The sequence below is a fragment of the Rhinolophus ferrumequinum genome, chromosome 14 (assembly GCF_004115265.2).
Source record: "Rhinolophus ferrumequinum isolate MPI-CBG mRhiFer1 chromosome 14, mRhiFer1_v1.p, whole genome shotgun sequence".
Taxonomy (NCBI): domain Eukaryota; kingdom Metazoa; phylum Chordata; class Mammalia; order Chiroptera; family Rhinolophidae; genus Rhinolophus; species Rhinolophus ferrumequinum.
Window position 1 is genome coordinate 41,879,630 of NC_046297.1, and position 288,358 is coordinate 42,167,987.

Here is a 288,358-nt window from a genome sequence, read left to right on the forward strand (position 1 = left end):
CCTGACTTTCTGTTGGGTGACATTCAGCAGCAGCATTCACCATATTTTTTGATCACAACAGAAAGGATCAGTGTCACATATCCCTTTTAGTATGGCAATTTTTGTCAAAAACATTACATTGTGCCCTCATCCCTTATTCACCGGATCTGGCACCATGAGACTTCCGGCTCTTCCCCAAAGTCAAAATGACCATGAAAGGTAAACATTTCGAATCGATTTAGGACATCGAGGCAACCACAACAGCGCAAGTAAAGACACAAAAGAGGATTTCCAGAACTGCTTCAGAAAGTGGCAAGAACAATGGGAGAAGTGTGTTCGAAGCAAGGGGGAGAATTTTGAGGGGAATTAATGGCAATGTGTCTTTAATAAGTATTTTTTAATTTAAACATTTACCGTATGTTTGTATCACACCTTGTAACTTGTTCCCTAATAAACTGCTTGCCAGTGACTATGGACATGGAAATTGGTTCACATCCAGCCCTGATACTCAATGAGTGGCCAGTTCAATTCATTTCTTTTAACTTCGGCTTCATTGTTCAAGTGGAGGAATTAATGATAATCAGTACTGTGCTTTGAGACTATGATGCTATCTTCAGAGATTGATGTTATGAAAATTCAAAAATAGTAGATGAAATCAAAAGTCCTAAGGAAGAATAAATGTCCCTCTATAGCTGGCAGTGTGGCTTTACTGGGCTTCACTTTCCATGTTTTTACAATAGCATTTACTTGAAAGGTTTGTTGCAAAATAAAATGAAATAATCCACAAAAACCCATCCTATTAACCTATGTTAACTATTATCACCATTACTGAAAGTATTATTTGCCACACAGATGATTGTATTGGCCTTAAGATTAGTCTCCCAGCTGGTTTTGCTGTCTTCTATACTCTTCAGATTGCTCTTTCTAAAATACAAATTTCATGGCACTGTCCTGCTGAAACTCCTTAGTGGTTCCCTATTTTGATAAAATCAAAACAATTGCAAATAGTATATTTGGTCTTTGATTATCTGACTCCTTTCTTACCTCTGTCACCACTTCAACCGACTCTCAATCTTTTGGTTCTAAGGAGATGTTTGCAGCTCCTTAAGCAGGTAACAGACATTTTTTTCTTTTTTGCCTGTGCCTTTTCCCATGGCTGGCTGTCTCTCTGCATGATATGACCTTTTCTGGTGTTCTTCACCAGCTTCAGGATTTTGAAAGGTTGATTTATTGTCATCTAGCTTCTAGTATTGTTGAGAAGTCCAAAACCATTCTTAATCCTTTGTATGTGACCCATTTTCTCTCTGGAAACTTAATTTTCTTTGCCAGTGCACTGAAATTTTACAGTATGTGCCTTGGTATGGGTCTGTTTTATTCCACTGTTTTGGTCACTTGGGGGGTACTTTCAATGTGGAAACTTAGGCTCTTCAATTCTGGGAAATTTTCTTGAATTATTTAATAACTTATAACTGAATTTTCTCTAGATCTTTTTTCCAGTCTAATATTAGACTTCATTGACCTAACTTTCTCATCTTTCATTTTTTTTTTGCTCTGTAAAGATTCCTTCAGTACAGTGTCTGACTGACTCATAACCAGCACTCAGTAAACGTTGAATGCATGAAGAGAGAATCTTGTCTTTCATTTACTCTTGTATTTACTCTTTTGTATAAAGGGGAGGAAATAAGTAAATACAAGTTGCAATGTAGATATCCTGAACGTTTAATTATGTTTCTGCATTCAAGTAGGAATAGATACCAATTTACCTTGCAGACAGCAAAACAATCCAGAACAGTAACAGCGTTTTAACTCCCGTCTAAAACAAATTGAAAGGCAAAAGAGGAAAGAACTCATATGTTCACTCTCTTTATTTCTCCCCTAATGCTCCTCCTCCCTGGTGGAGCTGGGGCCGTAAGGCCAATCAGCGGATGTTGGATTGGGGGCTAGCCAATCATCCCGCGGAGGACTTATTTCCCACCCCCTCCAGTCAGCTGCTCGCGCAAGGGCGCCGAGGCGGGGAGACACGCCCCTCCCTCCGCACCTGCGGCGCACTGGTTAGTTGTGTGGCGTCCGCGTCCTCCGTAGGGTGCGGGGTGTGGGAACTCGGTGAGTACTTGGCCTCCTGGAGTAAATTATTCCTCCGCATCGCAGTCCCTCCCTCCCAGCGGGGGTGAAGGGCGGACGCGGAGGAGCAAATGCACTGTGGGACTTGAGTGAGGGAGCGCGTTGTGGGATGGACATCCTGGTGGGGGAACTAAACTGGAGGGCCGTTTCCCGCCGCTGATGGTGGCGGATATTGGGGGGGGGTCACAATAAGGGGGTTCCCAGCGGCGACCAGTCTTGTTGACCAAAGCCAGGAAGTTTCAGAGTCTTAAACTGCCCACTGACCGTTGCGGGTTGCCTGTGGAGCTCCTGGATCCCGACTGGTACCTGGTCCCTCCACCCTCTCGAGCCGCGTTGTACATAGAAACCGTTGCTACGCTTGGAGGGTGTCATTTCCTTTCGGCCTCCGGCTGTAGGGGGAGCTCGACCCTGTGTCTGCAAGAATGCCTAGGTGGGAAATGCTAAGTGGAAGAAAACAGGGTTTCCTGTTACTAGTCCCTCGCAGTTTACATAGGAGGTATTACTGATAAGCTGAGTAAGAAATACAGGAAATGGATGTGGATCAGAATGATGGAAAATGAAATCCAACTAGGACCAGGTTACAAACAGATGGAAGAGTTAGAGCAAATGTTGTATAAGTATTTTGGAACTTGAGAATTGATATTTAGTGGTCTTGAGAATGTGTATCCTACCAAAAAATGGTAGTTTTCCAAAAGTATTCACAGAGAAATGTTAAAACAGTGCTCAGAATGAAATTTGTTTAATTAGGTAAGAGGTGTCTATCATTTCACATGTTTTTCACTATTTTATTCAAATCATAAACTCAGGGGTTGCAAGACACCTTCAGTTCGAGGTGATCTATTTTAATCCCATTAGATGTTTAAATCTATCCCATCAAAGGTCCTCCAGCTCTTTGGAAAAATTCTCCCAAGGCAACCTATTCTATTCTGGACAGCATCAATAATTTAAAGTTCTTTATTTTGCTTTCCTATAACTTCCACCCTTATGGCTATCCTTGTGATGGGAGACATTCATCATACTGGACCATGCCGGTATGGTGTGAAAGCCACAGTCTCATTTCTCAAATGGATCTCATCCAAATGCTGACGAACTGTCATCTATATTCTATACCCGAATCAAAGCCAGCAGAATATGGAGGAGAAGGCGACAGAGCATCCTCTTTTTCTGCAGAGATCTAATTGATGTATGACCAGACCCCCAGAAGGCTGGCATGCGGAAGGAAATACTTCTAATGAAGTAGACCCATTGTTACTTATTTTAAAATGTATCATCCAATATATTTAAGTGCAGTGATTTTAAAAATCGTTGATAATGACTCACAATAAGAAATATATTTTCTTTACATCATGTGCGTTTATATGTATACATCTTTATAATTTCTGTTTGTGTAGATATGAAATAAAAGTTTTACAAAATATTTATTGGTATGTGTCAGGTAATCTGATTTTTTTGTTGTTCTATCTCAATATAAAACAATGCTGATTGAAAGTCACTAATTGATTTTGTGGATTGCCACCTGCAATTTGATAAGCATAAGTATGATGCTTAAGTATGTGGACTCTGTGGTTGCCCACTGAGATTCACATCTTCCGTTCACTGCTTAATAGCTATCTGATCATAGGCAGTTTACTTACTTGAAACATCAACTTCCTCATCTGTAAAATGGGAGTCATTAATATCCTACATGAGAATGGTTTTGGAGAGTTAAGTGAGATAATACATGGCACATAGTAATTTAGCTCCATAAATGTTAACTATTGTTACTGTTTTCTGTTTAAAAATAAAACCTACCTAATGCAGTAGTTGTGATATAAGATTCTGGTGTCTAGTGCCCAGAGATTGCGACTCAGGTACCCAAAGAAGGAGAGAGGAGCAAAGATTTTTATTAAAGCGAAAGTACAGCTCTCTCACGAGAGGGGGTACCTGAAATTGGGATGCCCACTGACTAAGGCAAAAGTCTCTTTTATACTTTCTCTTGCGTGTTTGGGGAAGGGAGTTGGCACCTTCTGATGGATTTAGTCTATCCAATTTGCTCTGTTTGTCCAGCCTAAAGGGATTTACGAAATAACCCATTTATCCCTTGAGGAATGTTACATTGTTGCCCTGTAGCAAATGAGTCATTCCAGAACCTGGAGTTCCAAGATATGGCTGCCTTTGTTTATTTTACCAGGGACTTCCCTGTTTACCTAACAACGTGCTAACTAACCTGTCTCAGTTGAAGGATTGAGGTAATACATGTACAGTATTTACAGTGGTGCCCAGCACACATTAAGAGCTATGTAAGTATTTGTTGCTGTTATTATCATCATTAGCAGCAGTATCATTAGAATGAAATTGCATGACCTTCTTTTCCCAGTTCAACTCAGCAAGTGTTTCTTAAGAGGTATAAGGTACTACTTATTCTGCTAGTCCTGAGTATGTGAAGATGAATAAAGTAGTCGTAAAGATCACTCACAATCTAGAAGAGGAGACAGAGAACCATAATTAGAACATGTGCTATATGCTATGAGGGAGGTCTGTACAGAGTGCCATTAGAACACAAATCTGGGGGCTGTTCATTGATGGGAGTGGGTGCAGGGAATGGGGAAAAGGGTGATGTTAAGGAGAGTTACAGCAAGGATGTTACTTATGTTTGTGCTGAATCTTGAAGGGTGGTTGGGATGTTAACAGCTAAAGTAGAAGGTCATTTAAACCAACATTAAAAGATACCCTAAAAAGCAGATTGAGTACTAAAGCGAATCAGAATATGCCACTCCCAAATAGGCCACTTTGGCATAAGGATTATTTTGAGCTGAAGAAATTAAACAACAGGAAGAACTCTGCCCTCACCCTCTGCCTAAAAGCAGGGCATAAATTTCTCTCTGTGGTTTTCCCTCCTCCCCTCTCCCATATCAGGAGGAGAAGAACAATTCTTACCACAGTAGAGAGACAGTCAGCCCTGAGATAAGTCTGCATAAACAAATATTAAAATAACCCTTTCATTTGTTTCTTCCACAAATTTACTTTCTCCTAGAAGCCAAAACATCTTTTCCTTCTGATCGCTTTGCCACAATTTATCACCTTTTGTTAAAATGATTAGGCTCCCAGGCTGAACAGTGTCTTTGGATTTTTACTTTTTTGTGAAGCCCCCATGTGCATATAAAATAAACCTTTTCTCCTGTTAATGTGTGTTTTCTTAGTTTAACTTGCAGGCATCAGTTACTGAATTTAAATGGGTAGAGGAAAGTTTTTTTTTCCCTTTATGGCACCAAAACATGTTTTGTCATTATATTTCAACTTTGCTTAAGTAAAGATTAAGTGAGATAATCCGTGTGTGGGACATAGTAACTTTGCTCCATGAATGTTAACTATTGTTATCAGGAAGAGAGAGTTTAAAATGAGTAGCCTTCCTCCTTGGAAAAAACACTCCACCTCCTTTTCTAAAGAAATGAAAAATAAATATTACAGAGTACCTAGATGGTTATTACTATCCAAATTGAGTATTATATATATTAGATTCCTGTTTTCCTATATATATTTTAGCCATGACTGCCAAAGATAATTCATCATTGTGGGGCTTTGGAACAACAAAAACATTCAAAATTCCCATTGAACACTTGGATTTCAAGTATATTGAAAAATGTTCAGACGTTAAACACTTGGAAAAAATTCTTTGTGTGCTCAGGTAAGCATTTAAAAATTATTTCATATTTCAGTATGCCAATTTTAATTACACTGTTGTTCCCTTCGAAAAGTCGAAGCTACATTAGAAACATTGGAGAAAGTTTTCAAATATTGAGATTGTTTGTTGTATTTGCCCATGTTAGGTTGCAAAATAGTGATTTTCATCCTGTGATTCATTTGCACGGTTCTGGCTAGATCTACTTCCAGTTTGTGATTTAGGCACTTTTCTCACTTCCTCCACATTTTCTAGGAAAAATAGCTGTGAGAGTAGCCAGTAGGAGGTAAGGTTAGCTCACCAGCCTACACTGATGAAGTTCTTTGGCACTCTTCCACTTCTCTTCTGCCAATAAAGGTGGGTGACTCACTGCGAGCTGGTCCTATGGAGGATGGTGGGGAGGCCAGGAGGCAGGACCGGAAGGCAGGCAATCAGGGGCTTCTCTGGGAAAGAGCCCCATGGCAGTGATTGTTAAACTTTAATAGACATCTAATGTGGTTATTAAAAATGCAAATCTGAATAAAAATGCAAATACGAGGGTCCTATTCCCAGAGATTCTGCTTTGGGAAATCTGGGGTGGGGCCCAGGAGCATGTGTTTTTAGTGAGTGCCTAGCTGATTGACATGCAGATGATCAAGGGACCCCACTTCAAGAAACACTGCCCTATACCACCTGTTTTGGTTTTCATTGTTTTCCTTTTTGCTTTTCTCAGCAATATAATAGCATTTCCATTTATATTTTGTCAAGGACTGATACAGAAAATGACAAGTTTATGGGATGAAAGATTGAAAGCCACAGTAATAATGTTGGTTCTACGAATTTCTATGAATAACTTAATTAAATTATATTGCATTGATTTGAGTTATTAATTTAATTTGAAAATGGGATTTATTTCTACTTTTCTAAAAATTTAAAAGTAAACAGACACACAAGAGAAGGGCAAAAGATTGATTTTCCTTAAAAAAACAAATGATGAAAAGGATAGATGTCTCCATTTAACTCTCTAAGGAAGGAATTTTGTTCCTTGAATCGTTGAATTTAGAGGCATGTCTTTCTAAACTGTTTTTCTGCCTTTTTCTCATTTTCTTCCTATCTTTTTGCAGGGGGATGGAGGGAGAGTGGGAGGATAGGGGGAGGGTGCCAGGAGCTTCTCCTAGAAAAGGAAGTCCAAAGTCTCACTTTCTGCCTGTCTCTAATATTGAATTTCCATTTGTAAGTTTAAAATTACATTATGTACGAAATGAATGGGTGTTAAAGAGGAGAGAAAATATTACTTATTCAACTTTTAAAGTCTGTTGATGGAAATTTGTGTCTTTGGAGCTCCTTTTTTTCTTTCGTTGCATCACTGTATAGATCAACAGATAATAATGGAGGTTGTGCTGGCTGAGGAAGGTGAGTGGGAGGCAGCAGCCCATCCTTCCACCTGTGCAGGGGCAGTCCTTGAGATCTCTGCAGAACCCCTGGGCTCCACGGAACCCAGCTTGCAAACCATTGTTCAAGATGATCTCTGCGTAAAGTGGTAACACTAAAAGTCTGAAATATTTTAAAGGTCTGGTGAGGAAGGATATTATCCAGAACTTACAGAATTTTGTGAAAAGCACCTTAAAGGATTGGCTCCAGGAAGTAGAGCTTTGAGGAAAGACAAACCTGCAGCGACAGCATCCAGTTTTACAGCAGAAGAATGGGAAAAAATTGATGGTGATATAAAGGTATAGAGTAACACCAGTTTTTGTGACATTGTCCTATTATATATATATGTCTACTTCATTTATCTGAAATCCTAGGCATCTATTTTTGTCAGTGAAGGGCTTCTATTGGTAATTACTTAGGTCATACCAGTTTCTTCTTACATCTAGGAGAATACGTGTGTATGCATGAGCGTGCTCCCACACAAGTGTGTATTTTAAATGACCGAAGAAATGGTTCCATGCTATGAACCATTTCAATTATCTTATATAAGTAGTGTTATATAAACATGTTTGTTTATAATTTTTTTGTACAAATTGCAATAAATTACTAGAATTCAAATTACTTGATCAAAAGATTTGAATGTTTTTAAGGCTTTTGAAACCTATTTCTATATTTTCAGAAAAGTTGTAATGTACCCTTTTACTCTCCCACCAGTCATGTATAAGAATGCTCATTTTCAGGTACTCTTCTCTAGATACAGTAATAATTTTTACATTTTTTAATGAATTGTTGAAAAAAATGATAGTGGTTTTTCTTTTTACTAGTAAAGTTAAAATTTTTTTCATTTATCTGTCAATTGAATTTCTTTAGGTAATGGCCTGCTTGTATCTTTACTAATTTCTTTTAATTAGCTTTATTGAGCTAAATTTACATTTAAAAAATTAGGAATTTTATGGTACACATTTCCCTGAGTTTTGACAAATGTATACGCTAGGGAACATTTCCATTACCCCTAAAAGTTTCCTTATGCACTTTGTGGTCAGTGTGGACCCTGCAGCCTGGCCTCTGGTAACCACTTGAACTGCTATCACTATAGATTTACCTTTTCTAGAATTCAAATAAATATAATCATACAGTATGTTGTCTTTTGTGACAGACTTCTTTCACTTAGCATAATACTTTTGAAATTCGTCTATGTTGTTACATGTGTCCATAGTTCATTCCTTTTAATTGCTGAGTAGTATTGAATTGTATAGATATTACAGTTTAACCGTTTACCTGTTTATAAACAAATGCTAAAATGTTTTCCAAGTGGCAATTCTGCTAGTAATTGATAAAAATCCCAGCTGTTCTACATCCTTGTCAACAAGTAATATTGTCAGTTTTGTTCATTTTATCTATTTTATTAGGTATATAGTGATACCTCATTTTGGTTTTAATTTGCATTTCTCTAATGATTACAGAGGTTGAGTGCCTTTTCATGTGCTTATCTGTCATCCACTTATCTTTAGTGACATGTCTTTGAATTCTTTCCCATTTGAAAAAATTGGATTGTTTATGTTCTTATGGAGTTGTAAGGTACATGCTTTTCATTAGATAAATCGTTTGCAAATATTTTCTGATATTCTGTGGCTTGCTTTTTCATTTTTTAATGGTGTCTTTGGAAGAGCAAAAGTTTTAAATTTTGATGAAAGTTTTCTTTTTTTTCCTCTCTTTCTTCTGCCTCCCCCCCTCCAATCCATTTCAAGCCGTTGTTTCTCAGTTTAGTTGTATGGGACACAGCTCCCTGGCCCATGCTGGTATTATGAGCCTTGCGCTCCCCCCTGCTGAGGCCAGTCGGCGGCTCACAGCAGCTCACAGCAGCTCTCCCTGGGTGCTGACTGGTGGCCACTCATGGCAGCACACAGCAGCCTGCGGCAGCACACAGTAGCTCATGCTGGCTGCCGGCCACACACGGTGGCTGCTGGCCACTCACGCTGCCAGCCGCTCATGAGGCACAGAGCAGCCCACGCGGCTGCTCACGGCAGCCCAGCTCCAGGGAGAGCTGTTGTTCACAATCTTAGCTGTAGAGGGTGCAGCTCATTGGCCCACGTGGGAATCGAACAGATGGGGCCTTTGGCATTAGGAGCACAGAGCTCCCACTGCCTGAGCCACTGGGCTGGCCCCAAATTTTTCTTTGAATATTTTGAGCTTTTGTGTCCTACTTAAGAAATCTTTGTCTAATCCAAGATTCTTATGTTTTCTCCTATTAATCTTCTAGAAAGTTTACAGTTTTAACTCTTAAATTTATGTCTATGATCTGTTTTTTTTGTCTGGATGTGTGTGTGTGTGTGTATGTGTACATACACATATATATATGCACACGTATACAAATACATGTCATACACACACATTCATGCATTCTTATCTGGATATCCAAGTGTTCAAGCATCATTTAATAAAAGATTATCCTTTCCTCATTGAACTTCTTGTATCATTGTCAAAAGTCAATGGACAGAGTATTCTGGGTCTATTTCTGGACTCTTGTCTATTGTTTCATTAATCTAAATGTCTGTCTTTACTCCAGTACTTCATTGTCTTGATTACAGTAAGTCTTGAAATCAGATAGTGCGTGTCCTCTGAAATTGTTCTTTTTCAAAGTTTTTTTTTTGGCTATCCTAGGTCATTTGCTGGCCAATTTCTACAAAATAAATTGCTTGTATATGGATTGGGATTGTGTTGAATTTATGGATCAATTTTAGAAGAACTGATATCTTAACAATATTGAGATTTCTGATCCATGTGCATCATATATTTTTCTGCTCATTTAGGTCTTCTTTAATTTTTTGCACCAATGTCTTATAGTTTTCAGTGTATACTTCTTGCACATTTTTGTTAAATGTATTCTTAAGTATTTAATATATTTTATGCTATTGTAAGGTTAATGTTTTTTAATTTCAATTTTTTTGCTCATTCTAAGACACTCCAGTTATGAAAGTTTGTTTTTACATTGTGGTAAAATTCACATCATATAAAATTTACTGTCTTAACCATTTTTAAGTGTACAGCTTATTAGTGTTAAGTATATTGTTGTGCAACCAAACTCCAGAACTTTTGTCTTACAAAACTAAAACTCTGTACCCCTTAAACAACAACTCTCCACTCACACCTCCTTCCCCAGCCTCTGATAACCACCATTTTACTTGGTTTCTATAATTTTGACTAATCTAGATACATCATATCAGTGGGATTGTCATTTTCATTTTCATTTGTACATTGATAGCTTATAGACAGCTAATTCACCTTTTATATTTACGATGTATTCTGTGATCTTGTTAAATTCATATGAACAAATTAGTTCTAGTAGCTTTTTTGTAGATTCCTTGGATTCTACATGCAGGATTATGTCATCTGTGAATAATGAGAGGTTTACTACTATTCTAGTCTGGCTCCCTTATTTCTTTTACTTGCCTTATTGCACTGGTTTAGACCTCTAGAACAATTTTGAAGTGAGAACTGACATCCTTGTCTTATTCCCAGTCTTAGAGGAAATAATTCAGTCTTTCATTATGAAATATAATGTTAACTTTAGATTTGTGTAGATGCCTTTTATCAGGTTGAGGAAGTTCCCATTTGTTCCTTATTTGATGACAATTTTTATCATGAATGGGTATTGAATTTTGTGAAATGCTTTTTCTGCATTTATTGGGATAAACATATAGTTTTCTTTGTAGTCTATTAATAAGGTAAATTATGTAGTACACCAGTTTTGATTAGTACACTGTTATACTAGTCTTTCATTCCAGGATAAACCCTATTTGGTCATGATGTATCTTTTTTATATATTGTTGGATTTGATTTGCCAACATTTTGTGAAGGATTTTTGTATCTATGACCATGAGAAATATTGGTTTAAGGTTGTCTTGTAATGTTATTGTCTGGTTTTGGTAGCAGGGTGATACATAGAATGAGTTGGGAAATAGTGTCCCCTTTTCTATTTTCTACAAAGGTTTGTGCATAATTGATACTATTTCTTCCTTAATTGTTTTCTAGAATTCACCATTGATGCCATTGGGCCTGGGGTTTTCTTAATAGGAAAAATTTTAAACTAAAATTTTAATTCAGTTTCCTTACTGATACTGAGCTATTCCAGTTATCGTCAGAGTTTTCTCTCTGTCTAGCTACATCCTGTTGGATATCTTCCCCCCAAATCCTTGCAATCTTGGCCTCCCTGAAGTCTGAACTCTGTTCTTCTGAATTCAGCAAGATCACAGTGCTGTTTGGATTTCTTTCCCTATTCTGTATCCTGAAAACTCTAGGCTGTCAATAGAGGCAAATGTAAGACTTACCTTATTTGTTTCCCTTCTTTCAAGGATCATTGTCCTGTGCTACCTATTGTCCAATGTCTGAAAACCATTGTTTCATATATTTTATTCAAGTTTCTAGAGTTTAGGCAAAGTTTCTGTTACTCTATCAGAGCCAGGAGGAGAAGTCCCTTTATTGATTTTTTTCTGTTATTCATTTGTAAGAGTTCTGTCCTTTATACTTGTATTTTAAACTTTCTCTCAATTTTTAAATTTTCCTTTTAAATTTTGTGTATACTGTTATTTAATATTTAATTTTTATGTAATCACACCTCTTGATTTTATCCTTTATGATCTTTGTTTGTCTTATAGTTATGCAAAGTTTCTTTCCACCAGATATATATATTTTACCCATATGTTCTCAGAGTCCCTTTATGTGGTTTCATTTTGCTTAAGAAATAAGTTTTTAAATGATCTCTGGAGAAATAGTTCTTTTTTGTTTTTCTCTATGTTGTTCAGCACATTCTTCTGGGGTGAATTATGTGTTCGAAAACAATTGTGAAGTAATGTCTTCTCTAACTCAGAATGCTAAGTTTTAAAAAACTTTCAGCTTTCTCATTTTACCATTTGATTGACTTGAATTTGAAAATCTGGTAATTAATCTATAAGTTAAAATAGCAGTTTGTGTCCAGAGTTCTTTGGCTCTATTTTCTGAGGGGCACACCACTTACTTTCAGTTGCAGAAACTGCTTTTGTCCCAACTGTTACTTTTTGAGTTAGTCTTCTTCCCATCTCCCTTTATTTCATACTTTTCTTGCCACTTCTCCCTCATTCCCCATTTACCTTTCTTCCCTTACTGGTTTTCTTTTTCTCCTCCTGTTTGCCCCCTTTTCATCCTCCCTGCCTCCTGTATAGATAATGTAGGTAATATAGTTTATTATCTATAGGTAATATAGTTTATTGCGGCATCCCAGTGCCTATTTTAAGAGTGTTTCACAAATATTAGACCCTCACTATATAAATTCTATAATAAATAATATAATTTCCTGGATAATAAAGAAATCTCTTACTCAGGTTTTTCCTGGCACCTGTGCCAATTCAGTTTAATAAACATTACTGTGCACCTATTATGTGCCAGATACTGTGCCATGTTCTTCAATCACAAAGATGAGATTACAACATAGGCTCTGCCCTCAAAGTGAGAGAGATGAACAATAAATAGATTATTTAAAATCTTTATGCTAATACGTGAAGGAGGAGCATTTTCAGCCCAACCCAGAAATTCAGGGAATGAAATGCTTGCTGGAAGAGATGATGAATAATAAGATCTTGTAAGATAAATAAAAGTAGTAAGGGCAACAACAATATGAATATACTTACCCATACTGAACTGTACTCTTAAAAATGATTCAGATGATAAATTTTATGTTATGTGTATTTTAGCACAATAAAAAAGTAGGAAGGGTGTTCCAAGTAGAGAGAATAGTATGATTAAATTGTCACGATTATTATGCTAAACAAAATAAGTCAGACAGAAAAAGTCAAGAACCATTTGATTTCATTGATAGGTGGTATATAAAACTGAAAACAACAAAGGAATAAGACAAACAAATGAAGAAACAAAAACTCATAGACATAGACAATATTTTAGTGGTTACCAGAGGGTAAAGGGGGCGGGGAATGGTAGATGAGGGTAAAAGGGATCAAATATATGGTGATGGAAGGAGAACTGACTCTTTGTAGTGAACACACAATGTGATATATAGATGATGTGTTACAGAATTGTACAGCTGAAACCTATATAACTTTACTAATAATTGTCACCCCAATAAACTTTAATTATTAAAAAAAATTGACCTATGGGAAACTTTGATGATGTATACTCCTTTCTAATACCTGGTTAATTATTCCAAACTGCATATTTACCTTCATTTTTCTCCCTTCTTCTCAGAGTTGGGTATCAGAAATTAAAAAAGAAGAAAATAAAATACACTTCCATGAAACTGAAACATTTCCAGCAATGGAAGAAAATATGCCTCCAGTTCGTGGTTCAAACAGCTGTCTTCATGTTGCCACAGTAGGCCTTTTTGTGTGGAGTGTGGGTAGTAAGGGGGGGAGGTAGTAAGAGAGCTATCTCGGTTTAACCAGTGTGGCTAACGTGTGATGTCCTTTAGGAGAGCTGGGGAATGTTTTCATTTGGTCATGTGCTGTTACCTTTTTCAGGAGGCTGTATTTCATAACTTGGAAATCAAAATGAAACAGCTTCTTCCTTTGAATACTTTCATTTTGGGATTATCGCCTTTCCTCATTTTTTTCTTTTGCTCTTCTGTCTCTTCTGTTCTGACCAATTTTGATGAGCACATAAGATTGAATTCAGTGTGTGAGAATTCCAGGGAATAATTTTATGTATCCAGTAGAGGCAGAGAGGAAATAGTTCACTACATAATTAACTATGGATTTAAAATATTAAACAGATACTTTCAAGCAGTTATAGATGTCTTTCCTTTGTTCAGTGCATGTTTTTTCCCCCTTATCTCTGGCCCCTTTTGATTACTCCTCTATAGGTGATCCCTATTTTGTCATTTAGACCTCTCCTTTTTAACCCAGGGGTTCCATACCGTGTTTCTCCGAAAATAACATCTAACCGGAAAATAAGCCCTAGCATGATTTTTCAGGATGACATCCCCTGAACATAACCCCTAATGCATCTTTTGGAGCAAAAATTAATGTAAGACATGGTCTTATTTTCGGGGAAAGACGGTAGATAAGGGGCCTGTTAGAGTTCCAGGTCCATTTTGCTTAAAATTATTTTAAGTTGAAACTGAGCTTCTTGGCATCCACCTCCTCCTGATGTTACAGAACTTAGCCCTTGTGTCCTGGGTTTTCATGTGGATAACACATTCCATTTCCTCTGCCCTACTTTTTTTTTTGTTTTGTTTTCTATCATTTCTACCTTAGTCTCTTCATTCTGGGTTAACTCATTCTTGTCATTCTCATCTCCTCCTTGAATCCTCAGTTTTATTTAAAAAAACATCCATAGCCCTTCACCACTCTGCCCTTGATAATTTACCTTCCAAGATCTTTTCACTCCCTGTTAGGAATTACTCAGGTAGGGATGCCACTGTCTGTAATCAATGAATTTACATTCATGGAACACCCATTATGTGCTAAGTCTGTGCCCGGAAAATACAACAATGAATAAGACTTAGTCTCTGCCCTCAAGGGGCTTATAGTCCAATGGGGTAGATAGACTGGTGGTGTCGTGGTTCTCACAGCATGGTCTGTGGACCCTGGTCGTCCCAGAGATCCTTCTAGGGGGTCCAGAAAGCCAATGCTATTTTAAAAAATAATGCTACTGCCTTGTCCTTTTCACTGTGTTGACATATGTACAGAGGGTAAAACTGGTGGTACTTTAGCACAAATCAAGGCAGTGGCACCAAGCTGTACTAATAGTCATTGTATTCCCCACTGCTGTGCACTCACAGTAAAATATTCCAACTTAACAAAAATGTCTTGGATGAAACAGTAAAACATTCTTATTTTATTAAATCTTGAATCTTGAGGGCACACCTTTTTAACATTCTGTATGACAGAAATGGGAAGCATGCGGAAAGCACTGTGAAGTGAAATATTATTGTTATCTCAAGAAAAACACTTGTATGATTAAGTTGCTAGCTTAAGTAGCCTAGCCACTTTTTCCTGGAATAATTTTTATTTGAAAGAGTGACTGACAGACTGGTAATAGAAGCTTGGGTTTTTGGCAAACACTGTATTAAAAATGAATGAAGTGGGCTTGTCACTTCAGGGAAAACCACTGACAGTGTTTTTTGCCAGTGATAAAACTGAGCTGTCAAGTACAATTGAGCGTATTTCGTGTTCTTATGTGGCTCTTGAATATCTGCTTGTGACAAAACAATTTCTCCTTAAGGGGCATACTTAAAGACTTTTCTGATGAATTCCATGAAGATAGTAAAAATAGGATTTTTTAATTGTATAATGAAATGTATGAATATTTGAAAGCTCTGCATAACTACTAATGAACAATGCACAATGTTACAAAACTGTGCGTGGGTAAATGACCCATTTAAAGTGGTTTCAGATTATGACTTTTAAGAAACTATTTGTGAGCACAATGGCTATTGTTGCTTTCCTTCCATTCTCTTCTGGTGCTTGCAGTGGGCATGTGACCTAGGGTGGGCCACTTAATAACACCAAACTAGTGTTTGGTCAGGGATGGGCACATGTCCCAAGCTAGCCAATCACAGTCCTTCCCTGGGATTTCTAGAACTCTCCTTTTCCTTTCTGATTGGAAAGCCTGTGAGGTTATAATCCCAGACTGCTTGTGGCCATGCTTGCTACTACATGGAAATAACAAGTAGCCAGCAGGGAAAATGAAATCAATAGGCAGAGAAAAGCAGAAACTAGGGACAGGGGGAGAGAGGGAGAACTGGAGAAAGAGAGACCATGTGATACCTTTATCCAGCAAAATCCCTGCCCTTGCATCAGTTTGGTTACATAAACTAATAATTTATTTTTTGTAAATAGAATTAGTGCAAGTTGGGTGTCTGTCATTGCAAACAAACCAGCTTTGACTAATACAGCAAAGTAGTTGTTCTTCTCCAATACCCAGGTTTTAAAAGAATGAATGATAATTTAATACTTTTTTAATAAGAAAATCACTAATAATCACATTTCACACTTAAGTTTTTAAATTTTATATACGTACTTAAAGTTCTGTAGATTACTCCTAAAATTAACTACAAATTTAAAATCCTTTTTAAGCCTACTGATATTATGTTAATAATTTTAATACTGGGGTTATAACTTCCAGGGTACCTATTTTTCTTTCTATTCAATTTGTATATCTTAATCTAGTACTTCACATTGCGTTTATAGTAAAGCCTGCTAATCTTATATTACATGTCTCATAAATATGATTTTATTCTTTCAGGAAAAATGTTCTAAAATTAGATCAGCTAAAAAGAAAATTCCGAGGGATTATGCAGAGTGGGATAAGTATGTTTTATATTTCCTTATGCATAATTTATCACTGAAAAATTCTCTACCATAAAATGCTACAATCATTTCTTTTTTTTTCCCTTTTCTTCCTCCCTCCCCCGCCCCCCACTCCGGTTCAGGCCGTTGTTTCTCAGTCTAGTTGTGTAGGACACAGCTCCCTGGCCCACGCTGGTATTATGAGCTTTGCACTCCCCCCTGCTGAGGCAGTTGGTCACCAGTCATTGGTCGGCCGCTCACAGCAGCTCACAGCAGCTCTTGGTTGCTGGCCACTCACACTGGCCACCAGCCGCTCATGGCAGCACACAGTAGCCCGAGGCGGCACACAACAGCCCAGCTCCAGGGAGAGCTGTTGTGCACAATCTTAGCTGTAGAGGGCGCTACACTGGCCCATGTGGGAATCGAATCGGCGACCTCGGCGTGAGGAGTACCGCACTCCAACCACCTGAGCCACTGGGCTGGCCCAATAATTTCTTAATTATTATGAACCTGAAAATATCAAGAATACCAAGGCATTTCAGTAGAGTGCTAAGAATATATGATCTAAGCACTCTTGATCTTTTTTTTTTCATTAAATAAAAATCTTGTGTATCCCTTTGTTTCTAAGAGCAACCCAAAATAACTAATGGATTCCATATACACATTTAATATAAAAATGAACAAGAATTTTAAATTGAGAGAAATTTGTCACATTTTAATTACAAAGTTCTGAACAGTTTAGGTTTGATTAATATTTAAGTTCTCACTAAATTGCCTGGTTTCTAAGACAAAATACAGATGACTTTTGATGCAAACCTATTATGAATTTTTGGAATATATGTTTAAAGTCACAATGATGCAAATACAAGAATAATAATAACAAATTTTCTTTTTAAGCTTATATTGTACTTTTTTCAGTTTCTGTTATTCTTTTTAAGATTTGATGCGGAAAAGGAATGTTCAAAAATTGATGAAGATTACAAAGAAAAAACAGTAGTAAACAACAAGTCACATTTGTCTAAAATTCAGACAAGAGTAGACACAGCAGGTAATTGGGGAAAAATAAAAATAATTTAGTATCTCTAAATTTTTTGAATTACAATAAAAGCTATCAAACTAGAAGACATTCTCTTTAAGTGCTGCAGATTTCCATTAAAAGTTTATGGATTTTCTCCTCAAGTTGACCACTTTCAACAAATTCACATCTATTCTTCAACTACTTAATTTTATATGAGTAATAGTTATACTACTTAAATTTAGTAAAACTTAACAATATAAACCTATTTTTTACTGTAATTCATTTTTTATTTCTTTTTTTGTTGAATCCCTTTTTCCCTTCAAATACCTCAATTTTTTTGTCTTTTTGCCTCAAAACAAAAAAGATGGAGCAGTTTGTTTTCATTTGAAGTCCATAGGTATACAGCACCTTTAAAGAGAAACAAAACCAAGCATAAAAAATTCTAAACCATGAAAAATTGTGAATGGTTTAAAAAAAGAAAAGAATCATTCTTAAACTTAGGAAACCTTGTATTTTCTTTTATAATTTTCTGCTTCTGTTAAAATAAGCGTTCTTGGATTTAAGTTTTTTAAAAATTCTATTAAGTTATATTTTAACTTACAGCAGATAAACATGTATTTCTAGGTCTAACTGAGAAGGAAAAGGATTTTCTTGCTACTCGTGAAAAGGAAAAAGGAAATGAAGCTTTCAACTCAGGAGATTATGAAGAGGCTGTGAAATATTATACAAGGTGAGCAGATTTTTAAATTGTAGTTGAAACTGCTATTTAAAAAATGACAGTGTTTAAATTTAATTGTTGAAGTGATATAATGAGCTAGTTTGTCAGAATCACTCAAGATATTGTACTTGTGGTTTATCATAAATTCACTTGTGTTTGCCTTGTGTTTTCAATACTTTTCTCACTGCTCCCACCCTTCCCCACTTTTGACAGAGGTCCTAACTTTCCTATTTTATAGAGAAAATAGAAGCCAGCTAAAAGGAACTTGATAGAAAGTCCAGATAGCATAGACGTTAAGAAGTCAGGCTGCCTGGATCTAATCCTACTCTTTAGGCCTCTCACCACAGGGCCTTTACATACACTGGGTCCTCTGTCTAAAATACTCTTCCCTGCTCTCGTTATCTAGTTAATTCTGACTTATCCTTCAGGTCTCAACTCATGCCTCACATCTTTGGTGAAGTCTTCCCTGACCTCCCAGACTAGGTTAAATCTTCACCCTCACCCATCCTCCCCCCACCCTGATGTGCCCCATATCCCCCAATTTATAGGCTCTTACAGCAGTCTTACCTCTCTTTTGAACCCCTCTTGGAGGTACAATTTAAGTTTGTGTGATTTGATACTAACTGCACTGTAAGCTCTGTAAGAGCAGAGCCTACTTGTTAGTTTTTTTTTTATATCATTGTGTCTCCCTCAAAGTACCTGGTTCATAGTAGATGTTCAATAAATACTTGTATGAACTTTTGAAGCTCTTAAGTCTATTAAAAGTAGACTAAGTTTCTAAAATATTGTTACAAACTGTGCTTATAGAACTACTAATGCTACCTTAGAACTAAACTCTGTATAACCTTCCTTCCCTTTTGAAAGGAAGATTTTTTCCCCCAATGTTATTTGTATCTTTAGAGAGTTTTTCTCAGACTGTTTAAGTGAACATACAGGGTAAAGAGGATACCGAAGCATCACTCATTCAGTACAGCCTGCCCTATTCAGCCAGGTGGATGTCATCTCTGACATTGTTATTTCTCTTCTTGCAGTTTTCCACCAGTGGAGAATGTCTTGTCTATTACAGGGAACAAAATTTTTCTTGTCTTATTCTTTTGTGAAATCACAGGAGTTGAAGAATTAAAGCAGCATGGCATGATGGTTAAGGGAACTGAGACTTACACTTTCTGACCTTGAGTAGATTCTTCATCTCAGTTTTCTCATTGTGGTGGGCTATAATAGTGACTGCCTCAGAGTAGCTGTGAGAAGTAAATAAAATCACACACACTGAAAGTCAGGATAATATGGTGGTAAAGAGAGCAGGTCCTGGGGCAGACTATTTGGGTTTGCATCCTGACTCTTCCCTTTACTAGTGTGTGGGCTTGGACATGTTACTTAATCTTTTAGTGCATCTATTTTCTCATCTGTAAAATGGGAAGAGCAGTGATTCTTTCTGGGTTGTAATGAGCATTAAATTAATTTAGTGTTTAGTGGCTGGCATGTGGGAATACTCAGGGTCTGGTACTCTTATTATTTATTCTTACATGTATTTTCTATGTCTGATCTCTGCCCAACCACGTAACTTCTTTATATTCATCTTTGATGATCTTGGTAAAGTGACACTTTTTGTGGCTTTCCATTTTTCACCTTCTATTCCTCTTCTGGGTTTAGAAAATTCAGTGCATGGATAACCTTATCTTTCCTATATCCAGGTATATGTTATTTCATAGCATTCCAAATCAATTTTTTAAACAAGAGTTAGATAGGTTTTAAATTCTTCTTTTTACTATTTTGCACTCGTACCCTTAATCTAGCAAAATTTGCTCTCTGAAAGTCTGTATTCCTCATTCCACTGATTACCCTCCTTTGTTCCCTTCAATTAAATTCATTTGATTAAATTATCATTTCCTTAGAGTTAAATCTACTTTTAAATTACAAACTAATTTGTGTCTGTTAATACAATAACAGCTTAATAAAGGATATTAGTTGTGGTTGTTTGCTCCATTTTTTTGTACAAGGAGATGGTCCCCACCATGTAAAAAAATATATTTTTTTGACATGTGATGTTAACTAAACTGGTTTTTTAGTAGATCTACGAGTAGTTACATTTCCATGTCACCTCTAAAGCTTGAGTCAACTTTAACACTCTTACTTAACTGGATAGTTAAGCGTGTGTCTAAATGTTGATTTAGTATATTTATAGAATTGTGTTTTATTTTGATGATACAGTCTATATTAGTTTGCTAGGGCTGCCATAAATACCACAACTGGATGGCTTAAACAACAAAACTTTATTTTCTCAGTTCTGGCGGCTAGAAGTCTGAGGTCAAGGTGTCGGCAGGGCTGGTTTCTTTTGAGGTCTCTGTTCTTTAATTATAAATGGTTTTCTTCTCTCTAGGCCTTCAAGTGGTCTTTCATCTGTGTGTGTCTGTATTCTAATCTCATATTCTTATAAAGACACGAGTTATATTGGATTAGTGTCACCTTCATGACCTCATTTTAACTTAATCACATCTTTAAAGACTCTCTCTCCAAATATATTTATATTCTGAGGTACTGTGGGTTAGGACTTCAACATATGGATTGGGGGGAGGGGTACAAGTCTGCCCATAACACAGGCTATAACTGTTTTGTTTATAACTTTAGCTGAGTTTCTCTATCTTCTTATATTTACCAGTGGTCTGCTTGTTACCAATGAGTGTCTCTTTTATAGGAGCCTATCAGTGCTTCCTACTGTAGTGGCCTATAATAATCGAGCTCAAGCAGAAATCAAACTACAGAACTGGGACAGTGCTTTTCAGGATTGTGAAAAGGTCTTGGAGTTAGAACCTGGAAACTTAAAGGGTAAAAAATATTCATAAAATGCTTTTAAATTTGTAGTAGGATCCATTTAAGACTGTAGACATTCATTATGTTTACACTAAAATATTTCAAATAAACTCAGATTTCTATATGTGAATCATTACCTTCAGAAAATTACTTTTAATTTCAAGTTTAACTTGGAATTTAAGTCGCTGAGTATTGATACATTGAAGTAGCCAATAATCTCAGAAGATTGAATAAAATATATATGTGTTTTTAAAGAACTATCTCAAGGTTGCATTTAGCTGTGGGGTTTTTCTTTCATTTTTTTAATTTTGTAAAATACATATAACATAAAATTTGCCATCTTAATCATTTTTAAGTGTACAGTTCAGTGGTATTAAGTATATGCACATTGTTGTGCAGTCCTCACTACCATCCATCTCTGCAGCTTTTTTCATCATACAAAACTGAATCTTTATACCTAATAAATAACTCTATTCTTCCCTCCCCCCAGCCTCTAGCAACCACGATCCTACTTTCTGTCTCTATGATTTTACTATACTAGGTACCTTATGTAAGCAGAACCATATAGTATTTATCTTTTTGTGACTGGCTTATTGAACTGTGTCTTTTTATCCAAAAATATTTAAATATAATTTAATATAGATTTTCTGATATTTAACAATATAATAAAATAATAAGCCCACACCAAAGATCTAGAACCTTCTATTAGCGGCTCTGTGGACATTTCCACCTAAGTGTCCATAGACATTTTAAATTAAACATGTCCAAAACCAACTGCATCTTTCTACCAAAACCTGTACTCTGTCCCTATTTTCAGTCTCAGTGACTGCATCACCTTGCTGTGTCCAAGGCCAAAGTATGCAAGTCTTTCCTTTTCTGTTATCAAGAAGGAATCATTCCAAGAGAGAATAGCATAAATTATAGTAGACTCATTCTATTTCTTTAAACATTTTTGGATTCAAACAAATATAAACACTTCACTTTTTTCACATGGAATGTGCCCTTTTGTGCCTACAAATGTGGGTGGGCAGAAACCACGGGTGTGCCAAGGGGGAGGACCCTGGTATATTAGCACCGACCCTCATTGTCATGGGTTGCCCTCCTTTAACTGGTAAAAGCGTTTTGTGCCTGTGTTTTTTCTCTGTCAGAGTACAGGTGGGCACTTACCTTTAGGCAGGTGCCTCATAAAGGTTTTACGATCTCCTCATGGGCCCACACCACCACTGTACCAGACTCTGTGTTAAGTGCTTTACATATATTAACTCCATTAATTTTCATAACAGCTCAGTAGAGGTACAGATAATATTATTAGTACACTCATTTTACAAAAGAGGAAACTCAGGCATAGAAAGATTAAGTAACTCACCCAAGATAACACAGCTAGCAAATGGCAGAGCCAGGACTCAAAACTGAACAACAGATTCCAGAGCTGTGGAATCTATTCAACCACTGTGCTACTCTTCTGCCACTAGAATGGCCTTGTGTTTTCATTCTTCCTTGTTTGAGTAATTTCTTAAGCACCAGCATCTTCAGTATTTGAAAAAACAAATTTGACAGAATCAAATCTAGTAATGAGTATGGCCATAAAATATCAAGAAGTCTTATGTTTGCTTAAATGAATAAGTAACTTCCTCTTCAAAACTTAAATTTTTTACTCAAAAGATAATTGTTCTAAATGCAACATGGAACAGAAAAAGGGCATTAGTGAAAAAAAATTGATGAAATCCAAATAAAGCCTATAGTTTATTTAATAGTATTGTATCAATGTTAACTTCTGAGTTTTGGCAAATATATCATAGTTATGTAAGATGCATTAGGGAAAGCCGAGTGAAGGCATATGAGAACTCTTTTATCTTTGCAGCTTTTCTATAAATCTAAAATTATTTCCAAAATTAGTTTAACAAATGATAATTGTTATATCATGAATATTTATTTATGAACATTCTCTTCTGAAATCTGAGTAGTAATAGTAATAGCTAAATTTGGAACTTAAAGTATAGTGCAACAATTTTGGTTAAATTTATGACAAAATTATGTATTCTCTAGATTGTCTTGGTTAATTTTAAGACTAACATCAAACTGGTCAAATTTATATTTTAAAATAGCATATTAAAATATATTCAGATATAAATTTCTTCCTTTTCAGAATTACCAAGCCTAATTCTTTTCAAAATGATGACTTAAATACACAAAGCGCTCATTATATAATGAATAATGTTGGGACTAAAAAGGCATTCATTTTCAATATGAAATAATTATTATACATTGAGACTTATAAAAAATCTGATGCAAGTATCAAAATACTCAATTTCTGAACCTAGCTGCTGTAATCAGAATTCTCTCAGTTCTCTGTGTGAAATACCTCCTTCTAATCATTTTAGAGATTGTTATAAAGACTTTATTAATGGCCCATATTCTAAACCAGATCCTGGTCAATAATATACTAAATTTGAATAAAGGATTTTCAAAGTTTTCGTAAAGTGGTGAAATGATAACTAGTGATGATTATAAGAAAGAAAACATTTTCATTTAGTGAAAAGCTTCCCAACATTGCTGCCCCACCATGGTACCTCTGAAGGGTTGAGGTATGGAGTCTCTCAGTCCTTGGAGGAGTTGGCAGGGCCTGGGGCTGCCAGAGGGCCAGGTTGTTGGAGGGGACAATTGCCTGACGCAGTCTCTTCTGTTTACATCATTTTCTATATGTGCAACAATGAAAAAAGCTTTGCCCAATTGCATCCTAACCTGTTCTGTGCTACTTACATTCTTTCACTTGCGAAATGTGTTTTAACCATAATAACATATGTTAAAAAATTTAACTTTTATTTTGGCAAATTTCCAGCCCTTCTACGCCGTGCCACTACATATAAACATCAAAACAAGCTCCAGGAAGCTATAGAAGATTTGAGTAAAGTACTGGATGTTGAACCTGATAATGAGTTGGCCAAAGTGAGTACAGAAAGTGATTCCTCACCAAATTCTGTAGTTTGCTATGTCTGTATTTGTGTTACAATGATATCAATCCTGCTACATAGATAATGTTGAGGATTAGGTCACAGCTTTAAAAAGTAGGTATATCCCAAACATCCCAAATTTTCACATATATTTGAAGTGGAAGAAAGCAAGCTCTTAAATTGCCCAAAAACTGTAAACCTACTTCTAAAGGACAAATACTTAATTTTTGTCTTTCCTTCAGTGTTGTAGACAATGCTTTTCTTTGGGCTAAGCTCAGTTTATTATTCAGAGTAGTATGGAAGCTTCCTAGGTAGGATTTGGCGTGAGCTTGATGGCCATAAAAGAGTGTTTCTCTCTGTAACTTTCATGGTAAGCATCGTGTCATTGACGGCGGACTGACTCAGACATGCACTTAGGGGGACCCATGTTAAGGCCTGAGGAGTAGAGGTTAAGTGTGGAGTTCTGAGATTTTACCCTACTCGCAAATTAATGAGAAGAATATACAAGACTAGAAGAATGCATAGAACTCCTGGGTCAGACTTAGAGCATGGCAAGCCGATGAACTCCAAGTTCCTGTCAGTTCCCCTGGCCCCCAAGTCTCATGAGGGTGGCGCAGAACGGCCCAGGTCCATGCTGCACACTCAGATGAGGACTCCCAAATGTATGGAACCCCCGTCTTTTATTATGGGATAAAAGCAAACCTGCCCAACTAGTGTAAGAGGGAAACATTATCTTTATTTTACCAGAGAGCCAACAAACCTGCTGTCTCCTCTGAAGGGGAATACTCTATTTCTCATGGCTGTTCTCAGGACAAACATCCTTAAAAATATAGTCTAGTACAAAAATTGTTTAGTTCCTGTGCTCACAGTATATTCAGAAATGTGAGAAGCACATTGAGAACAGTCTTTCAACAATAAGTTGTCAATGTTTCCATGTACACCTATTGGGTTATCTGTCTCACTCTCTGAGTGGCAGCTAATGTCCCTAGTGTATAAGCTGCGTTTGTCAAGTCAACATTTCAGTGGATTAGATTTAGGGCCCAGCTCAGGAACACATCTTTTCTCCATGGTATTCCCTTTTTATAATGGTATGTGTAGTGTGTGTGTCTGTGTGTGTGTGTGTGTGTGTATTTGTATAAACATATCTAGAAAGATGATCATCAGAATATCAATAGTGTTATCTGAGTGGCAGGATGTCAGATAATTCTTTCTTTTTTATACTCGTGCTTTGAGTTTTTTACAAAGACATATATGATTATAATCAGATAAAGCAATGAAGTTGTTTGAAAAGAAAAAAAACAGATCACCATAAAAAGCCTTATCTTAGTTATCTTTATTCACTTTTTAATAGCTTCATATTCTTACCTGAAAGAATACTATATTTTTTATTAAGGGAAAACATTTTCTTTAATATGGTGATTATGTTGCAGAAAACATTGTCAGCGGTTGAAAGAGATCTGAAAAATTCTGAACCTGTATCTAAGACTCAGACCAAGGGGAAAAGGATGGTTATTGAGGAAGTAGAAAACTCGGAAGATGAAGACAGAAAGGACAATGGGAAAAAACATGAAGATGGCAGTGGAGATAAAAGTAAAACAACTTTTCTCTTTTGGTTATGCAAAAAATTACCTTTTCATATGATGAGCTGGATCAAATTTTCTATTTGTACAGAAATTCTTAGTCTATCAACTTTTGCTAGCTTTACCTTGTAAATCCACCATTAAGTTTTTCCTTAATCTTTTTTCTTAATATAGCTTATCTTTTTCTTTTTCCTTTTTTTATTGAGGTATAATTAACATGTAACATTATATTAGTTTTAGTATATAACATAATGATTTTACATTTGAATATATTGTGAAATGATCACTACAATCTGTCTTGTTAACACATCTCATTGTTTTCTTAATACAATCTCCCGAATCCATTTTTCTTCTTAACCTGACACTTTTCTAGTGCTCAATTTCCAGATCATCATCTTTAAATGCAAATGTCTGTGTCTTTGTGAGACCCACCATTTGCAAGTTAACCTTAAATCTCTCTCTTGGATGATTGTTTTGTATATGGCTATTGGTTGCAAACAAATGTGTTCATTTCAAAGGGGTATATGCCTACAATGTATGGATATGGAAAATTGCTATGCATGCCTCTCAAAAAAATGTTTTTAAATATGCAATTTCACTTTTGATAATTTTAAAAAAGAATTTAGACTCTATAAAGCTTAATCTTTATTATATAAAACAATGAAAGTTACATTAGCTTTAAGTGGAAAGATCTGACTATCGTTTGACAAGGTGGGGAAAATTTTTTTCCCTCTTCTTGAAAGCCCCTGAGCAACCAAGGGGAAATACCAATTCTGAAAATCACTCACGGGTGACTCAACTTTAAGTAATTTGACAGAATGTTTTAATTTTGAGAGAGAAATTAAAAATGTTCAATTCATTCCACTTAAAAAAACAAAGAACAAGAAGTGTAAGTTTTTATTTTTTTAATGACAAAATATAATGTAAAATATATATCTCAGGTTGATATATGATCTGTTAACCTAGAATAAAGACAAAGAAGCAGAAAAGAAGGGAGGTAGAGAGAAGAGGACATAGAGAGTAAGAGCACAAGAAAGAGATGGGAAAGGAAGACAGAGCATTAAAAAGATAAAAAAGGGAGAAATTAGGTTAAAAGTTTTTCAATGATTGCGACTCATTTTTCAGCCAGATTTCTAGCAAGTAAGTTCTAGCAGCAAATATTGTTAGGTTTTATGTTTAGCTTAGGATAATTTTAGCCAAGTATCTAACAATTAAAGGAAATTATTTAAAATCTTATCTGGAGCAAGAATATTAATAGTATAAGCTATTTCAATTGCTACTATTTTAAGATTATTTTAAAATTTTATGTATAGTAAAAATGGACTTTTTGGTATGTAGTTTCAACACGTGTATAATTTCATGTAACTACCACCACAGTCAGGATACAGAACAATTCCATCATGCCCAAAAACCTCCTTTTTCACTCTTTTTAGCTAACCCTTCGCTCACCCCAACTCTTGGTAACTATTGATGTGTTCTCTGTTCCTATAGTTTGATCTTTTCCACAGGGTCATATACCATAAATAGAATCAGAAAGTATGTAACCTTTTGACAAACTGTCTTCACTTAGTATAATGTCACTGAGATGCATACATTCATATAGTAGGATATATCTATGGTTCATTCCTTTTTAATGCTGTAGTAATCCATTCTATGGATATACTGAAGTTTGCTTATCTCTTCTCTTGTTCAAGGAAATTTCGGTTGTTTCCAGTATTTGGTATTTATGAATAGAGTTGCTATTAACATTCACATTTAGGTTTTTGGGTAAACAATATTTTCATTTCCCTCTGGTAAATATCTAAGAACAAGAATGCTGAGTCATATGGCAAGTGTATGTTTAACTTCATAAAACATTTCCAAACCGTTTTTCCAGATGGCTGTATCATTTTGCCTTCTCATTGCAACGTATGAGAGTTCTAATTGCTTCTCATTCTTGCCAGCCTTTGGTATTGTCAGTTTTATTTAAAAAAAAAATTATTTTAGCCATTTTATTAGATGTATAGTGGTCTCTCGTTGTGGTTTTACTTTGCATTTTACTAATGGCTAATTTTGCTGAACATTTTTTCATGTGCTTATTTGCTATCTGTATGTCATCTTTGGTGACAATTATACCACCAGTTTTTTTAATTGGGTTGTTTTCTTACTGTTGAGTTTTGAGTGCTTTATTTTTTATTTTTTATTATTGGTATAAGTCCTTTGTTAGATATGAGCTCTGCAAATATTTTCCTCGTTTGTATCTTGTTTTTTCACTCTTTTAACATTGTCTTTCATAGAAAAAAAGGTCTTCAATTTGGGTAGAGTCCGAATAGTAAAATATTTTTAATGGACTGTGCTTTTGGTGTTATATATAAGATGCTTTGCCTAACCCAAAACCAGGAGGATTTTCTCCTATGTTTTCTTTTAAATGTTCCATAGTTTTAGGTTTTATACTTAGATATATATTCCTTCTGAGTTAAATTTTTAATTGAGATATAATTGACACATTAGTTTGAGGTGTACAACGTGATTTGATATTTGTATACAACCGTGTTGTAATCATTTTACAATATATATGTATCAAATCATCACATTGCACACCTTAAACTTACACAGTGTTATACGTCAGTTATATCTCAATAAAGCTAAGGGAGAAAAAGGACGTTAGAAGGCCCTCCTCACAAATAGAGGTAAACAAAGAGGGAAGGGCTAATCATTTGAAAAAACAGTAGTACTACTTCTGTGATTAGAAATCTGAGTCAGGATTGTTGTGGAGTCAGGTTTGTTATAGTGTAATATCATTTAACAGATTGATAAGATATTTCTCCCTAATGTGAATTCCATAGAGAAGCAATAGTCCCATTCAGATCTCCAAGCAGCCAGAGCTTTAAGAGAACTATTTCTGATTCTGTCATTCATGTCTTCATAATTATTTTTAGATTAATAATATCTAAAAATATGTAAGATTCAGAAAACAAAAATGTCTTGATAGGAAAAATATAAATTTTAAGACCAGTTAGTTCTCTTAAATAAGGAAAGCAAATCAAGAGTAGTTGGAATAAATGGTAGAAGCACAGATGTAGTCCTTTTAAATGAAATAAAATCATTGGAACTATCTTACGCTCGTATGCTCACTTCTTCCAAGTTCCATTGTTAGATGACATGTAAAAAGAGGTCCTGGAGCCTTGGACAAGACAGGAGAAATCCAAATCACTCTTAGGAAAATAATGTTAATGCCAAGAGAAAGGTTATCAAGTTGGAATCTTTGCATGTGGTTTCCCATCCTACCACATTCCAAAAAAGAATTTTTAGTCATTATGGGGTATGGATACAGGGAGCCCTGAAAACCATGGAAAAATACAGCAATTAGTATTTTGTAACCTTGGCTGGTAATGCTGTTCCCCTGGGAGATCAACTTGGGTTGGCCAGGCCCAGTTCATCCAGACTGAGGTACAGCATAACCAATGGATTTAACTGAACAGCTAACAATTATTGAGCACCTACCCTGTGTCAAGTACAAGACAGTTGATATGCTTTCTTCACTTGTCCTTCTAAGGACTACTATGAAGAAATATCTGCCTATTTGCCAGGCTGATCAGATCTGGGGATTTGAATTCGTGGGCTTACTTGGGAATTCCTCATCTACGTGTGTTTTCCTTCCCTCGAAGAGAACATTTAGAAGTGGCCATCATCATACAACTGTAGCTGATAGAATACCAAAGACTTTGGTATTCTATCTCCTTACAGATCTGGGAGAAGTAATCAGAGGAAAGTAAGCATCTAGCCTCTCTTGTACTGTGGCTTGTTTCTCACTTAAAAATGACATATAAGAAAATTAAGAAAATGAAACAGCTACTAACAAAAGAATAAAATATAGATAAACATTTCTCTTGACCTAGAATTGGCAGGATCAGGAGGGTAGAGGGTAGGGATTTCGAAAAGATAAAACAGTAGACAAAATCATAAAGAGACAGGTATGCACCTTTTTGATGATTTTGATTATGTAAAAATGAAAAACTTGTGCAAATCAGGTGCCATAAAACCAATTAAAAGGCAAATGACAAATTAGGAAAAATGGGAAGGGGTTGATATGAAGAACTGTTTAACAATAAGACAAAGTTAAAGATCCCAGTACCAAAATGAACAAAGCATATGAACAGCTACATCACTAATGAAGAAATTAAATGATCAATAAATTTTATTGTTAATAAAAAAATGTAAATTAATTATAGATTCCTTTTTCCTCCCATTAAATTATCCAAGGTGGAAAGAAAAGAGTCTCCTTTGTTGTCAAGGGTAACGTAAAATAAGCGTGCCTTTTAAAATTAAAATATAATTCATGTATCATAAAATTCATCCTTTTCAAATTCGTGGATTTTAGTAGATTCACAAAATTGTACAACCATCAGCACTAATTGCAGAACATTTTTATCATCACAAAAAGACATCTCATGCCCATTAGTCGTGCTACTGTTGCCCTTCCCCTGGCAACCACTAATCTACTTTTTATCTTTATGGATTTACTTAATCTGAGTATCTCATATAAATGGAATCATACAATATGTGGCCTTTTGTGTCTGGCTTCTTTCACTAAGCATAATGTTTTCACTTTTCATCCATATTGTAGTATGTATCACTTCATTCCTTTTTATGGACAAATAACATTCCATTGCATGGAGAATATCACATTTTCTTTATCCATTCATCAGTTGATGCACATTTGGGTTATTTACAATTTTGGGCTATTATGAATAATACTGCTATGAATATTCATATACAAGTTTGCATGTGTGTGTGAATATGTTTTTAATTTTCTTGGGTATACACCTAGGAGTAGAATGCTGGATTATATGGTACCTCTATATGTTTAACTCTGTGAGGAACTGCCAGACTGTTTTCAAAAGAGGCTACATTTCATATTCCTGAGAGCAACATATGAGGATTCCAACTTCTTCAGATTCTTGCAAACACTTGTTATGGTTTGCCTTTTGGATTATAGCCATCCTAGTGGGTGTGAAGTGATAATTCTTTATGGTTTTGATTTGCATTTCCCTAATAACTTATTATGTTGACCATCTTTTCATGTGTTTATTAGCCATTTGTATATCTTTGAGAAATGTTCATTCAGGTCATTTGCCCATTTTACAATTAGCTTGTCTTTTTATTGTTGCATTGTAAGTGTTGTTTATATATTTTGGATAATAGACCCTTATCAGATGTACGATTTGCATGTAATTTCTCCCATTCTGTGGGTTATCTTTTTATTTTCTTGATAATATCCTTTGATGAACAAAAGTTTTTAATTTTGATGAAGTCCATTTATGTTTTTCTTTTGTGCTTGGGCCTTTCGTGTCGTATATAACAATCCATTAGCAAATCAAAGGTCATGTAGATATACTCCTATGTTTTCTTCTAAGAGTTTTATGGTTTAGCACTTATATTTAGGTCATTAATTTATTTTGATTATTTAAGGTAGGAAGGAGTCCAACTTAGCTTTTTTTTTTTTTTAGCATGTGGAAATCCAGTTGTTCCAACACCATTTGTTAAAGAGAACTATTCTTTCCCCACTGAATGGACTTGACACTTTTGTCAAAAATCAGTTGACCATAGATGTATGGGTTTATTTCTGGACCCTCAATTCTAATTCCATTGGTCTATTTATATGTCTATCCTTATGCCAGTACCACTCTGTTTTGATTACTATTGCTTTTAATAAGTTTTGAAATCAGAAATGTGAGTCCTTTGATTTTATTGTTTGTCAAGATTATTTTGACTATTCTGGGCCTCTTGCAATTCCATATGAATTTGAGGATCAGCTTTTCTATTATTACAATAAAGGCTATAGAATTTTGATAGAGATTATGTTAAATCTGTAGATCACTTTGGGTAGTATTGATCTCTTAACTACTTAGAACATTAAGTCTTCCTATCTATGATCAAGAAATATCTTTCCATTTATTTAATTTCTTTCAGCAGTGTTTTGTAGTTTTCAGTGTACAAATCCTTCATCTCCTTATTAATTTATTCTTAAATACTTTTTTCCTTTGGATGCTATTGTAAATGGAATTGTTATTGTAATTTATTTTTTGGATTGTTCATTGCTAGTGTGTAGAAATGACTGATCTTTGTATGTTGATCTCGTACCCTGAAACTTTGCTGAATTTGCTGATGAGCTTTAATACTGGTTTGTGTGTTGTGTGTATGTGTATTCTTTGGGAATATATATACATATATATTATTGAAACATAATTATAATTTTGTATACCATATAATTATAATTGTTTTATATATTTACATATATAAGTGTATAATTATACGTTATATAATACAGTATATAACTATATTATGTTATATTATTATATATTATATATGTAATCCTAAAGAATCTATCTATATATAATCATATCATCTATAAAGAGAGATCATTTTACTTTTTTCTAATATGGATGGCTTTTATTTATTTTTCTTGCCTAATTGACCAGGTTACAAATTCCAATATAAAGTTGAGCAGCTGTAGTGAAAAAGGCATCCTTGTCTTGTTCCTGATCTTCAGGGGAAAGCTTTCAGGATTTCACCATTGAGTATGATGTTAGCTGTGAGTTTTTCATAAATGTGCTTTATCATGTTGAGAAGTTTCACTTCTATTTTCTGTTCTAATTTTCGGATTGTTTTTATCATGAAAGGATGTTGGATTTTGTCAAATGCGTTTTCACTTTCAGTTATGAGCATGTGGTTTTCCCCATGTTCTAGTAATGTGGTGTGTTACCTAGCTTTTCTACAGTCGAACTATTCTTCCATTCCTGAGATAAGTCCCACTTAGTAGTGGTGTGTAATCCTTTTAATGTGCAATTGGATTTGGTTTGTTTTTATTTTTTTGAAGATTTTTGCATCTACCAACTACCCAAACTACCCCACTCAAAGCCACTGAAGTCCTTGTGGTCTTTAGATCTAATGGTTCTCTTTATTCCTGGTATAAATGATACCGTTGGCCATTATTTCCTTTGATGTTTGTTATTGTTGACGCCTTTCTCCCTGAAATAGTCTTTCTTCTTGGTTTCAGAGGCAGTATGCCCTCCTTGTATTTCTCTCATTTGTAGGTACTCCTCCATCTCCATTGGATATTCTCCTTTGATCATCCCTTAAGGGATCCTATCGAAGATCTGCATGACCCAATTCACATCCAAAGTTCATGATCCTTTATAAGCCAGCAACTCCTAAGTCAGTGTCTCTAGATAAGGCCACTCCTCTGATCTACATTGGGAGCCACCCCCTGAACAACACCTCTGGAATGTCCTACAGACAGTGCAATACCCAACAGGATTCACCAGTCTTTCATGTTCTAGCCTCTGTTTACCTTTGCAGAGACTAGCAAAGTTGTTCAGGGCTTTTCAATCTTAAGAAAAGAAGTATGACTTTGCATTCAGTTCATCTCATTTGAATCCCAGTTATGCTGGGAATTCTAGCTCTCTGTGCTTGAGCAAATTCTTTAGCTACTTCCTTTTGTCTCTGTTGCCTCTTGTAAAGTGGGATGATAATACTTTGGTATGAAGATTAATGATAATGGAACATTGTATTGTAGGGAAAGGTCTTGACCCATATTAATTTCTAAATAAACTGTAGCTATTTAGTAATAGTATTGGTCAGACTTGAAGGGGTAACATACAAGGGAATGGACAGTAATACTAAGTTGTCCTTTGTTTCTGTTGACACTGACGTGCTTCCATCCTTTCTATTCCGGGTGGGGACTTGAGTAGCAGATACCAGATGAAGACTGGAGCCTTGCTTTAATAATCCTACTGGGTCTAATCTAGAGATTTATCATAATAACAGGACCTTTTTTTAAAAGAAAAATAATTAAGCCCTTTTTGGTTAGTGATCCAAAATTGGACATTATTCCCCTGTGTAGAAAACTGTATTTACTCGTGTGTTTTTAAACTCAGTGCTGGCCTTACGGTGACCACCGAGTTTCATTTAAATACTTGTGGTTTTTCTATTCCCTCTGTCTTGATGTTTGAATCCTGGCTTTACCATTTATGTAACAGAATGTAAAATACAGTATATCCATTAAAAATCAGGTTAGAATTTGTTAGAAAGCTTGGAAGTCTCTGTATTTAAGTGCTTTTAGTTTGAAGTTGTTAAAAAACAAAAGTCAACCAAGTAAATTTGAAGATCTAATTGGCTTTAATTAAGCATTCATGAATCAGGCTAGGAGGCTAGGTGGGGCAAAGGAGCTCTTAGTGAAAGGAAAGAAAGGGTTATTTTGGGGCCAGGACATTTTTTTTTTTGTAGGGAAAGAGAACAGGGAAGGGTTTTGATCATGCAGATTGCCTCTGCTTTCTACTGGGGGGAGGGAGGGTATGTGTAACAGTGAAGGCACATGTGACAGACTACTTTACTGGTGCTTGACCAAAAACTTCCATACTGGTTGATTAAGATTATGTTTCTGGGAGAGGTTGAAATTGCAATTAGATCAGGTATTAAATCTAGGTTTGGTGTGGTGGGCTTTTAGCACAAGTGATGCCATTTTGGGCCTGTGATTCTTTCCTTTAACAAAAGGATGAATTGCTTTGTTTAAAATATTGATAAGACACTCATCAATGAAATATTTATACATCACTTTATATTTTAAAAAAGTAGATTCATAACCAATTATTAAGGCTAAGATTAATACCTGAAATCTTTCTATCAAGATCAAAGAAATTTTAAAGTTTGAATAAGGCATTGTTTTTAGGCAAGGCGGGAGGAATGAGTCGAGGAATGAGTCTTGGGAGACCAAGATTAGTCTATTAGTATATTTGGTGTGTTTGAGCTGTGGGAGGTCAAGCTAGAGCAGAGGGAAAAGATCATAACCTCCCCGAACAAAGAGGGGTATGGAGTTTTGTAGGAGGGGGTAAATGAGGCTGTTTCCCCTTCAATGCTTCAGGGGTTTTCATTGACAAAGGGTTTCTGGGCACGACCAAGCCCTCCACCTCCACACCCTGGCCCCAGGCCTGCCCCAGGTCCCTAGGAGATAAAGCAAGATGGGATCAAGACAAGATGACTTTTAAGATAAGGTTTCTGCTCCTGGCCTAAATATGGCTTAACAATTGTAATGGAAAACTCTTTTTAAGGTTCATTTTAAAAACCAGGTGCCTATCTTATGTGACTTCTTTGCTAAACTCACTTTAAAATGACTTAAAAATCACTGGGATTTTTTTCCTTCAAATGATCTTTCTCTCCCAGTCCTTAACCTAAGGAAAGGGTACACTAACCTTGGGTGCAATTGTATTCAAATTTTAGTAACCTCATCCATTCATAAATTGTAAATGGAAGAAAAGAATAGTAGGTATTTTGTATACTCTACCTCCACAGGTATGCTTTATTGAGAGTATGATTTTGAAATGCCTGTTTTCATGTCACAAGCCCTTCAGCTTTTAAAGAGTTAAATAAGGGGTTGGCTTCTGTCTGCCCAGGAAGCCCCAGGCGCTCGGGAGCGCGCGGTCTCTGGGGTAAACTCTGGGCTGACAGGCCCCGGAAGGGCCGGGAGCCGCCCGACTCCGCCCGAGAGGGCGGCGCTCGCCGGGCTTCCCCCGCGACCCACCCCCGCGATAGCCCGCGCCGCGCCTCTGCGCCGGGCACCCCCGTGGCCGCCGCGGTAGTTCCTCCTGATGATGCAAACACTCACTTCCCGCATACACTTCCCACAGAGACCGCGGAGCCGGCGGGAGCCGCGCGCATCTCCGAGCCGCGCGCCATGGGCAACATCCAGAAGAAGCTGACGGGCAAAAGCGAGGGTGGCAAGAGGCCGGAGAGGGGCGCGCAGCGGCGCAGCCGGGCGCCGGGGGTCGGTGCGGACAAGCGGGGCCGCCCACGGGCCCTGGCGACGACGGGCGGTGCCAACGGGCACCCAGGGGGCGGGCGGGGCGCTGGGGACCCCGTCGCGGCCAACGCGTCCCCCGGTCCTGGCGCGCCGTCACCTGCCCCCCGCGTCCCGGTCAGCCCCGCGGGCCTGAAGAGCCAAGGCAACGAGCTGTTCAAAAACGGGCAGTTCGCCGAGGCGGCGCTCAAGTACTCGGCTGCGATAGCGCAGCTGGAGCCAGCAGGTAAGTGAGCTGCACCCCGCGCGTTCCCTGGACCCCACGGGCTGAGGCTCACGGAACCTAAAGGGGCAACAGCGGGAGAGGCGCAGGCCACCTCCTGAATGACAGACGCTTGCGTCTGTACATTCTTTCCCGGTGACCGAGGGCGGTGTGTGACTGGACCTACGCGAGCAGTCTGCCTTGGAATGCGTAGCATGTGCCCTGGCTTGGCAAGTTTGTCCCCTTGCGGGCTTTCCCCCTGTGGCCGTTGCTGGCACCCACAGCTCATCGGAGCTCTGCATTGTCAGCACTGTGGGACTTCAGTGCCACTGGAGACCTCAGGCGTCTTGTAATTCTGGTGAACCTGATTTTGCTAATGGATTTTAATTGTGTTTAATTAAATGTGATTTTAGGAAGTGGAAGTGCAGATGATCTAAGTATCTTATATTCAAATAGAGCAGCGTGTTACCTAAAGGAAGGAAACTGCAGTGGCTGCATTCAAGATTGTAACAGGTAAATCGCCCATTTTCAGGTTTGTCAAGAGATTGTTACATTTCCATGTGGTGAATGTAATATGTACGCTTCTAAGTTTTCTGCATGAGTCTAATTTCTTAAGACAGTTTTAAGGTATGTTAATTCATAAATTCTTTTTTCACATATAGGAAGACAGTTATAAAAGATTGTACTTTTTTCATTTCCATTTCTACCACCTTCATTCATGCTCTTTTTATATCAATCCTAGATTACTGGAGAAGACTTCTAACTGCTCTCTGCCTCCTCCAATCCACTGTGGCATCAGAATAACTTTTCTTGAAGCACTGTTTTGTCCAGACTGTTTCAAACAGGTGTTCACTAGTTCAGTATGGCTTTCCAGATAATTATAAACTCCTGTCACCACATTGTCCCCAAAAGAAGCTTTCTACTCCCATTTGGTCCACTCTCTGTAATGTGCTCTACACACCCTTGCTTCTGAAATCCCAGCTCGGCTGCCCCCTCCTCTTACCTGGTCGCCTTCAGGTTCCCTGGTCTTCTTCACATCTATAGCACTTGCACTCTCACTCGTAGGTACTCGTGTCATGCACTGCATTGGATTTTAAGCTCTTGGGGTAAGGAACCATGTTTTATACAGCTTTGCATCCGTCGAGGACAGTAGTCACCCATGGTACTCGACCAGTTATATGCTGAGATAGAGGAACATATTTACATAAAGAAAAAGTATTGTTTTCTTTTACCATTAAGCAATAAGCCTCTTCAAAGCCCTTTTGAAAGAAGCTACTATTAGTGAGTCTGAAAAATAAGTAGTGGTATGTCCTGGTTTGCCCTTCACAGTCCTGATTTACTCCTTTTTTTCTGGTATAATTATTAATATCACCCTCTTTCACTCTCAGAAGCCCTAGTTTGGACAGTAACTTATGTGGACACCCTGATTATAAGGTGAATAATTTATTTTTTCCATTGGTAATATCAGTTTATTATTAATAATACGAGTTAAAACTTGGAATATCTGTGCCTGCAGTTAAAAAGAAGGTCTGAGGCACTCGGATTTTTTGCCAATTTTACATATTCAAATTTTAAGTAAATTATTTACTCTGGCCTTACTTCAAACCCCATCCACTATTGTGCTAGCTCACACTAGCTAATTTTGTTACATTTTTCAGGATTTTGTGAAGTGATCGAAGTCAAGTTGTAGCTTGAATTCTGCCATGGTTAGAGTACTAATACCATAACAATGGGCAAATGCCACAAATCTGGACATTTTTTGCCCCGGGAGAGCCAGATGTCATTTACCCCTGCCCATAAATAACCAATAAGACTATATGAATTTGCAGAATATCGGGCACTTTGCAGTTTGCAGCCAAGAACCTGTGGGGGCTTAAAAAAATACTTTTCCTCCCACCTTCTAAATTCTTCTAGCTGGGCTAATAATCAAAGTAACAGACAGATTAACAGGAAAAAATCAAAGTTGAATACATGCGCTTGGGGAATTCACAGAAGCATGAAAATTCCAAAGACAGTGAGGTGAGGTAAAATTGGGTATATATGTTATTTTAGATGAGAAAGGGGATAGAGGGGATATTAGATTTCAAAAGTAAACTGAACACACATGGCAGGTAAATATTTGCTAGGCAACCCAGAAACAGTGTGACACCTGTGAGGAGCAGTTCTGATAAACAGGCCCTGAGAGGCCTTCCTGTCTACCATATTTAATTCAAATTAGTCTGAGGTGAATATGTTAAAATTTCTTTCCTGGAGCAGGTTTTTCTATCTAAATCTCTTGAGCAGGATAGGGGAGAAGGTCAAAGGTTCTTTTTAAGTCTTTTGTTTCTTAGTAATCAGGTTAAAAATCGTTATCCCAAAAGGCATAGTTTTCTGAGTGGCAAAATTTTGGTTCTCTTCAAGCCTTTCAGCTCAAGTACTTGTTGCTAATACATGACCCGTCACACTTGTCTTAGGTCTTCCTACAGTGAGGAGTTCAAGTCTCTATTTAAAACCCTGGACCCCTACAGATAGGGCTCCTGTAAAACAGTGGACTCACTTTGTCCTTAAGTGAGATCGTTTAAGGTGGCAGACATTTTCCTGCTAAAACTTGGGTCTCGGTGTAGACCCAGGAGGAAGTCAAAGATGGTGCACCAGCCATGGGTCCAAGGAGGCTAGAATGGAGGTTTGTTTTGAGGGAGAGATAGCCTGCTGGGGAGGGAGGTGGGTGGTGGTTAAAGTAAGTTTTCTGTAGGTAAGTGTTGTGTTCTAAGCCAAGTACTGACCTCCACAGAGACAGACCTAGTTAGTTGTTTTCTTTACCTGGCATGTGAGTGGTAGTGTAAGGGGTATGGGGTGATTTTATTCCAAAGCAGTGATTCTCAAACTCATTTTAATGAGAGGAAACCATGATTTACTATTGCGAACATGTTGAAACATGGATATATTTAAATCTGTATGAACTAGGATCATTTATTAGAAACATGATGGTGTTTTCACTTCAAAAAAGATTGCATACATTTTAAAGGAAGCCTGTTTTTCAGTTTTTCAGTTAATTATCTTTGCTCCTTGGAGAGTTGTTTTGTGTTCCATAAGCCCTTATTACAAGACAAGTGGTAGCAGGAATCAAACATTGAAAATGAAAAACTCATGGCAAAATTTAAATAAAGGGGAGAGGGGAAACCTATGAAATAACTTTCATAAATTTACCTGTAAAAATAACTTTTTATGCATTTGGGGGGGAAAGTACTTGATTTTAGTTGTCTATAAACTCCTGGGGACTCTCTGAAGCAGTTCCTCTGAGATGTTTCCCAGGGAGTGTAAAAAGTGTTGGAGGAGCTCAAGGGGCTCCAGGCGCTGCCCCTCTCCTCACACCATCTTCATGTTTCTGTTTTAGGCTTCCATGTGAAATTTGAAATGGGGTTATGATGCCTAAGCAAACATTTAAAACTTTTATTCTAGAAGTTACTTTTTATTCTCATAATTGTTTATTAGCTAAAAAAAAAAAAAAAAAAAAAAACTTCACTTTTCCCGTCTGTCAGATAACCTTCTTGTGTTATATGATTCTCTGTTTTTGCTTGTCCTTGCTGTTCTCCAACACTTGAAATTAGAAGACTCTTTAGGGTCTTAACTGTGTGACTTGAATAGTTACTGTGTAACTTGAAGCTTTTGTAAGCTCTGGTTTAAAAGTTCTCTGTGTTTGTTTTTATGAATGGATGCTTTTTTTTTTTCCTTTGTGGAATTTCCATTTATAAGCTCATTTATTTTCAGAATCATGGTTAAAGAGAAAAAACCTTGCATTTACTATCCTGGGGAGTGCTAAGAATTCAATGCATCATCTCACTCAGTTTTAGATGCCACACCTACTGCAGGTCCACCTTGAATGCATAAACAGTGCCTGGATTTGGGAACTCTATAGTTAAATGGGGGTAGTCACATTCATGGTATTAATATCCTTTTAGCATTAAACTAAGCTAGACTTAAGACAGTGAGTGGTACAGGTGCCCGGAGATCTGTTTTCTAGCGTTTAAGTTTTTTTACTTGATTTTAATTTTGTTTATTAAATAGCCTACTGGTTACAAAACTAACATGTACCTATTGTAGGAAAAAAATGTAAAACCCAGTACAACCCAAAGGAGATCATTAAAATCACCCACAACCCTAACACCTACCTTGTTTCCCCGAAAATAAGACCTAACCGGAAAATAAGCCCTAGCATGATTTTCAGGATGACATCCCCTGAATATAAGCCCTAATGTGTCTTTTGGAGCAAAACTTAATATAAGACCTGGTGTTATTTTGGGGGAAGCACAGTAGGCAGAGCAAAATTGGTTGTTTTTCAGAGACCGAAGCTAATTAGGTTTAATGACATTGCTAGAACAACTTCTGTGGTGCCGACTCCGGGAGCACACCCACAGGTACTGCTGCGTGTACACTGGAGAATTGTGAAGAAGCCCAAGGGGCAGATGACTCCAAGTTCCTTTATTTGTAGTGTTTTTGTATATGCGGTAGAAAGAGTGTGGGCTCTGAAGAGTGCCTGTCATGGCCCTGGTATTGATTTAGGCGCTGGGAATACGGTGATGCTCAGGACAGGCAGTGCCCTTGCCCTCCTGAAGCTTCAATTCAAAAGAACTGACACGTGGGCATATTGTTCCAGGTGCTTCTCCATTTCCTCACCTGCAAATGTATTAAAATTATCTTGCAGGCTTATGAGATAGATGAGAAAGTCTACAGTGACTAGTGTGTAGTAGGTTTCCATCAGAGCCTCCCTACCAGGTCACTGTAGACGGGAAGAGACAGCCGATCTCTAAGCCTCCTGAGAAAAAAGTGAAGCAGCCCTTGCTCATGCTTTTTCTGAAGCAAGTTAAATGTCTGATATGTAAACTGCTTGGAGCATAAGAGTTAACCAGAAGAGCAAACCTGCAGTCCCCAGTATGGACAGCCTGGTGCATACTCATTAGTGGGTTATATACAAAGTAGCTGCTCATAGAATTTCTGCAGGGAGGACTTCTGTACAGCTTTAGTTAATTTTATTAAAACTCAGAATATAGTACTTTCTTTTATCAATACAATCTTGATTGTATGCTTTATTTCAGAATATAATGAAGTACAGTAAGTAGTGAAATAGCTTTAAACCATTACTTCAAACAAAACCAAGGAATATAACCTTGAAATGTATCTCTAGTGATATTGGAAATACTTCATAGACTAAATGTACAAGACGAAAATTCATGACATAAAGAAATCATTGTATGCTTACTTCCTTGATTCCCTTTGGTCTATTTTTGAAGCCCTTTGGCAGCAAGTAAATCATAATACACTGTATTAAGTTTTAGTTGATTTTCAAACAGTAATGCAAGTTTTTGTGGTACTGTGTTAAGGTGCCTTATTAAATATGTAGGTGCAAATAAAAATTTACCTGGGCCAAGAATCTGCTGAAAGTCTACTCTGCCTGGTGCCACAGTGGGTTCTGTTAGGGTGTAGGGGAGGGTGAGGGTGTGTGGGGGCTGCGGTAGGGGGTGTAGGGGTGTAGGGGTGGTGAGGCACTGCCTGCTGCCAGCGAGCCCGGACTCTGTGGGGGAAAAGGTAAATACCAAAGTGCTTTGGTACTCCTTTAAAAGAAAGGAAGTAACCACAGATTTTATTGCTGTGTTACTCTGGGTTTGCCTTTTTGGTATGTTTCCAGGTTCCTAAGATGAAGTATCAGGTAGGTATGTAGTTGAGAGTCCAGTAGTACAGTATACGTTCAGTTAGTATAAGTTAAAGAGTAATTTCAAAACAAATGACATGTAGTATTTTTGTCTTCTTTAGGGCTCTGGAACTTCATCCATTCTCAGTCAAACCTCTTCTTCGACGAGCAATGGCCTATGAAACTTTGGAGCAGTATCAGAAAGCTTATGTGGATTATAAAACAGTGTTGCAAATAGACTGCGGAATCCAGATAGCAAAGGACAGTATTAATAGGTAACCTGATCTGAGCCAGCTACCTCTGAGGTCTAGATGTATTACAATGTAATTAGATTTTTTTCTTTCCCTCCTTCAAGAACGATGTCTGTAGTGTTCTCAGTTATTTTACATGAATGATTGCCTTCTTTCATTCCATCAAAACCAAATGGTTCTAACTTAATTTCTAACTATCCCATAATACATTCTGAGTTGTCCTCTAATATCTTTATATTTGTTTTCTGGACCATTTATCACTGTTCAGTGAATATTTTATTTTATTTATTTATTTATTTAATAGCACAGGGTCTTTTGTGTTGCTCGAAATGCACAGAATTTAATTTCAGTATTTGTAAATGTCTGTGGGGCTAGGATGGTGTTTTCAGTGATGTCATAAATCAGTGCTAATTATAGGACAAGATCAAAAAATGTGGTGAGAGCTGCCATGTTAAATCTTTTCCTGTGTTCATTGGCACCACAGCTGTCAGTGGGAACATCTTTTGTTTCTCCTCAGGAGAATGGATAGACATCATGAGCCTGCTAGATATTTGTATTATCTGCCCTTTCACTAGACACTCATCTAGGATGAGTGTCAATTTATAATGGTGAAATTGCAAAGAATTTGGATCTAATTTATATTATGACCTACTTACCCCCTGAGTGAGAATGGGAAGGTAAGAATTTCCAGACTTTATAAACTGCTTGCGGGTGAAACTTGAAAATTACTAATTGGATAGCATTTCCAGTTATGTATAATATTTTCTGATCCCATTTGTCCACAGTTTAACTTCTTCAGTATTTGTGTGTTACATTGTGTCCTGTATCAGTCTAGTGTACCATGCCCCACTCCTCCCAAAAAGGGGAAAAAAATGACAGTCTCTGTTTTTAGGCAAACTAGAATATAGCTAAGGGGGGGAAGTTAAAATAAGATAGATTATCACCAAGTGTGAAAATTTATTAGTAAGCTGTGGAGATCACAGAGAGGTCAGGCCCTGTTTGTATGGACTATGGTTGTAGGAGAGAGAGAGCACTTGAGATTGTCTTTCAAGGGCACTGATTGAATATAAGGAAACCTTGAGCAAAATTGTAGAAATGAGAATGGCATGTTTCGGATTAATTCATTTTTTAAAAGCATGCCTTAGCTCCCCACATGGTCCCACTGCACTTTGGAGAAAACTGTTACAACTGTATGTAGCTGACAGCTGTTCTCTGGAGGTTCCATTCTGTGGTCACACAGAACCTGTCTGATCCCAGCCCGACTGGAAGAAACGGATATATATTGGTTAGTGGATCTAGAGTGGAACTAAATCAAACCTTGGGCATTTACTGCCTCCTTGATCTCGAGCGTGTAAAATCAGGCAGTGTCACCTGGGAGCTCTCCAAGCCATTTGCCTGCTGCACAGCTGCCCCACTGCTGGTAGTTTGTGGCCTCATATGTGCCCTAGGGCCCTTTCCTCCTCCTTCTCCAGTTAATTCCTTCTCATCCTTTAGGAGAAGACATTCTTCCTCTAGGAAATGACTTTCCCTGGCCCACCCATCTCTTCCTCCCCACACTGTGCATACATTTTGGGTTTCCTTCCTCATGCCACCAGAATATTGCCTTCTCTTATTATCCATCTTCATATTGCTTGTAAATTCTCTGTCCCTCTCTTTCTGTAAAAATGTTTTCTCTTATTCTACTAGGAGTTCCTTGAGGTCAGGAATTGTGTTTTATCCATCTTTGTAGTTACAGTTCCTTGTACAGTAGATATCCTCAGTAAAAATGTGTTGAATGAATTCATTCTCCAACAGGGCGAGCATAGTTCACTCTTGTTCTTTGGGACTCTTAATTTTAATTTGCCCATCCGTTGTCTGGTAGTCTCCGAGATAGTTGGAGAAAGTAGGATCTTCTCACAGAGTTAGGAATTCTTGTGAAACAAAGTGGGAAGACACCTGAGCCTGTAGTACCTGACAGAGAAGAGAGGCCTGATGAAAAGGCATTTTAGTTCAAAGTGATAGGCTGAATGGTTTAAGGGAGAAGTACATGTCTGAGAGACTAATTACTTTCACTTCTGTACCTTCTACATTATACTTTTTTAAAAAAATTGAAGTATAATTCACATAACATAAAATTAGCTATTTTAAAGTGTACAATTTAATGGCCGTTAGTACATTAAAAATATTGTGCAACCATCATCTATATCTAGTTCCAAAGCATCTCATCACTCCAAAAGGAAACTGTCCCCATTAGTCATTCGTCATTCTCCCTTCTCCCATCTCCTGATAAGCACTAATTTGCTTTCTATCTCTATGGATTTACTTATTCTGGATAGTTCATATAAATTAAATCATAAAATGTACATTTTGTTTTTGGCTTCTTTCACTTAGCAGATGTTTTCAGGGTTCATCCATGGTGTCCCATGTATCTGTACTTCCTTTTTATGGCTGAGTAATACTCCATTGTATGGATGGATCACATTTTGTTTATCTATTCACCAATTGATGGGCATTGGGGTGTTTCTACCTTTTGGCTATTGTGAAGAGTGCTAATATGAACATTCGGGTACAAGTTTTTGTTTGTACACGTGTTTTCAGTTCCTTTTAATGTGTACATAGGTGTGGAATTGCTGGGTGATAGGGTAATTCTGTCTAATTTTTGAGGATTGTATTATACTTTTTATATATGCTCATGAGGGTTCCTTTATACAAATTGACCTTTAAGACGCATTCATTTTTTTAAATTGAATGGTTCATGCTGATATATCATTTTATAATATGATGAGGAGGCTTTGTTTGGTTTTGCCGTACATATTTGTCTACAAAATATTTGCTTTTAAAATTGTGGTATTCCTTTTTTGTGAATCCCATAGTTGTGCTTGCTTTTCCATCTAAGCAACAGCAACTTCTTCTTTTTTTATTTTTTTATTTAAACGTTTGTGCTTATTTTGTTTCTGTCTTCCATTAACCATATTCCTCTCTTCCTCTCCAGGAATCTTATATGTTAAATTTCCCTGCATATACTTATTTACTCCCTGGCAACACATCATCTCTTTTCAGCTGCTCCTTCCTTCCTCTCTGCTGGTAATACAAGTTTTGCTCAAAAATTCTTTTTTCTAAAGCTTCTTTTTCTTCTGCAGTTGTGGATGCTTATATATTATTGTTCAAATTTGTTTTTTACACTAAAATATATGATATTTGGTTATCATTAACAAAGATCACTATTGAAATTTCAGGGAAACTGTATTATATCTGTCTCTATGTAAATACAAAAATTTTTCACACAAAAAGTACCACTGAGTTAACTATTAATTACGAATAAACCTTCAGTCTTGGGGAGCACCCTTTTTAAAACTAGAGTCATAAAAGTATAATATTCTGTATTTTTAAAATGATGAGAAATAATCGGGAATGTTAATCTGAATTTTTATCATGGCTATTATTAGTAAATGTTATGAATATAAGGGCCTTCGTAGTGGACTCCCATGTCCTATTCTTTCATCTTTGTGCATATGTAAAAAAAATAAGGGGATAATTTTAGACATGAAAAAAATACAAGGTAAGAGAATCTTAAGCCACATGTAAATGTTTTAAGAAAAAGCAATATTACATGTGGCAGTTTTAGGAGCTGGTCTTGTACACCTGCTGTACTATACAGTTTGGGCATAGAAATTCTAAAGTACTTCTGAGTGTTCTCAAGAGTAATACATTACCAATTTAGTAATTATATTAAACGTTATGTGGGGACATTTCTTCTAGCCTCCTAAATTTTAGTTTTATATTTCACTTTCTCAAAAAATTAACATTTTATTGCATATACGTTAAACATTTAAACCAATTAGAAATGTCTTATTTACTTATTTATTTTTTTGATACAAAAAGATCTAAAGTTACATAGTTTTGGCAACTTTTAAAAAAGTCCTTTTGAAGACCATTTATGTGGACAGCAAATAGCTCATGATTGTGTGTTTTCTACAGGGAAGTACACAAATGCACAGCATTTGTAAATCTTACTCTTTGTTTTTTGGTAAATCTTAACTTGTGATACGATCTTCGGTAATATAAAATGCAAATTGCATGATCAATAGAGAAAACTCATTTTTCTCTTTAGAATAACAAGAATTTTAATGGATCTCGATGGACCAAGCTGGCGGGAGAAGCTGTCACCCATTCCTTCTGTGCCCACTTCTGCACAATTGCACCCTTGGCGACCTGCAGCAGAAATGCTCCAGCAGCAAGTGGGAGATTCCTGCAGCCAGCACCAACCAGGCATCAGAGGTGGAGGTAGCCTACATTCATTTCTTCTGAGGGTTATTTTGAGCTGTGTGTATATTTTCAGAGTAAAGCAGAAGAATAAGAGCATGAACTGAGGCGTCAGATTAAGTTAAGACTCCGTTTTCTCTCTTTCTAGCTACAGAGTCTTAAGAAGTTGCTACCCACCTCCAGTGTCCTATTGTATGTGAAAGGGGGAAATATTAGTAACTATCTCATGGAGTTGTTCTCAGCAATGAATGGAGATATGCATGTAAAATACTTAGCACGTACTGATTGTGTAAGATTATAGTAACCTCCATAGAGGTTAAGTTAGCATTATTATTAAGAAGAAGTAGCATATAACATAAATACCTACGTAGCAGGCACTTCCTTCCACCTTATATCATGGTTGTTAACATATCTGCATTGCCATAGTACCTACCTCATTGCTTTGTGCAGAGTGTTTAATAAATGTGCCTTCACTCTTTCTGTTTTAAAGCCAGTTGAAAGCAGGCCCAATTTCTCCTGCTTAGGAACTCCGTGTGTGTTCCCAGGTTGAGCTTCATCTTGCAGACACTCTGAAATTCCTGAGCCGTGACGTCCCAGTGGCGAGTGTTAGACCCTCATCCTGTCCCTTGCCTAGAAAGAAGATACAGGGAACATCTGCCAAGGCTTTTGGATGGTCTAGCAGTCCTAGGAAAATGACGGAGATCTCTATAATTTTCTCAAGTCTATTATTAATGGGGACTGGCACAAAGTGTTTGCTCAGTGAAGGGTAGCTGTTTATTATCAAGAGAGTGCGTGTATGTACTAACCATACTGTGGATATGTGACAGCAAATCAGAAGCACAGGTATAAGCCGCTTTTTCTGTTCATAGTGTGCTGATTATCAGGGAGAATGGATACCAAAGGCTTACAAACATTGGGGGCAAGAAAAGCTTGAGGAAAGTTTTTTAGCAAATTGAGGAGAAAAAAATCCGCTGTAGTATTTTATTTTAGGGCTGATGTATACCAGGATTTGTGGGGAGTGTCATTTGACCCCATTGTGTGAGATCTTATGAAATATTAGGTGGAAATATTCTGTTATTCGAAATAAAAGATGAAAACTTAACTAATATTTCATGCTGTTTGTACAGATGGACAAGTAAGATTATCATTTACATTCCAGTTTATACTATAAATTCACTACATCTATCAAGATGTTTAGGTCACAGAATTTAAAGGTATATTTTAAATTTTAAGTTAAGGATTTTTATTTTATGTCAAGTTACTTCATAGGATAAAGCTACTACAGAGATTTAAAACTTTAAATGTTAATAACTTTATGTGTGTTAGAAAACTTAGGTTGCGAGTAACACTTAAATTGTAAGGCACGGTTTTGTCTCATGTAACTGAAAGGGCCCAGACAGGCTCTAAAATCATACACGACTCATCAGGGCTTAGGCTCTGGTCAGAAACAATAAAACCATAGAAGTTTAGGCCTCATGTCTTCATATCAATCCAATGGGAGAGCGACACCATTGCTTTTGGTGGCATTAATTTTAGAATGAGTGAATATATTATCCCAAAGCTGTAGCTTTTTTAATCCTGTTGTTCTATTGGCTTGAATTCTATTGGTTCTTATTTGAATGGGCCATGTGCCCACTTCTGAGCCAGTCCCTCTGATGAAGAAATGTCATGCTCAGATTGGCTTATTATGTCTGTGTTCCTGATCAGTAGGGTCAGCTTCCCCTGAATACACGGGCTGAACAGGAGAGGGGTGATAGCTGCTTGGTACTCCTAGGAAGGAGGTAATGGATCCCGAGCAGGGAGTCAGCCATGATCACTGCAAGACAGTAGGTACTGATAAAAGTTGGGACTCTGATTGAAGATAACAGAAAACCTAGTTGTTAATGGCTTAAGCAAAAAGGTGGTTTATTGGCTGTGATCGTGGCAAAGTCCACAGGTGGAGTAGCTGCAGGGAAGGGTGGATTTAGGACTCAGACTGTCTTCCTTAGCCTTCTATGTTGGCCTTTCTTTTGCTATGTTGGCCTCATTCCCAGACAGACTCTCCCTTTGTCTCACAGGATGGCAACATAGCTCCTCCTTTCATCCTCCTGTTCCACGCGAAAGAGCAAGAATTACCTTACTGTCACAAAAATCTTATTGTGGCTCATTGGCTCTTGTAGGCCCACCCCTGACCTATTAGATTATTGTGGCCAAAGGAATATAACATGCTGATTGATGAAACAAAGATTACCCCAAAAGGTAGGGCTAGAGTGGGATTTGCTTTAAACCACAGGAGCAAAGAGTGGAGGAGGTGTGATTTTCCAAGGAAATTTGGGTACTGGACAAATAACTCTTCAGGCTTTAATGGGTTTGTTCATTTTTCATGAAATAGTTATTTAACCAAACACTAGATATTTATATCTCCAGCAGAGAAAAGAAGGCATACCAATATGGAGAAAATGGTAGAATTACTTGTATTTTATTTTCTAATTTGAAAATAAAAGTGCCAAAATTGTATAATCATTTTTACTTACAGCCAATTTATCTTTGTACACAAAGTTTTGTTCCATTTAGACTTTAGCTCTGCATGGTATGGGATCAAGTTAATTTGCAATAGAAGATTTACTTACATATGTACTTAAGATTTTGTAGACCTGCTTATATGAAAACTTCCTCCTTTTTTATTTTTTGGGTTTCATAGATGAAAAAATGTTTAAAACCCTTAAAGAAGAAGGAAATCAATGTGTAAAGGACAGAAACTATAAAGATGCCCTTAGTAAATACAGTGAATGCTTAAAGATTAACAATAAGGAATGTGCCATTTATACAAACAGGCAAGTTCTTTGTAACCTTATGTATTTATTATGTTAATATTTTTTATTAAGAAATATAGACATATTAATGGTCAAAGTTTTTTCCCAAAGTTCTGAGAATTTATATAGCAAATTGTCCTAAGTTAGTGTGTTTTAAAGAAGTCGGGGCATAAGAGTTCTGGAGAGAAGGAGCACGTGACGTTTGGTGGGCTGGGAGGTCTGTCAGGGTCAGAGTCACGTGTTCCTGCAGGCCGTCCTAACCCTTCCTGACTGTCTGGCTGGCTGTGTCTGAACACTGTCCTCCATGATAGCAACAGGAATCACTTGCCTTTCAAATTAGTGCCTTTCCTTTTCTCTGGAAGTTTGAAGGTAAGGGACCAGCATCTTTGTGCAGTAGGAATGGACAGAGATTTTCTGGAATGCTGCTCAGGTGTCATCTTTACCATATTATGGTAAAATTATCTAAAATATGGTGATTTGGGGAATTTTAGGTAGAGTCTGGGGTGACAAGGAAGAAATATAGTTCCTAAAGAGTAGGGACTCACAGCATGAGTTTTTCTAGCTATTTCAGATGAATTCTTTTCGATTTAACCTCTCACTGCTTTGTTTTTGTACATGTTTTCCTCTACTGGCAACCTTTCTGCCAAAAATTTGTCACTAATGTCAACGGGTGTTTTTCTGCCCTTCTCCTGTTCGGCTCTGCGGTGTTGGGCGTTAAAGGCCACTCAGTTTGCCCTGGAGACTACACTTGCCTGGCTCTCCTCTTCTTCAGGCTTTTCTTTCCCTGGTATCTTTGGGACACTAAAGGTGTAGATCCCTTTTTCGCTCTCCGCTCTCTGGCCATTTCATCCTCTCTCAAGCTCCATTTACCACCTTCTAGTAATGGCCCCCAAATCTCTGTCTCTGAGCTTCGGACCTGAGCACTCCCCGTTTCTGCACTCATGATAGGTTATCATCCCTGACCTACACCTCCCTCTCCCAGTCTGTCAGAAGCTCTTACTTTCTACATTTCTCTTCAGTTGTGAGCCTTTCTCTCCACCCTCACTGCCATTCCCTGCTCTGGGCGACCACCACCTTCTGTTTCTGCAGCACACTTCATGGTGGCCTGCATGCAGTCTTGTTCCCTCTCATCTCATTCTCCGCGACATCAGCCCCTATTTAAAAACCCATCAGTGGATCTCCATGAAGCTCAGCCTCCTTGCCGTGGTTTATAAGGCCGTTCATGATCTGGCCTGCTTACTCTCCCAGCCTCATCTCTGCACTGCTGTGTCATATGGAACTTTTCTTCGTCAAGAACACCATGTTCTCTCTCACTGTAGAACTTTGCACATACTGTGCCCTTGGCCTCCACACTCCCCTCCCTACATCTTAACTCTCAGCCCAGGGCCTTTGCATTGGATAATGTTCACTTCGTACTCTGGGCTTCATCTTAAGTGTCACTTCTTCCGGGAAGTCTTTCTTGACTGCTTCTCCCCTCTCCTCAGCCCCATCAGATCTGATGAGATTCTCCGCTGTGTCCTCCCAGAGCGTCCTATACAGATTTTATTGTGTGTGTTTGTTTTCATTGCCTGTCTCTTCCACTAGACCTTTTTGCAGCCTTTTTGAAGGCTGGGGCTGTATTTTGTTTAGTTGTATCCCCAGTGCCATAATTATAAGTACTGCAAGAAAATGCCATAATTGGAGTAAAGTCTTAGTTTTCCATTGAGAAACAGCTGTGGTATAGAAATAGACTTATTGAGCTATTTTCTGATTTTTATTAGCTATCTAATTTTATAGATATGTTATCTTTACCTTTCATAATTCTGAGTTCCATTACATTATACCAGAGCGCTCTGTTACTTGAAGCTGTGCCAGTTTGAAGAGGCAAAGCAGGACTGTGACCTGGCGCTTCAAATAGATAACAGGAATGTGAAAGCGTGCTATCGACGAGCTCTTGCTCATAAAGGACTCAAGGTGAGGAAATCTTTATTTTAATATATAAATTTCAGCTCTGAGCAAATCATGTGGTTTCCATGAACGCCAATCTTGAGATCGTGGAATAAGAACAAGATTATTCTGGAATTTAATCCCAGTCCTGTACTAACCAGTCCTGAAACCTTGGAATAGGCCTCAGATTTTCCCTAATTATAACATATGTAATTTCTAAGATTCCTTCCAGCTCAAAAATTAAGATTTATTTCCTGAGGACTGTTGTTAGTTGCAATAGGTCCACTATCAGGGACAGGAAGGATTTTTTACTGAATTATTAAAGGCTGCCAGCAATGCCATTGAATTCCTCCAGCAAAGGATTGGGGTTGTCTATGGGATGGGAGGAAGGCATCAGAATGGAAGATGGTAGAGACATAGAGGAGATTGGGAAGCTCATGGTGATTTGGGCCTTAAGCTGGCTGGTGGTCAGTGTGAGACTAGAATGGCATTCTTCTCTAAAAATAAACCACACTGTTATTTTCAAAGAAGGTATTGTATAATTACGCTTTTGTTGATGCACACGCATGTGTGTTTATGCCAATACTATGCTGTTTTGATAACTGTAGCTTTGTAATATAGTTTGAAATCAGGAAGCGTGATGCCTCCAGCTTTATGTTTTTAAGATTGCTTTGGCTATTTGGGGTGTTTTGTGGTTCTATGTGGATTTTAGGATTCTTTGTTCTATTCCTGTGGAAAAATGCCATTGGTATTTTGATAGGGATTGCATTGAATTTGTAGATTGCTTTAGGTAGTATGGACATTTTAATATTTTTCCCATCCATGAGCATGGAACATCTTTCTATTTATTTGTGTCTTCTTCAGTGTCTTAACAGTTTTCAGTGTACAGGTCTTTCACTCCTTGGTTAAATTTATTCCTAGGTATTTTATTTCTGATGCAATTGTAAATGGGATTGTTTTGTTAATTTGGTGATTGACTTGAATAATGTATATTCTCATGTAGCCACCCCACCTACCCCAGTCAAGATAAAGAACATTTGCATCTCTTGAAAACATCCCTTTTGCTCATTGCCCGTAATCTTCCTTCTTTCATCCCCTCACCCAGGCAGCCATTCATCTAATTTTTATCATTATAGATTGATTAGTTTTTTCTTCTGTTTGACTTAACATAATCATAGAATGTACTCATAGGCTTCTTTTGCTCAGCATAGCACCTGAAATTCATCCATATTGTGTGAACATCAGGAAATGTTCCTTTTTATTGCCGAGTTGTATGAATGTACCACAATTTATTTTACATATTCACCAGTTAATGACATTTAGGTGTTTCCAGTTTGGGGCTGTTATGGATAAAGCTGCTATGACATTCTTGTGCACATTTTCTGTGGACTGCCTCACCTGGAGGCCAGGTGCAGGTAGGTGTGAGGCTGGAGAGGTGGTCAGATTGTGAGGGGCCTGGGAGGCCATGCCACGGAGGCTGGGCTTGATCCTGAAGGCAATGGGAACCTCCAGAGGGTGGTAGAGGGCAGCATGATGGATCAGCTTTGGGAACATTGCAGAAGGTGGATCAAAGGGGGCCCAGCATGAAGCAGGGAGATTGGTGAGAGGCCACCAAGGTGACATGCAGATAGATGCCTGAAGGACGTTAATGGCAGAGGGAAGAGAGGTGTGGTAGTTTGCTAAGGCTCCCGTAACAAAGTACCACAGATCGTGGCTTAAACAACAGAAATTTATTCTCTCATGGCTCTGAAGGCTAGAAGTTTGAGATGAAGATGTTGGCAAGGTTGGTTCGTTTTGAGGGCTGTGAGGGAAGGAGCTGTTCCAGGTCCATCCTTGGCTGTGCCCGGCCGGCTTCTCCCTGTGTCTTTAATTTGTCTTCTCTCTATACATGTCTGTGTCCAAATTTTCTCTTTTTATAAGGATACCGGTCATATTGGATTAGGACCCACCCTAACAACCTCATTTTAACTTGATTACCTTTTTAAAGAACCTGTTTCCAAATGTGGTTACATTTTGAGGTCCTGTGGATTAAGGAGTTCAACATACGAACTTTCAGGGGGCACAGTTCAGCCCATAACAAGGTGAGGGAATAACTGAAGGTTGTTTGAAGGTAAAGTTGACAGGACACACTGAGCAGTAAAATATATGGAAGAAGGAACAAAGGGGGTGCCTCCCAGGTTTCTGGCCCTCGTGGCTGAGTGGTCAGTGTGATCGTGGAGGGGATGCAGGAAGAGGGAGAAGTTTGAGGGAGGTGAGGGATAGTTTGGTTTTCACCTTATTGGGTTTGAGATAGTTCTTTTCATTCCATGCCCATTACTGACAGGGATATATCTAAAAATACATTCTGTAAAACTGAGGTTGTGTTGGGAGAGGACGGTCATGTTTTTGTGTAGCGTATTAAATGAATACAGTCTGTACTGAGGGATCTGTCTTTTCTAGATCCTAGATCCACTCAGGTTGCAGTAGAGCCACACCTGTACAGATGCTGTGACATGACCCCCATGCCAGTGGAGCCATGCAACCGACTGCCCTCCCTCTCTCCCTTCTCCTTTGTTATAGGGTTATTATAAAGGATAACAGATGAATACCCAGATGAAGAGGCACATAGGGTGAGGTCTAGAAGGGTCCCAAGCTCAGGATCTTCTGTCCCCATGGAACTGGGGTGTACCACCCTCCCAGCATGTGGATGGGTTCACCAACCTGGAAGCTTCAGCTGCAATGTATTTACAGTGCCCTCCCCTTTTTTCATGAGCAACACATTTGTAAACCTCACATAAAGATTTCTTAGATGGTGTGTGGCACCATCAATTAAGAGGACTCTTCAAAATTTGCTCAACTCTTTTTGAGCATAATGGATTTAGGTACATGACGGTGGGTCTGCATGACTTGTGAGTTTACATATGTCCAAACTCTTAGAGCAGGTTTACCTCATTCTGGCTGCCTGACGCTTTGAACTTGTTTACCGTACTGAAGGTCAGAGGTATACCAAAGGAAAGGCCAGAATTTTGTACTTCCTTGGAATGAATTCTAGAAATTGTACTGTGATGCAGAAAGGTAATCCCAGCTTTGAGTAATCCTATCCCACTAGATTATGAGGCCAGCAGCTTGTTTTTCTGGTTTGACTTACATATCCTGCAGTTTGAGTTATGTGCCAAATGAATTTCATTTCAGGGTCTTCAGAGGCTACAGCCGTTTATAAAATGTGTCGGAAGCCAGGCCTGGGTCCGCTCCCCGAGCGGGCCGGGAATGAGGAAGTGGCACCAGGAGCAGGTGCCCAGCCTCAGCCCTCAGCTGAACGCTCTGCTTTCTCGAATCTTTTGTTTTCTAGCTGGCTTTAAATTTTTTTTCTGTATGTCAGCTTTGAAAAATACAGAGCTTTCTTAACGTACAGCTGTTCTTCCTTTACAAGAAAAGATAACTGAACATTTTACTTTTAGTTACAGTTTGTGTCATGTGTTGAGTGCTGCTGATGTGTTGGGCTTTGGGAGCATAGGAGTGAGTAAGACACATGCCTGCCTCATGGGATCTACAGCTAACGGGGGGCTCCAAGAGCACGGTATCAAAAAGTAATATCAGAAAGTTGTTATTACATTGTCAGTGCAGCTATTAATAGTAAATATCACAAACCAATGTGATTATACTTCATCTTTTTTTATTTTTTTAAGGCCTAATGAGGTCAGTAGCAGCTTTTACTGTCCTTCTTTCTGCCAGCGTCACACTCTCTCTTTCCATAAGCTCTTTTCCCCTTCACTTTGCGTGGCTGCCGTGCATTCTCTGACAACTGGATTGAAAGGACACTCCTCCCCCTCGTTAGTATCCATCTCAACCTTTGCATTAAGGACAGTTCATACTTATTGATTCATCTGTTTACTTGTTTATTATTTCCCTTCATAAGATGTAGCTTTCCTAAGAGCTGTTTTTTCTCTGTGCTCCCAGTTCTTGGCACACGGAAGTGGTCAGTTGCCATCGGTCCCGGGAATGCACCTTCCTGACCTCTCTGTGGGATCGGGCACACTGGTCCCTCTCCTCCACCGCCTCTTTGCCTGATGCTGTCTCCACCGTCCCTGCTCTCCTGCCCTCTTATCACACTGGCCTGCCCGTTTTAACACTTATTGAAGTGCATTTCCTGTTTTCTTAGGTCTCCTCCAACTAGGCAGATTGATCTTTAGGCACAGACTTTTCTGCACTGGATTAAAAAATTTGTATCAGCTCTTGTGTTAGACTTCCATTTCCAAAGCTGTTGCTCACAAATCTTGATTTTTCAGGCTTCTCACTTGAGCTCCACAGCTGTATCACCATTCAGCTTCTGGGCAGTGCTGCCTTGATCATCCCAAAGATTCTCTCTCTGTGTCTCAGGCTCCTCATCTTGAAAATGGGGACAACAAAAGATTGTATTTATGGGGCTATTGTGAGAGGAAAATAATACTTGCAAAATGCTGAGAATGGTAGGAGTTAGCTGTTGTTATTCCCTCAACTTGCCCCGCTGCCCTATTTCCTTACCTCTCAGTGTGGTCACTGCCTAGAACACACAGGATGGAAACACAATGTCATTTGTTGTTTTGTAGCAGGTTCCAGCTGTGCTGTTGTGACACAGTGGTATGTAGGGATTTGTTACTAATAGTACGTAATGTGTACTAATAGTACGTACTAATAGTTTGTAATTTACCTTTTCCTTTTTATAGATTAGAGCAGATTTAAGGTTGTCTTTGAGCACATGACTCCATAACTCTTGCTCTGGTGTGTTGCTGGGTGGAGGGGGAAGAGACGTGGCATTATAGCTAGTCCCCCAGGAATGTCACATAACCACTAGTTTATCTTCACCTGTGCCTCAGCCTCCAGTGTACGCTGTTATTGATATGTCATGAATACTCAAAGAGGTTACACATCCCTGGAATTCGGTACCTCTTCACAGGATTAATTTTCGTTTAATCAAAACATGGGCCTATGTTTTGATAAGAATCAAAACATATTCTTATAGTCTGTACTTGTAGAATATGGCCTGTCACAGCAGACTGATTCTGTGACATCTGTTTCTGCTACCAGATTCTGTGCTGTGTTTTGTTAAGCTTAGATTTCCTTTTCTTTCCCCTCGACCTCTCCAGTGTATTGTCTGACTCTTTATGGAAAAATAAATGTTGACTCTAGCCTATTTGACAGTTTATGACTGTGAAGGGTTTAATGGAACAAGATATTATGGTAACAACATTTTTATAGCCCTTTAATAGGTTTAAAGCACGCATATATTATTTTAATTTATTTATTACTTGGTACAGCCTCATGAAAACTAGAATTCTTATTATTTTAAAGATAAAGACTGAAGCTCAGAAAGGTTAGGTAGGATTTTGTTTAAGTTTTACTGCTAGTAGGTGCTAATATGAGGAGGACGTTCGTTATTTCACTTATTCAGTTAGCATGCAACAAATGCCTACCATGTGGTAGGGACTGTGAAGGTTGTGGTGATACATAATTGAACTTGAGTCTAATAACTCCAGATTCTGTGCTTTTTTTTCTATGGAGGACGTTTGCTGTGTTATGGGTTGTATAATACTATATTTTAGCCCAAGTATTACCTGAAAAGCCCAACTTAATCATCGTGGTGCTAATGGGAACCCACTCGTACACTGTTCACTGCTCAGTTTATGCTCACTCCCACCTGGACTAATCTGTGCCCCTTCTCCTTTTATGTATGAAAATGATTTTCTCTGCCTTTCTACTTTCAGAATTATGAGAAAAGTTTAAACGATCTTAATAAAGTTCTCCTATTAGACTCCAGTATTGTTGAGGCACAGATGGAACTGGAAGAGGTAACCAGATTCCTTAATATTAAGGATAATGCAGCATCATTCAACAAAGAAAAGGAGAGGAGGAAAATTGAGATTCAAGAGGTATTTGGATTTGGTTATCTTTGCAAGTCCTCTTTTGAGGATCTTATATTACATTCTAAGGTCTTATTCTATTCCTATGATTTCTGAAAAAAACTTTAATTTTGTGTTTTTATTCTGATCAATGAATAAATTTTTAACGGATTATAACAACAAACTTTTCCTTTGCCGTGGTAATTAGCCATTGTATTTTCCTATCTTCAGTCTATGGACAGTGTTGGAAGTCTGAATTACTGAGGTTCTTCTTTTCTTTCCCCCACCCGCCCGTCTGCCCTGGGAGATGCTCTGGGAACCCGTGGCCATTGAGCTTTGCTTCAGGGTAGACATGCAGATCCTGACAGGACTGATTTCATTTCAGTGGCCCAGCAAGCTACATCCCATAGAGATTTTCCAGTTTGATTCAGACCCTATTAGCACTCTGAGGCTTCATCAGAGATCTTGGACTACCCCAGCATCAAACCTACCTTTGTGATTTCAGATAACTCAATGTCTTGGGCTATAGCTTTCTGCTTTGCCTTTAGTGAAGGATGTCAGCACATGAATTCCTGTGTATTTGTGAATATTAATATCTCATTTATCATACTACATTTCCACTGAGAGCAAGAGGCTAAAATGTGAGAGAGGCTAAGAAGTTTTTTCCCTCTAAGGAGGGAAGAACTGTTTTAAGAGAATTAAAAAATGTAAGTTCACTTCTCTGTTAAATGTAAGGAAATAAGTAAATATAAAAGTGATGAAAAAGATGAAGTTGTTACAGGTCTTCTTTTATACGGCAGTTTTATTCATGGAAAATTATAAAAATAAAATTTTATTGTCATATTTTCAATGTTAAAAATATTTTTAAACTTTACAAAGGAATACTTTTATGAATGCTATACCTTAAAATTTCTCTTCCTAAAAAAAGTAGATTTATGATTTATTACAAATTATACATTTTTCACTTAGAACTTAACTGAAACATAGTCTGCTTATGTTTTTTCAATTCCTTCTCAGTTTAATAAATGTAATTTGGGATGTGTGCAGTGGCTGTTCTTTGTGTCACATTGCAATTTTTTTCCCCATGAAGGTGAATGAAGGCCATGAAGAGCCTGAAAAGACGTCAGAGGAGGTCTCCACTGACTGCCATCCATCTGTGAAGGGACACACAAGCAATGGGCCACCAGACTGCTCTGAAAAACTAGCGATCGCCAAGCCTAACAATGCCTATGAATTTGGTCAGGTTATAAATGCTGTCAGTACTAGGAAAGATAAAGAAGCCTGTGCACACCTCTTAGCCATCACTGAACCGAAAGATTTGCCAGTGTTGTTGAGTAACAAACTTGAAGGGGATATATTCCTCCTCCTCATTCAGTCCCTGAAAAATAACCTTATTGATAAAGATCCCTCATTGGTATATCAGCATCTTTTATATCTGAGTAAAGCAGAAAGGTTTAAGGTAAGTAGCAAAATATTAATACAGATTGATTATTTTAGGGTTTCTATTTTATAATGTGAATATTTTATGCTAATATAATTTTTTTCCTTTCAGATGATGTTGACACTAATTAGCAAGAGCCAAAAGGAGCAAATTGAACAGCTCTTTGATGACCTCTCAGACAAACCAAACAAACATTTTACTTCAGAAGATATTCAGGCCCTAAAAAGGCAGTATGAGCTTTAAATCAAGATTATTGTTAGATTTCTTCCATGCATGTATGTGTCCCAGTAATGCTAATGAGATGGTATTGTAAAACAGCTGCATGGATAAAACCTGGCTTAGAAAAGATCCCTTGGTCTGGACTAGAAAATATTTTACTTATTTTTATACATAGAACATGTATATTCTATAGTCTGCTTTTTATTAGTTGTAAATATTTTCTTATGTACCAGAGCTAACATCTTTATATTTAACAATAAGTGTATTTGGAACTGGTTAAAATGTATTTTAATTTATAGCATACATTTTCTTTTAATAACTTGTTAAAAATTTGAGTTAAATTATATTTTTGGGCTATGAAAAAGTCCACTTATGTTTGACAGAAATGTATTTCTTTAAAATTCATTTTTAACAGTGAAAATCATTAATAATGATTATTACATCACCTTTATTTCCTGCTAAGATATATACACGTCCCATTTTATACTACTTGTATATTATACAGTCTGCTAAGATGAAATGCATTATATGTCTAGAATATGAAATGATTATTAAATAAACTGTGATTATTAATTTAGAACTATAAGAGGAACTTATTTTTTTCTAAATCAAGAACAAAAATTGCCAAGAATTTCTACAACTTTTTACTAGAGTTTAAAAAGCTACTTTCCCTTATAAATTGTTACGTAAGCAGTAACAAAACAACCAATATAGAAAAGTAAACTAAGCCTGCTTTTCTATTTGAATTATCACCCCCAAATATTTAAAGGCTTTCTCCCCCATCTTTTAACCATGACCATATTTATTCCCTTAATATAAAAGGGAAGGTGAAGAACTCATCATATTGAAAGCTCCTTTGTTAACTGAATCAAAATAAAGGTATTTCTTAAAATACTCAGGTCTTGCACCATAGTCTTTAGTCAGTTCTTTTTCTCTGGAGGATTTTCCTGTTCTTTAGAAGTGAACACAAGTGATGAATATCATTTGTAGTATTTCCATATTCTTTATTATTTTATTTAATTTTATATAATTATATTTTTAAAAATCATTGCGGGTAAATAGTACCTTTCAAACTACGCCATTTTTCTTTAAAACTGTTCTTTGTTCATAAGTGAAAATCTACTGTAATGGGTATTTAATTCTAATCGTCAAGCAAACAAATTGAAACAAAGTTTTCTTCAGTGCTATTAAATTTTTGTAAAAGTATATGATGGAGTGTTAGTAACTTTATAGTAGAGACATAAGGCAGCGTCTTTTTTGTTGACAGTTACATACCCAGCAGCTAGCAGCAAGGGGTTAAGCTTTCCACCAGTGGCAACCTCTCCCACAGAGGAGGTGGAAAACATTGAGTGAATGCAGGCTATCCCAGCTGTGTGGGTTACAGCTAGAGAAATCCATTTCTTTTTCGCAGCATCCAGAGTACTGAGGTGGCACCTCCATTACGGAGAGGAGGGAAAAAAGCAAGCGAAGGAAACAGATAAGAATATCAAAGCACATTAAAGGAACATGGTTCCTGGTGTCTGCTTCAGGACTTCATCAGAAAATATGCCCAAAAGCCTCTGGGAATATCCCACTCAATCTCCCCACCAGGTCTGTGGGTACCCCAAAGCCCCAAGTGCCAAACCGAGACCTCCTCCCACTCTGGCCAGATCCTTGTGTATCTTCCCAAGTGCAATAGTGAAAGCAGATCCAGTAATCGGAGTGTTCTCAGAAAAATGGACCAGGATTGGTGGGCAAGGGTGAAACCAACTGGAATTATAGCACCACTTTCTGGAAAACGAGGTTTCCAGCAGCCAGCCTGGTGAGTTATAAGAAGACAAGATGTAAAACATTAAGAATTCTGCCACAAGAGAGAGGAAGAGTGGAATAATTCTTCCCATTCAAAAGCCAAGGAAACCCCTGTTACAGCAACACCAATGATCAGTAATCCAACTGAAGGCAAGCAATAAAGATTTAAGAAGGTGTCTGCTACTTCAAATGTGAAACCAGCAATGCAGAAACACAAGGAACATGAAAATAAAATACATCACCCCCAAAAGACACCAATAATTCTCCTACAACCAAGCTCAAAGCCACAGAATACTGTGATCTACTTGATAAAGAATTTAGAATACAGTGGTCCTCCCTGCCTTGTCCATGGTTTTGTTTTTTTTGCAGTTTCAGTTACCTGCAGTAAACCACAGTCCAAAATTATTAAATGGAAAAATTCCAGAAATAAACAATTTATAAGTTTTAAATTACATGCTGTTCTGAATGGCATGATGAAATCTTGTGCCATCCTGCTTGTCCTGCTCAGGACATGAAACATTCCATTGTCCAGCATATGCATGCTGTATACACTACACACTGGTTAGTCAGTAGCTGTCTGGGTTATCAGATTGACTACCAGTATCACATTGCTTGTATACAAGTAACGCTTATTTTACTTAATAATGGCCCCAAAGCCTTCACATTTATTATAGTATATTATTATAATTCATATCTTACTGTGCCCAATTTATAAATTAAACTTTCTCATAGGTATGCATGTATAGGAAAACACATAGTATTTACAGAGTTTGGTACTATCTACATCTTCAGGCATCCACTGGGGGTCTTGGAACATACCTTGCAGTTAAGTGGGGACTACTCTAGTTCCTTTGAAGAAATTCAACGAGCTATAAGAAAACTCAAGATATTCAATGACAGTAGGAAGGAAAATACATGAACAAAAGGAACTCTTTAATGAAGTGATAGAAATAAAACCAAATAAGTTCTGGAGCTGAAGAAATCAATGAATGAAATGAATACAACAGAGAGCATCTGTAGTAGAGTAGAGCAGATGGAGAGTATAGGAATTTTGAAGTAATACAGTTAGAAGAAAAAAGAATGAAAAAAGGGAAGAAAGCCTACATGATCTATGGGACTCAATTAGAACAGCAAATATCAGAATAATTGGGAATCCAGGTGATGAGAGGAAGAAAGAGGCAGAAAGCTTAAAGAAATACCTGAAAACTTCCCAAACCTGGGGAAAGACTTGGACATCCAAATTCACGAAGTTAATACTTAGATCACCCTAAGTATGATCTCAATCTGAAAATACCTTCTCCGGGACACATTATAATGAAACTACCAAAAGTCAAGGATAAGGAATCCTAAAGGCAGCCGGGGCAAAAAGAATGTAACCTACAAAGGAACTCCCATTAGGCTATCATTTCTTAGCCAAAACCCTTCGGGCTAGGAGAGTGAAATTACATATTCAAAGTGTTAAGATAAAAACTGCCAGCCAAGAATACTCTGTCCAGCAAAGTTATCCCTCAGATACAAAGGAGACATAAAAGACTGTTCCAAACAAAAGGCCTGGAAATTTATCATTATTAGACCTACCTTGCAAGAAATGCTGAAAGGAGTTCTTCAAGAGGAAATTAAAAAATGCTAATCAGTGACATGAAAACACCTTTACACTGGTAAAGGTGAGAAACTAGACTCAAATTTAGAAAATAATTCTGTTAAATATATATATATATGAGATGGTGTATTAGCCATTTAACCATAGCATAAAGATTAAAAGAATATGTAAAATAACTATTGCTACTATAATTTGTTAAACATAAAAAGAGGTAAAATGTGACATCAAAAAAATAAAAGGGGGACAGGGAAAGGGTGGAGCCTTTATAGGTGAATGAAGATAAATTGCCATCAGCATAAAATAGAATATTTTATCCATGGGATGTTTCATGTAAGCCTTTTTACAAAGGAAAAATCTAGAGTAGATTCACAAAAGATTTTTTTAAAGGCAGTGGGGAGGGGGAACAGAGCATATCTCTGTGGGAAATCACCAGTTTACAAAGGTGAAACAAACAGAAGGGGAAAAACAAAGAGGTAAAAAGAAACAACGGAAATACAAAGCAACCAGAAAGCAATAAGATGGCAATAGTAAGTCCTTACATATCAATAAGTAAATGTAAATGGACTGAATTCCCCAAAAGGGACTGAGTGACTGGATTAATTTAAAAACAAAAACAATCCTGACTATATGCTGTCTACAAGAGACTCACTTCAGCTTTAGGAACACACATAGGCTCAAAGTGAAAGGATGGAAAAAGATACTGCATACAAGTGGAAACAGAAAGTGGGGATAGCCATACTTTATATCAGACAAAATATTATTTAAGCCAAAAATGGTAATGAGAAAAAGAAGGTAATTATATAATAAAGGGGGTCAATACATCAAGAAGATATAACAATTGTAAATATGTGCACTCAACACCAGAACACCTAAATGTATTAAGCAAATACAGATCTGAAGTGAGAAGGAGACAACAATAATAGGGGACTTTAATAGCCCACTTTCAACAATGGATAGATCATCTAGACAAAATCAACAAGGAAATGTTGGAATTAAACCATGCTTTAGACAAAATGGACCTAACAAACATATATAGAACATTACATCCAACAGCAGCAGAATATTTTTCTCACATGCACAGGAACATTCTACAGGATAGATTATAAGATAGGACATAAAACAAGTCTTAGCAAATTTAAGAAGATTGGAACTATACCAGCTATCTTTTCTTACCACATGGTATGAAACTACAACAAGAGGAATATGTCAAAACTCAACACACTTCTGAACAACCAACAGGTCAAAGAAGAAATCAAAAGGGAAATAAATGTATCAAGAATTGAAACAACACAACATACCAAAAGTAGTTCTGAGAGGGAAGTTTATAGCAATAAATACATATATTAAGAAATTAGAAAGCTCTCCAATAAACAACTTTACACCTCAAGAAACTACTAAAAGGATAAACTCGAAGTTTGCAGAAGGAAGGAATAAAGACCATACCAGAAATAAGTGAAATAGAGATCAGAGAAACAATAAAAAAGATCGGCAAAACTAAGAGCTGGGTTTTCAAAGATAAACAAAATTGACAGACCTTTAGCTAGACCATGAAAAAAAGACTCAAAATCAGAAGTGAAAGAGGAGACATTACAACTGACACTACAGAAATACACAGGATCGTAAGAGACTACTATGAACAACTATTATAATATATGCCAAAGAATTAGACAACCTTGAGGAAATGGATAAATTCCCAAGAATAGAACTACTGAGACAGAATCAGGAAGAAATACAAAACAGACCAGTAACAAGTAAAGCCAGATAAGGACACTATAAGGAAACTATAGAGAATATACTTGATGAAATAGATGCAACAATTCTCAAAATACTAGCAAACTAAATTCAAGAACCCATTACAAGGATTATAAACCATGACTAAGTGGGATTTATCCCTGGGATACAAGGATGGTTTGACATACTCAGATCCATAAATGTCATACACCACATTAATAAAATGAATGATAAAAATTGCATGATCATCTCAATAGATGCAGCAAAAGCATTTGACAAAATACAACATCCTTTTATAATAAAAATCCTCAACAGATTGGGTATAGAAGAAACATACCTCAACATAACAGAGGCTATATGTAACAAAGCCATAGCTAATCTTATACTCAACAGTGAAAATTAGAAAGCTTTCCTTCTAACAACACAAGGATGCCCACTTTTATCATTCTTATTCAATAATAGTACTGGAAGTCCTAGCTAGAGCAATTAAGCAAGACAAATAAAAGCTATCCAAATCAGAAAGGAAGAAATTCTTATTCCTTGCAGATGATATGATTTTATATACAGGCATACCTTGTTTTATTGTGTGCCTCACTTTATTGCACTTCCAGGATGTTGTATGAAACTGAAAAGATTATGACTCACTTTATTCCGATATACACTTCACTACAGTGGTCTCAAACTGAACCTGCAATTTCTCCAAGGTATGCCTGTACAGGAAATCCCAAAGACTCGACCACAAAACTGCTGGAACTAATCAAAGTCAGTAAAGTTTCAGGATATAAAAACATACAGAAATCAGTTGCATTTCTATACACTTAACAATGAAACATCTGGGGAAAAAAGCCCCGTTTCACAATAGCATCAAAAACAATACCAGGAATAAATTTAACCAAGGAAGTGAAAGATCTGTAACAATGAAAACTACAAGCCATGGTTAAAAGAAATCAAACACAAACTAGTGAAAAGATATCCCATGCACATGGATCAGAACTGGTATTATTAAATGTCCATACTAACCCAAACTATCCATATATTCAATGCAATCCATATCAAAATTCCAAAGGCATTTTTCATGGAAATAAAAAAATGCCTAAAATTTGTATGGAACTCCAAAATACCCCAAGTATCCAAAGCTATGAGAAAGAAGAGCAAAGCTGGAGGCATCACACTTCCTGATTTCAAACTATACATACTACAGAGTTATAGTAATTAAAACAGTATGGTACTGGCATAAAAAGACATATAGAATAATGGAACAGAATAAAGAACCCAGAATTAAATCTCATATATGATTAACTAACATTCAACAGGGAGGCAAGACACTCAATGGGTAAAGGGTAGTTTCTCCAATAAGTGGTATGGGGAAAATTGGATAAACACATGCAGAAAAAATGAAATTCGACTCCTAATTTTACACCACTCAAAAATTAACTTGAAATAGGTCAAAGACATACACATAATACCTGATACTGTAAAACTTCTAGAAGGAAACATAGGAAAGAAGCTCCTTGACATTGGTTTTAGCAATGATTTTTTGGATACGACACCACAGCACAAACAAAAGCAAAAATTAATAAGTGGGACTACATCAAACTGAAAAGCTTCTGCACAGCAAAAGAAACAGTCAACAAAATGGAAAGGTAACCTACAGGAGAAAATATTTGCACAGTGTATATCAGATAAGGGGTTAATAACTAAAATATATAAATAACACGTACTATTGAATAACAACCAATCTGATTTAAAAATGATCACAGGAACTAGACATTTTCCCAAAGAAGACATCCAAAAGACAACCAATCTGATTTAAAAATGATCACAGGAACTAGACATTTTCCCAAAGAAGACAACCAACAGGTACATGAAATGATGCTCAACATCACTGATCATCGAGGAAATGCAAATCAAAATCACAATGAGATTGTCACACTTGTTTGAATGGCTGTCATCAAAAAGATAATTGTTGGTGAGGATGTGAAGAAAAGAGACCCTTGTACACTGCTGGTAGAAATGCAAATTGGTTCAGCTACTACGGAAAACAGTATGGATGTTTCTCAAAAAACTGAAAATAGAAATACCATGTGACTCAGCCATTCCACTTTTGGGTGTATACCCAAAGGAAATGAAACTGATATCACAGAGATATATTCATCCCCATGTCTACTGCAGCATTATCCACAATAGCCAAGATGTGGAAACAATTGAAGTGCCCATTAACTGATGAATGGATGAAGATACACATACACACACACACACACACACACACACACACACACACACAGACACACACACTTAATGGACTATCATTCAGCCATAAGAAGGAAGGAAATCCTGCCATTTACAAAAACATGGATGGACCTTGAGAACATTATGCTAGGTGGCATAAGTCAGGCAGAGACAAATACTTTTTATGCCATCACTTCTTTGTGATAATCCAAACATAAAAACAGAATAAAATGGTGGTTACCAGGGGACAAGGGATTGGAATAGAAGAGATATTGTTAAGTATATGAACTAGCAACTAGTAGACAAGTCCTAGAGATCTAATGCACACTATAGTGATTAGACAATATTGTATTATAAGCATCAAACTTGCTAAGATACTAGAGCTTAATTATTCCCACCACAAAAAAGAAATGATAATTATGTGACATGATAAAGGTGCTAGCCAGCACTACAATGGCAATAATTACAATATATAAGTATCAAATCAACATGTACACCTTAAACTTATACAATGTTATATACAATGTCAAATATAGTTCAATTTAAAGAAATAATTGTAGGTGACATTTTTTGAGCTTCACTTTGTGCCAGGCACTGAGTAGTTTCTCACGTACTGCCTAATTTAATCCTTATAACAACTCTGTTATAGATGAGGAAACCATGACACAGAAAATTTAAATTCAATCACATCTTTGTAAATTAACAAGGATTACAAATGTTGCAAGTGGTCAATCCAGGGCAGTCTGTCTTTTGAACTCATACTGTGCTGTGTAATGTAAAATATTAAATATATGAATGGAATAATGAGTAAGGTGCCTCGCCTTTAAGAGGTACAGCTTACTAGAAGTAATGAATATGTAAATTATCAGTCTTGGTACACTAATAGAGGTATTTGTAATGATTACACAGAGCAAGAGGGAAGCCCAGTACTGCCTGTGAGAGCATTAGGAAAAGTTTCAAGGAGGTGATGTTGCAGCTTGAGTTTGTCATTTGGACAGGAGAAAAGGACACGCCAGGAAGAGGAAACAAGACACAACGGCATCAAAATGCATGTGAAGGTGCATGTTGAATGAAAGTCTGAAATAACTAGGCATATTTGGGGAACTGCATGTAATCTTGTATTAGTGGAGCAAAAAAGTTTGTGTGATAAGCCTGAAGGAATGATAGTGGGTACAGCAGAAAACTGCATACTGGATATAAAATGGTAGAAATATCAGAGATTGAATTATACAACTAGTTCCTTTGTAAGTCAGGCATTACCAGTCTTAACCAACACTTTGTTTTCTTTCCCTTCTGGACATACATAAGCCTGTACTTTTCAGCCTCTTTGTGATTGGTTAGGGCCCTATGACCAATTCTGCCAACAGGGTAGAGGTAGAAGTGATGTGTGAGCCAAAAGATGGAAGAGCTGGCACAGAGCTCTCCATTGTCTTTTCCCTTGCTGCAGAGTGTTTCTGTTAGTGGGTTACAAGATGAGGAAGCCTCCATCTGCCTTGTTCTTTGAGTGCTGATACGAAGCAGAGTCCTCCCATTTTCCACTGGATAGCAATAAATAAGCTTTGTCTTTCTTTCTCTCCCCCTCCGTTTCTCCCTTCCTCCCCTTCTTTCCTTTCCACTGAGATTTTGGATTGTTTGTTATTATGTCCAAAGACTTAACCTCTGTCTGTTTCCATGTTTCGTCTATCTTAAGCCCTTCAATTTTTCTTCAGCCCCGACCTGTAAAATTAACTTCCAACTGTTCATCTCCACATAGACGTCTCACAGATACTTCAAATGTAATATGCCCCAAACTGAACTGTTCCCTCAAATTCAGGCTTCACTTACCACGTAGCTCGGTGAAAGGTACTAGTGCTCACAAACCTCAGCTTCATCCTTGACTTCTTTTCCTTTTTCAAACTCCCCATCCAGTCTTTTCCCTGGGCAAACTGTTTAATTACCTAGATATGGCACACTCACCCAACACTGACCCTGTTCCCAATGCCTTCTCCCTCTGATCTTCCCCAAGCCACAAAGCTAAATTCTTGGTCATCCTTTAAAATCCTAAGTTCATGCTAAGTTCAAATGTCACTTAGCAGGGGCTTTTCCTCACCTGCCTTGGCTGAGTTAAATGATCTGTCGTCGTTTTCTCAGACGGCTATATGCATAGCTCTGTCATAGGTCTAACCACTGTTTCTGGTGTTCTGAGTTGCCTTGTCTGTGACACAGAATGTCTGGCTTGGTTTTGTTCCCCACATTACTCAGCAGAATGCCTGGCACAACAGAGTCAATAAATCTTTGAATGAATGAGAAGCATTACTAACTTTGTAATTACATTTTTGGGTACATATGTTACTTGAAGTATTTCAGTAGAATGTTAGCACTTGTTACCATACATCTAATGGGTTGCTGTAAATCATGCATCGGGAAGTAGGAAAGTCTCAAAGTAATTCTATACAGAGTGAGAGTGATTTATCAGCAAGGCTTAAATGTATGCCTTATGGATCTTATAAGAAAAGTTTCTAGACATAAGAGTGAAAGAAAAAATATCAAACCAAAAAGGGTGCGGGGTAGGGGAACCAAAGTTTCTTAAATTAAAATTGTAAGTGACAATACTTACTAGGAGTATAACACCCGAGCAAATCACAATCACTGGGCTTACATTTGCACGTTTTTAAATGATTAAATATCTGAGCTGACATCATGTTTACTGTGAAATAACACATGAAACTACCTTCTAAGCTATATGCAATATAGGAGACTATCATTATTTTTGGTTCATGAAATCTCCCTGTGTATCGAGTCTGAATTAGGTTTCCACATCTAACCATGGACCATCAGTTACTGTCCAGTCTCTGCAGTTGTTACCACATGATCCCCTGGTCCAGCATCCTGGTCAGCCTCAGCCTTCTGACCTTCACTGAAATAACCGAGGCCACTCCATGTGACTGCTCTAATCAGCTTCCCTTCCTTTGGACTCATCACCAAATTTTCCCACTTCTTCTCTCTACCAGAAAGTAGTCTTCCCTCTTCTTTCTAATGCTGATCCCTGATCCTATCCCTTCTTCAAGTTCTTTCCTCCAAGAATTATACCTTCTCTTTTGCATCTGCAATATGTCCCTTTCTATGGTCACCTTCCTCTCAGCCTACAAACCTACTCAACTCTTCCCCACCTAAAGAAAAGTCTTTCAATCTTTTAAGCTTCCATCCTTTCCTATACCATCATGTTTTCAAAAATTGCTAACTTTTTCTATTTTCCCCACCTTCAAATTTCACTGTTTAAAAGAAATTTGGCTTCAAACTCCCATTTCTATTGAAACTGCTCTCAACAACCTGTTCACATCCAGAAGCTTTTTCTTTGTCATAGAATTTGGATTACATGGTAGCCTGAAGAGATTTTTTTAAAGATCATATCATCTAAATCTAACCCTTTTATATCAAAGCCCAAATAAGAACACAACCAAATATTGTGTGAAATGTTGAGAAACTGACTGCATTGGTTTTGTGCTTTTGCTGACATACGTGGGCAAAAGAAGTGAAAATTGGAAGGTGAAGAAGCAAAGCCTTAAGGGCAGCTACAATATTGACACTAAAATGGCTATTGTATTTCTGAATTACTCAGAATGAGCAATAATCTAGGCAAATTCAGAAAGTACCTCCTTCATGAACAAGATCTCAAAATGCAAAGAGCTCTACAAGTTGACGCCACAGACGTGGATATACTGAGAATTTGATGTTTGTCAGGAAAGCTTCAAAAACATGGTGCTGTAAGTTTAACCTTCCCCCCTTATCCATGCTGGTGGAAACTCCCTTCATGTGACCAACCTGTGATGCCTCACTGTTAGAAATGGTGTATTTTTCAACAGAAGCCTTCTCAGCAGGAGTACAAGGGGTTGATGCTCAGTTGTGCGCAAAGAGATTAATCATGAGTTACAACAAAACATTATGTTAAAGAAATTTCAAAGATGTTTCTTATACTTGTTTTTTGATATATTATGGATTTTTCTATCAAGGAATAGGATAGAGCAAAATGTGTTCATTTGGAATTTGTTTTATTCTATTAGCCAGTAGGTAACACTCAGACCAGAAGGACTCATAAAGACTAATGTGAAAGTCATAGAATCCTGCCTCTCGATTCTCTACAGAAACGATGTCTGTTAGCAGAAATCTATCTCCAGAATACAATAAATTTCATCAAGTTTATAGGTTTTAATGCATTTTCCCAAAAATCAAATAAAAGAGATGGTTGAAGGTAGAAAGACCAATGAAAAAGGAGGAGACAAGATGGTAAGAGTCCCACAACTGTCTTCTCTTTTTTTTCCTCTGGGAAACTGCTTTAGGGCATAGACTTTGGTATCAGATAAACCTGGAATTAAATCCCAACTCTGATATTCAGGTATAGGTTCCTCACCTGCAAAACGAGGAGGGATATCTTACTACCGATTTAGGATCATAATACTATGTAGTTCATGAAAACTGCCTGGTGGTACTACCGTGTTTCCCCGAAAATGAGACCTAGCTGGACCATCAGCTCTAATGCATCTTTTGGAGCAAAAATTAATATAAGACTTGGTATTATATAATTATATTAGAGCGGGTTTTATATTAAAATAAGACCAGGTCTTACATTAATTTTTGCTCCAAAAGACGCCATTAGAGCTAATGGTCTGGCTAGGTCTTATTTTCGGGGAAACAAAGTAAGTACCTTGTATTTCCTTCCATGTGTATAACTGCTTTCTTCCCGTAAGAATAATGATCTCATCTATGTTGTTAGAAAAGGATAAAAAAACTCTTTTGAAATACTATGGACACCTTCATATTTACTTACTGGATAAGAGAAACACATTACAACCCTTCCAGACAGAAACAGTATAACCAGAGAAGTGGCTGGCCTTGGAAGACTGACTGGTGCCATCTCCTGGAAAATAGTTATGTTACAACAGCCAAGAGATAACTCCACAAGTTGAGCTGCACAGAGAATCTATTTGTAATTATAGCACGTGTCTTTCTTTTCCAACCTGTCACTGTTTTGAGGGTGAGCCAACACAAACAGCTGTAGCTTCAGAGCCTGGCATAGGCTGGTGGGTGCTTAGTAAACGTAGAATGAAAGAATCTAGAGGACAATGCCCTAAAAGGTGCTCTGATTCAGATTACAGAAGTTCCTCTTACTGATAAGTTTACAATGACATTCTAATTATTTCTCAAACAGTAGTTCTTAGAATATTTGCATCATAATCACTTGGGAATCTTGAGTCCAAGGGGTTGGGAATCTAAGTTTTAAAATATCCGTGATTCTTAGGCAAATTGGAATATATGACCCACTGTCCTAGAAGCTGAGTTATCTGAGTTGCATAAGCATTGTTAAGTGAACAAAACTCTTCATAGTCCTCTGAATGAATTGTTGTGGGGTATAAATAAAAAAGATAGCTCCTGCTTTTAATGAGCTTTTTGACTAATTTTGAAGAAACGTAAAATCAAGTTCAAGAGATTGTAGTAGGAAAAAAAAGCATCAATGAAATGTTCAAGTGTCAAAGCTATTAAAAAAGTCAAGTAGAGTTAATCAAGAGCATTTTCAGGAAGAGGTAAACTCCAAGTCAGGTTTTAAACAGACTTGGGTTGATGAGAAGGAAGAGCTCAGTAGGATTAGATTACTTTACTGTAGAATTTCCAGTGTCACAGTGTACTAGAAACTTAGTCTAAAACTCTGCCACTGCAGGCCTGCTTCATTGTGTAGTAGGCAGAAACCAGGCAGGACACTTGCAAACCAAACTGATTTGTTCTATTTTTCCTTAGGGTTTTAATAGTGACCTAAGTCAAATCCAAAAATAGCTGAAGATTTAATCTTATTAGTGCCATGTGACCTCTTTTCTGTCAGTTTCCCACCTGTAAAACTAGACCAAGTATTTGCTATAATTAGGCAGTGGGTTGGGAGGGTTATTTCAACAAACACAATTTTAATATTAATTCATATTTGTGCTAAAACAAGGACAAAGATTTCACTAGAATGGATGTAATAAAAAACATACAATAACAAATGTTGGCAAAGATGTAGAGAAATGGTAAACCACATACATTGCTGACGGGAATGTAAAATGGTGCAGCTGCTCTGGAAAAGAGTTTGGCAGTTCTTTTCAAACTTAAAGTGTTACCATATGACCCAACAATTCTGCTCCCAATATTATACCCAGGAAAACTGAAAACATATGTTCACACTAAAATTTATACACAAATATTCACAGCAGCATCATTTATAGTAGCCAAAAATGTGGAAACTGAAATGTCCATCAACTGATGAATGAATAAACAAAAATGTGGCATATCCATACAGTATTATTCAGCCATAAAAAGGAATGAAGTATTGATTTTGCTATCCCATAGATGAATCTTGAAATTTTTGTTAAGTGAAAGGAGCCAGACATAAAAATCCACATATTATGATTCCATTTATATGAAATGTCCAGAATGGACAAGTCTATGCAAACAGAAAACAGATTAGTGGTTGTCAGGGGCTGAGAGGAGTAGGGAATGGGAACTGACTGCCAGTGGGTACAGGGTTTCTTTTTGGGGTGATGAGAATGTTCTGGAATTATATAGCAGTGATGGTTGTACAACCTTGTGAATATACTAAAAACGACTGAATTTTATACTTTAAAAAGGGTGAATCTTATGATACATGAACTATATCTCAACTTTAAAAATTGAGGAGGAAAAAAAAAGCAAATCACACAAGGCAGACAACAACTTAGAAGCAAACTCTGGGGTCCTCCAATCAGTCCACTAAGACCCCTTTTTAAGCTTGTAAAGAATTTACCAAAAGGAAAAAAAAAGACTAATCACTTCTATGTTATGATTGGAAACAAGGTAAGGATGTCTACTCCTATCATTCCCATTTAACACTGTACTGAAGGTTGAAGCCAAGACAATAAGGCCACAAAAATAAAGTTACTAAAGGTATCTACAAAAATCAATTGTATTTCTACATGCTAGTATGAATACAGCAGTCCCCCCTTATCCACAGGGGATACGTTCCCAGATCCCCCCCACGGATGCCTGAAATCACAGATAGTACCAAACCCTATATATACTGTTTTTTTCCCACATATATATACACACTTTACGGCTTCTCTTTGGCAGATCCAAATTGCCAGCATCACTACTCTCGTGCTTTATTTAGTAAAATAAGGGCTACTTGAACACAAACACTGATACCACGACAGTCAATCTGATAACTCAGACAGCTACCGTGTTTCCCCGAAAATAAGACTGGGTCTTAATATTAATTTTTGCTCCAAAAGATGCATTAGGGCTTATGTTCAGGGGACGTCATCCTGAGAAATTGTGCTAGGGCTTATTTTCTGGTTAGGTCTTATTTTGGGGGAAACACGGTACTAAGTGACAAACAGGAATGTAGCGTATATGGTATGAATATGCTAGACAATAGGAAGATTCATGTCCCAGGCAGATGGAGCTACTCAGGATGGTGCACAATTTAAAATTTATAAATTATTTCTATAATTTTCCATTTAATATTTTTGGACCATGGTTGACCACAGAAAGTGAACCCATGGATAAGGGCGACTACTATAATCAGAATTATGATTTTAAAAAAAGATCTGTATACTGCAAACTATAAGGTACTGTTGAAAGAAATATGAACACTAAACACTAAACACTAAATAAATGGATAGATACACCATGCTCATGGATCAGAAGATTCAGTATTGTTAAGATGCCAAATTTCCCCAAATTGATCTACAAATTCAATGGAATCCCAGTTAAAATCCCAGGAGGTATTCTGGTAGAAATCTAGAAATTCCATTATAAAAATAGCATTCAGATCAGTGGGAAAAGGATAGATTACTTAACAAACAGTGCCATCACAAACAGCTTTCCAAAATAAGAAAATAGGATCGGACCACAATACACTAAACATAAATTCAAAATAGATTAAAGCAAATGTTAAAAAATTTTAAAATCTCACAAGAAATCTAGGAAACTGTAAGTATAAGTTAGGAGCAGGGGAGACCTTAACCATGACTGTAAGATCTGAAATACACAAGTAGACACATCTGGCAATACAGCTTTCATATGGCAAAAAAACACAACATTATGGGGTAAAGTATCTATGGGAAGCCTCTGAACTATCTTTGCAATTTTTCCGTATATCTAAAAATATTCCAAATAAAATTTATTTAAAAATAAAATGCACAGCAAAAAAAAGTTAATAAGGTCAATAGTCAAGTAACAGATTTGGAGGAAAATGCAACTGTTAATCACTATAATATATATAACATATAGCTATTATAAAAGCTTTATATATAATAGCTATAATAAAGATCTCTTTCAAGTTGACAAGGGGAGAACAGAAAATAGGCAAAGGATGTAACAGTCAATTTAGAGAACAGCAAATCAAATACCACCATTCCCCTCTCCCTATATAAAAAAAAACACACACACACAAAAAGATGTACAAATTCACTGGTGGTCAGGGATGCAAAATCAGGTAACATATATTACTTTATATCCAACAGTCTTGTGAAAATTATAAAGCTCTAGTATCTATTATTGGTGGGGTGGAGGAGAAAGTGGACTCATGTATTGTCAGTGGAACTGGAAATTGTGACAGCTTTCTTTGGAAGACAATCTGATAACCTTATTAAAATTAAAAATACATATACATTTTAACCTAGCCATTTGATTTCCATAAATCTATGTCCCATAATTAAAACTACCAGAAAATAAGGACTTATGTATGGGGATGTCTCTTACAGTGTTTTGTTGTGATGGAAAAATAAAAACAAAACCAAAAACCCAAAAGAGACACTAAGTGAATGACCATCAATATGCAGCCTTTTAAAAAAAATTAATTGCAGCTATACCAGTTGCCTTGGACTGATTTCTGTAAGATATTGAAAAAAAAATCCATGTATATATGCATTGTGTATGATTATATGAACATGGAGAAAACTATGGTATCACACATACTTGGTCATTACTGGTTATGGGGGAAGGTAATGTGGGAAGAGGAGCAGAGAAGAGAAAGGGGGAACAAAGGAAAAGGGGCAGAAGGGGGAAATAAATTCTTTAGCGCACATTTTATTTAAACTCTCAATAGTACTTGTCTCTAAAACATCAGCATACTACCTATGAAGCAACAATTTCTTTATTTAATTGAAAGTACTATTATTTTCCTTAAACAAACAACAAAAAGCCCCCCAAAAGCAAAATTGAATGCCTTGGCTACACCAACCTTGAACAATCATATTCCTGTGGCTGTCATACTTCCTAGAATATTTGTGAAATAACGTATTTGGTATAAAACCTTGTAACAAGTGACTACCTTTTCAGCCAGTCATGTTTCCATTTATTGTCGTGTACATTGTAATGAAATGACTGGTCACCAACTCTGAGCCCTGAGTCCACAAACATCCTCGTTCGTTTTGCTTAGTTATTCTGTCTTATCACAGCAAGCTTATCCTCAATTCCCTCTTCAAATATAAAGTTATTATTAAGTACATACTTATATGAAAAAGGAAGATAAGGTCCTTGCTCTCAAGAGCCTACAGTTTCTTTTTAAGATTTCCGTTTTCGCAGTATCCTGAATTAAAACTGGAGGCACCTGGTACACATGCGCTGTGAAATATCTAAGTCAAGATATTTCATGCAGGTCAAGAGACAGCAGAAATAGGTGCTCCAAAAGGCTGGAAAGAAATACAAAAAAAGCAGGACTATGTTGTCATCAGAGAGCCAGCAAAATTGACACATTCTACGACTAGTAGATTCTTATAGAGGGAAGAGCTTTCCATTCCTTACTGCTCATATTATGTATCTGAAAACTAACCCCGAAAGCCTGCTCGGTGTGGTATTAAAAGACAAAAAATTCAGAGGCCCAGACGGCCTTAAGGGCAGTTTCTACCAAACATTCAAGGAAGACTTGATTCCAATTTCACACAATCTGATATTGAAGGTTATCACAGGAGGTTAAGTTTAACATTTGAAAAATCGAATTCACCATATTAACACACTAAAGGAATAAACTACAATTATATGATAGATGCCCTCCTCCCCCAAATAGCAGCCAATTAAATTCAACATATTTCCCAAGGTAAAAATGCTTGGCAAACTAAGAGCTAGAAGAGACTTTAATAAATTTGATAAAGGGTATCTATAGATATTGCCGCAGCAAATATAATTAATGGAAATATTCAAAAGTTCCCCTTTGGAATTATTACAAGTCAATAATGCCCCCATGACCACTGCTATTTAGCACCTTACACTTGAAGTCCTAGCCAAGGCAAATGGGCCAGAAATACCGGGGGTGCCAAAACAATGTATCCAAGTGGACACCTTGGTCAATGTTGCTCAAGCAGTAGTTCGCCATAATCAGAAGTGTCTGGATACTGATGGTAACCACTTTGAGCACCTCTTGTAATTGCAGATGTCAAATGTGATTTGTATTCATCTTTTTTTTAATCAGTATATATTGAGTATTACAATTTTAAGTTTTTTCCTTTCTTAAAATGTGTATATATTTTTTTGGCACCCTCTGTATATGATGTAAAGATTGAAGAGGAAGAAACTTAAAACAGTTTGAATGCTGGCTCTGCTACTTGCCAACTATGTAACTCTAGGCAAAGTACTCGGTGCCTCAGTTTACTCATTTGTAAAACGGGGATATGAGTACCTCCTTCAGAGGCTTGTTCTGATAGTAAATATTTTAAAGGTACAGAGAAAGTATTGACACTTCAAAGCATTGCAATAGTTTTGTTAAATAAAAATAAATTATTCATAGATGATTATATACAGAAATCTCAAAGAATCTAAACTATTAGAATTAAAAGAGTAATATCTCACAGATACAAAATCATTACACTAAAATGAGCTGTATTTCTATATACTATTAGTAACAAACCAAAAATGACATCTAAAATATATTGAGTACCTTGAAGAAAATTTAACAATCTGTGCTCATCTGTGAGGTATATCTACATAGTTCTTCCCTCACGTCCTTTAGATCTTTGGATAAATATCATCTAGGAAGAGAGGCTTTGCATTTTTCCTGTATAAAACAGCACTACCCAATACCTCTAGTCACTTTATCTCTCACCAGGTATTTTGCACAGTACCCATCATCTGACATTATTTTAAACTATATGGATATGTTTATTATTTATGTCTCCCAATTATAAGCTCATTGAAGCCAGAGTATCTATTTAAAAAAAAAAATAATTTGATATAATGCTGTATCTCCAGAGCTACTTTGTTACTTTGTTGAATGAATAAATAAATTGGCAGAAATCACAAAAATTCTGACTGGAATATGAAATATAGTGATTAAATTTGAATTAAATTTCAAAACTGCAAACTCCCTTTTACTACTCACCTATTAAATGATGGCTACCAAAATACTATCTGTAACTCTCATCAAGTTTAGAACACTATTTTGGGATTCAAAACCAACCAGATGTAAATATTGGTTTTTAGTAATTTCCCTTACTTTAATAAGGGAAATAATGAAACAACAAACCCATTAAAAGGAACCATATGAAATGTAGCCCTGAGAATCTTGATGACTGTGAATAGAAAGGCAAAGTGATCTAAGAAGCAGGAGTTTACGTATTTTGCTTATGTCATGTAGAAATTAATAGCTCTGATAGTTTTTAACATATATTTCATCCCTTGGTAATCAAAGTTTCTGTTTAACTAGATAATATGTTATGGAAAGCCTTACATATTTATAAATTAACTCAATTTACAGTGAAAATAGGAGTGATGGATTGTGTAAATTTAACGTAAAAAGCTAACTAATTCAATGCTCTGAAGTTGGGAATTTGTACTTTTAAGACAATCCAGTTAAACTGGTGTTCTACAAAATGAACAGTAGTATATACTATTATTATCTTTGTATTCTTCTTTCTCACTACCTTGTGATTTTCCCACAGGGCTTAATAAACTTAAAAAAGCAAAGTGCAAAGGGTTTTTAAAAGATTCTGGTGAGTTAAGGCCTATCTTGAACCCTAGAGTGTTCTCTCGTTCTAGGCTAGTCCAGAGTTGAGCTCCAGGGGAATCTGGCTTGGTCCTAAATTAATCCATGTTTGAAGAATTTCTGGGAGATGTGAAGAAACTTCTGAAGCCAGCTGAAAGGTTTAGAGCATCTAAAAAGTGAGATTGAGGCGATATTGTTTGGGGATACAACCAGAGAAGAGATAGGCTAAACTGAACTACACTAGTTTTTACACAGTGCCACTTTGCTGTATTCCTCCTAAAATCATTAAGCTTCCCATTTAATCTTTGGCGTTGTACTGAAATGTCAAGAAAGCAGTCAACACGTTCACAGATTATTTTCATGAAGTATTAACTATGTAACAGAAAAACCAGCTATGCATTTTATAGGGAGGCTACGAGAACAGAAAGAGTTTGATTACAATTATTAGCTTGAATTTCTTTGTTCGTTTATTCTGTTCTTTAGATTTCACATATAAGTGAGATCACATGGTATTTGTCTTTCTCATTCTCAATCTGACTTATTTTACTTAACATAATGTTCTCTAGGTCCATCCATGTTGTTGCAAATGGTAAGACTACATTCTTTTTTTTATGCCTGAGTAATACTCCACTGTATAAACGTACCATGGTTTCTTTATCCAATTGTCTATCAAAAGAAATCCAAAACACTAATTTGAAAATATATGCATCCCTATGTTTACTGCAGCACTATTCACAATATCTAAGATATGAAAACAACCAAAATGTCCATCATTAGCTTCATTTCAAATGACTCTAGTTTCATGATCTAATGTTGCTAGAGTAGAATGAATCTCTTAAAATAGTCTTTTAAGATCTTTTTACTTTTCTGTTAAGATGAGGCTTATAACCAAACCTTCAAAGGGGATCTAATACTAATCCTGCTCAAACTCTTCCAAAAAATTGAAGAAGAGACAGTACTCCCTAACTCATTTTATGAGGCCAACATTACCCTGATACCAAAACCTGGTAAGGACAACACAAAAAAAGAGAACTATAGACCAATATCTCTGATGAATACAGATGCAAAAACCCTAAACGAAATTCTAGCAAATCGAATGCAACAATGCATTAAAAAGATTATTCATCACGACCAAGTGGGGTTCATCCCAGGGGCACAAGGATGGTTCACCATACGCAAATCCATCAATGTGATACATCACATAAACAAAACAAAGGACAAAAATCATATGATTATATCAATTGTTGCAGAAAAAGCATTTGACAAGATACAACATCCATTTATAATTAAAACACTTAATAAAATAGGTATAGAAGGAAAATACCTTAACATAATAAAGGTCATGTATGAGAAACCCTCAGCTAATCTCTTAATTAACGGTGAAAAAATGAAGCCCTTTGCTCTACGTTCAGGAACAAGACAGGGCTGTCCCCTATCACTTCTTTTCAACATAGTGTTGGAAGTCCTCGCTTTTCAACATAGTGTTGGAAGTCCTCGCCAGAGCAATCAGGCAAGAGAAAGAAATAAAAGGCATCCAAATTGGGAATGAAGAAGTTAAATTGTCACTCTTTGCAGATGACGTGATGCTATATATAGAAAACCCTAAAGACTCCACCAAAAAGCTATTAGAAACAATCAACGAATACAGTAAAGTTGCCGGCTACAAAATCAACGTACAAAAATCCACTGCATTTCTATATACTAACAATGAAATCTCAGAAAAAGAAACAAACAAAAAAACAAATCCTTTTGCAATTGCAGCAAAAAGAATAAAATGCCTAGTAATAAACTTAACCAAGGATGTGAAAGACTTATATGCTGAAAACTACAAGACATTTTTAAAAGAAATTGAAGACACAATGAAATGGAAGGACATTCCGTGCTTATGGATTGGAAGAATCAACATAGTTAAAATGGCCGTATTACCCAAAGCAATATACAGATTTAATGCAATCCCCATCAAAATCCCAATGGCATTTTTTAAAGAAATAGAACAAAAAATCATCGGATTTGTTTGGAACCACAAAATACCCTGAATAGCCAAAGCAATCTTAATTAAAAAGAACAATGCTAGAGGTATCACACTCCCAGACTTTAGCTTGTACTACAGGGCAACAATAATCAAAACAGCATGGTATTGGCAGACAAACAGACACGTAGACCAATGGAATAGAATTGAGAACTCAGAAATAGAACCACATAAATATGGACAGATAATTTTTGACAAAGAAGCAAAAAACATACAATGGAGAAAAGACAGCCTCTTCAATAAATGGTGCTGGCAGAATTGGACAGCCACATGCAAAAGAATGAAACTGGACTGCTATCTGTCACCATGTACCAAAATTAATTCAAAATGGATCAAAGACTTAAGCATAACACCTGAAACAATAAACTGCATAGAAGAAAACATAGGTACTAAACTTATAGACCTTGGGTTCAAAGAGCATTTCATGAATTTGACTCCAAAGGCAAGGGAAGTATGAGCTAAAATAAATGAATGGGACTATATCAAACTCAAAAGCTTCTGCACAGAAAAAGAAACCATCGACAAAATAAAGAGGCAACCAACTGAATGGGAGAAGATTTTTACAAACAGTGCCTCCGATAAGGGGCTAATATCCAAAATATACAAGGAACTCATGCAACTCAACAACAAAAAAACAAACAACCCAATTGAAAAATGGGCAGAGGATCTGAAGAGATGTTTCTCCAAAGAGGACATACAAATGGCAAACACACATATGAAAAAATGCTCAACATCACTAATCATCAGAGAAATGCAAATAAAAACCACAATGAGATATCACCTCACCCCAGTGAGAATGGGTACCATCAACAAGACAAATAGTAACAAGTGTTGGAGAGGCTGTGGAGAAAAAGGAACCCTCATCCACTGTTGGTGGGAATGCAGACTGGTGCAGCTGCTATGGAAGCCAGTGTGGTTGTTCCTCAAAAAATTACGAATAGAATTACCATATGACCCAGCAATCCCTCTCCTGGGTATCCACCCCAGAAATCTGAAAACATTTATCCATAAAGACACATGTGCTGCAATGTTCATTGCAGCTTTATTTACGGTGGCCAAGACATGGAAACAACCAAAATGTCCTTCAATAGATGAATGGATAAAGAAGTTGTGGTATATATACACAATGGAATACTCTTCCGCGGTAAGAAAAGATGAAATAGGACCATTTGTGACAACATGGATGGATTTTGAGATTAAAATGCTAAGCGAAATAAGTCAGACAGAAAAAGCAGAGAACCATATGATTTCACTGATATGTGGTATATGAACCAAAAACAACAAAAGAACAAGACAAACAAATGAGAAACAAAAACTCACAGACACAGACAATAGTTTAGTGGTTACCAGAGGGTAAGTGGGGTGGGGGGTGGTAGATGAGGGTAAAGGGGGTCAAATATATGGTGATGGAAGGAGAACTGACTCTGGGTGGTGAACACAAAATGGGATTTATAGATGATGTAATGCAGAATTGTACACCTGAAATCTATGTAACTTTACTAACAATTGTCACCCCAATAAACATTAAAAAAAAAGATGAGGCTTACACTTATCTCTTCACAATTTAATGATAGACCTATTTATTTTCCAACAATTTACTCTAAAAAAATGAAATTATTTTGAATAAAGCAGCTTCTTTCTGAAGGAAAGGCAGGTATTAGACACAAAGAAAAGTGTCTAACACTTGTTTGTTGAGAAGTTCAGCAAATGTTTTCTTTTGGGCTGAGACCAAATGCAGAATCATCTCATTGGCTTGCAATATTTATGAATAACTACCACATAGCAAATGAACATTCCCATTCTTATAAAAACGCCTGTGCACAAACCATAAGGCAGCAATACATCAGTATTTACATTTATTTCATGTATGCAGTTTACACACACTATTGAACAAAATTGGAATGCAAACAAATATACAAATACCATAATAAGCATTATCAAATAAAATAACTGGCACTAGTGTTATAAGCATATTAACGGACCTGTGAGAAAAAGTGATGGAAGAAGACCGCAGCCCATAGCATTTTTCTTTTGATCAAAAGAAAATGCTCAATAGCACCAAAATGGTAATACTTAAAAAGAAACACAGAAGATGGAACATTTTAATTGCTATCATTGAGGTTAACCTGTTTTATTTAAATGAGTTATATAGGAATTCAACAGTACAGGCAGTATTTTGGCCAACTTCTGTTTATGTCAGGTGCACATCTTCCATAAACAGAAGTAAAAGGAAATAAAGCCAGTCACACGTGAACCCCTCCTTAGTACTTGGTACAAACTCTGCACCGTACTTTGATTTCATGATTGGAGAAGATACGCATGTGTTAAAAACTGAGGTTATGTAAAGTTATTCACTAAAGCCTGAGTGTGTCTTTGGTAGGCTAATACTTTCTCAGCATTGCTATTATTAATCATATTTATGTTTACCTATCCTGTGTTTTTCTACACAATCCAAAGTGGCTAGAGAGAACATTATGGAAAATAATACAAAATCCTCAAACAACTAGACCCTTAAAATCCAGTCTATACCAAAGGCACCACGAATCAATGGGGTGCAAGCTTCCACTTAGTGAAAGATGACTTTTTTTGTAATACTTATAAGTGAATGGAATTTTGTCTTGGAGTTTTATATATCTTATTTGGCGCTGTCAATATACTTAATTACCTATCTTCATACATTTTTTCTAAGATGGCATTAACAACACATAAGATATGTAGAGTACCAGGTATTTCTATTTCAAAGTTGTGCAAAAACTGCCACAATCTTGCTCAAAGTGTCTAAGTATCCAAGTGGTAGCATGTGGGCTGCATGAAGCTTTACATATCAACATCGCATATGAAGGAAAAAATTAAATTTATGCCCAGTTATGAAATGTTACAAAGAATATCATATACTAAGAGTAACCTGCAAGGTTCTTTAAACAGTATCCCTTAGTGGTTTCAATAAAATGTCACTAACCACTTAAACCTAAGCCTCAAGTTTTCTTCATAAGAATGCTGTAGAACTGCATTAGTATTTTATATTGATTATAAATTAAGCCAAATTTCTATCTAAATACACAAGTATGTGCTTCAAGCAATGTTTTGTGGCAAATGCACAAAACATACTTCTGTGAAGAACTGTTGTCCTTACAATAATGCACTTTTAAAGCCTTCATTTCATAGTTTGGTAATTAAGATCCACATGAAACACAATGCTTTGCTGAACACAGAAAATATATCTGCGTTATGATTACGTAACCCGGCATTTACTGGTAACTTGAAACTTAATCACATATATTTCAACCAGCTCCAAACAAGGTTGTTCAGTGGTAACTATTTTGCAGCATTTATAGGCCTAAATTTCAGTCTGAATTGCAACTTTTAATTCCATTGTCTGTTGTGAGTGGTTGTTATTTGTTTCTTTTAGTGCATCACCAAAATATAAATCAACATTGGGTTTTATTCCATTGTTACTATGTTCTTCAGCAATATGATTCACCTGTGGAACTTCTGAACATGAAGCAGTTTTGGTAAGCACAGAAATGCTACACTGATGTGGGGAATTTTCCAGACGGTCATTTTCTACCTCAGGAAGAATATTAACAGTAGCAAAGCGGGTATGATAATCATTGGAACCATGGCTACAAGAAGTTTTCATACTTTCTAGGTCAGAACAACTGAATTCAGAAAAATGACTAGAGTGAGAATCTGCTACAGATGGCATACTGTCACTGAGAGATGGAGCCTCAAATTCGCTTGAGTTCGTGCTTTGTTGTTCTAACAACTGTGCATCCATATCCTCTCTGGTCTCATTTATCTTCATGTTACTCTTTTTCCTCAATTTACCACTTTTTGATTTCTTTCCTGCTGTTGTTTCTTTGGACCACTTGGTGGCACTGGATTTACCTTCAGGCAAGCCACTGGATGAACCACCCTGGTGACTTCGGGGGGCACTGCCATCCTCCACACTACTGCTTCCACTGTTGTGCCTGAATTTGGATGGCTTTGATTCAATATCTACTTGCACCTCCATACTGTTGCCTTCTCTGGAACATAAGAGTAACAAATATAAATTTCTAACTTCCTTATTTTTATTCAGATGACAACAAATGGGGAAGCGTTTCTGTGTGAAAAATTCAAAGACTATATAAAAGCTATCAGAACAAATTAACTCAGGATACATTCTATTAAAAACAACTGCTTGAAATAAAAAAGACTATAATAATGCTTCAATTAAAAAAAAAACAGGAGCAGCTACAAATTTACCTGTTTAAACGGTACAATTCAGTGGTTTTTCATATATTCAGAGTTGTGCAACCATCATCACTACCTAACTTCAGAACATTTCTATCATCTCCCAAAGAAACTTTATACCCATTAGCAATTAGTTCCCATTCTTCCCACCTTGCAACCCCTGGCAACCACTAATCTACTTTCTGTATCTATGGATTTGCCTATTCTGATCATCTCACCATTTTCTTTTCCCAGAGAACCTAACAGTTGATAACCATTATTCACGATAATTTTGCCTAATGATAGGGATAATTCCTTACTTGTCCAATGGGATGTAGGAATTCAGAATGGATCCTGCCATTGCTTTGGTGCTGGCATTATCACTAACTGTCCCCAAGCTGACCGTGCCAGATTCTCCACTTAGACTGCACCGCTCTTTCTGGACATCTGCTTGTACTTCCAACCTAAAAGAGGGGGATATCTGATAAAAACTGAAAATACATATACTATCAGCACTACTATAATATGTATCTTTAAATAATTCAGTTAAGGACCCTAGTAATAAGAAGCTATTTAGAAACAACTATAAACATTTTTTTTTTTAGTTTCTTTTTATTTAATTATTCTAATTCTACTACAGCACACTGAAGAGTAAGAACCATCCAAATAAAATGTGGGAAATTAGCTGTTTTCCAAGTAAGGTAGCAACAGAATAACACAAAGAGATATAAAGGATTTTAACTTAAATATGCTCCATTACTTTCACTCAGGATGTGGCACTTTGCCTGCCATGTTCAATGCAAAATACAATATCCAAATACGTTAAAAACCATTCTATATGACAGATCAGTGAATCAAAAAATCCTGGGCATATTAAAAGCGGTTCTATAAATTTAACACTTGAGTCTTTTAAAAAGACATAATAATATGTACCAGTATAACTTACGAGTTTTGTGTTTAAAAGCAAACTACCTAAAAATAAATCTGACCAATTTCTCTTTTAATTCATGTACTCTCCCCTATGTTACAAAAAGAAAAAAAAAAGCTAATAAACAAAGGTAAAGAATAGTGACTGTTGGTAATAGACTTGGTGAGAATGAAATAACCATTAATACATAAAAGGAACCAGGCAGATCACCCTGGCTTCAGTTCATGCATTCCCGGATATCCTGACTCTACCTCCTCCCCCAGGGCTCAACCAATGCCTCATTTCCTAACATCCAGCTGTTGCACCTCCAGAGGTAAGGTCCAGGCTTAAGCACTGCCTTTACTATGTCTACTGAAGCAGCTCCAGCATTGGTTCAAACATAAAATCTGACAAGTGCAGTGAAAAAACAGGCAGAATGTTACGCCTTAAATTTGGATTTTACTGCATCATGGGTATACTGTGACAGAAAATCCAAACAAGTAAAAATCTCCTTACTCACTGTTTGCCACTAAATTTCATTTTTTTAACATTACTGTCTTCAACCCTGACACAGTAGGGTTATATGTAATCATCATGCTCAAAATTCTCCTCATCAAATCAGTAATTTGTAGTTAACAAAAGACCAAAACAAAACAAAACAAAACAAAGCACATTTTTCTTACCTATTAAAACAGTTTACCATGGCACTTCCTGACAGACTCCCCGTGATACTGGCTCCAGCTAGTGCCATGGTGCTGGCTGTTTCACTCAGATTGTCTCGAATGGCTCCTATTCGATCCATGTGGCTCCCACTTGCACTCAAACTGCCAGTCAGACCACCAACACTTCCTTCCCCTATGCTAGGGTTCTGTCTTGCTTCTGCTACTGAAGTTGTGTCTAAATGCAAATATTTCAAAGACATTAAATAAGTACAAGTATTAATGTCCCTCTTCTTAAATTCCTCCATGATTTCAGATAGGGCATTTTATCATATAAAGTATAAAAACATACACAGGAACAGAAAAAATGTCTGGAGTCAGGGACATATAACTATGGGGTAAGAATAAAGGGAAATATTTCAGAGAGTAAAGCTGGATTAAGGACTAGCCTTCAGTTTTAGATGATCACTATTTTTTAAAAAATCTAGAAGCTTTAGGAATTCTATAAAAACGTGATTGCTGAAAGATTTAGCTAACTTTGGAGGAAAATTATGCGACAGTTTTCAGTAACAATGTCATTTAAAGAGTTTATTATTCTCTCGGTCAATAAGAATGGGCCAAAGTTGATTTCTAGATATAGTCCATGGTTCCAACTGTCTACAAGCTATTACAAGATCTGATACCACTATATTCCAAGTACAGTAATGCTTTGTATTGAAGGACTCATTTATTTGCTCCAATATTTGGGTTCCTATTACATACCACACTGTTCTAAGTACTGGGGACATACATTCTGCCCTCAAGAATCTTACATTCTAGTTGGGGAAAGCAATAAATAAAATTATATGGTAATAAATGCTATGAGAAAAAATAACTCCAAGTAAAGGGGAGGAAGTAAAAGACAGTGAGAGCGATGCGAAGTATATGTGCATGCCATGTGCTTTTCTATAATGTGATTGAAGAAGGCCTCTGGGATAAAGTAACCCTTGTAGAGACTCAAAGGAAGTGAAGGAGCCATGAAATTATCTGGGGGAAGAGTATTCCAGGCAGAGGGAACTGCAAGTTTAAAAGCCTAGAAGTGGAAGTGTGCTCGACATCCTTGAAAACATCAAGGAGGATAGTATAAAACAGGAAAGTGACAAGAGATGAGTTCAGAGACGCAGCCTGGGACAGATCACGTGGGGTCTTCTGGGTCATGATAAGGACAGAATTCCCCCGCACCCCCTAGAACAGTTAGAAAAACTGGGAGAGTTTTGAGCATAAGAAAGATATGATCTGATTTTTTATGTTTTAGAAGTATCACTATGACTGCACTGTGGAATAGTGAGTGGAAACTGAGAAGCTGATGGGTCAGTTAAGAGGCTATTATGATAGTCCATGAAAGAGGATAGTAACTTAGACTAATGGAATAGCAGTGGAGAAGGTGAGAATACTTGGATTATGGCTAAATACTGAAGGAAGTAGCAGAATTTGCAGATGAATCAGACACGGGGTCAGAAGGAAAAAGGGGGAGTCATCATGAGTGAAGATTTTTGGCCAAGCAATAGCAAAAATGGAGAAGCTGCCTAATGAGGCAAGGATGATGGAGACACCAACAGGTGTTAGAGTGAAGAGTTTCGTTCTAGAAAGTTAAACTTAAAATTCTCATTAGACATTCAAGTGCAGATTAAAGAAAACAGATGTGAAATGAAGCCAGTCAGGAGAAAGCATGATGTGGGGATATTTTTATGCTGATGACGCAGACTCAGGATGGCCCAAGATGGGAGAGTCCCTGGCGACACAAAGCGTGGAGCAATACAGCCCACTGGATGCTCTGATCGAACCAATGAATTGAGATGCAACGTGACACATACAGTAAACAACAGGTTTGCACAATAAGGATTACTAATCAACTTGAGCTCTCTCATGGACTAAGCCATGCACTCCCAGTGGTAAGGATCCTATAAAAGGAAGAAGTAGTAGTTTAACTGCTTTACTTTTCCTTTAACTAAATTAAATACTTTTAAATTTTAATTTTTTTCATAAAAGTTTGAGAAATTGAGAATCTGCCAGTTTCTCTATTGTTTATTATTGAATAAATTTAAATGACTTTTTTTTTTTTTCCCTAAATTGGTTGGGTTTTATCCATGTTTCTTGTGAATTGGTCTATTTCAACATGCATTTCCAGTGTTTGGCAAACTGAAAAAATTACCCTCATCACTTCTTAAGCTAATATTTAGATCTTACTCTGTCAGGGTTTTCTTTTAACAATAAAATAAAAAAAGTAAAAAAAAGAGAGAGATATACAAGTGTGAAGTTCAGAGGAGAGTTCTAGCTTAGATATAAATTTAAGAGCAGTTGGTCTATGTATTATTTAATCTGAGATTACCTAGCAAGTATATGTAGAGAAGAAGAGAAGTCTGAGAACTGAGGCCTGGGAAACTCCAAAATTTAGAGGTTAGGAGGGAAAAATGAACCAGCAAAGAAGACTGAGGAGTGGCTAGGAGATAACGATGAGATGAGAAATGGTTTTCTAGAAGACAAATAAAGAAAATGTTTCAAGAAGGAAAGCACAGTATACCATGTCAGATATTCTCTTATATTAAGATGAAGGCCAAAAAGGTGAAAGGGAATAAGAGGTTGAAATTTCCAGGTATAAAACAAGTAAGTCATAGGGACGTAATATACAGTATAGGGAACATAGTCAATAACACTGTGATAGCATGGTACAGTATCAGATGATTGCTGGATTTATCATGGTGATCACTTCTTTAGGTATGTAAATGTTGAATAACTATGGTGTACCACTGAAACTAATATAATATTGTATGTTAGCTACATTTTAATAAAAATCTTTAAAAAAAGGATGAAAACCTAGAATGACCACTGTATTTGGTAACATGGAGGTCACTGGTAACTCTGCTTTGGTGGAGTGATAGAGATGAAATTCTGGAGTAGTGGGGTCCAAAATCTGATTGGAGTGAATTCAAAAGACAATAGGAAGTAACAAAGTGGATGTTATCTTTGCACATTTGCCTGATTATTTCCCTAAGACAAATTTCTATAATAAGAATTGCTGGAATATAGAATATGTACATGTTTTAAGGTTTATTAACTTTTACTCCTATTGGTAGTCTATGCAGGCCTTTTCATTCTCTAGTTATTGTTCTAATTCATATTTCATTGAATAACACTATATTGAAGATATTTTCTACTCATCTGCCATCTGTATTTCTTTTACGAACTGTATTTCTCTTTATATCCTTTCCTTAAGGATTTGTAATGTTTTAGGCAAAATTTAAGATTAAAAGTCTGGAATTTCTAAGACATATTTCCACTGGAGATTAGATACCTAGAACTATTCCACCCTGTTGCATCCATTCGTCTTTCCTCGGTAGTCCACTTCACAGAAATACTTCTCTGGATGAACATTATTAGGCCTAGTAAAAGGAGGGCAATGGAAATTCTGACTTGTCTACAGCCTCCCCCATTTAAACAATTAGGAAAAAATTTTCTTCCTTTCCTTAAAGGACTTACCTACAGCTGTGTTATTTCCACCGACATTTATATCATTTTCATCATCAAATTCTATCCTGACTCCTTTTCCATTGCCTGCTGAGACTCCACAACCTCCACTTCGACAGAGAGAAATTGGAACAACGCCATAAACATAAGCTAACATAATAGGAACACCAATACCTAAAGAGGAAATAAATTAGTCATTATGAACCAAAAAAATAAATCATAGAAGCATGAGTTTTAAAAAGTCTTTTTGAGAGAAAGTATACAGGAGAAAAATGCTAGGGTTCTGCAATCCTTGCCAAAAGTGGATTTACTCAGATGTTTAGGGACACAAGCAAATTCAAAGGTTCTAGGCTCACATTTAAAACACATTTAAAAAAAGATGTAAACCTTTTCAAGTGCCAGGGTTCTAAACTGTATTAGGGGGGAGACCACAGGTAATTTATCAACTATTCTAAGGCTAGAGTCTATAATACTTTTAACCAATACAGTTACTAAATGAGAGGCTTTCTGTAGGTTCAGCTTAAATTGTCTTTAAATTTAAAAAAAAAATAACTCTTTTATCCTCAACATCATAATGTTTTGTGTTTTAAAATCCTTCCACGAAACTTTTATTTTATAAAATTTGGGGGAATTGGTATTTTAAAGCATTTTCTTACCGACAGTTACTGCAGCTACAACTGGAGATACAATTACAGACAATGTTACACCACCTGCTATAGCCAAATTCCGTTTGTGTTTTGAAACGTCCTTGCCTTCATATCGATTGTGAATCTTGAATTAAAATGGAGGTGGGAGATTAAAGAAAAAATACATACTTAATTTCAATGAAATAAATTTATATTCGCTAGAAGTTTAAACTGATTTCTCTTACAATTTCATAGTTAAGTGTCCTAATTCAAGGTAAACGTATTACTACTGTTCTTAAACCATATTCTTACATATAATTTGCTTACATAAGATAGTGATTTAATAGATTTTACTTTGTGTTTACCTTTAAATAGTCTTGAGAAAAAGTAGTCTTTACAATCTTATTCAAGAATAGTATAATCATGTTTTGAACAAAGAAGAAGGAATTAAAAATATTATTTCCAACATAGTTTGGATGTTTGACTAATAGGATTACTTTTGAGAAATTTAACATTCCACAGGTTTCTTTCTAAATAAGCATCCCTAAATGGTAGAAAATGGTTCCTACAGGAGGTTCCCACAACGCTTTTTTAAAAACTGACCTCAAAAAGCAGTACTAGTAAGCAAACATCACTAAATATAATCATTGTTTTCCTCAGATTCCTTTTTATGAAGACAGATATTACCAAATAACTCAGAATCCTGGGCTTTCACTTATAGCTCAAAGTAGTGAGAGAGGGGGTGGAGGGAGAGAGAAAAATAAACAATGCTGCCAGAAGACAGGAGTTGGATCTACTTAGCATCTTTGTGCTTTTCAGGTGTTCATAAACAGAATTTAGTATTACCATGAAAGCAGATTGTGAGATATTACATGAACTTTGAGAAATAGCTCAGTATCTTTGTTCTCGTGGTTTGCAAGGGCTTAAAGCTAATAAAGTACATTTGCCCCTCTGTTTCAGGACAAATTCAAAACAGCCTCAAAAGTGTACAGGTTGTCTCTAAAATAAAATACTTGACTTATAAACAATATTACATATGAGGCTTAATAAAAAATTTATGATTATTTTGATGACTGTAAAGTACAGTGAGTCTTGTAGGATATATTATACTGTGAAACAGTTGGGTGGGGAGGTGGGTGAAGTATGTATGGGACAAAGAATATTTATGTTTCTAGTCAGAATCCTGTTTCCAAGCACTGACTGTATGTTCCCAGGGAATGGGCCTCTGTATTTCCTAAATAGTCCACAGAGGCAATCTGTATGATACCTTTCATTATCCTGCAATACTGCAACTAATTCTTGCTCTTCCCCACTCCCATTCCTGGAAAAGTTAGCACCGAAGCAGAGAAAAGCCAAAACTAAAAACCAATGGAGCAGACTCGCAAAGGCAGGCTGCCAGGAGAAAGGAGTCTTCCAGAAAATTTTGCATCCTCAAGTACCAATGCTAAATTACAGTGATCATAACATCCCACTAGTTCTGGTTCAATTTTATTTTTTCTGTTTTACCATTCTGTGTCTCATTTTCTATTTGTTATTCAAAGTAAAAGCTCAGCTTTTAGGTACTTTATCAACTTAATAGGTTTTCCTGGGCTGGTTTGTATCCCTGAACACCACAGAGAACACTGTTTCAACAGAAAACTAATTCATCAACTTGCAACACTTTGAGTACATGTTTGAAAAAAGACTTGTAACTGCACCGAAGACTTGAACAATGAGGTAAATAATCTCTCCTCTATAAATTATTTGTAGATGTGTGCAGTACAACAGTCTCTATTTCGCTTCTACTTCTATTTCTAAGTATCAAATAAACAGTTTTGTTTTCAGCAAAACCTGGCTTTGGATAACTACATGAAAAATATAATCAGCTACTATTTTGGGGACTTTAAACAATCTAAGTTTAGTTACTTCAACTTTCTGAAATAAACATTTGGCTCATAAATATCTATGTTTGTCCTCTGTCCCAAAATTAGTTTAAAAAACTAGTATGTATTATTTTTCCAGCTGTGAAAGTAATATACATTGAATATAAAAAAAATTGGCTGTTATGCGGAAGAGGATCAGCCTTGCCTTGATTTTGGTCCCAAAAGTCAGAACTAGAATTAAATGAAACACTTTAAAGAGAAACAGATTTTAACTCAACATAAGAAATTTTCTAACAATTAAAAGCTACCTGACAATAAATGGGCTGCTTTATGAGTTGGTAGTTTCCCCATCACTGAAGTACCCAAATGGCTAGATTGAAATTTAGCACACGGGTCCTATATAAAAATTTTGCGCATCTGGGTTTAAATCCCAGCTCTGCTTCTTTCTATGTAACTAAAGATAAATTGCATAAACTTTCCTAAACCTCAATATTCTAACACATAAAATTCTGTGAGGTTGAAATGAGTTATAGTACATAAAACACCTACCACATAGTAAGGGCTCAACAAACATTAGTCTCCCTCCTCCCCCTTTTTTAAAATCCTATACTTTGTTCTGCTTAGGTACAGGGATGGGATTAGATAATTTCTAAAGTTACCTCTCAATTCTGAGATTCTCTTAATTTAGACAGCAGCACACTACTTAGCCACTTTACAAATTATTCCTTTAATCTTTCAAAAAAATTATTTGCTTAGCTAATGAAGTAAAATTCATCCCTCATAGGCCAGTGGTAAATTTTAGAGTTTGGATTTTCACAAGATTGTTACAATCTACACAACAGTATATTTACTAATAGCAGCAATCTGAAGGGGGAAAAAGCTTTGAACTGAAGTTGGCAATAATTCAAGAACTGGCTAACTAGTCTTTGCCTGAGGGCATATGTTATTTAGCTATTAACTTTTTATAGACTGACTTATAAGGGTATACCCATGAGAAAAATGTCAGGTGTGTATCCTTCAGAACTCTATACTTAAAAGTAGGTTTATAACACAAATGAACTCAAGTTTTCAGATTTAGATAATTTTAAAGCAAATATACTTTTTATGTATCTATACGAGCTTGGCAAACACTGAAAATGTATTACCTCATGAAAAAATAGTAAATTGTTTTATACTGAAGATAACTAAAAACGACCTCAATCTTTCAAAACAAAGACAAAGCAAAAATCTTGCACTCTAAACCTAAAGACCGAGCATAAGATAACGAACTAACAAGGAATTATGCATTTTACCTTGCGGCCCACATATACAGGAATGCCAATAATCATTGCAGGGATAGCAATGCCTGCTATTAAAGCAATTCCTACAGGAGCACCAACAAGTGTTCCCAGCTGCCACAGTATTTTCTTCTTTCGGCTCCAGGGTTTCTTCCCCCAGAAAGTACATCCTGATGGACTAATGGAAAAAAAATTATAATGTAAAGTAACTGCTACAAAACATCACAACAAATTACTGCCACAGAGTAAGACAGTAACTATAAAAGAAGCCTTCTCATACTTAGAAATTATTTTCCTTTCTTTAAATTCTGAGTTCATTAAAAGCCAAAGAATCAAGGTAAAAACCACGATAAATTATATTAAAAGGATATCAATAAATGGGATTCAGGTTAAATATCTATCCTATTCCTCCATTAGCGCTCAAAACCTTAGTTTTGCAGAGTATATTAATGCAAAACATACTTATATTATCCCTGTTTTAGGTGTACAGTTATCTGATTATATCATAAACTCACACTGGCCTAAATGAGGTAACTTATCTATGAGAAAATTAAATGGAAATATTTATAACCTAGAATAATTACATGGGGTGTTAAACACTAGCTTTGTAATTTAACAAAAAACAAAACAAAAACAAACAAAAAAGAAGAAATATGTTTCCTATTTTTGATTATTAATCTCAAATAACTAGCAGAATAATTTGGTTCCTTTTAAATTTATGTAACTAGAATAAAACAGATCCCTTTAAGTATCTTATAAATTCCAAGTTGAAAAATGCTTAGGATAATACTTTTTCAAAAAAAGTCCTTTTGTCTTATAATATAAAATTATATTTAGATATAAATTGTTGTTTCTATAAACTTACCTTAGATAATGTAAATCTGAGATTTCTTTCATACACAACCAACAAAACTCACAACCACAGACAGCACATGTCATGTGATTACAGCTCCCATCATTCATCTTTATTATATAAGCAGCACATCGTGGACATGGCTTTATATCATCAGCTATTAGGAAAATAGAGAGACCTGCTTAGTATATAAAACTGGTCTAAAAAAATTAACTATTTCAAGTTGGTAATCAATTGTAGCACTGCCAAAAAAATCTTAACATGTTTGTTAATCGATAGCGTTCGCCTGCTATTTTTAGTATATAAAGTATTTTTTTCTTTACTTCTGAGAAAAGGAACATATTTTACATTAAATTTTCAAATTGTAAACATTTTCAAATATAGTAGCAGAACGGTGACAGCAAAGAATAACAAAATGATAAAGAGAGAAGAGAACCAAGGACAGCCCTAGGCAAACTGAACTACATAAAGTTTATCTTTGTTCCTATCCCACAGCACCAACTTCTCCAAGCGGCACTTCATGTCTAGAATGTTTCTACCCATCCCCACTTAATTAAAATGCTAGATATGATATATGCTATTCCTTTAGTGAATGAACACTAATACCAAGTGACAATCTGATATTAATCTGAGGTACTAGATATATAAAGCACTATGAGTTTACTTCTCTCTTCCTAGTAACATCAACTATAGGCACTGTAAAAATACAGACATCTTTATAAAAGTAGCCTTTTCCTCGTATTTTAGTTCATATAATAGATAGATGGGTCTCACAAAGAATCAGTACCCAGAATAAAAGGGAGGAGGTAAGAGGTTAAGGAAGGGTTATATAGTTATAAACATTTAAATGATGGAAAACACAGTTTCCGAATTAAAATAACCATCTGTTGGTTATGCTCATGACTGTTTTCCATTTGTTATCTTTGACCTTTTTATTCATTTATTGAAATGCTGTTGTTGTATGTTCCTTGTATATAATATGGTTACAATACACAAAATCGCCAAGTTAAAATCAAGTGGGTACATTAGGAATCACTGACACAGCGTAAGTTACCTCAAATTATATAACTATTTTGAACTTTGGCATCTATTTAAATAGCAACCAGTAATTACTGTACTGTTACTACTAGTCAGCTATATTTCCTAACTACACATAGACAGTTAAGAAAAAAAATGTATAGTGCTTGCCTCTGAATTCAAGTATTTGTTCCAATTTATTACATACAAGCATTAAGCTATATTCTATTTTCCTTTCTATAAGTTTTACAGTCAGATTTTACCTGTGATTTATTACTGAATTCAGGTTTCCTTTAATGCTCCTTTTAGGGCCAAAAGTGTTTTTTACCTTATGAACTGGTCAATGCTCACAATTAGTGTTAATGATTCAAGCAATTTTGAGCAAACTGATAACTATGCAGCCAGATCAAGACAAATGATAATTACTAGAATATAAAAACTAAAAATATCCATAAGTCATGATTTAAATAATCCAAAGAACATAAAGTCTGTGTTAATAATTTGTTAACATTGAGGCAATAAGTGAAAAATAAGCTGACTTTTATAACTGATATAACATCTAGTACTTCACATTAAAGAAATGCTAATATAATTTGTTTAAGAGGCATATTAATTGATAAACTTCCTCATTCTAGAATATACTCAAGTCATAAATATCCCAATTAGAACCATCCAATTAGAGAAAAAGAATCAGGCTTTGGCTCTGATACATGCAATCTTCAGAACAAACTGAAAGGTGCCATCCCCATTTATTTTTATGGTCCTAAAAACACAAAACAGCCTCTTAATATGTTAAGATTACATGTTAGAGAATTAACACCATAAGCAATGTATTTCTGATATACCTGTGCCCACATGTTTGCACTCTCGGTATACTTATTTATCTACAAAAGGCTGTTTTGTCTGCTTTGTCTCTGCTTTAAACACAAATTAGAAAAAAATTTACTTATGCACATTACTGAAAATAAGACCTAGCTGGACAGTCAGCTCTAATGTGTCTTTTGGAGCAAAAATTAATATAAGACCCGGGCTTATATTATAGTAAAATAAGACCGGGTTTTATTTTAATTTTTGCTCCAAAAGATGCATTGGAGCTGATTGTCCGGCTACGTCTTATTTTCAGGGAAACACAGTATATGGCATATTGCTCTCAAAATATTCTCAAAATGCAAAAATCCTAAATAAAATTGTTTTCCTGATTAGATGGTGAATTGATACCCCATTCACCAAGCATCAATTAATCCACAGGTCTTTTATACTAAAAAAAGGTTTGCCATTCCTATGTAAAGAGTTTGATAAGGCTTTTGTCTTTTTTGATTAGTATATTTGTATTACTGTTAAAGTGTGGGCCATTGTCATGTTAAGAAAAAAATAACAGGCTACAAAACACTATGTTCTCAAAATTTGTTTTAAACCTCCCGTGCCCCTACCCTCATCACATTAACAATAAGGACTTATAACAAATGTTATCAGTGGTTATCTCTTAGGGTGGTAGCTATAGGGGATAGAGGTGGGGGAAGGGAGCCAATTTAACATATTTTTATGAAGAAGGGAAAACATGGTAAAATAGAAAAGAAAAATATGTGGTTCCTTTAAAACGTAACTCCAAGTGCATAAAATCCCTAGTAGCTGTAAGAGTCTCATGTACATGCAATACTGTCACAGGTTAAAGACAAATATAACCATAATATAAATTATTTAACATATCACATGATTAAGCACACTTAGTTATCTTCAGGTGACTGATTCAAAAGAAATAGCCACCTAATTATTATTATTGTACGAATCATTATTAAAAGTGCAAGTTAATTTTTCAATGTATCATGATAATGGGAGACACAAAATACCAAGGTATCTGGAATAACAGGGATTAAAAAAACCATTTTAGATGGCACATCGCTTTCCCCTTTTTTTCCCACAAGTCAGTGAGAAGCCAAGATTTTAATTTTTTTTATAGATTACATCAAAAGATACTATCACCCCAAATCTTTAGGAAACAGAAACAAGTCAATCAGCAAACAAGCATGAAAATCCATATTATACAAAGTATTAAATGTTGAACGTAATTTAATTTTAAGTTCAACATTACATGTTGAATAAGACTTTTTTTTTCTGTTTTGAAAAAAGTTTATTGGGGTGACATTGGTTAGTAAAATTACATAGGTTTCAAATGTACATTTCTATAATACATCAGCTATACATCACATTGCGTGCTCACCACCCAGATTTTCCTTCCATCACTATATATTTGACCCCCTTCATACTCTTCTATCAACCTCCTTCCTCCCTTACTCTCTGGTAACCACTAAATTGTTGTCTTTTTCTACGAAGTTTTGCTTCTTTGTTTGGAATAAGACTTTTTTTCTAATAGCATAAAGTACATGATTACCTCAATACATTGCTGGTAGAAATATAAATTACTTTCTTGAAAATTTTCCATTTTTTCCAAGTTTTTCCCCTTTACAACCAGTGAGAAAAATGAGAATATTTCTAAAACTGATTGAAATCTCAATAAAAATAATTCTATAAATAAAACATTAACTTTTTGAATTTACTCAAAAAATAGAATATTCAGAATTTTGTTTCTAATTTTTGAGACTTATGAGATGCATACATTCATTGCTCACATATAGATCCCCAGGTAATTTTTAAACTGCTAGCCAAAGACACCAAGTTCTTAGTGTCCTCCCCACTGAGGTATGATTTTGAATCCTTGATCCTGGAATTGGATGAGACATCTATAAATAAAAAATGTATTTCACTTTGAGGAATATAATTGATAATGTTGTAAAGATATGAAGGGTGCCAGATGGATATTAGATTTACTAGGGAAACCACCTCACAAACTGTAGAAGCCTGACTACTGCGCTATACAGCTGAAGCTGAAGTTGAATAATACTGAATGTCAACTATAATTAAATATATATGTATAGACTCACGGGATGTGGAGTAAAGCATAGGGAATACAGTCAATGGAATTGTAACAGCTATATACGATGCCAGACCGGTAGCAGATTGGGGGCGGGTATCACTTTGTGAGGAGTGCAAATGTCTAACTATTGCATTGTTTTGTATACCTGAAACTACTAAAAAAAAAAATGTATTTCACAAAGTATGTAAGTGAAAAGGATTCCAAAATTACTGTTTTAAATCTGTAACTTTGTGATAGTTGTAAAATTAGAAATAATCAAAAAGTAATATATTTGAAATTAATATTAAAAATATTTGCTAAGCTTTGTATAAAACACCTTTATAAACAACAGTTTTGGACCATCTTCGGCTATCAGTTATTAAGTCATCATGACACTTCCTTTTTCTTTAACAATAAAATCTTTCCAATGTCAATACTACTTTCTTCCACAGGATAGAATGAGTGCTTCTGGGACATGAATGCTAAATATATAAAACACTTGAAAACTGAAAGGAGAACAGGTGATAACAGGAACTAAATACGAGGTCTAACAAGTTCGGGAACTTGTTGCAATGATGTTACTAACCTTTTTTGATATCAGAGGGATTATTCATTATGAATTTGTATCAACTGGACAAACAGTTAATTTAACCAAGTTTACTATTTGGAAGTGCTGAAACAGCTGCATGACAAAGTTAGATGAAAACAACCTGAACTTTTTGCCAACAATTCATGGTTCTTGCATCACGGCAATGCACCAGCTCACAACACTGTCTGTGAAGGAGTTTTTAGCCAGTAAACAAATAACTGTATTGGAACACCCTCCCTACTCACCTGATATGGCCCCCAATGACTTCTTTCTTTATGAGAAGATAAAGGAAATATTGAAAGGAAGACATTTTGATGACATTCAGGACATCAAGGGTAATACAATGACAGCTCTAAATGCCATTCCAGAAAAAGAGTTCCAAGATTGCTTTGAAGGGTGGACTAGGTGCTGGCGTTGGTGCATAGCTTCCAAGGGGAGTACTTGGAAGGTGACCGTAGTGATATTCAGCAATGAGGTATGCAGCACTTTTTCTACGTGAGTTCGCGAACTTAATTGTCCAACCCTGTATTCTATTTTTTATTTAAAATAACTAGTGTTCTGTATGTGTCAAATATTTTATTGAAAAAGTTAGACATAAATACCTGCTGCTCCAGACTCTTGACTATAACTGATGGATGAAGAACGTATGGTTCTCAGACGTAAACTCTGGGCTCTTTCTTGTCGAGCAGCATCACAGGTCTGGTTGGGGTGCCAAATCTGTTTACAGTGGTAGCAAAACTCTGTTCCACAGCCTTCTCGCCCACAAGTTAATTTTGGACAGCTAGCACATCCAAATGCTATCACAGCATATCTTGAAAGAAGAAAAATGATTTAAAATGTGACATAAAACAAGAGAAACTCATTAAGTAAAAATACTACCCAACTTAAATGCTCTTCCTGAAAACGTTTTCTATTTATGTATGAGCAAACAGTCATAAGCCCTGACATTATTTCATCAATATAAAAATAGGGAAAAAATAAACAGTTCACAAAAGAAGGCATATAAATGTATAAATAGCATTTTTTAAAGTTCAATTTTAACAATTTTAAAGTTCAATTTTTCAATTTTAACAATTTTAACCTTTAACTAGGTTATCAAACTGTATATATAGCCTAAACTGTATACATAGTCCCAATTTTATAAAATTCTATTAAATTTAGAATTGTGTGCACATAGGAAAGACCGGAAGGAAATACACCAAAAATCTCAATAGTAGTTTTTCTGGTATAAGGGTTTTAATTTTCTTCTTTATATATGTATACATTTCTGATTTTTACAATTACTTGTTACTTTTAAAATCAGAAAGATAAAAAAATTATCTACTTGAAAATATAATGACTATGGATCAGTTATACCTGTCAGTTAATGGCAAACTATGCCAATTCATAAATTTTGTGATTATCTTGTATTTATGCATAAATTCTCATATTTTTGTTTCTAAGATGCATGGTAAAAGTGGTCTCTGCTATAAATCTCCTACCAAAAAGTACACAAACTTGTTTTCTCAATCAGGAAATTTTTTGCTTTAGATAAAAGACTGAGAACAGTAGATTCATGACTAGTCCTAATACCTATTCTCTGAGTTAATATTTTTGGCACTTGAAAAATTTCTGACTTGGGGTGGCCGGATGGCTCAGCTGGTTATAGCGCAAGCTCTGAACAACAGGGTTGCCGGTTCGATTCCCACATGAGCCAGTGAGCTGAGCTCTCCACAACTAGATTGAAGACAACAAGCTGCTGCTGAGCTGCCAGAGGGGTGGCCAGATGGCTCAGTTGGTTTGAGCGTGAGCTCTTAACAACAAGGTTGCTGGTTCAATTCCCACATGGGATTGTGGGCTGCATCCCCTGCAGCTAAAGATTGAAAAAACGGCAATCTGGACTTGAAGCTGAGCTGCGTCCTCCACAACTAGATTGAAGGACAATGACTTGGAGCTGATGGGCCCTGGAGAAACACACTGTTCCCCAATAAAAAAAACTAATAAAAAAAATAATCTATCACTTAAAAAAATTATTTCTGACTTAAAATAAATTCTGGGCACTACGGGGCATTTATCCCAGAGAAATGAAAACATGTTCACACAAAAACCTGTACACAAATATTTACAGCAGCTTTATTCGTAATAGCCCCAAACTGGAAACAGCCCACATGTCCTTCCTTCAACAAATAAATGGTTAAACAACTATGTGCATATACGCCATGGAATACTACTCAAGAACAAAAAGAAACTACCTGTACACTTAAATAACATTTTGGGTGAATCTCTGGAGAATAAGGCTGAACAAAAAAAGCCAATCTCAAAAAGTTACATACTGTAGAATTCCACTTATATAACATTTTTAAGTGATGAAATTTTAGAAATGGAAAACAGATTTAGTGGTTGCCAGGAGTTAGGGATGGGGTGGGGGAGGGGAGAGGGCAGGGGAGAGGTATATGTATTTATAAAAGAGCAACATGTGGGATCTTTGTTGTGATAGAACTGTTCAGTACCTGCACTATGGTGGTGGATACTTGAACCTACAGGTGATAAAATGATATACAACTAAATAAACACATACACAAGTACAAGTAAAGCTGGGGAAATTTGAATAAGATCGGTGGATTGTATCAATGCCCGCCTAATATTAGGTTGGTGCAAAAGTAATTGCGATTTAAAAGGTTAGAAATAATTGCAAAAACCACAATTACTTTTGCACCAACCTGTTGTGAAATTGTTTCATAGCTTTGCAAAATGGTATCACTGGGGCAAACCGTGTGAAGGATACACAGGATTTCTCTGTATTATTTCTTACAACTATATATGAATCTACAATTATCTCAATAAAACTTTCCATTAAAAAATATCTGGGGGTTTCTGGTTCTCTCTGAAAGAGAAACAAGTCTTATCTATGAATAAAAGGCTTTTGTAAATATCAAACATTTCCTTTTGCCTGGAAATTTAGGGGACTTTTCAGGGCTCTTATTGTTACTGGCATAAAAATTTAAATAATAATTATACTGAGATTTTTATTAAATTTATTGAAATTATATAATATAATCTATAAAATTATGCAAAATTTCAAGGGAAAGTTCTTCTAGTTTTGGACCTGTTGCTCCCTTATTATCTCACACTTTAAACTTGACAACTTAAATTACACTTTATTTCTGACATACCAATTCTGCAATTACCATTGTCTAGTATAAATATGTTCAAACACGACTGAATTAAAGGCAATTTAAATCAACAGAGGTAATTTAGCAATGTTTCATTTCCCCGAGCTCAAAATTTTCCCAAAGGGTTTATTCATTGCAGTCTCAATAAAAATATCTTCAGACTCTACACTTTATTTTCTATCAAGTTATAATCTAAAAGCGGCCTTCAAAATAATTTCAGTGAAAAGGAAAGGCATTTTCTTCTAAATTTCTTCTCCATCCTACCTTTTCTTGAAGGAAGGTGGGAAGAGGAGGGGACAGAATGGGGGAAGCTGTGTGTGTGCAGAGGACAATGCTAAGACCACCTACTTTTTTAAGTCAGTCACAATTTATAAAGGCAGAAGTAAAGTTTTGGCTACTTGGTCCAAGTTCAACTTCTACCACTTATTCCCTGTATAGTTTTATGTAAGTTACATACTCTCTCTACAACTAAGTTTTCCCAAACATAAAATAGGAATTCACTGAAGTTTGCTTAGTCTCAGTATTCGGCCAAAATCAGCTTCAGCTTTGCCCTTGACCATTAGCAGGCCAAATAAGCAATGACTGCTCCAGTGACATTTCTAGTACCTCTGCACTGTGCTTGATTAATGCCCATTTGATCATACAAGTTACTATCATTTCTACATCAGTATAATATATGTTGTTTAGATTGAATATTAATTTCTGAATATTCATTTAAAAATAAACATTGGTAGGCATTCTAGACATAACAAGAGTAAAAATCTTGTTGCTTTATATAGTGAAATTTTACTGGACAACTGAAGTATTAATGTACATTGTGTTGCAAGAAAAAAATGCAATAATTATAGTGATAATTGCGAAAGGCAAATTTAGACATAAACTTAAGAACTTTCAAATAATTAAATAGGGAAACAGATCTACAGTTAATATGAACACTGAGTGCTTTAAGATAAACTTAGGAAGAGCATATCCTTTCTAAGTAAATATTTATAAAAATATATGAGGTAGATTAATAGAAATTAGGTTATATCATAATTCTAAACTTTGTAGGTTTTTCAGTATAGTAGAATATCACTAAACAAAACTTTCAAGAACTGACTTAATTTTTAATTAGTGATTTAGGCATTGAGTCTTCCAAGAGAAAGTTCTATTAGGGAGTTCATCACATCTTGACAAGAATTAAAAGGAGAATGTCAACTTTGCCATTTCAAAATTTCATGACAAGAGAAGTTCCAAAATCTGGCCCAGCATCCCTAACAACATGATGGGGCAGAGCAAAAAACCTGAGAACTCAAAACACATTTTCTTCTCAGTAATCAAACTTAAAACAACTTCATAAATTGCTTTTAGATGAAAATTCCTTATAGTTTTGAGTCTAGAGATAGACTTAAGCTTGCTGAAAATGATTCACTGCTTATAGTACACAGATGGTGAATATCTATTTAGCATTGTTTAAATAGGCAGTGTAATTACCTGGAGCAAACTAACAGCTGACATGTAGAGCAATCATTCTGCATTACAATGTCTAACATTTAATACTTGGTGAAAATGTAGGTTTTGATGCAGCTCAAAAATTAGGATATAATAAGCATTGTGATATTTAAACAAGATAATACAGGTGGGGGGAGGGAGAGGACTGAGGAGGGAGAGAGGGAGGAACAGAGGGAGGGGGAGAAAGAGGTGGAGAAAAGAAGGGAGAAAGGGAAAGAGAATTAGTTCAGGGCACATTATATGTACTCAAATGTTAGAGATAAAGTACATCCATCTTCTTTTACTCTACTCCTAGGTGTTTTTTTTCTTAATATAAAAGCTAAGGTGCCCTACCCCAGAACCAAACATTCAAGTCCCATTCAATCTGCGCAAATTCCAAACGAAAACAGGATTACCTCTAATAATACTAACCAAATATTTTCATGAATGTATATTTTGAGAACTATAAAAGGCTAGCGTGTCTAGTAGTTTTTCTTATGCTAACAATTATTGAGTATTTACTATGTAAGTGTCCTGTGTCCATACACATTCAATCCTAATAATAAATGGTGAGGCACATTCTATAACATATCAAGGAATTAAATGTCCCTAGCACTCACGTATTTTGAAAATGTGCTTTCAAAGGCCTTTTGAAGATGAGTTTCATAGTGTGGGGAGCCAAACTTATTTTCCATTGGAAAACGGCTCTCAAATTATAATAGAAGCAAATGGTGAAACAAATTAAATACAAAATACTTGCTTTAAAGAAAAATTTCAGAAGTCTCTCTGCTCTAGTGCATTAAGTATTATTTAGGAAAAGAACAAGACCAGCAGAAGGTCACAGAGATAAACGAATAATGCTAATTAACTAAACATTTCTGGATTAAACAGTATCCAAATCTTGGTTTAAAAGATAGCTCCATTTCCTTCTTTGATCATTTTTTAACTTAAGTCTTACTTTCTGTCTATTCTTCAGCTGAAGATCTCTAGTTACTTGAAATGCTTAAACCTTCCTCCTTAGGCAGGGTTGGAGAGATAGGAAGAAAGTGAGGAAAACAGGAAGGGACTGAAATAGGATAGTTTTTCCAAAAGTATTTTCTGTTCACTGGATTGTTAACAGGTGATCCCTAAGAAGAAAGTACGCAATGGTCAAGCTAGGGAAATGCTAAGCAAAATTAAAGTGCTTTTTTGTTTGTTTCTTTTTTCACTCTAGTATTTGGTAAAATAATTTTTAACATATACATTCAGTGTATATGCGCACTATTTCCTGAATTTATGTGACTAAGACATCTATTTTCTGGGAGAGTTTCACAGTACTGGAGTTCCACAACTTACAATACTGATAAAATTGAGGAAGTAGGGATACCAGCTAGGGCAGTATATTCTGTCTAGAACAAATTCCTTATGAAGGCACAAGTATATCTAACATGAAATGTAATCCTAAGAAAGATATAACAGTCCCAATAAATTTTTAGTTAGAAAATGAGAAAAATGAACGAAGAAAGATTATCCAGAAGTCCAAGATAACCCTTTTTCACAAACACAAAGCTTTAACACAACTTTTAAAAAACAAAAAAAATATAATCGGAAATACCAATATTATGTGATCCAGTTAAGGGGAAAATTCAGGTTTTATATCAAAATCAATAGGCTCATGTTTCCACTTACAAGAAGTTACTGTTATTGCAGTGGTAAAGGAGTGACTTGATTAATATATTTGGGAGAAGGTCTCAACAAAGCGAGGCTCATCTCCTGGTTCCCTTTCCAGATCTGCTTTCCTACAGAGGATGCGTTCAGTTCTGCTTTTGTGTATATACTGCAGGGGAGGCCTACAATTGTTGAAAACTACCCAGACTATTGGAGAAGTCTGTCTAATTTAGAGGTGGAGTGTTAGCAAGGCATTTTGGCTGCATATCTAAAGCCACATTCTTTAGTCCGCTAATTAGTAAAAGAAAGCTGACATGTGTCCTGTGTTGTAGTGTATCAACTCGGTTCTTACCAAGGGTGTGAGGGGAAGAATGTTATTTGTATAGACAGGGCTCACAGACATAAATCATTAACGGTTCCCTAGCAAAGTCAGATGCACTCACATGAGATGACATAGATAATGTGTGCTGGCAGAAGGGTGGTTTTAGTTGAAACAAATGATAACAGAAACCAAAATGCCAACTTTTTGCTATCTGCCTAGACAATGTACAAACTAGGATTCCAAGGCGGGAGGTAATCAGATATTTTTATCCAAGACAAGTTCTATGCTTCCCTTTGTACATGCCTCTCACCCCAATTCTTCTCCTCAGCCATGGCCAGATTTTTCTCTGAACCTGTGCAAACTGACATTTTCTAGAACCAGGCTAGGGCTAAATTTACACTGGTTAAATCACAGCACACAGGTTTGGCCTCCTAGGCCCCTTGTCAAGAGTTTTGTTTTTGTTTTTTTAAGAAATACTGTCCTTTAAACAAGTTTAATCTGTGCGGACCCTCAGAAGAATGGAAAAGAATGTTAGGTCAGAAACACTGAGATCTCTCAAATAGAAGCAGGGCCAGGTTTTCTTTCTACTCTGAGCTAAGAGCAGTATTTCTCAAAGTGTGTAAAACTACATGTTTAAGTAAAATTGATGTTAGACATAGAAAATGGTTATATTGACAAATACAAAATGCAGAAGGAAAAATTCATAAATTCGTATCTAGTATTTTTGGAAAAAAGCCTTTCAAGTGTGTTGTACAATGAAAGGGGTTAAATACTACATACATGCCTATGGTCCTACTACTGTTGGCTAGGCATTTTTATGAATAACTGCCAAACAGCCAGATATTTACCAGTATTCCCTATGTCAGATTTAAATAATAAATTGAGTTTAAATAAAAAGTATCCCTCTGTGGATCCAAAGATTTTAAGTTCTAAGAGGGCAGAGATTTTTGGTTTTTTTGTTCACTAAATCTCTGGTACCTGGTACATAGGTGGATTGAATATCTGAACGACTGATATAAAAACAAAACAAAACTTCAGAAATAGAGATGTGAAATGATAAGAGCTATGAAAAGCTAGGAATTATGTTAGTAATAACATTAAAGATCTATCTCAATTCTTATAACATGATAGGATGAAGATTCAAAATCAGCTCTGTGCATGCTCATGCTACGTAAAACTAAATTTTAATAAGGGCTTATGTAGTATTTTAGATTTTCAAAGTATCCATATAAATTTTGTTACTGGGTGAATTTTTCTATATAACATAATCATAAAAACTGTACCATAATCAAGTATATAAAATATGCTATTTGAAAGCCAGCATAAATTAAATACAAATGAAAATACACAAATAAAAGTAATGTCTGTGACATGTCTTCTTTGTCCTCCGAGGTGCGACTACTGACAACCACCAGAACCAAAAATTAATTTATAGCCAAATTAAGCAAACCCAATTCTTTAACCTTACATAAGAACAAAGTGGTTGTTTTCATAATAACAGAATTTGTTAAAGTAGGTGTTTCTATTATTTTGTATTTAACTCTAAAATATTTTGAATACTGAGCCATTTTACTTTTTAACAACGAAGTGTCAATGAGAAGAAAATGTATAAAAATAACCCAAACTATAAGTTTATGAAAAATTTTAAAATTTTACTGAAAAATGTCATACATATAAAAGAATTTATAAAGAATAATAAAACCAATACCACTGTATCTACCCAAGTTAAAAACAGTATCTATAGGCTGATCATATAATTCACAACCTAAACTGGGACACCTGAGAAAGGTAGTAATGCTATTAAAAATTACATCAGTACAATAAGCATGAACTGAAACTATCTTGGGCAAATCAGAACCTATGGTTACCATACTTATCAGTGGCTTTAGAAATTCCTTGATTGCCCCTCGAAGTTCACATCCTTCTTCTCTCAAGAGGTAACCATAAAGTAAATGTACTTATCCATTTTCCGTCAATGAACATTTTTTTTTTTATTTGCTATTATGAACATTCTTAAACAAGTATCCTAACTAGATGCCTCCTGGCACACAAGTAAAGAGTTTCTCCAAGGTATTTAATTAGGAGTGGATCTTCTAAGTTACAGGGTAAATGTATGTTCAATTTTAATAAATAGCATGGCAGCTGGTGAGCTATATTCACCTGTATTTTCTTTGAGTTAATTCTTTTCTTTTTATTTATATAACTTGTTTCTATAATCTGTTTTCATTTTCTTTTGATGTGGTATGTGTGGTGACAATCTAATTTTCCCCCCTCAAATAGCTAATTTTCACAATTCTATATGCTGAATAATCCTTTCCCAATTGCTTTGGCATCCTTCCTCTAAAATCAAGTTCCTATACAAACTAGAATCTGTGTCTCAGCCCTATTTGTTGTGTTCTATTAGGTTGAGAGTGTTGATATTATCCATTATGATGACATGATCAATCCAGCACAAGAGAATATTCTTATTTTAATCACCAGAAAGCCTGTGCTCCTGGATTTATTGTCTGAATCTCTTCTGTACACAGGTTCTGATGTTTAAGCCTCTTTTTAATTTGTCCACCATTTTCACTTTTTTTTTAAACCTATTAAATGCTTAAAGGAACATGTGAGAGCACGTCTTAACCCTGGGGTTCCACAAAAGATAGTTAGAAAACCAGATAATAAACAATATATAAGCATATATAAGCATATTTCTATTTGAATTCTTACTATAGGAGTATTTGCTATAATGATTTCCCAAAAGCTTTTTTTTTTTAAACTAAAATTTGCTATCTAACTTCAAATCTACTCTAATGAACCTGCACACTTGCACCAGTGAAAATGTTGTACAGAGGTTTCAGGGATCAAGAGTGACACAGTTGTATCTAAGCTGTTCTTCTGACAGGATACTGTCTTCTGCTCAAGTTCATTATCCCTATTTTCTTCTCATCTTTTTCTTGAGAGTTTACCTCTTCACGGGTCGCAGAGTTTGCTTCTGCCATACACTTGAAAGCATACCCAACCTTGGCCCAGTTTAGATACTATCTTTAACATATTATTGTTATTTATGTTATAGTACAAGGTCCTGGCAGTATAGGAGAACATAATTCAATTGAAACTGAATAGTATATCTCTGAGTCCTTCACACAACTAATGAATTCATAAAATGTTAAATAACTAGGTAATACTTTTAATGCTTTATATTACACAGAAATCATTGATGGGCAGTTAAGGGCTATTGATACTTGGGAAAACTGGTTGGGATTCCAGCACAGACTGGAAACATACTATTACTTTTCTGATTTAAAATTATGGCATCTAGGCTAGATGCAATCTGAAAATTTGCTACTCAATAAATTTTTAATAATCGATTAATTTAGAAGAATGAGTCCTGAAATTGTTACTTATAATCTCTGGTTTACTAATGGTATGCTAAATCATATCCAGTGTTTATGGCTTTCACTATTCTTTAAGAGTATATGACTGGATTTCCAGCGTTGAGCTGGGTCGGGGTGGGGTGGCAATTAGGTGAGGTATGCCATGAAGGCTCTGGGTGTCTCTACGGCTGTAGCTGGGTCAGTGTGTTATGATGACGTCTGGTACCAACCTGGCTACTGGAATCCCTGGTAGTAAAGTGAAATACTCAAGGCTCTCCACAGATGATGGCTACATCAACCTTCAGTTTAAGAAAAGCCCACCTAAGATCCCATATAATGTCCCTGCGTTGCTACAGTGCTGTTTGTGATTGGCGCCTTTCTCATTATCATAGGCTCCCTCCTGCTGGTGGGCTGTATCAGCAAAGGCTGATTCCTGTCCTGATCATTGGCATCTGGTGTTCCTGCCAGGGTTTTGCCACCTGAGCATCACCTACTATGCATCCAAAGGCTACCAGATTACTTCTACGATGACATTCCAGACTTTGATGGTTGGCACCCACCACAAACCTGAGAAGAGTCAGGTGGGAGGGACAAAGCCCAGCTTTAAGACACAGCAGAAACTATCGTTAAGGGCTAAGGAATTCTGCAGCTTGCATACGTTTAACAAAACAATGGTCAGGTTTTGAGTCCCATCTTAAAGATGTCAACTGAGCTTACAATTAGCTAATTAGAACAGGCTTTTTCACCTCCTGGCCTTGGCAAAAATCCTGACAAGTTTTTCCATATGAACCTCTACCATGGAAGAATAGCAATGTTAATTTTATGGAAAAGCGGGAGATTATTCTGTAGTGGGAAGTGTTGCTGCCACCACCTCTTTTAGACATTTCTTTAAATAGTCTATTGTCAGGTTGTTCTTGTGGAAGAATACCATATGTCAAATTTCTTATTACTATGTAATTTATTTTGAAAATATCTAAGTATCTTATCCCCTACTCATCTCTAATTTCGTGTTCTAATGGAAGACCTTGGCAAAATCAAGTATCAGTGTGAGTGCATCCGTAATATTTTTTTGCTTTCTTATTAACAGCAACCAGAACGGTTTTAAACCTCAGAGTAAGTTTTCAAAATGTATTATGAACACTCTCTCTGTTCACCGTCCTTGGCCAGCTCTGATCTGGCTCACCCATAGGTTGGCTATAGCATATAATTTGGGTCAAGACGTTCTGTGCATCATGCCTTTAAGGACTGGACTTTTGGCTGTTTCCTAAGGAAAAATATAGATAAGAGGTTGTTATTTAGAGTTTATAATCCCGTTGTTAGCACCTTGTACTGTCATTCTGCTGAAGATTGCAAGATTTGGCCTGGATCCCTACAGGACCAGACTGCCTTACTTTGATTCTGTTTACTAGCTTGCAAAAAGTGACTTAATGTTCAAAAGAAATTCAACTGTCAAAAAAAAAAAAAACAAAAACAGAGTATATGACTGTTTCTCCCTAGTTCTGACAACTGTACATAGTAAATGTTCCATAAACAGGGAATTGCTATTGACATAATAATCAAATATATAAGCATAATTATTTTAAATGTTGGTAAAATGGTATTTGTAATTAAAAAACATGAGGCAGATGAAGTATTACATAATCTCTAGATCTTGAGACTAGTAAATACTTATGTACACCAACATAAACAAATCATACTGCTACACATGGTAAGGTGCTTTTCAAAACAGTCATTTAAATTTATATAAATGACCCCCCCAACAGCAAAAACAAACAAAACCCATGATCATTTCATCTGTTATATCAAAATAAAAATTTTCCAATTGAATGGGGAAAATCAATTTTGCCCCCAACCAGATCCTGCACTCTACCATTTTATCCTTTTCTTCTGAAAACTGTTCTTAAGTGAATGTTGTGCAGAGACAATATGCTCGTAAAAATGAGTTAAGTTTCCTGCCTCTAACATTGAACACTGCCTAACACATGGTATGCACTCAATATGTTTGTGGATTGAATGAATGAATCACCTGACATGTTAAGATTTTTCTTTTGAGTAATAGTCAAAAGTCACTTATTTTATCACAAGTGAAAAAATTAACTCAAGAAAAATCTAACAAAATATTCTTACCCACAGTCTGGAGCTGGACACCACCTACAGTCAGGATCTGCAACGAGCCACCGTCTAAGCATAAATTCTTCATATTTTTCCATCAACACATCATCACTTAATATCAAGCGAATATCATGGGGATTAAACCGTTCAGTACATTCTGGGCAACTGATATTAACTCTACTTTCAGAAATTTCTATCCTTAGATATTGTCGTAAGCAATCCACACAAGATCTATGATGACAAGTCATTATCTCAGGAAATCTGTCTTTAGAATGCCGCAAAAGGCACAAAGGGCACTCTATAAAGTCTCCAATTTGTTTGCTGATGGAAGTTAATCCATTGTCAGAGGAGGTATTTGTAGAGAAAATGGAGTTCTTATCAGTACACATTTCAGAATGTATACTTTCAATACTTGCAATTCCATCCACCCCGCCATTTATCTCCCTTGATTTACGTTTGTTATCCTTTTTTCTCCGAAACAAAGAGCCTATTGAAATTCTTCTTTTTTTGGGTGCCTTTTTGACTGAAGGCAAGCTCACAGATGAAGCAGAAGACTGAAGATCTCGATCTGAACCCATTTGCCGATGTAAACTCATGTCTAAAATGCTCATTAGAACTGAGTCAGGGTCTGTGTTTACACACAGCCCTTCATTATATTTAGAGATAACACCTATTTCTTGTTCTTGCATTCAGATTAAGTCATGATGTAAGAAAATCCGACTTGGTTCCTTCAGAGAATTCTTGAAAAAGTTTGATTTTATAGACGACTGTTATCATAGATGTTCTGAAAAAACAAGACAAAACATTAAGATCATTTAATTGTATATTCTCAGTCTGCATGTTTTTAAAACAATCTTACAAACTCACTATGAAACTTCAAACGAGTATGTTCTTCACCATTAGATTAAAAAAAAAATAAGGTCAATTTACTGAACAGTCTACAAGAGAATATAAAACCAATCGTAAAATATTAATAACAAAGGCATTCTTTAATCTTATTGAACTGACTTTAGCATTATTAAAATCACATACAGAATTTTTTATCATTATCACTCAGACCTCAGTGATTCCCCACTGACTTTAGGAGTGTGTGTGTGTGTGTGTGTGTGTGTGTGTGTGTAACTGACAATAAAATGTACATGCAAATACAAAGGGCTAAGTATAGCTTACACAATCCTGAAGAAGAATAAAGTGCGTGTGTAACGTGAGGTGCTCTTATACTGCCAGATATAATGAATTATTATAAAGTTATGGTAATTAAGAAGACAGTGTGGTACATCACAAGGATAGATACAAAGACCAATGGAAGAGAACACAGTCCTGATAAAAAGTCCCATATATATATATGGATACTTGATTTATGTCAAAGGTGATGTGGGTGAGCACCAAGAAAAGCCCTTTCAAAACCAAAAAACATAGCACTCTTTTACTGAGAAGAAAATGGGAAGTTGACCTTCAAGCTCACCCCATGCATAAAAATCAATTCCAGATGACTCATAGATCTAAATGTGATCAGTAAAATCATAAAGCTTCTAGGAGTCAATAGAAGAGAATCTTTCTTTTTAAAATTAGTTTTAGGTGTACAAAACAACATAATAATTAGATATTTACACCCCTCACTATGTGATAACCCCACCAAGTCTACTACCCATGGGACAATGTACACAGCTATTACAATACCACTGACTATATTACCTATGCTGTACTTTACATTCTGTGACTATATATATTATGTATATATATTCATAGTTGACATTCAATATTATATTAGTTTTAGGTATATAGCGCAGTGGTTAGGCATTTATATAATCTATGAAGGGATTCCTCCCCCGTAAGTCCAGTACCCATCTGACAACCTGCATAATCTTTACAATATTGACTACGTTCCCCATACTGTATTTCACATCCCTGTGACTATTTTGTGACTACCAAATTTATATTTTCTAAACCCTTCACCTTCTCACCCATCTCCCAAGCCCCTCCCATTTAGCAACCATCAGTTTGTTTTCTGTATCTATGAGTCTATTTGTTTTGTTTATTCTGTTCTTTAGATTCCACATATAAGTGAGATAATATGGTATTTGTCTTTCTCGGTCTGACTTATTTCACTTAGCATAACATCCTCTAGGTCCATCCATGTTGTTGCAAATGGTAAGATTTCATTCTTTTTTATGGCACAGTAATACTCCATTGTATAAATGTACCACAGTTTCTTTATCCAATCATCTATTGATGAACATTTAGGTTGCTTCCATATCTTGGCTATTGTGAATAGCAATGCAGTAAACATAGGGGTGCATATATTTTTTCGAATTAGTGTTCTGGATTTCTTTGGATAAATACCTAGGAGTGGAATTGCTGGGTCATAAGGTAGCTCCATTTTTAATTTTTTGAGGAACCTCCATACTGTTTTCCACAGTGGCTGCACCAATTTGCAATCCCACCAACAGTGCACAAGGGTTCCGTTTTCTCCACATTCTCACCAGCATTGTTGTTTTATTGATGATAGCCATTCTGACAGAAGTGAGGTGATATCTCCCTGTGGTTTTCATTTGCATTTCTTTGATGATTAGTGACGTTGAGCATCTTGTCACATGACTATTGGCCATCTGTATGCCCTCTTTGGAGAAATGTCTCTTTTACATTTTGGATATTAAACCCTTATCAGATTTATCATTGGCAAATACCTTCTCCCATTCAGTAGGTTGTCTTTTTGTTTTGTTGGTTTTCTTTGCTGTGAAAAATATTTTCAGTTTGATGTATTCCCATGTGTTTAATTTTTTCTTTTGCCTCCCTTACCCATGGAGATACATGAGTAAAAATATCACTAAGGGTAATGTCTGAGAGTTCACTTCCTATATTTTCTTCCAGGAGTTTTATGTTTTTGAGTGTTTAAGTCTTTAATCCATTTTGAGTTTTTCTTGTATATGGCATAAGAAGGTGGTCCTGTTTCATTTTTTTTTTTGCATTTATCTTTCCAGTTTTCCCAGCACCATTTATTAAATAGACTGTCTTTACTGCAATGCAAATTCTTGCTTCCTTTATCATAGATTAAATGACCATATAGGAATGAATTAATTTTCTGGGCTCTCTATTCTGTTCCATTGATCAATGTGTCTGTTTTTATGCCAGTACCATGCTGTTTTGATTACTATAGCCTTGTAGTATGCTTTGATGTCATACCTCCCACTTTGTTCTTATTTCTCAAGATTGCCGTGGCAATTGATGGTCTTTTTAAGATTCCATACAAATTTTAGGATTATACGTTCTAGTTCTGTGAAAAATGTCATTGGTAATTTGATAGGGATTGTGTTCAATCTATTATTGCCTTAGATAGTATGGATTTTTAACTGTATTAATTCTTCCTATCCATGAGCATGGTATATGTTTCCATTTATTAATTATCTTCTTTAATTTCTCTCTTCAGTGTTATATATAATTTCCCACAGTGGTACCTCGGTTTTTGAATGTAATCCGTTCCAGAAGTCCGTTCGAGTTCAGAAACGTTTGAAAACCGAGGCATGGTTTCCCCATAGAAAGTAATGCAAAATGGATTAATTGTTCCAGACCTTTAAAATCAACCCCTAAAACTGCAAATTTAGCATGAATTTTACTATCTAATGATACCATAGATCCATAAAATTTACGGCGTTCATAAACTGAAATGTTCATCAATGGAGACATTCGAAAACCGAGGAACTACTGTACAGATCTTTTACTTCCTTGGTTAAATTTATTCCTAAGTATTTTATTGTTTTTGGAGAAATTGTAAATGGGACTGTTCTCTTAATTTCTCCTTCTGATAGTTTGTTACTGGTGCATACAAATGCAACTGATTTTGAATATTAATTTTATATCCTGCTACTTGACTAAATTCACTTATCAGTTCTAATAGTTTTTTGGTGGAGTCTTTGGGGTTCTCATGTCATCTGCATATGATAATTTTACTTCCACCTTTCCAATATGAATGCCTTTTATTTCCTTTTCTTGTCTGATTGCTGTGGCTAGACCTTCCAGAACTTTGTTGAATAAAAGTGGTCAAAGTAGGCAACCTTGTTTAGTTCCTGATCTTAAGGGAAATGCTTTTAGCTTTTCCCCACTGAGTATGATTTTAGCTGTGAGTTTATCATATATGGACTTGATTATGTTGAAATATTTTCCCTCTATTCCCACTTTGCTGAGTTTTTATCATAAATGGATGCTGGATTTTGTCAAATGCTTTTTCTGCATCTGTTGATATGACCATATGATTTTTATTTTTCATTTTGTTTATGTGTTGTGTCATGTTAATTGATGTGTGGATATTGAACCTTACATACTAGGAATGAATCCCACTTGATAGTGGTATATGATCTTTTTAATATATTGCTGAATTTGGTTGTCTAATGTTTTGTAGAGGATTTTTGCATCTATGTTCATTAGGGATATTGGCCTATAGTTTTTTTTGTTATGTCTTTTTCTCGTTTTTGGAATCAGGGTAATGGTGGCCTCGTAAAATGAGCTTGGGAGCTCTCCCTCCTCTTGGATTGTTTGGAATAGTTTGAGGAGAATGGGTGTTAAAACTTTTTTGACTGTTTGGTAAAATTCACTTGTGAAGCCATCTGGTCCAGGACTTTTGTTTGTTGGGAGCTTGATTACTGATTCAGTTTTGTTGGTAGTAATCGGTCTGTTCAGATTTTCTGTTTCTTCTTGATTCAGCCTTGGAAGATTCTATGCTTCTAGGAATTTATCCATTTCTTCCTGATTGTTTAATTTGTTGCTGTATATAGAGTTGCTTGTAGTATTTTCTTAAAATTTTTTGTATTTCTGCAGTGTCGGTTGTCACTTGTCTTTTTTCATTTCTGACTTTATTTATTTGGGTCTTTTTTTCTTGATGAGTCTGGTTGAAAGTTTGCCATTTTGTTCATCTGTTCAAAAAACCAGCTCTTGGTTTCATTAATCTTTTGGGGTTTTTTTTAGCCTCTATTTTATTTCTATTTTGATCTTTATTATTTCCTCCCTCGTACTCACTGTGGGCTTTGTTTGCTTTTCTTTTCCCAGTTCCCTTAGGTGTAAAGATAGACTGTTGATTTGAGATTTTTTTCTTGTTTCTTTAGGTAGGCCTGCATTGCATCCCTCTTAGGCCTGCATCCCTCTTAGGACTGCTTTTGTTGTGTCCCACATATTTTTGGTTGTTATGTTTTCATTTTCATTGTCTCAAGGTATCTTTTTTTTTTTTTTTAACTACTGCCTTCCTGTGGTGAAAAGGTGTTAGTGCCTCCAAACTATTTTCACCTCTTTTTTTTTTTTAATTTATTTTTAATGTATTGGGGTGACAATTGTTAGTAAAATTACATAGATTTCAGGTGTGCAATTCTGTATCACATCATCCATAAATCACATTGTGTGTTCACCACCCAGAGTCAGCTCCCCTTCCATCACCATACATTTGATCCCCCTCACCCTCATCCCCCACCCCCCAACCCCTTTACCTTCTGGTAACCACCAAATTACGTTCCCCAGATTAATTTTCAAGCCCGTGGCCATCCTATGGTCACCGATTGCCCTCCAATCCCCTCACCCTCCCCCCACCCCCCATCCCTCCCGCCCATCTAGCAACCCTCAGTTTTTCCTCATTGTCTCCCAAACTGTTTCTGATTAGTTCATTCATTTATTCTTTTCTTTAGAATCCGCAAATAAGTGAGATCATATGGTACTTATCTTTCTCTGTCTGACTTATTTCACTTAACATAATGTTCTCTAGATCCATCCATGTTGTTGCAAATGGTAAGATTTCTTTCTTCTTTATGGCTGCATAATACTCCATGGTATAAATATACCACAGTTTCTTAATCCAGTCATCTACCGATGGGCATTTTGGTTGTTTCCATGTCTTAGTTATTGTGTATAGTGCTGCAATAAACATAGGAGTGCATAAAGATTTTTGAATTGAAGTTTTGGATTTCTCCGGATAGATACCTAGGAGTGGAATTACTGGATCATAAGGTAGTTCCATTTTCAGATTTTTGAGATACCTCCATACTGTTTTCCATAGCGGCTGCACCAATCTGCAATCCCACCAACAGTGCACAAGCGTTCCCTTTTTGATTTCTTCTTTGATCTCATTCTTGACCCATTCATTATTTAGTAACATATTATTTATTCTCCAAGTGTTTGTTTTTCAGTTTTTTTTCTTGTAACTGATTTCTAGTTTCATAACACTGTGGTCAGAGAAGATGCTTCATATGATTTCAATGTTCTTAAATTTACTGAGACTTGTTTTGTGGCCTAACATGAGGTCTATCTTGGAAAATGTTCCATGTGCACTTCAAAAGAATGTACATTCTGCTGATTTGGGGTGAAATGCTCTAAAAATATCAATTAAATCCACCTAGTCTAATGTGTCATTTAAGTTTGCTGTTCCCGTGTTGATTTTCTGCCTGGAAGATCTGACCACTGGTGTCAGTGGGGTGTCAAAGTCCCCTACTCTGATTGTGTTACTGTTGATACCTGCCTTTATCTCAGTCAGTATTTGCTTTATATATTTATTTGCTTATATGTATGTATGTGTATATGTGTATGTGTGTGTGTGTGTGTGTGTGTGTTCCTATGTTAGGTTCATAAAAGTTTACCAGGGTGATATCCTCTTGTTAAATTGATCACTTTATTATGTAATGTCCTTCTTTGTCTCTTACTATACTCTTGGTTTTAAAGTCTGTTTTGTCCCACGTTAAGTCGTGCTGCCCCAGCTTTTTTCTCATTTCCATTTGTGTAAAACATCTTTTACCATCCCTTTACTTTCAGTCAGTGTGTTTTTTGATCTGAGGTGTGTGTGTTGTAGACAGCATATGCATAGGTCTTGTTTTCTTATCCACTCAGCTACCCTATGTCTTTTGATTGGAGTATTTAATCCATTTACATTTAAAGTGATTTTTGATAGATACATAGTTATTGCCATTTTATTATTCATATTTTTAATCTTCATTTGTTTTCTCCTTTCTTCTGCTTAAAGAAGTCCTTTTAACATTTCCTGCAATACTGGCTTGGTGGTAATGAATTCCTTTAGCTTTTACTTAATCTGGGAAGCTTGTTTTCTCTCCTTCAATTTTAAATGACAGCCTTGCTAGGTAGAGTAATCTTGGTTGTAGAGCCTTGTTGTTTATCACTTTGAGTATTTCCAGCCACTCCCCTCTGGCCTGCAAAGTTTCTGTTGACAAATCAGCTGACAGTCTTATGGGAGCTCCCTTGTGAGTAACTAGTTGTCTTTTTCTTGCTGCTTTGAGAATTTTCTTTGTCTTTAACCTTTGCCATTTTAATTATGATGTGTCTTGGTGTGGGCCTGTTTGGTTTCATCTTGTTTGGGACTCTCTAGGCTTCCAAGGCTTGTATGTCTATTTCTTTTGCCAGGTTAGAAGCTTTCAGTCATTATTTCTTCAAATAGATTCTTGATCCCTTGCTCCCTTTCTCCTTCTGGTACTCCTGATGCAAATGTTGTTATGGCTTGATGTTGTCCCACAGGTCCCTTAAATTGTCTTCATTTTTTAAAAATTCTTTTCTTTTTGTTGTTTCAATTGGGTGTTTTATGCTACCTTGTCTTTTAAGTCACTGATTTGATCTGCTTCATATAATCTGCTGTTGATTCCTTCTAGTGTATTCTTCATTTCAGTTATTGTATTCTTTATTTCTAGTTATTTTTTATGGTTTCTACATCTTTCTTTATACTTGCTATTTCTTTATTGAAATTCTCATTAAGTTCCTTATGAATTCTTATAATCAGTGTTTTAAACTCTGTCTCTGGTAGGTTGTTTGCTCCATTTCATTTAATTCTATTCCTGGAGGTTTCTCCTGTTCTTTTACTTGGGACATGTTTCTTTGTTTCCTCATTCTGGCTAACCTCTGTGTTAGCTTCAATGTATTAGGGAGATCTTCTATGTCTCTCCGTTTTTGCTGGGTGGCCTTATGTAGTATATGTCCTGTGCGGTCCAATGGCACAGTCTCCCGGATCTCGTGTGTGTGTTCCAGGAGTGTGCCTTGAGTGTGTTGTATGTGTTCTATTGTAGTTGAGCCCTGATTTGCTTTTGGAGCATCAGTGGGTGGGACTGACTCTCACTCTGATCGACTCTAAGGACTGGTTACGCACACAGTGTATGAGCTGCTGTGTGAGGGCTGACCCCACAGATGAGAATTCACCCCTGTGGGCTGTTGAGACCCCTGCTTTGGGTGTGTTGCTTATGGAGCTCACCAGGTAGTGCTGTGGTGTGGTCTGAAGCTAGCCTCTGGGTGTACTGTTTCTGGTGTCTCTTGGTAGGGTGTCCTGTGCAGGCCAATTTCAGCCTTGCCTGTTACTGGCCCACAGCTTCCAGGTAGGAGCTACAAAGCTGTATGTGATTTGGCTGCTGCCTGGGCTGCACCTGGAGGTATGTGTGGGTGGCCTCACTGTGAACAGAGGCTGGCTGCCACCAATAGTGGGCCTGAGGCAGCTTTGCAAGAGGAACAGGGCCCCTTAGGCATACTGCTACCCTCCAGCTGCCCAGAGAGCCCAGCCATTTGAAAGAGCCTCCTTAGGTGCAAGTGTTGGACTAGTTGACCCAGTGTTGAAGAGTGCCCTCGCTGATGCAGCACTAGCTAGGTGGGGCAGAGTCCCAGGGAGTCATGAGATGCGGCTGGTGATTTTTACAAAATTAATACAGATTCAGTTGTTATGCCAATGCCTAGTCTGTGATCACTTCACACAGTACCCCAAGAACACCACAGTCAGCCACTGCTTGCCTCGGGGCAGTGCCTGGCTTGTGACCACTTTGCAAAACACCCTGAGAACACCACAGCCAGCCACCACTTGCTTTGGGCTTGCAAATCCCCAAGAGCGGCCCCAGAGTGGCTGCAACACAGGTTTTGGATCATTGTCCACCACAAAAATCTCTCTGGGCCATCGCGGGCTGTCTACTGCTGCCAAAGGCCTCGATGTCTTGTGGAGTGGGGCCATCCACCCAGGCACCCAGAGCGTCCCTAGCAATGCAGCTCTAGGTGGGCAAGTTGGGGTTCCAGGGAGCTAAGGGTTGTGGTCTACAAAGTCAATGCAGTCTGGGATCCCCCACCAATGGAGTGGGGCCACAACCACCCTGCAAAAACACCACGGTCATTCACCGCCCATCTCAGCTCTGCAGGTTCCCAAGAGCTGCCTGAGATGCTGTGGCACAAGTCTTGGGTTACCACCCACCAGCAAACATTTCCTGAGGCACTGCAAAAAGGCTTCCATAACTTGTGGGGCAGGGCTAGTAGCCCAGCAGTCAAGAGTGTCCCAGGCAATGCAACACCAGTTCGGGGGGCAGGCATCACCAAGGTAGTGTGCACATACAGATTCCACCAGAACAGTGTGGTCCCAGCTTGGCCGTTTGGGAGAAGGCTTAACACGGAAATGATAGTGCCCTGCTGTAGGCCACGTGCATGTCAGGCTCCACACAGGAATAACAATGGCTCTTGTCCCTCCAGCTCCTACCCCGAAGCCACACAATTCTGTCCTTCCCTGCATGTTCCTGGACCTCCCAAGCTGCCACTTCTCCACCAGAGATCAGGTAAGTGCCCACAAACGAGTAAGTCCGTGTGCCATTTCTACAGGAGGGCATCTAGGTTTCCAGTCACCCTCCACCCCACGAGGAAGGGCAGACAGAGTCTTCACTGATTTTCACTTGAAGATGCCGTGGGGACTCCTTTCTGGCAAAGGACTCCTGGGCTAGGGAGCCCAGCATGGGGTTGGGACTCCTCCCTCTTCAGGGGGGACCTCTGCCATTGAGGTGTCCCTCCCACGGTTCAACCACTACTGGTGGGTTTGGGGTCGGCCCTCTTTGCATCTCTCCCCTTCCTAACATTCTTGACGTCGTTTCTTTTTTATATCCTTAGTTAATAGGGGTTCTGTTCCGCTAGTCTTCAGCTGATTCTTAAGGTTAACTGTTCTATAATTTATTTGTAATTTTGGTGTGATCCTGGAATGCAGTAGGCATAGCAATGACCTAATCTGCCATCTTGGACCTCTCTCCTAGAGTTAAGGTTCAATAAGTGAATTATTTTAGCAATTACTTCCTTAAGTATTTTTTACCCATCTGTCTATCTCTTTCTTATTCATGTTAGACAGTTAATACTGTCCCATTGGCTATTAAGGCTCTGTTCATTTTTTGTAATCTTTTTTCTTCATTCTTTAGATTGGCAGATTTTTAGTGATCTATCTCAAGTTCACCAACTTTTTCTTCTGCCATATCCAATCTGCTGTTAAGTCAGTGAAATTTTCATTTCAGATATTGTACATTTCAGTTCTAGAATGTCTAATTATTCTTTTTTATAGCTTCTATTTCTCCACTGAGATTACCCATCTGTTCAGTCGTTATGATCACGCTTCTCCCTTTAAGTCACTGAAAATATTAGTTGCTTTAAAATCTGCTAATTTTAGGGTCTGCCACCATTTGGGGGAAGATGGTCCTTACATCAAGTCACATTTTCCTGATTTTTCACATGTCTAGTAATTGCACATTATAAACTAGATATTGTGGATGATATGTAGTACAGATTTTAAGAGCCTCTTATCTCCTGAAGAGTGAGAATTTTTATTATGCCTGGCAGTTAAATCACTGGCTAATCAAGAACTTGTGAAGGCTTGGTTTTACAGTTTTTTAGAATGGGCCTGTGATGAGCACAAATATTTACCAAGCCCCTTTAACTTCCTTCGTAGGAATCAAACACCAAATTCTATCCTGCGGAAGGTAGCGGTTGAAATTTCTAATCAGCTTTTATAGGCTCACAGCTATTTCCAATGAGCTCCTTGGAATCTCCCCTGCACAGTTTGAAGTTAGGGCTATCCTACTATAACTCCATCCTTTCTGGGATTTATCCACTCAATTTCCAGCTATTCTGGCAGTCCCAAACTCCATCTCCTGAGAAACCGCAAGCCAGTAAGGCTCTGGGCTTTCTGCTTGATTTCCAGCTGTACTGTGCTGCATGGACTTTTTCTCAAGAGAAAAACGGAATGCTTTTTTTGGGGAAAATACTTGACAGGTTTCCAAAGGATATCTTCACCTGGGCTCTGAGATACAGTATTTTTTAATCTGTATATGATGCTGTCATAGGAAATTTTAGCCTGTTTAAGTATGCATTTGCTATCTCTACAATACAAATTACTGTATTACTTTAAAAAAAATGATCTTTAAAAGGTTTTCTTGCATTATCTAATACTTGCAACTGTAACAGCTTCTAGGAATAACTAAATTTGTTGAACCTTTTGTCTTTTTACTATAAGTAACCTGTACAAATATTAATCCATTTATTCTTTCAACAAGTATGTTCAATGCCTATCATTTGCCAGATACTCCTTTAGGTGGTAGACATACAATAGTGGACAGAATAGACAAGGCCCCTGGAATTTTGATTCTAGTGCATCTAAGCAAAGCACTAGAACAAAGGACATTTCAGACTATGTCTTCCCCAAACAGTAAGTAATATGGATGACTTTGCTAGAAAATATATATACATACACACACACATATATATGTGATTCCTTTTTTTTTTCATAAGCATAATTTTGAAAGAAATAACCTCGATTTTATATTTGGCATATAGATAGCCCCATAATCTAAACTGAAATTTACCAAAATCTATTTTAAAGCTTTCTTTCTAAATGACTCTATATACTTTTGACGGCACTCTATTTTTCATAGTGACAATGGTTTTCTAACACCAAGTAGCAAACAATTTAAGTTGTACCAAAAGAAATCACTAGGTTATCTGACTAAATGCTCTAGTATAGAGAAAATTCATTTAACTCACTGTGCACAACTTCAGGAATCAATAATTGGTAAATAAACAGTGGGGGGAAATCCCAAAACTTGACTCACTTTTTTGGCTTTGCTTTCTTAATGTTAAATAAGGTTTCCTAGGGCAGTGAGAAAAGAAAGTATCTGTTTTTCCGTAACATCTCCTATACATAGAGTTGCAAACAACTACCTATCAAATTGAAATATTGCTACATATAATTTAACGCATTTGACTACCAAAAAACAGAATGAACTATCATAAGCAACCCTTTGATTAGTCCATAACTTGAAGTACTAAAAATGATATATCTGCACACAGGCTAATTTTGGCTCAAAGTAACAGAGCTTTCGTAAATCTGAACCATCTCATTATGAGAACGTTGAGGCATTAAATTGTTTTGATTTTCATATATGACTTTCTCTGAAAAGAGATAAATCACTAAAGTTCATTATAATGACGTCTGCTATTGCTTAAAAAGGTTATTTTAACATTTAAAATTATTTTTAAGTTATTCATCTTGCCAACCTCTAATTTGGAAATGCCATGTTTTCCTCTAATAAATCTATTCCCCAATACAGCTGTCAAATTCAGCTATAGCAGCAATGTAGGTACTGAATATAATTCTTGTGGTCCACATATCATAAAAACTGACTTATTAAACATCTCTATACAGTCTGTTAGAGTAAAAACATAATAGGCACAACAATAAATTTTTGGAGGATAAAAATGCTTAAAAATATGCATAATCAAAAAAGCTTATGTATGGGTAGGCTTCACAGAAATCCATGAAATCTCTAAAACTGTAACTAAATTGTGAATATATGTATATTCTAGGGGTAGAATCTGTAGCTTTCAACGGATTTTCCAAGGAGACTAAAGTATAACAAAAGGTTAACTACTATTGTGAGATGTTGGATTTTAATTTGCCAGTAAAAGTTAACATCAGTTGCTGTAAATCTTTTCAGCTCTCACTAATTTACATTATGAATACAATATTTATATCTGTAAAAATTATCAGCTCAGTTAAAACACACTTCTATTATGTAAGATTTGAAGTTGCAGCTCTTTCCAGAAGAGTTAAGTTTTTGGTAAAGTTAAAAAACTTTCATTTGGAAACAAACGTCTCAGATTCATAATGCAAGAATAAACAGATACGTAGATAGCCTAGAGCAACCTATCACATATTTAAAAAAACAAAGTTATATAACAAAGGTTAATCAATATTGTATATTCAAAGAACAGCTGATTATAAATATGTGTATAAAGATATCATAGTGCTTGAACTTAAAATGGCAATTATCACTAAAAATGTTTTTAAGTTTTTCATTCCTCCTAAGTCAATATCTCATTTAAAACATAATGACACAGAGAGGTACAATATTTGATGCCCAATGAGAATCAGCAATGATACTAGAAATCTAAATTTCTTTTAATTATTTGAATGTCTCCTCAGAAACATAAGCATATAATATGCAGATCCAAGGAAATCTAGCGAAATGAGTGTTCTATGGTACTACATCAAATGGTTTTATGGCTTTAATTCACTAACAACCTCTCTGTATCATCTTTACAACAGAGAAAACACAATTGCGGCAGAGATGTTATTATATCCTCACTTGTTTCATTTTCCTTCTGAGTACATAAGACAACTACATTTTCCATTCCACTGCAGCTAGATACAGCCATATGTCCAGTCCTGGCCAATGCAAAGTGAATACAATGATGAATGGCCCTTCCAAACCTGGTCCTTAAATTATCACTTTTCACTTCAAACATCCTTCGAGTTCTCTCCCTTCCCTCATTGGTTTGTTGACTGTAATTCTTGTGGTTGACTCCAAGCAGGCCTTAGGGGACAGCTGAATCACAAGATGGAAGCAATCTGGATACACAAGTCTTCCTTCCACACGGTTCTTTGTGTGAGTGAGAAATAGACTTTAATATGTACTACCATGAGACTTTGGGACGTCTGTTTCAGACAAAATTATCTTACTTACCGTAGTGGGGGAAGACAAAAATAAAGTAATAATTTAGAGCCTGGGGGAGGATTTTTTAAATAGTATACAAATATGGGGTAATGATAGCATGTATTTTATTCAGAGAGTAAAGCATGGACTTTAGAGTCACAAAGTTGAAGTTCAGCCTCTGACACTTATTAGGGTTAAATTACTAAGTCAGTTTCTTCAATTATAAATTACGAATAATAATACCTATAGTCTACAGGATTATTACTAGGATTAATTAAAATAACAGATATAAAGAATCCAGCATAGAGAGTGGCATATATTAATCACGTAACAAATATTAGCTATAACTATTATAAATATGAAAAGATGGCACAAATGCAACTAAACCATTTACCGGATATAACTGTTGGAAGGATTATCACACTGAAGGTTAGAAATAAAATGAAACAAATAGTTGGCTCTGAAATGGCTTTTCTAATATAAGCAGAATAGCTAGCCGCTTGGAAATTTGGAATATATCATTACTGTATATAAATTTCTCTAAGGTAAATGTAACTAATATTTTCATTCATATGTTTATATGGCTACAAATATACCTCAAGTGGTCTCTTTAATATTAAAAATGGGATAACTTCAACTTAACTACTTATAAATGGAGGAGGTGGGGTAACAACACATCATTAGCATGACACTAGTATCAGTTTCCAGCAAGTTTTTTAGAAAGTGAAAGTTACCAAGACTCAAATATACATTAAGCTCTATCCTTTAAGATAGTTTTTATAACTCCCAGAAACAGAAACTAAAAGTTTAAAATAAACTATTCCCATATGCTTACAAAGCTGCCCCAAAGAGACAGCTGTTCAATAGCTTCACAAACACACAACTGCCACATTTACCTGTTTAAGCCTATTCTTGATTGTGAGGTAGAACAGAACAGTATGGTACTTTACGCTTTTAATAATACTAATTACAAATAATATTCATTACTCAATCCATTACAAAATGTAAGCTGCTGCAGAAAGAAAAAGCATTATTCATTCCACTTCTTCAATTAAAAAAGATTAAAAACATTTTGGCTAGCTCATTCCAGGCCCTCTTTGTTCAGCAGGGCAAACAATACACCAATAGGGAAATAGTAGGGAAAGCATAGTGCAAAATGCTGGCTGGGTGTGATGGAGTGTCCAGAGACATGAAAAAGTTATAAAACAGGGTTTAAAACAGGCATCTAGCTGTCAAAAAGTTTTTGAACTGGTTAAAATACTCATTGCTACAGATCAATAAAAGGGAGATACAAACTTAATCTGACATCTTAGCCAAGTCTGCCTACTTTTTTGAATTTTAATTTCCTTATTTGAAAGCAACAGTGGCTGGACCACATAATCTCTAAGGTTCCTTGGTTCTAAAAGACTATGATTCTAATATACAAATAACATAGTTTTAATACATAGCGTACTCTAGGTTAAAAGTGCATAATTAAGATTTTCTGAGATAAATAATTGTTTTTGTTCTTTTAAAAATTTAATCTCCAAATTCTTTCACGTTAGTACGGTAGTACCTCGGTTTTCAAACGTCTCTGTTGACAAACATTTTGGTTTATGAGCACTGTAAACCAGGAAGTAAATGCTTTGGTTTTCGTACATGCTTGGAAGTCGAACATGTCACGTGACTTCCACCGCGTGCAAGATCCTGAAGCCTAGCTGTCGGCTGTTTTGGAACGTTTCAGAACTCGAACAGTCTTCCGGAATGGATTACGTTCGAAAACTGAGGTACCACTGTATACTCTTTTCTTAGTAAATCCAGTGGAATGAGTATAGTCTTTGCAAACTGAATTTTACAAATTAAATTATTAATCTGAATAATTCTGCTATTTGGACAATTACAAGTATTTATTGTCTGAGCTAATTTTGTCCTAACCACTTTTTCTGGAAGTTTGGTTTTTAAATAAAAATTGATAATGACAGCATCCTGCCTCTCCAATTTTGGAAGTTCATTTGCTTCTTTCTCCTAAAGAATATGAGGGGTAGGAGAAGAGACTTTTGGTTAGGTAAATCATTATGTGTGCATGCGTGTGTGCGCGCACACACACAGGCACACACACGTGCTTAATTTTGTTTTATATATATACACGTGTATATACAGAGGATGCCAAAAAATGTATACATATTTTAAGGAAAAAACTGTATTAGTTGTAATATCAATATACACTGACAACAAAAGATGAATACAAGTCACGTTTGACTTCTGCAGTTGCAAGAGGTGTTCAAAGTGGTTACCATCAGTATCCAGACACTTCTGATTACGGTGAACTACTGCTTGAGCATAGATAACATCTCTTAAAATGTGTATACATTTTTTTGGCACCCCCAGTATGTGTGTATGTATGTGTACATATGTGTATATACACACACACACACACACACACACATATGTATAATAAAATTAAGCATGCGCACACGCACACACAATGATTTACAATGATTTAGTAAAGGCTGAAACAGCTGTTTGGTAGAAGTCCTGGAAGTTATTTTTAAAATTTTCTTCAATCTGTAAAGTAATTCTCAGAAGGAACAACATCTCTTGGGAAACAAGAGGCACAATATGCAAACTGTGTCTATTTTACTTTGGCTACACAGCATTCATATAGCCTCTTTTTAAACATGTCCCCCGAAATGAGACCAAAAATGAAATACAAAATGCATATTTATTAATTTTATAAGGGAAGAAAACAAGGGAGTATTTTCTAAAGAAAACAGGAGAACCTAGGTAAGAATTATGCAGCAGGTAATCAATCATAAAGGTTTATCATTGTTATAGTTTTCTCACTGAGAATTCAAAAGACAGAAAATAGATTTAATTATAATACTAAACATACTATTAAATTAGATGCATTAGATATTTAACTATAGACTCACGGGAAGCATCAAACTAAAGACCAATATGAAAAATCAGCAATCGAGAGACACAGTGAGTCGTTTAAATAAGTCATGAACATGCAAAGAGTGAAAAGGTACAAACCTGGAACTATTTCACAAACACTAACCATGCACAGGTGCCATCTGCTTGAAAACCCATCTGCTCTTCTCAGAACACTGCACCAACTTTATTTGGCTGTGGAACCTATCCTTCTACTCTGTTTCCCCGAAAATAAGGCCTAGCCGGATGTCATGCAGGGTCTCTGGTCCCGCTCCCCACATAAGAACGCAGGATATGGTGAGGCCAAAAAGGAACACCCACGGAGCCATAGATGGGGGAGTCACACCACTATATTCTCGCTGGCGACTGGGTTGGAGACACAGGAAGGGAGTTGGAGACACAGGAAGCAGGCTCCACATGATCCACAATCCACTGGCCACTTCTCTGCCAACCAACCAACTCCACTTGCTAGCCGCAATCCACCGTCTGCATCTCTGCCACCCACCCAACCAACCCACTAGCGTAGCCACAGCAGTTATATTGGTGGCTAATGGCTAATGGGTTACAGCTGATGGCCAACTACTAGTCACAGCTGATGGCCATCTACTACCTGAGCCAGCACCTTTCCACGTGAAGTTGAGAGCTGGGATTCTGTCCACACACTGGACAATCAGCTCTAATGTGTCTTTTGGAGCAAAAATTAATTTTATATAATATAAAAATTAATATAAAAATTAATGAATATAATGTATTATATTATTATATTATATTATAAAGACTGGGTCTTATAGTAAAATAAGACTGGGTCTTATATTAATTTTTGCTATAAAAGATGCATTAGAGCTGATTGTCCAGCTAGGTCTTATTTTCAGGGAAACACTAACATGGAAAAAGCTGTGAAAAGAACAAGTTTTACGGAGGAGCTAAGAGAAGGAGTTCATTTTCAGACATTTAAGTTTGAGTTGCTTCTTATATCTTAGGTGGGAACGTATATCCAAATACCTATTTGACAAGCCTAGAGTTCAGGAAAAAAGTCTGGCCTAGAGATACAAATTTGGGAGGAGTTGTGATACAGAGGATGTGTAAAATCATGAGCATGGATGAAATCACCAAAGGAGTAAATATAGAAGGGCAAGGACTGAGCCCTGTGCAATTCCAATATTAAGATACTGGGGAGAAGAAGAGGATCCAGTAAAGGAGACAGAAAATGTGGAAAACGAACCTTTTTAAGAATTATGCTGTCATAAGACAAAACCTTTTGGTTCCATCCCTATCAATATTTTACTCACCCTCTCCCCTAAATGTAAACTACATCTTAAGAAGTCATGAGCAAAGCAGGGGCAAATTGGGAGGAATAAAGGAGTGATGTGACAAAAAATCACAATGTAACATATAGGATATGTCCTTCTTAGACCTGTTGAAACTTGAGAGTATTAAGACACTTCCTCTGATATTTCTAAGAAAGGATCAGAATTCTAAAGAACTGTCTAGTCTCTGACAGTCACAATGCAGGATATAAAACAAAGATAAGCATAGATCTTTAGCTTACTAAAGACTTTTGACTGTATGTTAAGTTTCCTGAGGCTGCTGTTAACAAATTACCATAAAGTGGGTGGCTTAAGACAACAGAAATTTATTTTCTCACGGTTCTGGATGCTGAAAGTCCAAAATTCATCAGGGCCATGCTTCCTTTTGGAGCTGCAAGAGAGAATCTGTTCTTGGCCTCTTCTAGCTTCTGATGACTACAAGCATTCTTTGGCTTGTGGCCACATTACTCCTATCTCTTCCACCATGGTTACACTGCCTCTTCCTCTTCTGTGGGTCTTCTTCCCTTTTGCCTGTAATGACCTCTGTTTTCCCTAGTAAGAACAACTTGTCATTGGATTTTGGACCCACCTGGACAATCCAGGATGATCTCATCTTAAAATCCTTAATTATATCTGCAAAGACTCTTTTTCCAAATAAGATATCATTCACAGGTTCCAAAGATTAGGATATGAACATATCTGAGGGTCACCAATCAACCTACATGATTCCAGAAATTCTGGCGAAGGACATCAGTAAAGTGTGTTTTGTTTATGCAAAAAGCCAAAGGATATTCATCCATAACAAAAAACATTCTTTTTAAAAAAAAATGAATGGGGATGGCAATAAGGAGATATCTATTTGATTTAACTATGTATGTGATTTGGCCATGTACAACTGCTTATCAGGTAACCACTGCCACCTTGGTGTGGATAAAAGAACTAGTCATTGTGCTATATACATCACATACCATGTGATGACAGGCTTTTCTAAACAATTGTTTTACTTCCCACACTTACATGCACTGATCAGTCCCCACCCCCTCTTTCCAAAGGCCTTGTTTCATGATTTTGATTTAAGGACACCTAGTATATAAAAAGTGTCAGTTATTCATACAAACAAAAACAGATAGATTAGTTCAAGCAATATTTAAATAGATCAGAGGTTGAAAATCGGGTGGCCAAACAGACCTCGTCACCGCTCCTGATTCTGTTACAAGAACATCTTATCTTGATTTATGCATTGCAACTGATTTCAGTGGAGGAGATAACAGGACCTCCAAATGCAGTAGTTTTGTGGGGACTTCTTTTGGTTTTATACTCTCCTGGTTGTTTTTATACTGAGACTTGCTATGACAAGTTACTAATAATGAAAGAGATCTCTTTCCTAACAGCCTTGACTGAGTAGTTGAGCGTTTCAAAGACGTAATTTATACTAATTCAGTGAAATATATAACACATTTTCCCTCATTTTATATACAGGGAAAGAGAATAAATCACAGTCATTTTGGAGTTGTAAAACTAAGAGAAGTCAGGTATCCTGACTTTCAATTCAACTAAGTAATTCCAGTTAAATGACATATGAGCTTCTGTATTTGGTCTCAAAAGAAAGGTCCATCAGTTAGGAAAAGACTATAAGAAAGACAAAGAAAAGAATTCCTATGGAAAGAAAACATTTCATACAAAATGCCCCTAAAGCTATGCTGTCCAGTGTAAACACATGCTGGATCAAAGACTTAGTTTGAATAAAAAAATGTAAAGTCATTCATTAATACAGGATGAAACAATAATATTTTGAATATACTGGCTTAAATATATTATGAAAATTAATATGTTTCTTTTTACTTTTTAATGTGCCTAAAAGAAAATCTTAAATTACATTTATGACTCACATATTTCTATTAGATAGCCCTGCTGTAGATAAAGTTATGAAATAGATACTTTAAAGGAAATTGAAACAATCATCAAAACCTCCCAAAAAGTGGACATCTAAGACCATCAGATGACTTCACTAGTGAACTCTACCAAACATTCAAAGAAGATTTAATACCTACCCTTCTTAAACTCTTCCAAAAAACTGAAGAAGAGGCAATAACTTCCTAACTCATTTTACGTGGCCAACATTACTCTGCTACGAAAACCTAGCAAGGATAACAGAAAAAAAAAAAAACTACAGACCAGTATCTCTAATGAATACAGATGCAAAAACCCTAAACAAAATACTAGCAAATTGAATACAACAATACATTAAAAAGGTAACATATTACGATCAAGTGGGGTTTATTACAGGGATGCAAGGATGGTTCAACATATGCAAATTGATCTGTGATATAACACATTAACAAAATAAAAGATAAAAAGCATATGATCATATCAGTAGGTATAGAAAAAGCATCTGACAAGACACAAAATCTATTCATGATTTAAAAACTCAAAATGGGTAAAGAAGGAAGTATCTCAACATAATAAAGGCCATATATGACAAACCCTCAGCTACTGTCATATTCAGTGGTGAAAAACTGAAAGCTTTTCCTTTATGATCAGGAATTAGACAAGCATGCCCACTCTTATCACTGTTAGTCAACACAGTATTGGAAATCCTAGCCAGAGCAATGAGGCAAGAGAAAGAAATAAAAGGCATCCAAATTGGGACTGAAGAAGTCAAATTATCACATTTTACAGATGACATGATTCTTTATATAGAAAACCCTTAAGACTCCACCAAAAAACTATTATAAATGATAAACAAATACAGTCAAGTCGCAGGATACAAAGTCAATGAACAAAAATTCATTGTGCTCCTATATACTAACAATAACATTTCAGAAAAAGAAATGAAAAAAAAATTCCTTTTGCAATTGCAACAAAAACAAATACCTAGGAATAAATCTAACAAAGGATATGAAGAACCTATACACTGAAAACTACAAGACATTTTTAAAGTAAATTGAAGACACCAAGAAATGGAAAGATATTCCACGTCCATGGATTGGAAGAATAAACATAGTTAAAATGGCCATATCACTCAAACCAATACATAGATTTAATGCATTCCCCATCAAAATCCCAATGGCATTTTCTAAAGAAACAGAACAAAAAAATCATCAGATTTATATGGAACCACAAAAGACCCTGAATAGACAAAGCAATCCTGAGAAAAAAGAACAAACCCAGAGGTATCATACTCCCTGACTTCAAGTTATACTACCAAGCAACAATAATCAAAACAGCATGGTATTGGCAAAAAAAAAACAACAACAGACCATAGACCAATGAACAGAATTGAGCCCAGAAATAAACTCACATAAATATGGACAGATTATTTTCGACAAAGGAGCCAAAACATACAACGGAGAAAAGAAAGCCTCTTCAATAAATGGTGCTGGGAAAGCCAAATACAAATGATACTAGACTGTTATTTGTCACCATACACAAAAATTAACTGAAAATGGATCAAAGACCTAAATATAAGACCTGAAGCAATAAATTGCATAGAGGAAAGCATAGATACTAAACTTACGGACTTTGGTCTTAGAGAGGATTTTATATATTTGACCTCAAAGGCAAGGGAAGTAAAAGCAAAAATAAATGAATGGGACTATATCAAACTAAAAAGCTTCTGCACAGCAAAAGAAACCATCAACAAAATAAAAAGGCAACCAACCGAATGGGAGAAGATATTTGCAAACAAGGCCTCTGATAACGGGCTAGATAAACTAGATAAACTAGACAAAGAACTCATACCACTCAACAATAATGAAGAAACAAACAATCCAATTAAAATATGAGCAGAGGAACTGAACAGGCACTTCTTTCAAGAAAACATAAAAATGGCCAATGGATACATGAAAAGATACTCAACTTCACTAGCTATTAGGGAAATGCAAATCAAAACCACAATAAGATACCACCTCACACATGTTAGAAAGGCTATTACCAACAAGACAAATAACAGCAAGTATTGGAGAGGTTGGAGAAAAAAAAGGAACCCTCATACACTGCTGGTGGGAATGTAAACTGGTACAGCCATTATGGAAAACAGTATGGAGGTTCCTCAAAAAATTAAGAAAAGAGTTACCCTATGACCCAGTAATCCCTCTCCTGGGTATCTACCCCCAAAATTTGAAAATATTTATTCATAAAGATATTTGTACTGCTACATTTATTGCAGCATTATTCATAATGGCCAATACATGGAAACCGAAGTGTTCTTCGATAGATGACTGGATAAAGAAGATGTGGTACATATATACTATGGAATATTACTCGGCCATAAGAAAAGATGAAATACTGCCATTTGTGATAACATGGATGACTCTTGAGAAAATCATGCTAAGCGAAATAAGTCAGATGGAAAAAGTTGAGAACCATGATTTCACTCATATGTGGGATATAAAACTGAAAGTAACAAACAAATAAATAAGACAAAAACTCATAAACACAAACAACAGTATGGTGGTTACCAGAGAAAAGGGGGTGGTAGAGAGGTAGACAAGGGTAATGGGGGTCAATACATGGTGACGGAAGGAAATTTGACTTTGGGTGGTGAGCACACAATGTAATATACAGATGATGTATCATAGAGTTGTACACTTGCAACCTATATAATTTTATTAACCAATGTCATCCCAATAAATTTAATAAAATTAACTCCCCAAAAAGAACTAGGTACTTTGTTATACATACTTTATTCAGTTAGCAAATACTTATTCAACATCTATTATTGTATTACTGTCAGGCTTTACGCTTAAGAGTGAACAAAGAGAATGGTCCCTGCCATCATTGAGTTTACATTGTCTCCTACACATCAACTATAAATTTCAAATGTATTATCTCATTTGTGATAATGTATAAGAATAATTTAGAATACATTATTGTGTTTATAATATTTATCTAGAAGTCTAATACTATCACATTCCCAATACCTTCTGGTTTTCTCTAACTAGTTTGCTCCCTCCCTATGGCTCACCTCTATCAGTGTCTTTTCAAATTGGCACCCTACCTGCTATTCACATTACAGTGGGGCTATTTATACTTTCAGGGGTCTCCAGAGAAGGACAAAGGTTGAAAATTGTTAAGTGTACATTATTTTAAGGGGCCAAATCCAGTTTTTTGGCCCTAAGACTGAGTTTAAGTTTCTTTTGGGCTTAAACAAACTAGAGTGATTTGAGGCAGGCTTTTGCTTTATAATTCAATGCACAAACTTATTTGAGGGCTGAAAGAACTCATCAGTTATGTTCTACTGAGGCTTTTACATAAGAAAAAAACTCTCCCAAACAGGATTTCCAAAACAAATTAACAAGCAGTATATCTCTACCAAATTATTTGTAACATAAAATACTAGGTAATATCAGTAGGACAAGAATATATAATGCTTTTTTAAGGCTAATGGCCTGCTTTCAAGAAAATGTTACCAATAAACATAATTGTTCAGGTTTTACTGAGGGCTACAAAGAGAGCAATACAAACAAAAACTACTTTATCAAAAAGTGCTATTTTTTCCCACAATACTTTAATACAGAAAGTATTACTGACATATGATAGCTATTGAGAAGTAAATGAAGTACCCAAGTTTTAAACATCCAAAATGATTTCATTGCCTTTTTTGGTTGAAGTCTACCACCATCTGAAATACAGATGTGTTTAGCAAAGGAATGTTATCCCTCAGTCTTGAACTGTGCAGGTGTCCTTACATAGTTGTTTCAATGTTACACATCCTCTGTCAGCTAACAAAGAACTGATCTTTCAGGTCTTAAAAAAAGCTGAAGGAAAATAATTACTCCTGATTGGAGAAAAAAATATCACTGAAGGAAAAATTAGCTCTTCTCTATAAGTAATTATTAACAATTTGCTCAAAAGGAGTCAAACCAAAATCTTTAAGCTAATGTATTTCATATATGACCATAGGTCCTTTCAATAAACTACTAGTGCTAGTTTATCAAATACAATGGAATATGCAATCAAATATAAATTTAGAAATTCAACGTCTCTTTGGCCTTCATGCCCCAAATGGCCTAATTTTTATATGGGCCTCAAATAATAAAAGAGCATTAAGCTTAGACAGCAGGAAGCCAGCCAGTAACAATCAACTGTCACTTGTTCCATAGCATCAGAAAAACAAATAACAATTCTCTAAGATTTCCTTTATAACCTGAGTAGAGAAGAAATATAAGGAGGCAATTCAGATGTAATGCAACAAAATTCATCCCCAGCTTACTCTGTCTAACACTTGACTAAGGTCTTTTACAGGTTATCACAAATAATTGTCTTCCTTCTTCCCTTTGAAAAATTCATAAAACTACACTTTTCAATCCTCATTGCCCTCCAGATAAAAAAAAAAGTTGGGGGAGGGGGATGATTAGAAACCAAAGAATTTATGATAAATCTAAATAAGTGTTTAAGGTAAAATCAAAACCTGCCATAATATACAAGAGATTCTTTCAAGTGTTTAAAAAGTTTGATTCAAATTACCTATATCTAATTCCATCGAACAATCCTGTAAGAATCCCATATCTTTCAATATGATCCCATTAAAGAGGAGACCCCAAGAGTCTTATATTCCCAATTGCAAAAATATTACTTTATGGCATCCCCTATTTCAAATTTTTGAAATGCATTTATTTTTCACCAAGACGCTAAAAACAGATACTAATCTTAATATCTTTCATACGTTAGGTAGAAAAAAATGTTTTCATTTAGTCAAGTAGAAAAGCACCCCAAATTCTAAAAGTCACACAAAAAAAGAAAAAAATCCAACACTACCGTGTTTCCCAGAAAATTAGATCTAGCTGGACAATCAGCTCTAATGCATCTTTTGGAGCAAAAATTAATATATGACCCGGTCTTACATTATGCTATTTTATAGTAGACCTGGTCTTATATAAAATTGGGTCTTATATTATAGTAAAATAAGACATACTAACTTTTGCTCCAAAAGATGCATTAAAGCTGATTGTCCGGCTAGGTCTTATTTTCCGGGAAACACGGTATTTCGGGGGAAACACAGTAAAATGGACTTTTTTAATATAAACTCTAAGGATAAATTGAGGCATCCCCCGATGAAACAATATTTCAAGTAGCTACTATTTGGGTTGTGTTTCAATGCCTAAAATAATGTTGTAGTTTTAAAAGAATCTTACTGGAATCCTTATTGGAAGTCAGAGATATTGAAAAAATAACAATAACGTTAGTTGCCAAACGTAATTTTTTCCTCAAAGACACCTTGTGGTGACATTAAAATAGTTTCCATGGACACATGAAATTTAAACTTAAGTTATATTGTACACTATAATAAAAAAGAATATTAAACTAACAAAAAGGTTTTTTGTTGTTGCTGGGTACCTCATTGGAATTGTAAGTTGCAAGGAAACACTTGAAAATAAGAGTTAACAATAGATCATCGCCATTTTCTAAATACATTTCAAAAGTGTATTTACATTTTAATTCAGTTCAGACAGCTGGGTGTTAAGGAAGCATAAACAGACATACGGTAATAGCTTAATTATAAACAGAAGAAGAAAGCATTATGATGATTAATGGCAAAACTGAAAACGAAATTTAGGCAGACCGTCAGATTTCATATAACCAAAATGGTCAAGAAATCCAGGTTAAAATAATAAAAAAAAATAAAAATAAAGATAGCCACATTCTTACCCAAAAAAAGTGAAATGGAAAGATCACAAACATTTTATGGCAACGCGTCAGGGGAAAGGAGTTTACGCCGCCACTGTTTACTAACATTTAAAACTAGCATTTCCAGCCAACATCTGGGTTTGAAAATTGCAGCGGCACTTAAACGCTGTCCTTTCCAACGTCAACCCAACAGAACACTCTGCAACATTTTGGATAGTAAATATTAACCAGAACAAAGCATCGTTCTTATATTTCTACTTTCAGGGGCCAATGGGAAAAATTAAGACCCTTTTCCCATGTACAACCTTAATCACTCTCCCCTTTTATTTACTTCCCTTATCGCGAAGTTAACGAACCCTGAACTTTTTCTTTTCATTAATGGAAACGGGTAAAAGAGCAATGGTAGACGGGAACCCATATGATAGGAAAAACTGGAAATTAAAAATAGTGGCGTTACCTTCTGCGTGAAGGCTGGGAACTCCCTGAAGGTTTGGCAACAGGGAGACTATCCTGGGAGACCCCTATTTAAACATATACTTTTCTCCGAGGTTACACCATTTTTCATCTGTAGAATTTCTGCTTTTCAAGAGGGTGACAGTTCTCCTGATCGAGCTTCCCTGGAGCATGCCTCCCAGGCAAGGGGGTGTGGGGGTGGGGCGCTGGCCCCGGCCCCGAATTTGCAGCGAGGCCCGGAAATCGGTCCCGTTAGAGCCGATTTCACCCATCAGGAATGCGCTCCGCCCCTGCCGCCTTACCGCGGCGGCCGCCCTCGGTGTTGCCCGCTTCAGGGGCTGGTGAAGTGCTCGAGTGGAGCGCCGCCTCGGCCGCTCACAACACGGCCGGGTCAGCTGCGGTCTCCACAGACTACCCGGGCCAGGACAGGGCTCGGGGCGGATCCCACGCTCCGCCTCAGGCCGCGCTGCCACCGGGGCGCCAGGGCCAGGGCCGGGCGGTGGACGCAGAACCAATTCGAGGCCTGACCCCTGGAACCAGCGCCCGCTCGAGCCCTGAGCTGGGCACGAGAGGGGGCGCCTTTCCCGTGGGATTTCCGAAAACATTTCCGTCCCGGGGAGGGGCGCCAGGGCAGCGGCCGTGCAGAGCGCCTCGGATCGGAAACGGGAGCCGCCCCTGCCCTCCCGCTCCCGGGCGTAGCCTCCTCCTGTGCCCGCCAGTACCTTCAACTCCTCAGAGAGGCGGCGGGCGCAGGGTTGCGGGCGAGCAGGCCCATCTCCCAGAGGCGGCGGCAGAAGCCGGAGGAAGTACCGAGAGTGCCTCAGACCCGCCGAGGCGCCTCTCAGCTGGGGCGGAGGGAATGGAGAGGAGGGGTCGCAACGGCCGCTTTCCCGAACTCCTCCTCCGCAGTTCTGTCTTGACGGCTGTTCCCGGGAAGCAGCGTCTCAACTGCCATTCTCCCCCTCCCTCAGGCCCCGCTGTCTCCGCCTCCTCCTCCCACTTCTTCCTCCCGCCCCCGTCCCCGCCCCGCCCCGCCCCGCCGCGCCGCCCGCGTGCCGTACGTCATGGCGTCACGCCCACGGGCCCGCCGCGGTCGACTATGGGAGGCGGTCATCCGCTCGCGCACGTGTTCCCAGCACCCGCCCAGGAGCACCCTACCTGCGACCTGGTTAGCCCGGTGCGCGGCCCCGCAGCCTGAGTCCTGCGTGGAGCAAACAGCGGCTCTTTCTGCCCCTTCGGCCCGCAGGACTTCTTCGCCCGGAGCCAGCCGGGCTGTGGGGCAGGTGTTTCCTCCAAGGACGGGTGGGGCTGCTTCCGAGGTGAAGGGAGATGCTGGACTTGGGGACCCTGGCTTTTGGCATTTCGCACGCCATTACGTATTCATTCCCTTTGTGTTCTCACGGTTCACCTGCTAGATTGGCAGCCCTGGGGAGAGCGGAGACGGGATGTTGCAGCGAGTTTTTGCCGCTCTCCTCTAGGAAATGTCCTTCCCCGAGAGTGGCGGTGCACCCACGCCCTTACTCTTAGGTTTAATAGACTTCAGTCTTCCGCGGGGGCTGCTAGGAGCAGCACTTAGCCACAATTTAACACCCCTACGTGAGGATTTGGAGAATATCTTCCGTTTACCTCCCTTCGCCCCCCTCCCCAATTTCACAAAGTCGTTCAAGTATTCAGAATTCATATTTCGGTCCTTATTGATACATTCTGAATTACCTTAGGTTTAGCTGTTACACCCCCTCGTTAAACTAGTCATATCCCCCTTTGAATTTTTTAACCTCCGCGTGACTTAGTGTCAATTCTTAGTTATATAAACACATTCTGTCCAGACCTGCTCCATTCCCTCCTAGTTTATTTCTCCCCAATATTTAGAGTCACTCTTCCTTGGAATACTGAGAAATGGAATGTGATAGATGCTGGACAGAATGTCCATTTGCCATCTGTTACTTAACTAAATTTATCACCCCTTCAAAACTTGTTTTAGTGTGTCTAATTTAAGTTAGAAACAAACCGAGGAACCATGGTCTTTCAGACCGTACTTGGTATCTTTGGCAACCCAGTAAATGTTTACCAATTAGAAAACTAAACAAGCTAGGCAGTTTAGGTCTAAGTATCTTTAACCATGAATCTTAAAGGAAGTAATGATGGGTATGTTTATTTTCATTTATTGGAAATTTTAAAGCTGTTATATAGTCCTTTAAATGCTACTTGAAGGCCGCCAGCAATTTAATCCATAGGATACTTTAAGCCTACAGATAGTATATGAGTAGCAAGTTAAATGGATTTATGGAACAGTATCCATACATAATCTTTCTTGAAAGTATATCAACATGTTGAACATTTCAGAACAGATGGGGCATAGGCTTGGAAGGGGCTTATGAGTAAAGAGGCTGTGCTCAGTGGGAGTGGTCTTGTACATTGTACAATTTCATTTTCCAGAAATATTTTCCCCTGCATGTCTTCCTGAAAACGAGGAATTTCCTACTCCTCACTAATGCAACATAAATCTATTAAGAAATGAATATTGAACATCTCCACCCAAATCCTCACAGGCATCTCAAACTTAGTCTGCCCAAGACAGAATTTATCTTTCTCAAAACCTGCCTCTCATTCACCCAGGCCCAAGCCAGAAATCTAGGATTCTTCTCAGGAGCCCTCCTTTTAGTCACTTCCAATTCATAATTAACCACCAAGTACTGCTTATCCTAAATGTCCCCGTATTCACTCTCCTGTATCCCTCTTCTGCTTTATGGTTTCACCTTTGGCTGCACATTAGAATCCCCTGAAGAGCTTTTAAAAATCCTGATGCACAGGCTACATCCATCAATTAAATCAGAATCTTTGAGGATGGTGCTCAGGCATCAGTATTTTTAAGATCACTCCCCAGGTGATCCGATACATAGCCAAGGTTAAAAACCATGGCTAGGGCCTCACCATTTCTCACTGGATTACTGCAAAAGCGTAATAATTGGCCCCAGGTGCCTTAATTTTTGGCAGCCTTCTCCCTTCTTTCTCTACTGTTTTCTAATTCATTCAACATAATTCAATAAATATTTATTGAGTGCCTGGTATGTTGGAGAGGGGTTTGCTATTGTAGGCACTATAAACACAGCAATGAAAAAGACTGCCCTTGTTTCTGCTTTCATGGAGCTTACATTCTGGGGAGTCGGGGTGTACAATTGGAGACAGGAAAAACAAAGAAAGGGAAATTTCTAGAGAAACATAGAAACCAGGGAGGCTGTTACTTTATTTGTTCACTCCTCTGACATTTGAGCTGGGTTCTACAAGTCAAGAAGGAGGCAAACAAGCTGAGGGGTGAGGAAGGCAGTGGTAACAGCAGGTGCAAAGATCCTAGCAAGACAAACTTGCCAAGTTCAGGCAGCTAGAGGCTGAAGCGTAGTGAGTAAGAAGGAATATGAAAGACATGGGGTTAGAGAAGTGGAGGGAGCCATATTTAAGACCTTTTAAGGTCTTGATAAGGAGAATTCTAAATGGTTGGTGTGTGTGATGAGACACAAGAGATGAATTTTAAGTGGAGTAAAATCTGAACCTTTGAAAAGGATCGCTCTGGTTGCTCTGTGGATCAGATTGTGGGAGGGAAAGAGTGGAAACAGGGAGACCAAATAGGATGCTAATATAAGAATCAAGGAAAGGAATCGTTCTTTGGGCTAAGGTGGACACCGGGGAGACAGGTAGATGGTTTTGGTAAATATTTTAGAAGCAGAATATAGACTTGCTTGGAATGAAGTAAAAGTGGAGAATGAAGAGAGAGCAATGGGATGACAATAATAGCTCCTCTTTATTGCATAAGTACCACATGACAGGCACTGTTCTAAGTGCTTTATAAGTATTAAGCCATTTAATTATCATGAGTCCAAAAAGTTACGTGCTATTATTATTCCAATTAACAAATTAAGATCTGGGGCTCCAGAGGTTAAGTAACTTGCTCAGATTACGTAGCTGGTAAGTGGCAGAGCTTGGATTTGGCCCATGTGGGCAGCCTGGTTCCAGTGCTCATACTTTTGTCCCACCCCCTAGCCTGGCCCCTCCGTTGGTGTCACAAAGTAAAAATTCCTTCAGCTACATTAAGCCATTTGTGGTACTACACAGCCTTTCTCCTTTCTTCCTTCCTCTTCTCTCTCTCTTATATATGAACATCTAACTTTCTTTGTGCTATTTACTTTTCCTAGAATGTCCTCTCCCCCCTCCTCTACCTGACACAAGTTATCAACCTTTGCTGGTCCTTACAGGCTGAGTCAAGCCCGTCTTCTATGGCTCCACAGCAATCCTGTGCCTACCTCTATAATTTGCTGTGTAAAGCACTTCATTTATTTTGTAGGTCTTTCTCACTAAACTTTGAAGGCAGGGAGCTTTGTGCCAGGGAGAGGAAGGAAGCAAGCAAAGAATCCTACCCCTGCACACATGGATCCCGGGAAACACAAATATGGTAAAGTATTGTCCTTGCCCTCCAGAAGTGTGTAAACTTGGCAGAGAAACACACAGAAAATCACTCTAACACAAGGGCGAGAAGTGTGATAGAAACAACATGTTATAGGAGTACTATAACAACATGTTGTAAGACGACAGGATGTTAGAGGCAAGAAGCTTGGCCTGAATGTTGTTTCATTGGGAAAAAAAAAATGCAACCAAGAATGGGAGCTTAGGGGCTTTATTCCCACCATCATTGAATGTGGTTTGCGGGGGCAGTCTCGGGACTTTGTCCAGGAAGACTTGGGAGATTTTCAGCTGGCACAATTGATTCAGGAATGTGCTACTTCCTCACCTCCCAACCTTACCTGTCCTTACGCAAATAAATTTACTGATTTCCAAGTTGGTTCATTTCCCTTCCTGTCAGGGTCATCGAAATTTCTTCTTTGATTTCCAAGTTGGTTCATTTCCCTTCCTGTCAGGATAATAGAAATTTCTTCTTATACAGTTCCCTCCTTTTTCTCATCTACAAGGTTTCAGAACTTAGGTTCTAGCTGTGGGACCTTGGGAAATTTATCAAACACATATGACCCACATTGTTGAGCCCAGTGTGTAAAGATGTGGAGGTTGTGCCCTGCATTACCACAGGGGTGCCACAGACAGACTACGCCGTGCCTGGTACCCTGTGGACATGCTTCACAGTGACACTGCTATAACATGGGAGTAAAAATAGTACCTACCCGATTGGATTGTTCTCAGGACTAAATGAGTAAAGGCAAGTACAGCACTTAGGCGGCGTGGCATATAGTAAATCACCAATGAATGTTTGCTACTATGACCAACTGGAAGGAAGCTTGCTAGAGTGGTAGTTATTCTAGCTAAGATTTAAAAAATGAGCTCTACTGTGTCCCTGCTTGGGTGGTTCTCTTAATTGTTAGGACCATATAGGGAATCTGAAGAGGAGAGGCCTTTTCTTTTTCAAATTGAGAACCTAGGTCCCTCAATGGAAAAATCCTTCAGGTGGATGAAGGCTAAGCTTCTCTCTAATCATCCCCCTAGTCTCCCTTCCCATCTCTCACACTCCACCTTCCACAGGGGAACTAGCATTGTATCCTCCCCAAAGTCAGCCCAACGTCCTCTTTCTTGCCGGAAGGTTAGACTCCTTGAAGGATTATTCAATCAGGTGATATTTAGGGTAGTATTTTTCAAAGTGTAAGCTAGACCTGTTATCACCAGAATCACCTGGAGTGCTTGTTAAAATAGATTTCTGGGTTCCATCTCAGACTAACAGAATCATTATCTGTAGGGTTGGGATCTTGGAATCTAGTTTTTGACAAGTGCTCCAAGTAATTCATATCACATGTTTGAGAACTACAAGCAGTTTTCTTTCACTAGCTCTTTCATTGGTCGTTCAGAAAGGAGGGTGTCTTTTTCCTCTTTGTGGAACCCATCCAATTACCTACAACCTATTTTATTCCCCCTCCCATCCGTTATCCAGAAGTGAAGTCTCCTTTAAACTTTTCTTGATGGAGGCTGGATCCTCAGGCCACCATCACCCATTGATTACTCAGTCTTTCTTGATTAGCTTCCCTGTTTGGCTGACTCATGAGCAAGCCTAGTCCATGATGGTGACCTGGGCCAGAAATCGCCAAAGCACCCTGTAACTAGAGCTGGGTAGACTCACTCCATGTGGACAAGATGTGCTTGGCTTACTACATAGGTCCACAGTGGTGGGCTGCACTAAGAGCAGGATGTCAGTGGGTGATGAGCAAGAACTTAGAGTGACCATATGTCCCAGTTTGCTCAGAACAGTCCTGGTTTATACATGCTGTGGGGGCTTAATTATTAATAGTACCTGCTTTGACTCTCAAAGGGTCCTAGATTAGACAATAAAGTATATGGTCATCCTAGTAATAAATCCCATGTCAAGACCAGCGGTTGCAAAGCTGTAGCCCTGGATTGTGCCTAGACTACCCTCCTCCCACCCTCCCAGCCTCCAATCCCCTGCCATGTCTCTTTCCTCTCCTCAGATTTCCTTAATGAATTCACTTTGGTATAATACTTTAGGCTACATTAAGGGATTTATAAGAAAGTGCCATGAAATTTGTGGCCATTATACTCTCTCTGACAATATCTGAACATTTTCCCTTGGTTTTAGTACCTGGTATAGTTGTTATTTCCCTTGTTTATTATCTCATTTGTTTTTGTCTTCGGGATACCTAATTGTGGAACTGACAGTATTTCCCTTGGCTGTGAAAAAGTTTAGAGCCATGTGTGGCCTCCTTCCGGCTTGTGTATGAGATTAAACAGGATGTACTTTATTTACTTAACTCGCCCCTGACTTAAATCCTTCATACATTCCTTCACTAACTTCATATTTAATTTTTCTGATGCTATATTATATGTATTTGTAACCCAGCTTTTATCCTTTTTGAAACAAGGCAGGTATAAAAAAAAAATGTATGAACACATGCCCACAAATAAACTGGTACTGATTGCTAGTTATATAACTGAAAGGGATTATTTTTAAATGTACACGAAGAATAATTTCCTCACTTACAAAATACAGCCTTAACAAATGAAGGGCACTTCAAGTAATGCTGGATTTAGCATTCTTCAACTACATTATTATGTAGAAAGTGAAAAGATTCCAAACAAAAGCAAATAAGAGATTAGATGAATTTTCAAGCAGAAATGTTTTTAGATATGACCCAGAACCTTATACCAAATAATGTAATGAAGTATCCTCTCACTATTGAAACTGCATAGCTTAATTAGACAGCATTCAGGGGTGTTCACCTTCACATTGAGATTGTGTGCTGTTCGAGATGAAGAAAGGGAGAGGAAGGCGGATGTACAGCCCAGATAATAATGATGTACAGCCTAGATAATAATGATGACCCATGAGCAGGAATCTATGGCCAGAAGTGCGTGGCTTATAACAGTCTCCAGATAACTGTTCTTCCTGCTCCGTTGATGATGTCATAGGTGCCTGGGGTCGGTACCCTCTGGCTTGTAGCTAACATAAAACCACATGAAGAAATTCACCTTAGTGAAATCACTGAGGAAGAAATTCACCTTAGTGAAATCACGTTTTACAACTACTTTATTTTGGAGGTTGCACCGAATTTACAAGACTCAAAACTAGATGGTCTATGTATGGTATACTAAGTTATTTTATGGATAAATTGGGCATATAGTTAAATCTCCTTCAAAACATTTTACCCTAAAACTATAGGGGTCAAGTTCTATCTAGTGATGTCTGCCCCTTTCCAGCATGAATATACCTATTTGTATTTCTTAAGATGGAAGTATTTTTTGAAATACAAAAGTTTTCAGAGAATAAGATAAACTCATGTAGCTCCTGAGAGAACAAAAGTTAACATTTTCTTATATTTGTATTATTTTTTTAAAGCAAAAGAAAGGAGACATTACAGAGTTGAAGCCTACTCTATATCTTCGCCCAACCCCTTCCTTTCCTCCCAAGACAACTGTTATCTTGAACACTTTACCTTTCTGGTTCACATCTTTATCCTTTTACTACATAAGTATATGTTCAGAATAACATATTCTGTGATTGTATGTACTAAACATACTTTTTACTAAACAAAATTTTACATAAATGATGTTCCAAATGTTTCATTCTATAGCCTCCTTTTCTTTTTTCTCAAAATTGTTAAGATCTACCCATGTTGATACATGGAACTCTAGTTCATTCATTTTCAGTTCTATATAAATGAGCATTTTTATACATGTTTCTTTTGCACATGTGGGAGAGTTTCTCTTGGATATATACCTAGAAACAGAATTATTGAAGAAACTCTTTAAAAGTTAAAAAGTACTGTACCCTCTCTTGTGGCCCCACTTTGCTCTAATTATACTTAAAAGTGTTAATTTATATTCAATGGGTGAAAAAATACATGTGTGCGTTTGGATTCTCAGAGCCCTTCCAATAAAAAGTCCAAAATTGTTAATACAGGCATACCTAATTTTACGGAGCTTTGTTTGAACTTTGCAGATACTGTGTTTTCATCAACATCAAGGCAAGACCCTCCACTGACAAAAGGATTAGGACTCGCTGAAGGCTCAGATGATGGTTAGCATTTTTTAGCAATAAAGTATTTCTAAATTAGAGTATATACATTTTTAAGACATAATGTTATTACATACTTACTAGACCATAGTCTAGTGTAAACATAACTTTTATATGCCCTCGGAAACTGAAAAATTTGTGACTTGTTATATTGTGATATTTGCTTTATTCTAGTGGTCTGGTAACTGAACTCGCAGTATCTCCAAGGTATGACTGTGCAGGGAGATGAATGCTCATAGATCAAGGTCCCATTACATCTGTTTCCTCATCTTTATAATGAGGGTAATAAAAGTACCTCCTTCTAGGGGTTTCTGTGAGAGCTAGTAAAACAATAAATGTAAAGCATTTAGCTAAGTGCTTGGTACTTAGTAATACTTCAGTAAATTTAGCAATTATCAATATTGTTATTTTAAGATGAGCAGATATTGGTTTCAGTGACTTTTATTTGAAGATAGTGTGCCATAGAAAGATACAATTTTAAAGAAGAAAAAACTATTCCTCCCTGTAATATAATTTTTGGAAGTTTTATCTTTATGTATTCCTTTTCCTTTTAAATTAATTTAATATTTTTGGCAGAATCTCAGCACTGAAACTGTAAGAAGATATAAAATGTTAAAGCAGGGAGAGAATGGTAAGGAGAGGCAACTGTTTAGTAATTAACTCCTACTAGCAGTGGACAGCCTGTTTTTGTAGGGTGCCATCTTTTGCCCTTTTCTGCCATCCGTTCAGTTCAATGGAATTGTCACTTTAGCTCTGTGTATGCTAGTTAGGAAACTCATCAGCAATTACCAAAAACAAGTCTGTTTCTAGTATGGTTCCAATTTTTAAAATCCCATCTACCTTTGCCAGGGGAATCCCATCAGAAATGTGTTAGGAGTAGAACATATTTAAACAGTTATTTCCTAGCAAATGTGGTCAGAATCCAAAATGGCTAATTGAAAGTCTGTGTGATCTAAAAGGTGGGCAAGAGATGACATATAATACTTTAAATGCATCACATGATATTTAGGGCTGGGAGGCAAATTTAGGATCCTTGGTTTACTTGCTGAAATTCATACTTGAGAGTTTAAAAAAAAATTCACAAGTTTGGAGTTAAAATGACTGTGCCAAGCCAACATTCCTATCAATGATCAAAGAGAATAAGATTTTTAAAATAGTTGGATAAGTAAGCAACAGAGAAAAATATCTGAAGTCTCAGGGTCAGAGATCTGTATTCAATTTTAAATTGTTTCTTAGGGGTTTTATATCCTGTGATAAAAGCAAAACATTTAAATGCTATGTTTCAAGAAATGAGGGGACAACTGAACAATTACTACAGTGCTGTGATTTTGAGATGGCTTTGTTCAAATGAAAATTCCCACACACCAAAATTGTATTATAATTTATTTTTTACCAAGAGGAAGAAGAGGGTGCCCACTCCAGATTTTGTACAATGTTGGTTCCATACATTGCATGAGCTCTTTTATGCTATCTTCTCTGTGTTTCAGTGCTAAATAGAAAAGGAATAACTTAACAGCAAGCATTTTGGGATTTAGGAACAATACTTGAGACATTCTATTTTCAGAAGTTCAAATCAGCAACACAATCAAATTCAAAGACTTGGATGAGTAAAGTAAATGATCAGTCACAAAGAGGTGTTTCTTTTGTTTCCACCTTCATATTCTACTGATTTCTAAACCCAGTAGGAATGCGAATGTAGAATTTTTGTTTTCCTTTAAAATGAACAATGTATTCCCTTGGAATACTACATTTTGAAGACTTAGGAAATCTGGAGGAGAGTGGAAATTCCTTTCTTTCTCTTCCCCCATCAATCCCCACTCTCACCTCACTCCCATCTAACAATGAGTCACTATTTTCTCTTAATTAGATTTTAATGTACCTTTGCATTGATTTTTCACAAGAGGAGAATTTTCAACCTGAGAAACCTAAATATATGAGTATATGTGTTTGAAAAATAAATGGTACAAAAAAATTGAAAACAAAAAGAACCTTATAACAGCATATTTCAATAAGAGGTGATATGAAAATTAATTCAAAAGGTTTACCTTTTAAATAGAAAATCCGAGAAGGGAAAATATGTCTGATACTGAAGGCAGAGAACTTCAAAGCCTGAAGGGTCTTAGCAGAGGCTTTGACTTTTGGGTCTTCCAAAGAGGCAAACATACAGTAATTCTGGATTTCGACTTCCTGTATGGTACCTGCTCATTTGTCCCTCCATTTGACCTGGCTAGTCTTCTGGTCTTTGATTCTTGTCAAACTGTGTCATGTCTAGGCCCTCTCCTTTCAATAACTAACCACTGGGTAAGATATCTCTACCCAGGAGTTTGCTTCTAGTTTGCTTTCCTCAGCAGCTCCAAATCTCCAGCTTGTTCCCTGGATCCTCAAGTTCAGTATTTACCAGGTCTTGGCCCCATCCTATAGCATGAAAGATAGAACACAACTCAACTAATTGACAGATTTTCTAGTCATTGTTACCAATCTCAATATAGCAAAAAATATCTGGGGATGTTTATAATGGAATGTATATTTATGAGTATTATATACACACATCCAAATATTTATATACGTTTATACACACATAAAAATCTGAATAGCTCATAATTATAATAGACATAACACAGGTCAATCATGTCTTTAACTATTTCCTTCCTTCTCTCCTTCTTATTATTATTCATTGAATTAACAAACCTGGCAACAAGAGAAAACAACTCAGACATAGTTCAGGTCTGAACACTCACAGAATTTAGAATAAAAATTTGAGTTGGGCTCTTAGACTGTTACAAAGCTATGTGCTGTACTGGTGTTTTAAAGAGGCTCTTTGCCTAACGCCCTGAAAAGAACTTACAATCGCATGACCTTGACAATCTATTGCTGCTTTCAGTCTGTCTCTACCCTGGACCCCATTTCCAGCCTGGCCATTACCCTCACATACATACTAAGACCCTCTTACCCCTTTTTCATTCTAGTCTCTTGGTCATGCCAATTCCTATCTGTCTGCTTTTCTGCTCTTGCTTCTGAACTTCAGAAAAATACTGATTTGCTTTAAATGTGTACAACCTAACCTCAAATTAGCACCTCCATTTTCATTTCTTGTTGACAACCTAACTTAGCTATTCCCAGCATTTCCCACTTTTCTAAGTCCCTGTGCCCACACTCATTCATTTTATTCAACAAATACTAATTGAGAATCAACAATATGCTGTGCACTGTGCTAGGTGGTGGGTACTACAGCAGGGGACAAAACAGATCCAGTCCCTGCCCTAACAGATTTTATAGTCCAGTGAGGGAAACAGAGGCAGCTTCTAGCCCTTCCTCCTTCACTGGGAACATCTGGGCCTTTAGGGAAGCATCAACGCCCACATGTTCCTTTTTTCCATGTCATATCTCTCTGCCTCTTCTTCAACCCTTTTTACTCTTCCTCCTAACTCAGGAGAAGAGCCAGTTTTATTTTCTTTCCCAGGAGCTCTTGAATTCATTCTCTTCGTTCCTCTTCCAAGATCTTACTCCTTATGGTTTTTAATATTTTTTGTTCTGAAATAAATGATATTTATCTTAAACCCTTTAAATCATCTGTATTAAATACAAAGCTGTATTTTCACTTTCTTTGATGAAAAAATGTTAAGTATATTTGCTAATATCTTCAAATTCAGAATTGGCACTTTCTTTGAGTGCTATCTTACATTTTTTCCTTTTGAAATGTGTTCTGTCCCAAAATAATCAGCATACTAGCCGGTGGATTTACATTCTTGGATCTGGTCTAAACATTCTGATGAACAGTTCCTCAGCAGATATGTCTGCGTGACTTCTTTTTAAATGATTTCATTTGGATTGCCTTTCAGGTACTGTCTATTTTGCTATGAAAAAAGTCCCACACAGATCTAGGCTTGGGTTTTCAGTTTTTAATCTTAGATTGGCTAACAAATATAAAGAAAATTATTTTTATTTTCTGATCTACTAATTTTGGATTGGCAAGGAAGAGTAATTCAGTACCTAAGAATTCTTATAAAATTTCCTGTTAGATTTAGTAATTACTTCTTATACCCTATTTATTGTATTGAGTTATGAAAACCTCTCTCTTATAGGTGATATCATCCATTTCTGTATTGTGGTCATAACCTGGAAAATCCTGAGTGTATGGTCCCTCAATTCCTGTGTCTTATTTTTCAGAAAGAGAGTGTTAGAAATTTCCCCAGAGGAAAACATCTGGTTCCTTTTTTAAAAATAATATAAAAAGGCATTACACAAAACAAGTTTGGAAAGGTGATGAGAATATCACTGATGGTTTTACTTCACTATTGCTTTTCAAGCCAGCATTTCTTTTTCAGGGATGCAGAATATGTGAGCAAGAAGCATAAATATATCATCTCTTTATTGCTGTTGACACAATCTGACAATGAGCTACCCTGTTTCCCCGAAAATAAGACCCAGCTGGACAATCAGCTCTAGTGTGTCTTTTGGAGCAAAAATTAATATACGGCTTGGTCTTATATTATATAAGACCGGGTATTATATTATAGTAAAATAAGACCGGGTCATATATTAATTTTTGCTGCAAAAGGCACATTAGAGCTGATTGTCTGGCTGGGTCTTATTCTCGGGGAAACACAGTATTACAGAGATTTGTGGGAAAACTGAGAAATAAATCCTGCAAACAGGTAGGCCCTTCAAATATTTGAGGTATAAGTCCTACACTCTAGTGAGAAAATGAGACCTCTGTCCTTCTTTAAGGGCAACCGCCTTTAGTCTTGAGTGCATGCATTATGGGAGACAGGGTGAAAGGACAGTCGGTATCTACCTCTGACATAATGTACCTCCCTTCTTTGGGTTAGGGAAGAGGCTCCACTTTTGCCATGTCCCGGTTGCACATTTTCTTTAATTATCATACTTGGCACTTTCTCAGAACCTCAAGTACTTAGACACTCCTGGTGGGGAAGTAGGCTCAATCTGATAGGAAGGAGGGCAGTGTCGGGGCTGAGAGAGCAGTGGAAGTGAATTGAAGCAAAAAGTCAGCAGTCAAAATCCTCAAGTGCAAAGGACAAAGGTGAATTTTAGTTCAATGTGGAGTATGTCTATCTATGCAAAGGGTTTAGTCTAAGGGGCCTGTGGCGATGCGTAGGACAAGGCTTCTAGGTATTAGCATCTTAAGACAGCAAGTAGGTATGCAAATCTGAGATCAGGGAGGCCCTTAGGAATTCTGGAAACAGATGTGTAGCCCTGTGGGAAGGGTCTTCAATGAACCAGACGAGGGGGTCATAAGGGAAGCAGAACCCCTCTGATGACACAGCTATAGTACAAAAAGTTTCAGTGCCAGTGAGGGTATTAAGGGGTAGGGTATCTAGGAATCTGGGACTTGGGTAAAAGGCTCCTCCGACCATTTGGCTACATGGGATGGTTAGTTAAGGCTCTGACTAAAGGGTTATGCTCGAAAGCACAGGCCAGATGTCACTGATTCCAAATTCCTTTGGAGCTGTCCTGGCTGGTGCCCTTTCATTGGCCATGGGAGAGGGGTGGAACAGCTGACTGGCACCAATGTGTCCCCTCATCCAGAACAGCTGACACAAAGCTGATGTGGGAGCAAAGGTTAGCAGTGACTGGCCTGAAATCATAGGTCAAATCTCATCACACACACACACACACACACACACACACACACACACAAGCTATGGGCTAGAAAGGCTGCCCACTTATTAGTGGAGCAACATGTGACCAAGGCAATAGCAAGGAATAGAAACCAGATTATTTAGGAATCAGACACGAGAGCTGGCCCATGCATAAACCAAAAGACTAGTTGGGTTAATGGAACGCCTGAGGGTTCCCTTCTTTTGCAGCAGGGTCTATAGGCCTTATACCATCTGGTTATAAAGGGTCACACTTTGGCAGGGCAAGTAACAGGATGGGTCTGAAAAACAACAAGAAGAGATTAAAAGAAAAAATTAAGATGTTCCATTCTCTTGGCTCAAAAACAAAAAACAAAAAGGCAAACCACTTACTTAATCGCAAAAGGCCTGATTTGTCAACCATTAGTGAGAAAAATGAACTGAGGATTCTGTTGGTAATAAGCTCAAAAATGAGTGAGTTGTGATACAATGTTGGGGAAAAAAAAGGCCAATGAGATATTAAATTGCATTTTATAGTGTCCAGGTAAAGGGAGCAAAAACAAAAGATGGTCCCACTGAACTCGGCATGCTTATATTTAAACACCTTATATTGCACTCATCTGGAGGCTTATATTTAAGCACCTTTTAAAGAGAGATACATTCAAATGAGCATGAATTGAAAAAAAGACAATTAGATTGTAGAAAAATCTGGAAACTATGTCACCTGCTATGTGGTCAAAAGAACATGTTGGACTTGGCTGAAAGAGAAAATACTGGGGCAATCTTCAAACATTTAAAGGATCATCTGATGAAGTAGTAGCCTTAAGGTTTGTTAATTCACAGGGCAAACTGAGAACGAGATTTTTGCTCAATGAAAAGCAGACATTTTAGGGAATCAAACCTGTACAATAAAATTAAATACTTTCCAAAATTATGAATATGTTCGAGTAGATTTCGAATGGTCCTGTAAGGGATCCTAATCTGTGTGTGTGGAGTGGGGAGGGGAGGCTCGCATAAGAGAAGGAGGGGAGCTGGATTAGATGGCCTCCAAAGTCCTTCCCAGCCCCAGGAGTCCATATTTATTCTCAACCACCCATGTTTCCACCTGAACACCATCCCTTCCCATTTCTTCCAGGGTTCACTCCCACAATCTCCTCTGCCTTCTCTAGCATCTTAACTTTTTCTTCCTCCAAAAATTCTTTCCAACTTTTGTTCTTAAAGAAGGGAAAAATCTTCATTTGATCTTTTGCCTTTGCTTAGCATGATGTTTTTACCTGTTAGCATCTCTGTGTTTGGAAACAGCATCCTGATTTCTTTGGGAGACTACGCCTCCCTCACTGTTGGTTCCTAAGATTAGAGTGGTGTTAACCACACCTTTTTAAGGGTGATCATGATGACCCTTGCCTGGCTTACTAGTGTTTCAACCAGTGATTATTTCAGGGATGGGCATGTGATCCAAATAGTCCAGTAAGAATCCATTCTAAGATTTTTACTGGAAATATTAGGAAGTGCTAGGGCCAATAACCTGTTAATTGTAAAGCTGGAGTTGCCAGAAGCCAGCATGTGGAGAGTCTGAAAGAGATTGAAGCCAGCACAAAAAAGTGTGTGTGGGGGGTGGAAAAAGAGAAAGAATATCCTGATGATATTATTGACTCTGGACTTTCCAGTTACACAAGCCAATAAATTCCCTCTTTGGTTTAGATCTCTGTCTCTTGAGGCCAAAGTAGTCTGAACACTATGTTTGTGTTTTCAGTTTCTTTCTAACTTCTCTTTCTTTTCACTCCTTTGCTTGGTGTCCAGGGCCCATTGCAACTTGGCTCTGCCCACCTCTCCAGCTTTCTCTCTCTACAGTCCTCTCAAAATTGCTGTGGACGCACAGCACTGCTACTCAAGGAGCAGGCTGGCTCCAAGCCAGTCTTTCTGACGTTTGACTCCTTTGCAACATTTTTGCAAAGAACTGTCCTTTCACTCCTAAATGCTTTTGTCTCTGAGTCTTCCTTACACATTGATCTGCCCCTTTCTCACTGTGATGACTCTATTTTTCTATTCTTTAGATTAGAATCCTGGTAGTCATCTAAGACATATTTATCTAGCACCTCCCATCTGAGCTAGATGCTGTTGATTCGAATGGGAGGTCAACATTCACAGCCCCTACCATCTTGTTCTTACATTCCAGGGGAGAATGATAACCAATGCAGCTTTATCTGAATCGTAATTTGGAGAGTATCCAAGCAGTTGCCCTTCTGAACCTTGATTTCACACAATGTAGAAAAGCCATCATCATACTCTTAACAGTCACATTTTCCCATTGCAGGAGTATGATAACAAATTCAAAAGGTGCAAAAGAGTGAAAACTCTCTTTTTAACCTCCATTACTCAGTTCCCATCTCTTCAGCGCCCCTCCCCCAGGCAACTTGTATTGTTATCAGTGTCTTATGTATCAATCCAAAACAAATTTGTGCACATCCAAGGAAATATATACATATATATATACATATATAGATATACATATATCTATATATGTGTACCTATATATGTGTGTGTGTATATATATATATATACATATATATATATTATATATATATATCCTCCTCACCCCCTTTTTACAAAGTGGTAGTCTTTGCATCTTGCTTTCTTGCTCAACAATATATCTCAGAAAAATGGTATTAGGTTGGTGCAAAAATAATTGCGGTTTTTGCATTTATTTTTAATGTTTTAAACCACAATTACTCTTGCACCAACCTAATATATCAATACCTACAAAGAAATACTGCTCTTTTTCATAGATGCATAATATTCAACTGTACAGGTGCACCATATATTATTTAAATAATCTATCAATGTACCTTACATTGTTTCCAATATTATGCTCCTATGAACATATTTGCAATACTTATCTAGGTTATATATTATTGCATACATATTGTGAATTATCTGTAGGATAAATTCTTTAAAGTGAAATTGTTGGGTCAAAAGATATGTCCATTTTCCATACTGATATTTATTGTCTAATTATCCCCCAAAATGATCATATAAACTAACTCTATCGACAATGGATGAGTGCCTGTGTCCCAACATCCTCTTGACTATTATTAAAGTCTATTATTAAACATTTTACCTTTGCACACCTGTTAATGAAAATACTATCTCATTTTCATTTTAACTTGCATATGTTGTGGTGTGATCAAAAAGTATGGTGAATGTTTAAATTTAAAAAGTTTATTACAGTAAAAGACACATTGCCATTAATTCCCCTCAAAATACTCCCTCCTCGCTTCGAACACACTTACCCCATCGTTCTTGCCACTTTCTGAAGCAGTTCTGGAAGTCCTCTTTTCACGTCTTTAGTTGCGCTGTCATGGCTGCCTCAATGTCCTGAATCGATTCAAAACGTTTTCATTTCATGGTCACTTTGACTTTGGGGAAGAGCCACAAGTTGCATGGTGCCAGATCCAGTGAATAAGGTGGATGAGGACACGCCGTAATGTTTTTATTTGACAGAAATTGCCATACTGGAAGTGATGTGTGACACAGAGCGTTGTCATGATGGAGGATGAAGTAAAGACACTCACAAAAGAGGACTTCCTGAGCTGCTTCAGAAAGTGGGAAGAATAATGGAATAAGTGTGTTCGAAGTGAGAGGGAGTATTTTGAGAGGGATTAATGGCAATGTGTCTTTTACTGTATTAATTTTTAAAATTTAAACATTCACCGTAATTTTCGATCACACTGTGTATTTTATTGTGAGGTTGACTATCTGTTTATGTTTAAAATCCACTTATATTTCCTCTTCTAGAACTATTTGTTCATGTCTATTGCCCATTGTTCTGTTAGGTTGTTGATCTATTGACTATTATAAGCTGCTTGTATTCTATGGAAATTAGCTTCTCTGCTGTCTGTGTTACTTTCCCCAGATTTATATTTTCCCTAGATTTGTATTTAACCTTTCATTTTGTTTATAGGGTTTTTTTGTTTGTTTGTTTTTGTTTTGCTTTGTCTTGTTTATTTTGGCAAGAAGATAACAACTTTGAATCTTCTGTCCTTTTCGTCTTCAATATATTTGTAAGTCTTAAAATTTGTTCCTTCTTACTAGTTCAATGATGGGAAAAGAGAATGAACAGACCATTCATAAGTGAGGAAATACAATTGACTAATAAGTACATAAAAAGTTCAACCTCACAGATAAAAAAAACAATACAAAGTAGATTCCATTTTTTACTCCAGCAAATTAGCAAATATAATTAGAGTGAAACCAGTATTGCTATGCTCTGTTGGCAGGAGTGGCAGTCAGTTTAATAATTTTAGAAAGCAAATTCTCAGTAAGTCGCAAAAGCTTTAAATTAAAAAAAAAAAAATCTTTACTCAGTAATGGCATATCTAGGAATTTATCCTGTGGATAAAACCATCAAGATAGACAAAGGTTAATGATAGAGATGTACTTCTACACTCTACACTGTTTTAACAGGAGAAGAATTGAAAACAGTTCGAAAGCTATTATTGTCCTACAAGTAAAAATCAGTGTACTCATTACCAGCGAAGGCCACACAGCTACAAAAATGAAGCTTAAAGCTATTAATAACGTGGGGAAATTCTGACATGATTATGTTAAAGACAGGATACAAAATTGCTTAGACAGTGAGATCACAACTACATGAAAATATATGAAAAACTGGGAAGAAATATGGTGGTTACTTGAGATTAGAGAGATTGTGCATGATATTTTTCTTCTTTTTCTTTTCTGTGATTTCTCAGATTTATAATGTGCATATTTTATATAGCCTGATCAAAATCAAAATCAAAAGAAGCACACACAAAAGGGATGTTAACCTATTTCTAGGATTTACTCTTTATCTATTTCTGTTTTCACCATGTATGCCTTCATATTTTTTTTCAATATTAGTATTATTGTAGCAATTTATACGACCCAGGCTTGCCACCTCTGATCTCCTTCATTCTGTTAGATTACTAGAAAACATTGTACTAGAAAACATTGATCGTTGCTCAAGATCCCACAATGCTTCCTGTTCTCTGTTGTATGATGTTTAAATTACTCAGGCTTGTACATCAGCCCTTTATAATTTGGTCCTACTCTACTTATATCATCCAAGTGTGTATTTCCTACTACTCCCCAGGAGTGTCCTGCACCCTAGTTAGTGTGGTCTTATCACTTTTTGTGCCAGCTCATGCCCTTTCTGAGACTCTACTCCTTCTGGTTACTGTTCTTGTAACTGCCTTCCTCATTCTCCCTTTGTGTCCAAATCTTACTCATCTTCAGGAAGTTCCATCTCCTCCATGTCAACCTTTGCCTCACCCTTGGCTGAACTCTCAAGAGCACATCCTTTTAATCACAGACACAATGTAATGCTTCATGGTTCTGCTACCATTTCTTGTGTGCTAATATTGATTCCCTAACTATTTTGAAAGCTTTTGAAGGCAACGCTAATCAAAATCTTCTTTCCTTTTCCCACTTGGTTTCTGCACAGTGCTGAGCAGAGGGTAAAGTCTGGCCAATCCTGAGGAGGCTGCTATGATGAGCAGCTTCTTGGCAATGTCTTCTTTTCTCCTGTCCTGTGTTCTTGCCCGGATGCCTCTCTTCTAAGGAGACTCTGCCCAGTGGCAGAAGCAAATTAGAGGAAGCCCTGGGACAGTTGGGTTCTCAACATTGGCTGCATATTATAGACATTTGGGGAGCTTTAAAAAATATGACTGTTTGCTCTCTCCTTCCCCCACCCCACCCCACTCCACCCCACCCCACCCCACTCCACCCCACCCCCGAGGTTTAGAGTTTAATTGGCCCAAGGTGGGACCAGCATTGATATGTTTCTAAAACTTCCTAGCTGATTCTGATGTTTTCATTAAGTCCCACTCCTTTCAACCCTAGCTCTTTCGGCATGCAGCCATTCCAGCACTTTCCTGTCTTGTTTCCAGGCAGGAAGTCATCCTAGATCTGGCCAGAGACTCCAAAGAGACTGTCTTTAGATAAATCCTTTGGCATCAGCTATAGCCTTTGTTGTTTTTCGAAGGTGGTTACTTTCAAATTGACAACTGTCTGTGTTGGAGCCTGCTCTGACGACTGCCTTGCTTGTGTTGCCTTTCAGTCTAGGCACCAAGATAAGCTAATGGATACACAGGCCAGCACTCGGGTAAACTCATCTCAGATCCCCCCCCCCCGCCCCCGCCAACAAAACACTGTGGTTGTACAGTACAGCAAACTGATCAAAGGAGTTTGTTTCGTATGGAAATGCAATGCATTATCCGGGTGACAGAGCTGGAACAAAATGTCAAGGAAGAGACTAAATATATTCTCAACCATTATAAAAATTCTACTGATATTAATACGTAGCTCCCATATTTACAGACTAGGAACAAAACAACAGCAGCAATAATACTAATTAACAATTTTTAGCACTAACTATGCACGAGGTACTTGTTCTAAAGATTTTATTTAGATTGTTTAATTTAATCTGACAATTCTACAAGATAGGTGCCACGATTATCCTCATTGTATAGATGAGGAAACTGAGGCACTGAATTACTTAAGAATTTGATAGCTGGTAATTGGCAGAGTCAGGATCAGAAAACTTTCAGGGCTCCTGTTCTTAACAACTTCCTAGATTAATACCTATTTCAAAGGAAAATGATATTTAAAAAAATACCCAAAGTTTCTTAAATATCTAAGTACACATTAAATACCTTCCATTATTTTAACTTACATAATATTCATTGCAAATTATTCCAAAGTATGCTGTAGACATCACTGCTTCTTTAGAGAGCACTGAATACAACCTACCCTTTTCTGAAAGCCTTCATGGTATTGTCATAGACTTTAATTACTTGGGGAGGCTAGATAGAGCCTGATTCTCTCAGGCTTTTTAAGGTTTAGAGTTAGGTTACTCTGACCCACTGCACTGAACAATCATGGTGGCTGCCTTCCCCTCAGCCCTTTCTAACGGTAACTGTTCTGCTCATAGTCCCTGCTGAGGTGTCAGCCTGACAACTGTGCTCTGTTCTAGGCTGACCTTGGAGTACCTCAGCCATAGATGATGACATGGAGAGGACGCCTGACCTAAGACTGCTGTGCTCTGGGCTGGCCAGCAGTCTACAATATGAACCAGTGGGAAAAGTTTAGTCCAAAATGGGCACTATGCTCCAGATTCTCTCTTGGGGAATTTGAACTGGGAATTACTGGTTAGCAGTGGGAGCTATGGTAAAAGGATGTAGAGGGAGACAATAGGGAAGAATAAGCAAAAGTGATGAAGAAGCAGATATGATGATGGGCAGAGTCTGTGAGGTAGGAGAGAAGTAGGGAGCCAGAGTCACAAAGTCGAATACCATCAGCAGTTTGCCAGACTCTGGAAATGAGAGAAGACATGGTGAAGATAATATGGCTGGTAAAGATTCTTGCCACTGCCAAGTTTAGGTCCCACCCAAAGACTCTGGAATTCTAAACAATGTGAAGGCACCATGCTGTGCAAACAAAAAGAGTCTGCAGGTTGAGACAGGTCCAGAGCTGGCAGTTTACAAACTCCAAAGAGGATGAGGAAGCCAGTTAGAGGCAGGAAAGAAGCTGAAAGACACTGCCCAGCGCAGTGGGAGGCAGAGCTGAATCAGATAAATAAACTGATCACTGGTGAGGATGCACGAACTCCTGATGCTGAAGTCCTGGGGTCACTTGGGTTCTTGATGGTGTTCTGGGCCCAGTCGTCCTGAGGTCTGGCTCCACTGCAGCGCCGTTCTAACAGAGGCTTGGTGTTTCGGCCTTTCGTGGTTCCCAGGAGGCTCTGTGGGGCTGAGATCCTTGTTTTCTTCATTCCGTGTAACTCTTTCTCCTAATATTAGATGTAACTTGAGCTGTTCTTCGGAACAAAAAGAGCCTCACGAAAATACTCTACATAACCCCAGATTGCTCTCCCCCCTCCCTTTGGAATTATTGTTCTCCCATTTATAGTTTTTCCTTTGCTGCCAGGCTGTCAACTGTCACTTTATATTGCTGTGGTTGGCTTACTTCTACTGGCCATCCTCTCTTTGTTATCAAGGCTATTGTAGACTGGACATTAGATCTGGAAGCTTGGAAGAATTTTAAAAAAGTGAAAGTAAACAGGCAAAGAAGGGTGAATTTTATAGTATGTGAATTATATCTCAATAAAGCTGTTAATTTAAAATTTAAAGCTGTTAATTTAAAATACAAAATTTAAAAAGCAATGAAAAATTTTTAGTGTTCTGTGAGCTTTAGTATATAAATTTGGAAATGCAATTTGTTCAGATGCCTTTCTTGTATACTTTTTTTACTTTTGGCTCTAGTTCACTCAGTGAATATCTTACTAAACTACGCGTTGGTTCTGAGGAACCAAAACTCATGGGAGACAGCAAGTGTAAAGGAAAGGAGATTTATTTTAAGACAATATATAGAACCCAACTGAAGAAAGTACGCATGATCAGACAGCCTCTCTCTCCCTCATTCTGCCTCTCTTCTTTCCCTGTCTCCCTTGAGTCACTTTGTTTCCTAATCTCACTTTGTCCTTGTTTCACATTTTCCTCATTGCAGACTATTATTCTGCTTCTCTGAAAGGTTTTTCGTTTCTTTTCCCTCACACATGGTTTTGGGCTGCCATGCTGCTGATTCTGGCAACAACTCTTCATGATTTTGCATCTTCAATGCCAACACACTCCGATTCAGTCTTTGTGTCTCTGAGAATATGATGGACTCATTTTGAGCCAAGTGTCTGCCCCTGGTCAAATTAGCTGGTCAGAGAGCAGTGCAGGGCCGGTACTCCTGAATGAACACCCTTCCAGTCTGCAGGCAGCAGGCTGCCTGAGGAGATTTTGGCAAGGAGGAAATGATTGGCATTTCAACAAGAGTGAAATTTCCAAATTTCTGAGCTCCCATAGGTGATGTGTTGTTGTACCTTTCCTCTTTATTATTATTCTCCATTCAGTGCTTAGAGTCCTGCTAACAATAATAAACAAATTGTTGGTGATATTACCTATCACCATCTGGAGTTAGATTATTTGGTCTAGTCAGTCGTCACTATTTTGGTTTTTCACTCATGTACAAATACAAAAAAATATTAAAGGCAGTTTTTCCCTTCAATTCTTTCCTGTCATCTCTCAGGATTCTGTTACTCCATTATCTTTGTAAAACTTTAGCTTTTGTTAAACCAAACATTATGCAAATTCGTATTTAACAACACAGCTAAAAATTGTTGATGTTTCAGTGAAAAACCACTTTAAACTCCACATTGCATCTACAGAGATGCTTTCCTGACCAAAAAGTTGTCATGAATGTAGGGTGATTTCACAATTTGTCTAAAAATCACTACTTTCTATCATGTTTCCTTCCCTTCACAAAAGTATGAAATAATTATGAGTCAACCATGGGTGGAAGCATTTATTGTTAGTTTTTCAAAAGATGCCAAGTGTTAGAGGAAATTTTTCTCCTAGGCCAAGACAAGAACAGTTCTATTTTAAAAACAATAAAATGCAAGTTAAATGTTTCTCCATTTTCAGTCTAGCATTTTGACTGGTACTAAACACTTTTCAAAACATTTTCTTATGCATGATTGAATTTAATATTCAAAAATAATGTTCTAAGGTTAGTAGTATCATTTTGTAGCTGGAAAACAGGCTCAGAAAAGTTACATGACTTATCCAAAGTCACAGTGCTTTGTGCTTCAGATAAAAACTAAAGTCATTTTATTCTAAATCTTACGAGTTTTGCATGGCGCTTTGTTCTCCCTTTATTTTATCCCTAAGATTTTCAGGGGGAGGAGATGCATCAGTGAAGTGCCATTTAAGTGTTTCAAAATTTGCAAATTCTCAGTATACTGTCCTCAGTATAATACTGATTTGTTTTCCTATCACCCAAGGCCCATGCACTGGATAATATAACAAAACTACCACCTAATTATTTATGATAAATTAAAAGTAATAGAGAGTTACCACAAAAGACAATGTTTGACTCTGTCCCTCACAGTTGAAATTATATACACTATTTTAATTCAGTGTATCCCTTTTTAACTCTTTCTAATTTTGTCAGGGATGTAACCATAATTATCAAGATTAAAATAAAATGTAAATCTCTAATGAAACTGTTCTTAGAAGGAATAATTCTCAATGTTATCTAAAAAGAGCAAATTAGGCCCCTAAATGAAACTGTAGATTGTTTGGTTGTGGTGGTTATAATATTAGTTTACTTAAAAGAAGAAATGGTTTTTCTTTTTTTTTAAGGAGATAAGTGTATTTGCTATTTATATGTAAATAGATCCTACTAATATCCAAAGTAGACAAAAAGGGCTTCTAATTAAGGAACCCCACCCCCTTAACAGTTCAAGTTACTCTAGGTATACAAAAGTAATACAAAGATTTGGCTTTTTAAAAGTCTCTAATTCAGACTTTTCATTAATTTAGATTTTTCTCTACGACGTCTAAAATAAGCAAGATTTTGCTGTGTTTGTTATTATATAAAGGGCAGACATCTGATTGAACTTTATGCACTCTGTGAGCACTCTTCACTGAATTTTGTTAATTTTATATTGGGTGCTTATAAAAGGATTCTCAGGACTGTGTCAAGCAGAGAAATTCTATTAGTTCTTATGGTCTAGAGAGTATAAGCAAGAAATAACCCACTTGTAATAAAATAGGGAGAAACAGAGGGCACCTGCCAACACGTGAGCTATTTTTATTTATAATTTTTACTTCTTTATATTGACTATATTCCTAATCTCATTTTTCAAAAAAGCATTTAAGATCACTTTGGGAAGAAAAATAATCTACACATTTAGCCAACAGTTTAATGGAAAAGAAAGAGCACAACAATGGAAAGAGCTAAAGTGGGGAGAGCTTCAGTTTGGAACAGAGAGGAAAAGTTGGAGATACACAGAAGAATTGCAGCATTAGATTTCTGTTAAGAGTAGAGGATTAAGGTGGGTGTTAGGAAGAAGTGAGAAAAGTTATGTAAATACAACCATGTGCTTGGAGAACTTGGAATGTAAGGAGAGGTAAATAGTCCCCTTTTTATAAATGAAGTTTGTGAAAATGTGAATGAAAATAAAATGTGTAAAGATGAAACAGTATGACTATATGTTTTAAGGGAAGATTTTAGTCCACAATTTATATTTATACTATATATAACTTCTTAGATATATATACACAAAATGATATTTATAAGATTATATATATATATATTCTTTTTCATATAACTTCTTAGATATAATCTTTGATAATATGGTTTTAGTGTTTTACTTACATTCTCAATTTTGCATTTTCCCACCACAACTGAATAAAAATTAACTAGTTCAAGTCTAAAAAGCATCTGAGGAATCTGAAGATTCACTCCTTTCTGATGGTCATGGTTATATTAAGTTTATAAGATCAATGCTTCTTATTCCTATTATTAACACTTTTATTTTATATTTTTACTCTTTTAATGAAATAGGGCAAAATGCAATAAACTATTCAAATAATTGTCCAGACCCTGTGAGGCAGAGAAAGATGACAATATATTTGAAACCAATCTGTTGCCTACCAGCCAACTCCCCCCTCCAACCTCAATAATCATTTGTTAATTGAAACACAAAGGATCCAAATTAGCATATGCATAGAGGGATCATCTAATAAATGTGGACAGAAATTAGGAAAGTGAAGTACATGCAAAGCCTAATGCTGAAATAATTTTTTCAGAATGTTTCAGGAATATTTGTAATCTATTTGGATGTATATTAATAAGGCAAAGAAAAGATTAGATATGAGGGGTTTTTTTAAAGTAAAAGACAGTAGTAATTTAGCTACCCTGAAAAGGCAAATGTTTTAGTATAGGTTCAGAAGATTTTGTGCATTTTCATCATAATCTCCATCAGGCTAAGTACCTTGGACTTAGGAAATCCTGAATGACCCTGAGCAAGTTACTTCCTTTCATTGGGCCTCATTTTCCACACTTGGGAAATGGGAAAATTATTCCTTACTGGATTGATGTAAAGATCCATAGGAAAAATACATGAAGCACCAGAGTGCAGTGACTGATACTTAGTAGGTATTTAATAAATGGTAGCGATCTTTTGTTAATGGGTAGTCTAAGGAATAATGACTTCTGGTTGTCATGAACGACTCTTCACTGTTACCATAGTTAGCAGAAGATATTCCAATAGGCATTAGGACAAAATGTCACACCAACAGCAGCAGGAATCTCCATGGGTTAGGTTTTCAAAGGCTGGTTTTTGTGGTAGCATTTTGCAAAGATGGGAATCCTATGGTAATAATATTTTCAGAACACGTACCCTTCATCTCCCTCTGAAATGGTTCTTGAATTCATCCTCTTCTTTCCCTTACTACAATGTTTCCCCGAAAATAAGACCTAGCCGGATAAACAGCTCTAATGTGTCTTTTGGAGCAAAAATTAATATGACCCGGTCTTATTTTACTATAATATAAGACTGGGTCTAACATAATAATATAATTATAATATAATATAATATAATATAATATAATATAATATAATATAATATAATACCGGGTGTTATATTAATTTTTACTCCAAAAGACACATTAGAGCTGATTGTCTGGCTAGGTCTTATTTTCAGGGAAACAGAGTACTACCATAACCCATATTTATGTGCCTATTCTTTAGCCATAACCATGGCAAAATCTTCTAACTAATCACTATCTCTAATCTCTTCTCTCTACACATGGCTTCTGGTCAGATCCTCTTTAAACTGATTTTATATTAGTTGCTTGCCTCTTAAGAACTTGTGATAGCTCTCCATTGCCTACAGAATAGAGTCCATCCTCTTTGCTGTTTTATGAAGCCTTCTACAATAAGGCTCCAGTCCACCTCTACAGGTCTATTGCATCACACTCTTGCCCCTAAAGCCCTATGCTATCACCATATGCAAAATGAGATGTTTCAAGAATAAATCCTATACTTTATAACTTCTGAATCTTAGCCTTTTCTGTTTTTTGTTTTCTTAGTCTTAAATGTCCTTTTCTTGGATGAAATTCCAATCACCTGTCAAAATTCAGCTCAAACCCTGTATCCTCCAACTAGTATGTCAAGCTGGAATTAGTTGCTTTCTTCACTGGTCCTATCATGTACCATCTTTAAGCCCTACAATATGCTGTATATTGTGATTATGAATTTCTGCTTCCTTTCTAGACTCTAGGCTCCTTAAGAGCAGGGAATTTTCTTGTTCATCTTTATAAAACTTTTCTCCTGGAAACCATCGAAAGATGATTGAAGTCATATCCATGTTATATGACTAATGTGTAGACTTTCTTGAAGGCTAGGAACTATATCTTAGGTCACTTTTGTAGCTGTAGGTTATTGTCATACTAACATGCTTTTCTGAAAGCATGATGTGACAGACATTGCTAGTTGACTACTCAATAGTCCTTTGACTTTGCTGGCAAAGTCATCACCTGTTATAGAAACTGGAAACCCTGTTACTTGCTTTTCTTGCCTGCCATGCAGTATAGTATGGGCATGTGATTCAGTTCTGGCCAATGGGAACCGAGGGAAATCTAGTGAGGAGAGAACTTCTAGGAAAGATTTTCCTCTGTGTTGAGAGAGAGATACATGCGGATAAACCCTTTTCTTCCTTCTTACCTTTTGAAGATGACTATGAAAAGATATGATGCTTGGAGCTCTGGTAGCCATTTTGCAATTGTGAGGGTAACCAAGACAATAGCAGAGATATTGCCCCAGAATCCTGATATTGTTCTACCATTTATTTTACTATATCCAGAGCTTACTACCTCTAAGCTTCTTATTATGTGAGAAAATGGGGTGAAAAAAACCCGTACCTCTGTTATTTAAGTTGTTTTTATTTGGGTAGACTTTTACTTGCAACCAAATGCATCTTAACTGATATACAAAATAAGTAGATTGATCCCATGAAGAAAAAGCACAGGATAATCATTGGATTTGAGGTTTGCTCTTCACCTCACCCAGACTTCAAGTTCTTGCAGCCCTTCCTTGTTGTCTTATTCTATCATTCCCTCATGGAGTCACTTCCTTTTGTCTAAACAGAACTCCAGCTTCTCATCAGTATCTCAGTGAATTCATCTCCTTTTTTCTGCCAAGTCCCTCCTTATGTTGGCCTTCATCCCTCCTACACTGATGATGTTGATCAATACAACTAAGAAAATTTGCCTAACTGTGCAATGGGGGTAACTACTATTTCAAAGTTTCCAACCTCACTTGGGCCCTTAACATCATTTAGTTTCCCTTTTGTTACTGGCTATCCCTCTTCCCCATTCTCACAGCATCTATTCCAGATCTTAGTTATTCTTCCCTAACCTATTTCCAGCCCTGTCTCTGTCTTCAAGAAAATGGGGGCCAAGAGATGTGAGCCTATTTAACTTCCCACTACCCCACTTAACATTTTGTTTTAATCTTTTTCCTTTCTGTTTTAGTGGGAGAAGGGATTAAGTTCTATCTTCACAAACTCCTTTTTCAATTTCATATCTCTTTTGCAATCTTGCTATATCACATATCTTCCACCTTTCTTTCTCTCTTGTACTATAAATATGTTCAAATCTCCTATCCTCTCCATATACAAAGCCTAACTTAAAATGGATCATAGACTAAAATATAAAATCTAAAAGTATAAACCTTTTAGAAGAAAAGAGAACCTTGGATTAGGCAAAGATTTCTTAGATAGGACACAAAAGTATAAACCATAAAACAAAACAAAACAAACCTGATAAATTGAACTTCACCAAAAATTTTAAACTTCCGCTTTTCAAAAGATACTGTTAAAAAAAAAAAAGAAAAGACAAACCATGTACTCGGAGAAAATGTTTGAAAAACACATATCTATAAAAGGGTTTGAATCCAGAACATATACCTTCACAACTCAATAATAAGAAAACAACTCAAAATTTAAAATTTGCAAAAGATGACAAGAAAATAAAAACTACAAGCCAATATCCATGATGAATATAGATGCAAAAATTCTCAACAAAACATTAGCAAACCAAACTCAGCAGCACATTATTGGACTGTATACCATGATTAAGTGGGATTTCTCCCCGGAATGCAAGAATGTTTCAACATTAATGTGATATACCACATTAATATAATGAAATATAAAAACTACATGATTATCTCAATAGTTGTAGAAAAATCATTTCACCAAATTCAACATCCTTTCATGATAAAAACTCTCAACAAATTGGGTGTCGAAGGAATATACCTCAAGATAATAAAGGACAAAAATGACAAGTCCACAGCTAACAGCATACTCAATGGTGAAAGGTTAAGAGCTTTCTCCTCTAAAATCAGAAATAAGAAAAGTGTGTCCACTTTTACTACTTCTATTCAACATAAAACTGGATGTCCTAGCCAGAGCAATCAGGCAAAAAAAAAAAAAAAAAGAAATAAAAGACATCCAAATCAGAAAGAAAGAAGTAGAATTGTCTTTGCAGATGATATCATATATAGAGAGAATCATAAAGACTCCACCAAAAAATTATTAGAACTAATAAATAAATAAATTTAGTAAAGTAGCAGTATACAGAAATCAGCTGCATTTCTATACACTAACAGAAATACCTAAAAAAGAAATAAAGAAATCAATCCCATTTACAATAGCAATAAAAACAATGAAATAGGAATAAATTTAACAAAAGAGGTAAAAAGTATGTACACTGAAATCTAAAAGACTTATATTAAAAAAATGGAAGAAAACACGTAAGTGAAAGGTATCTTGTGTTAATGGATCAGAAGAGTTAATATTGTTGAAAATGTTCATACTTCTGAAAGCAATCTATAGATTCAATGCAACTTCTATGAAAATTTTAGTGATATTTTTCAAAGAAATAGAAAAAACAATCATAATAGTGCCAGGTGGGTATTAGACTAATGGGGGTGGGGTGGGGAATCACTGCATAAATTATATAAATGTCTAATCACTATGTTATATACATGAAACTAATATATAATAATATTGAACGTCAATTGTAACTGAAAAAAAACATAATTAAAAAGAAAAAGAAAAAACAATCCTAAAATTTGTATGGAAACACAGAAGACCTCAAATAGTCCAAGCAATCATTACAAAGAAGAACAAAGCTGGAGGCATCACACTTCCTGATTTCAAACTATATTACAAATCTATAGTAATCAAAATAGTGCTGGCATAAGAATAGATACATGGACAAATGGGACAGAATTGAGAGCCCAGAAATAAACCCACACATATACAGTCAACTAACATTTGACAAGGGAGACAAGAATCCTCACAGAGGAAGGAGAATGTTTTCAATAAATGAGGCTGGAAAAACTGGATAACCACAATAGAAGAATGAAAAGATATCCCTAACAAACTCACAAAAATTAACTTCAAAATGGATTAAAGACTTAAATATAAGACCTTAAACCATAAAACTCCTAGAAGAAAACATAGGAGAAAAGTTAATTGACATCGGTCTTAGCAACAATTTTTTGGATATGACACCAAAAGTACAAGCAACAAAAGCAACAATTAATGAATGGGACTATGTCCAACTAAAAAGCTTTTGTACAGGAAAAGAAACAATCAAGAAAATGAAAAGACAGTCTATCAAATGGGGAAAAAATTTAGAAATCATGTATCTGATAAGGAGTTAATAACAAAAATGTATTAAAAACTCATACAACACAATAACAAAAAAAAAAAGCAGTCAGATTAAAAAATGGGCAGAGGAACTGAACAAACATTTTTCCAAAGAAGACATACAAATAGCCAACAAGTACATGAAAAGGTGCTCAACATCACTAATTATCAGTGAAATGCACATGAAGACCACAATGAGATATCACTTCCCACCTGGTAGAATGGCCATCATCTAAAAGACGAGATAACAAATGCTGGCTAGGAATGTGGAGAAAAGGGAACACTTGTGCACCGTTGGTGGGATTGCAAATTGGCACAGCCACTATAGAAAACAGTATAGAGATTCCTAAAAAAAAAAATTAAAAATAAAACAGCCATATAATTTCAGTGATCTCACTTCTGGGTATATATCTCCTCAAAATAACATTAGGATCTTGAAGAGACATCTGCACCCATGTTCGGTGCAGCATTGTTCATGGTGGCCAAGACATGGAAACAATGTCAGTATCCGTCAAAGGATGAACGGATAAAGAAGATGTGGTACATATATACAATGGATTATTATTCAGCCACAAGAAAGAAGGAAACCCTGCCATCTGCAACAACATGGATGGTCTTTGAGGGCATTATGCTAAGTGAAATAAGTCAGACAGAGAGAGACAAATACTGTATGATATCATTTATATGTGGAATCTAAAAACGCCAAACTCATAGAAACAGAGTCAAACAGTGGTTACCGGGGGCTAGGGGGAAATGAAGAGATGTTGATCAAAAGATAGAAACTTCCAGTTAAAAGATGAATAAGTGCTGGAAGCACAATGTACAACATGATGATTACAGTTAATCATCATCATGTATTCATATACTTGAAAGTTGCTTAGAGAGTAGTTTAAATATTCTCACCAAAAAAAGAAATGCTAATTATGTGAGGTAACGTAGCTGTTAGTTAACACTACAGTGGTAATCATTTTGCAATATCAAATATTAAATCAGCATGTTGTGCACCTTTAACACAATGGTGTGTGTTTTTGTCATAAAGTTGGAAAAAATAAAATTAGCAAAATATTTGAATAGGCACCCAAAGAAGAAGTACAAATAGCAAATAAACACATGCAAAGATGCTCAACATAATTAACAGAATGAAAATGCAATGGGAAATGTAAGTTAAAACCAAAATGAGATAATACTATATATGCATCAGAATGGCTAAACTTTTAAAAACTGACAATATCAGATGCTGAGGAAGATTCAAAGCAACAGGAATTCTCATACCTTGCTGGTATGCCAAATGATATAGTCACTTAGGAAAAAATTGCTAATTTCTTCTGAAGTTAAACTTACACCCAACAATCCCACTCCCAAGGATTTATCAAGAGAAAGGAAAATGTATGTCCATACAGAGGCTTATATGCATATGTTTATAGCATTATTATTTATGATTGCCAAAAGCTGAGATAGATAAATTGTTATATATCTATACAAAGGATATATCTATATTACTCACCGAAAAAACCCCAAAAAAAGAATGAACGACTAACACATGCAATAACATACTAGATGAATCTCAAAAGCATTGTACTATATAAAATAAGCCAGACACAGAAGGCTCCTGTTCAATTCCATTTACATGACATTCTGAAAAGGTCAATGTTATGGGGACAGCAATCAGATCAGTGGTTGCCAAGGACTGAGAGTTGGGGGAGGGGATACACAGGATTTCGGGGGAGTGATGGAAATGCTCTATAATTTGTTGTGGTTGCTACATGACTATATGTGTTTGTCAAAAGTCATAGAACTGTATGTCTAATACAATAAACATGAAAAATATATATCTCTTATCCTAAAAAAACACTGCTCAACTATGCATCCTACTCCATTTATTTATTTACTTGAGTTTGAATTCTCCAAGGAAAGGGAATTTTTCTGTGTAGTTTGCTTTCAGCTAATATTTATGTATTACTTACTATGTGCTGAGCATGCATTGATTGCTGGAGAACCAAAGTGAACAAGACAATTTGTCTCTGTTCTCAGTATCAGTATGAGAATTAGTTACAGCCTCGTCCTATTCCTTTCCTTTTCTAGCAAGCTTTATGGAAGAGTCATCTAAACTTAATTCTTGTATATCAGCTTCTGTTTGGTCCTTAACTTGCTGCCATCCAGGTTTTCCCCTTCCTTTTAATAAAATGTATCTTGGTAGGTGACCAAAGATGTCCTGATGCACAAATTCAATGGAGGCTCTCAGTCCTTATTTGATTTGACCTTTTTATGATAGTTATCATTCCGTTCTCCCTTCGACCTCTCTTTCCTTGATTTGGAGGCACAACTCTCTCCTGATGTTTGATTTTCAGACTTCTACACTGGCTACTCTTACACCCAGGAATTTTCAATGTTCTTCAGGGCTCTAATCCTTAGCCCTTCTCTCTTCTTACACCATGTTCTTCTTAGGAGGCTGCCCATACTTTCTCAAGGATTCAACTACTCTGTATGCATCTAGCTAAAAATTTTTGTTCATCTATAACAGGGTCCGTCCCAAATACTGGCTTTAACAAGATAGAAGTCTGGACATAGGCAGTCCAGGGCTGGTGTGGAAGCTTCATGGTGTCAACAGAGACCCAAGTTTCTATCTTTCGCTCTGGCATCCTTTGTTTGAAGATTTCATTTGCAAGGTCCAAGGCGGTATAATTTGGCTGCCAGGCTTCCAGCTAGTATGTTTGTGTTATAGGCAGTAGGAAGGAGTCAGGAAGGAGATGAGCACCAGCCCCTCAGTCCTGTGCTTTTAAGGAGATTTCTTGTTAAGTCCCACAGAACGCTTCTATGAGAATTAAGTCATAAAACTGCAACAAGACTGGGATATATAGTTCCTTATTTCATGCAGTAATGTGTCCAGTTAAAAATGGAATTTCTGGAAAAATCACCATTTTGAAACCATTAGGGTATAAAGATTGACCTAGATAAGAATCACCAGAGAATGCTCAATCTAGGGAGGAAAGTTTGTTGAAGAGCAGAACATCTATATGGTCTTAAAGTATTTCCTTACAGATTGTTTATTGGTCACAAAGGAAGAAATAGTTACTATACAGTGGAGAAACCAGATAGCATCCTGACCAGGTGATTGAGATTAACATAACCAATGAGGAGCAGGAGGACATCATATGGCCTCCAGATGTGACCCTGTGAAGGACATGACATTGCTTATGTGGTATTCCAGCTGGAAATACATAATCTGAATCTAATCGTAAGAAAACATCAGACAAACCAAAAATTAAGGAACAGTCTATAAAAGAACTGACCTGTACCTTTCAAAAATGTCAGTGTCATGAAAGATAATGAAAAGCTGATAAACTGTTCCAGGTTAAATGAGAGTAAAGAGACATAACAACCAAGTTTAATACATGATCCTGGACTGTATCCTACACTGGAAGAAAACAAAATTCTATAAAAGACATTATTGGGACATTTGACTAAATTGGTAGGGATATTTGAGAGAGAGAATGAACAGGACCTGATGACTACATGTTGAATCTGTTTTCTTCTCTCTAACCCCAGAGCCACTGTCATAGTTCAAGCTCTCAGCATTTCTCCCCTCAGCCTATTTCTAGAACCTTCCAAGTGATATCATGTTGTCTTTTCCTTCCAATCTATCCTCTATGTTATCACTATAGTAATTTTTTTGAAGCACAAATCTGATTATGCCATATTCCCTTAGTCCATTTAGACTGCTATAACAAAAATACCATAAACTATATAACTTATAAACAACAAATGTTTATTTCTCACAGTTCTGGAGGTTGAGAAGTCCAAGATCATAGTGCCGGCAGATTTGTGTCTGGTGAGGACCCACTTCCTCCCTGACGGCTGTCTTTTTCCTGTAACCTCACATGGTGAAAGGGGCAAAAGAGCTTTCTTGGTCTCTTTTATAAGGGTAGTCATCTCATTCATGAAGACTCAGACCACATGACCTAATAACTTCTTGAAGGCTCCACCTCTTAATACCATCACATCGGAGGTTAGGATTTCAACATGTGAATTTGTGGGGACACAAAGATTCAATCTACAGCACTCCTAAATAGAACTCATCAGTGACTTGCTATTGCGTATTCCTAGTCTGCTATAGCAGACCCTTCTCTACATGGATCCAGAGTTCCTTGTGGGTCATTTCCTTCCTGCATTCCATTTCAAATGGTTCTAGCTATTGATTGGTCCCTCCATTTTCAGTAGTTGTGTCATAATACCCAGGAAGACATATGAGGACAAGGATAGGATGGAATAAGCCAGCAAGATAGGGAGTAATTTTAAAGCTTTTAACTCTTTTGAAATATAGGCTGGACTACCATGTGAAATGACTCCACTAAGTTTTTTTTAGAGGAATTAATTTTTCAGAGAAATAAATAAGTGTCTACTGTTTATGCCAACTCAAAGGAAAGGGCAAATGAATATGGGCTTGTTGGCTGACTTCCATCCTAAAATTTCCTGTGAGGCTATTAGCTGCTGCCAGTGAAGTAGCTCATTATCTTAGTCAGAATTAGTCTATCAACAGTCCTTTTTCTCTGTCACAGCCGGTGCTGAGAGCCATAGGTCATAAAACTCCATGTACTCCCAAAGTTTAGAACCCTTGCTGAATGAAAAATAAATCACTTTTGTTGAATCAAGTGGCCCATGGGCTTCCCAAGAGAATTTTCCTTTATATTTTACAGTTATGTGGTGAAAACTCATGGTTTTCCTTAGCCATATGGCTTTTCTCCCATTTCCCATCTGCTTACTCCATATAATTTTTCCAAAATGTTATTCCATCATTCTGTTCAATAAAAAAGATTACTTACCTCACTTGGTCTCAAGAATAAGAAAGCTTCACAGGAATTGCACTTAGTAATGAGATGATACAATTCTTTTCCACTAGACTTCCCAAATAAGATTACCAGCAGACAAATACTTGTCTACAATTCAAGACAGAAGATCCAGCTAGTATATATTAATATCTATTCCATAGATCCATATCTATACCCAAACTCATATTTTTAAGGCAACAGCTTTAACTGTTGTCAAACATTCCCTTAAAAGTAAAGGCTATATTAATGTAATGAATAATGAGAGAGGATTGGGAATATAATTGTGAATTGCTTAAGTGAAGATTATTCATTCTGCACCAGGTATTCTGTCGAGTGGAATTCTAATTTGTGACTAAACACCATGCTCATTTCCATATGGGAGAGATGTTCTATGGTCTCCTAATAGCTTTGTATTTCAGAGGGATGCTGCTACATCATTTTATACCTAATCTGTGTACTTGGTATGTCTCTATTTCTACTTTTCTCTTGAATTACACAAGTCACTTACCTTATATTCTTGGAGTAAATGAAGTAATATATTATTTGTGACAGCAGCAATTTCTAAGCCATAGATCCATTTAACATAAGTTATTATACTTATACTCAAAAATCATCCAAGATTTACAATTAGATTCCAGGAAATTGATGAAGAAAATCAGAGTTACCCTCTAACCTTCCCAGAGAATACTACTGGTTCATTAATGTCTATGTAAGTTTCCAAAGAATTGCCCAAAATCTTATGAGTTAGACACTCTCATATACAATAGATTGGTGATCACTCTTTTAATGAGACAGATAATAGCTGCTCTACTCATCTCACAGGCTTGTGAGAACCTTATGAGATAATTTATAGGAAAAAGTATAAAGTGCTATTTTAATATTAAATACTATTATTAAAAATAACAGTTTCTTAAGTTGCGCATATGATCAGAGAACTACAAATCTTGAGAAAGCATCTATACTATTTTCTGATAATAAGTAGACATATGAGTATATTCTGTTCACAAACCAGAAGAGTAAGTTCCAAGAGTAAGTTCTCATTATTCATTGCCAAAGTGAAATCAACCGAGTTTAGAAACCTGTCTTGAGTAGAGCTTTCTAGGGCCAGTTCCCCTTTGCCTTATTGAAAATATTTAGGGGGATGGGGTGGGTATCTTTTACTAAGTCCTTATTTTATCCATTTTCAAAAATAACAGTCAATGACTGCAACAAGTTCAGCCCTGGAGTGAGGGATATAGGACATGGAGAGGTTCCACATCTAAGAAAGCTGTGCTGGTTGTTTAAGACTAGTATTCATTCTGATTGATCAGAGCCTGTCTTAGACATCCTATGGGATAGATGTCATTTTTATTATTATCAACCCTATTTTAAAATTAGGGAATTGATAGGTTTAATAACATTCCCAAGGTCACGTAGGTAATCACAGCTACAGTCAGTATTTGAACTCAAACATTCTGTCTCCGGGCTCTGTGCTCTTAACCTCGACACTAATGACAAGTAGCTGAGTGCAAGGGACTGTGAAAAAGAGATATACCACGAATGTGTAGGGGAATCACATGAGTGGAGAGGGTACAAAGGGGACATGGCAAAATCTCAGAGGTCACTCTCTATCCATCCCTGGAAAAGGCCTGGATGGGATATCTGTAATAGAATATTACGCACTTAAGGAGCATTTGAATTGGATGGGAACTTGAGAAAATAGACAGATGCTTTCCTTTTACAGATGAAAAAAATGCAGTAACAGAGAGGCTGCATGAGTTGTCTAGGGTCACATAGCTTGTTCATTCATTTAATCATTCATTTTGTCAAGTACTGTGGCAGGTGCCAGAGAAATAAATATGGCAGGTCACCTTGCCTGCCTTCAGGAAAGTTATATTTTGGTCAGAAAACCATGTAGAGAATACCAAACTTATGAAACAGCAAAAACACTATAAAAGAGATATGAGCAAAATGTGTGAGAACGCAAAGACTTTCCCTGGGGAGTCCTTGAAGGCTTCCCAGAGGAGGTGGCATTTGAGCTGAGTCTTGAAAGATGAGTAGGAGTTTCCCAGATGGAGAACAGGAGAAAGATCATTCCAGGCAGTCCAGATGGTTGGTTGCGGGGTGCAAACTAAAACTGCTGTATCCTGACTCAGTTCAGCACTCATCTGTCTATACTGCCAGGGAAAGAAATCCCCAATCTTGGGAAGGATTCTTATAAGACTATTCCAGACCACTGGAGAACACATGTCAGGAAAATACACATAATCGGTGGTAACTGTGAAAATTTTAAATCATTTCTACTCTCCTAATACAAGGGTTTCACATTTCTTACTACTGACTTAATTATAACTTACAGCTATATCTAAATTACATGTGGAATATATTTTATGTATCTATATTTTTTCGAATTTAAAACCACACAGATAATTTACTGTACAACTGTCTCAAATTACTCTTACGATTTTTTGCTTAAAGACTTCATGGGGAAAATTATTACTGTTCTTTTAAGCCTCATATACAATTGGTAAGAGTAACCAATATTTTTCAATTTTAACCTCTGTTTGGCAAAGTGTTTATTAACACTTCCTTCTAAGAAGGACAATATATTTTGTTTTCTGCTAGGATCCTAATTCTCTTATGAGAGTAAGACTGGCCAGACCTTCCAGGATTTAGTTTCCCTGGTCCTTTTCCAACTTGAATAGTTACAAACATTCATGTAAAATTTATGGACTTCAATTTTTTAATTAAATGACATTTTTCTTCCGATTTTTTTTTCCAGACTAAAATAGTAACTAATTTGGTTAACTGTGCGCTGAGTATATGTGTTGAGGTTATTCCCTGAACAACGATTCCTGGCAAAGGGGGTGAATAGGTAGTAAAGTCCAGCCTGAGCTTTGTCAGGCTCAGAAAATGAAGACTTTTCCTGATTTGCACATAGGTGCTGATTGGGCTACTAGTTTTTGGTTTCTCAAACACAGATTTGTTCTTCTGTGGAAACTTAGAAAATCTTAGAATTACCAATTCCAGTTCAACATTGGGCTTTTGAAGGATTATCACTCAGGGCTAGGTTCTAGTCACACCATTAGGTGAACTTTGACCCCAGGGTAGATGGGGCATGAACCCAGACAGTCTGATTCCAGAACCCTTGCTCATAACATCAGGGTGCGTTGACTCCCATTGTGCAACTCTGACTCAAGTTTAAATATACAAGTCAAATCACACAATACCATTGGTGCCCTTAAGTTCCTGTGTTTGCTGCCTGTCAACCTCCACCCCACTCAGCCCCCCTCCACCCCTTCACCAAGTAACGGACTCTTCTTCGCTGCCTATTTCTTCCAATTTACTAAGGTAAGGGATGCAGGACGAAAGTGGTTACACACTTGCTTGTGGGCAATGTCCAGCCTGTTCCTCCTTTTCTGTGCCTGTTCCCTTCATCAATGTTTACTGTCTTGGAAGGTGCTTGAAAGGCCGTCACAATTGCCATGGACAATGTTGTCCTTCCAAAGAGCAGCAAATGTTTGAATAGCATTTACTATGTTCTAGGCATTGTTTTAGGGGCTTGTGACTCATGTGATCCTTTAAACAGCCCTGTGATATAAACACTATATGATCCCTCCATTTCCTACAGAAAAGGAAACTGAGTAACAGAAAGATCAAGTAACTTGCCCAATCAGGTAATAATGAAGCTAGTCTGACTTTAGCACCCATGGTCTTAAGTGCATTGCTGTACTGCTAATGTTTCAAGACATGCTTCCAATGCTTCCAATTGTCGAGGTGAAAGAATGTATCTGGGTTCCTTTCATGTGTGATGAGAAGGGCCTGCTTCCAACTGGGGCTACCCTTGGTCTTCTTGACTCCAGAGCACCATCTGTGCTCAGATTCTCTCAAATCTTTCAATGCAAACAACAACTAGTTTTTTTTTTTTAAAAGATTTTTATTAAAATACAACTAACATACAATATCATATTAGTTTCAGGGGTACACCATAGTTATTCAACATTTATATACCTAAAGAAGTGATCACCATGATTAGTCAAGCATCTATCTGATACTCTATCATGCTATCATAATATTCTTGACTATATTCCTTATGCTATACATTACATCACTATGACTTAGTTGTCTTATACCTGGAAATTTGAACCTCTTATTCCCCTTTACCTTTTCCTCCCTTTTTAAAATTTTGACATCACATATTATTTTATATTAATTTCAGGCATACAGCACAGTAGTTAGACATTTATACAACTTACAAAGTGATCCCACTGACTAGTCTAGTACCCACCTGGCACTATACATAGTTATTACAATATTATTGACTATAATTCCTTATGCTTTACTTTACATCCCCATGACTGTTTTGTAACTACCAGTTTGTACATTTTAATCCCTTCACCTTTTTCACCCTGTTCCCCAACCCCCTCTCCTCTATCACCCCAACAAATCTAATACCCATCTGACACCTTACATAGTTATTACAATATTATTGACTATGTTCCTTATGCTATACCCTACATCCCTGTGACTGCTGTATAACAACCAATTTATACTTCTTAATCCTTTCCCCCTTTTCACCCCTTCCCAATCCCCTCCCATCTGGCAACCATCAAAATGTTCTCTGTATCTATAAGTTTCTGTTTTCTTTGTTTGTTTACTTGTTCTTTAGATTCCACTATAAGTGAAATTACATTGCATCTGTTTTCCTCTGTCTGACATACTCCACTCAGCACAATACCATCCAGCTCCATCATGCTGCTGCAGATGGCAAGAATCCATTCCCTTCCCTGGCCAAGCAATATTCCATTGCACATATGTACTACCTCCTCTTTATCCATTCATCCATTGACGTACATCCAGGCTACCTCCACGTCTTAGCCATTATATATAATGTTGCAATGAACATATGGATGCACATATACCCTTGAAGTAGTGTTTCAGGTTCTTTGGATAAATACCATGAAGTGGGACTACTGGAATTCTTCTTGGTCTCTTGTTATAGCCTTTGTTTTAAAGTCTATTTTGTCTGGTATAAAATTGCTATCCCAGGTTTTGTTTATTTGTTTGTTTCCATTTTCATGAAATATCTTTTCCCATTCCTTTATTTTCTGTCTGTGTGTGTCTTTAGATCTGAAGTGAGTATTTTATAGACAACATATGTAAGGGTCTCTCCATTCAGCCACACTCTTTTGATTGGAGCATTTAAACCATTTACATTGAAAGTAATTGTTTATAGATATGTAGTTATTTTATTATCATATTTTTTATCTTTTTTCCCATCTTAAATAAGTCCCTGTAACATTCCTCGTAATACTGGTTTGGTGGTGATGAACTCCTTTAGCTTTTTCTTGTCTGGGAAGCTACATGTCTTTTGATTCTAAATGATAGTTTTGCCAGGTAGAATAATCTTGGTTGTAAATTTTTGCTTTTCATCACTTTGAATATTTTGTGGCAATCCCTTCTGGCCTGCAAATTTTCTGTTGAGAAATCAGTTGACAGCCTTATGGGAGCTTTCTTGTAGATAACTAACTGCTTTTCTCTTGCTGCTTTTAAGATTCTTTCTTTATCTTTAACCGTTAGCATTTTACTTGTGATGTGTCTTGGTGTGGGCCTCTTTGGGTGCATCTTGTTTGGGACTCTCTGTGCTTCCTGGACTTGTATGTCTATTTCCTTCACCAGGTTAAGGAAGTTTTCCATTTTTATTTTTCAAATAGGTTTTCAGTTTCTTGTTCTCTCTCTTCTCCTTCTGTTACCTCTATGATGCTGAAATGTTGATACACTTGATGTTTTCCCAGAGACCCTTTAAACTCTCCTCTTTTTATTTATTTTTTATTTTTTACTGTTTCTTTGGGTGTTTACTGCTACCTTATCTTATAAATTCATGATTCAATCCTCTGCTTCATCTAATCTACTGTTGAATCCCTCTAATGTATTCTTAATCTCAGTTATCATATTCTTTATATCTGGATGGTTCTTTTTTATGTTTTCTATCTCCATTTTTATTTTTCTGATCTCTTTGTTGAAGTTCTCCCTGAGATCACTGAGTATTCTTATAACCAGGGTTTTGAATTCTGCATCTGGTAGATTTCAGGTGATTCTCAATGATGGTTGTTCTGTAGTTTAGTTGTAATCTTGATGTGGTCATGAGAGGAGGTAAACACAGCATTTATCTGCTTTGCCATCTTGACTGGAAAGCTCCTTGGTTTTCTTTAATAAATACTTCTTAAAGAATATTCATGTCTCCTTAAGCTCAGGTAACAGTTTGCCTATACTTAGAGGTCAATTTCCTACATAGAAAAATTGAAAGCAAACAGTAAAATCTGTAATGATGCAGCTGCCTATTGCATGTGAATTGTTTTATGTTCATTTATTCATCCCCCCCCACCCCCCAACACATACGTATTAAGCACCTGCTCTGGGCTCTGGTGATTTGGTAGTAAGTTAAATAGTCCAAATTCCTGCCTTCATGAAAATCATTCTTTTTTTTTTTCAATTTTTATTGGGGAATATTGGGGAACAGTGTGTTTTTCCAGGACCCATCAGCTCCAAGTCAAGTCGTTGTTTTTAATCTAGTTGTGGAGGGTGTAGCTCGTTGGCCCTGTGTGGGAATTGAACTGGCAACGTTGGTGCTGTGAGCACTGCGCTCTAACCAACTGAACCAACTGGCCGCCTGAAAATCATTCTTAAACAGAGTAGTTTATCTCGTTGGATTCATGCCTTAACCATCTCCATGTTAGAAGGGAGTCTATGCTCCACATTTGAATAATTAAATAGCCATATAGCTAGCTTCGTGGGCCTATAATCTGTGCTGTTCCACATGGCCCTTGGCTTAGAACAGGGTATTTGTTTAATGCTCTGCTATCACCATCTTGGAATTCTTACAAATTTGTGAATAATGGTCTTGCATTTTTATTTTGCACTAAGCCCTGCAAATTATGTAGCTGGTCCTGATTGGCCTATTAGATCTCCGTGCTTGAAAACTGAAACTGAAGACTGCTCGCAACCTTGTAATGGCTATTTCTCCGTCCACATTTCAGAGCTCTCTGGGCCAAATTTCATCAGAAATTAAACTCAAGTTCCCAAGATGATGGCTGCAGGGTTACTTCCTCCTTCTCAATCTCACTCTAGATATCGCTGTATATTTGTTGTTTATCAGTTGGCTCCTGTGACTGACAACAATGATCACTTAAGACATGAACTTGCATAGGTTGTTGACTAATAAGAAAATAAAACTAAAATTAAAGAGTAGCACCTCACCCCAAACTATTGGCTTGATGTTTTTTTTTGGCTCTCCACTTGCAATCCATTGACTTTCTCTTTCCCTTATTTCTTAGATAGTGATGTGAAATGGTAAGCTGTTTGTGTCTTGGATACCACATGGGCCTAAGGGGTATGGCAGAATTGGAAATAGGAATACCTATGACCCTGCTTTTGGCCAGATGGTGACGTAGGCATCTGGACTGTAGATTGTTCCATGACCTTTATACCTCCTCAGTGTCCATGACTCATTTGCTCTTTCTCCTTTTTTAAAAAACTTTCTGGAAAAGAGATACAATCAACTAATTTTTATCAAAATGCAAGTGACCAGTAAGACTTAACGTGCACCTCTTCTTGTGATATTTCTATTTTACCTTAGTGCTAAACCCATTTGATTGTGATCAAGGATGAAGAGCTGATTGGAGAATTCTAGTCCAGTCAGTAGGGGCTAGAGGCTGTATGGAGAGGAGGGACAGGGAGGAGAGGAGAGCAGAAGAGAGGAGAAATCTTTCCACTGCTCCTGACTTATTCAGGAGTGGTCCTGAAAGATCATTCTTGCTTGGAATAAAATAGAATGGCTCTGTGCTTTTGAATGTGGAGGCTGTATAGAACATAAAAGGGTAAACTGAAACTAGGTCATAGATCTCAACACGCAAAGAAATAAGTAAATGTTTCAAATAGTAACTGGGGCATAAACATCTTTGTGAATTAGTATGGAAGGAGATTCATCCTGACAGTGCCCCAGTTAACACTTTTGTGATGGTTCTGACTTAGATTGTTCTTGAAGTGCTGGCCAGTCAATCCACAGGCCTCTCTTTTCCCTGATTGTTTGCCTTCCCTTGCTATGATTCCCGCCTGTTGCTGGCTGGTAAATTACGTCTCAATGTTGCTTTTGGTCTTTTGGCAGCTATGCTTGCCATTTTTAATTTAAAAAAAAACTAGCACAAAAAAGTTGACTATGATGAACCAATAGTCAAAGACTATACATCACAGGGAGACAGTCATCTTCAGTTAATTCAACAGACTTAGCTTGCTGGACAGAGTTCCTGAGAGCAAATGAATTGGAGTATCATGAACTTTTATTCCCCCATTATTTTGTTGTGTAAGTTTAGGCAAAGTGCAACTGTGATGAGAGGCTCTAGAAGAGAGGGGATAAGTGTCATGGGGCTGAATTTGTTCACTGAGCTTGGAAAGATCCTCTGGGGGAGTAGAGGAAGCAGTTGGAAGGAGAGAGGGAACAGTAGATGGTAGAGTACTGGAGTTGATTTGGGGAGCCAAACTTTCTCCTTTAAGATAAGCGAAGCAGGGTGTATAGGACCAAATAACACAGCTATGAGAAGAATCCTTGCCTCAGCTCAGGCAGACTGTTAATATAGCAGGACTTCTCATGAAGAATGATGTTGTATCCTGAGGGACAAGTGTCAGGGATGAGGGACATAAAGATATAATTACATAATGTATTAGACACAGTATTTAGTAATTAAAAGAGACTGAAAGTCATATGATTTTCTTTTTAGACCTATAAAAGAGAGGCAAATGTTAAAATACGGATAGCATCAAAAGACAGATACAAAACAGTCCTACCAAAACCTCGTGTACTCTTTGAGGGTAGCCTAGGTCCTAGTTCCTGAGTGGAACAGCAGCATGGTCCTGCTCATGGGGAAGAAAGCAGGGGTTTGATGACAACGGTGATGTCTGGAAGGTGTTCTGGCAATGCAGTGTAGAAAATGAGCAGGTCATGCATGGCAGAACAAAAAGAAATGCTTCCCTGGGGTTGGCCTGTTCACTAAGCAGGAACATTGGGGTAGGTGGAGTAGGGTGGCTGGGCAAGAATTGTAGGGGACATACAAAATCCCTAGACACCTAGGAATAAAATAGACCCCAATCTTTAAGACCTAGATGTCTGGAGCTCACTTAAGGCAAGGGCCAATTTGGGGGCAGAAGTTTACAAAGTTGGAAAACATGTGCCATTTATATTTTGGGGGAAACCATATCATCCCCAATCTGTTGATCTGAAAAACACCAATTATATAATTTTTTACCATATGTTTTTTACTATCGAATGAGAATAATAAGCTCAAACCTTTCTCCTAAGACAATGTATAGAAATGCTTAGCAGAAATTTGTGACTTAGAAAACTTTTCCCATAAATTTGAAATTTAATGTACAACTAAACTACAAATCAAAACTTGTACTTCCCCCTTTTGTCAATAAGGAAAACCCACTTGGGATGCAGATAGATGCAGAATTAGTACTACAGCTCTTCATGAAATAACTAGGCCTTGGCAAGGTATTTTTGACAGAACTGCCAGAACTGGGTGACTAACTGTATATGGGGGATAAGGGAGAGAGAAAGCAGAAAGAAGAGCCAGTTTGGGGGAGAAATAGTGTTTGGTTTTGGACATGACATAGTTGAGCTGATGGTAGGCCATACATGTGGGAGCTTCCAGCAGGGCTGGAGGGAGATCCAGACTAAAGCTATAAATGAGAGTCATTTGTTTAGGAAGTGGTCACTAACGTTGTGAGAGTGGGGAGCCAAAGAGGACAGTGGAGGTCAGAATATCGGAGACTGCCACAATAAGGGGGCAGAAGGAGAATGAAGTGTAGACAAAGAGTATTGAGAAATTGGCTTTGAGAATTGAGGGAACAACCACACTATTGCTGTCTCTGAAGTGGAGAAATAAAAATTGATTGATAGCATCAGTAGATTGACAGGAAAAAAGTTCTTAGACTTTGGCAAATTGAATTCATAGATGACTTTTAATGTTACAGCTTCATTAGATTTCTAAGAATGGAAGCCAGATTGCAAGGGGTTGAAACTTGACTGATTTGAAGAAAGTCAGGGATGATTTTCTTTTGTGAGGTTTGATTTTAAATTTTAGTGCCGGAAGGCAAAGATTAAAGGTTTGACTCACAGAATTAGGTGTAAAATATGCTGTGGGGTTTTTTGAAAGGCAGGAGAGGACTAGACTAGCTGCTTTTGGCAGCATCTCAGCAGGTTAACTAGAATTTACTGAGTACCAATTGTATGCCAGAGTCCGGAGTGTTTAAGGGTATACATGATGGTAAGTCCCCAGTTAGTAACAGAACAGAGAATGAGACAGAAAGTTATCATTTAAATATACCTGATCACTATGACAATTGCAAAATTGCTTAGAAGAAATAGTCATTTAAAGTTGTTTTGGCAGTGTTTGGCATATAGTTTTTGCTCTAAATGAGTGGATGTTAGTTAAATAAAAGTATCAAATGAATGAATGAAAAATAGTTCATGAAAATTTCCTGGAAGTGGAGAGTTAAAGAAGAAGAAGCATAGAATGTATATGTGTGAGTATGTTATAGGTGGTGATGGGAGGTGGGGTTCAGTAGAAAGAAAATGATAGCTCCAGGGATCTGGGCAGCTTGGCCCAAGACTCAGAGATGGTGGAGTGTAGAACAGATGTAGGAAAGCATCAGAAAGACAGCTTGGTGGAAATGAAGCCTGGGTTTTGGATAAGTGAGACATGGAAGAGAGCAATGAAAGTGCAGTAACCTTGGTCAGGGCTAAGATTGTGATGACCGTTGTTTGCAGTTGGATTTCTAATTTAGGCACACCTCCTGGCCAATTAGCCTGGCTCTTCTGATGCAATTTTTACTCCACTTCCCTGTCCTAGTATCCTACAGAAACCTTGGCACAGGGTGAGAGAGATGAGAATAGATCCTTGGATATAGGAAAATTTTAGAGTAAGCAGTACCATCATTTTCTGAAAAGATGGTACTTTGTGCAGCTAATAAGGCACAACACATTAGGTTTGTGAACGTTAGTCAGGCAGAACTCTGGGGCTTAATTTTAAAACAAATGAGCAAAGAAATGTCACCTTTATTATAAACATGAACTGTTACCACCTAATCCTGTGTCCTGTTTAACAGATATACAGAAGGTGCCAAAAAATGTATACACATTTTAAGAAAGGAAAAAGCTATTAAAATTGTAATATTCAATATATACCGACAACAAAAGATGAATACAAGTCACGTTTGACTTCTGCAATAAAAAGAGGTGCTCACAGTGGTTACCATCAGGGTCCAGACACTTCTGTTTATGGCAAACTACTGCTTGAGCAACGTTGACAAAGTGTCCACGTGTATACATTTCTTTGGCACCCCCCCAGTATATTGCCTTTTATTTTGTGACAACAACAATCACAACAAAATGCTATTGAAATCTTCCCTAATCTCTCATACATACTTCAATTCTCCCCACCAGATTAGCTTAATGGAATTAGTGACAAAAGAAAAAGGTACATTTTTTTACATGACATAGGAATTCTAGCGGCAGTTGTTTCATGTTGATGTCAGATTGCTTCGTTTACACTACTTTAAAAGTATGTTGTTTAATCTCCATGTATTTATGTTTTTTCCTGCTTTCTTTTTGCAGTTGATATCCAATTTCAAAGCCTTGTGATCAGAGAATATGCTTGATATGATTTCAATCTTCTTAAATTTGCTAAGGCTGATTTTATGTCCCAATATATGGTCTATCCTTGAGAATGTTCCATGTACACTAGAAAAGAATGTATAGTCTGATGTTTTAGGATGAAGTGCTCTCTATATGTCAATTATGTCCATTTCATCTAATGTGTCATTTAGGGCTGCTATTTTGTTATTTATTTTCTATTTGGATGATCTATCCATAGCTGTCAATGACGTATTTAAGTCCCCTACTATAATTGTGTTTTGGTCAGTTTCTCCCTTTAGTTCTGTTAGTAGTTGCTTGGTATATTTCAGTGCTCCCTGATTGGGGGCATAAATATTGATGACTGTTATGTCTTCTTGTTGTATAGTCCCCTTTACCATTATGAAATGTCCATCTTTGCCTCTTGTTATCTTTTTCATCCTGAAGTCTGTTTCATCTGACATCATTATGGCTACACTTGATTTTCTCTGGGTACCATTTGCTTGGAGTGTCAATTTCTACCTTTTCACTTTGAGTCTATGCTTGTCCTTGTAGCTGAGATGTATCTCTTGGAGACAGCATATGGTTGGGTTTAGTTTTTTGATCCAATCTGCTACTCTGTGCCTTTTTATTGGTGAGTTCAGTCCATTTACATTTAGGATGATTATTGATATGTGAGGATTTCCTGTCATTCTATCTTTAGTTTTCTGGTAAGGCTGTGTCTCCATTGTTTCTTTGCCTTTTTATTGTTGTGTATTATTTCTGTGTGGTGGTATTCTATGATGTTTCCCTCTGTTTCTTCTTCTATTACAGTATATATTTCAGTTCTGGATTTTTTTTGAGTGGTTACCCTTAAGTTTATGTAAAAGAAAGTTTGATATTTAGAGTATTCCATTTTCTTCAGCACGCTTACTTTCTCCATTCCCATATTCCGGTTCAGGCCTTTACTCTCTCCCTTTTTATATTTCCGTTGCCACAAATTGTCCCTGTTGATGGTGGTCGAATAGCCTCGTTTAGTATTTCTTGTAGTGCAGGTCGTGTATTAGAAAATTCCCTCAGCTTCTGTATGTTTGGAAAGGTCTTTATTCCTCCTTCATATCTAAAGGATATCTTTGCCGGATATATTATTCTTGGCTCATAATTTCTCTCTTTCAATTGTTTGAATATTTGGTTCCACTCCCTCCTGGCTTGTAGAGTTTCTGCTGAAAAATCTGATGATAATCTAACAGGCTTTCCTTTGTAGGTTATCGTCTTCTTTTCCCTGGCTGCCTTGAGGATTCATTCTTTGTCGTTGATTTTAGACAGCTTCAATACAATGTGCCTTGGAGAAGGCCTGTTGGGATTGAGGTAATTAGGTGTTCTATTTGCTTCTTGGATTCGAGGATCCAGTTCTGTCCACAAGTTTGGGAAGTTCTCATCAACAATTTGTTTGAATATATTCTCTGTTCCCTTCTCTTTTTCTTCTCCTTCTGGTATGCCCATTATTCTTATATTGCTCTTTCTGGTGGAGTCAGAAAGTTCTTGTAGAGTTCTTTCATTTCTTTTAAGTCTCAAGTCTCTTTCTTCTCCCATCCGTGTAATTTCCAGGTTTCTATCTTCGATGTCACTGATGATTCTTTCCTCCATCTGGTCAACTCTACTACCTAAGCTGGTTATTTCATTCTTAATTTCTTCTATTGAGTTCTTAATCTCCAGAAATTCTATTTGGTTCTTTTTTAAAATTTCAATTTCTTTCATAAAATGCTCTTGTTGTTCTTTGATTGTGTTTCTGAGTTCATTAAACTGCCTTTCTGTGTTTTCTTGCACATCGTTGAGTTTTTTCAGAACTGCAATCTTGAATTCTCTGTCATTTAAGTCACATATTTCCATATCTTTAAGTTCCTTTCCTGGAGACTTTTCACTTTCTTTCTGAGCTGTCTTGTTGCCTTGGTTATTCATGGCAATTACTGATTTATTATTTCTCTTCCTAGACATCTACAGGAGTGGCTTCTGCAACAGGTTGATAGGAAGAGGTCTTTCTTTTGTTTTCCAGTACTTGTTGGTAGAATGTTTTATTTTCTCTCCAACTGCAGACTTTTTTTTCTCTCTCACACGGTAGTGCTATGTTTTCTCTGCACTATTCCAGCTTCTCACACAATGGGGGGATTCCCTGGGAGACGGGCTTCTCCTCTGTTAATAGTTCACCTGGGTCACAGGGCGCAGTGTCCGTGTGGGTACGCTGAGAGCTTTTGAAGTTTCAAAGCTCTTCCTGCACCAGATTCAGAGCCCGTTCGTTTCAGCAGTTCTGTTTACTCCCACAGGGATCCACCCAGATAGGTGGGGCCAGGGGCGGGGTGAGTTGTGAGAATTGGCCCAGAGCAATGGCGGCGACCACCCCCACATCCGGTCCTGCTTCCACAGCTCCCTCCCCTTTGCCGGAACTAGTTGGGCTGCGAATCTGTGTCTGCAGGCCACAGTTCTCAGAACTGCAAATATTCTGTTCTTTTGATCTGACACTGCTACTGTTCCACTTCTAGCACCGGGACAGGGCGAGCTCTGGGAGGGTAAGGAGAGGGAGGCTAGTCTCAGTGCCTAAGGCTTCTGTTTTCTGCTCAGCAGTGAGGGCTTAAACCACCATTTTCAGCCTTCTTCCCTCAGTCTTTGCTCTGAGGTCTCTGCTGTGAGCGTTGGGTTCAGCCGTGTTATATGCTGCCCCCTCAGCCCTGTGGGCCATAAGCGGAGCCCAGCAGTCCGAGTTCTTCCCTCTCCCGCAGCTGTGGTAGTTCCGGATGCAGCGAGCTCGGAGCACTGAGCTAGGTCTGCGTCCTGCGCCCACGTGGCTCCCTCTCCGCACTTCTCTCTTCCCTCCACCCCCGCTCGTGCAATTCGCCCACCTTTAGGTGAATTTAGTAGTGGACCTCTTTGTCTTGCCTGTCTGCTGTGCAGGGAGTCCTTTGTGGAGTTATTGTTGTACGATTAGTTGTAAATCCCAGGGGAGCTTTACAGAGGCTCACCTTACGCCGCCATTTTGATGACGTCTCCACATCACTTTTTTTCCATTTACACTACTGAAGGAAATGTTTATGGGACAAGTAATATATGGTCTTCTCTAACTGCATTGTTTCTCATTGATAACATTTTAAAGGGGTGCACAACAGGATAACAGAGTTCAGATCCCAATTCTGCCATTTACTATTGTGTGATCTTGGGTGAGTTACAGTTACTTTATCTGTGGGGAAAAGAGTACTTACTTTATAAGGATATTATAAGAACCCAATGAGTTAATACATATAGAGTACTTAGGAAAACTCTAGTCCTTAATAAGTACCCCATAAATGTAAACATAATTATTTAAATAAATGTAAATGTAAACTGTATTATTGAAGGGCTTGATTTTACTTAATCATAGGAGATCCATTTATAATTCTCTGAACATTTCTTTATTAACATCTTTATTGACCTATAAATTCAATACCATAATTTATATACCATAAAATTCACCCTTTGTTGTCATTTAGTGATGGATCTTCAGGAAACACTATTCATCATTGTCTTTACATATTTGGACAGCGTTAAGCATAAGTTTTGCCTTCAGAAAAGGGGGGAATAATCTCAGCAGTACTGTGGAAAAGCTTTTCCTGTAGACTAAGGAAAGGATAATGGTTTGCTAATTTTAATACATTTTATAAAAATTTTTTTTGCCCTCTAGTTCTATATGAGGAATAGTTTACATTTCAAAATTTAATATATGGATTTATGGGATGTTATGGTTGTATTGTATATGATTGATACTGTTTCTGGGAGGATATAATGGAAATTAAGCAATGTGAAAATTTTTCTGAATTATTCATAAATAAACAGCCAGTTTATAAAGTGACCTGATTTTTTTTTCCATTAAATTTCTTGCTTCTAATTTAGGGGTTAGTCTACAGCGAGACTGACCTTTCCATGTCCATATATACTGTCCTCTGAGCATTTGAAACACTTAAAAGCTTTAGACATTTACCTGATACATTTGGAGTCCTTAATATCATTGATAATCAGTATTTAAAATGGCATTTGCCCTTTTCATGGTTCAGGAAAAAATGGTGATGCTGTCTTCAAGTTTTTAATTTGTATGGTAGGCAGAGTAATGCCTCTTAAAATGTTTACATCATAATCCCTGGAACTATTGAACATGGTACATTATATAGCAAAAAGAATTAAGATTGCAGATGGAATTAAGGTTGCTAATCAGCTAACCTCAACACACAGAAATTATCCATGTGAGGTCAATGTAATCACAAGGGTCCTTAAAAATGGAAGAGGGAGACAGAAGAGAAGATAGAGTCAGAGGAAGAAATATGACAACAGAAGTGAGCCAGAATGATTTGATGTGAGAATGTCTGGACCTGCTGTTGCTGGCTTTGAAGATGGGGAAAGGGCACTAGAGCCAAGGAACGTGGGTAGACTCTAGAAACTCAAAAAGGCAAGGAGCCCCCAGATGGGAATGCATCCTGCCATCACATTGGTTTGAGGCCTCTGAGACCTATTTTGAACTGCTGACCTCCAGAACTGTAAGATAATAAATTTGTATTCTTTAAAGCACTAAGTTTGTGCTAATTTGTTATAGCAGCAAATACAAAACTAATACAATTCATAAATGTTCAGTCTAGTTTCTCCCATTTGGTACCATTCTAGCCAATTGAATGTGATGAAAATCATTGGTTTTGCACATCTCACAAGGCTTATGAATCTACATTCTGTCCCAGGACCACAGCTGGCAACCTTTTTGATATTTATTTTTTCATCTGTCATAATCCAGTCAATCAAGAGGCTTTTTGTAGTAGAGAATGCTGTTTTTATCATTGGCAAATCTGTATAAGCTGCACAAGGACACTGAACGTTAAATTCTTTTAAATTTATTTGCCAAGTGTCACTTAATTAATGATGATTATATTCTCCAGGGATGTTTCCTGGTCTCTTTTGATAATATAGAGGATATCACGTCATGTATTGGTGAAAGAGAACCTTCCTTTGTTCTTTTTCTGGGCAAAGCTCCTCCCAATTGACATCACAAGGTCAGTCTCCTCACAGTTACTGAACCTGGCACCGCTGTTTGGCTCAGGAGTGGGCAAAGATGCAGCTCTTCCCTGGTACTTCTGAACTTGGGGCCTGAGAGCACATGTTTAGGTATTAAGTGTTAGTTAAGCAAGTGTTAAGTGTCACTGTGTTAGTTAAGTGGTGGAGTAGTGAAATACCAGGGGTAGGAGCAGTGAGGGGCTCAACAGAGAGAATAAGACTTAAAAGAGGAGCAGAGAAAAGTGAGTGAGTGGGAGAGTACAGTAGAGAAAAACCTCACAGAGTTTGAGTTCTTGGTGTCACCTGTATGTGAGGCACAGCTGAATCGCAGGCCTTTGTAAAGTTTATTTATATGAGCAAATAAAGTTGTGTTTTTTATTTTTTGTTTTCCTAACATTGTATGAGTTAGTTGGGTTTCAGCCACCTGCAAGGAAAAGAATCCTGATTAGTGCACTTGGTGGAAGATTACTAAGACTCGATACAACTCAAGTTTGACTGCTCTTGCTTCAAACCATGGGTTAGGGGATTCCCTATCTGCTAAGCATGCCGCCAAGAAATTGATAAGTCATTTATGTGTTTCTTGGAAATTTTACAAAATCTTTTCACAAGTCAATTTTATACTGGCATCTTCTATGCAGTGATTCTCAAAGAGAGATTTACAGAATGATATTTAATCAAAAGATCTACTTAAAAAATAAGGTTACAACGATAAAAACCTGGGATATGCTGAATGCTATCTCTTGGAGAGTCATAATATAGATTAAAGGCTCTGAGAAGTCCTGCATTAAATAAAACTGATCAGATAATTTATAAAAATAACTAATAGATGTTAAATGTATAAAAAATGTTCAACCTCACTTATAATAAGTGAACCCAAATTTAAACACTTCTATTTTAAGCAATACACTGACAAATACAAAAAGTTATGTTACTACACTGTTTGGAGTGGGATTTGAGAAAACAGGAATTTGCATGCATTATTGAAGGCAGGGTCTGTTGCTATATCATCTTTGGAGGGCAACTGACAATATCTGTGATAAAAATGCACACATACTTTGAATCCCCCACCAGTCCACTTACAGAATGTGCCATTCCACTTATAGATATGCTTCTGAATTTGCATCAGAGTATTCATTTCAGGTTTTTTTCTTAGTAAAAGACTCAAAAGAACCTACATGACGACCATATTAGATTGGCTATATTGCACTGGTTATATAAATTATGATTCATCCATATAGTGGAACATTATGTGGCCATTAAAAAAATGAGATAGATCTAAATCAAGGTTTGTCAACAGCAGCACCATTGCTGTTTTGGGACTAGATAACTCTTTGTTGTGTAGGGTGTCGTGTGCATTGTAGGATGTTTAGCATCATCCTTGAACTCTATCTCTTAGTTTTCAGTATCACTTGCACCACCCTCCAAGTTGTGACAATCAAAAATATCTCTAGATGTTACCCCTTGCTGAAAACTACTGATCTAAATGAACTGTTATTTTCCCAAAAATATATTAAATGAACAAAGGAGGATGCAAATGTGCTTAGTGTGCTACAAGTTGTGTAAGCGATTTGCCTATATTTATCTATATCTTGATTAAATAAGATGCTTATAGATGTGTACAGTAGCTCTGGAAGGATACACAACAAACTGGTAACAATTCTTGATTCTGTGAAGAACTGGGGTCAAAAGGTAAAGTGAGAAGAAACCTTACTTTTCATTTTATGCTCTTTTCTACTATTTGAATTTTTATCATGTATATTCATTACTTTTTAAAGAAGCCTGGAAACTGGTTTAACTTTCTTTAATCCAACAGTTCTTAAATTATATAATTCTATAATTTTTTCCCTTCTGAATAACATCCAGAATGCACTTTGGGAAACATTTCCTCGGTTCACTTTCCTTGTATAATTTTAAAAGATCCAATAGTTTTCTTGTTTGAGTCTAGGAATGTACTAGTTTTAGATGACTTTGATCTGAGGACTACAGGGAAGCCCATTTTACAAACTTGACTTAAGCAGAATCACTGTAATTGAATTTAGTTATGCCAAAAGTCTAAAAGTTTATTAGTCTTGCCCGCCTTCCAAAAAACTCTGCTGATGCAAATAAAGTTGTTCTTTCCACAGAGCCTTCACTTTTAGCTGACCTATTTTTACCCCCTTCCTCTGTTTCCTATAAACCTGGCTTCCAGTTGTTTTGTGTTGATATTTGCTTGTATTCTTGTTAAACTCTTTGCTGTTTAAGACTAGTGATGGTATGGTGATAGTACTTACTTGTTAGAATAAGCATTTAACTGACAGGATAGTCTCTAGGACTGTAAAAGTCACTTTGTAAACACTATCTCTGTTTCTTACAACAACTTGGCAAAGGTGATATTCTTGTTCCCATTTTATTGATGAAGAAACTGAGGTTCCAAAAGTGACTTGGCCGAGGTTACTCAGCTTTCATGGGATGGATCTAGGATTCAAATGCATGTCTGTTACCCTCCAAAAAGCCTGCACTCTTTTTACTTAGTTCTGATTCCTTACTCTATTCTGCTGTTCTATTCAGGCCTTCTGTTTCCTCAACAACTGTTTTTCTGCTACTTTAAATATATCTCAAGCAAGAATTTTTCAATTCCACAAGGATTGTGCTAAAGTAATCAGAGGTTGATAAAAATGCTGCTAATGTATTCCATAACAAGGCTGTATTGTAAGATTCAAGTATTATTCTTTATCATCTGTTATATTTTGAAACAAATTTGCAAGAAAACCCTGCATGGTTTGAGCCCATTATTTTAATCTCAGTTGAAGAGATGCAACTGCCCAAACTAAGTAAATTAAAATGCAATTTAGACTTGAAAGAGTTGCATGTCTAAGGGAATAAAATGTAAAATATCTTATATATGAGTTCTAAATATCCCAGCTGTCCCCGATACATCTGAGTGTCTACAATTATTTGCAAACGGAATTGTTCCCCAGAATAGGGAGGATTCATTCATCTCTGCATTAACTAATATCGGCCAAATAGTCATTGTCCATCCAAATTTGTGTAACTTTCCAAAGGGCTGAGATACAAATCCCTTTTGTTTAGCAACGGAGGACATCAACCAAGCTAATATTAATAGTTTCCTCATCCAGTTACATTTAGCAAGACACGTAGTACATTAGGCTCTCGTTTAAGGCCTTGGGCATAAAATGAGCATTTTTCAGCAATAAGTTTGGCAGAATTTCTTGCTTTTGAGATCCCTGAAGCAACCTGTTAAGAATCAGTAATTAGATCATTTTCATTGTGTTTCTTTTAACTTCCGTTAGCAGTGTTCAGCTATTTTAGTCATCTTTTTAGATTGCATAATTAGTGTTTTCCAAAGTATCTTTGGAGGAAGGTAGTCCAAGAGGTAGTCTGCAATAAAAGAGTTTCATAATCAAATAAGTAGCCTATAGCTCCCTTTTTTGAATAGTGCAATTTGTATAAATAAAACAAAAGCTCTGAAAGATCCTGTAGTAAAGAAACATGTTTAATTTGTTTTAGTCTAATTGTTTTTTAAATCTGTTTAACCACAGACCATCCATTTTTCTCTCTCCCTACTCACCCACATCTCTCTCTCTCTCTCTATCTCTTCCTCTCTCTTTCCTATTAAATCACTCAGTGATTTTCCCTTTGGAAAGCACCGACTTAGGCCATTGCAACATCAAGGGGATAGTTGACTTCCTAAGCCCTTCTTGTAGTAAGAACACTGGGAAGTTTGGGCGATGCAAATTCACTGAAACACAGGCTTCAAGTGAGACTCATGGCACAGCGCCTGACACATAGGTTCTCATTAAATGGTCACTGAATGAATGGTTCCTTCTTTTGAAAAATAAACATAATTTTTAAAATTAGTTTTAGAGTTACAACAAAGTTATGAAACCCCTGTAAACAGTTTCCCCTGTATTAGCATCTTACATTAGTATGGTAGATTTGTCACAGTTGATCAACATTGACACATTATTATTAACCAAAATCCATACTCTATTCCGGTTTCTTTAGTGTTTACCTAATATCCTTTTCCAGTTCCAAGATTCCATCCAGGATACTACATTAACATTAGTTGTCATGTCTCTTTAGGCTCCTCTTGGCTGTGACAGTTTCTCGACCCACCTAGTTTTTGTGACCTTGACAGTTTTGAGGAGTACTGATTAGAATGATTCCTCTAAATTTCCTCCTTACACCCTTTACTATCTAATTGGGTGCCCTTTACAATTTTTGCATAAACTTGTGAACAAACTCCTGCAAATGGGAAACGTGGGGTCCCTGAACTGGGAGAGCCAGGAGCACACGCAAATGATAAATGAACCAGGGTGTAGACAGAGATGCAAATGTTTTATTATTCTTGCATGTACTGTATTGCCTTTTGCTTTTTTTGCTTTCTCTTTTTTATCTTCTGTCACTAGCGAGTGCCAGAGAGGTGAGGAAATGAGATTTTTCAGCTTTTCACATCTCTCTGTGAGTCCTACTTAGATGAAATCTCTCTTCTGTATCAAGTGCACACTTGGAGAAAACAAAGCCCAGTGGGACTTAACTTTGGCACGCACCTGCGCTCTTGTGGTCTTCATGTCTGGTCTTTGTCTTAAAATGGAGAAATGCTTTGCTAGGCTTACTCTGGTATTTTAACAATCCCTATGCCGGCACCCAGAAATCTTGCTATGAGGTCTCTAGGCATGGAGGATAAAACCAGACCTCTGGTATTACCATCACTGGGGCTTTCCTTTCTATCAATAAAGTAAGATGTATGCTAATCAAATGACTGTGTAGACTCTTTAATTTTTATTTTTTAATATAAAGTCCTTATTTTTTCACTTTGGGGTTTGTTGATTATTATAGTTTTTCAACATTAAGGTTTTAATGCTAAAATTGTTGCTTCTTTCTTTTTAAGGGATTTGGTAACTTCTTCTCAGTAGTTCTGACTCCTCAGCTCATTTACTAGGACAGTCAAATTTTGCCAGGAGTTTTGAGTTCATTTCTGTCAGCTGTTCAGTTCCTCAGTTGCATAAATATTAAATTGTTTCAACCACAGTTGCTTAATTAGTCATCTTCTCTAACTGGTGCCATCTTGTCAAAATGGTGAATGCTTTCTTGAAGAAAAGATGATATGATTGTGTCAAGTGCAGAGGAAGCAGGAGAATTTGTAAATTTCTGTTATATGTTTCCCTTTCCTGGCTTTTATGGACTTGCTTGTTTAGAACATTTATTTATGACTTTGCTTATACTTCTCCGTGCTTCCCTCCTTTTCTTCCTTTGCTCTTTCTTTCTCTTCCTCATCTACTTCCACTTTCTCCTTTCTCCCTCCTCTGTGCTGAACTAAGGTGTGATCAAGTCAAATAAAATTAAAGTGTGAAGAATCGTATACACATATGATGTTCTCAGGGAGTATTTGTGGTTTGTTAATCCAAAATAAGTTCTGAAGGGAAGTGGATTGGAGGGAGGGTGAAACAATTGACCCTTGAGCGACATAGGTTTGAACCACGTGGGTCCACTTATACGTGGATTTTTTTTCAATAAATATACAGTGGACCTTTTCTATCCCAGGTCTCACATCCATGGATTCAGCCAACCTGGAATGCGAAGGGCCGACCTGTATGCATTGATCTAAGCCATTTTATATAAAGGACTTCAGCCTCTGCAGATTCTGGTATCTGTGCGGGTCCTGGAAACAATCTCCTGAGGATACTGAGGGATGACTGTAGTTAAGCTTTTGGGGAGTCAAAAGTTATACACTGATTTTTGGCTGCATGGGGGTTGGTGCCCCAGCCCCTACGTTGTTCAAGGGTCAACTATATGTACAGGTGTCGAATTATAATGTTGCACACCTGAAACTTACATGGTGTTATAAAACAATGTTATCTCAATTAAAAAAAAGAATTGCTGACCTGAGCCTATATTCAGCAATGGGGTGAAGAAGGGGAAGAGGAAGAGTTTTAGTTGGGTATTTGTGGGGACAGAGTCCCAGAGAAGAGTTTCCAGGTTCTCGACCTCACGTGGAAAGGTGCTGGCTCGGGTAGTAGTTGGCCATCAGCTGTAACCAGTTAGCCATTGACCACCGATATAACTGCCGTGGCTGGCCTGGCAAGCGCAGATTGCAGCTAGCAAGGGGTTGGTTGGTTGGTTGGCAGAGAAGTAGACGGCGGGTTGTGCATCGTGTGGAGCCTGCTCCCTGTGTCTCCAACCCAGCCGCCAGTGAGAATATGGTGGTGTGACTCCCCTATCTGTGGCTCCGTTGGTGTTCCTTTTTGTCCTCACCATGTCCTGTGTTCTCATGCAAGGAGCGGAGCTGAAACCCCACATGACAGTATTTGTGAGTGACGAATCTTCTGCTGTTATTTGCTTATACCAGGGATTGGCAATTTTTTCTGTAAAGGACCAGATAGGAAATATTTTAGTCTTTATAGACCATAACAGTATTTGTTGCAACTCTTCAGCTCTGCTGTTGTAACAGGAAAGCAGCAGTAAACAATATGTAAACAAATGAGCATTTCTGTTCCAATAGAATTTGATTTATGGACACTGCAGTTTGAATTTTATCTGATTTTCATTTGTCATCCAATAGTATTCTTTAAAAATTTTTTTCCACTTTTTAAAAATGTAAAAACAGTTGTTATTCCATGAGCCATACAAAAACAGGAATGGATAAATTTGTCCTGTATCTTCTAGATGTTGACCCTGGCTTATGCCAAGAGTCCAAGATCCCTCTTATACCAGCCAACCAACCAACCAACTGAACACCAAATAAAGAAACAGCCAAGAAACCAGGGTTAAAGGAGATAAGGGAAGGTGTCCTGTGGAGGATCATGTCATCCAGGTAGATAGAGGGGAGAAGTGTGCTTAAGGCAGACGGACAGAGCTAGAGGACAGAGTCAGCTAGGGCCGCGGATGCCGTGAATTGGCCCCTCCCAGGCATCTTCACGTTAAAGACATCTACCCTTTAAACAGCACTCACTGCTGAGTGAAACAAGTCAGACAGAAAAAGCAGAGAACCATATGATTTACTGATATGTGGTATATAAACCCCAAACAACAAAAGAACAAGACAAACAACTGAAAGAAGAAAAACTCATAGACATAGACAGTACTTTAGGGGTTACCAGAGGGTAAGGCGGGAAGGGGGAGCGGGGCTCTAGAAGAGGGTAAACGGGGTCTAATATACAATGATGGAAAAAGAACTGACTCTGGGTTGTGAACACACAATGTGAGACATAGATGATATATTACAGAATTGTACACCTGGAATCTATGTAACTTTACTAACAATTGTCACCCCAATAAACTTTAATTCAAAGAAAAAAAAGCACTCACTGTGTGCTGGCCACTCTACTTGCAATTTCTGTTGACTCTTCACTCTCCTATATGGTAGGTAGGTGTAATTGTCCCTCTATAAGAGATACAGAGCTGTTGAACACCTTGCCAGTGACACACAGCTGGTAAGTGACAGAACTAGCATTTGAACCCTGGCCTGGCTGACCCATAGCCTCCTTCCTTCCCCCCACTCTATGTTGCCTCTTCTAGGAAAGACTGCAGAAAATAAAGGTGATTACTGCCCCCATAACCTCATCTTGCTGGAGCTGCTCCAAAGCAAGTCTTACCATGCTGAATGGTAGACAGCTTTTAAAAATTGGCCAATACCTGTAAGGATCAACAAAGCCTCTGAAGTAGGGTTTCCAGGAGGGATTTTTGTTCGCTTTCCCGTTCCCGAATCCCAAGATATAAACTGTTTTCCGTTCTCCATGATGAATCATTTCCACAAAGTGACGGCCAATACTACCAACCACCTGAGTTCAAGGAGCCGATTTGCCAGATTTCCGGACCAACTTTTCTCAGGATTCGGGAACAGGAAAGTGAAAAAAAATTCCTGAGAACAGGCAGGAATTCCCTCCTGGAAACCCTACTCGGAGCTGCTGACTTCCCCATCTGCCTCTTTAGGGGAGGAGGAAAGAAGTATAAGGGAAAGAACACCTGAGTTTGTCTCCTGGCTCAGTTGTTTATTACCTGTGTAATTCTCTAAACTCCCTGAGCCCCCGTTTGCTTGTCTGTAAAACGGGGAATAAGAGTAACTGCTTGTACGTTGTAGGAATTTAATGACTTACAAGGGGCTTGTGAGACTCTTAATGAAATGATGCATACAAGCCACTGGCATTGTTCTTGTTGCAAAGTAGGTACTCAGTCAATGCTGATATCCTTCAGGCTGTCATTATTTGCTCATTCATTCTAGAAGCATCTATTGAGTGGCTGCTATGTGCTGAGCACCATGTAAACTCGGGGATAAACACATGAGTCAGAGAGTTCTTGCCTCCAAGAAGGTGACAGTCTGGTAGAGTAACAAGCATTGAAGCAGATTAGCTTGATAAAGTGCCACAGGAATATGTGGGACCAGAGTGAGAGCACAAAGGACGAAGTGGATATTTCTAAGTAAATTTGTGAAGGGGCTCAGAATAGGCTTCTGAGAGGACACAGCAGAGTTTATATCCAGGCAACTCGAGCGGATCCTGTGCAATTCCTGTGGCTGATCACTTACCATCATCAATCTTGTCTCATGGAAAAGATTTTTTAAAATGCACTTTTCCTAAAAGCATTTAAAAAATGTTTATGCAAATTTTGGAAAGCAGAACAGGAAACCAAATTACAGGCAAGGGAAAACACTCCTTCCTTCTTAAGTCTCTTGTGCTTGGAAGTTTCCTGCCAGGATGTTGACCAGAGAGTGGAATCGCCTGACCAAGAGTCATTTGTTCCTCATGAATTTCTTTAAAAAGAAGCTGATGTCAGTTTTTTCACATGCTCTGTGGCCTTGGGAAGCACCTCCTACAAAAATAGAAATAGCCAAAAGAGATTTGGGGAGAAACAATTCCTTCTGGGTCTAAACTGTCCATATGTGACATTTGCATACTGGCTTCAAGTCTTCACAGAGTCTGTATATAAAGCACAGTATAGTGTGAGGAGTCTGGAGCAGGCTGCCTGAGTCTGAGTTCTGCCTCCACAATTAATAGTTATGTGATCTCGTAGCTATTGGGAGAGATAAATGAGATGATACATGTAAAGTAATGACCATGGCACCTGGCCCAAGAAATGTGGATACTTTATTATTCATTTTCTCTCCTTAGAATTCATCTACTACAGCGTGAGGCTGAGTGCAGTGTGTTGTACCTTCCCCGTGTGGTTTTGCACTCTGGTTCATTCTGCCCCTTTCTTGGTTCAACATGGCTTGTTCTCCCCTCCTCAGTATTTTCACTGCCATTCCTTTACATGGCCATCTCTCACCTCCCCGCTTCAGCTGTCTGACTTCTATTCATCATTTGCATCTCAGCTCAAATTGCTTGTTCAAAAAAGCTTCCTCTAACCTCGCAGTCTAGGTCAGGTGTCCTGGTGAATGCACACAAGAGTCCAGGTGCTTTTCCACTGTGACATTGTCACATCTGTAGTTCCTTGTTCCCATACAATTTCAAATGAGAGTGTAAGCTACGAGAGAAGGAACGACGTGTCTCATTCACTGCTGGCTCTCAGCATCTAGCTCAGTCCCTGGAGTTTAACAGCACTTGACAAATATCTGTGGACTGAGAGGTAGGATGGCAGATATCATTATTCCTGTCACAGATGAAGAAAGCAATAACCCAAAGAGGATAAGAGACAGGCTTATGATCACACAGCCAGGGGTCTCAGGAGCCAGGACTTGAGTCTTGGCCTTCCGACGTAATGCTTCCAGGGAAAAGACCCCAAGTGTTGGTTTAATGTTCCTGGACTCTCATTCATTTAATCTACAAATGTACAGAAATATTGAAGACCAGCTACAATGCTACAGAAATATTAGGGAGCTGAGTCTTCCTTTAGGTAACAACCCTCTCTTTTTAGTCCCAAGCAACGTCCTTTCTCAGCCCTTCCAGTCTTACCGATACTAACACAGGTCCCAAGCATTTCTCTTGTATCCTGTCCTTCCCAGGGTCCAGCGACTCTTCACTTTGAGCCTCTCTCTTGGCCTAGACTGGCTTTCGGAGTAGCATAGGGGCTCTGCATCCCACTCCTCAGTTTCACTGCCTGCTGTTTGTGACACAAGCACACAATCTCTTTTTTGTTTTTAAGGGTTTTAACTGCTCTGTGAAAATAGAATCACACACACACACACACACACACACACACACACACACACACACACACCCCCACGGAGACAAATGCTGAGGAGGTAATAAAACTTCAAGAAATCTCAAAAATGTCCGGCAGTACTTGTCCCTGTTCATTGTCATTTGAGGGAGCTGTGCTGGATGCCCCCACCCCACCCACATGCTTATGCAGTTGATGGAGGAAGGCCAGGAAGAAGGGATAAGACATGGTGCTACCCAAGGCAAAGTTCATAGAAGAAGGCTTTCTAATGTAACTCTAAATCGGAAAGAAGAGACCCACTTTTAAAATATAATAAAGCTGAAAATTAGGTTAACAGGGAGGACATATGCACGTAGTGGGTGCTAATGGCAGAAGATAAACTGGCAGAAGACGATACCTTTAGTGAGAGCCACCAGTGGAGAGGGGACCACGTGTGGAGATGGCCTACCTAGAGAAATAGCAACATTGACTCCTTGTGGAATTCCCCTGCCCCAGAAAAAAGCAATAGACTCTTCCTCTGAATCAAAGATAAGGAGTAAAGCCTGGGAGGGAGGAAAGGAATCAAAGCAAAGGAAATACAACTTTTTACACATTTGTATTTTCATAGCTTTTTTCCTTCCAATCCTCTCTTCCTAGATTTCCTTGGGACAGCTGGTATGCCCTATTCCATCACTTTTTTATATCTATGATCTTTAAGTTTCCCTAGATCTTGAGATCCTTATATTTTATAGATCCATATGGACCTTCTTTTACTTACCAGATTTCCAAGCAAGATACCTGGATAATCTGCTTAGGGTAAAATAATAGGAGCCAACTAGTAGGTGGTTCAAATGTCCCAGATCCAAGTTTCATTTTATTTTAAAGCAACAAGAGAGTCCCTTCTCTCCCCAGTCTGTCTTGTAGTAGAGAGATTGAATTTGACAGGAAAAGTCAAATTCGGCCATTTCTGACACAAAATTGTTGGGGTACAATAAGGGGAGTTGGAGAGATACATTGACAGTCATCTGAACACCTATTGCTTGCGTGATTACTAGGGTCTTGTGTAATACTAGGGGCTTGTGTATAGCCCCCACCCCTAAAATACATGGCGATTTCCGGAAATGTCCTATCCATGTAGACCAATGATTAGAAGAATATCAAGTATAAATTAAAAAAAGGGGAAGATACAAGCCCTTCCTACAGAGAGCAGGAACCATACCTTTATCTTATATCCTTACAGCATAGTTTAGGGCTTAGCATGAGATAGTTTGTCGATAAAGGTCTGTTAAATTGAACATAACTTTGGAAATGAGGAGAGCTGATAGCGCTGTAATTCGATGCAGGTTAAATGACTGCTGGCAGTGGCCTTTAGAAACTGTCTAAACAGAAGAGGAGGAAGACTAGATTAGGGATGCTTGACTGAAGATGTGTGTTCACAAAAGGGGTTAGTGAGTTTTGGGAAATTTATGTGAGCAGGAAACTAGGGGAGAACCACCACTTAAAATACCCAAAGCCGTGTGGAGTGTCGTTTGGCCTGAATGTGTGGGCATGACTCACAGACCCAGATAGTCGGTTCTTATTCCTCAGTGACAGAACAGATGAGGCAAAGGATTGTTGGTTGGGCTGGGGCTGGGAGAGGGTGGGAGTGGGAAGAATGGAATTAAGAAGTAAATCTGGTGTCCACTATAAAATTTGAACTGTAAAAAGTTCTATCATAGCAGTGTAAGTGATGAAACTATGTACTTCTGAGGATGCTCTCACCCAGTGAATATATTTTAACCAGACTAGATATTATCAAAGAGGGACACTAAGGAGAGTGGATGGAGAAAGCTATGTTAGGAAACAGTGTGGTATTTGGAAAATAAATCCTTCAACTTGGCAGTACCCATGGGAAGTCTAGTGGCTACAGACCCTTCTGCTGAGTGTGCTGTCCTAGGCATTATTCCCAACTTTGTTTCCAAGCAACAAGATGCATCCCCTTCCTGAGGATGTTTTCTGGGGATTCTTTGCAAGCCTGAAATCAGAAATGAACAGATCTTAATCTACATTAATTCCAATTTGGAAAGTGGTAGGGAATGCTCAGACAAAAACCAAACAACCATAGACCTTGATTGTCTATAGAAACAATATTTATGTTGGAGTGTTGACCTCATAGCTTTATAACTGTTGGCCTCATAATCAGCTTTTGATGTAAATATAACCATGCAGTTATCTAAAAACTCTGCCTGTGTTACGACCATGCCATTTAAAAAGAAATTGGCACCTCGAGCCATTGGTCCTGTACTACTTTTCATTATAAGGAGACTAAAGAAAAGCTAGATTATCTCTTCTCTTTGGTTAACGGACACCTGGAAGTTCTGGAAAGATCTGGGAATGATCCCTAAAGAATGATGCTTGGGCAACTTAGCAGAAGAAAGCTGAGAGCATCAGAATGAGTGGCAGGCCCTGAAAGTGGAAAAGGAAAAACAAGGTTTGGGAAAAGGAAATATGAACAATGTCAAAGAAGGAGTACCTTGGCTTCATTTATTCATTCATTCATTCATTCATTCATTCATTACTTCATTGCTTCAACAAGTACTTTAAACAATTCAGTGAGTATGACCCTGAGCTAAGAACTATTAGAAGTGGTATTGAGAGATGACAGGGAAGGAAATAGAAAATAAGTTTAAAACAGTCCCTGATGTCAAGAAGTTACAGTTTAATAAGAGATGACAACTAAATATGCAAGATAGCATCTGATTATTCTCACCACGGCAAAGGGCTCTGCTTCAAGAAGAATTAGAAGATATGAAAGAAACTTAATAGTAAAATCTAAAGCAAACCAATCAGCCATGAATCACATTGATTTCTTTCTATGCCAAGAAGCCTTGGCCATGCAATCCCACAAATAACTTTTAAGCATCCATCCTAAACAAGAATTATGCTAAGGGCAGTAGAGATCACACAGATGAATAAACAAGTTTCTGTTTTCACAAAATTTGCTGCTGAGGATGAGGATAAAATAAGGACAGTATAATCAAAGGGCATCACAGAGTGTAATTGTTAGGTGAGAGACTCAGCGCTGTGGATAGAGAGAGGGACCCCCTCCCGGTGAGGGAAAGGAATAAAATCTGCACGGGAAAGGTGATGTTTCAGATGGGCCTTGAATATGGAGAACTTTGAGAGGCAGAGATGGAGAGCGACCTTTCAGGAGAAGAGGGCCATTGAATCCAAGCGGAAGGAGGGATAGAAGACGGCTGGAAAGGTAGGGTGGATGCAGAGCCTTTACCGCTGAGGAGGCATCATACGGTTGGAGGGAAATGGGAAGACATTGAAGATCCCCAAACACGAGTAGCAAGAGGTGGGAGGTGATATGGTTCAGTCATTACTTTAAGAGATCATTTATCAACTACACATGGGACAGATCGTGGGGAAAACAGAATTAATGAGGAGATAAATTTAAAAATATGTTAAATAGGGTACATGAGAGTTAGCAGAATCAAATTTTATTTTTTGTATTACTGAGGATTAGTTTTGACTGTATGAAACAGAAAACCTGCCAGAGAGAGGCTTACACAAAATATGAGGTCGTTTCTGTCTCATGTGAAGGCCCAGTCAGGTAATCCAGGGCTGGTGTGGCTCCTCTGCAAAATCCTCAAAGCCCCAAGCCGCTTTGGCTCCCCACTCTGCCCTCCCTCGGAGTGGCCTGCCTCCTCACGGCCCAGGATGGGTCCTAGAAGCAAGATAGGAGGAAGGGTCAAAGAAAAGAGAGGGCAAACAGCGGACACGTCTTTTAAGGAAAATTCCCAGAAGCTTCCACATGATACTTCTGCCCCCATCTCATTAGTCAGAACTTAGCAACAGGGTCACATCTAGCAAGGGAAGCTAGGAAATAAGGTGTGTTGTCTGTTGTCCATATTCCCCACTGAAAAACCATTCTGTTACTGAGAGAGATAGGAAGAATGAATGCATAGGGGCTTCCCTGGCTTTCTCTGCCATCGTGTCATAAAAATCAAAAAAGCAAGGCTGAAAGGTTATAACTTCATAACAGCTCAAAATTATTCTCCAGATCGTAATGAAAAGCATTTCTAAAATGCAGATTCCATTCTAGAATCTTATCTTAAAGCTTGAGACAAAATCATCCCCTCATTTTCAGATAATAATGGATTTGACTCAGTGGCCAAGGCTATCTAAAGCATTGAGAGCATTGATTTGTTCAGGTCTTCATGACCCTGCTTTGGTAACCCTCAGAATTATTTTTAAAAGGAAAATAAATCCATTACCACCATTATGTTGTTAAATTCAGTGAATTGTAAACCAATAATGTGAATCTTATGAAATCTCTGTCCTCACTCTACAGAAATACAGCTTTGCAGTACTTTCCATATTCCATTCCTTTGGCTCCAAGCCCCAGTGGCCAATCCCTTGGTTCACTTTGCATTGTAACCCATCCTGGTCATCTCTCCCCTCTACTGTTTGCCATGTCCTCCAATGCCTGAAGAATCTTCTGAAGGCATTGTTGACAACATGAAACTGTTCTTAACGTGTTAACTCATGACTCTCCAGTGCTCACAACCTTAAACCAACTCCTGAATCAGGCCTCCCAGATTCGCCAAAATCTTACCCTATCAACTCAATCAAATTTTCCTCTGAGACATTACTAGTGCATCCTGATATTTTGAGGGAAATGTTAAAGGTGTTTTGTGCTCTCCTCTTTCACTCTATGCCCTTTGTCTTTTGTTGCTCTCACTAGGTGATTAATGGTCCCCTCACTTAAAGTAATGTAATGGGCTCTGTGGTTTAAACAAAAGTGGTTTTCCAACGGAATGTTAAGAACGTTGGAGAAGTAACATACCCGAGTTTAAATGTATTAAAAATGTATTTACAATGGTAAACATGTATTTATCATTAACATGAGGAAATATAAACCAAATGATGTACCAATTAGAAAAGTAATTTAAAAAATTTAAGTATAAACAAATCTTTCTTAAAAAAAAAATATGGTCAGACCACTTAATATGAGACCTACCCTCCTAACAAATTTCTAAGTGCACAACACAGTGTTATTAACTATAGGCACAGTGTTATACAGCAGATTTTAGAACTTATTTGTCTTGTCTAACTGAACATTACCCGTTGAACAGCATCTTCCCCATTTCTCCGCCACCCCCCCCCCCAACGCCTGGCAACCACCATTCTTCTTATCTCTCTCAGTAACAGCATGGTTTTTCAGCAGGGAATATGGACACCAGACAACCACCAAAGTCAAAGAGTTTGACTATTTTAGATATCTCACCTCAGTGGAATCATGCAGTACTTGTCCTGTGACTGGCTCATTTCACTCAGCATAATGTCCTCAACTTTCTTCCGTGTTGTCGCATGTGACAAGATTTCTTTCTTTTTAAAGGCTGAATAATATTCCATTGTATGTATAACCATTACTTCTTTCTTAAATTACTGGGATAAATCTCTCTTGGCCCTCTCTTATACAATCAATTTTCACCTATTTAATCCAGGGAGGTTTCAAAGTTTCATTATCATAATATTGCTAATTTTTCCATTCCTCTATTACTATCTGTAAGCCTCATTCATTCATTTAACAAATACTTATCCAGTGCCACTTATGGGTGCTGGAGATACAGAAGGAAAAAGTTCCAGTTTTCATTCTAGAGCTTACATTCTAGAGCAATGTTGTTAACCACAGATGATTTTGTTTCGGGGGTGGGGGTGCGGGGGGACATTTGGTAATGTCTGCAGACGTTTCTGATTGTCGTGACTGAGGAGAGCATTACCGTCATCTAGAGGGTGGAGACTCAGCATGCTTTTAATGCAGCCCTGCTTCTTGCCTCTTCCTTTTCCACACCCCAGCTACAGTTTTTCACAGCACTATGCTCTCCTCCCTATACCGCAGAACTCATCATATGCTTCTCCTTTCTTTCTATACCTGGTTCACAGTTAAGATGATAATTATTATCACAGATGTTAAGGCATCAGGGCACCAACTGTCTATTCCATCTGTTCTTGAAGAGCATCCACTTTCCCACAGGCCTCTCCTGTCCCTTCGCCTGCCCCTTGGCTAATGTGGATGCTGGTTATATTTAGTCTCTGTTCTGCTCTATACGTCAGCACCAACTGGCCAGACATTTCCATTATGGAAGTAGCCACTAACCACAGGACCTCCCTTTCCTTTTATGTGCTCCCAGAGTTTCTGTGTCAACACAGGGCCCTGGTGCCTATCTTGAAGCCTGGTCAGACCCATTTTCTGGGGCCCTTGCTCTCTTGCCTGCTGTTGACAGAATCCTTCAAATAGCCCTAATTCTGCCTATCAGCCCCATTGGCTCTCCCCAAATGTCTCAATACCCTACTCCCCTGAGAGGAAGTAGGCTTGCAAGGCAAGGCCCTTCCTCTGGGGCGACAGCTCAGTTTTCAGCTCCTTAGACCTTCCTAGCTTCCTCCTCACTCCTGCCCCGCCCCCCTCAGCCTCTTTAGAGTTCCCCAACCAGGCATGGCTGGACTCACCTCCTTTTTGTGGGCAAAGGCAACACAGAGGTTCAGGTCAGGTGGTCATTTGGGCAGAATCATGTCTTATTTCTAGTTGGAGGCTAAAGTCAATTTGTAAGGCAACACTGTCCTTGAAAAACTCCCTGAATCTTTAGGAGGCCCCAGGAAACTGAGAGAAAATTAAGTTTTTTTGTCATTACCAAGCTCACGTAGTTGACTTTGTACTAATTTTATATGCAGAGGGTGCCAGAAAAAGGTATACACTTTTTAAGAAAGGAAAACTGTATTGAAATTGTAATAATATATACCGATAACAAAAGATGAATACAAGTCACATTTGATTTCTGCAATTACGAGAGGTGCTCAAAGTGGTTACCATCAGCGTCCAGACACTTCTGATTATGGCAAACTACTGCTTGAGCAACATTGACCAAAGTGTCCACTTGTATAGATTTTTTTTGGCACCCCTGGTATATATACAGAGGGTAGTACCCAGCATGTATGTATACACACACACACACACACACACACACCCCAGGTGTGCCAAAGAAAAGTATACATATGACTTGTATTCATCTTTTGTTACCTGTATATATTGAGTATTACAATTTTAATACAGTTTTTTCCTTTCTTAAAATGTGTATACATTTTTTTGGCGCTCTCTGTATGTATATATTATGGCAAGGAACTGTACCTTTTTTGATTTGCAAATTATGGTATTGTGGTATCTAAATATTGTTTTTTTTGTTTTGTTTTTTGTTGGGGAAGGGGGTACAGGACTTTATTGGGGAACAGTGTGTACTTCTAGGACTTTTTCTTCCCCAAGTCAAGTTGTTGTCCTTTCAGTCTTAGTTGTGGAGGGTACAGCTTAGCTCCAGGTCCAGTTGCCGTTGCCAGTTGCAGGGGCGCAGCCCACCATCCCTTGTGGGAGTCGAACCGGCAACATTGTGGTTGAGAGGATGCCTTCCAACCCACTGAGCCATCCGGGAGGCAGCTCAGCTCAAGCTGCCGTGTTCAATCTTAGTTGCAGGGGGCGGAGCCCATCATCCCTTGCGGGACTCGAGGAATTGAACTGGCAACTTTGTCGTTGAGAGCCCACTGGCCCATGTGGGAATCGAACCAGCAGACTTCGGAGTTAGGAGCATGGAGCTCTTAACCGCCTGAGCCACTGGGCCGGCCCCTAAATATTGTTTTTTATTTGTTTGTTTTGTCTTGCTTTGCTAAAGACACCATGAGCCAATTTCTAGCCTCATAATAAGTTTGAAGGAAACTAATTTGTTGATGTTGTTGGTCCTGCTTTTTATTAAATGCCCACCACTCTCTCTCTTTCCCCTTTCTTATTATTCCTGTCAATTAAGTATTTAATTGTGAGGAGTTTGTGAGCAAAATGAACTTACGTCTGTTCTATTTAAATAATATTCAATTTGTTGAAGTTGAACATTTACTTTAGCTTTTTAAAGTTTTCAAACATAACCTATATATCTACTTATTCTATTTGTAAAAATAGTGATTTTTATATAAATATGAAAACAATTGCTTTTTTGTTGTTTGATTCATCTTTAATTAACTTATAAATTTAAAAAGATTAAATTTTCTCAAACAATTGATCACCTTTACTGTAAGTAAGTTTCCTAAAATATTTTTAACTACCTTTACAAATTTAATAGATTTGATTTTTTGAAACATTTCAAATGCCTGATGGGGCAACATAACAATCCAGCAAGTAAAATCTTTCTATAACTCAAATCTAATAAAACTGACATATATCTTTTATCAGAAAACCAGAAATGCTTACTGACATTGTGTATCCTGAAATGGAGAGAGCAAAATGAAGAATTTGAACTTCTCCTAGGCCAGAAACATGCAAATGCTTTGAATACATACTTCTTTGAATAAAGAAATTGTGTTGGACAAGACTCACCTTTGGAGCACACGCAGAGGAGGACGACGTGGTGCGAGTCAAATATAAAGGACACATACTACATAAGATAACCTAGCAAGAACTAAGAACTCTAGGGGATCTACCTAATATATCAAAATAAACACAGTCAGCCAGAATGGGGAAACAAAGATACACGTCCCAAATAAAAGAACAGAAGAAGCTTCCACAACTGGAACCAAATGAAGCAGACGTAACCAACCTCTCAGAGACAGAGTTCAGAACACTGGTGATAAGAATGTTTAAGGAGCTTAGAGAAGACATAAAGAAGGATGTAGAAATCATAACAAACGAGCTTAGAGAAAACATAAAGAAGGATGTAGAAATCATAACGAAAAACCAGTTGGAACTAAAGAACACAATTACCGAAATTAAGAACTCACTTGAAGGAATTACCAGCAGGCTAGATGAAGCAGAGGATCGAATCAGCGACTTAGAAGACAAGGTAGCAGAGATCACCCAAACGGAACAACAAAAAGAAAAAAGAATAAAAAACAATGAAGATGGCCTAAGAGACCTCTGGGATAACATCAAGCGCAACAACATGCGCATCATAGGAATACCAGAAGGTGAAGAGAGCAAGCAAGGGATTGAGAACATATTTGAAGTAATAATGTCTGAAAACTTCCCCAACCTGATGAAGGAAACCAACATACAAGTCCAGGAAGTGCAGAGAGTTCCAACCAGGATTAACCCAAACAGGTCCACACCAAGACACATTATAGTTAAAATGGCAAAGCTTAAAGACAAAGAGAGAATCCTAAAAGCAGCAAGAGAAAGACGGAGGGTTACATACAAGGGAACTCCCATAAGACTATCAAATGATTTTTCTACAGAAACATTGAAGGCCAGGAGGGAGTGGCAGGAGATACTTAAAGTGATGGAAAACAAAGGCCTACAACCTAGATTGCTTTATCCAGCAAGGCTATCATTTAAAGTTGATGGAGAGATAAAGAGCTTTCCAGAAAAAAATAAGCTAAAGGAATTTATTACCACCAAGCCAGGATTGCAAGAAATACTAAAAGGACTTCTGTAAATAGAAGAAAGATCAAAACAACCTAACTACAAATTTAAAAATGGCAATATCTATGTACCTATCAATAATCACTTTAAATGTAAATGGATTAAATGCTCCAATCAAAAGACATAGGGTGGCTGACTGGATAAGACAGCAAGACCCTTGTATATGCTGTATACAAGAGACTCACCTCAGAACAAAAGACACACACAGGCTGAAAGTGAAGGGTTGGAGTAAGATATTTCATGCAAGTGGAAACGAGAAAAAAGCTGGAGTTGCAATACTTATTTCTGACAAAATAGACTTTAAAATGAAGAACATACTAAAAGATAAAGATGGGCACTATATAATAATAAAGGGATCGATCCGACAAGAGGACATAACCCTAGTAAACATCTATGCACCCAACATAGGAGCACCTAAATATATAAAACAGGTACTGACTGACATAAAGGCAGAGATCAACAGTAACACTATTATAGTCGGGGACTTCAACACACCTCTGACCACAAGGGACAGGTCTTCCAGACAGAAAATCAATATGGAAACAACAGCCTTAAATGATACATTGGACCACTTGGATTTAATCGATATTTTCAGAACATTTCACCCCAATGCTGCAAAATACACCTTCTTCTCAAGCGCACATGGAACATTTTCCAATATAGATCATATGTTAGGCCACAAAACAAGTCTTGATAAATTTAAGAAAATTGAAATCATACCAATTGTCTTCTCTGATCACAATGCTATGAAATTAGAAATGAACTACAGGAAAAAAACGGGAAGACACACCAATTCATGGAAGCTGAATAACTTATTACTAAATAATGAATGGGTCAAGCAGGAGATCAAGGAGGAAATCAAAAGATATTTCGAGATAAATGAAAATGAAAACACGACGACCCAAAATCTATGGGATGCCGCGAAAGCAGTCCTAAGAGGGAAATTCATAGCTTTGCAGGCCTACCTAAAGAAACAAGAAACATCACTAATCAACAGTTTATCTTCACATTTAAGGGATTTGGAAAAAGAACAGCAAAATAAGCCCAAAGGGAACACAAGGAAGGAGATAATAAAGATCAGAGCAGAAATAAATGAAATAGAAACCAGAAAAACAATACAAAAGATCAATGAATCCAAGAGTTGGTTCTTAGAGAAGATAAACAAAATCGACAAACCTTTAGCCAGACTCATTAAAAAAAAGAGAGAGAGGACCCAAATTAATAAAATCAGAAACGAAAGAGGAGAAGTGACAACGGACACTGCAGAAATACAAAGAGTTTTAAGAAGTTACTATGAGCAACTATATGCCAACAAATTTGACAATTTGGAAGAAATGGACAATTTTCTAGAGGCGTACAACCTTCCAAGGCTAACTCAAGAAGAAACAGAAAACCTGAATAGACTGATTACCACCACGGAAATTGAATCAGTAATCAACAGTCTCCCAACAAACAAAAGCCCTGGACCAGATGGCTTTACAGGTGAATTTTACAAAGCGTTCAAAAAAGAATTATCACCAATTCTCCTCAAGCTCTTCCAAAAAATCCAGAAGGAGGGAAGACTCCCAAACACTTTTTACGAAGCCACTATCACCCTGATCCCAAAATTAGACAAAGACACCACAAAAAAAGAAAACTACAGGCCGATATCTTTAATGAACATAGATGCAAAAATCCTCAACAAAATATTAGCAAACAGAATTCAGCAATACATTAAAAAGATCATTCACCACGATCAAGTGGGATTCATCCCTGGTATGCAGGGGTGGTTCAACATCCGCAAATCTATTAATGTGATACACCACATTAACAAAATGAAAAATAAAAATCACATGATCATATCAATAGATGCAGAAAAAGCATTTGATAAAATCCAACAGCCATTTATGATAAAACCCTTAAGAAAGTGGGAATAGAGGGATCTTATCTCAACATAATAAAGGCCATATATGACAAACCCACAGCTAACATCATACTCAATGGGGAAAAGCTAAAACCATTCCTCCTAAGATCAGGAACAAGGCAAGGATGCCCATTATCCCCGCTTCTATTCAACATAGTTCTGGAAGTTCTTGCCACAGCAATCAGACAAGAAAAAGAAATAAAAGGCATCCAGATTGGTAAGGAGGAAGTAAAGTTATCATTGTATGCAGATGATATGATACTATATATAGAGAACCCTAAAGACTCCACCAAGAAGCTATTAGAGCTGATAGATGAATTTAGTAAAGTGGCAGGATACAAAATTAATATTCAGAAATCAGTTGCATTTGTATATACCAATAATAAAACATCAGAAGGAGAAATTAAAAAAACAATCCCATTTACAATCGCTCCAAAGACTATAAAATACCTGGGAATAAATTTAACCAAAGAAGTAAAAGATCTATACTTAGAAAATTATAAGACACTGATGAAAGGAATGAAGGAAGATATAAATAGATGGAAACACATATCATGTTCATGGATAGGAAGAATTAATATAGTTAAAATGTCCATACTGCCTAAGGCAATATACATATTCAATGCAATTCCTATCAAACTGCCAACGTCGTTTTTCACAGAAATAGAACATATAATCCTAAAATTTATATGGGACCATAAAAGACCCCGAATAGCAAAGGCAATCTTGAGAAATAAGAACAAAGTGGGAGGTATAACAATACCTGACTTCAAATTATACTACAAGGCTACAGTAATCAAAACAGCATGGTACTGGCATAAAAACAGACACATAGATCAATGGAACAGAATAGAGAGTCCAGAAATAAATCCACGCCTATATGGCCATTTAATCTACGACAATGGAAGCAAGAATGTACGATGGAGTAATGACAGTCTATTCAATAAATGGTGCTGGGAAACCTGGACAGACACATGCAAAATAATGAAGTTGGACCACCTCCTTACACCATATACAAAAATAAATTCAAAATGGCTTAAAGACTTAAATGTAAGGTCTGAAACCATAAAATACCTAGAAGAAAATATAGGAAGAAACTTCTCAGACATTACCCGGAGTAAGATTTTTACTGATATACACCCTCGCGCGAGGGAACTAAGAGAAAGAATAAACATGTGGGATTATATCAAACTAAAAAGATTTTTCACAGCAAAGGAAACCATCAATAAAACAAGAAGGGATCCTACTGAATGGGAAAAGATATTTGCCAATGATATATCTGATAAGGGATTAATATCACAAATCTATGGAAAACTTACTCAACCCAACTCCAAAAAAACAAATGATCCAATTAAAAAATGGGCAGAGGACTTGAAGAGACATTTTTCTGAAAAGGACATACAGATGGCAAACAGACATATGAAGAAATGCTCAACCTCGCTAACCATCAGAGAAATGCAAATAAAAACCACAATGAGATACCACCTCACCCCAGTCAGAATGGCTATCATCAATAAATCAACAAACAACAAGTGCTGGCGCGGATGTGGAGAAAAGGGAACGCTTGTGCACTGTTGGTGGGATTGCAGACTGGTGCAGCCGCTATGGAAAACAGTATGGAGGTATCTCAAAATTCTGAAAATGGAACTACCTTATGATCCAGTAATTCCACTCCTAGGTATCTATCCGGAGAAATCCAGAACTTCAATTCAAAAATCTCTATGCACTCCTATGTTTATTGCAGCACTATACACAATAGCTAAGACATGGAAACAACCAAAATGCCCATCGGTAGATGACTGGATTAAGAAACTGTGGTACATTTATACAATGGAGTATTATGCAGCCATAAGGAAGAAAGAAATCTTACCATTTGCAACAACATGGATGGATCTAGAGAACATTATGTTAAGTGAAATAAGTCAGACAGAGAAAGATAAGTACCATATGATCTCACTTATTTGCGGATTCTAAAGAAAAGAATAAGTGAATGAACTAATCAGAAACTGTTTGGGAGACAATGAGGAAAAACTGAGGGTTGCTAGATGGGCGGGGGGGGGGTGGGGGGGTGGGGGGGAGGGTGAGGGGATTGGAGGGCAGTCGGTGACCACAGGATGGCCACGGGGTTTGAAAATTAATCTGGGGAACGTAATTTGGTGGTTACCAGAGCGTAAGGGGGTTGGGGGGTGGGGGATGAGGGTGAGGGGGATCAAATGTACGGTGATGGAAGGGGAGCTGACTCTGGGTGGTGAACACACAGTGTGATTTATGGATGATGTGATACAGAATTGCACAACTGAAATCTATGTAATTCTACTAACAATTGTCACCCCAATAAATTAAAAATAAATAAAAAAAAAAACAAAAAAAAAAAACTGACATATATACATGTAGTAAATTGGATTCTCTTAAACATTCAAACACTATGAACATAGTTATTTTACAACTTTCAAATGAAAATCACAAATCAAATATCCATTTATCATTTCAAAATAAAACCACAAGGCTCATTTGTTAGATTCTCTTAAACATTTCAAAGTCCTTAAATAGCAAACACAAACTGATTATCACAATGGTTACAAAACTTACTTCTAAAACTTAACAAAAAGTAAGCGTTTGATTGGCTTCACTGTCTGCATACTTTTTCTACACTGTTTCCATGGAAGCAGAGTCACTTTAACCAACCAAAGGGAGTAGGAAGGCATTTCAGGCAGGCTGGAGTTATTTGGAACTGCAATACAGATTATCAGTAAGATATATAAAACTGGGAATGTTTCCAGAATGATTCTATCTGAGCAACGGGTTAACACACTGAGCTGCTTTTTATAGTGGTTGGATTGGTTTTGCCTACAGCGTCACAAGAGTACGGGTGTCATGGAGTCCCCAGAGTGTCTTTCAAATTTCACCCTTATCCTATTTTTATCATAGCCTCTTTCACTATTTACCACATGATTTGGGTGGATAGAATTCTGCAGTACCCTTGGGGTGTAGCCTATCTTTTCACCAAATGATTAGAGTTAACTGAATTTTCCTTCCCTCTTCAGGTTATAAAACTATCTGTATCTTTCACTTCATTATCTGTTTCACTGTGACAAGACTGGCCAGGTCTTTATCTACCCTGTTTCCTCCTTCTTTCTGGGCACAGAGTTAGGCTTCATTTCCCAGCTTCCCTTGCAGTTAGGTGTAGCCCTGTGGTTGACTTTTGGCCAATGAAATATGAGCAGGCTGGCCCATAAAACCTCCCTGTGCTCCATCATCCACGATCTTTCCTCTTCTGCAGGCTTGATGCAGAGCAGTTGAGCAGTCTTGGAAGCTTTGTATCAAAGATGGAGGAGCCACAAATTGGAAGGAGTCTGGGTTGGAGGAGAGCTCTATGCTGATCAGGAACATCCATTTTGGACTTGATTTGAGTGAAAAATAAATTTCAATCATGATGTTAAAGCAATTATATATTTTTAGAATTGCTTGTTATCTTAATTAAAATGCCCACTATCCTCTATTTATTGTAATTATAACAAACATTCCTAAAGTTGGTGATAAAAATAAATAAAAGTTTAAAAATTCATATAATGTTAGTAATACTACATATCCTGAGTCAATGCTAGGAAACATCAAACCGAGGTGTGGGGTGTATGATTGTCCTACATTATTTTTGGCCATTACATGAAAACTGACATAATTAACTCATTCTTTTCTAATAGGAACTAACACTATGGAACTTGTGCACCTTTTCAGATAACACTTTTTTTCTTTAAAAAGCACCCAATAAAACAAAAATCAGCATCCCATTGGCAGTTAAATCAGCTACAATACTCACGAGACAAAAATGAACCTATTGCTCAGCTATAAATATTCTTCGTTCTATGATCAGAAAGAAAACTTCTCCCAAGGGCCTGCATAAACAGGAAACTACGTGATACAATGGACAATATCCTTAACACAAAAAACAATATGTCAGCTACCCAGACTCTGCAAAACAGACCACAGGCACATATTTAAGGGATTAATTTGAAAATGATTAAAAATAGAGATTTCCCTTTTCTTTTAAAAATATATATTTCTTTAAAATTTAAAGGTATATTACTATAACACAGATCAATAATAAGGCTCCCATTTTTTTCTACTGTGGTTATTTCACACTTGGCTTTTGGCATTTAAGGATGCTAAAGGTTAAGGGTTTCTAAAAGTATTGTCTTCATACAAAACAGGCCTATCATCAGACAGCTTTGTACTTACAGACACAGTCACAATTTCCCTTTCTCATTCTCCCACACCGACAAGTTCTGCCATGTGTGGGTTGCAACTGCCCCAGGAAACATTTTTATATAAATGGAGTGACACACACTAGATTTTAAAAATGAAACTGCTCATAAATATGTTTCTTTTGAAATGGATTTTGTAAATCTTTCCCCCACCCAAATTTAAAACTTAAACCTCTATTACGTTTTCATAAAAAGAACCTGTGGGGATAGTAAAAATAGACTTTAGACAGTTGAAATACACAGGATAGAGAAAAAGAGGGAAATGGTGGGTATTTAGGTAGAAGTATTAGAGTAAATATTAATAAAGCAGAGGATAGGTACATAATAAAGTTCATTCCACAAATTGTTTGTATTAGTTAGCAGTGTATTCAAATAGCAAAAATCTTACTAAAAGTGACTTCAACAAATAGAGGTCTATATTTCTTATACACCATAAAAGCTGGAATTAGGCAGTTAATGGTGTTGATTCATCAGCTCAGTGATGTGATGTCAGGGCTAACAGCAATGCGATGCTTTTGGCCTTTCCTTATCACAGCAAGATGACTGCCCAAAGAGGCTGCTGGAGCTCCAAGCATCACATCACTTTCAATGAAGAAAGAGGAAAGAAGCTGGTCACAGTGGCAACATTTTCTCCTTTTGTCAAAAAAGCAAAATCTTTCTACGTGTAACTGTGTTACATGGCCTTTCCTAGATGCACAGGAGGCTGAAAAAATGAGCATTTAGCAATTGGAGGTAGGCAAGAGGGAATGGGAAGGGCACATTTGTGTGTCAAACCAAACCTGTGCCCTAACAGTTGATGGCATGTAGTATGCATTCCTTGTTGATCTCTTCACAATAAATTCTTGAAGCCCAAAAATGCTACATGACATGCTTTTCTTAGGCCATGTCCATATAAGAACCATGAGTAAATTTTCATGTTTTAGAGAAAAATGATGAATTGTCCTGCCATCAAATAGGGACTGCTCTTCAGCTCATTTCATTCCTTCCTATCTCAAACACTCAAAAACACTCACAATAAAATCCTACCTAAACTCTCTTTAAAAACATGCCAAAATGCCCATGAGCTTGGATGAGGAAAAATCTCCTGGTTTCTGAACATTTAATCTATTCCAAGGAAGAACTTTGAAAATCAGCTAGCAGAGGAATTTCTAGAAAATAAGAAATCTGAAAAAAAAAAGCACAAAATCCAAAAATTCTGAGTAACCAATATAACCTGTTAAAAGAGATTTGAGCTTTAAAAGATAAAGTCATCTTTCCCTTTTGTACTGTGATGGGTAATAAATATTAGAATGGATGCAATGGAACCATTGCTTTCGCAGTTATGGAAGCTTCACGTTTGAGAGAGATTTATAATACAAGAAAACACAGCAACTTCCTGCTGAAAAAGAGCAACGGCAGCCCATTCTCCCCACCTCACTCCACCCCTACTAGCCGAATTATATTTAGTTGTAACTTAAATGGGTCTGGTTTACCTTTGATTCTAAGTTGTGCTTGAGAAGAGTGAGCTTGGTAATTCTGGGCTACATTCAGTTACACTTAGCATAATGTCCAGCAGAATTTCTCCTCTGTAATATCTTATGGTAAAGCAAAGGAATTAATTACAGGACAGCCACTTGCTTAGTTGCACGTCTGAGTTACATTACTGCCAAAAACTGGACCAGGTAGTCATACTATCCTGGCTGAGTTTGAAAGAATGACCCCTTGCTAAGGGGGCCTCTCAGGCTGAATAGAGGAAAGAGAGTATGTACAGAGAGGAAGAAAATTAGGTCCACATGATGGATTATGTACAAAAAAATTGTCCCCCAGAAAAGGGCTGCATGCTCCGCAGCTCAGGTATCCCAAAGTTCTACCTCTAAGAAAAATCTTCAGAGAGAAAGACTCTTATTTATCTCTCAGTCTAGAATCTACTTTAAAAAACCCATGTATGGAGCCATAAGAAGGCATGAAGCACTGATTCGTGTTACAACATGGGTGAACCTTGAAAACATTATGCTAAGTGAATGAAGCCAGACACAAAAGACCACATATCATACGATTCCATTTATATGAAATGTTCAGAATAGACAAATCCAGAGACAGAAAGTGGATGCAAAAATTGATCAGTATGATATGGGCCATATCAACAGAATGTAGGAGAAAAACACATGATCATTCAATTGGTACAGAAAAAGCTTTTGACAAAATTCAATTTCCTTTCATGATAAAAACACTCAACAAACTAGGAATAGTTTGTAACTACTCTGAAACTATAGAGTCTTGAATTTTGCCAACTAAAAACATTAAAAAACCTTACTGTCTATTATCATTATTTTATACATTTATTTTATTTCCTGCTCCTAATGAAATGTGTCATTTGGGATGGACATTCATTCATTCAACCGGTATTTATTGAGTACCTACTACATGCCAGGTACTGTGCTAAATGCTGAGAATACAATGATGAATGAATAAGATGGATATTTTTTCTGCTTTCTTGTAATATCAAAATATGGGCCTGTCTAAACAAAATCACATAAAGCAATCAAATTCATAAAATAATCTCAAGCTATTTAAGAGCTGTTATGGAAATAAACCAAGAATAGAGAGTTGATTTACCAATGTATCATTGGTGAGGAAGTACATCAATGAAATGGACGAGGAACGGAGTTGATGGCTACACAAGGGTCTCTTAGTATTTTTTGTACTCTACCATATGTTTCAAATATTTCATGATTAGGTAAACACTTAAAAATTAAAGTATAATGAAGAGGTATTCTATAGCCTCATCTATTTGCCTTTTTCTTTCTAATCTCTTTTTAATCAGATCATATATTTAATATTTAATCAAATACTATAACATTTTAGAAATCAACATTGTGTAAATTGATTTCCACTTCTACCTGCACTCAGAATCACCTGTTAAAAATACAGATTCCCATCTCCAGAGATTCTAATTCAGTAGGATTAGGAAAAGGCTCAGGAATTTTTTTTTTAAGTGTTTTGTTTTTACTTTCTATAGTTTTTGTTTGTTTGTTTGTTTGTTTAAATTGGGGAATATTGGGGAACAGTGTGTTTTCCCAGGATCCATCAGCTCCATGTCAAGTCGTCGTTTTTCAGCCTAGTTGTGGAGGGTGCAGTTCACTGGCCCATGTGGGATTCCAACTGGCAACCTTGGTGTTATGAGCACTGTGTTCTAACCACTGAGCCAACTAGCCATCTACCAGCATGTCAGCTCCAAGCTCAAACCATTGTTTTCAATCTAGTTTTGGAGGGTGCAGTTCACAGGGGAATAGAACCGGGAATCCTGTTATTAAGAGTTCACGCTCTAACAACCTGAGCCATCTGGCCGCCCCAGGAATGTATTTTTAATAAACACCCAGATGATGCTGATGCAGCCATGTAGGATTCTCATTTGGAGATCACTGGTGTAAAGCAAGGAGCACTGGTAGTTTTATGCCTAGAAAAATGCACATATTTTTGAAAGAAATTGCTATTTAAGAGGAGACAGGAAGACAATTTTTTTGAAGAGAACTTTTAATTAACCAATCAGTTTTATGCATTCAAATATGTATACACTGTATTTCCTTCAAAGAGGGCCACATATAAAGAAATTACCTAGGAACATTTCTCCAATACAGTAAGTTGACCCCTTCTGCCTATCCATTATTTTCATCTGAAACACTAGTTCAGATGTGTTAAAGTAGTGCTTTAGTTAGTATCTTGGTTAGCGTATGAGGCCTGTGAAGTCACAAGCTCATCTCTGGATGTAATAATGAGTTATGTTGTTTCTCTGACCATGCTTAGCCCAAGTGCCCTACAGAAACCAAGCCCTTGCATGCCTCTGTAGTATCATAGAATCCTAGGTGCTGGGTCCTCTAGGAATTACTTCTCTGGGTTCCAGTAATAGCCACTCTCTTCTTCCATCCCCAGTCTCCTCACCTAAGCAGAAAGACTTTTGGGAAGATTCCAAGGGTCTTTGCCAGCCGTTGGCAAAAGAAAAGTTTAAATGTCAACCAGGACTATAACATCTCTTATAAACTCACACTTTGAATCATTATGTTGTTTCAACACTGTCATTTGTTGTTTCATTATTATTTTTTAATTAGTACTTTTCTTTTGCTTTTTCTTCCTTCTCTTTTGTGTAACCAGGAACTGAGCAGGGCAGCCTGTCAAGAAGGCCTTTCTGCTTGAATGCTGTTGGTAAGGAAAGCCCTGTTTCCAAATTCCGGACTGCTTTGGGGCTCCCAAAGGATAGCCCATATAAGAATGACTGCCTGGTAATTGAGCTAGCAGATACTCCCCAGACAAAAGGCTGCCCTGGGCTTTGTCACTGTTCATTTGCAGCTGTACATTTGCTGGCCCTTCCTGTCTGGTGAGGGAGGGAAAGAAGGAAGGAAGGAGCACTGTTCTCTTTCCCTCCAACTGCACCAAAATTCATGACACATAGGCCTTTCTCTCAAGGTCCAGAGTGACTCAATTTCAGGTATCAAACACATTTATCTAATGCTATCTGTTAATTTAATGAGTTAAACAAATGATCATGGAGAGAGGAATAATTTTCTAATCAATAGAATTCATTAGAAATGTAATAGACTATAATGTAGGTGTTTGTCAAATAGGAGCTGAAGTGAGCTGGGTGCACCAATGGTGTTTGATACAATGCTGGAGCAGACACACCTGGATTGGATGCTTTCTAGTCAGGCCACTTACCTGTGTACACCTGAGCAATTTTCATAACTTTTCTAAGCCTTAATATCTTTATCTATGCAATGGAAATAATATCATGAGCCTTTTAAGTTTGTCATAAAGATTAAATAAAATATTATATATAAAAGCAGCTAACATGGGGTCTGATACCTATTGGGTATTCAACAAATAATAACTAACACATAATGCTACTGCAGGATTAGCACTTTATCCATTACACTTTTTTTCAAAGATTTTTTAAAAAAAATAGAGCTAACATAAAATACTATATTAGTTTCAGGTTACACATACTTATTCAATATTTATATACCTAAAGAAGTGATGACCATAAGTCCAGCATCTATCTGACACCATATCACGCTATCACAATATTATTGATTGTATTCCCCATGCTGTACATTACATCGCCATGACTTATTTTATACTTGGAAATGTGAACCTCTTATTTCCCTTCCCCCTTCTTAATTTTTCAAATACAGTTGACATTCAGTATTATTTTATAATAGTTTCAGGTGTACAATATAGTGGATAGACATTTATATAATTTAAGAAGTGATCTCCCTGTCTAGTCTAGTACCCAACTGGCACTATACATAGTTATTACAATATTATTGACTATATTCCCTATGCTTTACTTTACATCTCCATGATTATTTTGTAACTACCAATTTGTACTTCTTAATCCCTTCACCTTTTCTACCCTGCCCCCAACCCCCTCTCATCTATCACCCCAATAAATCTAGTACCCATTTGACACCATACATAGTTATTACAATATTACTGACTATATTCCTTATGCTATACCCTATATCCCCATGACTACTTTGTAACAACTAATTTGTACTTCTTAATCCCTTTCCTTTTTTACTCCCCCAAACCCCTTCACATTTGGCAACCATCAAAATGTTCTCTGTTTCTATGACTCTGTTTCTGTTTTGTTTATTTTGTTCTTTAGATTTCACATGTAAGTGAAATCACATTGCATCTGTCTTCTCTGTCTGACATACTACTCCATTTAGCAAAATACCCTCCAGGCCCATCCTTGCCACTGCAGATGGCAAGAATCCATTCTCTGCCATGGCCAAGCAATATTCCATTGTATATATGTACCACCTCCTCTTTATTCATTCATCCATTAATGGACACACAGGCTGTCTCCATATCTTGGCCATTGTAAGCAATGCTGCAATGAACATGTAGATGCACATGTCCCCTCAAAGTAGCGTTTTGGGTTTCTTTGGATTAATAAGAAGTGGGATTACTGGATCCTTCTTTGTCTCTTGTTATAGCCTTTGTTTTAAAGTCTATTTTGTCTGGTATAAGTATTGCTACATCAACTTTTTTCCCCCCCATTTTTATGAAATACCTTTTTCATCCCTTTACTTTCTGTCTGTATGTATCTGTTGATCTGAAGTGAGTTTCTTGTAGGCAGCATATATAAGGTTCTTCTTTTCTTATACATTCAGCCACCCTGTTTTGATTGGAGCATTTAATGCATTTACATTAAAAGTAATTGCTGATAAATATGTAGTTATTGCCATTTTACTACTCATATTTTTTTTTTTTTTTAGCCTTAAAGACATCCCTTTAACATTCCTCACAAGTATAATATTGGTTTGGTGGTTATAAACATTTTTTAGCTTTTTCTTGTCTGGGAAGCTCTTTCTCTGTCCTTCAATTTTAAATGATAGCTTTGCTGGATAGAGTAATTTTGGTTGTAAATCCTTGCTTTTCATCACTTTGAATATTTTGTGCCAATCCCTTCTGGCCTGCAAAGTTTCTGTAGAGAAATCAGCTGACAGTCTTACGGAAGCTCCTTCGTAGGTAACTAACTACTTTTCACTTGCTGCTTTTAAGATTCTTTCTTTGGCTTTAAATTTAACCTTTGGCATTTTAATTATAATGTGTCTTGGTGTGGGCCTGTTTGGATTCTTCTTGTTTGGGACTCTCTGCACTTCCTGGGCTTGTACATCTATTTCCTCACCAGGTTAAGGAAATTTTCTGTCATTATTTCTTCAAATAGGCTTTCAATTCCTTGCTCTCTCTCTTCTCCTTCTGGTACCCCTATGATACAAATATTGGTATGCTTGATGTTGTCCCAGAGGCTCCTTAAACTATCCTCATTTTTCAAACTTTTTTTTCTTTTTGCTGTTCTGTTTGGGTGTTTTCTGCTACCTTATCTTCTAAATCACTGATTCAGTCTTCTGCTTCATTTAATCTACTGTTGATTCTCTCTAATGTATATGTCATTTCAGTTATTGTATTGTTTATATCTGACTGGTTCTTTTTTATGTTTTCTATCGCCATTATTATGATTACTATCTCTTTGTTGAAGTTCTCCCTGAGATCACTGAGCATCTTTATAACCAGTGTTTTGAACTCTGCATCTGGTAGATTGCTTGTCTCTATTTTATTTAGTTCTTTTTCTGAGCTTTGTTCTGTTCGTTTATTTGGGACATGTTTCCTTGTCTCCCCATTTTGGGTGCCTCCCTATGTTTGTTTCTATGTATTAGGTAGGGCTGCTATGCCTCCCAGTCTTAGTAGAGTGGCCTTATGTAGTAGGAGTTCTGTGGTGCATAGTGGCAGTCTCCGTGGTCACCCAAGTTGGGTGCTCCAGGTATGTCCCTTGTGTGGGTTCTGTGTGCCCTCCTGTTGTAGGTGAGTCTTGGTTGCTGTTTGCATATCAATGGGGGAATTGATCATTGGGCTGATAGGTTGAGGACTGGCCGTGACTACAGTGGAGGAGCTGTTGTGCAAGGGCTGACCCAATAGAGCAGGATTCACTTTAGCAGAGCTCTGGTGCCTGCCCAGTCTGCCCTGTGGTTGTGTGTTCCTTGGAGGCAGGCAGGTGGTGCTCTGGGTGGGTCTGAAGATGGCCCCTGGGCATGCCAGCTCTGAGGTCTCCTGGGAGGGACCTACTGCCTGTTTCCTGTCTGGGGTCACCTGGCATGAGGCATAAAGCAATATGGAGATGGCCCCCACCTGCACTGGGCTTGGAGGTGCCTCAAGAGGCCAAGCCGTGAACTGAGGCTGGTTGTTGTTTATGCTGGACACTTAGGGGAGCTCAGCAAGAGGTACGGGACACATCGAGGCCAGATGCTGCTTGATTGTGTTTTGTGAACCTTTGAGATATTTTAGAAAAGTCTTAGCATGAGCCAAGAGGTTGTTTATAAAGAAAAGCCACTGGAAGTGGCGTGGGTGTGCCCAAAAGTTGAGTGGGGCAGATTCTCAGGGAATCACCAGGACAGGATGAACTAATGGTGTTAGCCATGTTGATGGAGACTCAGATATGGCTGCTGACTATGTCTGCACGCCAGGAGTTGGGGAAGGCGGGGTGTCATGCAGGGACTCATGTGGGGTCTCTTCTGGGGTCTCTAGTCCCACTCCCCACATAAGAATGCAGGATGTGGTGAGGCCAAAAAGGAACACCCCCAGAGCCATAGGTCGGGAAGTCATACCACTATATTCTCACTGGCGGCTGGGTTGGAGACACAGGAAGCAGGAGCCATACTATCCGCAACCTGCCGTCCGCTTTTCTGCCTGCCAACTGACCGACTTGCTAGCTGCAATCCGTTCTTGCCAGCTCAGCCACCATCTTCTTGCTAGCCCCCATTTGCTGCTAGCGTAGCCACAGCAGTTATATTAGTGGCCAATGGCTCACTGGTTACAGCTGACGGCCAACTAGCCACAGCTGATGGCCATCCAATCACAGTTGATGGCCATTTACTACCTGAGCCAGCACCTTTCCATGTGAGGCCAAGAGCCTGGAAACTGCTTTCTGGGGCTCTGTCCCCACAGGAGGGCTCAACAAAGACAGAATGACTTCTGCTAGCTCCTCCATCCAGGAGAAAGCTGTCTCTCTAGCCCTTGCCCTGCAGCCAGACAATTCAGCTTCTCCCTATATGTCCCTGGTGCCTTTCAAGCTGCTGCCCCAGTGCTGGAGCTCAGCATGAGTAAGTCTATCAGCAATAATTCCATGTGTGGGCCCTTTAAGAGGAGCACCTGGGACTGCAGCAGGCCTCATCTTATCCAGCATAATCTCTGCTCGTTTTCACAGCCAGAAGCTATGGGACTTCTCTCCCCAGCACTAGACCTGGGGGCTAGGGAGCCTGGTGTGGGACTGGGACCCCTTGCTCCTCCAGGGAGGAACTCCACCACTGAGATATCCCTCCCAATTTTTAACGTTCACACACAGGTGTGGGACCAGCCCGTTCTGCATCTCTTCCCCTCCTACCAGTCTCAAGGTGGTTTCTTGTGTATGTTCTTAGTTGTAGGATTTCTGTTCAGCTAGACATCAGGCAACTCTCAATGGTGGTTGTTCTGTAGGTTAGTTGTAATTTTGATGTGATCATGAGAGGAGGTAAGCACAGTGTTTACCTACTCTGTCATTTTGACTGAAAAAGTCTCCATATCACCTTCTTTAATCTTCTCAAGAACTCTGTGAGGTAGGTGGGATTATGATTCTCATTTGACAGATGAGGAAACTAAGGCATAAAGAGGTTAAAGAAGCTTGCCCAAGGTTAGACAGGCCTAAGTGGTAATCAGAACTTGAACTCATTCCACCTGCCCTGAAACTTTGTGCTCTTAACTGTAGTAGTGCTCTTAACTATACTCGTGCTCTTTTAAAACATGTTTTTGTTCTAACCTTCACCACATGACTACAAAATGTAAATTTTCAGGCCCTTTCAGAACACAAAGAGCAGATGCTTGCTCTGGGAACCTGGCCTTTCTCTCACATTATCTATAAATCCAATAATATGTCCCAGAGTCTCTTGGCCACAGCAGGGGCAACAAGGACTAGTGGTATTCTGGCCAGTACGTATCTTATTAAATAAAATGGCCAAGGTCAAGAAGATGTGTGCCTCTTGTTTCCTAGTTCTGAGGCTTCAGAATGCTCATTTACCTTCCCCTTTCCCTTCTCCTTCTCCACCCCTCTTTCAGATCTTGCAAAAACAGATCTCTTAGTCACAAAAAATGTAGGACTGGAGTATGTGGATAGGTACATTCAGATTCATCACTGTTGGAGACATCTTTATGGATAAAGGATTCCTTACTATAGAAAAAAAAATGGACTTCCCTTTGCTGACCCCCACTCTGCTTACCAAGAAGAGTTTCAGAAAAATCTGCTCCACCCACATCATTTCTCGTTCCCTGTGTTTGTTTGTTCATTTCTGTGCCTGCACTTTTAACCTAATTTTTATTTAAGGGATTGACATTTATGTGTATGATTTATAAAATCCTGAAGAAAACTCTGGCACTTATTCCAGGCTTACTTAATAACTATTAATAACTATTAGAATCAAGTGGCATTAAAATAGAAAAGGATTTAGGAATTCAAAAGACAGCATAACATCTGGGTATCTCTGCCTGTTTCCAAAATTATGTCTTGGGAAAACTTCCTGTCTCATAAAATGTCATTATAGCAAATTATCTTAATAAAGATCTACTCTGAGAAGGGGGCTGAAACAAGGCATGCCAAAATTCGGCAAGGCTGACTCTTTATTAGACAACTATAAAATTCTAAAATTTCACTGTGGAAATAATCCCACATTCTGAAATTTAGTGGTATAAAATAATAACAAATACACAGTCTTCTTAACAACTGGTTAATGTCTAAGCATTTTGAGCATTGGGTAGAAAAGACAGTGACTAATGGAAAATTTCGATTAATGCCAATTTTGAGTCTAATAAAATTCCTTTGATAGCTGCCTAAATTATTAAAACTTAACTCATAAGCCTTTGGCTTTGAAAAAATTTCCCCCTATTTACACTCAATGAGGACATTTGAATAATATTGACTCTTAATTGTTGCTTTTTTGAAGTCTTTTAGCTTTCCATGTTTTGTATTCTAGTCTGTGCTGCAGTGACTGTTTTAATTCACTGTTGGCTCTTTAAGCTGTGTTGTGATTATGCTTCATTCTTTACCATTATGAGGGGACTGGATTTTCTAAAACCCTAATGAAATGCCTTAATGGATGTTACTGGGCATGACTCCGTTGCTTCCAAACAATTTAAAAAGTATTTCCCATGCGGGATCCAACAGAACTCTTAATGATCATGTCTCTCTGTTAGCCAACAAATAAGAGGTGAACAAGAACAACCCAGAGCTCTGCAAAAGTAAGAGAAAGTAAACATCAGACTTACATTTTTAAAAATCCTTCTTGTGTCACTGATCTCATACCCAAAATGAATTGCCATAAGTTGTTTTTGGAGTGGAAAATAAAAGAATACTTTTTACTTTTATATCGCGTTTATGATTTTTCAAAGAAATTCTTTCCAGTAAATTATAAAGTAGACCACTCACAAAGGGATTCTGCATTCAAATATAAATTTGAGCTAGGCCTGATCATCCTGCCACTTGAGTTCCTGAATCTATTACTTCATTTTTTAAGTTGGGAATCAAGATAAACCTTTTCTTATGTATCTGTAGAGTAGAGCTCAAAAACTATCCTCTCTCTGTTATAAGATCTTATCACTTGATAACATGGTAGGGTGGGGTTTGGGAGAGACCAAGACAAAATAGGTTCTAAGTAGTCAATAGGCATGTCTGAACAGAACAGTTCTTATTGGAAAGCATCACTGTGAGTCAATGAGATTTACTTACATCTTGGAGGAAACCTGGTATCTTCCTTGCTTCATGGAAAAAACAAAAATCTGCTGACAAAGTGCTGGGAGATCGCCCATGAATAAAATATACTCTCTTTAGTACACAAAGTCAATGCTGTGTACTTGAGTGGCCTTTTAGAGGACTTTCTGGTTCTTGGCACTATTCTTGATCATTCAAAGTACCATGTAAGTATAGGGAAAATAGTGTTTGGTACTAGTTAGATAAGGCTTCAACACCATTTCAGACATCGCTAACTGTGAGCCAGGCCAGTTTCATTCTATCAGCAACCTCAGTGTGCTCTTCTGTAGGGTCGGGGTAATAGTATTGTAACTACAAACCTCACAGGATGGTTGTGTTGATTCCATGAGACACAGAGTGAAGGTACCCAATATATAGAAGAAGCACAAAAAATATCAATTCTTCTCTCACACTCCTTCATCTGAACAAATGAGGCAATAGTATGTGTGGAGTCCAGGTAGAATGATGCCAGTTAACAAAAGGGTTAAGTTGGTATTATTAATGTCCATGCCAGTATTTGCTGTACCACTCAACAGCAGTATTACCTGCTTTTGCCATGCTGCAACAGAGGCAAAAGCCAGGCCCAGGCCGAGTGTGCATTCCTGAATCCACAGTAGGCTAGTCATGTTCTAAACTGTATTCCCACCTCCTTCACCTCTCTCTCCCACCCAGACTAATCACAGCCAGGGAAGCAGGTTAGAGTTCTGTGACACATCCACTTCATCCTTCACCTAACCTGCTTGGGCAGCTATATTGAGTCATCAGAGCCTCCCTCTTCAATTCCAAGTTCTCATCCCTGGGAACTGGGGTTGGTGCCAGTTCCAGATCCATGAGGAGGAAGCTGGTGGGACAGAGCTGCTGGAAGGGGAGCCTGGTGGTCATGCCACCACCCTTCAGGAGTGCTTACTGTATGCCACCTCTGGGCTTTACTGACCTTATCTTGAGTCATTCTCTTACAAACCCTATGACTCAGGAAGCTTTAGCAATTTTTTTTTCATTGTCACATAGCAAGTAAACAGCAGAACTGGGTTCAGATCTGCACTGGCTGATTCCGGGAGTCAGCCCTCTTACAAACTCAGCTGGAAGAATCCAGAAGTGTCATGTGAAATGTCCCCAGGTTTTCCCTTTACTGTACTCTTGGCTGCAGTCTCAGCTTATATCTATCAAAGTGCTCTGCATGTTGTAGTTTTGTTATTTGTTCATATTTCATCTCAAACCCATCTTATTTATCTTTGTAAAACAGAATCTAGGCACAGTATCAGAGATATTTAGACAGCTTTATACAACTAATATTTTTCCTTTGAATTAAAGAGAGTTAGGCTGGAAGACAAAATCATGCAGCCCATTCCTGTCCCCCTGATGTGCTGAGACAGAATGCATTCAAGGTCCTGTCTAAACAACTTGAAAAGAAATCTCCTAGACCCTGCATTCTAGAATCATAGGCCTGGGCAACTTTTAGCATCAGCTTAGTGAAATAAGAGAAATACACCAAAGTGTCAGCCATGGTCACCCCTTTGATAATAACCATGTTTTATAATCAATAAAGCACAAGCATTCATAAAAAAAAAATTTGTAAAGGTTCAGTTACTGTTCGAGCTCCCATCATTTTCTGCTTCTTAATTTGTGGGAGTGCTTCAACATTTTGCCAATATTTCCTAAGTTGTCTCCACAATTGAAGTAAAGTAGGAGTTTGAGAAAGTTTTCTGAGTAACTGAAATACAGAGGCTAAGGACGTCTTCCAGGAAATTCAATAAACAGTTTAGGTTTTGGGAGCCTGAGCTCTCTAGGGAGCAAACTTTAAACTCTATGTTGGTTATGGCATTACAGCCACATCGCACTCAACACACACACACACACACACACACACACACACACACACACACACACACAGAGTCTTTTTCCCTAGTATAAGAGTAATATCTGTTTATTGTAGAAGTTTTGGAAAATATAGATGATGAAGGAAGAAAAAAATCATCCAGATTTTCACCATCCTGAGAAAGAAAGACGCTTTAATCGATTAGGGAATTGCCTTCCTGTCTGAGTATATATATTATAACCAAATACGGATCATACTGTAAACATTGCTTTATAGCCAGACTACACAATATTTAAGGGATGCTACTCTTGGTGACTAAAGCTCATCTTTAGTACACATAATACAGATGTATGAACTAGCTGGGGAGCTCCCTCCTTGGGAGTTAGGACGACGGGAAGGGAAAGCTTAAGTATCCAGTCAAGGGCTTTAATTCCAGTCTAAACAAGAGCTTTCCTGGGTGACTTCACAGCTATGGTGTAACTCAAGCTCCCTGACAATGATTTCAGGTTACTATCAGAAAGGACAAGAGCTGACCCAACAAAGAGTAGAGCACTCCAGGGAATATAAAATGACGAACATTTTAGCTAATACAGAGCCATCAGAAAACCAGACTCCTTCCTGCCAGATGCTCAAATAAAGTCTACAAATGCTCTTAGAGGGCCACAGTTAGTCTTCCAGCACAGAGGGCTGTGTTGAGAAAAATTAAATGTTATGTGGCTTGGAACTTGTTTATAAAATGCACGCTGTTGATAATGGTTTCTCCCTACAGCCTATAGAAGTAAATTTGTACAAAGAAGTGGTTGAACTTGTTTATTAAGTGCAAGATTGGAAGCCAGAAGCTCAAATCAGGCCTCTTCTGCTGACTTCGTATGCAGTCCTCACGTAGTCATTTCTCAATCTCTTTTCCAGAAAAAATTTCAGGGTTGACAAAGTGATCAATTGTGGTGGCTTGGCTTTGGGAGGGTAAAGTTTTAGGGTTCAGTCTCTTATTGCATGAGTTCCTCAAGGCTATTTCCAGATGGTATGTGGTTTTGCACTAATGCAAGATGAAATTCATGGCTGAGCGTTATGGAGGTGGTTTTGGCCAAGGCATAAGTCATAAGACTGTTAAGGCTCAGCTCAGCAGTGCTCAGCTTTCTGAAGCCTTTCTCTGACACATGTGTACTTAGTGTTATCTTGAGGACACTTTGTATCACCAGCCCCAAAGCAGTTCCTATAAGCAAGGAGAGGGATTCTCTGCAGTCCTGCTATCTCCCTCAGACACTTGCCAGTGGAGATCTCGGATTCTCCTTTTCCAACCAGGGCTTGAAGCAATGTCCATTAATGAACAAAGAAAAGCATCTGCTCTGAGCCAGTGTTTCAGTTTGTTACAGATGATGGAACATGTGCTTGAGGTTTGGAGTCGGGGAAATGTGTTTTTGTTCATTCAGCATCCATTATAACCACATCTGTTATCAGTAGGGCGGTCTGTGTTAGTATTAATAGCATGACTTTCTTAAGCCTGCAGTTCTCCTCTGTGATATTTTGGCTGAGATGATTAAACAGAGGAGGCTGAGAAAAGCCAACTCTCTGTGCTGGTAATATTGCCCCCTTGTATTCTTCTGGAAGGCCTGATTCTGGGTCTGAGAAAATTTATATTTTCTCCATTTAAGAACCTAATCTAAAAGTGAATTAGAATAAAGAGAGGCTCTGTCTTTTGTTCCTGGCTTCTCAGACATGCAACCAAGTTGATCAGTTCAAATGTCCCACTTGTCCACCTTCTCTCTCCACTCATGGGCGTAAGTTTATTTTGACATTTCCTCAAGTAGCATTTTGTGGCCATGTGGTTTGTAATAATAAGGTCATCCAGTGTTAGAACTGGAATGACCTTAGAGATCCTCCAGACCAGTAGCTCTCAGACACCACTCTTTGTAGAAGGTGACTCTGGGATCACCATGGGAGGGGAACATATGAAAGAACTAAGATTATATCCCTGACACACAACACACACACACTCCACGTACACTACACACAGACCCCACCCCACACACACATTCCACACCACACACGCATCACACAAACACCATACACACACCACACCACGCACACATACCCTCCCACCCCACATGCACTTCCATTTAGTTTCATATACCAAGTAATACTTCATTTGAACAAAGGGTGATGTAGCAAATTTGAAACCCCCAATAAAGTCTATCCCCTAATTTTACTGGATAAGAAATAAATTCCCAGGAAGGTTAATTGACTCACCTAAGGCACTTGGTTACATTGTGACAAAGCCAAGACTAAACCTAAGTGTTCTTACTAGCCTCCTTTCTTTTCTTTTCTTCCTTCCTTCCTTCCTTCCTTCCTTCCTTCCTTCCTTCCTTCCTTCCTTTCTTCCCCCTCTCTTTTTTTCTTTCTTCCCTCCCTCCCTCCCTCCCTCCCTCCCTCCCTCTCTCTCTCTCTCTCTCTCTCTCTCTCTCCCTCTCTCCTCAAATGTTTTCTCTCCCAGCCATTGCACTAACTCTTACATCCAAAAAGACTTATTTAACAATTTAAGTCTCAGGTATTTGACAAATTTATTTTCTGTGAATTTGAGCATCAGGTTACATAATAACTTTTCTTTCAGTTACTTAGTTAAAGGCTTTTCTTCATTAAATATCACATTTCTTCTGATTGCACTGAGGAATTTGTGGTAAAGTCATATTACCATTTAAAATATGTGGAATATATTAACATTTGCAAATTCCATTCATTTTAAAAGCATCTTTGTAGTTTATGTTAGTGGGGTCACAGCTGGCATGTATTCAACTGTATAATACCACTCTTAAGTTTCTTTCAATAAAGGCGACATTTTTAAAATGAACCATTTTTCATGAATATGCTTTGTATAGTCATGATATGCTGTGTGTAGCTCGGGCAGTACACTAACCACATCATTTTATAACTATCTATTGACACGACTGTTTCTCCCAGAAGAATATGAGGTGCTTGAGGGCAGCGGCAGTGTCTTACTCATCTTTGTATCTCCAGAAGGGCTCAGAACAGGTTCTTGACAAATGTAAGTGTAGGGGGTGAATCATGTACAACGCTTCTCTACAGGTTTTTTTTTTTTTTTTTTTTTGGTTTTGACAAAAGATTTTTTTTTTTTTATAAAAGATTGTAGTCCTCTGTGGAAACCAGTCCTCTTAAAGTGCAATACAGCTTCTCTGTTCTTGAACAAAAGAATCTTGTTAATTAGTTTTTTTAGATTGAGATCAATCTTCTGAATGAAATCTGTTTAGGCCTTTTGGACTATAAAAAGAAAATTTAGAAGCGTATTCTCTTCTTTAAACATTTACCATCTCTAAGGAAACTATGATGTATACACTAAAAAATTTTTTTTATGATTGACATTTTCAAACATGCATAGAAATTGAGATAGAATAATGAACATCCTGAACGACCAAAGTCGACAATTATCAACATTTTACCACTCTTCTTTCATCTTTTCCCATGTTTTAAGAATATGCTAAATTAATGTGATAGAATATCAACTGAATATTAAAACTAAAAATATGTAGATTATGACCACATATGGCAACATTCATATGAAGTAATATTTAATTACAACCATTCAAGTAACAAGAAGACATTGATCATAACTAAAATTTAACAAAGATAGGAAGAAAACTTAGAATATTATAAATTGTTCAGAGCTTAGTGTTTATTTAATTCACGTTTGGTATCTTTGTTCAAAGGCCTATTTTTAAATCTCTCTTGTAAAACAAACTATTTCAATGTTTCACTTTCATTATAATATGAAAAGTTTTCCAATTGTTTCCAAGTGACTCCAAGATTTTTTTTTGCCTCTAATATCTTTTCTCTTTTCCTTTGTCACCCAAATTTTCAGCTGGGCAAAAGGCCACCTAGAATAAAGACTGCATTTCCCTCCTCTTTTGCTGTTAGATGTGCTCATGTGATTAAGTTCTGGCCTTTGGGATGTACGTGAAGGTGTCATGTAGAAATCTAAGGAAATAACTTCAAAGGGCAGGAGGAGCATGCTCTTTGTCGCTTCCCCCTTCTTGTTGGCCATAATACAGTTTTGATGGCTAGAGCTCAAACAGCCATCTTGGATGTATGAGGTAGAAGATGCTAAGACTGGAAGAACAGTGAGAATGCTAAGTCCCTGATGACTTTGTGAAGACACTTCATCAGCTCTGGGTGACCTCCCTCCAGATTTCTGTTACATGAAAGAGAAATAATCTTCTATCTTATTTCTCAGGACTTTAGTCTTTAAATTTTTTATTTAACAAAAAACACTGATTAAGACACTTATTGGTGATTCATTTCCTCATAGAATGTTTATTGTGGCAATTCCTAGTCTTTCATATTTGATTTTTAAAACAAGCAATCTTTTAAACCATATAATTAAAAAATATTTGAAAAATCTAAGGCAAACCCTTGACATGTGAACCTCAGGCTAAGCACGAACAGCATTCCAAGCCGTTTGCCTTTGCAAACAGATACACAGAAAAGCCATTGGTAGATCACGTCTTCCTAGGTCACCTGACATTATGAAAACTTTTTCTAGTGTTATGTGCCAGTGAAGTTATACCTCTGAGATTCAGCAATACTCTTTGCATTAGTTTGCTCAAGCTGTCCTAACAAAATAGCAGACTTGTGCCTTAAACAGCAGACATTTATCTTCTCACTATTATAGAGGCTAGAAGTCCATGATCAGGTTGTCAGAAAACACGGTTTCTGGTGAGAGCTCTTTTCCTGGCTTGTAGGCAGTTGCCTTCTTGCTGTGTGCTGGGGGTGGGTGTGGGTGTGTGTGTCTCTTCTTAAAAGGACACTACTCCTATGAGATTGGGGCCCCACCTTTATGACCTAATTTAACTTTTATTACTTCCTTAGATGCTCATCTCCAAATGCAGCCACATGGGGGTCAGGGTTTCAACATATGTATTTTGGGGGGAACATAAATATTTAGTCCATACCTCTCTTAAATGGCTTAAAGTGTTGCCTCAACAAGGCAAATTGGGAAACAGCTAGAAAATTGGAAGAGGTTGCAAAAGAGTGAAACTGTACAGCTCTAGGAAGCAGTGATGACAGCAGTTTGATGGCACTGCTATTTGAAAGGGGGACGCCTGCCCTCCACACAACCCTAGTCTCACCCCTACTTCCCCTCTCTCCAGACCTATGTAAACTGCTACAGAAGCAGAGCAATCCCAGTGCATACTCTAATTTAATGTGAGTAGAGAATGTGTATTTTTGGCCTTTCCAGTATCCACTTCCCCTTCTTCAGCAACAGGCCTTAAGTCCCCCGATAGTCCTGCATGGTCCATGTGTGCTGAGTGGATCTGCCACTCCAGTTCTGAGGTGAGCAATTGGGCCCAGCCCAAGCCAATCAGGGTGTCTCATTTCCTTGGCCACAAAAATGGCAGACATGTGATCTAAACTGATCTAATTGGAATGAATCTTAAGAGTTTTGTAGCAGCCTTTGGAAAAACAACTTTTCTTTTCTCACCAATTCTGAATCTGAGGCTGGAAAACCACAGCTGTCTTGTCACCACAAGAACAGACCCTTATCTGAGAATGTAGCCAAACTAGGGAAGGCTGATCTGGACAGTGGAGAAAGAGCAAGTCGTGTTCTTGGTTGACATCACTTAGGCTCAACATCAGGCTGTGCAGAAGCCAGTCTTTACTCCAGACTTCTCAGTTAGCTGAGTCAGCAAGTTCCAGTTTGTCATTGTTATTGTTGTATGACTTATAACTAGGGCTGCCAGTAAAATATAGGACACCCACTTAAATTTGAAACTCAAAAACCAAAAGACAACTTTATATTATAAGCATGTTCCAAGCATTGCACAGAACATATTTATACTTAAAAATTATTTTTCATTTAGCTAAAAATAATTGACATCTAACTGGATGTCTTGTATTTTTATGTGCTAAATCTGGCAACCCTACTTGTAACCAAAGTGTATTAGTAAGGGATGGTAAAACACAGTGTTCAGGAGAGGATCTGAAACTGTCTGTTGTTTTGGTGAATGGGAGCTAGGAGTCCCTGGCTGGGCCTAGAGGTTATAGAACAAAGCCTGAGAATAGCCTGAGGATGTTGTTACCAGCATTGTTTCCAAAACAGGGTGTCACATGTTGGTGTTAACAGTACTGATGTGGGTGGGTGAGTGGCAAGAATACAGGGGCCTGAGCTAAGCCAAGGATTAGCAACCTTTGGGAAAGCCCAGACTTAGACATACACAGGAATAAAGATCAAGGTGAAATGCAGTTGAAACACATCAAACATACATTTAATTCACTTTGTATTCAACAGTATAGGCAAGGAAGGGGGAAAAACAGAGAGAGAGAGAGAGAGAGAGACAGAGAGAGAGAGACAGAGAGAGAGAGAGAGAGAGAGAGACAGAGAGAGAGAGAGAGAGAGAGAGAGAGACAGAGAGAGACAGAGACAGAGACAGAGAGAGTACAATTGAAATGTAGATGATGAGGGTGGTCCTGAAGACAATTTAGGGGGTGGCATGAGTGACCTGGTCCCTCAGCTGGCCTCTCACAGGGCCAGCATCTCCCAGGCTGAGTGTAATGGAAGAGTCACTGTTCTGACAGGGATGAACATGTTTAACACCTGGTACACCAGACTGATGTACACCTGTTGAATGTCAGCTCAGGTTCAGTTTGAGCAATCTCCCCTTGAACCATTGATACTGACCCTTAACTTGTCATAGGAGGTCATGCCACTTTAGAAAGTGAAAAATGAGGCAAACAAGCAGAAACAAGGTGTCTGCAGATGTCAGAGGTCAGAGGCCACAGAGGCATGAGAGGGTGGGAAGGTCAGTCATCATAATGCCAGGTAAAGCATGTTCCAGGGGCTGGGCCAGCAGACCTGTTTCGCAGTGCTGTGCTTATCCCATGCTCCCTTCCCTGTCATGCTCTCTGTTGCCCTCTAAGGGAGTTGCTGGATTCCAGGCGCTCTCCCTTTTGCTAGACTCCCCTTGCCCTCCAGAGTGTCCCCAGCCCAGTCCTGGTTCCTGAGTTTTTGGCTCTTGCTTGGCCTCAGGTGGTCTCCCCTTCCTTCCCGAGTCTAGCCCTTCCATGGCTAAAACTCACCGTCTGGTTTTACAAACTCTTTCATGTCAGTTGTGGATTTCCCAGACCCAAACCTTTCCAAACCCTCAATGTCACGCTGCATGCATGAAAAAAATCAACCTCACTCTTCACAAATAAATTGAGAGCTTGAACAAAAAACAAACAAGAAACTGTTATTTATGCCTAAAGTACAACCACTGTGTAGACCTGTAGCTGCCTGCTCACTGTTAAATGGGAGAGGGTGGAAAGCACTGAACTGCGATGATGACACATTGACTGTGGCCAGCTGGGCACTGGGGCTCTCAGAGCAGAGGGGTTACATCCCCAATACAAGTGTGGGGCTGAGGGGCAGTGAGGTGACTCCACCAAGCTACGTTTCATTGATGTATTAGGGGTGCACAGACTGAAAAGGATTGGGGAACATGGCTTGAATTGTAAAAAATAAGGCAAAAACTTTTATTTTTATAGATTTGCTGTGTAACCCAAATACCCCCAGACCTCCCTAGTCTGCAGGGACCTAAGAGCCGACAGTAATATTAGAATTTGAACATTGCTAGGCTCAGAGTGTTGGTTGGTAAGAGAGTCTTGGCTACACTGAGCCAGTCTTCTAAGATAGACCGCTGCTGGCACATTGGTGAATATTAATATCAGACGAGTACTTAGCTAGGGCTCACATAAGAAGAACCCAACAGGGTTACTGTGAGATGCTGACGTTACGGCATTGGCAGTAGTGGCCTCCTCCTCCTCTGGCTTTAACAGGCACAAGGCATTATTCTGGAGCTCCTTCTTTACCTGGCGAACTCCACTTCTCCTTCAGACCCGGATCAGGCAGCCTTCCCTGAAGTATTGTCCCAACTGCATTTTCAGTGTGCGTTTGAGGAGGCTGCTGTGTGTGTGTGGTGGGGGAGTGCATAGGGCACCCTGAGTAAGTAAGGAGCAGCAGCATGTGCCACATCCACACATGTCCCTTACCACTCCCCCGACCCCCGACCACATGCCTCCCCAGATACCCTTTAGAAAATCTTTAGCGTTAACAAATTGCACCTTATTTCAGGGGTAGATACTTCTTGGGTTAAGTCTACAGACCATTCTTCATACCTTTATCTCATTTGCCTTCAGCGCACCTTAGCTGACTATGGAGGAGGGAGAGAGGAAGTGGCAGAACTAGAGAAAAAGGAGGAGGAGGAGGAAGAAGAGAAGAAGAAGAGGAGGAAGAGGAGAAGGAGAAGAGGGAAAGAGAATCAAGGGCTGGAGAGGAACTGTGCACCAACACCATTAGACCCACTTCTTTCCTTTCCCTTCCACCTCTAGTCTCTTTCCATTTTGGATGAGATCTGGAAAAATCCCTACGTAGAGCCTTTACTTGATGGCAAACTATATCAAAATAATGTTCTTTGTGCTCTCGTTTGAGGTTTGGTCCAAGCTTTATTCACCAGCTCTTGTTTCAGTTTCTGGCCTATAGTGGCCATTTCCCCAGACCAGTCTCTCACGCTCTCCTTTCTCTCTACAGCCTCAATTGCCAAGGCAACATGACTCCTTCTGAAGCCTTCCAGCTACAGCCCACGGAGGTCTGACATCTGGACTGCAGCCCTCCCCGGTCCTACTGCCCTCCTCTGTGTGGGCCCCTTGCTTGGTGAATCCTGGTCAGGGTGCACAATGCCAGATAACGGTCAAGAGAAACTCTATGCTCTTCAACCCAGTGCCTGTCTCCCCTGTGAAACCAGATGTCAGCTGACTCCTCTTCCTCTTCTTTGAGCTCCTCTCCTAGAAAAGAGTCCAATAATCATCATGGTATACTTTCTGTTTGTGTCAAAGAGGATAGGAGGAGAGAACTGAGGCCCTCCAACTCCAGACTAAAGGACTTGAGATCCACTCTGGATAACTCTGTTCTCCCAAGTCCTTTTTCAGTGCTTCCACCCCCCTCCCCCCACTCCTCTTCCCCTCACAAACATGCCAAGCAATTCAGTCCTGTCCCAGCTCTCTGGGTTGGTTGAGGATGGTTCATCAACCCCCAGGGCAATATTCGGAAGACAGAGTTCTGCCTGTTATATTGTAGGTACATCAGAGAGATGTGGTTGGTTGAAAACATAGGTCTGGGCCCAGATTGCCTGGATCAAGTCCTAGCTCAGATACTTTATACATGTGTGAATTTAGGCAACAGACTTAACTTCTCTCTTCCCTCACCTGTAAAATGGGGATAATAGTATCTACCACAAGCACTGTTATGAGAATCAAAGGAGATAACACATAAAACTTAGAACCTGGAACACTGTATCATACAAGGTAATGTCGTTCTTATTTTAAGGGTTTTCTCTTGGGAGATGGCTCAGGAACTACTGCTGTCCCTCTTGGACCTAACCTCCACCCCAAGCACATTCCTTCTAAGGATGATCAATGCTGTCAACCAGAGGATTTACAGTGAATGAAAATTTCTTCATTAAAATACCTTTAAGGCAACCAACCTTCCTTCCTTCCTCCCTCCCTCCTCCGGTCCCTCTCTCCTTCCTTTCTTCCTTCCTCTTTCCCTCCCTCCCCCTTCCTCCCTTCCTTCTTTCTTTCCTTCCTTCCTTCTAGCTTATAGAAATTCCTCCTTGCAACAACTTGCTTTTTAGCTTACTGATTTCTAATCCGTTAATGGACTACTTTTGGGCTGTCCAAAGCCCTTCACTATGCTGTACATCATACAGCTTCTTTGCAGTTTTCCATACAACTTTCCCATGTTTTTTCAGTACACCTCCCCAAATCAGTTCAAGCAAGGGCCCTGGTTCCTGGCTCTCACTGTGTTCCCTCCTGTCAAATGATTATGGCATCAGCATATCACAAAGGCACATTTATGATTTTAAAGGATCAACAGGAACATGGGGCAATGCAAGCCACAATAAATTGTGAAGCCACATTTTTCTAAAGATAGCTATCAACTGACGCCTCAAAGCCCAGCTACAGTTGTAGGATTTCATCAGGCTTTTTTGCTCCCATGGTAACCAGTGGACATGCAAAGCTTATAAACATATTAAGAGAGACTGTGAGTGGAAAACATGCTGTACTGAGAGTGAGAAAAACCAGGTCTAACCCAAGCGCTGTGGCTGATCTGTTGGGTGGTCTGGGAAGCTATTTAAAATTGCCTGAGTCAGTGCTTCAGACTCCATGAGTGTTTTTCAAAGTATGTACCTCAGGTGATCTACATCAAAATCAAAGGTTATGCTTTTTTAAAGTGCACATTCTTGGGACACTTACAGAAAAATGGAATCAGACTCTCTGGGTATGGGCACCAAGAACTGCATTGTTAGTAAGATTCCCAGGTGGTTCTCAAACATGCAGAAACCTTAGTTTAGTATCAAGAGGCTCTATGATCCCACTCCAACCTGCTGTAGTATCCTGCCTGTTCACGTAGGTCAGAATTTGATTACTTTGAACCCAAAGAATCATTGCAAAAATCCTGAGCAACTAGGCAGAATACATTATTCAGAATACTCTTTCATGAACACATATTCACCCGCCACTTTCTACATGGCAGGCACTATTCCTGGAATACATCAGTCAAAAGAGATAAAAATGTTTGCCTGTCCTTATTACATTCTAGTGTGTGGGAGCAGAGATAATAAATAAACTATTAGTAAATATAAAAACAGGTGCATTATACAGCATGTTAGATGGTGATAAGTGTGGTGGGAACAAAAGAGAGCAAGGTAGGAGGTCAGGATGGAGGGTGTTAAAATTTCTCCTAAATTATATGTACCCACAAAAACCAACTTATGTATTTATTAGAAAGGCCTGAGAGGCGAGCCCAACTGCACCTTAAGGAACATAGTAGATGCTGTCGGTGCCCCTCCTAGATCCCTTTTAGGTCTGGTATATCTCCTTCAACTTCTCCAAACTCTCCTACTCCTCAGCCCCCACTCTCACTCTTCCACCCCATCAGTGACTCAATGAATGACTATTGATGGCCCTTTGCATCAAGATGGAGTCAACTTGGTTGTCTAATCTGTGCTCCCTGAGCTCTCAGGGAGGTTACATCCTTGCTGCCCTACCTGCTGCCCTCACCCCCTTGTCCCAGGAGCACTCTCTGTGAATCAGTTGCACAAGCATCCCTGTCTCAAGTTCTGCCATTTTAGGGAAACTGGCCTAAGGCAGGTCCCCAAACAATAGGATAGGATCCTCACTTCGGTGGGGTTCTACAGACCCGGAGCACTGAGGCTTGTTATGGCTCACTTTCCTCCAAATCCTCATTGTTCCATTTTCATCCTCAGTTTATATTTACCATTGAGTCTTTTGGGTGCCTGATATAGCCCTGCAGAGAAAAGTAGATGAGCATTCAGAGATGCATTCCCTGGTGTCTGCTCTGTTTCTGTCATTTCTTTACTCCTGCAGCCACAGACATTTCCTGAGTGCCTGCACCGTGGCAGGGCCTGTGCTGAGCTTCAGGATACAGCATGGCATAATCTCTTGACATCAGATGCTAGGACACACTCCAGTTTCTGTCAAATATCTAATAGTTGACAGTGACCAAATTTTTTGTACAATCAGCTGGCTTCAAGATAATGTTCATATAACTTTCTCATCAGCAATACAGAGGGTGCCAAAAAAATGTATATACATTTTAAGAAAGGAAAAACTGTATTAAAATTGTAATACTCAATATATACCGATAACAAAAGATGAACACAAGTCATGTATATACATTTTTTGGCACCCCTGATATATTTTAAAATTCTGACCATGACATGCCTCAGCTCAAATACATGAATCTTTCCATCTTGATTGCCTCTTTGAAGCAAACAGAGGTGGGAGGGAAGGAGCAGAGGGACTAGTGCCAGAAGCATGTTCTACTGTAAGAAGATATGCACATGTGCACTCCAGTGGTTTTTATTACAAAAAGAAAAGCCCTACTTTTCCTTAATAGACTCCCCTTTTCACAGTCAGCATATCAGAGATTGATTTTTTTAAATGATGTTGATGGATGCTGAAGCAGACATTCTTCACAGTCTTGACAGAACAGACATTTTTGAAATATTTGCAAGATTAAAAAAATGCCTTGAGGTTTTTCTTTAAAATAAATTTCATAATACAACTTTTCTTTGCTCCTGGCATTTGGTGAGGGGCAACAGGGGAAAAATGAAAGGGGTGGGGCCCATCTGTGGCAGTTTGCCAGGGGCCTCAGTGGTTAAGGTCAACCTGTGTGCTAGTTTCAGATGGCTGAGGATCACGCTGCACCTATAAACAGCGTGATGGTGAAGGTTTTGAACTGGCAGAGCTCCTCCAGACAGAGGCCTTTGGTGCAGTCAGAGGCTCCAAGAATGCTTGATGAACGTTGTTTCCAACAGGCAAAAGAAAATAAACAGTTCTGCGTGGATAAAGGGCTCAGGTTTCACTGCCTGCTGATAATTTACCTCGCTAGGTAGAGGACGAACTGGTAGAACTTTGAAGGAAGAGAGTGAGGAGTGATGGTGACTCACGGCTGAAGTGTCATGATTTCAGCAAGTATGCAGGAGGCAGGAAGAGCTGCTGTTTTACTCACGGCCACTCTCTCCTGCATCTATGCACATGCCACCAAGAAAAGTGCCCAAGCCTCCATAACACAGCTCTTCGGCCTCCTCCCTGACCTGGCTCTCTTCACTACTCCCAAGTGTGCAGGAGCAGCAGCAGGGGATCTTGTTAAAATACAGATTTTGATTCAGTTGCTATGGGTGGCTCCCAACAGTCTGTAGTTCTAATAAGTTTGAGGGTGATTCTAATGCTAACATGGTCTCTGAACCAAACTCAGATAGCAATGACCTAGCTGGGTCAGAACTAGGCCACACTGCGGGGAGGAAAGTTGCCTCATGTGGCCTATGTTGATAAAGGTGTTTTTTTCCTGGTGACAGCAAACCTCCAGTGTCATCCCTGGAAATGAGCCCAGTGATTGAGTGCTGCTAGCAATGTCTCTGGAACCTCTTTATCCTTCACACAGCCAGGCAATAACTCATTCCTTCCTGCCACCTGTGACTGGGCCCAGAGCAGACCCCCTGGAAGAGAACATTCACAACACACAAAAGCGTAAAATGCAATCTCGCAGTTCACGAGGAGATTTTCTGCTCCATTACTTCGCCTCCAGCTGCTTTAGGAGCAGCAGCGGCTCAGCAAGGCCTTTTCGTCTTTTCTCAGCTACGTGGAGGCAGACGCTTCTAACTGGAGCCCGCTGCTCCTCCGCGGTGGAGAGTGCTTTGCATTAAATAGCCACTTCAGATAAAAGGGCCATTTGCTGCTAAATGGCATAAATTGCTATTTCTTTATTGCATAACAGGGGCTGCCCTAAAATTGAGTTGAAGGGCTCCCGGTTTGCAGTTTCTCCTGTTTTCCAAGCCTTGCTCAGTTTTCACAGCTCTTGAACTCTCCCTTTCAATTCCAGCCTGCCTGAGTGGGTGAGAGAGAGCAGAGGATGGGGTGGGGGTGGAGGATGCTGATTAGCGCAGACTAAGAGAGCAGCCCTGGCAAGAAGCCACAGGAGGGGAGGCCTCGTCAGGTGGAGCCAACGCTGGATGATGACTCAGCGATCACAAGAGAACCTGCGTAAGGTACAGTCTGGATAGCAACCAATATCTGGCTTGAGTCGTTGATGGATGTTTACTGTATTATTAGAAGCAAGGCTGGAGCCATGATGATTCCTAAATAGGGAAAGACAAGTTGACACAGACATGAAAGCTGTCAAGTCAGAATAAGGCACACCTGTCAGCTTTGTCTCCAGTATTTTGTGTTCTTTGATTAATGCCACAGAGGACAGAGCAGTATGCAGACTGCTGTTCAGAAGCATCCGAGCATTAATTAGAGAGCGCCCTCCTGTTACTGGGAATCATGATTTTCCTCAATTCTTGTCTTCTTGAAAGAAAGAATTTGGTCAAGAGGCAGAAGTCAAGCATGCAGCAGACAGCGAAGTTGATTTGCAAAGCAAGCACACTCTGAGAGCATGGAGCAGGCTGACCCGACGGTGGGTAGCAGCCCAATGCCTCGGGACCCTGGCCTTATATTCTGTAGATGGGTTATCTTCCTCCTCCCCTTTTCCAGCTTTTCTCCTCTTCTGCACCACGTTTCCTTCATCCTAGTGTGTTTGTCCTAGCCCAAGTGTTTGTTCTGGTTACTCTCTTCACTGGATCTGTCACAGGATGTTGATGACACCACTGGGTTACCTGTGGGGGCCTCCTAGTTCCTCCTCCTCCTGCTCATGTCCACATTCCTACCTACTCTGTCATTCCTCGGTGGGGAAGGGAGTGGGCAAATTGCTTCAGGGAGGGATAATGACATTCTCTCTGGAAGGCCACCTCAGCTCACCAAGAGGTACTCCAGATTGTTCACTCTGGAGCTGACTTCAATGAGGCTGGGCTGACAGGTCCTTCAAGAAACTGGATAAACATACCTTTCCTGCCTGGACCCTCAAGGACCTCCTGGAAGCATTCTCAGGGGTATAGGTTTATACTTGAGTCATGCTGGGGAAAGCCCGGTAAGTAGATGAGGGTGTTAATATGCAGAAAGAGCTAAGATCAGCATCCAGCCTTATATAAACAATAGATACTGTTATTAAGCAATCTGGTTCACTCTGGAGGTGCCCACAAACCCACCTGGAATTGAAAAGCATCAGCCTGTTAGAAGTAACCATCTTTCCTGAGCTTCCATAAATCAGTCTCTGCCAGTCTGATATGATCAATGGAATGAATGTTGCGATGTGTTCTCCACTGATCTAAGACTAAACGTTTTCCACTGATTTATGTCTTTTAAGAAAAAATTAAATTAGAATGGACTTGAAGTTGCTCTCTGTAGAGAAAGTTAGTTATAGCTAACTCTCTGAGAATTATACACAATCATAGGTGTTTGCCAGCTATACTGTGGTGTAGTGTGGTTATCAACACATGCAATGAAGCCACGCTGCCTGGGTTTTACTTCTGCTCCTCCCATTACCACCTGTGTGAACTTGGGCAACTGATTACCTTCTTTACCTCAGTTTCCTCATCTGTAGAATGGGGAGTAATAAGAGTACCTGCCTCAGAGGGTCATGGTAAGCATTAAATGTGTTCATGTGTGGAGAGCACTTAGCACAGTGCCTGGCATGTAATTAGGGCTACTATATTGTCACACTTTGGAGGTGCTGGGTGTCATTGGTAAAGTGTTTACCAGTAGAAAGAAGATGGGGTCAGTACTTATCCAGGGCTTTCTTGTTTGAAAACTCTGTGCTTCACCTATGGAAAACCAATGTTATAAATCCAATCTTTCAAAGCTGGTAATTTGGGGGTTGAGTGAATATCAAAGGCTTATCTTAGATGTCCTTTCAAAATATAGCTCCTCCAATGAATTCTAAATATGACTCAAATTAAACATTGATTTCATGGAATGTTTAAGAATATCCTCAGAATGTGTCCTGCCTTTTCTGTATGAACCAAATTTCAAAGTAACCTAACAGCCCTAGATGAAGGATAGTTCTATATTGAAATGGAGGAATTGAATTATGGAGGAAATGCCAGAATTAGGAAATGGCCATTTTGCAGCTCCTAATGAAAAACAAACAGATGGTGGTCATCAATAGATGATAAAATGGTGGTTAATAAGGACCTTCACAATGGAGAGGTCAGGCTATAACCAGCTGAAATCATTGATCAATCGTAGCATCTCTAAAAATGCAAGCTGATCCTATGCACCTCCAGATATGGTATAAAAATGAACAGTCACATCAGTGAAGTGTACTTGGAAGAAAATTGGACTTGAGTCAAGTCCAGCCATTAATTCTAAATTCTAGTCTATAGAAAATATAGAGGGGAGAGGGACATGTTAAATGGCATCACAAAAGAGAAATCAGTAAAAGCTAGGATGTGAGACACTTCAGAGAAGCTGACTTGGTTTCTTCAACAAATCAATTACAGTTGACCCTTGAATAACACAGTTTGAACTGAGCAGGTCCAATTATACATGGATGTTTTTCAATATATACAGCAAATGTGTTTTTTCTTCCTTGTGATTTTCTTAACATTTTCGTTTCCTCTAGATTACTTTATTATAATAATACAGTATATAATACATATAACATACAAAACATGTGTTAATCAACTGTTTATGTTATAGGTCAGACTTTGGGTTATAGGAGGCTATTAGTATAGTTGGCCCTCTGCATCTGCAAATTCCCAGCCTCCGACTGAAAATACTGTTTCTGATCTGTAGTTGGTTGAATACTCTGATGTGAAACATGGGGATAAAAAGGGCCAACTGTAGTTAAGTTTTGGGGAAGTCATGTTACATGGGTTATCCCTGTACAGGAGGTCTGGGCCCCTAACCCTTGCATTATTGAAAGGTCAAGTATACTCTTTTAGATTAATAGTGTTTCAAAGAACCCTTAAGAGTTGCAACTGCAAACACAATGAATGGACTGTTTGGATTCTGATTTGAGCAAACAACTGTAACAATCATTTCAATAATTGAGAAAATTTAAATGTGGCCTGGTATTAGATGATACTGAGGAATTATAGTTAATTTTGGTAGATGCCATGATGGAATTATATAAGAACACATTTTCTTTTTTTTTTTTTGAGATTTATGTTGAAGTTTTGAGGAATGAAATGACATAATGTCTGAAATTTCTTTAATATATTTCAGCAAAAGTAAAAAGACAGCAACCAAAAAAAAAGCAGGAGGTGGGGAGGGTAGATGAAATAACTGTGGCAGAACGTGTTGCTCACTGAAACCAGTGATTGGTACATAGTTTGTGTGTGTGTGTGTGTGTGTGTGTCTGTCTGTCTGTGTATTTTTTACTTTTGAGTATGTTTGGAAATTTTCATAATAAAAATTTAAAATGAACCCTAAAATAAAACATTACCAAAATGAAAATTAAATAAAATTGCATCATTTAATTCTCTTGCACTTCTTCTCCCCCATGATAGGTTGAATTGTGTCCCCTCAAAATTCATATATTGAAGTCCTAAGCCCTAGTACCTCACAGTGTGATTATATTTGGAGATAGGACCTTTAAAGAGGTAATTTAGGTAAAATGAGGTTATATGGGTAGGCCCTAATCCACTAAGACTAGCATCCTTATAAGAAGAGGAGATTAGGACGTGGGTACACAGAGGCAAGACCATGTGAAGACACATGGAGAAGACAGCTACCCACTAGCCCAGAAGAGAGGTTCAGAAGAAACCAACTATGCTGATACCTTGGTCTTGGGCTTCTAGTCTTCAGAACTATGAGAAATAAATTTCTGTTGTTTAAGCTACCCAGTCTGTAGTACTTTGTTATGGTGGCACCAGCCAATAAATACACTTCCTTTCCTGCTTGGTTTTCTTTATAGCATTTACCACCATCTAACACATTATGTATTTACTTCTTTATTGTCAATCTTCCCCCACTAGAACGTACAAGAGGGCAGTAAATTTGGTCCCAGCACCTATAACAGGGCCTGGCCCATTGAGCACAGTAAGTGCTCAACAAATACAGAGGGTGCCAAAAAAATGTATACATATTTTCAGAAAGGAAAAAATTGTATTAAAATTGTAATAATATATACCGATAACAAAAGATGAATACAAGTCATGGGTATATGTTGTTTTGGCACCCCCGGTATATGTGAAATGTTGAATTGGTGAATGAACATTAATTGGAGGTACTTTATAAGTACCTCCAAGGTTGACAATATTTTTCCAGGGTAAGGATTGTCACCGAGCTTATTCCACCTCTGTCTATCTACTCTGTCCTAAGTCTGTCCCAAAGCTCTGTACTTTGCCTGGGGACTGAGCATCTTGGCTGTTTGACTTGCAGAGAAGCCGCTCTGTATTCTAATCCCTTTCCAGCCTACAGTGTGACCAAGACCCCTGGTGCATATGTATACGGGGAAATTTGGGAGAGGCTCCAAACTGTTCTAGTGTCTGCTCTATAGGGGTTGAAAAAGCAGACTGTAAGTGAAGCTTTGGAGAGGTGAATATGTAATTAGGAAGTAAAACCATAAAAGCCTCTCTGTAAGGGACATTTGTCACATTTCCTGGCTGTACAGCACCTACTGAAAGCCCATTTTGTAGGTGAAGAAAGTCCTGCCTCGTGAGCCCTGGCTCCCAAGATAGAACTCTGAAAACATTTACCCAGGCTCCCTTGTAGCTAAAGCACAGGCCTATGTGACCTGGGCTCCACCAATCAGACACCACTCCCACATGAGACTTTTCTTTGAAAACGGGCAATGTAAGAATGCCAGTGCCATCCAAAATCTATTTTCTGGTGAAGATAATAGAGGAGATTTTCGACAGTGGCAGTGACTAAAAGGTCAAGTTCCTGGTACAGAAGTGCTACTAATGTTGAAGACAGTGGCAGTTACAGTAAAGTAAGTACCTGGTTCAAGTGTCAACATTACAAATGGAAACATCCAGTGCCTGGTGACGGTGGTAACAGAGCAGTTCTGCAGTATGGCTGTGACTGCTGTTCCTCAAACTGCAGCCCAACCCGGTGTTTCCAGTCCTCCTGATAATCCTGTGAGCTATCCATTACACTTTGCATCAGTTCCCTTTCTACCTAACCAAGTGAAAGGAGTGTAGGTTGGTAAACCACAAAACACATGTGTAAGGCATAGCCCTAGAAAGAGAATAAAAAGGTGGTAAACTAGACATAACATAAAATTTACTATTTTAACCATTTTAAGTATACAATTGGTAGCACTGAGTACATTCACAATGTTGGGCGAGCACCACCAGTATCAACTTCCAGAACTTTGAGAATGAAAAGTTTTAACATGGATTCGTGTTAAAGGTTCTAGTTTTCAAGGTCACTTTTAATTCAAGTTAACAAGCATTCACTGTCTAAGTTCTACAACGGAAGGTTCATAGCTCTGTCATTTATATATCTGCATTGCCAGCAGCTAGTAGGTGCCTCAAAAATAGTTGTTTGATATAGAAAGGTCAGATGGGATATTCCCTAGTCCAGTACTTGTACAGCCTGAATGAGATGTTGACAGGTACCTATGCACACTGTGTGTGGAGGGAAGCGCCTTTAGTGAGAAGTGGTATTACTAAAGGTGTGAAGCAGCAATTCGCAGCCTGGGTGCTCCTGTGCCCTGGGTATTGAGGGCAGGAAAAGCTCATGTAAATTTTATTTTTACCTAGGATGAAGCTAACAAGTTTGTGAGGGCACATCAGTTAGTTTCTGCTTCTTAGAAGCCCAGACAGGCTTTCAGGGATATACTAAAAATTTCTAAGATTTCTAGGAGGAAAATTTGTAATTAAACAATATTTGGTGGTGAATGAGTTGGGGGACCATTCAGTCATCCATTCAACAGTACTTACTGAGCATCTGCTTTGTGCTAAGTTCTTTCCTGGGTACTGAGGTCTCTGCTGCAAACGAAACAGACACATGCTTCATATCTAGAGCTTATATACTAACGGGGAGAGATAGAAATTAAACATGTCTCGTGGGGAAAGTGCTAGAAAGAGAAATAAGGCAGGCTAAGGCTGGAGAGAGTGATTAGAGATGTATGTTTGATACAGTTATCATGGAGGATCTCTGAGAAGGTGACATTTGAGCAGGGACCTGAAGAACGTGAGGGAGAGTGTCACATACACATCTACAGCGTTCCAGACAGAGGACAGGAGGTGCAGAGCTCTGAGGAAGGAGTGTGCTTGGTAGGTCCCAGGAACCACAAGGTGGCCAGGGTGGCCAGAATGGGGTGATGGGTGACTTATGGACAAGAAGGGCTAAGAAGCAGCAGAGAAGGTGTTTTGCTCTGGAATATCCTGAATGAGTATTGCAAGCCATGACAGATATACCTCCTCAGTCTCAAATGAGATGTTTTATCAAAAGTATTTACCATCCTGTAGGGCAAGGGAGACAAAAGGTCCACCTGCTTTCTCCTCACAGACTTTTTGATAACTCTCTCTTGAATCCTAGCTATCAGGGTGAATCTCCCTTTTCGTTCTTTGGCTTCCTGGTTTAAGCTGGCTTTTCTGCAGTGAGATGGGAACCATGCATCTGCCTCTGCAAGCCCCAGCAGAGTCTCTCCTCAGTGCCTGGCATGGGGCCGGCCGTGGTGTCAGTTAGTGGGATGTGAGCCTTATCAATAAGGTAAAGACGTACCTTATTGTGAGAAGAAAAGGAAAGATCCATCATGGAAAGACAAGGGAGGAGAGAGAACTCCAGGACAAAAAGCCTGTGAAAGTGTGGAGTAATGGAGATGGAAGAACAATACACACCCTCACCCCCCGCCTGCTATATTTGCTGGGGCCTCTTGAAAATGATTGCTTGTGTTTCTGTCTCATAGTTTCCCATTAATTTTTCTGATATCAAGAGAAAAGACTGCTACAGCTGAGCAGGGCACTTAATAAACACAGCGGGTACCCATGTTTCTTCCCTGAGGGGCTCACGCCTGTGGAACGTATCCGATTTGAACCTGGCATATGGAGCTAGACATAGCCATGCATAACCCCTGCACAGCTGAACATCTGATTAAATACAAGGGGAATGATGCTGTTTTCTTTTTCTTTGATATAAAATTGAAACTATCAGAATTAGCATGGGAAGGGCCATTCTTTCTGTCTGACAGGTAGTCTCAGCATCCCCAAATTTCCCAGTCTTCCGTAGGCTCATTTTCTTTTAATACCCGAATTTAATAGCCTGAGTCCTTGCTCTGAGTGACTGCAGGAAACCAGTCCCTTCCGAATATTTCTGAAGAGGTTTTAAGTGCTTTCCTGCCCTAAGTGTAGCTTTTCACTAACCCCTCACCTCCCACCCCATGCTACCTTCCACTTTTCTGTGTATAACTGTCCCTTCACTCTTTTCATTCTACTACTCTCTCTGTTCTGCTTCAACTCAAGCGTGGACAAAACCCCCTCCTTCATTTCCCATGCACCTCCAAAACTGAGCTGGTGTGTGTGGAGGCAAGGGTGAGAGTCAAAATATCTAACAACTGCTGTGGCCCAGGGAATGGCCAATCAATCCTAAAGGATCACTGCTGTGTCAGGCATAACACTGTAGTGTCTGGATCATTGGGAAGGTTAAGAGGTCCTGGGGCTGGGGCCAGGGTACTCAAAGCAATGGTGGTGGGAACTGGGAGAGAAGGCTCCAGGACAGAGGCTATTTACTTTAAATATTTTTATATTTCACACCTGGTATAGTTATACAGTATGTACTCACCAAATAGTCTTGTGCAACTGATTTGCTGAAGGATTAGGCATACTGCTGGGGTAACTTAAAATTGGGTCTCCAACATCACTGTACGCGTATCAGTCATGTCCCATCAAAAGGAGTCCCTCCATGGTGGTCTCTCTCCTTGGGCACCACCTGGCTGTCATGATTCTGGGTCTCTTCCTTTAGACCCAAGTTCCTTCTCAAATCTGCTTTCATTCTCAAGTCTACAATTCCTTCTCCACTCAGCTCAAACATTTGTCAGGGAAAACTGAAAATCCCTTCACAAAAATGACCAAAAATGCTGTCCAAGGAAGTCATAGTCATAATTTTACTTCATTTATGAAGAGCAACTTCAGCCAATTGTCCTCTCAGTTTTGCATAGCCCAAGTACCATTGAACGTTTTCCTCCACAGCGGAGCAGTTCTATCTCTAGAATTAATTCTGCTGCCATCCCCCAGAGCAAGAGGTAAAATTTGCAGCCATATTTTTAAGTAGCATTTTGGATTTTCTACCTTAGACATGGGAAGAAGTTAGCAGTGCTTGGTAGAAAATAGAGGTAGAACAAGTGATATTTTTGTCCATCACTCCTTAGTCACACCTCTTAATACGTAGTTATAACTTTATTGAAGAAATGGATTCATTCCTTCATTCATCTGTTCAACAAATATATGTTGAGAGTCAACTATGTGCTAGGCACTATGCTAGTTTGGGGAAATAGGAGAAAACAAAACAAAACAGAAAACAAAGATCCCTAATCTTGTGGAACTTATATTTTAGTGGGGGAATCAACAATCACCAAATAAGTAAAACACAGAGTATGTGAAGTAGTAATAAATACTAAGAAGCTAAACAGCAGAAAGATGAATAGGTAGTGTTGAGGGGATTTTAGATAGACAATTTGATTTTGGAGATAGAAATTTTGTGCAATTTTAGATAGAGAACTAGAGAGGAGGTCTTGGAGAAGGTGACATGAGTAAAAACCTGAAAGAACGGAAAGGTGAACTATGCTGATATCTGGGGGAGGGGTGGGGAACAGAAACCCATTACCACATGACAAGTAAAACCAATGACATTGAGAAACCCCACTTTGTAACAATCATTGAATTGAAATATGGACAAGCACTCTATGTGATTCCTTGGTTTTCTCTTTCATTGAATAAGAATGAATTTTTGTGTGTTTTTTAAAATTTTTTAAAGATGGAACTACTTTTCCTCATTTCAGTGATTTTTGGCAATCATCACACTTTCCCTTTCATCTCACTAAACTATAAGAGAATAAATATCTCCAGTACAGTCGGGTCAGATTATTACACTTATGGTTTGTTTATGGCAGGAAATAAAACCAAGTTGACATTTATTCTTTTGGTATTTTTCCCAGTAAATCAATCATGGATGGTAAATCAATTGTGGGCTGCTTTTATGTACCTGAACCAGGTACAGCTGTTTTAAATAAGTTCACATTGAAATAATAGAATAATGAATGTTTGCTATTACATTTCCAGAGCATATCTGCATTGGGCAATTTTATCAGCCTAGAAGCTCTAACTGTTGCCTGTAATAGTTTAGATTTAGGCTGATAAGAGCCTGTGAGAAGTGATCAATTGTGTAGAGGATTTCAAGTTTGGAAAACAGTTCTGTTCTCTAGCAGCTGATGTTCCTGTCACATCTTATGTTTTTTGTGTTTGGAGATGGCATTCTTACTGATAAGGTCCAGAAATATGGCTGGAACAAAAAAGCCCAGTGCCTGTTTGGTGATCTGTGGCTACTGTCACAGTTATTGGTGGACAATGTTGCTGTAAGGTGCTCCACCTCTGTCTTGTATGTCCTTCAGGAGGGTCATCTTTGGAAGGAGTGGCCAGACCATTCTCAAAAGCCATGTACCTGGTCTGGTCAACCAGTCTACCTCCTTTCTTTTCAGTCATGCCCTTCAAGCAGTGTGATTAAATTACCTGCCAGAGGAACGTATTGGCTGAATGGTTAATCCTGGAAAAAATCCTGGTAAAACTCACACATTAAAAGAACTGAGTTCTAATTCCAGTTTCCTCATTTACTTGGGTGAATCATTTCATTTCTCTGAGCCATGGATTCCCCATTTGTAAAATGGGAAGAATGATACCAATTGTGGGGACAGAGTCCCAGAGAGCAGTTTCCAGGCTCTTGGCCTCACGTGGAAAGGTGCTGGTTACCGGTTAGCCATTAGCCACTAATATAACTGCCATGGCTATGCGGGCAGGTTGTTTGATTGGCAGAGAAGCAGGTGGCAGATTATGCATCATGTGGATCCTGCTTCCTGTGTCCTCAACCCAGCCACCAGCGAGAATATAATGGTATGAATCCCCTATCTATGGCTCTGTTGGTGTTGCTTTTTGGCCTCACCATATCCTGCGTTTTTGTGTGAGGAGCGGGAGCTGAGGCCCTGTATGACACCAATTTCATAAGGCTGTGGTGTCAATTAAATGAAATAGTGTATATAAAATATCTCACATGATGCCCAACTTGGAAGTAAATCATGGACACTATTATTTGAGTCATTTTGAAGATCCAATGAGACAACAGTTGTGGAGGTATTTTGTCCTTTGTAAAGAATCATCAACACCATCACTATCACCACCACCATCACCCACTACCACCATCATCACCACCACCATCATCATCACAACCATCATCACCACCATCATCACCACCACCATCATCACAACCATCATCACCACCATCATCACAACCATCACAACCATCATAACCACCATCATCACAACCATCACAACCATCATCACCACCATCATCACCACTACCATCTTTATCACCACCATCATCACCACCACTATTATCACCACTATCATCATCACTACCATCATCACCACCATCACCACCACCACCACCATCACCACCATCATCACTACCATCACCAACATTGCCATTGCCACCACCACCGCCATTTCCACTGCCACCACCATCACCACCTTCAAGGATCCTTGTCTTCCCTACATAATTATAAACACTTCTTCAACTTAACACAGTACTTAGTATCCAAAGGACATGTAAGTCATGTTGTTTGCTATAGTCTACTATAATGAAGGACATGAGATTAAAGTGTCTTGTGTTCATGAGTCTTGTGTTCTAGTCGCACTTCTCCACTAGATCTTTATGTGACCTTACAGAAGTCACTTAAACTCTCTGAGCCTTACTTGGTCATCTGTAAAATGGGAAAGTTAGACTCCCAAATGTCCATAGTGCTCAAAAAATTTAAAACCACATGTAAAGTGAAGGCAACATTTGGAACTGTAGGTAGAGATTTCTGTGAAATGGGAAACTAAAGAGGTTTCCATTTCAGCCCTGGCTTCCTTTTTCTACCTACCTTCAGCCTCACCCTGAAGGTGAGCCAGCGAGAAGATCTTTCAGAAATAAACACTTGATTATGTCTTTTGGCTGCTTAGAATTTGTCAGTGACTTCCCATGCCTTCTGAATGAAATCTCAATTCTATGGCATGGCATGTTAAGGGCAGCTTGTAACCATGAAACATTGGAAACAACATATATGTTCCCTAATGAGGAAATGAGTAAAAATCAAACTAGAAAATCTTAATAGTTACAATATTATTCACAAGTTAAAATAATATTGTCAAGACTAAGTCATAACATGAAAAGTGCTTATACTGAAGCAAGTTTGTAAATACAAGACAAAATATTTTACATGTAGTATGATTATAACTATGCTAATTAAGATAAAATAGCTTACGTTTTAAAAAAGACTGAATTTAAAAAACCCAACATATGAATAATCATTAAGAGTAATTTTTCTTCCTTTGTAACTCAACTATATTTTGCAATTATTTTCTTTAATGAGAGCATATTATTTTTTAAAAATTATTTTCACTGTGTTTCTTATTTCAAAAGTAAAGCATGTTCATTTTAGAAACCTCAGAAAATTTAGCTAAGAAAAAAATTACCTGTACTCACCACTTCTCAGAAATAACCACTGTTAAATCCTCTATTCTTATTTTTGCATACATGTATGTATACATGTACATGTATATACACACAAGAATACATACACAGGGTGCCAAAAAATGTATACACATTTTAAGAAAGGAAAACTGTATACAATAGTAATACTCAATATATACCAATAACAAAAGATGAATACAAGTCACGTTTGACTCCTGCAATTATAAGAGGTGCTCAAAGTGTTACCATGAGCGTACAGACACTACTGATTACGGCAAACTACTGCTTGAGCAACGTTGACCAAAGTGTCCACTAGTATACATTTTTTTGGCACCCCCGGTATATGTATACATACACGTGAGAATATATACAAATAAGAATATATATTCTTATGTATGTATACATACTTCATTAAATATACGTACACAAGAATAAAAATATAAAAGTGGATTTAACAGTGGTTATATGTGTGTGTGTGTGTGTGTGTGTGTGTGTGTGTGTGTGTGTGAATTATAAAAATTCTGATACCTAGAGTGAGCAGTATTCTTCACAGAGTTTCTGAATGAGGCTCACTCCATTCTGGGTGTAACACGTCTTACATAAGGGCTACTCGCATTTTCTACCGTAGGATGGCAGCCCCGTTTTCTACCTCCAGGATTCACACGATGGAAAGTGCTTCTGGGTCCCAGGAGAGGAAAACTGCTTTCAACTTGAGAAGTTTAGTTGCCTTCTTATTCTCATTTCACTCTTAGTGCTCAGAATCTAATCACGTTTTACTCTCAGTGTTAGAACTCAGTGTTAGTCAAAGATATTTAATCATCTGTAACACTGAGATCCTGACCATCTTCATGAGCCCTATTTCTTAGGGTTTCTAACTAGGTGGCACCCCACTGTTCCTATGGCGCGGGAAATGGAAAGTGAACGTAGGACAAAGCTGTCTTCTGTGGGCCTGGCCTCCGTGTTCCATAGCTGGGTAACTGGAGACATGAATCAAGCGTGTCAACACACTCACTTGTACCCACAAAGATAGTTTCATCAAAATTAGAACCAGATAGGGAGACTTTATGGAAATTTAGCCCACTCGCCAAGCCTGATCCTACTGGGAACCCAGCTGTGGGACTTGCCCAACCGAACAGTTAAACAAGTTTATTAATTCAACAACCACTTGAACGGTGACTATATAGATGTGCCAGGTGCCAGGGGTATGATTGTTGTCAAGGCAGCAAGATCCCTTCTGGTAGTGGAAATGCCCCATCCTCTCAAAAAGAGAGGGAACTTCTGAGGAATCATTATGTGATGGGGCAGCGAGGAGGGTTTTCCAGGCAGAGGCTAGGACATGTGGAAAGGTAGCGAAAAGCGTGGTATGTTTAAGGAATTGAAATAAGACCAGTGCAGCTTCAGAGCAGTGAACAGGAAGTGGCAAAGGATGAGGTGGAATTCCCAGGGGATTGAAGGCCATGGTGAACAGTGGGGATTTCATTCTCAGGCCAGCAAAAGGCTAGAAGGAATTTAAATATAAAAGAGACATGAGGTTGGACTTTGGCCAGTTTGGTTTCCCTTTCACTCCTCTCCAAGGTGTCCGTTCCCCCTGCACCTGCTTTACCCCTCACCATATTCTCAGCCCCTCTCAAATCCCTTGATTTCTAAGGTAACTTGCAATCATAAGGGGCAAATGTATGTAATGTACTACTGTAATGGGAGTCAAGGCCTTCAGAAAGGGCTGGTTGTTTGACTACAGAACTGTAGGCATTGGACAGGGGTAGGAGAGAACTGGTGGAAAATTCTTTAATCATGGACTGGTTTTCCAACTCTGATCGCACACTTTACAAGGGTCAGATTAATCTCAAAGGAAGCCAAGCAAGCACCTGGTGTCGGCTTTCCTGATGGGGGATCCCAGCTCCACCCCTAAGTAGAGGGCAGGGTTAGAATCCCAGGGTCTTAACAACAGAAGGGTCCCTGGAGTTCCCCTGAGCCATAGCCCACATCACTCTGGTTCCCAGGGAGCAGGCTCAAACTACTTCCTTCATTATTATTAGATTTGGATAATTGGCATCTCATCATGTTTTCCATCTCTTGATCACCTTCTAAGAGGAGCTAATGAATAAGAAAAAGCTAGCAGGGTCCAGGTAGCCCACAATTAGACTCCCCAACTTAGTGTCATCAAAAGTGGTCTGTGTTCCATTGTCGTGAGAAATAACCCTAAACCTTGAAAGATTGAGCTGAAATTCATGGCATTATCTCCCTCTTAGTCTTCTCATACAAGGCTTTTTTATTCCCCAATATATCTTAAAGTCTCCTCCAAATCTTTGAAATCTTACCACGCGCCTGCTACAATATATCTTTTGAATTATGGAAACTTGAATGCAATAAGGCAATCATCTGTTGCTTGTAGATGGAGTCAAGTATTATCTGGTAGATCTCAGATCCCCCAGGTGTATCTCTCTTTCTCTCCCCCACACACCCCTCAGTCTCCCTTCAAAACATCAGCCTCAACTTGGCACCGTGGGACTCCTTAAGTCACCTGTGTCAAGCGTTCAGCTCTGGCTGACCCATTTCCTGCCCCAGCCTGCCGAGGCTAGAAGGGTGATGTTCCATCTGCTCTGTAAAAAGTTAAATGTCATCCTCTGATGTTTACTTACTTTGAAGTTTCCTGGCCATGGTATGTGGGGAAACTTTTCTATCTCCATCAGACTCCTCCTCACCCTCTATTCTTTGCGCAAACAGGCCCTTCTTGTTGTGATTGCACATTTCTGCCCTTACACCCTTTCAGTTGTGGGGTTTCTTATTGTCTTACTAACAAAAATAGCAACAATACTTACCCAGGACTTAACTATGAGTCAGACACTCTTCTAAGCACATTTGGATAGAGTAACGCATTTAACCCTCACAACAAGCATTTGAGGTGGTTGCAATCATTAATCCTATTTTACAAACAAGGAAACTGAGGCACTGAGAGGTTAAGGAATCTGTCCAAGGTTACCAGCTACTGAGAGGCAGAATCTGTGCTCTTAACCACTGGGATTTTACTCCTCTCTCTCTCATTCCCTTCTTTGCTACCTGTTTCCTGTGCAACTGCATTCAACCAACACTTACTACTCTGTGCAAAGTACTGTGTCAGGCAGGCGTTTAGGATTCAGGGATGGAGACTCTGAAACCCTTGCCTCCAGTATAGCTGAGGAGACACGTGGTCACACAACCTAGAGTGTGCTGGCTGGAGAAGGGGAGGCCTAAGCCAGGGGCATAGGACTTGAAGGTCCATTTGGAGCCTGTGACCATATCTGGAACACTGAAGTGGGTGTACGTGATAATGCTGTGAACAGTGAGCCTTTCTTCCACTGTCAGATGTTTTGTTTGCTTCTTTCTGTCTGAGAAGGTTTGAAACTTCAATTCTTTTGCTTTTTACCCCAGGAAAGCAGTTTTTGAATTTAGCTCTGCATTAAAATCACCTGTAGTGGCAGTGGCTGGCTGGTTGTCCTCTTATACGGATGACCCATTACTCAGTCACCCTTAAACTTAAGGGTGGCATGTGCTGGAGTCTGGCTGAAGAAAAGGGGGTAGAAGCAATGTCAGCCACCTCCAAGCCTGGCCCAGAAAACCTCCCTCGAAATCCTCCTTCCCCTCCTTCTGTCTCCCAGGGTCCAGTAGAGGACTTGGGACTATTCCAAAGTACATCTGGGTTAAAGAATCACTAAGCCAATACATTTGCTTTCACCGCCGCCTTGTTACCCTTGCTCCAGCAAGGTCACCAGGCTTGATGTTTTTTGAGGGGCTTTGTTTTCCTCCTTTAACTTTTCCGGATTTAGCTGTGAGCAGATGAGAGCTGTGGGTGTCTGAGGGCCCTCACAAGCACCAGAGCCATCAGAAGGAAGCAATTTCTTCTCCCTTGGGACTGGGGCATATCATACAGTATAGAGGGAGAGACACAGAGAATGATCCCACCCAGAATAATACAAATAATAAATATAAAAAAATATCATTTTGATAGAATTCAATAAACATAAATGCTTACATCCTGGAATACAGTAATATTTGAGCATCTAGTATATATGAAGCACTCCACATGCAGTATGTCATTTAATCCCAACCACAGCCCTAGGAGGCATTATTATTACCTTATTATACAGATTAAGGAACAGAGAAGTGAAATCATTGGCCCAGGGTCACATGATAAAGAAGAAGATGAACCAGGATTGAAAGGCCATTTGACACCCAAGCCCACAGGACTAACCCCGACTTGCAGGGTCTTCACATAGCTGCCCAGGCCCCCAGACCCGCTTTCACTGCCACTGGCCAACCCCTCTCTCAGTGGCTCTTTTTTAATCCAGACTGGGATGCACTCCCCTTGCCCACCACTTACCGCACTTTCTATAATTATAATTTAGTCAATTTGAGCAAAGCCCCCAGACCTGGTGATTCTCCCTAGTTTTCTCCACATGGTGTGAGATTCCCCATCACCATGGCAACCAAATTCTTGGACGAAAACTGGATCCCTGGAAATAAGGAAATGCAGGAACTGAGGGAAGTGCTGTGATTCACCAGGCTGGTAAGTGGTTCCCTCATGCGGCATCCTCCCCCCTTGCCCAAATTCTCACCAGCCTTACCCTCTCCCATTCAGGGCCATTTTAGCTGTTAAGTACCCTCAAGGACCTACAGAAATGTTTAAAACTTTTCTAAAAAAATCACTGAGAACTCCAAAGTAGGAAAGCTATAAATAGAAATTAATGAAGGTTTGATTAAATGCCTATTAAAAATATCACACTAAACTTCACGAATAGTTAAATTTGGAATTCATAAAAAATTCAGGTTGCTTGAAAACAATAAAACTTGCTTTTCTTACTGTGCAAAGATTTTCTAGTTTACGTAATGATTGTTGAAAAATCATGGCCAGTAGTAAATTGGATGTACATTGTAAGTGTATCATTTCGAAAGTGGAATTGTAAAAGTCATATCATTTTTACAGCCAAAATAACAAATAGATAAATAACAAAGAGAATTTGTTCACATTGGCCAAATATTGACCACATGAGGTGTAGATGCTTTCTAATGCTTGATATTAAGTGGGGTGGAGGCTCCAAAAGGAAGAATTGCTTAAATCCCTTGGAATCATACCACCTTCCCAAACCTTGAGAAATTTCAGTGTAGCAAGAAACAGAGCCAGATGCAAGAGATAAAGGGTGGTGCTGGTGGGGGCACCCCTCAGTCTAGGGGGATTGGGGCCCAAGAGGGGAAACAGCGATCTTGAATAAAACGCAGCTTTTACCCAGCCAACCCATCTCAGGAAAGAGTGACTGTTTGACTGTGTCCAATAGATTCCAGCTGCCTAACTGGAAGCAAGCCAAGAAAAGCCTGTGCCCCATTTTCCCTTCTCAGTAGGAAGGAGATTGGGAGGCTTTTACTTTTAAAAGCCAGGGAGTGAGATGGGCTGCAAAGTGCCAGTGTTATTCTTTCCCCTTCAGTGACTGGGGAGTGCACCGTCCTTATCATTCAGTGCTGGCTTAAGAGCTCATTTTCACTCAGAGGCACTGCAAATTCACATCTGTTTTCTTATCAAAGTCCTGGACAGGAGGGAGACCCCAGCAGCTGTCTCCTCTACATCAGGACTGGTACAGGGAAAGCTCTGGTCTGTGATAAAACCTGAATGTAGGAGTTCATCAGGGAGCTCATTTAGTCCTTTGTCTCAGCTGCCAGCACCTCTTGATAACTCAGCAGAGGCCCAGGAGCTCCTGGATTCTAGGCACAAAGCCTTGACATGACAAAATCTCAGGACCTTAGTTTTGTCACTTGAAAAGAGGATAATAATTCCTGCCACTTTTTCCTATCAGAAAAATTGTGGGCTAGAATGGGGTAATGGCTATGACAATGCCTTAAGAAGTTTTTAAGATTTGCTACTCAAAGTGGCCCTCAGCCCAGCAGCTTCAGAATTACCTGAGAGCTTCTCAGAAGTGCAGACTCTCAGGCCCTGTCCCAGACCTACCAAAGCAGAGTCTGCATTTTAACAAGATCCCAGGTGACTCCTATGCAAATTAAAGTTTGAGAAGCACTAATTTAAAAACTCTGCAAATTGTGCCGTGTAAGATATTACTGGGTAATGACTTGTTGAATGTCTTCTCTGTTAGCTCGTGAGGTCAGACCCCAAGCTAAATTGTTCCCCACTGTACCCCACTTTTTAGCTCAGTCCCTCACGTACAGTAGGCACTCAATTAATATTTGTTGAAATAATTAATAAACCTTACATCCTGTGTGACTGACCCTAGAGGGTGATAGGAACAGACAGAATATGAAATGTACGCCCCTATGAGATGTGTAATCCACCTGGAAGGTGGTATCCTGCATATGGTATCTGGTACAATACCCAGTGCTGTGGTGCAGTGGCTCTCAAACTTCACTGTGTGTATATCAGGATCACATGGAGGCCTTATTAAAATGCAGAGGGCTGGGTCCCACCTGGGGAGTTTTCGACTCAATAGATCTGGGGTGGGATGGAGGATTTGCATTTCTAACAAGTTCTAGGTGATGCTGCTGCTGCTGGTCCAGGAACCCCACCTTGAGAACATGACCTAGTACATTTATGATGCCTGAATGAATGTCTTCATATTTTAAGTGTAGAATATGAGGCATTTGCAATGACAAAAATAGCAAATTGGCAGGAAGGCATGTTCGGACTTAGGGATGTGTTTGCTATTTCAGGCCCTGGTATACTTTAAAGTGGCTGGGGCAGCCTGAGATGGGGCAAGGACAGGAGGACCAAGTGGTGCTGGTGGCCCCAAGGTTATACTCTGGGGCTCAAAGTGGTGTTTCCAGGTTCTGGCTGTATGTCAGTGTCACCTGTGTAACTCTCGAAGGCTACAGTTTACCACACCCCTCCTGCCCCACACTTTCCCAGACTGCTCAGTGTCAGACAGGGCACTCTGGGGTGGTTACCAAACAGCAACAGCAATAACAGCCATCTCCTCTATGCCAGGCCTATGAGCTAAAGCTTTGCATATATTATCTTATAAAATTGTCACTATAGCCCATGAGGTAAATGTATAGTTTTCTATTTGCTGTAATTACAAATGACCACACAGTTAGTGGCTTAAAATGGCACAAATGTATTATCTTATAGTTTTGAAGGTTGGAGAGTGGGCACAGGTCTCATTGGGCTAAAATCAAAGTGTCAGCAGGGATGCATTTCTTCCTGGAGTTTCTAGGGGAGAATCGTTACTGGCCCTGTCCAGCTTCCAGAGCCCTCTCACATTTTTTTGTTCATGACCCCTTCCTCCATCTTCAAAGCCAGCAACATTGCATCCCTCTGTGTCTTTCTTCAGCAGTCATATCTCTCCTTTGCCTTCCTCTTCCACTTTAAGGATATGTTGATTACATTGGGCCCACCTGGATTATCCAGGATAGTAGTACCTCGATTTTCGAACATCTCCGTTGACGAACATTTCTGTTTACGAACGCTGTAAACCTGGAAGTAAATGCTTCGGTTTTCGAACACACCTCGGAAGTCCAACATGTCACGCGGCTTCTGCTGAGTGCAAGATCCGGAGGCCTACCTGTCCGCTGTTTTCGAACGTTTCAGAACTCGAACGCTCTTCTGGAACGAATTGCGTTTGAAAACCGAGGTGCCACTGGTCAGTAGATTAACAACCTTAATTCCATCTGCAACTTTAACTTCCTGTTACCATGTAATCCAGCATATTCACAGCTTCCAGGGATTAGGATGTGGGAATCTTTGGGGGGCCATTAATCTGCCAGCCCTGGAAGCACTCCTATTTTCTCCCATTTTAGAGATGAGAACATTGAGATTAGAGAAATTAAGGCATTTCCCATGGACACACAACTAAAAGTGGCCTGAGTTCCCCAAAAAGCAGGACCTAACACAAAAATTCAAAGATGAATCCTTTACTGGGGAGTGAGATACAGTAAACGAAAGACATGGAGAGCAGAGGAGGGAGCATTGCAAAGATACACTATCCAGTTGGCCATCGCCTGAGGACCGACCATGGGTGAGAAGGGCAAGTGTTCCAGGTGTGGTACTGCCTCTGGGTTCCAGGTTGTATATGTTGAGCACCAGGCAGGTTCCCATACTGTATCCCCATGGTGGTCTCAGAAGCCCAGGTAAGGTGCTGTCAGGCTGCACTTGTGTGAAGCTGGTTGGCCCCCACTTGGGACTGGCCTCCAGGTCCCCAGAAGAGGCTGGAATGAGAGATAGGTGAGGCTGAGCGATTCTGAAGAGAAGCATAAAGGTGGCATATTAAATCGAAATATCTCTCTCAGACCCTGGACACCTGATTTAACCACTTTACCATCTGCAATCATGTAAGTTCCACTTGGCTGGTAGTTCTGAGCTCCCTGAGAGGGCCGCCTCTGATCCTGATACCACCTTGGGCACTCCGGAGTATCACTCCATTCGGGAGCATGATGGTGTCCGAAAGTAACTCACGTAGACGTGAGCTTTGGAGAATTTCCCTACAATCCCATGGATTTGCCTATCTGTGGCTAGTGGGGGTAGGATGGGGTGGGAACCCGCCCCGTCTGTGTTCCTCATGGTCAAACCACACCTATAGCTTCCTAAATAGACCCAACCATTTCAAAGGGCAGTGCAGTGAAAAATGATCAAAAGCCATGGAAAACATAAACCTCTTTTCATTTTCTAGGTATTTATCCTGTAGAAATAATGAAAGAATATACAGAAAAACTACAAGGCTCTTCATCTTAGTGTTGTTTATAACAGGAGAATATGGAGAACAACTTAAATGTTCATACAACAGTGGAACCCTGTCAGCTGTGAAATACTCTGTTGCAGGATAAATATTGACATGGAGACATGTTTACAGTACATTGTTTTGTGCAAATATTCCCCTTTTTACTTTTTTATTGCTGGTCTGAATTCCCAACATTTTTACAGTGTTGCAACGAATGTGTTTTGCTTTCATAATTTGGAAAAAAACATTTTCTTTTTATTAAAAATAAAACCCATCACTCACTCCTCTCTGCCACAGAGCTGACTTGGCTAGAGTTATGCTCATTGACTCTTCTGAGATAACTCCCATATTTCTGTCTCTGGCCCTGATTTATCTCTGTGCTCAGACTCAGCCATTCAACTGCCTATTCGGGATCTCCACGTGACCATCTAGAAGCTATCTCAAACTTCACGTGTCCCTACCTGAATGCTTGATATCCTCCTGCTCCTCTTATGTCATTCTTGATTCTTCTCTTTCTTACCCAGACCCCTGAGAACCCCTCTGCCACCTGCCATCGAGTCCTATTGATTTTACCTCCAGATTCCTCACCATGAACTGCCAGGGCTGAAGCTCCACCCTGTCTCGCTCTTCACCTCATTTAGTGTCCCAGTCCGTTGGTCAATTTCCTCCAGCTCAGGGCCTCAGTCCAGAAGGTTGAGAGTACAAAGCTCTTTCCCCACTCGGGACCTGCACACAAGCTGTTCACTCTGCCAGAAAAGTACCCACCCCTGCCCCTCTGCCTGTGAACTTTCTGCCATCCTGATGTCCCATCTTAGCAGTCGTTTTCTCAGAGAGCTTCTTTCTGGCCTTTATTGCCCCCTCTGATTCTCTGTAAATGCACCGATTCTGTTCCTATCACCATCTGTAATTATATAGACAGTAGTGGTGTGTCCACTATGGCTTCAGCTCAGATGGAAATTCTAGCTGGTTCTATTCAATTCCTCCTACTGCCCCATCTCCACAGAGGTGTCCAAGTTCCCTCCGCTTGATTTAGGGGGCTTTGCAAGCACCTGGGAATCTTGACAAAGTGGAGCGTTGTGTGTGTTTGTCTGTGTGTGGGAGGGGTCTACACTCCAGGATGGCCCAGCCACTCCTTTCCCTGGTCCTCCCCATAGAAGTCACCTCTTTCTCTCCCAGTTGGAAGACATCACTCACTCCTACCCCTTGCCCCACCTCCCCAGTTCTTGTTGCCATGCTGTCTTTCCACTGTCCTTGCTCTAGGACCTGGCTTATCTGGGCTCTTCTCTGGGAGAGGAAAAACAGACTCTGCAAGTTGCATGCATCCAAAGATCTTCCTGTGGCACCTGAGTGCTCTTTCCTTTTGTTGTTGTTTCTGTTTTGGTGTATATTGTCCGCATGTCCAAATGAGAAGGAAGATGGAGGCGGAAATATACAGAAAACAACCAAGTTAATACTTGCCGTATAATCCTGCCCGATATCTTTTTATTTGTGTGTTTATTGGTTTACCGTTTGATACCCTGTACCACGTTGAACAGTGTCCCCTCCAAATTCATATCTACCTGGAACCTCAGAATGTGACCTTTTTATTGGAAATAGTGTCTTTACAGATGTAATTTGTTAAGATGGGGTCATATTGATTTAGGGTGGGCTCTAAATCCAATGACTGGTGTCCTTATAAGAAGGGAATTTGGATACAGTTACCCAGGGACCCAGGGCAGAGGCCATATGACGTGAGGGGCAGTGACTGGAGGGAGGCATCTACAAGCCAAAGAAGGCGGAGGGTTGCCAGCAACCGCCAGGAGCTGGAAGAGGCAGGATGGATTTCTCCCTGAGCCTTTGGAAGGAGCACAGCCCCGCCAACACCTTGATTTTGGACTTCTGGCATCCAGAACTGTGAGACAATGAATTTCTGTTGTTTTAAGCCTCCAAGTTTGTGGTACTTTGTTATGGCAGCCACGGGAAACTAATATACACCCAACAGGACTCTAAGGCCCTAGAGGGCAGGAACCACATCTATTTTGTTCACCATTGAATCCGCAGTGTCTAGTACAGTGTCTGGTACATAAATGGTCCAAAGCAAATTTTTGTTGAGTGAAGGTAACTAACCCTGAGTAGGTGTGACTGAAGCAAGAGGGAAGAACGAGGACTGAGGTGATCTGTTTGGTTCCATGGACAAACGCAGCAGCCAGAGAGTGAAACACTGAACTTGGCTCTTCTTTCCCAATCTCTTTTTCAGATGCTGAAATGACTATTTTTGGTGAATACAAATCATAGCTGTGGCCAGTGTCTTCAATCCAAGGCCACAAATGCAGGCGCTGAGCCGGGTTACAGTCGCAAGAGTTTATTTTTAAAGTAACCACGCCTGACCTTCAGGCTCAGAAGCCTGCAGACTCAGACTTCCCTGAAGGCCACCCCAGTGTGGCCAGCTCTCCTTGGCAGAGAAAAGCCACAGGACCCAAAATGGAAGAAACCCTCAGCTTTCTCCTCCACCAAAGCTAAGGAATACCGCCCCCTCCCATCTGTCGCCTACATGCTGACCGCTTTCTGGCATGTTTGACACCCACAAATCACAAGCTGTTGCTTTTGGCTTGCTCCAGTTTCTCAAATTAAATGATAAGTGTGAGTGTGCCGTGTAGCCTACAGGGTGCGGCTGCTGAGACCAAATGCTCTTTCACAAAGAGAAGCTCTGTCTCACCCCGTGGCTTTCCTCGAGATGGGACAGGGAAGCGTTCTTCGTGACTGGTGGATATTTTTTTTTGTTTTTTGTTTTCCTATTAATTGAGCCACAAGTAAGCGGCAATCAGCTGTCCACAGATACAACATAGGTTGCCAAAGACCTGGATTCTCCTTTGTCTCAGAAGTTTCTTTGGGTCCCAGGTTAAGAACACATTTTTCAATTGTTCAATCAATATTTGAGAAAAATAAGAAAAACTGCTATTAACCTGGTGGGACTAGGGTAACTTTTTGTTTTTCATTTTTTTCAAGCTGTATTTTTCTTATTTAATCTTTACACAAATAAAGAATGACTCTGACATCCTCAAAAAAGAAAGAAAGAAAAAGAACACGTTACCATTTGTCCTCAAGCTGTGCTTCCTTGGGAGTCTGTTTGTTGGCCTTGTATCCATCATGAGAATGGCCATCCCTGTTGCCTTATTGAAAAAATGAACTGAAAATTCCACACATCTGATTCCAAAACACCAAGAAGCAATGTTGGTTTTTAATGAAGGGAGGGGAGGAGAAAGTTATATCTATGACACACAGTGCGATTTTCTTTAAAATTGTCTTTAAACATTTTTTTATTTACCCCAAAGTTTCACCCCATACAATGGCTACTCTATTCCCTTTATCTTTATTTTTCCGATCCTCCCTTCCTTCTTTTCAAACTTATAGCCTCACAGGCTCTCCTTCCAACAACCTCCTTTCTCTAGACTTTTGCTGTATGAGGTCTTGCAGCCAGGTATCTCCCTCACCTTCTCTTGCACAGAGCCACTGGGCCTTCTCTTAGCCTCTCTGATTGGCCTCTCTACCTGTCACCCCACACAACCCAACAGTTGAGCTCACTGAGCTAATAAGATATCCTTCCTTCCTAGAAAGCATGTGGTTCCCCCCCTCAAAGCAGAAACTTTTGGTGGATATAAACAACCACACCTTTTGTTGACACATATAATCCAGGGCTTTTGGGCTGGTCCCATTTCGTTCTCCCCATTTCCTGTGAGGCTTGTAGGCTAGAGAATGTGTGGTAAAGAGGGGGTAGGAGATGGCCAGAACTTCAGTTCCAAGGATTTATGAGGCAATTCTTGAGCAAGTTGAGATAGCGACATGTGCTGAGTACCCTAAGAGTTCAAAGGGGGAAAAGGTCACAGTCTGAGGTAGTCTCAGGAAGCTCCAAGGACGGACCTAGAAGATGGGCTAAGACTAATCTGGTGGAGGAGAAGGAAGGTATCCCATTCAGGAGAATCAGTGTGGGCAAAGATGATGCAGCATGGTGGGAGACGCCAAGGAGAGCTGCCTGGTGAGCGAGCGGTTTCCCCAAGCACATACCTAAACAAGTTTTACTACTTTAAGATTGAACTTAAACTATATCCCTCCTGGAACTTCTCCCATTCCCAACTGTAGGGAGGCCTATGGTCTAGTGGACAGGCAGGCAATCCTCCACTCACCAAGGCCTGAGTTTCCAACTGACTAGTATTTCGGTTGGTTGATTTGATCTGGGCATGCATTTTCCCACCAAAACAAAGTTATATGTGGAAATAGGCACAGATGTAGTAAGACTAAAATATGTGTGTGTTGAGTGGGGGTAGGAGTGGTACATGGATTATTTTAACGTGGTTGTGGTAGGTAAACCTTAAGCAAGTAAGAAACTTCATTTAAAAAATACTATTTTTCAAAGGAATTATTTTTAAAATTCATAGAAAAGTCATGTCCCTTCGATATTCCATGTGAAGTTAGTGAGAAATGATCCCAGGATGTTATGCTGAGAGTTTGGCTGCTCAACTGTACTAGAAGTACTAATGGTGACCCTGCGCCCTGTCTCCCCTGGACTCCAGAACCAGAAGCATGAGGCCTGCTGGGACTTCAGCCACATAGCAGTGGAGGAGAGACCTGGGGTTTCACTGGCTGGGGTCCGGGGTGTGTCTAATGTCTTTAGGGCACGAGAAATTAGCTGAGGTCCAGGCACCTGAACCTCATGGCAAGGTGACTAACCAGGGGATAGAGCACCACAGTGAGGATCTAGGTGGGAGGAAATATGTGAAGGCAGGCAGGTGGCTGGGGTGTGTTTCAAGGCGTTTAGCTGTGCCCTGCAGAACCTCAGGCACTATCTGGTGGGTTTGGAAGCAGCATCTAATCCCCCAAGGAAGGGTCTGGAAGACTTGGTTTGGTGTTAGGTTCCACAAGACTGGCTGAGGTCCAGAAACAGGCTTCAAGCTGTGTAGGCAAGTTAATACAGAAGTTTAATCCTGTGAGCTGAGCCAGTGTGGCCAGGAGTTAGAATGATATGATTTGGGTGGGTCCTATATAACCAAGAATCAATCTTCCTTTCTTCCTCTTTCTCTTCCTTCCTTCCTTCCTCCCTCCCTCCCTTCCTCCCTACCTCCCTCCCTCCCTCACCCTCTCTCTCTCTCTCTTTCTTTCTCTCTCTCTCTCTCCCTCTCTCTTTTTTTCTCTCTCTCCCTCTTTCATTCATAGTATGTGCCAAAGCCATTTCCTAGGTGATGAGGACACTATGATAAACACTATTTCTACCCTCATGAAGCTTGTAATTTATGGGAGGAGGGGGATAGACACATAACAATGGTTAAATTAGTAATGATGTAATTCTAATTATGGACAGTGTTCCAAAGAGGTACAACATTTCACAGCATTAATCCAGCCTAGTGGTGATGAGGAAGGGCGTGCTCAGCAAACCTTCCCTCAGAAGTGGTCTGTAAACTGAGACCTCAGAAGTGAGAAGTTAGCCAGGCAAAAGGGAAGAAAGGGATAAGAAGAGAAAGAGTTTTCTAGACAGAGGGAAGCACGAATGCCACATCACCAAGGCAGGAAGGAGGACAGCATGTTCTGGAAACTTGCTAGAGAGGCTGAGCAAGTGAGATGGGGTGTGACAGCAGAAGCAGGTCACAGGGCGCAAGTCTGGGGCTGTTCACAGTGGGCTGGGCTACCAGTGTCTCTGAGTGGAGCTGAGTCTCAGTAATAATAATGATAATAATAATAGCTACCTCTTATAAAGTACTTTCTATGTACTACATGCTTTCTATGCCTTGTTATTCAATCCTCACAATCTCCCTAAATGGTTAGTACAGTTTCTTCCCATTTAACAGATGATGGGGGAAAAAGACTAGAGAAATAAATGATTGTATCTAAGGCCATGTAGTCAACAAGAGAAGAAACTCAAACTTGATCCATAGCTTGCCTGAGTCCAAAATCTTTGTTCTGAAAACTTTCCCCTACTGCCATTTGGCACCACTGACTCTCACTGAGAGGGGTTTTGGAGGCTGTCTCCAATGCTTTAGCTCCACGGGCCCCTGAGAAGGATGAGGAGGGAGAAGCAGGATTAGGGACCGGGTGTTGGTGGCTCTGGTGGCTCTAGCCGTGGTAAAGAATTGCTGGAGAGGACTCTAGTGCTGGAGATGGTGGGGATGCACTGAGCGTGTTTATATGTATGAATCATTCACAGGTTGAGCATTAGTCACAGACTGGCTTCATTGTTACGGAAGTAGTGGGCTGGGTGTGGACTCAACCTAAAGCTTCGCGGGCTAAATTTTTTCTCTCACTGTGACATTGTTAACAAAGGAAGGCAAGTCAACTTTTGGGGTGACTTTTAAGTGGAAAAACATCTTCTCTAATGCTTGCAGGTGACTTTGAAGATTGTGGAAGAAAGGTATATTTTAGAGAACTTATGAGGTCCTGGACTAGATATGCCCAAAGCCAAGATGTCTCACTAGCAGAAGAAACCTGGCACTCTGTTTTGCAGTCTGCTCAGGCAATCACTAAGAAGTACTTGCAGAAGATTTAAAATTAGTTGGAGAAGGAATTTATCACAAAGATAACTCAGGGACTTCCTGGCAGATATTTATGACCATGATTCAGAAAGAACTTCCAAGCCCCTTGAGTGCAATAGAGTTGGAAAACACCTAAAACTGGTTTTGATGAAACAGACATCAAAATGGCAAGAAAAAGGACCATTGTAAAATTTAAGACAAGCAAAATAACTGCCCCGCTTGGGACCAACACTCCGACTTTAATTGTGGCCCTGGTGGTGTGTTCCCCTATAATTTTCAGGTTGTCTGACTATGTGGTTAGGATACTTCCCACTTGAGCTTGACCCTAATATTAGTGATCCAGGTATAACTGCTATTCAAACACCAGAAGGTAGTACAGTCATGGAATGTTTGACCTGCAAGGGACATTCATTTATTCATGCAACCAAAATTTCTAAGAATGTATTAGTACCAAGCACATCTATAGCTCTGTTACATGTCATCTGTAATGGTCCTTGGACTAATCCAAACCTCACAGTTAAGAGTAGGAAGTCCTTATTAATAATTCTGTATTATATTACTTGAAAGTATAGATGATGTAATACAGAATTGTACACCTGAAATCTATGTAACTTTACTAACAATTGTCACCCCAACAAACTTAATTTAAAAAAAAGTACTAATTTAGCTACAAAAAAAAAAAAGAAAGTTGCTAAGAAAGTAGGTCTTAAATATTCTAACCACAAAAAAGAAATGGTAATTATGTGACATTATGTAGGTGTTAGCTAGCACTATGGGGACAATTATTTTTCAATTAAAAAAAAAGATTAGGAAGTCATCTGACCTAATGACTTAGGTCCATAGTTGTTAGCAGCCATTTCTGTGGCTAGTAACAGTTGGAGTCCCCTTCCTTCTTTTCAGGATCATCAATTCAGCAAGGACTGGGTATAGAATACTGGAAGATAAACCTCTGAGCATGTAAGAAGCTCTGTACTAACTTATGCAGCTGGAGTCTCAGCGTGAGGAGGCAGTGTGGTGCACGGCAGGAGCTCAGGCTCTCCCAGTGCAAATCCATGTCCCAAGTATGATCTTGGACAAGGTCTCTCTTTTAACCTAGGTTTCTTTGTCTGGACAATAGAAGCAATTAGATCTTTGTCACTGCATTGTTGTGAGAACTAAATGAAATAATAAGCAACAAAATTGAGGGCAAGTTTTAATTATGTTATACATAATTTTTGGTACATTGCAAATTTTCCCAAACATGTAAACATCACCAGATTTTAGACAAATAAAAGTAAAGAGATTTAGCATGTTAAGTCTTTTAGTCCTGTGCCTGGTACACAGAAAGTCAACATGAACCTTAACAATTAATAATAAGCAGGATGCCCCTTAGGATGCAGGCATGTCCAAGAAAGTCTGGGGAACCAAAGTGGCAGCCCACTATGACTATATATGTTTGAGGGTCTGAGGCTACTCCTTCGATAGAATTTGTACTGAAGAAAAAGAATCAAAATTCCCAATCAGATTAAGGGCATTAGGTCAAAGCTGGAAGGGACAGGTGTTTCCAAGCACAGCACTGTGTCTGTCACATAGACTGAACCCCTCTCTTCCCCTCCAGGGCCCCCTGTATTGATCCTCACGGATTCCTGCCTAAGCTCTATGGGAGCGAGTGACAAAACAAAACAGCCATTTCCTGAAATCTCTGCTAGACTTTGAGAGCTTTAGACAGTCTAGTTTGTAAGTTTTTAGCCTACTGTACTGGGAAACAAAGGGGACGGCCCCTTTCCTGTCCTCCCTCCCCCTCCCCTGGGGAGGTGGCTGCTGGAGTCTAGAACACTGGGCACCAGGAACTGAGAAGATGTCTTGGTGATGTCTTAGTGCAGCAGCCTACAAGGCAGACTTTATTATAGGGAGAGAAGAGGAGGAAAACAGAAGTCATGCGGTACATGAGGGGATTACTTAAGCATACCTGGGACATTTTTCTAGGTATATCAGATCTATTTAGGAAACTCTTGTTGAAGACATCAGAGTGTTACTGAATGATCACCTGAGGCATGGTCTGGTATCTCTGCCAAGTGGGGTTAGGGTCTCCCGAGGAGATGAGGCCTGCTCTGTTGGTTTGTGAGTAAGCAAGTGGACCTGTCTTGTCTTCCTCTATTGGGTTTTCCTTGTGGCTTTAACAATTGTCATGTCAACAAATTCCATTTTAAAAAATGCTGACAAGGTAGTGCTTTAGGGGTCTGTGCTTAGGGAGAGCAAACGATCCCCTTCGTATCTCAGCTACATTTTCAAAAAGTTCATTTTTTAAAATTGTGGTAAAATATTCCTATATGTGACATCACATTAGCCATTTTAACCACTCTCAGTGTTCAAATTCACTGGCCTTAAATCATGAAGATTTTTCCCTAATATTTTTTTCTAAGAGTTTTATAGTTTTAGCTCCTAAATGTATAGCTCTTGGTCCATTTTGAGTTAATTTTTGTATATGGTGTAAGGTAAGGATCCAACTTTTTGTGTGTGTTGATTTTGTACACTGCAACTTTGCTAAATTTGTTTATTAGCTCTAGTAGCTTTCTTTCTCGTGGATTCTTTGGAATTGTCTCGCTCCTTACCTTAGCAAGAAAGATTTCAGTCTTTCATTGCTGACTATATTATTAACTGTGGGCTTGTCATAAATGCCCTTTATCATGTTGATAACTCCACTTTTTATCTGAGAATATTTTAATTTCTACCTCATTTTTGAGGGACAGTTTCGCTGGATTCTCAGTTGATAGTGTTTTTTTTCTTCCAGTACTGTAAACATATCATCCTGCTGCCTTCTGGCCTCCATAGTTTTTGATGAGAAATTAATTATTAATATTATTGAGGATTCCTTGTGTATAATGAATCACTTCTCTCCTGCTGCTTTCAGGATTCTCTTTTTGTGTTAGGTATGTACAGTGGTACCTTGGTTTTCGAACATCTCTGTTGACCAACATTTCGGTTTACGAATGCTGTAAATTTTATGAATTTATGGTATCATTAGATAGTAAAATTCATGCTGTATTTGCAGTTTTAGGTGTTGATTTTAAAGGTCTTCAATGGATTAATCCATTTTACATTACTTTCTATGGGAAAACAGTGCCTCGGTTTTCGAACGTTTCAGAACTTGAACGGTCTTCTGGAAAGGTTATGTTCGAAAACTGAAGTACCACTGTATATTCGTGTCTTTAATCAAATTTGGGAAGTTTTCAGCTGTTAATCTACAAATATTCCTTTTACTCCTTTCTGTTTCTCTTCTCCTGAGACTTCCATATAGTACACTTAATGGTGTACCACAGGTTCCTATTCACTTTTTATTTTTTTTTCTTTCTGCTCCTCAGACTGGATACTTTTAATTGTCTTATCTTCATGTTTGCTGTTTCTTTCATCTGTATTCTCTAATACACTGTGGAACACTTGTAGTGGATTTTTCATTTTAGTTATTTTATTTTTCACCTCCAGAATATCTATTTGATTCCTTTTCACAATAGTCTCATTTTTATACATTGTTTCCTGATTTCCTTTAGTTCTATGTCCATATTTTCCTTTAATTCTTTGAGTATGTTTAAAACTATTGTTTTAAAGTCTTTGTTTAGTAAGTCTGATGTCTGGGCTTCCTAAGGGATGGTTTCTGTCAATTTTGTTCCTTTGAATTAGACAAACTTTTCTGTTTCTTTGTATGCTTTGTGATTTTTTTGTTGTTGAAAACTGGACATTTAAATATTATAATGTTAAATTCTGAAAATCAGAATATTCCTCTTTCCCAAGATTTGCTATTTTTTTTTCTGATTGTTGAAGGCTGTAGTTGTCTGTTTGTTTAGTGACTTTCCAAACTATTTTTGTAAAGATTATTCCTTATCAAGTATGGTCACTGTTCCATTTGCTTATGTTCAGCTAATGTATGACAGAAATTTCCTTGAATGCCAGAAGCTAATGTAAAACAAAACAAAACAAAACACACACACACACACACACACACACACACGAAAAAGAAAACACAAACACTTCTCTTGATTTTCACAGATTGACTTTCTCCTAGGGCACTCCAAAACTTCATCAGGCTTGCACTGAGCCTAGGGATTGGCATAAAGTAAAATTTTAATGTCTTCTCAGGTATTTTATGAGCATGAATCTTGTCTTGAGCATGTGCATGGCTTTTTGAAGTTCCTGTATATCTAGGTGCTTTTGAATGTCCTAATTTTCCAAATAATTTGCCCCCATCTTTCCTCCTGGTCCTTAGGTGATCTAAGGCATGTCTGGACTATAATCCTTTTCCCCAGTCTTCTGTGGGTTGTTAGTTCACTTAGCAACATTTCTAAGCAATACTCACCATTTTTCTGGTTTGAGGTCTGAGTTAGGCAAAACTGAGACAAGCATCTTTAGGTAACTGCCAGACAGGTTAGAATAGGCATTCACAATAATGTTTGAACAAGATTTGTTCTGCTCCTTCTGGAACCAAGGACCAGGGTCCCACACTGGGGACACAAGCTGCTATCTCTTCAAGACTGCCTTCACATTGGGGAAGGAGTGGGGCAAGGGCAAATAAAAATGCACAAACTTTCCTGCCATTTTCTTGATTCCTGCTTTTTTCTTGATTCAGTATTTACTTGGTTTCTATATATCATTGGCTGTTTCCAGAGTTCTGACAAAATTGGTTCTGACAGTTTGAGCTTGTTTTTTGTTGTTTCTGTGAGGAAACAAAAGCTTATAACTACCTATTCCGCCATTTTACTGACATCACTCCCAAGTTATACTTTTGATATCAAGTGACTTTACTTTTACCTCTTACTACTGTAGCCTTGGTTACACCACAAAATCCACTTTGACTAAATCTTTAAACTGGTGGATGATACCTGTGTTTTGTAGAGTAAGTTGAAAAGACCATGGGAAACAGACCAGAATCAAACAAAAAATAAGTCTCCATATGCCATATTTTTAACCTACGCATGGTTGTAAATACTATGCAAACAGTATCTACATTCTAATGGAAGAGTTGCTAAAATTAATCTTTATTTACAATTAATAGTTAAAGGACACTTCCTAAAATGTTGGCTGAGTATTCAACAGTTCTAGTTGGTTCCCTAGACATGTACTGGCAAATGGGTTCTATCTCCTATGGTGGTGGCTGCCTAATATAATGTGTAAAGGATTACGAAGTCACACCCATGCTTAGGGGACAAAGTTCCATAATCAACTTTTATTGTTTGTCATAGGCACAAGAGGAAGGAGTTTCAATGTTTATCAATTGCTGTGTAACAAATTACCTCAAAACTTAGTGGCTTAAAACAACAACATACCTTTGTTATCTCTCACTATTTCTATGTGTCAGTAATAGGGGAACAGTTTGATTGGGTAGTTTTTGATTCAAGATCTCTTAAGAGGTTGCAGTCATGGTTTCAGCTGGGATTGCAATCATCTGAAGGCTTGACAGACTCGAGGATCCACTTGCAAGAAAGCTCACTCACATAGCCACCATCTTATTTTAATATAATATAAGACCAGGTCTTGTGTTAATTTTGGCTCCATTAGACGCATTAGAGCTCATGGTCCAGCTAGGTCTTATTTTCGGGGGAAACACGGTAGCAAGTTGATGCCGGCTAGTGGCACAAAGTTCTACCTCTCTCCCCATGGACTTCTCCATAGGGCCATTTGTGGCGTGTCCTTAGAACATGGTGGCTGCTTCCACCAAAGAAAGCAACCCAAGAGAGGGCCAGGCAGAAGCTATCATTTTTATGACTTAAATTCAGAGTCACATAGCATTATTTCTGCCACATTCTATTCTTTTGAAGCAAGTCACTATCTCTGGCCCATGTTTAAGAGGAGAGGAATTAGGTTTTACCTTTTAAAGGGAGCATGTCAAAGAATTTGTGGACATATTTTAAAACCAACACATAACACTATGTCAGGTGTTTACTCACCTATTTAAGAATATCCATTGACCCCTAACACAATCTGAGCAACATAAATTACTGACTTGTTTTATGAAAAAAATTAATTAAAAAAATGCAAAGTTGAAAATAAAGCATACATATGTATTGTGTGTGTGTATGTGTGAGAGAAAGAGAGAGAATGAGAGTTTCCTAGTTTCTAAGAGAATTACTCAAAAACAGCTAAGGGAACTCCAACAATATAACAACTCACTATTTCAATAAGTTCTATGTGTAAAATCTATCTCTCAGGATATTGGCAGAGAGAGAAGAGGGCAAGAAATGAGTCTGGTTTTTCCCCCTTCACTGTCTTTCCTCAGAAGGTTCTGCCATAGGTTAACATTCAGATACTGGGAAAGACTCTAAATTAAAAGCAGGCAATTTGAGCAGAGCCTCCCAGTTAGGTCTAGTCAATGCAAACAGTTCCCTTGCTTTACAGAAACAACCCAATAGGCCAATGCCACTGGCAAACAGAATTTCAACGTGGGAGGTACATATGCAAATGGCACCTGCATTCAATATTTCTTACTCGGTCTCAACAGAAAAACAACTGCTCAAGCACAAAATGATGATCTTATTTTTTGAGCATTTGGCCTTGAGAGTCGTATGGTTTGTGCCCTTCTTGCTTTGCTTTTTAAGCATGTCTCCTTTTATTTTAAGTAGCAGATTTCTCTTAGCAAAGAGCACTGTGTACCAGCCAAGGTTGGAAATGGTAGGTTTTCAATGCTGAGTGAAAATATTGTATTGAGCCCTTTGACTGCTTAAAGCAGCAGGGTTGTTTACTTGGGCTGGAGCACAGCTTTGTTGAGGCAGAGAGTCCTGGTCCCATAATCAGGGTTGCCTAGCAATAGGTTTATGCCATGCCGCAAAGTTCCAAAATGGGCTGGACCACAAGTACCAATTTTGGGGAATTTCCAGATGACAGTCATGCTCTCACTCTGTCATATTGCTCCTAAAATCTGAGTCACATAGCAAGATGTAAGAGTAATTGTTCAGTGTCCTCTAAAATTCTCTTTTTGAAAAAGTTCAAAAGAATATTTGTTCATTGACTATGTTTCTTCAGATACTACAGAGAATTGGTCAGTACAGATTATTGGATGTATATAATTTTAGTTTAACTTGAGTATTATCCTGACAAGCCAGTTTAATATTCATCAATGTAGCTAAATGTGTACAGTGATCATTCTATCAACAAAGATAATGCATTTTTAAAATACACTTTGTCATTAGAAATGTTATTACCAGGGAAAGAAATCACATATTGGCATAAAGGTATATTCTACCAACAATGGATTTAAGGGAATTAACATTATAAAATAGACTAATTTATAATTTATTCATTTATTAAACAAATATGGAGTGACTACCATACTAGATTCTGTAACTAGAAAAGTTAACAAAACATTTGTCACCTGCCTTCTTAGAACTTATAGTGTAGCAAGGAGGAAATAATAAGGTGACCCCAATGTGTGTGGGAAAATATAATGAGTGTTTGGAAACTGTAGTGTGTAGAGGGAGAAATTCAAGTAAGGGAGAAAAGGTCTGAAGATGAAAGTGTGCTTGGGGAATAGGGTTCTCCATGTGGGAGGGTTATGAGGGGCATTGCAGTACACCTCCTAGGCACTCCTGAAAATAGAGCCAAGTGCAACATTACCGTCTCCCCCAACCAATTGAAACTGGGCATAGAATGGTATTTTTGTTGTGTAAAATTGTGAATCTGTGTATCTTTGTGGTAATCTTGCTATTGACATTGGCCTTGCTTTCATTATTTATGATTTTCAAAAGCAATATTGATTTTATTATAAAGGGACTATTTTTCCTTAGAGGGTTTGTTGATTAATGTTTGTTGCAGTTAAAGTCTCAGTGCAGCCCCTACTGATTTTGGTCACTTGATCCTTCTATCAAATGTTTTTATTAGCTACCGTGCATTATGTATTCAGGAACTCAACATTAAGTGTATTTATGTTCAGATCAGATTGAAGGCTTGGGTTAGGAATTATGTATTTTTTTTCTCTATTTCAATCTTTAGACATTTTTATGCATAAATTCAAGGTTAGCAGGTTAATATCAATTTAAGCTAGTTTGGGTCTTTATTCAGAATACATACAAAGTAGATTATTGATCTTAAAATATTGCCTCTTTAAGGGCATACATTAACTCTTTCTGTCTTGCTTAGTATAGTGACTTTGACTAAACCATGTTCAAGAGATAGTGGATTTATATTTTTTTTGTAATGATAATGGTATATTCATTGCTGCTAATTACAGAGCCATGGCCAACATTAACTAGTTAATTCAAATACCAGCCACATTTGCTGAGTATTTTTAAATTTTAGAGGAAGCCCAATTTAGGTTTATCTGGAATGTTTGAAATACTCAGTTCAAGAATCATTTCAGGTCACATTTACTCATTTTATTTCCAGTTATCAATAGCTAGCTAATAACTAGCTGGGATAGGTCAGGTACCAAGGGTAGAGAGGAAAGAATGGGTAAAATAGACATTATGTTAAAAGTGATACAACTGGATCATTGATTAACTATCTTGAATTAATTACAATAAATAAGAATTTTAAGACAGATAAGGATAATGAAGGAGTTAGACCAGATAATCTTTTTTTAAAAAAGCCATTGTCTTTATCTTGCGTTTGTTTTATCATTGATTAGCCCCAACTGAATACAAATTTACCATAAAATCAAAGTTAAAGAAAATCAATAAACTTTTAAAATTCAAATGCATTATATGTATTGAGAAACACTGATCTAAAGAGAGAAAATGCATATCATAAAATGCTTCTGCAGAAGCTTAAATTTCTGGAAATTCTTTTTTTTTTAATTTTTTATTTTTACTTTTAGTAAGACTCTTTTTTTTAAATTAAAGTTTATTGGTATGACAATTGTTATTAAAGTTACATAGATTTCAGGTGTACAATTCTGTATTACATCATCTATAAATCCCATTGTGTGTTCACCACCCAGAGTCAGTTCTCCTTCCATCGCCATATATTTGATCCCCTTTACCCTCATCTCCCACCCCCCACCCCCCTTACCCTCTGGTAACCACTAAACTATTGTCTGTGTCTATGAGTTTTTGTTTCTCATTTGTTTGTCTTGTTCTTTTGTTGTTTTTGGTTTATATACCACATATCAGTGAAATCATATGGTTCTCTGCTTTTTCTGTGTGACTTATTTCGCTTAGCATTATAATCTCAAGATCAATCCGTGTTGTCACAAATGGACCTATTTCATCTTTTCTTACCGCTGAATACTATTCCATTGTGTATATATACCGCAACTTCTTTATCCATTCATCTATCGAAGGACATTTTGGTTGTTTCCATGTTTTGGCCACCGTAAATAAAGCTGCAATGAACATTGGAGCACATGTGTCTTTATGGATAAATGTTTTCAGATTTTTGGGGTAGATACCCAGGAGAGGGATTGCTGGGTCATATGGTAATTCTATTTGTAATTTTTTGAGGAACCTCCACACTGCCTTCCATAGCGGCTGCACCAGTCTGCATTCCCACCAACAGTGGATGAGGGTTCCTTTTTCTCCACAGCCTCTCCAACACTTATTACTATTTGTCTTGTTGGTGATAGCCATTCTAACTGGAGTGAGGTGATATCTCATTGTGGTTTTTATTTGCTTTTCTCTGATGATTGGTGATGTTGAACATTTTTTCATGTGTCTATTTGCCATTTGTATGTCCTCTTGGGAGAAATGTCTCTTCAGGTCCTCTGCCCATTTTTCAATTGGGTTGTTTGTTTTTTTGTTGTTGAGTTGCATGAGTTCCTTGTATATTTTGGATATTAGCCCCTTATCAGAGGCACTGTTTGCAAAAATCTTTTCCCATTCAGTTGGCTGCCTCTTTATTTTGTCGATGGTTTCTTTTGCTGTGCAGAAGATTTTAAGTCTGATATAATCCCATTCATTTATTTCAGCTTTTACTTCCCTTGCCTTTGGAGTCAAATTCATAAAATGCTCTTTGAACCCAAAGTCCACAAGTTTAGTACCTATGTTTTCTTCTATGCAGTTTATTGTTTCAGGTCTTATGCTTAAGTCTTTGATCCATTTTGAATTAATTTTGGTACATGGTGACAGATAGCAGTCCAGTCTCATTCTTTTGCACATGGCTATCCAACACTCCCAGCATCATTTATTGAAGAGGCTGTCTTTTCTCCATTGCATGTTTTTTGCTTCTTTTTCAAAAATTATCTGTCCATATTTATGTGGTTTTATTTCTGCATTCTAAATTCTATTCCATTGGTCTATGTGTCTGTTTTTCTGCCAATACCATGCTGTTTTGATTATTGTAGCCCTGTAGTACAAGCTAAAGTCAGGGAGTGTGATACCTCCAGTATTGTTCTTTTTTCTTAAGATTGTTTTGGCTATTCGAGGTTTTTCGTGGTTCCATACAAATCTGATGATTTTTTTGTTCTATTTCTTTAAAAAATGCCATTGGGATTTTGAGGGGGGTTGCATTAAATCTGTATATTGCTTTGGGTAACATGGCCATTTTAACTATGTTGATTCTTCCAATCCATGAGCACGAATGTCTTTCCATTTCTTTGGGTCTTCTTCAATTTCTTTTAAAAATGTATTGTGGTTTTCAGCATATAGGTCTTTCACGTCCTTGGTTAAGTTTATTCCTAGGTATTTTATTCTATTTGCTGCAATTTCAAAAGGAATTATATATTTTTTTTAATTTCTTTTTCTGAGATTTCATTGTTAGTATATAGGAATGCAATGGACTTTTGTACGTTGATTTTGTAGCCGGCAACTTGACTGTATTCGTTGATTGTTTCTAATAGCTTTTTGGTGGAATCTTTAGGGTTTTCAATATATAGCATCATGTCATCTGCAAGGAGTGACAATTTAACTTCCGCATTCCCAATTTGGATGCCTTTTATTTCTTTGTCTTGCCTGATTGCTCTAGCGAGGACTTCCAACACTGTGTTGAAAAGCAGAAGTGATAGGGGACAGCCCTGTCGTGTTCCTGAATGTAGAGCAAAGGGCTTCAGTTTTTCACCATTAATTATGAGATTAGCTGAGGGTTTGTTATATATGGCCTTTAATATGTTAAGGTATTTTCCTTCTATACCTATTTTATTAAGTGTTTTAATCATAAATGGATCTTCTATCTTGTCAAATGCTTTTTCTGCATCAATTGATATAATCATATGATTTTTGTCCTTTGTTTTGTTTATGTGATGTATCACATTGATGGATTTGTGTATGTTGAACCATCCTTGTGCCCCTGGGATGAACCCCACTTGGTCGTGATGAATAATCTTTTTAATGCATTGTTGCATTCGATTTGCTAGAATTTTGTTTAGGATTTTTGCATCTGTATTCATTAGAGATATTGGTCTGTAGTTCTCTTTTTTTGTGTTGTCCTTACCAGGTTTTGTTTTCAGGGTAATGTTGGCCTCATAAAATGAGTTAGGGAGTACTGTCTCTTCTTCAATTTTTTGGAAGAGTTTGAGCAGGATTGATATTAGATCCTCTTTGAAGGTTTGGTAGAATTCACTAGTGAAGCTGTCTGGTCAAAGACTTTTGCTTTTGGGAAGGTTTTGAATGACTGATTCAATTTCCCTACTGGTGATCGGTCCGTTTAGATTTTCCAGTTCTTCATGGTTCAGCCTAGAAAGGCTATATGTTTCTAAGAATTTGTCCATTTCTTCTAGGTTATTGAATTTGGTGGCATATAATCCTTCATAGTATTCTTGGATGATCCTTTGTATTTCTGTGGCATCCATGATAATTTCCTCTTTTTCATTTCTTATTTTATTAGTGTCTTCCCTCTTTTTATCTTAGCCTAGTTAGCCTAGACAAGGGATTGTCAATTTTGTTAATCTTTTCAAAGAACCAGCTCTTTGTCACATTGATTTTTTTCTATTGTCTTTTTGTTCTCTATTTCATTTAGTTCTGCTCTGATTTTTATTTCCCTTTTTCTGCTGACCTTGGGTTTCATTTTTTTTTCTTTTTCTAGTTCTTTAAGTTGTAATGTGAGGTTATTTATTTGGGATTTTCTTATTTCTTGAGATAGGCCTGTAATAATATAAACTTCCCTTTTAAAACTGCTTTCGCTGCATTAAAAATTTTGGTAGAATATATTTTCATTGTCATTTGTTTCTACGTATCTTTTGATCTCTCCTCTAATTTCTTCTTTGACCCAGTCGTTCCTTAAAAGTATGTTGTTTAATCTCCATGTATTTGTGGTTTTTCCTGCTTTCTTTTTGCAGTTGATATCCAATTTCAAAGCCTTGTGATCTGAGAATATGCTTGGTATGATTTCAATCTTCTTAAATTTTCTGAGGTTAGTTTTACGTCCGAATATATGGTCTATCCTTGAGAATGTTCCATGAATACTAGAAAAAAATGTACAGTCTGATGTTTTAGGATGAAGTGCTCTATAAATGTCAATTATGTCCATTTCATCTATTGTGTCATTTAGTACCGCTATTTCATTATTTATTTTCTGTTTGGATGATCTATCCATAGCTGTCAATGATGTATTTAAGTCCCCTAGTATAATTGTGTTTTGGTCAATTTCTCCCTTTAGTTCTGTTAGTAGTTGCTTGGTATATTTCGGTGCTCCCTGATTGGGGGCATAAATATTGATGACTGTTATGTCTTCTTGTTGTATAGTCCCCTTTACCATTATGAAATGTCCATCTTTGTCTCTTGGTTCCTTTTTCACCCTAAAGTCTGTTTCATCTGATATCAGTATAGCTACACCTGATTTTCTCTGGATACCATTTGCTTAGAGTGTTAATTTCCACCCTCTCACTTTGAGTATATGCTTGTAGCTGAGATGCCTCTCTTGGAGACAACATATGGTTGGGTTTAGTTTTTTGATCCAATCTGCTACTCTGGGCCTTTTTATTGGTGAGTTCAGTCCATTTGCATTTAGGGTGATTATTGACATGTGAGGATTTCCTATCATTCTATCTTTAGTTTTCTGGTAAGACTGTGTCTCCATTGTTTCTTTGCCTTTTTGTTTTTGTCTATTATTTCTGTGTGGTGGTATTCTGTGATGTTTCCCTCTGTTTATTCTTTTATTATAGTATATATTTCAGTTCTGGAGTTTTTTTGAGTGGTTTCCCTTAAGTTTATGTAAAAGAAAGTTTAATATTTAGAGTATTTCATTTTCTTCAGCATGCCTACTTTCTCCATTCCCATATTCCAGTTCAGGCCTTTACTCTCCCCCTTTTTATGTTTTGGTTGTCACAAATTGTCCCTGTTGATGGTGGTCGAATAGCCTCGTTTAGTATTTCTTGTAGTGCAGGTCGTGTATTAGAAAATTCCCTTAGGTTCTGTATGTCTGGAAAGTTATTTATTCTTCCTTCATATCTAAAGGATATGTTTGCTGGGTATATTATTTTTGACTCATAATTTCTCTCTTTCAATAGTTTCAATATTTGGTTCCACTCCCTCCTGGCTTGTAGAGTTTCTGCTGAGAAATCTGATGATATTCTAATGGGCTTTCTTTTGTAGGTTACTGTCTTCTTTTCCCTGGCTGCCTTGAGGATTCTTTCTTTGTCGTTGATTTTTGACAGCTTCAATACAATGTGTCTTGGAGAAGGCCTGTTGGGGTTGAGGTAATTAGGTGTTCTATTTGTATTCGAGGATCCAGTTCTATCCACAAGTTTGGGAAGTTCTCATCGACTATTTGTTTGAATATACTCTCTGTTCCCTTCTCTCTTTCTTCTCTTTCTGGTATGCCCATTGTTCTTATATTGCTCTTTTTGATGGAGTCAGATAGTTCTTGTAGAGTTCTTTCATTTCTTTTAAGTCTCAAGTCTCTTTCTTCTCCCATCCGTGTCATTCCCAGGTTTCTATCTTCGATGTCACTGATGATTCTTTCCTCCATCTGGTCAACTCTACTACCTAAGCTGACTATTTCATTCTTAATTTCTTCTATCGAGTTCTTAATCTCCAGAAATTCTATTTGGTTCTTTTTTAAAGTTTCAATCTCTTTGGTAAAATGTTAATGTTGTTCTTTGATTGTGTTTCTGAGTTCATTAAACTGTCTTTCTGTGTTTTCTTGCATCTTGTCGAGTTTTTTCAGAACTGCAATCTTGAATTCTCTGTCATTTAAGTCACATATTTCTATATCGTAAGTTCATTTTCTGGAGATTTTCACTTTCTTTCTGAGCTGTCTTGTTGCCTTGGTTATTCATGGCAATCAATGATTTATTATTTCTTTTCCTAGACATCTACCAGAGTGGGTTCTGCAACAGATTGATAGGAAGAGGTCTTTCTTTTGTTTTCCAGTACGTGTTTATAGAATGCTTTATTTTCTCTCCGACTGCAGCCTTTTTTTCTCTCTCACACTGTAGTGTTATGTTTTCTCTGCACTATTCCAGCTTATCACACAATGGGGGGATTCCCTGGAAGGTGGGCTTCTCCTCTGTTAACAGTTTGCCTGGATCATAGGGCACTGTGTCCCTGTGGGGATGCAGAGAGCTTTTAAAGTTCCAAAGCTCTTCCTGCACCAGATTAAGAGCCTGTGTGTTTCAGCAGTTCTGTTTACTCCTGCAGGGATCCGCCCAGATAGGTGGGGATAGGGGCGGGGTGAGTTGTGAGAATTGGCCCAGAGCAATGGCAGCGACCACCACCATAGCCGGACCTGCTTCCAAAGCTCCCTCCCCTTTGCCGGAACTAGTTAGGCTGTGAATCTGTCTGCGGTCCACAGTTCTCAGAACTGCAAATATTCTGTTCTTTTGATCTGACACTGCTACTGTTCCGCTTCTAGCACTGGGCAGGTGGGGGCGGGGTAAGCTCTGGGAGGGTAGGGATGGGCGGCTAGTCTCAGTGCCTAAGGCTTCCATTCTCTGTGGCAATGAGGGCTTAAACCAATGTTTTCAGCCTTCTTCCCTCAGTCTTTTCTCCGAGGTCTCTGCCCTGAGCGTTGGGTTCAGCCGTGTTATATGCTGTCCCCTCAGCCCTGTGGGCCATAAACAGAGCCCTAGCAGTCTGAGTTTTTCCCTCTCCCGCAGCTGCGGTAGTTCCGGGATGCAGCAAACTCGGAGCACTGAGCTAGGTCTGCGTCCTGCGCCCTCGCAGCTCCGTCTCCGCACTTCTCCCTTCCTTCCTTCCCTGCTCGCGCAATTTGCCCACCTGTAGGTGAATTCAGTAGTGAGACTCTTTGTCTTGCCTGTCTTCTGTGCATGGAGTCCTTTGTGGAGTTATAGTTTTCTATTTTTGTAAATTCCTGGAGAGATTTCCAGAGGCTCACCTCACGCCGCCATTTTGATGACATCCCCTATAAGACTGGAAATTCTTAATGACTTCAATGTTCTATCATTTCCCCATCACTCTGTAATTCCATGGAATTAGACCAGATAATCTTGATATACGTCTAGCCTATCAATAAAATCATATAATTTTATATTTAAAGTAGAGAAAAATAAACACCGATCTATCTTACCAACTCAGTTTAGTTTTTGTACTTGCCGTTGTATAAGGTTCAAATTTCATAGTATAAAGTGCATTCTTGAGATCTGGGGTTTTCTCCAAAATGGATAATCGTTATTTGTTTTCTAATGCAATGCCAAGAACATCAACAAATAACGTTTAATTATTCATTGCTTTTCTTTTTCTTTAGCTTAGTTTCAATTGTGAAACTGGATATCATACAGACACAGCATATATTATATTCTTCATTTAAAATTTGAAATACCCAAGGCATTATTTCGCTTCCAAAGGTGCTTCACCTTATTCTCTTCAATGTATATGTGCTGAAGGTTAGTAAATTATTTTCATTAATTTGCTGAAAAGGTAAATAGTTGTATGATCTCTGAAACTTGGACTTCTTTGGAGTTGGACAAACCTAAGTTCCCATTATGTTATACTTCAGACTTCCGATTCAATACTTCTTAGTAATGTAACCTTGAGCAAGTCATTTAACCTCCTAAATCCTTCATCACTAATTTATAAAATGAGAAGAATGATGGTACCTATCACATAAAACTGTTTTTAAAAATTAAATTCGAGTTGAGTCGTTGGTACAATTCCAAATACTTGGTGACCCTTCAGGAAATGTTAGCTCGTATTACTGCAATTATTATCAATAGTATTTGGTATGGGCTGAATTGTATCTCCCCACCACACACACAACAAACTCATTTGTTGAAGTCCTAACCCCCAATACCTGAAAATGTGAGTATATTTGGAGACAGCGTCTTTAAAGAGGTAATTAAGGTAAAATGAGGTAATGTGGGTGGGCCCTAATCCACTATGACTGGTGTCCTTATAAGAAAAGGAGATTAAGATATAGACACACAAAGGAAAGGCCATGTGAAGACATCGAGAGAAGGTGGCCATCTGCAAGCCAAGGAGAGGCACCTCAGAAGAAATCAACCCTGCTGACACCTTGATCTTGGATTTTTAACCTCCAGAATAGTGAAAATTAAACTTCTGTTGTTTAAGCCAGCCAGTCTGTGATACCTTTTTATAGCAGCCCTAGCAAACTAACACAGTGCTACTGTTAAGAGTATGTTTCTTAATTACATGTTAAACAGTGTAAGATAAAGAACCTTTCTGAAAGCTACTAGTCTTTTTTTTTTTTTTTATCATTTTCTTGCATGGAAAAAAAAAAAAATCAATTGCATGTTCTGTTCTCTGTCCTGAAGCTGTTATCTGTGGGGTTTGGCTAGCCTGAGTTAGGCCCCAGGTGAAATACAGGCACAAAGATCATGTGGCCATTGTACCCAAGATGCCCCAGAGCATAATATCAACAGCTTGATGATTTGGTACTTGTTATGTCAATACTGGTTAGAGCAGTAGGTGTAGGGGAAGGGAGGCAGAGGTGAATCAGAGAGTGAGTTTCATACTTCAACATTACTCCATTAGAGTGGTCTGAGTCTTTCTCCAAGCAGAGCTAAAGATGTTGTTTGTTCATTTAGTGTTATTACGGGAACAAAATCATTAGCTATAGATTTTGTTTTCTGTAAACCAGATGGAATCATGGATTCATTGGAACTGGGGATAATAACACCCACATGAATGGCTGATGGCTCTTGGTGGACAACTCTGAACTCCAGGCGACTCTTTTTCATTCTGAGCAATTTGGACTCCTTTTTAATCCTTCTTCCAAGCCCATCCTTACTCACTGCTCATCTGTCCTTCACTCTACTTTCTTCCCTCTGGCAGGGCCAGTGTAGGCCGGCTGTGGGCACGTGGATGACACAGCAACAGAATCCAGGCCACTTAAATCATCTTGTCCTCCTCTCATTGAGCCAAGGCTCACCTCCTCCAGAGAGAAGAAGCAAGGACTTCCCCATGCCCACTACCCTCAGGAATTTCTGCAGCCAAACTGAAGCCCTGAACACTACTTTGCCGACTAAAAGCAACTTGTCTATTGTCATTGGAGGTGAAAAAATAGGAACTTAAATCATTAAAATGGCAATCCAGGAATGTTCAGTAGGCTGGCTCTCCATAAGCGAGACTGAGGTACATGTTTCTAAATTGCAGGTGGTAAGGCGTGGCATTTAGTCTGAATCTCCATGGGCATTTCAGTAGGGTCATGAGGGGCAGGGTCCACAGCTGAGAGTAAGTGCCTCCTTAAGTTTTGCACTCTAGGGGCCTTGCTTACCTCACTCTAGTCCTGCAAGTATTACTCCCCATTGGCAGTGTCTAACAGGGAGCAGCTCGCAAAGGAGGATCATGGTTTGCAGAGTCCCAGCCCCAGCATCACAGAGCGGAAGCAGAGTTAGAGCCAAGAAGCAATAGTTTAATAGCTGGCAAAGTCACATCCACTCCTCCTTCACTTGATTCAAACTTCTTGACAACTCTGAGAGTAGAGCAGATACTACCGTTTCCTTTCATTCAGGTCAGTGATTTGCAGAGGTTTTGGGAGTAGAACTGGGGCTGGGCCCTGAGTCTTTGCAGTGTCATGATGCTCCACCTCCCCCAGACCACGCCCAGGACACAGCATCCCACCCAGTTGATTCACAGCCTGGCCCGATCCAACCTCCATCCAGAGTGATCTGGAGACATGCCATTCTTTCACCACGTCAGCTTGCACTGTCAGCCTTAGTCAGCCTCTGGCTTCATGATTTCTTGTATGTCAAAACAACAATCTCATTCAAGGAGAACTTTTATTATTATGGGATATCTGAGGGCTGCCCGGAATGTTCTCTGCACTGCATTTTCCAGAGAAGAGATTAGCAGGAAGTCCTTTATCTCTGCCAACAAGAGTCACCTGGATCTCTCGGGCACAATGACTCCTTTGACCTGTGTTTCCTCCTATAATCTGCATCCAGAACAGGAGGTGCAAAGAGTACAGGTTGGCAGTACAAGTCCCAAGCCCAGAGTTTTCCCAACTGGGAAGGGTCAAGTTTGGAAATCGTGCCCGGTGCTCTGGTGTCTATGCCCTTACCTGCCTTGCTTTGTAGAAACAGCTTGGCCTGAGGGACGCTGCAAAGTAAAACCATAAAACTTGACCTTGGGCTTGTTAGGTGATTATACATTGATTTTACACTTTGTGCCAGAATCTATTGCGTCTTGGCCTGCCTGTTCCCTGCTTACACAATAAGGCATTTCTGAGCACTGGGGGTTGGCCAGGGTGACTATGCTAGGGAAAGAAAATCAAGGCATTTTGTGCTGACCTCTCAATCCGTATGCCAGTTCTTGAGTAACAGTGAAAGAGGCCAAGTTCAGACAGCAGGCAGTACATGAGGCTTGGAATTCCCCTAGAGGTTCCCATGGAGACTCTCCTGAGAGAGCTGCTCTCCCCACCCCAGGTTTGGAAGGAGCAGGAAGAGCCAGTGTCAATGAGGAAAGAGGGTGCAGGTGGGCTGTTTGGAGCCGGGGTGGGTAACCTCAGTGCCAGCCTTGCTGAGGATGGGCTTTGGTAAGAAAAGCTGCCACTTATGTCTGTTGAGAGGAGTCTTTCTGTGGTATACTCTCCCCAGACATTATATGAACCGCCGTGCGGAGACCTAGGGGATCCTAAATGGGTGAGGGGCCTGCTCCGGAAGGGTAACTAACCAACGTGCCATTCCTAGCTGTTCGGTTACTCTCCCAGGACTGCTGGGGTCTGGGCCAGACAGGGCACAGAAGCCTAAAAGTGGAGGTGGGCTGCTCACAGTTCCTCCCTCAGGCTCTGATTTAGCCTAGCTGTCAGGAGCTGTCTACCGCCTGGCTGCAAGCCCAGCCACACACCCCACAGACCCTGAAGACCTGCCACCCTGATGTCCCACACACACACAACTGGAGTGGGAAGAAGGCTAGGCAGACTTCTCAGAGAGGCTCATTCTGTGAGAATTTAAATGCTCAGATGGGAGGCAGGAATATTGTCAGTCTGCTTGCCGGGGGACCCTTTGTGCCAATTTGTTTATTCAATCTTTTATCCAAGTAGAGCTCTTGATACCTCCTACATGTCAAGTTAGATGCCAGGTGCTGGAAGAACACAGGTAAGCAGGCCACAGTTACCTTCCCATTGAGCCACAGTGGGAAGAAGAAGAAGAGTGATTACAGTGCAGTGTGGCAAGTGCTGCAACAGGAGCCTTGTCCCCAAGCCGTATACTAGGTAGGAGTGCTGTGGGGGGCTAATTCAATCATGCAAGATCAGGGAAGGCTTCCTGGAAGAAGTAACAGCTAAGCTGAGACCTTGGGGCTGAGACCTGGGGCCCAGTTCAAACCCTGGACCCCACTTGGTCTGTCTGTGCAGCCTACTTCTTATCCTTCCTCCTGCCTGGCTTTCCACATGTGCCAATTAGCACACTCTTGTCTGACCCCCATCCCTGTCTGACTCCCACATCAAGCCTCTTTTGTTTCTGAATCTTTTTTTTTTTAATTGGGAAACAGTGTGTTTTTCCAGGACTCATCAGCTCCAAGTCAAGTCATTTTCAATCTAGTTGTGGAGGGCGCAGCTCACTGGCCCACGTGGGAATTGAACTGGCGACCTGGGAGTTATGAACACTGCGCTCTAACCAACTGAGCCAACTGGCTGCCCTGTTTCTGAATCTTTGTTGTTTACTCTGTACCAGGCACTGACCTCGGAATTTTATAAAGCTTATAGCAACCCTATGAGCTAACAGAATCAGTCTGCTTGGGTTCAAATTCCAGCTCAGCCACCACAATCCATACAATCTTGGGGAAACTGGTAAACTCTGTGCCTCCCTTTCTGTAACCTAATGATAATACACACTCTAGAGTGCTGGTGTGAGGACTAAATGAGTTGATTATGTAAAGTGCTCAGAACAACATCTGGGATATATTAAGAGCTATATAAGTATTTGCTAATATTGTTGTAGCCTCCATTTTTATAGACGAGGAAACTGAGGTTCAGAAAAGTTCAGGCATTGGTGTCCAAAGTCACACAACTGGCAATTGTCAGAGGCAGGATTTCTGATTGCATGTCCAAAGAGCCCTTTTCCATGACACTGCAGGTATGTCTGCTCTATGGCTACCTCTGACACCAACACTGGTTCAGTTTTACCTGCCTCTGTGTCCAAGGTCGTGACCTCCTGCCATGCTAGACTCTGCTGTGCCCCCCTGACCTCCTGGAGCAGCCGAGCCTCTCCTGGCCCACCAAGGCTCACCCCTGGACACTGGCACGCACAAGAGCTTGGGCTCCTAAGCCCACTCTCTGCCTGAGCCCCATCCACTCATATTGGCTGTGTTTGTACAGAGAGCGGAATGGGTGGCCTGGAGAAGGTTGTGTGGAGGAAGGAAGCATCGGAAGGATGCTAAAGTACTAACATGACAGATAGATGTAGGGAGATGTCACAGTTGAGGGAAGAGATGGAGCCAGAGGAATGAGGCTGGTATGTAAAGAAAGGTTTCGAGTAAAGGAAAAATTTGCTTTGTGGAGACCTTTTAACGTGACTGCTAATATATACAATACTGACTAAGGCACTGAGCACTAATATCAAGTAGAAGTTTCCACAATTGTTGTAAAAGTTCTCATAGCAACTCACTAGGTTTGTGTGTCTACCCTGCAGTCCTTTTGGCTATTTGGTAAGAAAAGTCACCTCATAAAGGTGGGATTAATCAGAAGAGTGAGAAATTGGTACTTGGGATCTCCAAGTTCTGTGCTCTCCCTGTGACCTTGGGAAAGATGTCTGTCTTTCCAGAGCCTGTTTCCTCATCTGGAAACTAAGGGAAGTTTTGCAGCTTTCCTCTGAGGAGTATTTTGAAGAGTTGTTATAGACCATTTTCCAAGTTCAAAGTGTCCTATGTACAGAAAGAGTGCTGGCATTTCAGAAAATCTGCAACTCAAAAGTTTTCAAATCCACTGTTATTTC

The 288,358-nt window shown here is 38.2% G+C and overlaps 2 protein-coding genes and 1 pseudogene across 5 annotated transcripts; 2 read left to right on the forward strand and 1 right to left on the reverse strand.

The window, feature by feature from the left end:
- Positions 1-300: 300 nt before the first annotated feature.
- On the forward strand, positions 301-59,196 carry SPAG1 (sperm associated antigen 1). Of its 2 annotated transcripts, none has more exons than XM_033126737.1 (19): positions 301-2,082; positions 5,623-5,764; positions 7,308-7,467; positions 13,403-13,528; positions 16,403-16,467; positions 17,385-17,494; positions 18,089-18,194; positions 20,875-21,005; positions 23,830-23,936; positions 25,372-25,531; positions 35,187-35,582; positions 35,972-36,071; positions 41,346-41,498; positions 45,565-45,722; positions 48,397-48,529; positions 50,335-50,461; positions 56,155-56,319; positions 57,380-57,748; positions 57,842-59,196. In XM_033126737.1, exons 1-19 carry the CDS (start codon positions 1,905-1,907, stop codon positions 57,971-57,973), a joined length of 3,018 nt encoding a protein of 1,005 aa, XP_032982628.1. In that variant the 5' UTR covers positions 301-1,904; the 3' UTR covers positions 57,974-59,196. The 2 variants fall into 2 exon arrangements, with proteins under 2 accessions (XP_032982628.1, XP_032982627.1); XM_033126736.1 differs by having other exon boundaries at positions 45,565-45,737; positions 57,842-59,195.
- On the reverse strand, positions 54,080-136,811 carry RNF19A (ring finger protein 19A, RBR E3 ubiquitin protein ligase). Of its 3 annotated transcripts, XM_033126741.1 has the most exons (11): positions 136,537-136,811; positions 109,786-110,554; positions 98,311-98,519; positions 93,204-93,348; positions 92,354-92,516; positions 89,230-89,344; positions 88,586-88,747; positions 85,094-85,307; positions 83,824-83,967; positions 83,177-83,316; positions 54,080-54,799 (listed from the first exon to the last, which is right to left on the reverse strand). In XM_033126741.1, the coding sequence occupies exons 2-11, from the start codon at positions 110,457-110,459 to the stop codon at positions 54,705-54,707; spliced, it is 2,061 nt and encodes a 686-aa protein (XP_032982632.1). In that variant the 5' UTR covers positions 110,460-110,554; positions 136,537-136,811; the 3' UTR covers positions 54,080-54,704. The 3 variants fall into 3 exon arrangements, with proteins under 3 accessions (XP_032982632.1, XP_032982630.1, XP_032982631.1); XM_033126739.1 differs by lacking the exon at positions 54,080-54,799 and having other exon boundaries at positions 81,117-83,316; positions 136,537-136,810; XM_033126740.1 differs by lacking the exons at positions 54,080-54,799; positions 136,537-136,811 and adding an exon at positions 135,819-135,949 and having other exon boundaries at positions 81,404-83,316.
- Positions 107,772-108,229, forward strand: LOC117034169 (transmembrane protein 230-like; annotated as a pseudogene).
- Positions 136,812-288,358: the final 151,547 nt, after the last annotated feature.

What these genes read in the sequence shown, in the direction of transcription:
- SPAG1 (XM_033126736.1), top strand. Translation starts at nt 1,905, where the DNA reads ATGTTGGATTGGGGGCTAGCCAATCATCCCGCGGAGGACTTATTTCCC. An exon ending in GCTGTCTTCATGTTGCCACA is followed by an intron (nt 13,529 to 16,402) that starts GTAGGCCTTTTT and finishes TTATTCTTTCAG; the next exon opens with GAAAAATGTTCTAAAATTAG. An exon ending in AGAACCTGGAAACTTAAAGG is followed by an intron (nt 21,006 to 23,829) that starts GTAAAAAATATT and finishes GCAAATTTCCAG; the next exon opens with CCCTTCTACGCCGTGCCACT.
- RNF19A (XM_033126739.1), bottom strand. Translation starts at nt 110,459, where the DNA reads ATGCAAGAACAAGAAATAGGTGTTATCTCTAAATATAATGAAGGGCTG. An exon ending in TGTCCAGCTCCAGACTGTGG is followed by an intron (nt 98,520 to 109,785) that starts GTAAGAATATTT and finishes TCTTCTTTCAAG; the next exon opens with ATATGCTGTGATAGCATTTG. An exon ending in TCAAGAGTCTGGAGCAGCAG is followed by an intron (nt 93,349 to 98,310) that starts GTATTTATGTCT and finishes TTTTCCTAATAG; the next exon opens with CTGATGATATAAAGCCATGT.